At 43.3% G+C, this 288358-nt stretch overlaps 1 protein-coding gene across 1 annotated transcript; it reads left to right on the top strand.

The window, feature by feature from the left end:
- The first annotated feature begins 50727 nt into the window (after positions 1 to 50727).
- On the top strand, positions 50728 to 216388 carry SATB2 (SATB homeobox 2). Its single transcript, XM_066636057.1, has 10 exons — positions 50728 to 50911; positions 73106 to 73282; positions 101901 to 102027; positions 103277 to 103400; positions 116621 to 116723; positions 125921 to 126393; positions 145978 to 146190; positions 154561 to 154716; positions 175975 to 176172; positions 215900 to 216388. Exons 1-10 carry the CDS (start codon positions 50743 to 50745, stop codon positions 216353 to 216355), a joined length of 2196 nt encoding a protein of 731 aa, XP_066492154.1. The 5' UTR covers positions 50728 to 50742; the 3' UTR covers positions 216356 to 216388.
- Positions 216389 to 288358: the final 71970 nt, after the last annotated feature.

Here is a 288358-nt window from a genome sequence, read left to right as displayed (position 1 = left end):
CACAAGACTAAGGCTGCAATCCTAACCACACTTTCCCGAGACTAAGCCCCATTGAACAAAATAGGACTTACTTCTGAGTAGACCTAGTGAGGATTGTGCCCTAAATGCGCTTAGAAGAAATATCTTGAGTGTGCAAAGACATTCATGTAAAATGGCTCCATAAATCTACTTTCACTAACTGCCTTATTCTCATTTAAAATGTGGTTTATAGTTGGAACATATTTCACATTGTTCAGCTACACATAAATGCAAATAATATGCCAGCGAAGAATTCCTTATTTTGGGATTGTGAGACTCCGCTTGGGCAAAAAGGAAGTTGTTCAACCTGGTTTTGGGGCTAATGTCTGGACATTATGGCACTGGCTGTTGCCTACAGTCTGACAGCCCAATCCTGAGCTGCCTGGTGCACGGGGCTGCTGCAGCGCTGAAAATGGCTGCCACTGCATCCTGTGCACTCCAGGCAGTCGCCACCTTTACTCCTCCCCTGAGTAAATCAAGTAGCCCTGCAATGGGGCTACTTGATTCTATGGTGACCTGAATCAAGAGCCTCTTAGTTGGTTGGCCAGCCTGAAATGCAGACTCTGGATCCAGTGGAGTTTCAACCCTGCTCCCTCTCCCGGCATGCCTCCTCCCCACCCTCTCCCCACTCACCCTGCCTTCCCCCGCCCTGGAACGCCTTCTCCCCACCTCCTCCCACACTTCCACCTAGCTCTCCGCTACTTGGCAGTCCATGCAACCACCATGCGGCAGAGCTCTGATCCTCCAACCAATGGCATAGCTAAGGGGGTGCAGAGGGTAGCAGTTGCACCAGGCATCAAGCTTTAGGGGGGCAACAAGTTGAGCTTGACACTCGTGACCAAAATTGTGAAAATCTTGGTGTATAAGATTAATACCACCATGTTATATATCACTGGAAAACCCCATTGGAATATCGGTATTCTATCAAAAGTTATGACTAACCAGAAAATGAAAACACAATTGCCTAATAGAACAAAAAGTGGATTTTCTTAACTCAAAACAGACCTATGAGACTGATTGTTGTTCAAGAAGTGCCCCTCTTATATTTAGCAAGAGAAGAATAACCATCCCTCTTCACCCCAAGACAGTGTCTCGAACCTATTAGGGGCACACTTTTTATTTAATTGGATTTTGTCAGGGGACAGGGGCTACAAATCTTCTTTGACCCCAGATAGCAGATACATGCTGTTTCGCTTTTGAAAAAGCCCAGTCGTGACCTCACTTCTGGTTGTGACATCACTTCCGGGCAACATTTTGAGTTTGGCAGCAGTGGCATTACTAGGGTTTGCATCACCCGGTGCGGGAGACCAGCGCGTCACCCCCCTGCAGTGGGCGGGGCAACACTCTAGGTGGTGGGCATGGTGATCTACCATCGCCCCACCCCCACTGGTTTTTTGGCTGTACTTTTTGATGGAATGAAGATATTTCAACATGGTTTGTTTCATCGCATTCTGCATGAAATTACACATTGATTGATATATAACATGATGGTATTATTCCTCCAAACTCTGATTTTAGTGATTCTGGTCACTAGTTCTGTCACCTCCCCCCAGGCTGTCAACTTACTAACACTTTATTGGAGCAGTTCTCAAACTTTTATCACTGGGACCCACTTCTTAGAATGACAATCTGTCCAGGACCCATCACAAAGCAAATTAAAATAAATAATTATAAATAAATTAAAGTAAAATCAATAAATAAGGGGAAGCCAAGTGCATTTTCTCTGTAGCCTGCCTGCAATAACACCCCCTCCCAAAAAGAATAAGTAAGATTTTCACCCCTACCCAGTACCCAGTTCAATTTAAGTTCTTATATTTCAAACATATCACTATCAGGACCCACCTGGCTTTGCAAGTCTGAGAGCCCAATCCTATGCCTGTCTACTCAAAAGTAAGTCCCATTATAGTCAGTGGCGCTTACTCCCAGGAAAGTGTGGATAGGACTGCAGTCTAAAACAGAAAAAAATTTCACCTTACCCTGTCAAGCCTGTTTCATTCTTTTTATGGGTGGAGCTGCCTTCTGGAGCATTTGTTGAGCTCCAGTTGCATCAAATCAGGACCATTCTGGTGGCCTCACATTTCCCTTTGCCTGACCTGCCCAGGAGCCAAGGCACGTTTGCTTACTCGCGAGTAAACGTGACCATGTGGCTTAGTTTTGTTTTCCATAGGGCTCAATACATTCGCCAGCTTGGAGGGACCTCCTTCTTGGGTGTTTTTTGGGGGCTACATTCATTGGATCAGGACCATTCTGGTGTTGTTGGATTCCTCTCAGCCTGCCCTTTCAGAGGGACTAAGGCATGTTCACCTACTCACGAGTAAATGCGAGATACCCCTTGGTTTTTCTTTCTATTGGGCTCCATGCATTTTTTGTTTTCCGGTGTTTTGCCAATAACTTTTGATAGAAAGGAGATATTTCACTTCTGTTTTTTTGCATTGCATTCTGCTCGAAATTCCGCATCCAGTGGTATATAACATGATGGTATTACTCCTAACCACCACAATTTTAGTGCATCACCCTCCCAGTGCGCGTCACCCCCCTCTTGCATGTCACCTGGTGCGGCCCCCACCTCCCTAGCGACGCCACTGCTTGGCAGCGGGCTACATGATCATTAGCTATGCCACTGCCTCCAACAGCACTAAGTCAGCACTGGCCAGTGCTGACCTAGCACTGGCAGAGCACCCGCACTAGAGCCCACGAACGTGCCTTACAGCATGTTTGCGACAGTGCGTGCCGGCAGTAAGCTGGTACACACTTCTTAGGATTGGGCCCTGCATCTCTAGATTACATTCAGAGCATGTTTTCAAGTCTCACTGTAATGTTGAAGGCTACCAAGTTGAATTTTTTAAACGAAAGCTGAATGATTTGGCTTCTGTGAAGGCAGAGCCTGAAGAATCTCTTCCTGTGTTCTGCTTCTGAGATATAGCAAATTTTCTCCACAAAACCGCACAAAATGGAGGCATATTTTAAGCTGGCAATTCCAACTTTTGAAATTAAAAAGAAAGAAATCCTTGTTGTTTCTTCATGCTAGGTTTCGAGCAGCATTACTCACGGTATAGCGTTCTTCAACAGTCTTGCACAAATGTTGTCCTGGGAGAGCCTCATACAGATGGGCCCAGACTGTGCTGTGACATTTTGGATGAGCAATGAGAGAATCCCTTCAGGGCAATTGCTTGCTCTGCTACACTCAGGATAAGGTCAATCAGAATCTCATTTTGAAAAAGACACTTCCAAAGGAAAAAGTCCACAATTTCTATTGTGATGCATAATGTTGCATGCCATCACAAAAGCATATTTCTTCAGAATGAATTGTCCGGTGAGAAGGAGGACTGGCAGACACTTAAATATGACAGACTTCAGATGCTATTAGAGTCAAGGCCAACAGGCCAATTCTACCTTACTCCCCCTGTGCTGATGCAGCTGTACCAATGGGGTGCACACTGCATCCCACAGAAGAGTTTTGGGCTCTGGAGGCCTCCTTGAGGTAAGGGAACATCTCTTTCCTTGCCCCAAAGCAAGCCTCCACTGCCCTGATGGGTCTACTCAGACTTGCACCATCTAATTGGCTGGCACAAGTCTGTGTGGACACGATCAAGACCAGGAAGGTGGATAGGATATTATTGACAGCAGTGCTGCTGCTGCAACCACCCCCTCCCCAATTTCAATCCTCTCCCCTACCCAGTCTCCTCCCTGCTACTCCACCTCCCTGCCCATTCTGCCCACCCCCTGCCTCCAACGTGCCACTTTGCTGACTTACTAGCACCAGGACTCTTGTCGGGCTGCTGACACGCAGCCCTGGCTACTCACTGCTTGTGGCAATAGCCAGGCTGCACTGAATTGCATGTCATCTTTTGCCACAGCCATAAAGCACACTGTGCCACCAGAATACAAGTTCCAGAGGACAAGAGGACCATTCAGATTGGGCCCAAATGTGGAAGGTCTTGGATATTCTCAGGCCCAATCTGCACATTGCATTAATTGCATCCTGTCCTATCCTGCGGACCTATAGGAGCAGGTCCGCAGCTTGGGGGTCCACCTGGACTTGCAGCTGCTCCTGGATTCCCAGGTGGTGGCTGTGGCTAGGGGGGCCTTCGCTCAGCTTCGGCTGGTGCGCCAGCTGTGGTCGTACTTGGATCGTGCAGACCTGGCCGTGGTGATTCATGCCACGGCGACATCGAGGTTAGATTATTGTAACGCGCTCTATGTGGGGCTGCCGTTGAAGACGGTTCAGAAACTGCAATTAGTGCAGAATGCGGTGGCCCGTGTGGTTACTGGAGGTAGGCAGTTTGACTCTGTCAGTCCACTTCTCCAGCGGCTACATTGGCTGCCCATTCGTTTCCGGGCTCAATTCAAGGTGCTGGTTTTGACCTTTAAAGCCCTATACTGCTCTGGGCCAGGGTATCTCAGAGATCGCCTACTTCTGTACAATCTGGCTTGTCCTCTTAGGTCATCAGAGAAGGCCTTTTTACAAGTGCCGCCGCCTAGGGAGGTACGTGGGGCGGTGGCTAGAAATAGGACCTTCTCAGCAGCAGCACCAAAGCTATGGAATTCCCTTCCCCTTGACTTAAGAATGGCTCCCTCTCTTGAGACTTTTCAATGAGGCCTGAAGACCCTTCTGTTTAAACAAGCCTTCTGAGTTCTCGGCCTTTTTAACATCTTTTCAACATCTTTTAATTTTTTACAGGCCTGATTCTTTTATGACTTGCTGCTCTATGCTCTTTTTACCTTTTTACTACTTTTTATCTGACTACTGTTTTTATGATATGTGTTAATATGCTTTTATCTGTTTTTAAATTATGTTTTTAATCTGTTTTAACCTGTTGTAACCCGCCTTGAGTCCCTTCGGGGAGAAAGGTGGGGTAAAAATAAAGTTGTTGTTATGATGATGATGATGATGATGATGTGCATTTTTCTCTTTGTAAATAACACTGGGGGAGGGTTGGGAACATTAGGAGGAGGTGATATGTTTTTAACCCTTTCATATCCCATGATCCCAATGAAAATCCCCCCAAATGGCTTTGCTTGAGAGAGAGACAGCACTGGGCAACAATGGCTGATTCCCTCCCTACATGGGGGACGATGACAATGACACATTTTTGTTAGGAACTAACGTGGGGTTAAAGAGATAACTACCACATCCCCTTGTTATGGTCCCAATCCTGATCAGCTGCTTATTTGCACAGGGCCTATCAACTCATTTAACCAAAAGTGTAGTTTGTTCCTTGGTCATATTTTAAAAACAAATAAAGACAAAACAGGATTTGCAGCTAACCACTAATCCCAGCTAGATGTTTGAAAAAACTTAGATTTTCTCCATTTCCTCCCTTGCTGCCCTTGCCCTGTGCGGCTCTCTGTTTGGCCTGCTTCTGCTGGGAAAAGGAAGAACTAGATGGCTTGGTGTCTCATTTTCTGATGCAGGCTGTACACCTTGCCCCAAAGGGGTGAAGATGGATCCACAGTGGGCTTGCCTCTCGGATGAGGCCTGTCTGGATCCACCCATTGGGCTAACAGTCATGGTGGGAAGGAAAAAGTCTAAGCAGCCTCCCCTGCTTTTCTACCCATGATTGCCACTTCTGGGGCTACATTTCAATTAAAAAATACAAACAGTAGAAAGAAACACAGAACTGTGCAACATGGAGTTTGGCCTGAAAACAGGATTGAATGAATAGATGATATAAACACAAGGAAGAGAAACTGTGGTGCGCTGAAGTCCCACTGCAGATCAATAATCATAGAGGGGCACAGTAAAGGCTCAGATCCTTGTTATGTCCATCAAAGTTGAATACATCTGACTTGCCCTTGATTACACCCTCTAATGGAAGGAAAACAGCCTGCTCAAGCCAAACAATGTTTACTCGGAAGTCATCTCACTGGGCTCAATAGAACTCACTTCCTGGTAAGTACTGAAGCCACAGCAAGTTGCGGTTGCCATTAATATAGAACATCAGTGTACAAAGTGCAATTTTAATGTACACCAGAGTGTATTTTCAGATCACCACCAGATTCCCATAAGGGTATTTTTGCTTTTCTTTTTTTGGATTAGGGAGATTCTGATCCAGCCTTCAAATTAGCTAACGCAATAGGAACAATTTATTCCTCGACCATAAAGGTGTGAATAATTTCATCTCTGGTTTGTCATTTACCTTTTGTATATTTTTTCACAATTTTCCACCTCATGATTTCTAATTTTCCCAAGCTACTGGTGTTTAAACAAAGGGCTTGTTCACTCCCAGCCCATCTTCAATTTCAGCTTGATCTTGTGTTGACAGGTGTCATAAATGCAGGGCTATTACAATTTTACTGCAGGTGGAAGGATTGAGGAGTTAAAACATACACTGTTAAGGAGAGCAAAGGGGAGGTGGGGGGGAGGTCAGTATCCAAGCCCCTCCCTACCACTGCAGTGTCCAAAGAAGCATACAGAGCTAAATCTCTAATACCATTTTGGAGTCAATATATTTTAATTAAATTCACCAGCTAAAATGCTCAGTTTATACCAGTGGTTCTCAAACTGGTGGGTCGTGACCCACCAGCTCTGTGTAACGCTCCCTTGGTCCCTTTAAGGGGAGGGTGTGATCCTGGGGATCATGTTGCTGACGGGGGTGAAAGGGGTGTGCTTTTACTTACTACAGGCTGCTGCAAGAATTGCCGGAAACCCCAAGGCTTCCCGAGGCTTGGAATGTTGAAAAGAAGAGTTCACAAAGCACTTCCTGTTTGCGAAATGCAAAGTGCTTTGCAAACTCTTCTTTTCAACATTCTAAACCTCAGGGAGCCCTGTGGACAACTGCACAGGGCTCCCCACAACTCCTGCAGCCTGTAGTAAGTAAAAGCACACCTCTTTCACTCTTGTTAGTGATGTAATCATGGGATCGCTTCATTATCCTTGCCTCTGCCCCCACCAAGACTTATCTCGGGAATAAAATTCCCAAAAAGTTTGAGAACTACTACTCTACACAGCATTGGTGGTTAGCCCTAGCTAAAGGACAGGGATCAAAGGCAATTCCTAAAAATCCTCTCACTTGCCAGGACTCAAACTTGGAGCCTCCTGGTTTATGCAAGGATGTCTCTTTGCTGGGTGGTGCTCAAGGCCTCCCCAGTGAGAAAGCAGAGCAAGAATTCCTTTCCAGGCTCCAGCTTCTCCAGTTTGACCTCTGTGGATGACCTCTACTGATCTGGCCTAGGTATAAATGCTTCCAGGTCACACCGTGGTCACAGAAACTGTGGCCAAATGTTGACCTTGCATACATGATTCCTCAGTATGCCACAGGGAGCCTTTTTCTGTTGATATCTCCTTAGTCCTCCTGCCTAGTGCCTGCTCCCCATCAGCCTCCCTGGCTACTTGCCTGCTCTAATTCCTGTGTATCTGCATTAGGGCCCAATCCTATCCAACTTTCCAGCACTGGTGCAGCTGCAATGCAGCCCCAAGGTAAGGGAACATTTGTTCCCTTACCTTGATGACTCCTCCGTGACTGCCTCCCCACCACAGGATGCAGTGCATGCCCCTTTGGCCTGGCTACACCAGCACTGGAAAACTGGATAGGACTGAGCCCTTAGTCTTCCAACTCTCAGATTAATTTCTTGGCTCAGACTATCACTTGCATCTGAATCAATCTTCAGTTTGTGGCTTTGCCCCAGACGTTGTAAACTGCAATCATAATGGTTTATCTAGAACTGTCTATCAAATGTTGGGGTGGAGTAAACAATTTAATTAATTGATTACTCAATTAATCAATTAATTGAATAAATGGATAATGTCAAAACCTCACCTTAGGTACTGGAAGTGTGTGTGTGGAAGGGGGAAGATATCAAAAGAAAAGCATGAAACAACATATGGTTTAAAAATTGAAAGCCGCCGCCACCTGTTTAGAAGGGGGGAAAAAATTCTTTCCTATTTTCGTTTATATCAGCTTGTGAATCTACCATAAAAACATTGCTACAGTAGAACCAATATTAAAGAGTTCAAAACCCCACCTGTATGCTTGAAGATCAACATTTAAGCTACAGTATTAGCAATGATGACAGTTAACCCATTTTTGCCAGGAATACACATTTGGTCCCTGTTGCGTATATACAACTTTGGGCAGAAATGGCTTTAGTTGGCTTTGGTTCCTGATGGTTCGTATTTGTTGAAGTAGAGCCATTGATGACTCCAATCTGAAATTCAAAATACGTGCCAGTTTGGGATGCGAGCAGAGAGTAAAGCCCGTCTTCACATTTCTTTTTCATCTCATGTTGCACAAGGAAGAAGGGGCTGGCATACGTGTACAGCCTATGGTTCAGCCTCTGACCCACTGGTTCCTTGGGGACAAATGTTAAGGTGTGATCAAATATTTACAGCACAATCCTAGGCAGAAGTAAGTCTCATAATATTCAACAGGGCTTACCCCCAGGCAAGTAGGCATAGAATTGCCACCTTCATTGATTAATGCTTGGATTAATGCTTATACCCTAATGAATCAATATGTTTTAGTAGGACAACATCCTTTTGGTGTCTTTATTAACAAAAGTCCACACAGAATGATCACTGTGTAAGGGCAACTGAAGGGAGTTTTGGAATGAAAACATTTCTCCAGTTTTAAGTCTCACAGCTATGACTCTAATATTTGCTGTCACCGGATAAAGAGCCGCTAAACATATTTTCCTGGGAGTCAGCCCCATTGAAAACAATGTGATTTTTCTTCTGAGTTGGCATGTCTAGGCTGGTTCTGTAACAGGGTCTTCAGTAAAGGCTCTTTATACAGTAAATGTCCTCTTTCGGTGAGCCTGCTATTTCTGAAAGCAGCACTAGTGGGTGCCACTCCATCTGCATGAAACAGCAGAGCAGTTTGTTTGCTCATTAGAGGTCATCATTGCAGTCTCCAAAGCAAGCCGGATAAAAGCTGAAGTATTAACTCTGCCTCACATGTACTGTGGATTACAAGACAAAATATGGTACTAACTGTGAACTGGTGAAATAAGGATATGCTTTAATAGACTTAAAAGAGGCAATAAAATGTTCAATCAATTTAAATGTAGGTTGTATTTGTATTGATTTTTTTTTCTCAGCCTGGGGATAAAAATAGAGTTTGGAAGGAGGGCGAGGAAGCAAGAAGTTGACATCATCCTCAAGCTGCTTTGCTCTCTGCATCTTGGAGAGCTATTTAAAACATTCATATTCGATGCTGCTCATCCTCAACAGGTAGGATACTGTGCCCTGAGCAGCCACAACGGCAGGAAACAAGCAAAGCTTCTTCACAGACTGCAACATACAACAATGGGGAAAGAGCTGCTTTTTGAATCTCTGCTTCTCATACTGTGGTTAAAAGCACAAGAGCCCTGCCAGGAAAGAAAGGATGAGAAGGACAGGGTGAGACAGCTCACAGGTCTGCCAGGATTGTCCAATTGTTCTTTCCAAGGAAGGCCCACTGTTTCTGTTACCTCTGCATCTTGTCCATATGGGTTGCCATCTTTTTTTTCTAGCAGAGGTCCTCTACTTTTAGCAACCACTTAGCAGGTTCAAAACAAAACACCAATCCATCCCTTTTCCTACCATGGAACTGAAATGATGGGAAATGTTTAGTTTAATCTACCAAGATGCACAGGGCCAGCATGAGTAAGTACCCCTTGGGTAAATGCCAGACCAAACGTTCATCTAGTCCAGCATTCTGTTTCCTGTAGTGCCAGGTCAGATGCTTCTAGAAGCTGAGCTGCTGTATTGCCTTGCAAAGCTGAAAGCATCGAGCCCCTACGAGAGCAAAAGACAGTGCCCACATTTACTGCTCTCCCTAGTGGTGGTGATGCACGGCCCCCCAGACACTTTAGGATCCTGTGCAGGTGCAAGAATGCGCATGCATGCACAGTGTTTTGCTACATGGAAAGAGACAAGAGGTTGTTTGGCATATTCAGGGTAGACTCTGCACTGCTGCTGGGACTAGAACACCAGTGCCTTCAATAGCACTTCCACAGGACAGGTACAGTATCTGCCATGAGATCTCCACTCAAGGGGTGAAAATCTGGCCTCCCCAACTATTTCAGTAATATTGTTTTGCATTGTTTACTCTCCATTCCTTATTTTCATTGTTGCTTTTGGAAAGTTTCACTTTTGACAAGAATCTGTTTTAGCCGGCATCATGCTTTAAACGTACCCCCCAGCCTAAAAATTAAATGAGGTTCTTCCAAAGGAAACCAACCACCTGCATGAACTCCACCATGATCTGAGAACATGTTTTTTTTTTATCATGCTGTTGTCTTGTTTTGGTACAATAAATATTACTGGGGCACACTGCCAAAACGCACATAAACTCAAAACCAAGTCCTGGAAAAATTCCTTTGAATAATTCATGGTAGCCACCTATTTTAGACTATCACTAGGCTTCAAAATAGCAGGGGTTTGAGAAGTATAAGAAGCCCCAACTCCAGCCACCTTAGAATTGATTCCCCCCAACCTATTTGACCAAGAGTCCTGTAACAAAGGGAGTGTCCCTATAAGAACATCCAGCCCCACTGGATCAGGCCATAGGCCCATTTGGTCCAGCTTCCTGTATCTCACAGCGGCCCACCAAATGCCCCAGGGAGCACACCAGATAACAAGAGACCTGCATCCTGGTGCCCTCCCTTGCATTGGCATTCTGACATAGCCCGTTTCTAAAATCAGGAGGTTGTGGTTCTTGCCAAGTTACAGGTCCAGTTTTGTGAGTACTTCAGTCTACTTTCAGACAGCACTCCTGCTGGGTTCAATGGGATTTAACCTGAAATAATTCTGCATTGGATCACAGCCGTAGGATCTCAGGGCTGGGAAAGGGCGGTGGGGACCAGAGGCCATTTAGCATAACCTTCTAGTAGGGTTGCCGCATCTTTTATCCATTTTTCTCCTGTGTCTTTAACAGCAACCAAACATGCCACAATTTAGCAAGTTGACACTTTCTGGGCATGAAAAGAAGTGGCGGAAAAAACTTAGGCGAGCATGTAAAAAAGGTGGCGAAGTTGACCGCCCATTACAAGTACAAGGAAGTAACCTCCATACCCAACGATGTGAACCACAGCATGCCACAGAAGGAGCCTGATGCACCACACCAAGAGCTGAATGAAACCACTTTGGTGGCCTGGACCTACCAGAACTTTCCCTTCTCTTCTGCAGATCTGACTGCACCAAAGCAGTGTCAGTGTCTATTGCCAAGCAGCCTTCCAGATACCAATGAAAAGGTGATTTTTTCCGTCATAAATTGTGCTGCTGATTCTGGGCAAAGATGTCTCTACGTTGGGAACTGTGCCATCTTGCCATGTCAAGGGGGTTTGATGCTCCACACCTGATTTACGCTCCTGCAGGCGCCTTCCGCCAATAGAGAACAGTATGTGTGAACATTTTTCGTCACTGCCCTGGCACCCTCAATCATCATAGCGCCTCCCTCGCGTTTGCCAGCTTTGTTCCTCTTTGCTGCTGTTTGCAGACTGTGACTCACTGTGAACAATTAAAAAGGCCATCAGCATAGAGGGAGCAAATGCCAAGGTGAGGCTAAGAACGGTTTCTCTTAGTGGGTGGCACCAGTAGGTTCAGAGGCAGAGAATGGACTCCTTTCCTTTGACTCTGAAGCATTCACACACATGCCTCTTCCCTCTCATCAACCCATTATGCTTTTCAGTATGGTCCTATTTTTTGGGTATCACTGTCACCCTTTTTGGAACCTGGACTCCACTGACTTCTTTGAATTGAGTACTTCAAAATCACCTGAATCTGATTTACAACAGGGGAAAACATTTGAATCAAACGCTGCATACCATTTCCTGTTATAGAACTGTAAATCAATATAAATCAGAACAACTCCTTAGTTATCATAAAGCTAAACTGACAGTAACCCTAACTCAAAAACGGTTGGTAATGTTAAAGTAAGGTGATCATAACAGGTGCAGAGATACAGACAACAAATAAGAACATAAGAAGAGCCCCAACAGATCAGGCCGAAGGCCCATCAAGTCCAGCTTCCTGCTGTATCTCACAGTGGCCCACCAGATGCCTAGGGGAACAAGGGACAAGGAACAAGACAACAAGGGACCTGCATCCTGTTTCCACTCCCTTGCTCCCGGCTTTCTGCGGTAGATTTGCCATTGCAAGGTAAATATGTTTTGATCAACTTTCCCAAAAAGAATCGGTGTGGAATGGGGCTAGGTACCATGATCTTGAGAATCTCACTCCATATCAAATGGCAGGAGGCTCCACAACATAGCATCTTGCTGTGAAGCTGACTGTGCTTTTGCTGTTGCATGAAGAATCCGTTCTGTGCAGAGTCCATTCAACAATGCCTGGAAGAGTTTGGTGGTTGATGGGAAATCTGACTGCCTTAAAATTCTTGCTGGTGAAGTAGATATGGGCTTTCTGAGAGAGCTTTGACTTCAGCTTGACTTGTGTGCAACCTGAACAGCAGCAAATCATAATAGAATTCCATTCCTCTGGATGTTCCATGTTCTGGGAGTCTGTGCAGTGGCCAGTGGCACAGTTCGGTGGTTTGGTGGGGAAGGAAGCAAAAGCACAACAAGCAAATCTTTATTGTAGAGAAAATTTTACCAGTGAAGGGAAGGGGGGGGAGGTCAACATACAAGCAATAACAGAATAAATAACTCATGCACAGTCATACCAAGGAAGAAATGATAGAGCATGTCATCAATTTGACTGCATGCAAGCTAAAGAAAGATAGGAGGAGGGTTTGTGGGTTGGTGGTGAAGCTACACCAAGGGCCATAGATACTAATCTGCTTCTGCTGCTTTGCTAAGATGCTGAGACTGAGCTTCACTATCACAACTTTCACCCAAAGTCAGCCCAAAGATGGACTCTAATCTGAGTTATATTGGATTCATCACAAATTGCTTCCAATTGTGCTCCAGCCGTCATCCCTCTTGTTTCAATGGAGCACATCGGGCACTCCAAGAAGGAAAAGGATATTTAGGAGTGATTGTGTCTCTTGCCCAGCTCATCTCTGTATTCTCATGATCCTGAAATTTCATTCTGAATCCTGAGCCTTTTATTGAAAGTCACTGGACATGTCAATGACTGTTCCTTATTAAATTTCACATATCGTGTTGCACCTTATTGGAGTTTGGTTCCTATGTTCCTTCTGCTGAGATATGCATCATGACACACTTTGGAAACATGTTATGAACTGGAGGGCTGCTGTTAGTTTGCATACTGCTTGGCTGTTAGGCATAGATAGTATCATTTGCATGTTATTTGCACCATGATTCTGGATGCCAAACCTAAGGCCCAAGGCATATGCTGATGATGCAATAGCCTTCTGTCATCTGCAGACCTCAAAGAACCTCAACCAATTACAAGATGACTATATCAGAGGTGTCAAACTCATTTCATACAGTAGGCCGAATAGCGTTCATGACATCTGCTGAGGACCAGAAATGATGTCATTAGGCAGGAAGTGATGTCATTAAACAGGTCACTTTCTCTCACTTAGGAATTCATTAACTGCAAATGACAGAAGAGAAAATACACAAATCTCGATCATATTTCAAGATATGGGAGAGCCCAATTATCGTGTGGGCCACCTTTCAGTAGTAACACCTCAGCACAGCTCAGCAGCTGAGAGTATGAGGGCCGAATAAAAAGCTTCCGTGGGTCACATTTGGCCCCCGGGCCTTATGTTTGACACCCCTGCTTTATATCATGAGACAAGGAGAATTCTGAACTTGAATGGGCCTTTCTTTTTCTTGCTTCCAAGTTTCTGAACGTTAAAAACATGTCCATTTCAGTATGTATGGATGCTCAAACCTTCCTTTTTAACATATATGATGGAACTCAACTTTCTAGGAAGCATCTGTTGGACCCATTCAAAAAGCCTGGATCCCACATGAAACCTACAAGCAGCATATTCCCAAGAGTGCGCTAAGAGAAAAGATGCACTGCAAGTGATGACAGGTCTTTTTGTTTGTTTTCCTCCCCTCAAACCTTTACATGCATTACTAAATTAGCCGTGGGAACTTCTGAGACATTGAGAAGACCCAGGGCTGCATGTGAGACATGAGTCTACACTAAAAGTTACTTCAGTGTCATGTACAGTTTATGAGGGAAATGCCACCTACACATTTTTATGACTATATTGTTCAGTTGGGCGAAGTGAAAAGATCGTTGTATACAAACATAGCTCTCTCTGTTGTATACTAGCTATAGGAAAGATTAGCTAAAGTAGGACTACTCACACAAGAGTGCTGGAGATACAAGACTTCTGAAACAAAGCTAACACATGTTTGGTGATATTCTCATTCTGTCAAGAAGTGGAAAGAATTATTGACTTTGTGGCTAGAATGACTGAAAATCTGCTTCGACAGCAGTTCCTAGCTACATCTATATGGATCCCTGACAAATATGTACAACAATGACTCCACAGGGGATTTTTTCAGGGATATGCCAGAGCCATAGCGCTGAGATTCGAGTCCCAAGTCTCCACCTCCCTTGACTTGAGTCACTCGTGAGTCATAAATGGTGGCCATTGCAACTTGTCCAGAGCCATTTTTCTAGTCATTTTGACCTGAGTCTTTTTGAAAAGTGAGCCAAGCCCCGGAAGTGGCAAAAAAAAACCCCCAAAACCCCAAGTACCAAGTCAGTGTCCAAGTTTTTGACACGTGTGACTTGTGTCCATATGAGTAATGAAAATGCATCTTTCCATGACTTGAGTTCAAGTCATCTGAATCTGGGCCCATCCCTGGATTTTTGGTAACCAAGAGGCAAATACTGTGGGCCAGGAACGTCATGGGTTCACTTACACTAGGTGAAGAATGGCATATATTGAAATGTGACATATTCTGCAGCTAAGGAACACCTGGAAAAGCCTGAAAAGGTTTGATCAACATTTTTTGAGGCTTTGGATGAAAATTAGGATAGAGAGCTATAACTTAAATGACTATCTGACTACCTGGCTATAGAAAGGTAATTTCTTACCTATCCACCTTGTTGTCTTCTTTATATGATTTCCTCTTTTGTTGCCTCACATAAACCGTTCCCCCCTTCCTCTCTCCCAATTCCTTTGACCCAGTTTGAATTATTATATATTAACCTACTGGGAACTGGGAGGGACTGTCTGCATGCCATAAAGGAAAGCTTGGTTCCTTCTCTTTGTAATCAGAAAGCAAGAAAATGAACAAACAGAGAATTTTTAAAACCAAAAAACTGCAAGAATTTATCGGAGAAGATTGCAAAAAGGAGATTGCTTCAAAACCAAGAGAATAACCCCCTGGAAATTGGAACTAGAGAGTAACAAGTGAAGTCCTGTCTACACCCAGGGCAGTAACAGTATGAAAATGTACTTCTGCCCACTGACTAACGTAATTACCTCTCAGAAAATATTGGAGAGGCATCTTGTCAGTCAGCTGTAAACAGAGAGTCTCTGAAAAGCAAAGCTGTTCTCCAGACATTTGCTTTTTCCACTGAGCTTTTTCCCCATAGAATTGCTTTCCTGGCTCTTGTTCTTGAGTGGATGGTGGAGGCAGGGCCAGTGCCAGGCTATTTTACACTCTCAGCAAGGCTTACTACTTGCACCCCCTCAAAAAAAAATTTTCCGTAAGGCTTTATAATTAATTATATCCCACAGCACTGTTGTGGTATTTATCTTGAAATTAAATATATATATATATATATATATATATATATATATATAACTTGTCAGTTTACATGGGTTTAAAAAAAAACCAATCCATATAAAACTGTGCCCCTCAAAAGTCTCCTCTGAGGTATGTGTCCCAAGTGGCTGCCAAGTTGGCCTAATGATAACACTGGCCCAGGGACTCTCTCTCTCTCTCTCTCTCTCTCTCTCTGCTATTTTTAAATCTCTCTACAAAGCTACAAGAAAGCACACTGAAATGCTCCTCCAGACCTCCAAATGAAACTACACCATTCATGTTTCCTGTTACATCAGCACAGTACGAACTAGATGTCGAGGATGAGTAGAACAACCAGATACAAAGTCACAGAATGACCAATGAGACCATAATAGCTGGAACACTGATTAACACTAATATGGAAGACCAGAGCGTACACAGTCTCTTTATGGTGAGTGTCTCCTCTTTGGCAAGTGCACGTTGTCCACTAACAGCTGGCTTCTGTCCTGACTGTGGTGCCTAGCTACACAACCAGAAACACAGAAAATTGTCCCTATCTCAGCTTGAAAACATACTGAAAAGGGCAATCAAGGCTCTCAAGGGAGTGAGGGAGCTCATCTCCAAAGAAAGGCCCAAGCGTGTGGACTGTTTTATCGAGAAAGAAAACAGCAACAAGGATCCAGCAAAAGGCATGGGAAGAGTGAAATACTTTTTTTCAGGTAGATGTCTTGAATCCTATGGAATTGACTGCTGATACTATATGTGTTTACTGATTTTAAAAAAAGAAAAAAAATTTTAAAGGTAGATGTCTAGAATTCAGGATGACCAAGTGAAATGGACTAGCAGTTGGTTCAGGACAGACAAAAGGAAATCCATTTTTACGCATCATTTCTTTACGGAAATTCACTGGCCCCAGCCTGAAGATGTGGTGATAAGCAGTTGCTTTATGAAGGGCTGGACAAATTAAATGGAGGAAAGACCTATCAACGGCTTAAACTATGACAGCAAGATGACAACATAATCAGAGGCAATACAACCCCAAGTATATCAGGGGACTGCTTTTGCCTCCATGCCTCACTTCCCAGAGACAGAGGCATGGCTAACCTGGCTGGTTGTAAAGTGATTGCTAGACAGGATGGACTCTTGGTTGCATCCTGCAGGGCTGGATTTTTGGTTCTTGTGGGCACATCATATGATCATAAATGGGAAAAGCATGACCCTGCATTTACCCCAGTCTCTTATGGGGGATCAGGACAGGATCAGAATTAGTTAATAAGGTGAACTTTTTTGAGACTTGCAAAGCCAGGTGGATCCTGACAGCGATCTGGTTTAAACAGAAGTTCTTAAATTGAACTGGGCACTGTGTAGGGCTGTAAACCTTACTGATTTGGGGGGAGGGGTTGTTATTGCAGGCAGGCTACAGAGGAAATTCATTTGATGGAACAGGGCTGGCGTCTGCTTATTTAATTATTTGGTTTACTTTAATTATTTATACTTCTTTATTTTTATTTGCCTAATGATGTCACTTCCACCATGACATCACTTCTGGGGGTCTTGGACAGATTGTCATTCTAAGAAGTGGGTCCCAGTGCTAAAAGTTTGAGAACTGCTGCAATAAGGAGTTAGTAAGTTGACGCTCTGGGAGGTGGTGTGACACCACTTGTGACCAAAATCACTAAAATCACAATTTGGAAGAATAATACCATCATGTTATATATCAATCAATGTGTAATTTCACGTTGAATGTGTTCTATGGTTGTTCTATCAAAAGGTACAGCCAAAAAACCACCACCTGGGGTGTTGCCCCACCCACTGCATGGGGGGTGATGCGCTGACATCCCACACTGGGTGACGCAAACCCTAGTGACGCCACTGCTTCAGTAGTTACTCTTGGGTAATCCATGCTCTGGAAAAATAAGGATTTCGTTGCTGGATTAAACCAAACATCCCAAAGCAGTTTGTGATATAGGATGCTAGTCTTCTACTATCCACATGGAAGTCTTTGGGTATACCCAAGATCCTTGGAGACATCTTGGATTCTTGGATACGCCTGTCTGTCCAGACATCACAAGGAATGTTCCCTTTGCATATGCCCCCCCCCCCAATGCATATGTTCCCCAATGCTCAATTTATTTGGGTTTAATTTAGACGTGTCCCTTGTTTCCTTCCTGGTCTGTCATTTGTTTCAGCGCTGCTGTTTATGCATTTGCAGTAGAAAGGTCAGCGGAGGATCAGAGAAGGGCTTTGGGCTGCTGTTTCATTTCTGCGCACCTTGAGGATTGCCACCTCTTCTGCTCTTATGCCTTTAATAGAGAGAAACTCAACCAACACAGCTTTTTCAAACAGTGACCAAGAAAAGTGTCTCTGTTAAATTTCTGCTTGTTTTACTTAGTACCATATTGCTTATGGCCATTGGTCAAAAACATTCATTGTTCAGCAGCTATGAGAAGCACAAGACCCTTTCCAGGAAAAATGTGGCAATCTTTACTACCTCTCCTATTCACTCCACAGTCCATCTTTTTCTCTCTAAACCTTCTGTCTAAACTTCCTGAAGTAGCTCAAGAGCCAAGAGGGAAGGAGAGAGACAAAAACTACATTTCCAATGTGCATTTGTTTATATTGTACCTGTTTAACTGCTATGGTTTCACCATAAGAATCCTGGGGACTGTAGTTGAATGAGGGTGTTGAAAGTCGTAGGTAGCTGTGTTGGCCAGTTCCTTCCACCAGAACAAATCCCAAAGTCACAGTGGGTCATAACTTTATGGGCACAAACTGAGATGTCATCAGTTTGTGAAGAGACTACTATTATATATCAGTCCATAGATAGAGCTTTGCCCAGGAAGACATGCACAATCAAATGAAAGAGGGCCCTATTCCTCCTTTTCTTGGCCATTTCTCTTTTGGCCCAATCCTATGCCTCTTCAGAACTATGGTTCTGCCAGCATGCGCTGTTGCAAGAGACAACAGCACAGAGGCCTGCCACACCAGCAGGATGGCCAGAGCCTTCCCCCATGTACCAGTGGCCAGAGTGGCACCCCCAGAGCAGATAAATCTTGTGCAGAGGTGGGGGAAGGGCAAGAGAGGGCAGGCAGGAGGTGTAACAGGACAGGGAAGGGTAGTGACGGAGGTGGGGTGACCAGATTGGGCTGAGAGGGAACGGGATCAGTTGCACCAACATGCACCATATCCTATCCCCCTTCCAGGACCTGATCCACCTGATCTGGATCAACATGAACTTGTGCCAGCTATACAGCTGACCTGTTGTGGCTACCGGGGTTAGTCTGGGGCAAGGGGACAAATGTCCTTACCTCACGGAGACTTCCATCAGCCAAAATTCCCGCGTGGGGTGCAGCATATCCCACACCAGCTCCACTGCATTGGCAGTGAGGAATTTAGGTAGGATTGAGCTGTTTGTCTCTCCCATCCCCCCCAACTATTTCCAGAAACACAGGAGAGGAAAAAAGGGGAGAAAGAGGCACCCCATCTCAGGAGGCTAGATTTGGCCCAAGGAGCCAGCTGCTGCCGATGTGTAATTGCGGTAAAGCTGTTTGCAGCAGCTCAGTCCTCCATCTCCTGCAAGAAGGCCCACAAGGTCACCCACGGGAAGTCTGTGGTCTCTGCCTGGCCAATTAAAGTCTCTCCATTCAGTAAATAACCCCAATCCCCTCCCCCATTTAAAGGCTAGGACTGGAGAGAAAATTCCTTCTGTCATATTCCTTGCTCATAACTAAAAGGAAAGCCAAGCAGGGCTCTGGCATTTGCATGGTGACTTTCCATGCGTTATTTCCCCCGGCTGCGTATTTCGTCTCTTTATTAGCTGTTGTTTCTAATTTCTTTTAAAGGGATCCGGAAGCCTGTTGTAGCCACAGTAAGTAAACTGTCTTTGCAAGAAATAAGGAAACTGTTAGAAGGGAGTAGCTGCCACATTGTGTGGGTTCCTTAATTGTCTTAATTGAAAATATATGAACAAAAATAGACCTCAGACTTCCTTTCCTTTCTTCCTTTCCCCCCTCCAAACTGAAAAAAAGCATCCAAGGCCATCATAAAAGCAATGGATGCTTTGTATAACCGGAGGAGAAAGGGGAAGAAAGGCTGGTGGGTGAATTATGACTTGGGGAGGTCAACCGTCTCCTCTGCCGCATCCCAGCCCTCAGTCTGGAAGGGGGCAAAGCTGGTTGGTGTGCGCTTTCCCCCGCCAGGGGCATTAGGCTCCTGGTCTCTGTTGTGTCTGATTGCTCTGAAAATAGCATTATTTTCAAACAGGAGCAACTGCTCCTTGTGTTGACTTTATGGGAGTGAACAAGGTTTGGAAGTTCATGGAAATTTTACTGTCTGAACATTTCTGAAGCACTGTAAATAGGGATGTGTGTGTACACAGGCCTACTGTAGGGCAACTCATAAAAGCAGGACCATATAATCAGCCTGGAAATTGACAGTTCTCTTCCGCTCCCCTTTCCAACCACAAAAATGTTATTTCCTAAAACTTTTTTGCTTTCTTTTTATTTTTAATACAATCATTATTTCAGAAAACAATGGGGTCAGAGAAGGGGGAGGAATAATGGAAAGGGAAAGCCCTGATTGGACTGTGTTGTCACCAAATTTGAGAGCGATTCCAAGTCGCCCTCGTACTATGTCCTGTTTCCATAGCCAACAACAGCCACAAAGTTCTCTGCTAGAACCAGGAGTGTAAAAAATGCTGTCACTTACTCCTGTGGTTCAGCTGGGCTCAGCCATATGAGGGAGCTGGAGGAGGAAAGAAGAGGAAGCCTGTGGTTTGTTTCCAATTGTATGCTTACAGCTGGATTGCCAATATTTATTTGTGTCGGAGTCCACCAAGGCAGATACTGAGGTCCAAAGAAGGCTGCCTTAAATGAAGTGACTAGCCCAAGCCTCAGCCATGCAGTGCAAGGGGAGATGGCAACCAGAAACTATGTGGGGGGTGACTATGGAAGAGGAATCCCAGAAGCCTAGACTTCTTGTTTCAGCAGACTTTGCTAACTGTATAGGGTTGAGATAGGTAGTGGGCATGCACTAGAGCAGGGGTGCCCAAACCCAAGCCCTGGGGCCACTTGTGGCCCTTGATGCCTCTCAATGCAGCCCTCAGGGAGCCCCCAGTCTCCAATGAGCCTCTGGCCCTCCAGAGATTTGTTGGAGCCTACACTGGCCCGACGCAACTGCTCTCAGCGTAAGGGCAAGTGTTTGACCTCTTGCGTGAGCTGTGGAATGAGGGCTTCCTCCACTGCTTGCAGTTTCACGTCTGTGATGCAGCAGCTGCAGCAAAGGAAAGGCCAGCCTTGCTTTGTGCAAGGCCTTTTATAGGCCATGAGCTATTGCAAGACCTTCATTCATTCATATAAATTCATCTTTAATATATTCATTTATGGAAACTTATGTAAATTTATTCAAATTTTAAATGTAAAATTATTCTTTTTTTCCCCTGGCCCCCGACACAGTGTCAGAGAGATGATGTGGTCCTCCTGCCAAAAACTTTGGGCACCCCTGCACTAGAGCAAGGGGGTACTCTGGGGCCAATCTGGATCAAGCTGACCGATATCTGGGTTTCTAATTGTTTAACAGCAACAACAACAAAACGAGTTTGTTTTCTGATTAGGAGTGGAGCTGTGTGTGAAAGACTGTGACCTCACTGCAGTATTGAAATAAATATCTCGGCTGAGAATGACCCTTTTTCTCAGCTCAAAGTGTATGCCAGTCTCCCTTTCCACCCCCAAGCAGTTATGGGAAGGGGTAGAAGCGTTTGTCTGTAGTACAAAAGCACTGAAGAGACTTGTGGCACTAACAGCCCAACCCCACCCCTCACCATCTTCTGCTGTGCAGCTGCATTGATGGAGCGCAAGCTGCATGCTGTGGGGGAGGGGCAATCCAATGGCAGTGGGAGGTTTTTCTTTTTTTAAAAAAAGTAGCACAGTAGGCTGCCTGACCACCAATGGGTCTCTTTGGACCCAAACCAGGTATTTTGCTGGAGTAAGTCCACGGAGAGGAAGGGGGAAGAATAGGTTAAAACATCAGGGCTAAGATCTGGTATGCCTGAGATCTTTGCTTCTAGATCCACCCTCTTCAGACTGCATCCCTCTTTAGCCTGGTTGTTGGCAACCTTCAGTCTCGAAAGACTATGGTATCGCGCTCTGAAAGGTGATTCTGGCACAGCGTCTAGTGTGGCTGAAAAGGCCAATTCGGGAGTGACAATCCCTTCCACACTGGGAGCAAGTGCAGTCTGTCCCTGGTCTTTCTCCCTGGCTATGGGCCTTCCTTCTTTGCCTCTTAGCCTCAGACTGTTGGCCAAGTGTCTCTTCAAACTGGGAAAGGCCATGCTGCACAGCCTGCCTCCAAGCGGGCTGTTCAGAGGCCAGGGTTTCCCACTTATTGAGGTGCACTCTTAAGGCCTTCAGATCCCTCTTGCAGATGTCCTTGTATCGCAGCTGTGGTCTACCTGTAGGGTGCTTTCCTTGCACGAGTTCTCCATAGAGGAGATCCTTTAGGATCCGGCCATCATCCATTCTCACGACATGACCAAGCCAACGCAGGTGTCTCTGTTTCAGCAGTGCATACATGCTAGGGATTCCAGCACGTTCAAGGACTGTGTTGTTTGGAACTTTGTCTTGGACCTCCCCCCAAACTACCCCCTCCACCTCGCATGGGCCAGAGGTGTGTCTGCATAAGTCTGTTGTGCACACAGAGCTACTGACCATTTCAGTTTTTACCCTGCTGCAATGGGGCCTACAGCATCAGATTGCAAGACCATAGGCCCCTGATAGGATTGGGTCATAATAAATACATTGTGGCATAAACTGGGTTAGAACCCAAGTGAATTGTTATTTTACTTGTAGGGTGTTTGGAATTGTTTTGACATGAGAGGCATTCAAAAACGTGATTCCTCCTTACCCAGCCGCATAGCCTGAGCCATATATTCAACCTTCTCCTTCTAATGCACATATAAACCAGGATCAGATGTTAAAGAATGTGAAACAGTTTTTAATCTGGGGAAAATCTTGAGTTTGTGCTCCCATGTGGAAGAAAATCCGAATGGTTTCAGCAGAACTCTGATGGCTGGTTCATATGCGTAACTTGATTTTTCATCACATGATTTAGTGTATACTTAGGTCTGGTTCACATGCTCATACTCACTTGTCAACTATCACATATGAATGAGGCCATCATGGATTACAGGCCACAGATGGAGCTTTCATATAATCTCAAGTGCAATACTTCTTCCTAGGCTATTAAGGCCCAACATTCCCTACAGCTTATAAAGAGAGTGGCAACCAAGGTATAGATGGCTCATTTGCTCCAAATGGTCAGCAATTGAAGGGTCAACCACAGGGCAAGTCAATAGGAAACCACTATAAGCATCTGCGCAAAAGGGCAGGACAGCAAATTTCAGATCTCAGGTGGAGGTTGACAGTGACAATGACAACAACAGTTCTCAGGGTTCTTAGTGATACATAGGCAAGTCAAGCAAATGGTCAGTGCTGGGCAATTGCCCAGCAGATGACCTTTGGGCTCTGCTTCATCTCAAACAATAGGGAGGGGGGGTGACTGCTATGACATCAGTAATTAAAGCTTTTCTGTTGCCATGAGTGTCATGGTTCCAGGATCACATGGATCAAGTATGTGACATTGTAGATAAATATCAACAAATCTGACATGTGTTCAAATATATTTTGAGCCTGTAAGTCCTACCAGCAGCACTGACACCTACAGTCCCTAGGATCAGTCCCTGAACATTATGTTGCTTTGTCCCATCCATCAGCTATCCTTCCCTCCTACTGATGCACAAGGAATTCTGGGACTGGCCACTCTTGAGAGAACATATCACCTAGGGAAGCCTCAAGTCCAAGTCTAGCTGCTGCACAAGCACATTCTCTCTTGAGCCAGCAGCTCAGTGCTCTGAAGAGTGCCATCTAATTGGGCTCCAACAAATCTCACAAATCCTGATGTTTACATCCACGGAAATAAGTTTCCATAAATATCCTCAAGAATGTTTTACCATTTAGCCATAATATTTTTTACTACTTGAAAAAGGGGTTGCAGTGTGAGTTGGGGCCCACTGGACCTCCAAATCCTGGTCATGTTTCCTCAGAGTCATCCTGACTCTACTCTCAGCACAGGCTCTTTCCCACTCCCAGAAGTCCACAATGAGTTCTAGGTAAAACTCTGGAAAATAACACTACCACACTAAGGGCATAATCCTAACCCCTTATGTCAGTGCCTTCCTTTCCAGCACTGACTTAAGGGCAATGCAGCTCTGAGGTAAGGGAACAAACATTCTCTTACTTTGAGGAGGCCTCCGTGAGTGACACCTAACTGCAGGATGCAGCACATGTCCCATTGGCACTGCTATGCTAGTGCTGGAAAGAACTGACATAAGGGGTTAGGACTGCGCCCTTAAGTACACAGGCCAGGTAAAAACACTTGAGCTCAGGGGCCCGGCGGGCATTATAACAAGAGCACAGGTTTCGGGGTGCAGGAAGAAACACAGTTTGTTTAATCAGTAACGCTGATTAGTTTCAAAATTTGGGAGAGGGAGGTGACTCATGTTTACTCAAGGGGCTATAAATCCTTACAGGAGCCCTGGGTAGACACATGCGCACCGCATGCATGCACATCCACACCCATCCACATACTTCTACGCTAGTTTCATTTCTTTATTTTTAGGTTCGTGTGGGTGCTGACCAGAGGCTTCTGATTATTTTGCAAGATCCACTTCACAAAGCCCGTCCGAAGTCCCATTTTTTGTTCTGCGTGGAGGGCTGGCAAATCTCTATCCCTAGGCAAAAGATGTTTACTTGTGTTAGGCAACTTTTGCAACAGTGATATTTAACATGGCAGTAGCTGCTCTCATTTCTCGTCTTTATTTGCTGTTCTTCAGCACAACTTCCCTCTGTACAATCCAGGAACATTTGGGTTCCTAGTTTGAGTTGCTCTCATTACACTCTTCACACCTCTTCCTAAAATCTCCAGCCCCAAGTGCTACTGCTGGTGCTAAGTTGCTGGGCACCCTGAGGCAAAGCCCTGCACTGGGCCCCCTATGGTCCTGTCATGGTGCAGTGGGTGCTTCCAATAGCATTAATACCAAAGTACAAATAGCAGCTGTGGAAAAGATCTGGGTTGGAACCAGAGTTAAAGGACAAAGAGTTAAAGGTCCCCTTTCCCTGCACCATAATTCTGATTTGAATTGAGATCTTGCTTTTAGCTGCTTGCATTTATTTCTGAAAAATCATGCAGATGTGGTGGACATAACATCTAGTTGGGGCTTTATTGACACATCAAGCAGTGGCAGTAATTCTGAACTACCTAATACAAAGTATCATGGTACAAAAATCTTTAGGAGCATCCCCAGCTAATTGGGCAAACAGGCACTTTTTCAAGGGGTGCTCCTCTTATATTTAGCAGGGGGAGAGTAACTGTCCCTCTTTGCCCCAGCATAGTGACTTTTCTAGCAGCTGGTGTTCTTCTGCATGTTTTTAGATTGTGAGCCTCTTTGGAACAGGGAGCCATTTCATTATTTGATCTTCTCCATAAACTACTTTATGAACTTGAAAATCGGTGTATATTCTTAATAAATAATAATAATAATGTGTGTTCAGTGACTCTCAGTACTTAAATCCTCACTATAGAAATGCTGAATTTCTTTCCAAACAAGGTAATTGGAAAGGTATTAATACTTGTAGAAAACAAGAGGTTGTTTATGTTATTCTTTGTTAGTTATTTCAAATAACATTGGTGTTTTATATGAGCACCAAGGAACTGCAAGAGGTCACCACTTTATTTTCTTTCTTTTTCCCTCTCCAACTTCCTCCCTTTCTACAGGCCTCTACACTCCAGGTTGTCCCATCCCTGCAACCACTGGTGATGATGATCTCTAGGAATTCAGATTCCTCCTTCTGGAATGAATGGCAAAAGCAAAGCCTCTTTGGTTGGGGGCACCATTTAGAGTTATTAACCCTCCAGAGCTGGCCTGGAGAGGAATCTCCAGGAATCAACACCAGTCTCCTACTGAAAGCAGTAGCTTTAACAGGGTCTGGGGAATTTCAAAGATTATATCTTGCTGGAAACCCAAAATCTCCAGGAATAGCTTCAGTCAGAATTGGCAATGCTAGCACTATTTCAGATTTCAGAGGAGAGATTTCTGTAGGGATAGCAAGGTGTTCAGCATGGATGAATCTGTGTCCAAATTCCAGATTAAATAGCAGAAGTAAAGCACAGCACTCCCAGACCACTTGTGATAATTTTTTAACATCTCACAACAGCGACAGAATCAAAAAAGGTTGAGTTCTGCAAACGAAAGAGTCTTTCCATGCAGCCTAGTACTTAGGCCCAGTTCGTTATTGCACACAGTAATGAAGCCCCAATCAGTGGGGACGGGTCTTCAGGCCCAATCCTGACCAACTTTTCAGGGCTGATGCAGCCATGCCAACAGGGCTTGCACTGCATCCTGTGGTGGGAGGGAAGTCACAGAGGAGTCCTCAAGGTAAGGGAATGTTTGTTCCCTCACCTTGTGGCTGCATCAGGGCTGGAAAGCTGGATGGGATTGGACTGCAATCCCATGCAGACTCTCCAGGGAGTAAGCTCCATTGACTCCAATAGTAGACAGGCATAGGATTGGGCTGTGATTGTGCCATCCCTGGGGGGTCTGCGCCTGCTCTTTGGTGATTGGGGAAGAGGGAAGGAACTCCAAGGGGAGTGAAGTGGGGCAGCGGCCAGGAGGAGGAGCCCTACAAGATGCAACCTGCAGCACGAACTTCCAAGGAGACATCAGAAGCGCTTTCTGGCTGGAGGCAGGCAGGCTCCCGTTTCCAGCTTCTCCCCCCATCCTTGACCATGCAGGGCCTTCAGAAAGGGCATCCGTTCAAGCCGATGGGACTTGGATACCAAAGAAACGCGCTGGACTATGTAAATGGAGAGTACCTTGAAGAAAGAGGATGGGGCTGGATTTTCACAGCACTAGCGAAGTGTCGTCTCCCACTTCAGTTAGACCAAGGAGAGAGGGGGAGGATGAGGATGGAGATGGAAGGAAGAGTGTCCCTTATTGGGGGGGGGGGGTAAAGGAAGTGCGAAGGCAGTCAGAGGAAGGGTTGTATAAAATGATCCGCTCAGAAATGCCCCTTCCTGGTCAAGTGTGAGCTCCTCCCACTGCCACTCCCACCTGTTTCTTCTCCTTCACACTTCTGCTCCATCCCCTCTTCCTTGCCCATCCAGGGCCAGTGGGGCAGCGGAAGTTGGGAACCTCCTACAAATACAGTACAGGCTCTTGCCTGAGGCGGCCTCATGGGCGGGCCAACCCTGGTCCCTTAGCAGGCAGCTGCTTGCGCTCAAAAAGACGACCAGAGTGCAAACTGATGGTGGTTCCAGGAGCAGAGCTTGGGGGAGGAAGATGGGTGCGGCAAAGCGGGTGCGTGGGTGGGTTGGTACACGGGTGCAAGATCTGCTGGATCAGATTTTCCTCCTCGCTGTGGCCTTGGCGACGCAGGCTTGCCCAAATGTGAGTGACCTTGACCTGATTGTGTGTGTGTGAGAGAGAGAGAGGGGGGGGGCTAGGATGGAGTCTTCTCCTGAAGAGCTCCTAGTTTGCACCGAAGAATGCGTGGAGCTAGCAGCTTGGATCTGCTCCTGGGTCACACACACTCTGGCTCTGCTCTACTCTGCTTGGAAACGCCTTTACTCGAAAGAGAGGACCAGGCAGTGAGCTCCTCCTGTATAGCTCAGCTGAGACTGGCCCTCAAGGAAGTCAAGGAGGTGGGTTGCCAAGTCCAGGGCTTGAAAGTCTGGTCGATGCGCACACACCTCGCACTCTCTAAGCGCGCTTGCTGAGCAGTCTAGTCGGGGTGTTCCCGGCTCAGAGCCCAACCCTAGGCATGTCTACTCGGAGGTAAGTCCCATTAGAGTCAATGGGGCTTATTCCCAGGAAAGTGTGGATAGGATTGCAGCCTCACGGCCCAATCCTATCCACACTTTCCTGGGAGTAAGCCCCATTGAATCTAATGGAACTTACTTCTAAGTAGACATGCATCGGATTGGGCTGTTCGTCCTCCTCTGTCCGCTTCCTGGGTCCAGCGGGGGGAGCAGCAGGTAAAGGCTCTGCGATCTGGCCGCCAGGCTGTAGTCCTCTGGCGCAGCGGGTCTTGTGAACTTCACAAGCGCAGGGCCGACCTCCAGGCCCGGGAGGCTCCAAGCCCGTCGGGGAAGAGGAGTCGCGCGAGTGGCGCTTCCGCCAGGGAAGACTGACAAGACTGGATCGCGCCTCCCAAGTGCACTTCGCAGCGCAAGGGCGTAGCTGGAGGGGGTGCAAAGCACTAAGTTCTGCACGAAGCCTCACTGCAGCGTGCAAGTGGCCCCCCTCCCCTTCGCCTCCGTTTTGCTCCCCCCGCCCTCAATGGCGCCAAGGAGAGGGGGAGGGGCCCCTTGCGCGCTGCAGCGAGACTCCCTGCAAAACTTTGCACCCTCTTTAGCGTTGCACCCCTTCAGCTACGCCACTGGCCTGGTGCATGTTTACGCGCAAGGAAGTTCCATCGCACTCTGCCGGACTGAGGCTGCAATCCTAGCCACACTTACCTGGGAGTAAGCCCCACTGAGTATAATGGGACTTACTTCTGAGGAGGCATGTATGGGTACTTAGGGCCCAGTCGTATCCAATTTTCCAGTGCCAGTGCAGCCTTGTCAATGGGGCGTGGGCTGCATCCTGTGTTGGGGAGGCAGTCACAGAGGCCCCCTCAAGGTATGGGGAGATTTGTTCCCTTACCTCGGGGCTGCATTGCAGCTGCACCGGTGCTGCTATTATTATTATTATTATTATTATTATTATTATTATTATTATTATTATTATTATTATTATTAACAGTATTCATATACCGCTTTTCAACTAAAAGTTCACAAAAGGAGAAAAAAAGGTTGGATAGGATTGGGTCCTTACTGCCCAGTAAAGGTGTGTCTGGTGGCCTCTGCTGGTGGCAGCGTCCTTCTCCCAGAGGAAGCTCTTTCTCCACCTTCTCATACTGGGAGCACCCCCCACCCCCTTTTTCTCGTCGAAGGGATGTTGGCTTAAGGAGGATGTTCGATGCTGGTTTCCTTCCCCCTTCGAGGAGATCCGGAGTCTTCATTCTGCCAACTGGTTTCCAAGACGTGTTTACGTTGCCCCCACTTTCCCCCTCTGCCGTTGAAGTTGACCAGATTCCCATCTGAAAGCCAAAACAAGCGTCCTGTATACAGAAAAACATTACAATCCCCCCCCCCCCCAAGAAGTATCTGCAGATCGTTGAAACTGTCAAACTCTCCCGCCCGCTGACGAAGCGCAGATGCAACTCAGGAGGAGGCAAGAGTGGGGCTGGGTTGGGGTCGAAGAGGGAGGGGATGATTCCAACACCTCTGGTGGGCTGCAGCCCCCCGCAAGGGGCTCAGCGAGGACAAATTGGAGGCCACCGGTCGAAGCAGGAGCCCCCCGCAATTGATTCTCCTTCTGGAGCTTTGATGGGGAGCGGAAAGGAGAGGCTGCCCGCCGCATGTTTCCCCTTCGGTGCCTTGGGGGGGGCTTGGATTGGGGCCGCGGGGCGAAGAGAAGGATGAGGTCCCGATCAGGGGTAGCTAGAAGCAGAAATTGGGTGGGACGACCCAAACACGGCCGCTCCGGCTTCAGTTTTTGGGGTGTTTGTGATTAAATAAAACCCAGCGGCCTCCTGGCGCAAGAAATCGTCCGCCTTGGGTCGCCCGGAGAAGTTGATGGCTAGTACGGTTCATCCAAGTACTATTCATCCAGGCGCAACCAAGACAGGAAGCAGCAGAAAATATGACTTCAAGGGGGAGCGACTCAGAGGCTCTGATCGGCGGTCCATGCCCTGAGCAAGGATGACTGGCTGGCTCCTCTAAGGTGATGGGCTTCCTGATTGTTTGCAAGCAAGGATCGGCTTGGGAAGCCCCCCTCTGGGTCGGAGCAGGACGGTGTCCTCGTTGGCTCCCCCATCCTTCCTTCACTTCCTTTGACAGGAAATGCCACGGGTTTTTTAAAAGCCCGCATGAGTACAATAGGTTTGCAAATACAGTACTTTAAAAGCACCGTTTTTCGACTCATTGGGAAACCCATGGATTTCCATGGGACCTGCTTCCCAGCAACAGGGATTTAGGAAGGGAGCGTTGGATTTGAGGCTGTCCAATTGACATCTCGATCAAAGCGCAGAGCCAGGAAGGCCCACTGACTTCCCCCGAGAGTGCTCAACTCTCAGATGGAATGAATGGGGATTTGGAAGTTTTGAGACGTGCAGTGCAATCCTGTGCGTGTTTACTCAGGCGCAAGCCCCACTACCTTCCTCCCACCCAGGCAAGTGGGCATCCAGGACTGGTGGCATTCTCACTGCCTGTGACCTGATGGAGGTCCTTCCTTGGTCGGTGAGGTTCACTGAAATGAGGGAGATGGATGTCCACCTGAAATGTCTTTGGGATCACGTTAGGACTTCTTTCACATAAAACACCCAACAAGGTGTGTGTGTGTGTAGAAGGGAGGGGGAGAGGCTGGCATGGCTTCAGGCTGCCTGGCTGAGAGCTCAATCCTATGCATGTCTACTCAGAAGTAAGTCCCCTTAAAGTCAGTGTAACTTACTCGCAGGAAAGTGTGGATAGGATCGCAGCCTGAGCTGCCTGCAACAGAGGAGGAGAGAGGACGCTGATGATGGGGGCATCCTCTTGGTCGAGGGGGGGGCTGTGATTCTCCCTGGGAGGCTGGGCTGCTGCGGCGTGGCACGGGTTCTTCCGGAGGAGGGGCGAGCCAATGGGAAGCGGGCGAGCGGAGGCGCTTCCTTCCCTCCGGCCTTTGCAGCTGGGTGACAAGAAGAGTGCGGCTGGGAACACCACGGGCAGATCAAAGCCACCCCGGGGAGCTGTGGCAGAGGGCGCGCGCCTGGCACTCTCCTCGGCTCCGCTCCGCGCCGCCACTTCCCCTGGAGCAGCGCCCGTCGGTTCCCAGAGACACCGGCCTCGGCTCAATGCGATCCAGCTGGCTGCAAGGCCGGCCGGCCGGCCGGCTGCCTTCCCCTCCCGCCCCTCAAAAAACACCCCGGGGCTTGTGCTCCAGCGAGCGGAGCACAGGAGCGGCAGAGCGCCGTGCCTGGGAAGCCCCCTTCTTTTCCTACTCTGAAAGCTGACCTGGAAGCCTGGCAACGCCTTCCTAGGTCTGCTCAGAAGTAAGGCCCGTTGTCTTCAGTGGGGCTTACTGCCCAAGCCTAGGCATGTCTACTCAGAAGTAAGTCCAGTGGGGCTTACTCCTCCTAGGAAAGTGTGTAGAGGATCGCAGCCTTACTAGCGGGGGAGTGTGCAGAGGGCTGCAGCCTTCACGCCATCGCGTCCCACTCCGCCCTTGACCATAAGGTGTGTGTGTGGGGGGGGGGGTCAATAACAGCGCTGCGAAGCGCTTTGAACACCCCCCCCCCCACAGTGATAAGGGCGGAGCTGCCCCGTCCGATTCTCAGCACGTTTACTCCGAGACCCCATGCCGCGGGAATGAATGAATGAATGAATGAATGAATGAATGAATGAATGAATGAATGCAAGGGCTTCCATCCATGGAACTGCGCGATCCTGTGCGCAGAGACATGGCCCAGCACCCACGAGACACCGCAGACACTTTATTTTTAAGTGAAGATCAGTCCCATTGAAATCACAGTGGGTTGATTTCGTCTAGATCTCAAACTGTGGGTCGGGACCCACGAGGTGGGTCCCAAAACATTTCAATATTGTATTTTTAATATAGTAGACTTGATGCTACCACAGTATGTGGCTTCATTTGGGGAAATGTGACAGACCTGTGCTTTTAACAAGCTATGTATATTATTTTAACAATGATAGTCAATGGGGCTTACTCCTGGGTAAGTGCCGGTAGGATTGCAGTCTAGCATTGTTAAAAATTTTCCTGCTTGATGATGTCACTTCCGGTCATGACCACTTCCAGTGGGTCCTGACAGAATCTCATTCTAAAAAGTGGGTCCCAGTGCTAAAAGTTTAAGAACCACAGGTCTAGAAGTCAGACTATTATTATTATTATTATTATTATTATTATTATTATTGTAGTAGTAGTAGTAGTAGTAGTCGTCGTCGTCGTCGTCCAAGCCAGGGTAATTTGCTCCACTCAGCCCCTGAAAGCGAAGCACTTGGCCAGAAGCCGATGGCTGTTGTGACCCCAGTTGAACTCTCCGGAGGGTTCTTCATTCTGGGCAGGCGGCTGGAGACGGCGCTGCGGGGTTCCGCACATTGCCACGGAGCTTTACGCCCCATTGAGTCTGGAAGGATTGATGCCACGGTCACCAGCTCAAAGGTGGCCGCCTTGGAGCGTCAGTGATTTGTAGAACCACCCCAGGCTGTCGCTCTAGCGCTCCTCTCTGCAACAAGTCACGCACCGCCCGAATGTGAGAAGGCGTTTGCGTGGCTTGGGATCCACGCCTCTCCCTTTCGGGCAAATACGTGTCAGATCCTGGCCTGAAGGGAAGTCCAACTGAGGAGTACTAGATGCAGAACCAAGTCACGTGATCAGGGCACACGCCTGAGTTACGCGGTGGTTTGGGCTCCTTCTCAGGTGTAACTCCCAACCGTGGTTCGAACGTGTGAATGGGTCATCACAAATGGGCCTCGACAGAACTTTTGTTTCACACTCTGGCTTTTCTAATTTAGGCTACAATCCTAGCCACACTTACTTGGGAGTAAGCTACATTGACTATAATGCGATTTAGTTCTGAGTAGACATGCGTGGGCTTGGGCTGCCAGTCCGTTCACGCCTTCATTTGCCAGTCTTCAAGTAGAGAGAGAAATCAAGTGACCAATGCACTATGTGAACGGTTCCTAGGACCCAATGGAATCAATAATCCTTATGTCTGGATTCAGGGCCAACTTCTGACCTGGACTAACATAAGCCTCCATTTCAAATCAATCGGAGCTCTGCCTTTGATTCGAATTGCTGAAGAAGTGAATTCGAAGTGCCTCGACTTTTAATTGTCCCAGGGTTCTAGACTGATTAATTGGCTGTGGATGTTACGTCTCCCCCCTCTCTCAGGAAGCCGTCCCAGAGGAATTCACTTACAGACGAGCGCCTGGGGATCTCATTCGACTCCTGATTTTTAAAAGCATTTCACAGTGAATTCGGATCATAGTGGAGTCGCTTGAGTTCACTACCTCAAACTGTGTAGGCACCAATATTGCGCCTAAGGCAGTGGAGCAGCCCAGCCTCAAGCCCAATCCTATGCATGTCTGCCTCGAAGTAAGTTCTATAGAGCTTGCTCCCAGGAAAGTGTGGATAGGATTGCAGCCTCATTTGTTGCAAAATGAGGGATCCCCTACTAGATCCTGTATTGGATCTAGTAGTACTGCCAGTGGCTTCCACAGCTCTATTGTTCCATTCTCCTAAAGCAGGGGTGCCCAAACCTGGGGCCACTTGTGGCCCTCGAGGACTCCCAATGCGGCCCTCAGGGAGCCCCCATTCTCCAATGAGCATCTGGCCCTCCAGAGATTTGTGGGAGCCTACACTGGCCTGATGCAACTGCTTTCAGTGTAAGGGCAACTGTTTGACCTCTCACGTGAGCTGTGGGATGAGGGCTTCCTCCACTGCTCTCTGTTTCACGACTGTGATGCAGTAGCGGCAGCAAAGGAAAGGCCAGCCTTGCTTTGTGCCAGGCCTTTTATAGGCCTTGAGCTATTGCAAGACCTTCATTCATTCATATAAATTCATCTTTAATATATTCATTTATGTAAACTTATGTAAATTTATTCAAATTTTAAATGTAAATTAATTCTTCCCCCCCCCCCCCCGGCTCCCGACACAGTGTCAGAGAGATGATGTGGCCCTCCTGCCAAAAACTTTGGACACCCCTGTCCTAGAGCACGGAGGAAGCTGGGCAAGGTAAGGTCACAAAAGGTTGCAGAAGCGTTTTGTGCTTTGGGGAACTTTCCCGGAGAGTTTTGGCTCCGGCGCCACTGCTGCACCCACAGGATGCCCTACAGAAAGGGTTGGGGCTGGAGGCGCAGCCCGATCCTATGTCTGCTTCTGGGTTTATCTCCAGGTCTGAGCCCCGACGATCGCAGACTCCCGATGGGGGTGGGAAGAAGGGCCGTGTCTGCTTGTGGCACGCAAGCTTTCAAGGCTGCTTTCTGGCAGTTGCATCCAGAGCCGGGGAAATGTTGGAGGACTTGGGAGTATGACTTGTACTCAGTGGGTCATACTCCCAGGAAAGTGTGAAAAGGATTGTGTCTGTGTTGATTGATGTGGTGTTTTCATATCCCGCTCCCAAAGCGGCTTACAACTGAAATACCTAATGAGAAGGTACTCTATATAAGGCGGAGGCGTGTCCAGCTGCAGGCAGACTGGGCCAGGGGCGATGTTCCCGATGCCCTCCCTCCCAGAGGAGCCCCGCGGGCGCTGTGCAGAGGGAACCTTTCCCTCCTGGGTAGAAAGTCCCATAGGAAGCAGTGAGTTTCTCTCTCTGTCTCTCCGAGTGAAGGCTAGGCTGGCTCAAGTGGGAGGCCCGCCGGCTTGGGCAGGCTGTGGATCTCACCTGTCGCTCAGGCTCTTTCTTCAATCAGAGGCAATAAAGGTGGGGTGGGGGCTGGGCTCCGGGCTGAGTGGCGTTAAAAGGCAGAATAATTGCGGCGGGGAAGGGAAGGAAGAGGCTTTCTCGCCTTTCCAGCGCACGCTTCCTCTCTTACTCACACCCAACGAGCCCCCGGAGCGCGCGATGGGGAAACCGAAGTAGCGCCGCCGCCTTACTCCAGGCGAGGAGAGAAGCTGCGCGCCGCGGCCGGGATCAACAGGTCTCTCCGGAGTCCGCAGGCGGCGAGGAGGGAGGCCCTGCTTTCGGTGAGCCACCAGCAAACTTCAGACCCGGGGGGGGGGGCAAGAAGCGGCCCGTCCGGGAAGCGCTTCAGGTTTCCTCCGAAGGGGGCGCCGATCCTCCGGAACTGGCTCGCCTCAGGACTGCGAGAGTTCAGCGCAGAAGCGGGGTGGGGGGAATCCCACCCACCCACTCTGCCTGGCGCGGGAGAGGGCTGGACCCCCGGGCTAAAAGGGGTCCTGCGCAAGGCTGGGGAGGGCGTGGAGGGCCTGGTTTTGGGGTGCTGCAGGGGAGGAAGAAGCCAAGTGAGTGGTCTAGTCCTCCCCCCGCTCCTCCCTGGGGAGGGGGCTATCCATCTCCATCCAGGTCCTTGGGGTCAGAGGCGGGACTGGAGCTTTGCGCCTGTTTCGGGTCGTGGTGGAGGGACGGGAGGAGGAGGAAGAGAGGGAGTGAAGGGCTCAGCGGACCCGGGTTGTCCCGCCGGAGATGCGCGGGTGATGAACTCCATTCCTGACATTGTTCGACGGCCCCGTCGGTACAGCTGAGGCTCAGCCCAATCCTATCCACACTTCCTGGGAGTAAGCCCCATTGACGCTAATGGGACTTACTTCTGAGTAGACAACCATAGATTGGGCTCGCTGTCTCCCCCTCCGGTTCCCCCCCCCCTTACAAGTTTTCCCGGCACTTCTGGTATTGATGGGAGGGGGGTCCACTTGCTTGGCAACACCCCACATTTAAGGGCCGCGAAACCTCCCGGAGCGAAGCCGCAAACTTTCCCCTTCTTCGCGACCTCTCCCTCCCCACAAGTCCCTCGGGATTCCGCAGAAGCCCGGAGGGTCGCGGGTAGCCCGGCTGTGCCTTTGCATCGTTCTGGAGATGTTTTTGCCAACCATAGCGCAGCTCTTTGGGCTGGAGCCCAACACGGTCTTGTGATGTGGCTTGGAGGGGCTCGGGAGGGAGTGCTTGTTGGCTGGGGGGGGGGAGAGAAATGCAAATCAAATGGACCTCGCTGGCTTTATTCAGAGTGACGGTTTCCGAAATGGACGTTCCTGTTAGTTTTGTTTTCTGGGGAGAGGGACCATCGAAGTCGTAGTCGCTGAAGGGGAAACTGAGGCTGCAATCCTATGCACACTTTCCTGAGAGTAGCTCCATTGAAGACAATGGGACTTCTGAATAGGATTGTGCTCTGAGGCTACAATCCTATGCACATTTTCCTGGGATAAGCCCCATTGACTATAATGGGACTTACTTCTGAGTAGACATGCATAGGACTGGGCTCTGAGTGGGAAAAAAAATGCTTTCCAAATAGCACATTTTGACGACTGCCTGTTGGGGAGCTGTCCTTGGAGCGGTGGGTGAAATTCATCCAGAGGCTTGTGTCTGTATATGTGTGCGTGTAAGTGCACGTGTATGTGTGTAGTAAGGAGGCGAGATCTCACGTGCCCGGGCAGAGCTCGGATTCACTCTTCCCACTTGGTTTTGTCCTCGTACTGAGCTATGGAGTGTTTTCTTGCTGAATTAATAAACCTTTTTTGGTCCCAGCGCGATGGTATGTGGGGACGTGGTTGGGAAACGAAGTTGAGGCGCAAAACCGAAAACCTTTTCGCTTTCAGTCCCCCCCCCCAGGTAATTACAGAGAGATAATATATGGAGATCTATAATTAAAACGAACCACCATTTGAGAAGGGAGGCGCGGCCAGCAGTTCTGTTCCTCCTCCAAGCCAACCACACCAAGGGAAGTGGAGGTTTAAGCCTGACATGCTCGTAAAATCCGGAATCCTCCAACCTGGAGTCACTAGCCATGTAAACGATCTTGAAAACCGAAACAAATGTGCCATTGGTTCAAGCTTGGCAAAACGATTTTACCGAGACAGAAGGAGCTCGATGTCTGCCTTCAGGCCCCCCTCCCCCGCCCAGTCTTGGTCAGTAGGGTGGCAATGTCGTGATAGCAACAACCTGGAGTAGTTGATTTCACACTCGGAGCAAGACAATAGTTGGTGCGTCACGTGACAGAACGCACCCTACCTTTGTCGCCAATAGGTCTGGGAAACTTCCGAATTCGACGTTCATTTAAATCGAATTCGGCTTGATATTCCACTGTGGGTCTGTTCTATCGGTGTCTGTTAAATACCTACTGCTGGAGCGACATGATTAAACTCAGTCGTGGATCCAATCATGATTTAAGCCACCTGAATCGAAATAAAACCACTGCAAATAGTCACTAGCGATAGAATCACAGCTTATTTGGAATCACAACTGTGGTTAAAATCTTCACGGGATTAATACTCGTGTGGAGACACAAACGGAGAGTTATTCAAACTGGTTCACAGCCAAGGACTGATTTAAGCGGAATGTAGGTGGAAACAAAACACTATATAGGCCATCAAATCGTTAAAATTCGAGTGTGATTGAAGTGGATTAACTTCCTTACAGGAAGGTAATTCTGTGAGACTAAGAGCCCAATCCTATGCATGCCTACTCAGAAGTAAGTCCCATTATAGTCAATAGGGTTTGCTGCCAACTAAGTGTGGATAGGATTGCAGCCCAACACAATGAGATTCCCATCCTAAATATATAATACAGGTGTATTTTACAAGCCACTTGTATTTTCCAAGAAATGACAAGTCAGTGCATTTGGGGACAGAGCCGTATAAATTTAATACGCCCTCCATTTTGAAATGAAAATATGAAGTCCATGACAAACCTGGTTGTAGCAGAAAAAATAACCAAGTGTCTTTGAAAGCCGCCACAGCAAACAGAAAGGAGCGACATTCCCAAGACACTCTGGAGATGTCCGAGGTGGTCCAGTTTGCTTTGCAAGCCCCACAGGACAAGTTCTGCAGAACGTCCTTATTGAGGGCCCAACCCTATCCAACTTTCCAGCGCTGGTGCAGTCACAATGCACCAAATGTTCCCATACCTTGAGCAGGTCTCTGGGACTGCCTCCCCACCACTGGAAGCGGTGCACGCCCCATTGGCACAGCTGCACCGGCACTGGAAAATTGGATAGGATTGGGTCCTGAGTCGGGGCAAGGGGGAGCCCCTGAAGACACCAAAACCACCCTAGAAATGCTGCCGCTTGTTGACTTAACAGCCCGATCCAACCTTTGTGTAGCTGGGAAGAAATCCTAATGAATTAATGGAACCTGCTCCCTCCCAACTATAGTAGTTGTTTTAGGGTTGCAGCCACAACCGGGAGAGTGGGAATGAGCTTTTTCGAACCGAACAGAGACAGGATTTGACTGACAGGCGCCTTGCACTACCCTCCCTTTCGAGGAAGAAAACGGGAGCATCGTTACTTTCGATTTTATGTCGCGTCTCGGTTAATACTGAAACCTCCTCTCCGTTGTATGAAAAATAAGGCTGCGGAACCTTCTTGGAAATGGGTTTTCTTGGAATCCACCCTCTTGATTCCCAATCGGGCTGCAGTCCCAAACACACCAGCGAGACAAACCTACAGAGGGTTTGGACTGGGTGGTGAAGTTTAAACTCTAAATTGATAGTTAAAATTGTAATTTAAACTTTGAGTGCTAAGCGGAGTCCCTCAGTTGAAAAAGTTGACGAATTCCGCTGCTTGAGGCGGACCATTAAAGATCTTTCTCCTTTGAGAAACGATTCTTTGTGGATCAGGCAGCGTCCTCGGCAGGTACTTGGTGAGAACCCATTCCCAATCAGCGTGGTTCCGATCGGGGTGCGGGCGAAGTCCCCCTCGTTGTGCCAGACCGCTGGGGGATTTGTAAATGGGGCTGGAGCAATCCGTGTCTACCGCTGACAGCTCCCAGCGCAGAAAACCATCTTCAGTTTGATGGTGGCTTCGCCAGCCTGAGGTCGACACGGGTTTCGAAAGATCTCGCTCTTGCAGGGTCTTTAGAGAACTACCTCAATCTTGGGTGCGACTTCCTTACGAGTAGCAGATGCCACGTGGCTTCGCGGCTCCCTGCACACTCATTCTTCAAACACAGACGGATGTGTCCTGCTGAAGCCCCGGTGAGTTCAGGTCAAGCCCCCAGAGGCCACCACGTCGATCTGATCTCCAGTCGCTATATCAGCAGTGAGTAGCGTAGAGAGTGCTGAGGACTTGGTCGACCCACACAAATGAGTGGTTAGTAGGGCTGTATTTAAGCTTTACCTCCATAAACGCTTTTGTCCGCAGGGTCCCGGGAAGGCAGTGGGAAGGAGCGCTCGAAAGAAAGTAATTTCAGTGGCGCTGATTTCGAAACGGGTCTCTAGGACTTACTATTAGTGGAAACCTGAGCTTAGGATCGAGTGGGGGGGGGGGGGAGCTCCACTGCTTCACAGCTCCATCCTAAGCACATACTCCAGCCGCCCCAAGAGTTCTGGAGCGAGAAGGAAGGCCCAATGGAACTTTTTTTGCTTTTAAAATGTCAGTACACGAGTATCTGAGAGTCACTTCTCCTGATTGGAGCAGGACCCAGGGGAAAGCAGGTGTCGGTGGGGAGAGGGATGTAAAGGCTACTGAAAAAAACTCCACAGTCAGGGAATTAGAGGGCAGGTCCTCTCCTGGACTGAGACCTGGTTGAAGACCAGGAAACAGAGAGTGGGTGTCAATGGGCAATTTTCACAATGGAGAGAGGTGAAAAACGGTGTGTCCCAAGGATCTGTCCCGGGACTGGTGCTTTTCAACCTCTTCATAAATGACACCAAACTTTTCCTAGTGGTGAAGACCAGACGTTGATTGTGAGGAGCTCCAGAAGGATCTCTCCAAACTGGCAGAATGGGTAGTAAAATGGCAGATGCGTTTCAATGTAAGTAAGTGTAAAGTCATGCACATCGGGGCAAAAAATCAAAACTTCACAAATAGGCTAATGGGTTCTGAGCTGTCTGTGACAGATCAGGAGAGAGATCTTGGGGTGGTGGTGGACAGGTCGATGAAAGTGTCGACCCAATGTGCAGCGGCAGTGAAGAAGGCCAATTCTATCCTTGGGATCATTAGGAAAGGTATTGAGAACAAAACAAATCGATTGTAAGGCCACACCTGGAGTATTGTGTCCAGTTCTGGTCACTGCATCTCAAAAAGGACATAGTGGAAATGGAAAAGGTGCAAAAGAGAGCGACTAAGATGATTACTGGGCTGGGTCACCTTCCTTATGAGGAAAGGCTACGGCGTTTGGGCCTCTTCAGCCTAGAAAAGAGGCGCCTGAGGGGGGGACATGATTGAGACATACAAAATTATGCAGGGGAAGGATAAAGTGGATAGAGAGATGCTCTTTACACTCTCACATAACACCAGAACCAGGGGACATCCACTAAAATTGAGTGTTGGGAGAGTTAGGACAGACTAAAGTAAATATTTCTTTACTCAGCTGTGTGGTCGGTCTGTGGAACTTCTTGCCACAGGATGTGGTGATGGCATCTGGCCTGAATGCCTTTTAAAAGGGGATTGGACAAGTTTCTGGAGAAAAAATCCATTATGGGTTACAAGCCATGCTGTGTATGTGCAACCTCCTGATTTTAGAAATGGGCAATGTCAGAAGGCCAGATGCAAGGGAGGGCACCAGGATGCAGGTCTCTTGTTATCTGGTGTGCTCCCTGGGGCATTTGGTGGGCGGCTGTGAGATACAGGAAGCTGGACTAGATGGGCCTATGGCCTGATCCAGTGGGGTTGTTCTTATGTTCTTATAAGGGAAAGGTTACAGCCCAACAGGATTAGGCATGATAGGAGCCAGAGTCTGCTTGACTGGAACAAAATCTTTGAGCCCCCATTTCCCCCTTTTAAAGCTATTTCTGCCCAACGTTGCGCATACGCAACAGGGATAAAATGTGTGCACCTGCGGGCTGGGACGGTGGAGCAAAGCGAGTCGGTTTCGCCACTGGCAACAGGCAACTTTTCAGCCTCCTGCACCGGAAGAGGAGATCGGGGGCCACAGCGTGGCCAGCCTCAACCGGTCCGCACCTGGGGCTGGTCAGACTTGTGGAAGACCCACTGTGGGGCTGACTTCCGAGAACAGGCACAGTTCTCGCGGGTTGCACAGCGTTTGTAGGGTGCTTTTCCAACCCTTTGGCGGCACGATCCTCTAAGGCCGCCCTGGGAGCCACTCCCCATTTCCAGAAGTGGTGGAAATGACCAGTATGGAAATAGCAAAATTTGGCCAGTAGTGGTGGGGACTGGAGTGAGAGGGGCTTGGCCACTGCAGCCCACCTGCTCAGTTCAACCCTCTTGCCTCTGCTGAGCCTTAGGGCCCAATCCTATCCAATTTTCCAGTGCTGCCATGTATCCTGTGGTGGTGGGGCAGACACAGAAGCCTCCTCAAGGTATGGGAACACTTGTTCCCTTACCTCAGGGCTGCACTGTAGCTGCACCGGTGCTGGAAAGTTGGGTAGGGTGGGGCCCTTAGTCCCCCAGGTTTCACAGCTTTTCTCTCCGGAGGCAGCCACTTGACTGGGAGGAATTCCTGCGGGGGTGAGTTGGTCTAGGCTGGAAGGAGGAGCACCATCAGTTCGCAGCCCTCTCTACTCCTGGGATGGTGAGGGCAGCAGAGCCACCTCAATGAAAATTTTCCTGCAAGGAAGTCCTGCTGAACTCAGTGGGATCTCCCTCCCAGGAAACTTGCTTCGGATGGATCTGACAATGGACCCCCCTGTGCAAGCCTAGTCGCTTTGCAGGCCTCCCCCTGCCCCTGATCTCTCCACCCTGCTTCTTTTTTTCCACCGACAAGCTCTCAGACATTCCACCCTAAAGCCAGGTCTGTTAAACGCGAAGGGTCGCTTGATCCCTCCTGAACAGACTAGGCGGGGTTTGCCGGTCTTAAAGAACCATGCCCTGCAGCTGCGAGATGACCCTGCTGGGAACTGGCTCTGCCCACGTTCCAGGCGGCTGGAGGGGAGCGTAAGCAGAGCTCCATCGCCCCTGGAGAACTCGCTTCTGGGCTGCTGAGCGCAAAAGACTCGACGGGACCTCTCCGCCGGAGCAAATCGCTTTGCCTTGTGTTTCCCGGCCTGACCGCGCGGTGGCGCTGCGAGAAGGCGAAGCCTTTGGAAGCAAAGCAGAAGCAAGGTTGGAGTTTGAATTGCCATTGCTGGCTGCAGCCCCAAGTCAGTCTCTCTCTTGCCACACTTTAGGTGAGGGCATCCTGGTTTCTCAGGATGAGCCCAGATAGCTTCGCTGGTGGAACCCTCTTTGCCCGTCCAGAGCCTAAAAAGGGGGGAGGCTTTCCAGTGGGGCCAGCGCAATAATAATAATAATAATAATAATAATAATAATAATAATAATAATAATAATAATTTGTGCCCAAAGGGCACACAAGGTGGCTTACAACATTTAAAAATACATTAAAAACAATAATTAAAACAATTTACAAATAATTAAAAATCTAAATTGTGTCCTTAAAGGAACAGCCAGAGCGCTGTTTCTCAGCTTAGGCCCTACTCACTGGGCCTAAGCAGCAACAGCCCCTTTCCCTTCTTCCCAGCCCCACTGGACGAGCAACAAATGCTGGCAGGGCTACTGAAGCCCTACTACTAGGGCTGAGGGTGAGAGACAAGAATCAAGTTGTCCTGCGGCGTTGGCTATTCTGTGGTCCTTGATCCTCGGTTCCAGTTCAGAGGGAGTACTTCCTCCTGGGCCCGAGGGAGGAGGATCCTAAAGAAGCAGCCCCTCTGTCATTCATCTCTTCAACCGGGGCCGCGACAGCACGGCTGACCTAGAGATGATCCCCCCGTCTAGCACCCTTCGAACCCCCCCCCCCCGCCACAGCCTTAAGCGCGGTCTTTCAAGGCTGCAGTCCTGGGCAAGTCCCCCTGAGCACCATAGGAGTAAAGTCTAAGTAACAAGCTTGTGACCGAAGCCTGGAGAGTTCCGTTTAAATCAATGGGGCTTCCTTCCAGAGAAGCAAATTTAAGACTGAGGTGCCCCCCCCCGTATCCCTCAGCATTTCCTTTCCGGGCCCCCCCCCCCCAGGAACTCGTCGCCATTCTCTCTCCTCTAAGTACAGGAGCCTTTTCCACCTCTGATGCGCGTCTGCTCTACACTGGCTCTCTCTTGGCGACGGACGCCCGCAGCCGCCAACGTTTGGAGGCATTTATTACATAGAAGTAAACCTTAGTTTACTTAGTAACATAAAGTAAACCTTATGTTTACTTTACTTAGAAGTAAACATAGAAGTAAACCTCTTGTGTACAGTCAACAGGAAGTTGCAACCAACCGTGGCTCTTTTACACGTGTCCCTATCCGAGACACGTGTTGTCGCGTTCACACAGCACACTTTGAGGCATGCACGTGAAACAGTCTACGTATCCGCTCACAAATGAAACGTTTTGAGGGGCTCAAAGCAGACACTTTCTCTCTCGCAGATATTCATGAGGTTCTTACTTTTTGACTTGGCAACTGAGGGCCCAATCCTATCCAACTTTCCAGCACCCATGCAGCCTTGCCAATGAACATAAGAACATAAGAACAGCCCCACTGGATCAGGCCATAGGCCCATCTAGTCCAGCTTCCTGTATCTCACAGCGGCCCACCAAATGCCCCAGGGAGCACACCAGATAACAAGAGACCTCATCCTGGTGCCCTCCCTTGCATCTGGCATTCTGACATAACTCATTCCTAAAATCAGGAGGTTGCGCATACACATCATGGCTTGTACCCCATAATGGATTTTTCCTCCAGAAACTCGTCCAATCCCCTTTTAAAGGCGTCTAGGCTAGACGCCAGCACCACATCCTGTGGCAAGGAGTTCCACAGACCGACCACGCGCTGAGTAAAGAAATATTTTCTTTTGTCTGTCCTAACCCGCCCAACACTCAATTTTAGTGGATGTCCCCTGGTTCTGGTATTATGTGAGAGTGTAAAGAGCATCTCCCTATCCACTCCGTCCATCCAGCCAATGGTGCATGGGCTGCATCCTGCAGTGGGGGGCAGTCACAGAAGCACCCTCAAGGTAAGGGAACATTTGTTCCCTTGTCTTGGGGTTGTACTGCAGCTGCATCAGTGCGGGAAAGTTGCAAAGGATTGGGCCCTTGCCCCTTCCAGTCGCGCGTCCTCAGCCTGAAGTCCCCGGGTCGAGCGTGTTCCGCAGGGAGAGAGAGGGCGGGGACAGAAAAGCGAGGCCCAGATCGCGGCCCAGGATACAGCCCCGAACCCTTCCGCCCCAGGAGCGGCTCCGGGGCGAGTCTCCTCCGCCAGCCCAGGCCCCGCACTCGCGTGTGCTCCCGGGCCAGCCCCATCAGACGTGCACGCCCGCGTCTTCTTGGGAAGTCCCGACTAGCTCCGGGACTGCCGTCAGCTCTCCCTCAAGAAGGCACGCATGGCCGTCCGCCGGCCTCCGAGGCCTCTCCAGCTGCTGGCGGGTGCCTGCGCTCTGTTAGTCTTGGGGCAATCTGCCAGCCTCGGCCCCTGGATCTGACAAGCGCCGCCGCCTGCGGCGCGAGGAAGGGCCAGGCCGCAGAGGAGAAAGGCAGGAAGAGGTTCTCCGGCCTCTGTGGCTCCCCCTGATCTGAATCGCACGAGGGCGGGGGTGTGTGGGATGATCCCCCCGTCCGAAAGCCTCTTTGGTCACTTGTCACTCGGGACACTGCGAGGAAGGCAGCTACCAACCAAGAGAGAAGCCTGACCGGGTCCTGATTGCTCTGTTGCTTCTGCCCGTCTCGGAAGTGGAAGCGCTTGCCCACTGAGAGCCCAATCCTATGCTTATCTCCTCAGAAGTAAGTCTCATTATAGTCAATGGGGCTTACTCCCAGATAAGTGTAGATAGGATTGCAGCCCGATTCTCCTTCCAAAGGAGGGAGACAAGAAAGACAGACCGTGACACCCACTGCTGGTGACCCATTCAAACGAAAGGGGCAGAGCAAATAGCCACCGCCTCAAATAATTATTTCAAGGGGCACAGAAAGACCTCTGCCCATCCCCCAAAGCAGGAGAATATTTCTTTCATACATTATTTAGATCATGACACTGAAGTAATGATGCTGTGTTTGAGCTTTTTGTTTGCCAAGGTTTTATATATACATATATATAAAGGTAAAGTTAAGCCTCAGTGAACAGCCTAGTCATGTCCAACTTTCTCTCTATTTATATATAAATATCAAATGTATTTATATATATAAAAACATCAACATGAAAATGGGGAAGACCAACCCTTGAGATGTTTGCATCCGAATTATTAAACTCCTTCCGCATTCTCAAAACTAAAGAAAACCGTGCCAACGCTTTTGCCTCCAGTTAATAATCCTTTTTTAAAGACACACATCAAAATATACCAGTGGAAAAAACACTGCCGAGCTAGATGTTCACATCCTGAAAATAAGGTTATTAGATGATCAAAATGGGCTTGACGTTGACGAGGAGGGAAAAAAGATTTTTTTTTCCTGTCCAAATAAAGACAATATGTGAAAACGATCAACGAGGGAAACCATCCATAATTTGAAACAGAAAAGGTCTTTGGGGGGAGGGGAAGAAAAAAGTGTGCACGGATGAGACTCTTGTTTCCATCCATTTATTACACTTCGAGTGTGCTTAGAATTGCAATTTGGGCGATTAAAGTTAACAAAGAGGTCAGGAAGAAAAGATAAAACGTCCCACAAGAACCCAGCAGGAGCGGAAATGAAAGGGAATCGTTTCGTTCGCACGGCGTTTACTAGTTCTCCATCCTCATGCCTCGGGGTTTCCCAGGATCGATGGCTACAACCTTCTGACAATCGAGCGGTGCCGAAGCGTTGCCTTCAAGGGGTTCGTAAGAGGTTGCCCCGAACGGGAAGTTCGTCCCTGATCGAAGAGGCGGGAGAGCCGAACGAAAGCGAAAGGTGCGACCCACGCTCCGAGCCGCGGCCCCCGGCGCCTGTCACGGGATGCATTATTGAAATGCGCCTGAATAATTCAGGCTCCCTCGTCCCCCCAAATCCCCATCAAATATTAACTCGATCAAATATGGATGGGACGCCGGGGAAGCTGAACCTGAACCTGAACGTCCCGCACTCGGCTGGCCCGCAAACAGCTGAGGTGGCAAGCGAGCTCGGCGACCGCATGGAAGCCCACACCTTCCTTCCGTCCGGAGGCTTCAGCCAGCGGCGAGCGCGTTTATGAGCGCGGGGCGAATCTCCGGAGGGCCGCCGCTGAGCTTCGGCGGGGACGAGTCGGCCTGGGACGGGGAAGAGCCTGGCTGCGCCCACCCAGAAAGACTGTCCTTATCCAAGCCCTAAATCCCCCAGGTCTTCCTACTGGGGCTACCGATCCGCATGCTGAAAGGTAAGAGGAAACCTGCTCTCCTGCTGCAAGCCGCCAGCTTGGAAGAACAAAGTTTAGCAGTTACTCGTGCAAACTTTACTGGCAATGGGGGGGAGGGGCTTTGTTTTCTTTTCTGAAGCTAAACTGTGCAGCGTTCTTTCGAAAGTCCTCACCACTCTAGCGACGATCACTTCCCTTTCCCGGAAGAGCCATTCCTCACTCCTGCTTGCTTGGACACAGGCAGTACTTCCACTGCTTCGACTTTCAGAGTACAGTCCTAGCCATACTTACCTGGGAGTAAGCCCCGTTGACTACAATGAGAGCTGCATCTGAGCAGAAGTGCATAGGATTGAGCTATCAGGCTGCAATCCTATGCACCCTTTCCTGGGAGTCAGCCCCATTGGCAACAGTGGGACTTACTTCTGAGTAGACATGCATAGGCTTGGGCTGTCACAGCCACACTTTCCTAGGAGTAAGCCCCATTCACTCTAATGGCACTTGCATCTGAGTAGACATGTGGAGGACTGGGCTGTCAGTCGTTTCAAACAAGCCTGGGTCAAACAGCAGCTGTGGGAAGGCGGGCAGGACTGCAGTCCCCGCACCTCAGCAGGCGGAATCTTCAGCCCGGGCCCAAGTTCAGGCAGGCGGCCTCCGCCCCCCTTCCTTTTGGACTGCCAAAGCAAGAAGCGACCGGAGCGTATGTTAAGGCACACAGGAGAGATGAGGGTGGAGAGGACATTCTCCGCCGAGGAGCCGCTGCCTTTCCCGGGAGGGGGCCCCGTTGCCCTCCTCCGACTGCCGGTGGAAACGCTCTCTTACCCTCATCGGGGTCCTCCGCGGTTTCCAGGCTGCCAGGCAACACTTGCTCGTGCGGGGCGAGCCCTCGGCAGCCTCTGTTCATCCTTGGGAGAGGAGGGGAGAGGCAGTGGCAACAGTCGCCGCTCTCGGCTTCAGGCTTCGAGTTCCAGCAGAGCCCCAACCCCGAGCCGCTCGCCTCCGCCTCCTAAGCCCCGGCTAACAAACCACGGCTTGCCACCTAGTGGGAAGAGGGTAGCTCCAGCTTGGCTTGCGTGTGAACGAAGGCCTCTTCTGCGCGAAGCAGGCGGGCGACCCGACCTTCCCTGCACCTATGCGCGCACACAGCTCTCTTGCCAGTCTGCTGCAGAGGCCTGGAGGTTGGGCTACTCTCACCTGAAACGGACACGACAGGGATCGCCCTCCCAGGCGCCTGCAGTGTGTCTGGGACCGGAGAAAACAAGCCTGGGTATTTCTCCCACCTTTTGACACGCTCAGTGTCAGGTGCAAGTTCAACCACACGAAGAGTGAGAGCCCAATCCTATGCATGTCTACTCAGAAGTAAGTCCCAGAGTCAATGGGGCTTACTCCCAGGAAAGTGTGGCTAGGATTGTAGCCTGAGCTCCCTCTCCTCTGGACGTCAGGCGCCACCAAGTCCTTAGACTTCATTTAGGTTCGAGCGCATCTAACGCTGCAAGCGGATCCAGCTGCAAGGAGACTCTGAGGGCACCGCACATCCCTGGAAACGAGAGAACTTGCATCTCATGCCCACTTACTTGAAACTCAGCCCTATTGAAAAGTGACCTACCTCTGAGTAAACACCCATGGGTTGCAGGACTGGTGGAACCGCCTTGCAAGGTGTCTCTCCCCTTACCTTTCCCACTCTGTAGGGTGGCTTCAGGATGCAATGCTAGCCACACTTTCTTGGGAGTAAGCCCCATTGACTCTAATGGGATGTACTTCCGAGTAGACATGCATAGGATTGGGCTCTTAGATCAGAGTCATCTACAATCAATCTACTAGAGTTATCTACTCTAGGTCTCAGTTATCTATCTACACTGAGGCTACAATCCTATTCACACTTTCCTGGGAGTAAGTCCCATTGACTATTCTGGAATGTACCTCTGAGTAGACGTGCTCATTGGGCTAGTTTCAGGGAGAAATTCGTCTCTGCCTCACCGAAAGACGCCCAGGACTGCAGCTGGAATCTTCTGCATGAGGGGCAGCGCCCCTTGCCCTCCCCCCACCGTGCCCCCCATTCATGCCTGTCCACTATTAACTTCTGTGGGGGGGGGGGGTGGTCAAAGGATTCTGTTCTCTCTTTAGCATCGCAACCTGTCCGCCTTTGGCCGCAGGAACGCATATGAGAGCGCGAGCGCAGGCAGCCGGCTTTTGGCTTTGTTTGGTCCTCTAGCGCCACCGTAAACTCAGACTCTCTTAAGGGGGCCCGGCCACTGTTGCAAGCCGTGGAGTTCCGGCCCTTTTTCGACTGAAGCGCGCGCAACAGAGGTGGCGGGAGGGGGAAGGGCCGGCGGGCTCGTGAAGGAGGGCGAGGAAGCGAGGCGGGAGGTGGAATCGCCCCCGCACTACCTGAAGACGCGGAGCTCGAGGCCACGCTCGGACTCCGACGCAGCCCCTGGAGTCCCGCGGCAGAGGAGGATCCGTCACGGGGGGGGAGGAGGAGGGGGGAGGCTTCGGTTTCCCAATGGGGTGGGGGGTCGCTCGCGTGCGTGGCTCGCGGCCCTCCCCCCCACGGGCCGTTAACCGTCGCGGGGAGGGCGGCGGTTGACCGAGCGCTTTCCAGGCGCGCCCTGCACTCCACCGCCGCCTCCTCACCTGCCCGGTCCCCACAACTCACCCGCGCGCGGCAGAGCAGCGCCCGCCCGCCCGCGCCTTCTCCTTCAGTCCCCACAGACCGTTTCCGCCGGCCTGGGGAGAGGTCGGCGCCGCCACCTTCTCGCCTCAGAGGTCAAGGTGGCGGTTGTCCGCCTGCCCAGCCCTCCTCCCTCCCCGTGGGCGTGAGGGGAGGGCCATGTGCGTTTGTTTTGAGGCCGCGCCGCAGCCACAGGCGGCTGCGTGGGGCAGAGGCGGAAGGGCGGGGAGCGCCCACAATGGACACGCGGCGCGCCTCCTTCCAGCGCCGCCACCCTCCCTGACAGCGCCGCTCTTCCCTCCCTCCGCCCCGCCCCGCCCCGCCCCCTCGTCCCGAACGCCCTCCCGCGTGGCTCTCCCCCGCCCCACTCCACGCGCCTCTCCTCCCCCTCCAAGTTTGCTCCGAGTTCGGCTCGCCTGAGCCCGTGCCTGCGCCGGTGACTTATTGACTGGGCTTTGAATGCGCTGCCAGGCGGCGGGTCTCCGCCTGCTCCCCCTGCCCGCGCGCACCGGCCCGGGGGGCGAGAGCAGCAGCAGCAGCAGCAAAGCCCTGGCAGGGGGACAGGCTCTCTGTCCTGTCTGAGGGAGCTGGGAAGATACGCAACCCAGGGAGGGGGGAGAGGAGGAGGAGAGAGAGGGAGGGAGCTGCTGTTGTTATTTGGGACTGGGAGAGCCGGGAGGAGGGAGGGAAGCAAGGAGGGAGGGAGAGGAGGGGAAAATCGCCACCATCACCGCAAAAAAAAAAAAAAAAAATCCCCAGCAAAGAAGGACAACCCCAGAAAAGGACTCACTTCGCCTGGTGATGACTCAACGCAACTAACCATTTGTCTCTCTCTGGCGAATCCCTCGTGCCGCCGCCGCTCTGCTGCCTGGCGGGGGGAGATTGGAAGTGACACATCGAGCGCTGCTGGCCGCTCGGCTGCGATCGGGGCTGCTGCTGCTGCTGCTGCTGCTTCTCCTGCCGCTCGCCTGGGGTAGTGGCCCCTTTGGAGGCAGCCTCTCCATCCCTCTCGCTTCCCCCTCCCCCTGGATTCCTTCCCCCCCTTTTTGTTGAAGGTGTGAGAACCCGCATCCCCCTCCCCCTCCCCCCTCCCTCCCCCCCATCTCACCTCCTCTTTCATTCACCGCCTGGCGCGCCCTTTGGGAAGAGCCGCTCCTCCAAGCACCCACCTTGGTCGGGCGACACTCTGAGCGGGGGCTCGGGGCGAAGGCAGCGGGGCAGGGAGACGCAGCGGGCCGGGAAGGCGAGGAGCCGAGAAAACTTTCCACCCTGGATTCTCTACTCTTGATCCATGGACAGAGCCCAACGCAGCCCAGTTACGGACAGACTATAAGCAGTAAGTACTACGAGAAGGAGGACGGGACCCCTCGGCGATCCTTCCTTCCCAGAGGCTCGTCTGAAGAAGCCGCAGCTCGAAACGAAACACGCGCGGAGGGCTGCGACTGTAGTGATCGAGGGGCTCCTGGCGCAAGTAGTGCTGTTCCGTGCATGTACATGACGCCCCCATTTCTTTCCTTCCTTCTTTCTTTCTGGCTGCCTCGCTCAGCTGTTCTAGGCGCGTCCCCCCAGTTGGGTGCTCTTGTTCCTGCTTTCCTGTGTTGTGTAGTCAAGCTTGAAAACTCAATCTGCTCGAAATAGCATTTCGGCACGAAATACCGAACCGACCTGCCAGTGCTCACTCCAGGACTTGCAGGCACAGAGAGGGGCAAAGCCCAGCGGAGAAAGTTTTCTGGTTTGCCTCTTCCCCCCCCCCCCCCGGCAAATCTGAACCTGATTCTCGCTTTGCTTAAGAGTGGCTGTAAAGAACCGATTAACGCTTAGCCTGAACGGGGTGATTTCTAGACAGTGCGCTGACAAGTGCAAACGAGGGTGCCTGCCTGACGTTGCTTGGGAGAAATTCATGTTCCTCCGATTGTGTCGGGGAGCGGGGCGACACCTTAACATTTCTGTACCTGTCACAGTCCTGGCACAGTTCGCCCAGCGCAGAGTGGATGTTGAAATGCATCGCTAGGTACATAACCAGACCGCTATATTGGCCATCTGAAATGCATTAGCCGCTTTAATGATGCGGACTTGCTTCTTAATAGATTTGTTTGCTTGAGTCCCTGGCTTTTCTGAACTGCACTCTGCCCCACAGATGGAAACCATAGCGTGTAAACTGCTCCCTTAATAGCATGGCTTATAAAGCCGAAGTTAAATGGATGATCAACTTCAGTGAACCTTTGTGTGGCAGTACTTGGTAGCTGCGGGCTCCTCCAGCATCAGAGGCAGCCTGTTAGCAAGTCAGGTGCAAAAGCAAAGCCTTCTGGCGAGCTCTTGCATACTATGCAGATCCCTGTGTGGTGTAGATGTGACTTTTTAATTTTTAAATGACAACGTTCAGTTGTTGTTTCTGAATCGGTGCTGTTCTGTTTCTTTCTCCCCCTCTCTTTTTAGGTCCTTGCTCATTTTATTGTGATCTGCCAGTGGGAACATTGTCTCCAACTCAAAGTAGCATGGACCGGAGAAGTGAGAGTCCCTGTCTAAGGGATAGCCCAGACAGAGGAAGCGGCAGCCCTGATGTCAAAGGCCCTCCCCCGGTGAAGGTGGCCAGACTTGAACAGAATGGCAGCCCTATGGGAGCCCGAGGGAGGCCCAATGGCTCTGTCACCAAATCAATGGGAGGTAACAAACCTAGTTGAACTAATGTATACATAACAGACTGGCAGCTGAGTTGTAATGGTACAGGGTGTCAGAGTTCAGGTTGTTGAAGCTCCAGTGTCTTGGTGTAGGGTTACAAGAAGAAAGTAAACAACTGACTGTTACTGCCCTTCTTGCTTCTCATTGGTAACCAGTGGCTTCATTATGGTTATGTAGGAAAGAGGTTTATATGGAAGGTGGCACATTTTGGGCACTTTGCCACCCTGTATGAGATGTTAACTGATTTATGTCACAGTGAAGAGTTCCCAATGTTTCCTGGAAAGCTTTTCTTTGTTAAATTCTTTCTTCCTCTGTTAGAAGGACATGCAGAAAGGCTTTGGGGTGTGCCTGCGTGCGTTTCTTGAGCAATTGCTGTAACTGACTAAAATTACAAAGAAGTTTGGTCTGTCAGTGATAAAGGACATCTAATTCTTTTCATAGCATTTTAATATTTTTGTTAAATAAACTCTAGAAACTTGAAGTCGGAAGCAAATTTAAAATCTTTGTTTTGTGATAACACTAGTGTTCTGTAGGTCAGCCTAATTTTCCTTGCAACTATTTTAGTCATTTTTTAAAAAAGTTGATGTGGTCATTTTACTAGCTTGAAAACATACAGAGATAAATAATGTGTACCTTGGTACTTTTATGAATCACTTGCCACAAAAAAGAAGAAAATTGCTCTCCCCCTACTGCATAGATTATTTCCCTGACTTAGCTGAGTAGCAGTGATGAGATTCTAGATTGTTATCCCTACACACTTCCCTATGAAACGTTCATTTCCCCAGTCTGGTGGACTGTATTGCCACATAAATATATAAGACTGTTTATTACTTTAAATATCCCCCTAAGCAAAACCAAGGCCATTTTTTCTTCTTAAGGAAAGCTGCTACACAGTAAATTTTTGAAGCACTGATATAGTTGGACAGAGGGGCGTAAGGATTATGTCTTGCTTTCTAGAAACTCTTACCCCTGTGTCCAATGGCATGGTTTCAGTTTCAGCAATTTGAGCAGATGACTTTTTAACATTCTAGACATGCAGCCTTGTAATGATCTGAATGTCGCCGTTCTCACCTTAAGCATTCTTTCTGGTGCAAACATATTAATCTGCTTCAATATTATAACAGGATGTATCCTTTCTGAATAGTTTCTAAAGCAGAAGAGAAAAATGCAGGGCAAGCTGGCAATTCTGCAAATCATACAACATCCTATAATGCTTGTGGACAAAATTCTTATTGCATAAGAAGTGCAAAAATATATTATGTTTACAATAGCGAGTTAGTATTTTGAGTGATTAGAAAAATGCAGCACGCTGTCTTTTAACCAATATGTATTAACATTGTAACCAGTCTGCATGTGTTCTAAACATTTGTTGCTCAGTGGAATTTGTAATTGCCAACAATTGTTGAGAGGCTGCCACTTCTTCCCTCCTTGGTTATCCGTATATTCTTAGTTAATCCTAGCTATCTTCTTTCCAGTGTGGATATGAAAGCTTAGACAATAGGCTGAGATTTTGATGAATTAATCTTTCTCCTTGTCACTTATCAGTGTGTTCCTAGGAGTAGCAGAAAAAAAATGTGTGTGGTTAAATACTCTGCTATTAAGAAACTTATAAAAGAAGGAACAGAGTATTTTTGGATTAGCTCTGTCTGTGTTTCTAAATATTTGAAAATGAGTCTTGGACAGTTTTGTGCAATTGAGAAGCATTTACCAGCTCCTTTAGGTATATTAAATGTTTATAAAATTTGCATTAATATTATCTGGTGGACTTCTAAAATGCACTTGAGTTGTGGGGAGGATTGTTTTAATGATTTGGCCTACATACCACTTTCTGATTGTTACAGTGTTTTGCTACACAAAGTTTATATTAGTAATGCAGATTGAATCTGGGTTGGTATAGAATGGAGGATTTTATTGAGTTCTCAGGAAGACTTTTGTATCTCAAGGATGTTGTTGAAGAGGATGCCTTTTCTTTCACTGCCATCAGTGATTCCAGTGAGGAATTGAAACTACTGCTATCTCTTAACCCTCCTTAGATTTAGGCCGATTCTTATAGTTTTAGCACTTGTTGGCGTCTTAGCCATTTGTAAACAACAGTGGGAAAAAATTTCAGATCAGAAATACTCAATACTAAATTACTTAAGGCAGACTATAAGGGAACGGTACTGTTTAAAATGGATTTTAACTTTATATTGGAAAAGTTTATAAGGTAACTAGCTTGACTGCCTTATGAGAAGCTTATTGCCACTACCCTTCCAATTGTACTACAAATTTGACATAATTTGATCAGCCATTCCAGTACAAATTATGAATTGTTTGAATTGAAAGCCTGTGTGGCTCCAAAAGATGAGTATTACAGATTTTTGTCCATTTATTGCAAGATTCAAATATGATTCGACTAGATTAGAAAATACTTAAACATGTCAGAAAAGAAAACTGTCATGTATATAACACTCTGCAAAAATGACCTAACAAGATACTTTTCAATTACAATAAGGTAATGATGAGTATGAAGGAAGAATATAGAAGTATGGAAAAAACGTCCAAGATTTTTTCATGTATAGTGGGTCAGTTTGTTTGAAACTTAATGAAGAACTGAGAACAATTACTGGATTTCAGAATGGCCTATTAAAAATATTGGGTTTCTCGAGCCTTCCCTTTCTTATGTTTCTCTTCAATCACATACAACTCCACAAAGTATACTGATTCTTCACTATGAACTCACTATTAATTGTGAAAATCTGTTTATACTATATTGAGTCTTGCTTCAAACAAATAACTGAATCTATACTGTGTGATGAACTGTAGCAGATGTATTATCACTGATGAGCCTTATGAGGGTATTTCTAAGCAAAGGAAAACTTAATGGCTATGCAGTTTTAATTCACTAATTTTTTAACATTGTAAAAAATAACGGTTGCTAATGATAAATAGCTGTTTTGGAGTAAACACTTTGAGAGATGAAGTGTTAAACTTATAATTTGCTTAACATTTTTTGGTAGAAGTATTTTCCCTGGGAATGTAATTTTTTTTTTTTTTGTATTTAAAGTGTAGGTTTAGCTGAACTGATCAGGGATAACTTTTTTTCTTTAGATAGTCTAGCACATCTTCAAGACAAACTTGCAGTTATATAAGTGGTGTGTTTTAAATATGTATGTAATAAAGTAGAAGTGCTGTGATAGTCAAGATTGGCAGCTTTTATAGTGAGTCTGTGGGAGAAAAAGGCAAGTATCTCTTTAAAACACATCTGATGCCTGGGAGAGAGGTTAAAGCAAGCAAGAGCTCTATAGTGTTGACAGCTTTATATCCCTGCTGGGTAACATTCACTTACTAGAATTGGCGTCCCCTCTCAGTTAGTAATTCGCTCCATAAGGATTTTGAAGAAGGGTGATTAATGGCCAGGAAATTCAGATTTGTAAAAGTCATGATCAAAATGTATCTGTATTCATGATTCTTCAATGCACATAATAGTTATTTTTATTAATTAAAAGATGAAAAATTAGTCTCAAGTTTTAACCATTTAAGACCATGATCCTAATCTCACTGACTTAGAGGGAAGTTCTGTTGAAACTGGTGAAACTTATTTTCAAACTAATCTTCTTTTGTGCAGTAAAGTGAAGTACAGAACTTGCATAATGTCAAATACTAGTGTCTAATGTAGACAACAAGATATTATGTCATATTTGAGCCATACTGGTTGATGTCTATGGTGATGTTAGAATGTTACTAAAACACACATTTTTGTTTTGGGTTCTGTGTACTGTATATTTAATTCAGTCTGTTTCAAGAACTAAGCATCTGTTTAGGTTGAGAACCAACTTTTTCCCCCCAAAGCAGTTTTATTTTATGTTTGACTGGAAGACCAAACTTTTGTATAATTTCTCAGTGGTCTAATAAGAGGCCTAATTCACTGCATAATTGCTCTGGCAAAAATGCAAATTTTGATATACCAGTAGCTGATGTAATAGATATTATACTGTTCCTATCTTTTGAAAAGTAGATATAGGTACACTTCTTAATCTGGTTTAATATACCTAACAAAAAGCCTTGTTGCATGATCCTATACGGGTTTATTCATAATAAGCATGATTAAAAACTATTGAGTTTTATGGGGTTTACCCCAGCTAAGTGTGCATAGGATTGCAGCCCTAAACATTAAAGATGGAGCCTGATGTTTATATTATATACAATTGTTTGAAAGTAAGCCCCATGAATTCAATGCCCAATTACACCCAAGCAGGATTACAATCTTCATTTTAATGCTAATATAGCATTGTTAATATTTGCAATATACTAGCAGTAATTAACAATGGTTGTTGAACTATACGCAGGAGAGTATATTGTTTATTCCTGTTAGGGGAGAATCACTGCTAATGTTTGTTGATGCGTTCAGATAGAATACATAATAGTAAATGTGATCAAAGCATTGATATAAATGGTCTTTTCAGAATTTTTTGTAACAACATAATTTGGTTTCAGATGAAGTTTTTCTTTGCAAGTGGATTGAGAGCAATGTTAAATGATGAGTTTTGTACTATTATTATGCCAGTCTCTCTATTCATGATTCTGTATTTGTTGGGCTTGAGCATACCATAATGAAAACTAGTTCAGACCACAGATTAGCTCTCTTGCAAATTTGGCACGTACTGTTTTACTATGAAATTCATTATATTATATAAAACCATATTATTGTTAAAAATAGGTATTTGATTCTTATATGTTACAATGGTGTAAAATTTGGGTGATATAGGCTTGTTTTTCTTAATCTGTTAGTTAGAAAAAAGAAGCTTGTTGCTTTAAAAAAAGTTTTTGTCTTTTCAGCATAACTTTACAGTTATGCTTCTGCAGCATGCTATATTTCGTCAGCTATCTAGGAAGAAAATAGCCTTTCTCTGTGTTTCCATACTTAGTCTATTAAAGCAAACATGTGGATGATTTCAAACAGTTTGCAATTCAGCATCTATATTGAGAATGATGTCAGAGTTAGAGAATGAAGTCAGAGTCAAGTAGAAGCTTAGGGTTGATTTGTGTGATTTTGAAATGTTCTTTAGAAATTCATAATTGCAATGAGTTTGATAATGTCAAAATCAGCTATAATATTAGTCCTGCACCTGATCATTAGATGTCATAGACATCCTATATAAAACCAGGTTTGCAGTCCTGTGCATACTTACTGTAGAATAAGCCTTGATGAATGCAGTTGATCATCATTCTGGATAAACATGCATAGGATTGGGCTGAATGGCTGCAGTCATTTGCATGTTTATCTCCAGAGAGCGAGCCCCATTGAATGCAGGGGACTTCAATGAGTGCACACAGGACTGCATTGTCAAATACTTGACACAATGGTATTGAGTGAATTAAAGTTCAGAGAGCAATGTGTTGTGGAAAGACTGGACCCTGACTTAAAACATTTATCTAGAAGAAATTTCAGTGATTTCAGAGATTTATAACTGTGTGTTGAGGTACACAGTAGTGTTTAGGGTTGTGGTTTTCAGGCTTTGTTTGCCATCATCTGTCCTAAATACAGTTGCTTACAGTACAATCCTATGCATGGTTACTTAGAAGTAAGTTTTGTTCCATTCAGTGGGACTTACTTCTGTGTAAATAATTTTGAGTTTGTAGCCTTAGAGCCCAATCCTATGCATGTCTACTGGGCTTACTCCCAGGTAAGTGTGGAAAGGATTGCTGCCTTGGGTTGAGTTCAGCTGGAAAGAAGTATGCTTATAATTTCAAAAGAGCATTCTGCTGATCTTTGCTGATCAGTGTTTATTAACCTCTCTTAGTTCAGCATTTTAGCAAATTTTTATTGCATTTTGTGATAAAACTTGAAACGTGTATGTACATACGTACTTGTGAAGTGCAGACTATTTTTTGACAGTGCTATAAGTCTCATTGAGTTCAGTGGAATTTATTCCCAGTAAGTGTTGAACTCGGTGACTGTTCAAAAAATATATAAGAAAGACTCCCTGGAATATTAGGATGGCTCTCTATCATCCTTTGGGCTTCATAGGCTCCAGAATCTGGATATTGATATACTTTTTATGTGGTGATAAACAGGAGGAAACCTAAGTTTACTTATTTAGAAATAACTTCCTTTGTAGTAGGTCAGGAGGGGAAGGTCATCTATTAATATCTAGATTATTAATTCCTCTTGTTCAATACAGCTTTCACACGAATGTTCTGATCCTTAACATATTTTACTTGAAATCAAGTTTCATTGATTTCAGTGATGGTACTTTCCAGATAATGTGCATAGAAGTGGGCATTAGTGTCAGCAGAATTACATGGATTAGATTTACACTGTCCTCCCTTGTTATACAAGATCTTTATTAAGACAGTTGTTTAAAAGAAGAGTAGCTTATTTTCTAAACCTGGGTTATGTCAGAGTAACTTTCAAATGTTCTGAAAATCCTGTATGTGTGTAAATAGGAAGTTAGTGATGGGAGACATGTCACTCTAATGGTAATATAATGTAGAATGTATGCTGTATGATATTGGGCTAATTTACTGTTTCCAGAGCAAGCTACAGAGAAATTTTTATATAATATGAAAAATGAAGTCTCTAAGGGGAGGGCAACTTAAATGGTAAGCAGTCTGACAGTGAAAATTTTGGTAATTTGGTACATTTGTGAAAATGAAATGCATTATCTCTTATCTTAATACTGTATTTAGGAATAACTATAGTAAAATTTTATGCTTGCACTCTAAGACATTGAATAATTTAGTTCCATGTCTTGTAACTACATAGCAGGAAATATTGGCTAGATTAAAGTTGCTGGGTTAATTGCTTGGATATGTTTTGGCAATAGTTAACAGCAACAATTTTTGGTACTGCTAAAAGATGGTTCTTTAGACACTGTCAATGTCTGCCTGAAGGTACTTTATATCCCAAAGCAAAATTTCATGTGCGTGCTCACTCACTCACTCACTCACTCACTCACTCACTCACTCACTCACTCACTCACTCACTCACTCACACACACACACACACACACACAGTCTCTCTCTCTCTCTCTCTCTCTGAGTGCGTTGCCGGTTCTAACTAAAAGGGAAAGTCTCTCAGCAACACAAAATATTGACTTTGAACTATAGAGTGTGCTTAAAATATAATCTTTTTTTCCCCTTGGAGATAAATGATGAATCAATCTTATGTTAATTGGTTCCTACTGTATAAACCCCACAGAAACAGATGCACTTTTGTATGAAGACGTTCTATAAGTGAAACTGTTTTAAGGCCTAAAGCCACAACTGACAAACATTTGAGGAGCTGATGATTTTGGATAAATATACTTAATCATCTCTGCCATTCTGATCTTTCTCACTATATTTGAGCTATGCATTCATCACAGAGTGCTAAACATTTATCAGGTGTTTAAGAATGAGTTTTAGATGATTTGGGCTACAAAAAATAGAATCAGCGATGTACAAGTGTTTCTTTACTAGTGGTATTTACTTTTAAAGATTAGTTGGTGGCAATGATTTCTTTGAAGCTGTTCATAATGTTCATAATATTAACATAATCAGTTCCAACATTATCATAATTCTGTAAGACTTAGGGCGTAATCCTAACCCCTTATGTCAGCGCTTTCCAGCACTGACATAAGGGTAATGCAGCTCTGAGGTAAGGGAACAAACATTTCCTTACTTTGAGGAGGCCTCCATGAGTGACACCCAACTGCAGGATGCAGCTCATGCCCCGTTGGCACCACTATGCCAGTGCTGGAAAGCACTGACATGACGGGTTAGGATTGTGCCCTTAGGGTCCAATGGTATCCAACTTTCCAGTGCCAATGCAGACACAATGTTCCTTTACCTTGAGGAGGCCTTTCCTACTGCAGGATGCAGTGCACGCCCCATTGGCTTGGTTGCATCAATGCTGGAAAGTTGGATAGGATTGGGCCCTCGTAGTAACACTGGGGAAATGCCTATCAGATAGGTTTATGAGTAAGTCTTGCTCTGTACTCTGAAACTTACTTGAAAGTATATTCCATTGACATTTGACTTGGGGCAATGTTAACTTTACCTTTGTTTTGGGAAATGATAGTCTTTTGCTGGGATTTGCCACAGCAAATGCATAATGTGCTGAAGGAAAAAATGGATGTATGCGCATAGAGGAAATATGATTAGAGCAGCTTACTCCAACATGTGTACATGGATGTTTCCGGCAGCAGTTGTAATGTGTAGTGCTGTCCTTAATTAAAGTTAATATGTACAGGATGGTGTACTTTTAATCAGTATTTTACAGGGTTCTTAAAAAAATTAGTTGTTGCAGAAACATACAAGACAGGACCTTATCTGAGCTCTTTATCATCTCTGAGTAATTTGTTTATGCACTGATTAATTCCAACATGCTAAAAGTAGTTTTTTTTTATAACATTTGAGTTCCAGAATGAATTCTGAAAAACTGAGACACAAGCAGATAGAAATAGTGAATATAATCTCGAGCAAATTGGGCTTGCTTAAATCTGATGTAAGTATTTAAATCCCATTAATTTCAAGTGCTTAAAAGCCATTTCTGTCCAACATTGCGTATACACTACAGGGATCAAATGTGTACATCTGTGTGCTGGACAGAAATGGGTTAATCTCATTGAGTTCAATAGGATGTGCCTAACCTATTTTCAGTTGCACACTTTCTTTTTCATATTGTCTTAGCATTTTTGTGGAAATGTCAAAATCCTAACTGAGTTTCCCAGCAACTTGTTCCAGAAAAATATATTATTTCTACCTTTTGAGTATTTTATAGAAAGGGTGGATAGAAATATTGTGTACCTATTTCTAAATATATTTGTAATGTTTATTTTACAAAAATTGCTAAGATAATAAAAGTGAATTTTCTGATTTCTCTGATGTCTTTTTCAGGGGTGTTAATAAGATTGTCTTACTGCAGTGTCAAGGCTCTATTGAAAATCTGTGTATACTAAGCAGCAATGACCATGGCAACTTAGGCATGTTTCACATGTAATGAGTTATTGAAATGACTAACAGTGCAATCCTATGCATGTCTATTCAGAAGTAAGTCCCATTGTGTTCAGTAGGACGTGCGCCCAGGAAAGTGTGGGATTGCAGCCTACATTTACTGCATCTTCTTGCGCTTAACTTGTAAGTGTAAGACAAACTTACATGTGTGCGTGCATGCACATTTTTTTATCCACATGTTAGTTATAAAAATATGCGGTAGAGAGCTATCATTAGATATAGCTCTTTGCAGTATGTGTTTGGGAACTTGTATAAAAACAATACGTGTAGCCATTTTGCATGCTACAGGGTTCATTATATAAACTGCAACAAATCCACAGTGATTTTAGTACAGTACTTTTGTGAGTTATGAACCACAGCCTTTGTTGATATAGGTAAGACTGCTGTACATCTCAGTAAAAATAGGATTAACTGTACTTTGTCTTATAAAAGGATGCTGTACTATGAGACATTTTATAAATCTATGTTCAGTAGAGATAGGAATATTACTGCCAATGTACGGCATGCTTCTTTGCACAGTTTATGAGCAAACGTTTGTGCCTTTCATTAGTGTTGGTGACACTGGGGTTAACTGTACAGTACTGTACTCATTTTAGTATCTAGGGATATGAAAAGTATACGGTATAATAACGGATTCAGATCGTATCTGAAAAAAAGTACAGAGCAATTTCAAGGCTACAGTGAAGTGCCCTATCGCTTAATGATATTAATTGTCCACACAATGTTTGTATGTAAATTATTTTTCCCTCCACATCCCAGACTTCCTTTAAGATTCACTCTCATGGCAGATACAATGTGAACCAGTTTGGCAGCAATTTCTTTGATCATAGAAGCACTTTGACTGCTACAAACATGAAAACCTCATGGTTTATAGAAGTTATTGCCTACATGGAAAAACATAACCTCTGCATGTATGGCCAAGGACAGCTTGAATGGAGAAAAAAAAATATTGTGTGAACTGTCTGTGTCCTCATTTGTGATACATTAATTATGCAATATGGCCTATATTAAATTGTCCCAGTGAAATTTGTCTTTTGTTTCTTGAGCCATGTATGCTGCTGTTAAAACTTGATTCTAAGTTAATGTGCCCAGGATCTATTATAGCCTAAGGCAGCAATTTTCAATCTTTTTCATCTCATGGCACACTGACAAGGCCACTAAAATGGCAAGGCACACTACCAGGTTTTTTACAATTGACAAAGCACACCATGCCGCTGGGGGGGGGAACCATATCTCCATTGGCCCTACAAATAAATGACCTTCCCCCAAATTCCAGTGGCACACCTGTGGACCACTCACGGCACATCAGTGTACAACAGCACAGTGGTTGAAAATGGCTGGCCTAACGCTATACTGGTAAATTTGGAAGTATGTGACATTGAAGAAATGGTTTCCATGTGGTGTGAAGGATTGTAGTAATACCTCAGCCTTGTAGTATGACTCAAGTATCAAGATTCTTTCTCTTCATGTTGTGTTAAGAACATGATTCAGTTTTTTTTAACTGTTTTACATGTTACAAGATGCTGGTTCTTTGGTAGATCAAGATTCTTCCTTTCATTAACTTAATTAATTGTAGTTATGTTTCAGTGCTGGGCCCAGAGTTCTTAGCTGATGTAAAAAAGATATCTTCTGGACCCATGTTAGTCCAACTAAGTTAATATCCTAGTGTGAAATATAGATATACTCTAAATTTAATTGCATTTACTTGGAAATAAGTTCCTGGGTCTTAACTTCATTCCATATGAGGTTTGGGATTGTCATCTTTTTTTAAGGATAAATATTGCTGTTTGAGTTTTTCTAAAAATGAAACATGCCCTTTGAATAACCTATATGTGTTAAGGAATATAAATGCATATTTTTAGGCAATATTCATTTCCATTATTTATATATTACAAGTGGGTATGCATATTTTCCAGAGTTGATATTTTGTATTTTATTGGCTATTAAGGAATAAAATTCTTGGTTATGAGTTATGCATTACTTTGCAGTAAAAGGTGCCTTTCTTAATGTCTTTTCCCAACTTTCAAACAACTTTTTTTGTCATAATACTCACATGCTAGCAGAACAATATGATAGATGTCTCCTTAAGTGTTGTAGTAAAAGAAAATGACTTGCATTTTGAGGTTGTGGATAGTTTATGTTGTTTTGGACCAATTTCCCAAGCAGTGATCGAAAACAGATTACAATAACAATTATACAGTCAGAAGATGCAATATCCATTTCTGCTTTAATTGGGTGAAAGAATAATAAAAACATCATTAAGAAAAATGAAATGGACCTGTCACATACTCTACCAATTTTTAGACTTTGAGAAAATGCAGTTACTGAAGTGGGGCATTTAGTTTACTTCATCTTGTTAGCTATATTCTGTATTTATGGCAGAAAATATATGACTTGGGCTCACAGATGTGGACAAATTTTGAGTAACTGTTATTGGGATAAAGCAGAGGTGAAAATTTTAGGCTAATACTTTAAGTGAGATGAAAACTTTCTACTGCTTGGTTTATTATTTTCTTTTTATTGCAGTTATAGATGTTTGTGACCTGGCAGTTTATAAAGTAGAAGAAACTTCTTGGTGGTGGTGCTGTAGCCTTACTCCTAAGTTTGTTTTTCATAGTGTTAAATGCTTTTGCCCTCAGCTCATTGTACTGATTTACACAATTGTACAGGTTGAGCCTCATGATTCCTGTGGGTTCGGTTCCAAGCACTCACGTGGATGGCAAAAAATGCACTATAGCAAAATCCATTAAAAAAAAAAAGTTTCTTTGCTCCAGTGATTTAAAAACAGCCTTGCTGATCTTTGTGATGTATGATAAGGGTCATTAAGAAGACAATCCATCAATCAGTTGTTCTCCAAAGCTTAGAAAGATACTTTATTCAGCCCGTCCCTTCACAAATACAAAGTGATCACCTTTCTTTCACATGCTCAGGGGGAAGGGAGGGGTCACCCTGAGAGAGAAGGACTGATGGATTGTCAGCCAGCAGGCCCCCCCCCCTCATTAACAAGGCTATTGTTAAAGGACAGTTCAGTTTTTTAAATTGATTTTAAAGGGATGCATTTTTCCCCTTCTCCAGGGATCATCACATTCCTTCTCATTTGCAATGGCCATTTGTGTTGAGTCAAATCCGTGTATAAAAAATCCGTGTATAACAAGGATGGACCTGTATTTTGTGCTCCTCCTCAACCTGTTTTTTGTCACCATCATATATGTACAACATAGGTCTGAAAGTGGTTATCCAAGTACTTCTACATGGATCCAATTTCCTGTATAGGAAGCCACAGCAAATGCTCGGTATGGAAGCATTGCTGTCACAAGCTAATACAAGAACTGGGCCTATCTGTGGTGGAGTGCTCAGGTTGCTGCTTCAACATCTCCTTTGGTGATAAAAGTCCCCAAAGTCGTTTTTGGAATTGCATGCTATTTGTAGAGTTCATTAGGGATGGAATAAGGTCTTTGAGAACCCCAGCATGATACAATTATCAAGGTCCCCCCACCCCCAAAGTGTGAGGTGTGTGTTTGTGTATCTTGTTTCCTGAATGAACTTCTGAATTTTTTTTCCATAGAAAATAGTGGATGTTAATTGACTGCTTGAGCTGACAGTAATTATGGTTTTCTCAGTGGCAGGATATTTTAGAATTATAGTAACCAGCCTGATGAGTGAAATAAATGGCTACTCTTCAGGTTTGCAGTGAGAAGGTGAGATTAGGACCAAAGGCGCTTACCTATATGGGTGTTCAAACGTGCAGAAGTAAGTTTTTTGAGTTGTATACAGCCTCCGAAAATGATTTAATATAATAGAGTCTTCTTTACCATGCTGGTACCATATAGGCCCATATTTTCCTTATTGCTAAAATGAGACCATTTAGAATGCTATTTATAATCTCATAGTTTAGCATAGGCCAGGGGAAGTCTACCCAGAAAGAAAAGTAGTTCCCAGTGTGAAAGCAATCTCATGGGAACCTCGAGCTTTACAGTACAGACTTATTGTTCCTGGAGTCTAAAAAAATGAGTCATTAGCATTGTGCTGTGTGGATGATTCAGCTCATAGGGTCAAAATAGCAGGGTGTTGTGATCAGCTAGCTGCAGCTAATTTGCGGTACCATTTTTTTAATTTAAAAAAGTAGACACACATTTGCTTAATGTTTTTTATGAACATGGCAATCTTATGTAATGCATATTTCGGCTTTCTGTATGGAACATGAAATGCCAGTTATGGATAATTTGATAATTATCTTTTGATAATTGTAATTATGAAAAATTCATAAATGTTTACAAAAGCATACTCTCAGAAGTTAAGTGCCCATGGTGTAATATAAATGTTGATGGTTGTTAATAACAGAGTCAGCCACCTATAGAGCACATGAACTATGAACAGAGGTGGATGAACATAGTTTTATTTTTTTATGGATTTTGGTGTTTTCCAGAGTTAGAAGTGCAGAAAGTGGTGTTATGTGTTTTCATTCCATGGGAAATTTTTATACATTATAATTGCTTTAAAAGTGTCCTAGGTAGGTGATATAGGTAGTACAGTGTCAGCAGATGCAGCTACATGCATGTAGAGAGGTGTTAGAGAATATAAAACAAAAAAGACAAGTACCAAAAGTGGTGTTATATTGTTGTTGTTGTTTTTTTTTGGGGGGGGGGGGCTGTTATCACTGAAAAAACCATGTCTAGCTATTAATACTGGGTACTGATACTTCTTTACCTCCTGCTAGTGTCAATCCTGGCTTGGCCATTTTTATTGTAGTTTGGGAAAGTGGCCAAATAATTTAGTGGTTTTAAGTCAACTGTAACCTTGTTCCTTACTCAGAGGTCAGTTGTACAGAGGCAGTCATAAGCTTAGGAACAAGGATGTGTGGAGGTATAAAATAGGAGAGGAAGGAAATTTAGAGCTATTGTTCAGTCTCTAGGATCTACTTTTGACATCAGTGAAGCTCAGATGGCTTTTACTTAGTGCCCTAATGGCCCAGTCCTATTTGGGTCTTGTGTTACAGAAATGCATTCTGTCAGCACAAGGCCTGGGCCACTGGCATGGCAGTTGCTTCCAATTTGTGCAAACATTAGTTTGCCTAGTTTGGCTGTAGCAACAAATTATGGTTTCCTACTACACTGAAAATTAGGGAGATAATTGGGGCACACAGAGTGAATGGGTACATGAATGTAGGACTTGTTCACTGAGAACAAACTCAGTCTGAACTATCCTATGTGTTACTTGATTTTCCAAAGTACTTTTTTTTTTCCAGACTTCACTTGCATTTCTTCCTCATGAGCCCTTTGTTTTCACAGAATCTACTTTTCAGTTGGGTGGTTTGCAGAGCGATTAGACTTATCATTTGACTGATCAAATACTGTACAGTCAAACACTTGAAGCATTAATTTAGTAGAATTACTAAGAGGCAAAGAAGGAAGGCCCATAGCCAGGGAGACAGACCAGGGACAGACTGCACTTGCTCCCGGTGCGGAAGGGATTGTCACTCCCGGATTGGCCTTTTCAGCCACACTAGACGCTGTGCCAGAACCACCTTTCAGAGCGCGATACCATAGTCTTTCGAGACTGAAGGTTGCCAATACATACTACAAACAAAGTTAGAAAATCCCACCTACTTAACAGTTATGGAACAATGAAATTAATTTATAAACATTTATAATAAACTATTAATAACTTTTTATAGATTTTTTTGTTATTGGTCTTTATTAGGAACCACAGGGTTTGCTTAAATAGTTAACATTTTGTTTTCACTGAAATGGAACCAATAGAACTCGCACAACTATAAAAGATGAGCTAATTTTTAAATATAGTGGTAGTTAAGGTGCAGAGCAGGGGGTTCCTGCCCCTAAATTAAGAGAATGTATATGTAGCCAAAATTCTGCAGGAATGGGGAGCAAGTAGTACTTACTCCTGCTGCCCTTGTTTTAAAATTGTGCTATAGTGCAGTTGAAAAAGGCAGGCCCCCGCTGATATAAAGGCATTCTGACTTCATGGAATATTTATCTATGGTCATATATTGTCATACAGTATTTGGACAATTGAATTACAAATCTGAAAATTGCAGAATATCTATATGGAATGCATTTCCTACAATACATTGTGCGGTAAAAATAAGAACTAATAATAATTCTAGTGAAGATCTCATGTAGGCATATAATTTTAAATGACATCAAAAAAAGAGAGGTTTTGCTTTTTTAAATCACAGGATTTTCTAATCTCATAAGTCATTAATAGCTTCTTCATTAAAAAGAATTTCTTGGAAAAAGTTCTCCTTTTAAAAGTTACATATGATGACATCTTCATATGCCAGTACAAGGTCTATTTGTGGTTCTACTTTAAGAAATTGTAATGGCATCATTAAAATTAATTGTGGGGTGGAATTTGGCATAGAAAGTGGCATTTAAAAAATCATAGCTGCTCAGGGAATTCATTATAATTCTATCCCCTCTGGACCATGTCTTTAATACTGTAGGAATCAAAAGCACTAGTATACATTAAATAGGAGGTTTTATAAAAGCAACTATACTACTAATACTGAAACAGCATCACTCTTTTGAAGTGAAATATTAATATATGGGCAGGTTTCGTCTAGAAGGTAGAGCCTCCGTTAGCCGAAAGATAACATCTGAAGGTTGCCAGTTCGAGGCCACCGGCAGCTCCATGAATGGCAAGACCTTGAAGCAGCTGACAAGCTGAGCTGAGTTATTCCACCTGCAATTTGTGAAAGATGAAGGAGCTGCTTGTCAGCCAGCGTGGGAGCAACTGGGGTCAAGAAGTGAGACCAGACGGTGAAAGATCAATCTGAAAAGTTGTGTGGTTCTTGAAAGATAGAACCTTTCTGTTATTGTAAAAATCCCCTCAGGAATTTAGAGATAGCCTGCCTATGTGAACCGCCTTGAATAAAGTCAGAGGAGTAATCCGATGACCAGAAAGATGGTATATAAATACCAGTTTTATTATCCAATCGTTCATGGTATATAGTGTTGTGGGTTATTTGTAAAACAACATGTTAAATAGTGAAGGTGAATTTGCATTTGCTTTTTACCACCCATTTTTCAGGGTAAGGGTCCTGCCTTTAGAGGACTTGCATTTGATAAGGATTTTTTCCTAATAGGTTATTGCATCTTCAAAGGAAAATAATGACAATAGCAACTTATGATGGTCTGTTTGACAACTATATGTATGCATATCCTTGTGCTTGGTTATGGTGTCTAAGTAAGAGTAGAGAATGAAATCACCCTAGATACTTGAGTATATGTAGACCTCACAGATAAATTGAGGGCAGGTTTTGAGCCAAAAATCATGGAATTGTCTATGACACTTGGATAAGTCAGGGGCAAAAATTAGGGGTGTGTGAAATTCTTTGAAAACGACTTACCAGGAATTGTTCTGAGGCAGCAGCAAAAACAATAAAAGGAGCCATTTTACATTCTTCTCCAAACAGGAAGGAGATGAAGGGCGCAATCCTAACCCCTTATGTCAGTGCTTTCCAACACTGACATAAGGGCAATGAAGTTCTGAGGTAAAGGAACAAACATTCTCTTACTTTGAGGAGGCCTCTGTGAGTGACACCCAACTGCAGGATGTATCACGTGACCCATTGGTCACAGTGCTGAAAAGCACTGACATAAGGGGTTAGGATTGCACCCGAAGGTACTTATTTATTTATACTTATGGGAGTTGTAGACTGTGTGAGGAGTACAGTGCTTCACTTTCCATAGCAGCAGTCCTCATACTTTCACTTTTCCTATTTGGAGAAGCTAACATAGAAACCTTTTTTTGCTTGCTTTCCGTGACTGCCTCTGAACAATTATTGGTAAGTAAAATTACTCCTTCCCCCCCCCCAACATCCTGTTCTCAGCTCTGATCCACCCTACCTCACCAAGCATTGCTTCTAGAAGGTGCGCTCACCATATTGACCCATGTATAAGTCAACCCATGTTGTCAGGGCCAATTTTAAGGAATATATTTTTTGACTTATACATGAGTATGTATGGTGTCTGCTGTAGGAATGTCAAAAAAAGTAATGTGTGCGCCAATTGTGATCCTCGGAATAACTACTATGTGTCCCTCAGTCAGACCACATTTAAATAGTCTATAAAGAAAACATGTCCTTGCTGCACGACCTTATTGCCCACTGTGTTTGGCTTTGTGGCAGAATATGCTTCTATACCACCACATCCTAACTAACTAGGGGTCCAGATGGTACCAATACCATCTTACCCCTAGCGCACAGAAGTTGTCCATACTTGCTCTTTTAGGAATATACCACTTGCTTTGTGTTTTACTTCCTCTACTACCCCCTTGACTTTGGAGCTATTTAAGACTATCCACTCCTTTTTGAATATTCTAGCATGTTAATAGTCCCTGCTGTGTGCATGCCCTTGCCCCACCTAACAATCTTAACTCTCATTTACTCTGATTAAAGGAGCATTAAAAAAAATTATTCCTTAGATTTTGGTTTCTGCTCATAGCAGTTAAAGATAAATGGAAGATCATAGAAGGCAAAGCGAGGTTGGTTTCTCTCTTCTACTACGGTGTTATTGAGAATGATAATCTGACTTCCTTTGAATTTAAAAAGAACTTTGTTAAATCAAGTGTCGTTAAATTCCTCTATCCCAATCTGGTTTCAAAAAGAACCTTGAATTTAAGGCAAATACATTAATTTACATATACTTGTGATCTCATTTAAATTGATGGCCCTGCCAAACACACTAGACATGATCATGTCCCTTGGGGGAGCGGCACCTATATGTGGAGGATTGCATTGCTCAATAGAACCCTATTTTTCTCCCACCACATATGCACATGACAGGTTGTTAATGGGAATTGCTCATACAGGCATTCCTTCCACTTACTGTAAGTTGCTCTGTGCTCTCACTGCCTTCCAACCCCAGATTTTGTTTTGACTTGAATCTTGCTGAAATAACTGAATTAATGTGCCTGTTAGTGTAAGATTATATTCATATATTTCATATAATGAACAAATTCATAATCCGTATTATAGATTTATTAACTCATGCAGATGAATGCCAGTCTTCTGGTGATTATATTTCTAGTGCACAGGGGTAGCTGTAAATTTTAATGGAAATTTCAGAGTGGTTTTCACCTTCAGAGTAGAACAGTGATTTTAACTTCATTGTTAATATGTGAGTGATGGTTTAGGTCAGGGTGTCAAACATAAGACCCACAGGCTGCATGCGGTCCCCAGAAATTCTTTATCTGGCCCCCATTATAATTGGGTTCTCCCAGAGCCACCCTTACAACAGTGTTGCTTTTTGCTGAGGCTGTTGCTTTTGCTGAGGCTGTTCCAGCACCACAAGGCCAGTGCACATCTGTGCATTGGCCTACTCTCCTTCTGAGTAACCACTAATGTGCTTTACGGCATATTCACAACACTCATGTGTTTAATTTTAGCTATATAATAGCCTATTGGTGAAAACCTACCTGTTTTATGTAACAATTGAAGGGCTTGCAATAGCAACATAACAGGAACAACTTTTTTGCTAGAGAAATTACTTTTTCTCAGATTTCTTTGGGTGGGTTTTTTGGGGTCACTTACCTGAAGAGCCTGAGATCTATAGTTGTGATCTTTGGTGTAAAGCAGGGTTTCTCAAACCCACTTGGTGGGTCAACCTGATTGTTGGTGGGTTGTAAAGCTTTAGCTGATTAGTTGGTAGCTGAGAAAGAAAATGCATGGAGCCCTATGGAAAGTGAAACTGAGCCATATCATATGTTTGTTCATGATTAGGCAAACTTGCCTTGGTCCATGGAAAAGGGCAGGCTGAGATGGAATCCAGTGACACCTGAATGGTCCCAATCCAATGGATGTAGCCCTAAAAAAACACTAGAAAAGGAAGTCACTTCCTCCAAACTGACAAATATATTGAGCCCTATGGAAGGTGAAACTAAGCTACAAATTTGTGTTTACTCATGAGTAAGCAAATGTGCCTTGGCTTGTGGTTAGGTCAGGCAAAGAAGAATGCGAGGCCACCAGAATAGTTCCAATCTGATGAAAGTGGAGCGTAACAAGTGCTCCAGAAGGCAGCCCCCCCCTAAAAAGAATAAAACAGAGGCTTGAGCTGATAAGGTGACTTTTTTTTGTAAAGCTAGGTTGGCCCTGATAGTGGTATGGTTGAACTATAAAAACTTAAATTGAACCGGGCATTGGGTAGGACTGAAAAATCTTTCTGGTTTTTTGTGTGTGAGGAGGTGTTATTGCAGGCAGGCTACAGAGAAAATTCAGTTGGTGGAGCACTGCTGGCTTCCCCTTTTTTATTTGTTTTACTTTTATTTATATTTATCTTAATTTTCTTGATGATGTCACTTCCAGCCATAACATCACTTCCTGTATGTCCTGGACAGATTCTCATTCTAAAAATGGGTCCTTGTGCTAAAAGTTTGAGAACTACTGGTGTAGAGGATTTGTTCCTTTGTTCCTTTGTTCCTTGTTAGTACGTCCCTGTATAATAAATCTAAATACTATGCTATTAAGATCAAGTGTTTGTTTGTAAATAGGTTACATGATTTGTTAAAATGCAAAATGTTGATGTATTTAATAGTAGATTTTAATCTGATAAATTATGGTGTACCTTAATATCTGATGATTTCTTATTGCATTAGGATAAGCCAGCAGCTTCCCATTACCTAAGGCTGAATGTGAGAGGAGAAACCAGGGTTGTTGCAGCAATGACAGAATAAGAGTATATTGGTTAATTTGTTCTTTCTTTGTGAGGTTTGCAAATTAGTATTGTGAGCCTCTTCTTTCCAAATGAAAGTCCTTTCCATAGAGAAATGATTGTTTTCTCTTATCCGTTTACTAGCACTCACTAGGTCCAGTCATAGCTCCAAGTGATCAAGTGGGATAGGTCTAACTTTATGGTAAAGGTTGCTTAGTGCAGTTGCAATGTTCTTTATTTTATATTCAAGAAGAACATACGTTTGAATGTGGAGAGATGAATCTGAGGATCCCAGAGGTAGCAAAGCAGTTAAGAGTGGGTGAGGTGCAGGCAAGGGGGGGGGGTAGAATTTGTGACATGCTTCACATGTGCTGTGAAAGTATTGTCGCTGCTATCCTCACAGCAAAATGTCCACAATAGTTATGCTTTCTGGGGCAAAAACAGTGACTTTCCAGCAATTTGGGGATTCAGTGTTAGTAGGTGGAAATTACTTTGTCATGGAAATACTTTTTTGAGGTAAAATGAGATGGTTGGTTCAATGAAAGTTACAAAATCCCTGCAGTGTTTAGAAAGGCGCTAAGTAAAAAAGCTGTACTCAAACGCAAGGTTTACTCTGCTCAAGGACTGGATGTAGACCTGGTGAAAGTTTTGGGACTGTGCAAAGGTGCGAGCACTTGTGCTTTGGCCTTGGCTCTTTGACTGCTTGGCCCCCTCCCCCAGTATGTTCCACTCCATTCTGTTTAAAATAAAAAGAGTCATCATGGAGGAAGGAGGCTGTGCTGAAGCTGCATGTAAGGAGGTAGAATTGCTATGCTCCCCTGCTTGTTAGCATGAGGGGTGTGTGTGTGTGTGTGTGTGTGTGTGTGTGAGATGGCACTGGAGGAAGAAAGAAGCTGCTGCTGGCCCGATTCTCACTCTTAGCAAGTGGGGGATAAGATCAGAGAGCCAACTGAAGTGGTGCAAGTGAACGGCAAGCCAGAGGGGGATAGTGGGCAGCATCACTATGTGGGGTGTGGAGCATCATTTGTCAGTTTACCACTCCTCCCTACCTTGCTTTCTAATATGAGCCTTTTAGCCAACTTCATGGACAAGCTGGCCCTGCTCAGATGTACCTAAATAAGCTGTCTGGCTACTCCCAATTTGTCAACTTTCTCCTTTGTTCTAACTCTGCAGATAACTAACATTATGTCTGGAAGGGGGGGGGGGCTAGCTCTAGCCTTGCATCTGCAAAGTAGCCGTACTGGCTTTTGGATCTTATTTTGGATTAAATAAATGTCTTTTCTGCAGGAAGGAATGAGGTGCAGCTCATTTCAGTTGCTGGGAGTGAGAAGTATATACCAGTAGTGTGGATTCCCTCAGGTCTCTTCTTGGTAAATTTTGATACCTCCATAGTTGAGCCCCTCACACAGAAAGTGCTTCTGCTTTGATTCTGTGGACTCACTCTTCCCACTGCAGTCTTCCACTGACCATGCTGTTTCCATGGGTCCCTCAATTTCTCTGAAATAATTTTTCAAAGTGTTCAGGGGGCTGCAATTAGAGAATAGGAACTTGAAATGATTCTTCATTGTGAGTTTCCTTCTGCTTATTCAGCTTTGAATCTTATCCAATACTTTTGTTTTAAAATGTTAACTGCTTCAGAAGTCCTTGATCAAGAGATGGGTTAGAAATGCTAATAAGTAAAATAAAAAGATTAGGTGATGACTTCTGATACGGGTTACAGAAATTGACATTTCTGTTCATTAGTGGCCATTAATGATTATATGAAATGGAATCTGCATATTCAGAACCTGTATGCCTCTGAATACCTGGTGCTGGTGACAAACAAGCTTGATGGAACTGTTGCCTTGATGCCTTGCTTATGGAATTTATCAAAGACATCTGACTTGCCACTGGTGGAAAATGGATACTGGACTATATGAACCCTTGGTCTAATCCAATGGTGGTCAAACATTTTGGCAGGAGGGCCACATCATCTCTCTGACATTGTGTCAGGGGTCAGGGGAAAAATACATTTAATAAATTAATACATTAGAGGCGGAACTTATATGAGTGAATGAATTTTACTGAGCTTATTTTATGATACACACGAGAACCATGATATAGGCATGTAGACCACATGAGAACTATGAACTGTTAGCCACACACCTCTTGCAAGTGAAAACATACGGACTAAGCCAGAAACATATAGAGACATAAGTTGTTCAGAGGCAGTGGTGGTGGTGGTGGTGGTAAAATAATGGAGGGAAAAGCAGAAAACACATGGAGACTATAAAAGGCCTTGCTCTAACTTGACCCACAGCTCGTGCCTGGTGGTTGTGACCGGCAGTCATGGGCCAGAGTAGGCTCCAACAGTCTGTTATGGGCCAAAGGCTCATTGGAGTGCCTGTGGGCCAGATCAGGGATTCCTAAGGGCTGCAAATGGCCCACGGGCCGGGTTTGTCACCCCTGGTCTAATCTTCATATGTTCTTCACAGGTCTCCTTCATATGTTCTGTATTTGTGGATTCATCCATCTTTCTCTCTCCCTCCAGGTTTGATGATCCCTGTCTTTTGTGTGGTGGAGCAGCTGGATGCTTCTCTTGAGTATGATAATCGGGAAGAACATGCAGAGTTTGTTCTGGTTCGCAAAGATGTGCTTTTTAGTCAGCTTGTGGAGACTGCGCTCTTGGCTCTCGGATATTCGCACAGCTCTGCAGCTCAGGCACAAGGTACTACCCAAAAGCATCTGATTGTTTTGATTGCTACCATGCAAGAACCCTCCATAAGGCTATTCTAGAGTCAAGTAAGAAAGGAAGCAGCTATTCCTAGGAAGCAGCTATTTCCTAGGAAGCAGCTATTCAGTCGGACTAAGAAATCATGTGAAAATGCACACACTAAATTTTGAGTTCTCCTGAAGGTATGTCTGCTGCCTGGTTCACAGCTGTTGCCTCAGAAGAGGAATATACAAAATGTCTGTGTAACTGGTGCAGAGTAGACACTGAAAAAGCTTGTTTTAACAATACAGGCATTTATGATAATTATTTAAAAAATGACTGTGTTGTAATATCAATTTTTCCTCCTGATAGAGTGTCACACTAATTTTGGTTAACTGCCTTCTAACCAATTTTAAAATATACAGGTGCAGCCTATTTATCCAGATTTTTTAATCTGCGGATTTGTCTCATGGGGTGGGGGGACCGAAAGCCACACACACCTTTGCCTCCTTTGCCCTGCACTGGTGTCTTGATCCATTTCCAGGCAGCCAGAACACTGCAAAAAGACTCTGCCTTGCCCAGGCAGGGAAATAGCCCTGGAGCCCTGGAAGAGGAACAGTAACACTCCTGGAGCCCCTGAGCCAGCAGAGAAGCTGAAGAGGGGAAGGGGGGGGCAAAAATCTCTGTAGCCAGAACATGTGCAGCAAGGTGGAGCGCGCTCTCTCTCTCTCACACACACACACACACACAGTGGCAGGTGTGGTAGCAACAGAGGGGATTGCTTTAAAAATCCCAGGGAGTGTTTGCCAAATCCCCCCCCCCATCGAGATGGTGCAGACAATCACTGACACAAGCACCCCCCCCCATGGTGCAGGATATCACAGACACAAGCAAGCCTTCCCACCAAGTAAAGCATGAGATTTAGCCTACGATCCTCTCCACACTTCCCTGGGAGTAAGACCCATTGACTGGAATGAAGTAGAAACGCATAGGGCTGAACTCTTAAAAGATCAGCATCCCATGTGAAAGAAGCTGGGCAGCTTGGCAACGGGGAGGGCTGAGTAAAGAGCGGAGGGGATTAATAACAGCTGCCTTAGTTTCCTTCCATCCGGAAGTGTCAGCCTGCAGTGTATTTGCGTAACTCTATGGAATTTAGCACAATGCATATTTTGTTAATCGTGCCGAGTCACAGAACGGAACTAATGCGGATAAATAGGCTCCACCTATACTCTGATTTGTATCATAGTTTAAAGGTAACTATTTTCTCATGAGGAGAAAGACATGGTTTAAGAAAGTCACATTAAATTGCCAGATGAGATCTGAAAGAGTTTCATCTCTCTTTGCTAATTGTTAAACCTTCCATTCAGAAATGATTACATTAATTGTACTGATTAATCTTTTGAGTCCTGTGTGTCATACAGGCTGGATTGTCTTTTATTTTAAACATAACATTTTGTTTATTATATTCAGTGCCCTTTTTGTAGCTGAGCATTCCTGTTCTCCTCGTTTTTAATAATCATAGTGAAGACTCCATTTTTAAAAATTGAAGTGCCTGAAAATTACTTCTTCCTTAATTTTAGACAATCCCTTAGAATGGAGTAAAATGATATTTCCCTTCATGAAAAGCTAGTTAGAAGCCATTATCTTATTCCTTTATGATAATAGTGGAATGCCTTGCAAAATTAATTTAATTTCAGGCTGATCATTCTAAGTATGCTTATTTAAAAGTGTCTCATTGGTATCAGTGGGAGTTGCATCTTAGCAGCTCTGCCTAGACTTAAGCTATGAATAATTTTTAAAATGTGTTTAGGCATTAACAGCAGTTTTCTTTATTTCCTTTTAAATTGCCTTTGAGAAATTTGGACATGTTCTATATGAATTTTGGTTTAGATAAAATAGAAGCATCCTCAAACTGATTGCTAGTAAGGTAGAATTGCTAAAGCAGTTTTTAAAAATTAAAAAAAATTTGATTGACAAAAAATTTGTTGTGGTAATTAGGGTCTGATTGGAAATGAAGCATACAAACAATAGTACAGAACAACACTGCATTTGGTTACTAAAAATAAAAAGCAAAGTATTTAATAGAACCACTTCATGTTATTTTAAGAACATTTGTCTCTGAATATAAAGGTCACTATGTCCCATTGTTTATGTCACAGTGACTTGGCTTCCTCTTTGACAGCTCTGCCTATCTTGGTTAACACAGTTGCTCATGCCCACCATTCTGAATTAAGTAACCAAGGCATCATTAATTAATTATCCTCTGATCACTTTAAAATCAGCTGAAGAGGCACAATCTGACTACCTTTTAGTATTCCTTTCCCTCAATATAATGAATTCTAAGATGACATTGTCACTGTCAACGAAAGTCCCTGCCATTTTCTCTTCTTTGACCAATTCTTCCCTGTTAAAAAGGATTAACAGCCTAATCCTATCCCCGGCGCTGCTGCACGCAGCAGTAACAAAATAGCTATACTGTCTCCAGTGGCTCCTTCCCCTAATGAAGGCCCCAGGCTTCTCAAGTCTGCACTGGCTATTTTGCAGCCCAACATGGAAAATAGAATCTGGCGGTGCAGGCCTTTGCCTGTCCCATCCCCCCCCCCCCCGGGTCAGTAACTCCCCCTGCCCCCAAGGCCCTTACTGTCACCCGGAGCTCTTACCTTGCTCTGGGCAGCATCCATCTGGCACTGGGCCCAGCGCTGGCAGTTTCTTCTCTCCAGCTGTCACAGACACGCCTTATGGCATGTTTGTAACACCTGGTGCTGGTGTCCCATAGGATTGGGCCCTGAGTCCAGGATAGCCAACCTTCTTGCTCTTTCCTTCACATTCTGAAAGATAAAGTTGTCATCAAGGCAGGAATTTATTGGACCTTCCATTCTTAGTCAAGGTAGACTTTCTGCAGGTGATAGAATAACTGAAGTTCCCATTATCACTGGCTTGCCTCTTAAAAGGCTTAGTAATCTGTTTTAGAAAAGCATCATGTTTGACATCTGCTTGGCTGCATCCATAATGATATCTTTCTAATTAGGAGTAATACAGATGATGCCTGCCTCTGTACCCAGAGGGGATCTGTTCCCTGACACCCCTCTGCAGATACAGAAAACTGTGGATAATGAGACTTGGGATTTTCGAACTCACTGGGACTCTGAAGATGACCAGAGCCATTCTGAGACCTGTAGAAGCTGTTTGTGGCCTTTAAGGGCCTCAGATTGGCCTCTGGAGGTCCTAGAAGGGCACTTCAGGTTTTCAGCTGGAACCTCCAGAGGCCTTTCTGAGACCCTTAAAGGCTGTGCACAGCCTTTCCAGGCCTCAGAAAGCCCCCCCCCCCAGTTTTCTCTGAAAACCAGAGAAGTGGCCTTCCAACACTTTCAGGGGCCTTTCTGAGGCCTGTAGAAACCTAAGAAGAGCCACCGGAGATGCTCAGAGTACCGCTCCGGTTGCCTTATGGGGCTTCGGGTGGGCCTGTGTTGAGCCAGATAAGCGGATACAAAATTCGCAGATAAACAGGTTTCACCTGTCAGACCAATACTTTTTCAATTTTCCTTGGCTTCTGTGATGGAGCAAAATGTAGTAAAATTCAATCACAAGAGATCCAAGTGGGAAGGGAACTCAGTGGTCAAATACAGCAGCTGAGTTTTTTTTCAGTATATGTTTTGCCTGTTTTTTGTATATTTTATACAAAATAGTCCAATGGGACTGTTTTGAATTCTTGGTGGGTGCTTTGACTAATAGAGGTTGCAAAATACACAGAGAAGATGTAGTGGTTAATGTTGCCCTAGGAACAGTTCAACTTGGGTTCAAATCTCTATTTAGCCATGAAGATTGCTGGGTGAGCCTAGGCCACTCGCACAATATCTCAGTCTTTTCTCTCAATGATCATGTGAAGCAGGTTAAAGGGAAGAAGAAGAGCTGTGTAGGCTTTGGTGAGTTCCTTGCAAGAAGGGCAGAACATAAATGTAGTTCAAAAGAATAATTATTCTCTATTCTCTCAAAAAAGACATAGTGGAAATGGAAAAGGTGCAAAAGAGAGCAACTAAGATGATTACGGGGCTGGGGCACCTTCTTTATGAGGAAAGGCTACGGCGTTTGGGCCTCTTCAGCCTAGAAAAGAGACACCTGAGGGGGGACATGATTGAGACATACAAAATTATGCAGGGGATGGACAGAGTGGATAGGGAGATGCTCTTTACACTCTCACATAACACCAGAACCAGGGGACATCCGCTAAAATTGAGCGTTGGGAGAGTTAGAACAGACAAAAGAAAATATTTCTTTACTCAGTGTGTGGTTGGTCTGTGGAACTCCTTGCCACAGGATGTGGTGATGGCGTCTGGCCTGGACGCCTTTAAAAGGGGATTGGACAAGTTTCTGGAGGAAAAATCCATTACGGGTTACAAGCCATGATGTGCATGTACAACCTCCTGATTTTAGAAATGGGCTATGTCAGAATGCTAGATGCAAGGGAGTGTGCCAGAATGAGGTCTCTTGTTATCTGGTGTGCTCCCTGGGGCATTTGGTGGGGCCGCTGTGAGATACAGGAAGCTGGACTAGATGGGCCTATGGCCTGATCCAGTGGGGATGTTCTTATGTTCATTGCTTACCTGTATGGCGTGCATTTTCGTTGCTCCTTCTGTTGGGATGGTAGAGTGGAAATTTGACTTGGATGTTTGTGTGTGGAGTCCTCCTGGGATAGAATACCTGAACTGAGATTCTGAGAGGACAAATGTTAACAATGTCTTGCCTTGCATGTTGGGAGGGGCAGCAGGCTGTTTGTGCAAAGTGTCCTTTCTTCATAGTTCCCGTCACCAAAGTTCTTGTGTTCGTATGTACTCTTAAGTATGTGTGACATGAGTGATGCCAGTCATATAGTACCATGTCCTGCAGCCTGTCACCTGAGGTTTGGTATCCTTGGCAGGTGTTGGTGTGCTGTGATTGGCTGTGAAGTGTAGTTTGCATCCTATACTCTGCCACAGGAAAGTGGTAGGAGTTGAGATTTTTCCCCCGGTTTTTGTTCTTTCCCTTTGCTTCCTGTGATTTTTCTATACTAGTCCTGGCATTGGTATAGCATTTTGCTAATGCTTGGGGTGCGTCTATCATCTGGAGGAGTTTAGGATATGGCATAATCAACTCCTCATCCCTCTCATGTCTCCACCTTGCTTGGGAGATTATATTGGTGGTAGTGCGCCAGTGTTGGAGGCATGTTAGTGCAGTGTTGTGCTGGTGTATGTTGGTAGAACTAAGGCTACAGTAGTGGTACAGTGGTGGTAAGTTAGTGTAACTGTTGTAACAGCAGCCCAAAGCGCACACTCTATCCTATGCTGCTCAGAATGACATTTCAGAAGTGTAGGATTGTATTGTTAACTGTTCCTCCTCTGCCCAAAATAGCAGCGATGGGGATCAACTCTGGACTTGGACCACAGTGGGGGGAGGGGCATTAATTTTGTGCCCCCACATAACCCTAATCTGGAACAGGTTCATCTGCTTCTATTTGACAAAGTGGGGGGAAGCTCCCATTGGCACCAGTGGGAGCTTTTTTGTTTTGTCAAACAGCAGCCACCGAGGGCTTAGTTGGGATTAAGACTGTGGAGAAAGTAAAGGGTTAAGGCCACTCTTTTGTTGTGGTCCCAGTCTGGATTGCTCTTTTTTTCCTCCCCCCCCCCCCATGCTTGAAAAGAAAATCTTGCATATCGATGAGTTTAATGTAAGATCTATTTTGGCCTCTAACACGCATTTCTCAATGTTTGTCCCCCACTGTATCACTTCGCATGTTTCATGTCTTGGAAGTATCACCAGAAGTAACTGGTGATGATGTCATCACCAGTTACTTCCAGACTGGGAGGCCAGATGCAACACAACAAACACTGGTAAGATGCTCAGGGCAGACAGGAGGGCTTTTTTTGCGTGTGCAAAAAGTACATGTGGAGCTCTACTACTGAGCCGAGCGTCCTACAGCTGCTTGTCGCATTGTGTAGCTGGTCTACTGCCTGGTGACTGGGATCTGGGTGTTCAGTGTGTATCACTTACCACCACCTCAAGTACCTCCAGTGGTACGAGAAACACTGGAGTTTAGGGATTTTCACGCTTAGCTAGGAACATATCCATGCTCAGTAGAACGTAAACTGTATTTCATATAACTTCTAGCTTCCTTTTTCTTTTTTCTGGCAGAAGATGCTAACCTTCACAACTCCATCACTTGATTCTTGAATATGGTGTTAAAAAGACTTCTCTGTTTTGTTACTATGACCTATAAAAGGCAGAACTACATGATGTCAACATGAGTTTCTCAAAGTCTTGCTTGTTTTCTAAAGTTAGTGTAGTCTGCATGAGAGACTTGGTTGGTGGTGGGGGGGTTTAAGTATTCTTGATTTGCTGTGCAGACCTTTCCCTCAGGCTTTTTCAATAGCTTTCTTCCCCCATCTGGGTTCAGTGATTGGGAGTAAACCTGATGGAGCAGAGACTGGAGGTGGAGGACAATTGGCATATGAAGAATGGTTGTGTGTGCCCCGCCTATTTCTTTCTCCCCACCACAGTTGTCGTCTTATATTTCTGTTACTTTGACAAACTTCAGTTTGAGAACGTATGTTTGGAGGTTCACTGGGAACACTGGGTGAAATCCTAAGTGGATCTTAAATGCATTTTGTCGGTAAATGTCATTGTAATCAGTCATTCATACTTCCAAGAAAGTGTGTTTAAGTTTGCAATGAGAGATTGCAATACTCAAGAAACTCCCTGAATAGATACTACTGACCTGTGGGGACTGCTTGAGGTAAGTAGTCTTGAAGATAATAAATTCAATTGGAAGCTGTGCAGTTGTGGAGGACAATAAAGTGTATTCCAGAAGACTTGAACATACTTGAATCCCAAAGCACTTCTTCAATTTTTTTTTAAATTTTCTCACAGTTCTCACTGCCTCAGATAAATATAGCCTTTTATTTTCACGTTTGTAATCTATTCTATCTGGAGAACTTAGAGTAGGAAATATGTTTAAAACCACATAGAGAATAATTTTGTTCTACAGATATATGAAAATAACCTTGCGAATGTGAGTCTGAACAACTGGCATTATTCAAAACCTGTTTCTTAAAAAAAAGGGGGGGGAGAGGATTCCTTTTGGAATTGAACAAGGAAAATTTGCTTCATATTCTATTTAATACATTCTCTGTGCTGAACCTCGTGTTCAAAACTGACTCTGTTCTCAATGTGCTAAAAATACAGTGTATATTTCTGTAAAATGTTGGAGAGGAGCATTTAGAATCGGGCTGCCCGATTCTAATCTGGGGCTTATGTTTTCAGATCTTGTGATCTGCCACCGTAAGTCCTGGACCAATGGTGCAAAAGTTGTGCTGCTGTCGTGTGCACCAGGGCTGCCAGCACAAATGACCAGAGGCCTCATGAATGCGACAGCCTCTTGCAGATGCCCTTCGGAGCAGGTAGGTTGGCGGCGTTTCAGGAAGGATTGGGGCCAGTTTGGGGTGGGGAGCAGGCCAAGCAGGAGGCAGTTTGGGGGCAGGAGGGGAAGGATCATGGTGGCAGCCATGCACACTGAGATCCTATCCCCTTTTCCCCACCCTGAACCATCCCAAGTCTCCTTTGACTTATGCCAGCTAAATAGCTGCCATAGGTCTGAAGAGACCCATTGGAGGTCAGGTGACCTACAGGGAGGTAAGAAAGATTTTTTGCTTATCTCTCCTGGGCTGTCGGGTTGTTCTCCCATGGCATGCAGTGTGCGCTCCATCAGTGATGCTGTGAGATAGCAGGCTATAGGATTGGGCCCTTAAAAGATTAGTTTGAGGGTACCTAGTAAAGTTTTTTCTATAGTCTTGATAGTTGAAGAAAAGTCTCTGCCAAACAGTGCCAAACCAAGACCATAATATCCTGGTACTATTCAACTGCCATGTTTCCTAATATTACTTTTTATTCATTTTACCCAGGGCACTGTTCTTACTCCAAGTGTTCAGTAGTTTAACATGATGTAGGCTAGTCAAAGCCAACATATTGTATAATTCGAGGAACTGCAACTTTGGTGTTTGCTGCCATTTTACTGGTCCTGAACATCTGCAGGTACAGCTGCAGGGTATGGGTTGTCATGCTTGCATAGTGATTGAAAGTAGTGTGTTGGGGCCAACAGTGATTACAGTACTGTTAACTCTGCACCACACTACTTTCTGTGTACCTGTATTGGTTGTTTCTTAACCATTCTTTGCTTACTAAAATTTTATTTGCTTGATTCCTCATCCTAACCATGGCAGAAAAACATGCTGTTTCTTTGGCCTTGTAGGATTTGCTTGCATATGTTGTATTAGTATTTGGCTTTTTAAGATTTCTACAGAAAGCGGCAAACTATAAAAACATAATTGTTGCATTTCTTGAGGCTTATGGATGTTGTCACTTGTTGGAGCAAAACTCCTAAACTTTTTTTAAAAATTAACAGTCAAATAAATTAAATATGTTGCCTTACTGACACATTATGAAAGTATCTGCATTCTTTCATTCTGTCCTATAAATTATTTGTACTTATTGGGGCTCAACACTTTAAAATAAAGAATTAAATTATAGAGATGAGGTTGGAAGAGAATGTGTCATCCATGATTCTAGTTAAATTGTTCTTGTAGTGTAATGTATTTGCTTCTTAGCCACAGTTGGCCTTTATCCCTTTTTTCTCCCTAACCAAAAATCATTAGTGTGTTAACTGGTGGATGCTTCTGACTACTTTCACAATGAAAACTTCCTGCTAAAAATGTTGCTTTGCCCAGAGATTGTTAGCAGACAGTGTGTTGTCTTTCCAAGTTTGTCGCTTTTCAGCACTCTGTGAATTCTGTGAACTAGTTGTGAGGAGAATGAAGAGGGAAAATGTTTGTTTTGAGCATTATCTGGCAGGGACAAACTTCTGAGTCAGGGGTTTTTGCCAAGTCATAAACTGAGCAAGAGGCATGAAAGAAAAATCTATATAACTATTGGCAACATTAGAGTAGTAATTTTGAGGGAATACTTATGGAAGGAGACCTAATAGTACAGCTCCAATATAATGTTGTGCTCCAGTTCTGCATGCTTCTGCACTCTCAGTTACTCTAGGTTAGTGGTGTAGCTAGGGCAGTGCCATCTGAGGTGGTGGTGTCGCGTTATGTCATGACATTGCATGATACTGTGATGTCACTTCTGGGTTTGGAGGAGGGTCATGGCTTCACAATGTGGCTACCCCACCCCATTTCTTTCTCCATCTGCTTCCTGGATGGCTTTCAGCTTCTGCTGAGCTCTTGCAGGCGTCTGAGCAAAGTGCTGCGAGGTTTGCAGCAGCTTGGCAAAAACCCTAAGAGGTGGCCACCGCTATCTTGGCTGGTCTCACATGGTACCCTCTCATGTGAAGCTCTGAGGCAGCCTGCCCCTCATCGCCTGCTAGCTACACCACTGCTTTTGGTTGGCTATTTCATTGAAGTCCAGATGGGGTACTGCATGTACGTACATTACCTCCTAACTTGGTGTGGTGGTATGTTTGCTTTCAGAGTAGCTTGTGTGCATGTGAAATAGGATTACTGCATTTGGACGTATTTTGGACCACTGTTTGATATCCATTTAGATACTATTTATGCTTTCATAGTCTTTGATTATACAGCTTTTTGCAACTTGGTACTGTCTCCCCCTTCCTCTGCAGTCTCCCAATCTATATCCCATGTTGCTGCTGAGAGTCTTTCAGCAATGGCTTTTCAAGGTACTTGGGGGCATTGGTGGGGTGGAAAAGGTGGGTTACACTTATGCAAGTTGTGCAGGTGCAATTGTGGATGCTTCCCAAGAAACTTGCAAACTAAAATTTTACATTGTGATGATCACCATGATAGAATGTAAATCAAAACACAGTGGCCAGGGTCCAGTGTGCCCTTCTGCCCATGTATGGAGACCCTGAAGTTTCCCCTCCACTTCAAGCAGCACCCCTTGAATGATCCATACATGGCTTGAATGCAAGGGGTGCATGGCTTGAACGCAAGGGGTGTATTGCAAGCACCCCTTGAACGATCCATACATGGCTCGTCTGCCCATATATGGAGATCCTGAAGCTTCCCCTCCACTTCAAGCAGCACCCCTTGAAAAACCCACTCTCAAGGATGTGGTGAGGAACTTCCAGAACAGTACCCAGTAAATTATGAGAGGCTGCATTCACAGGCATATGTCTTTGCCCATGGAAGGAATTTCTGCTGGAGCGTAGTTTATATGCATACTGGATATGCTTCCTTTTTTTTCCTTCTTAAGAGACTGTATGCACAGGGCTGGACATTCTCTTATTTTTTAGTATGATTTTTTCCCTTGAACAAAAAAGACTTAGCTCAATAGTAGAAATGAATTATAGTGGTGCCTCATTATCTGTGGTTTGGTTCCAGAACCCACCGCAGATGAGAAATTCCATGGATGCTTGTCCCTTACCAAGAAACAAAGGACAGGAAAAGTTGTGGGGAAACCTAACCAGCCACTATTTGAAAATACACAAAAAAATGTTTTCCCTGCATTTTACTAGCATGGCATGGTGCCTCTCTCCAGCAGCACTTATTCAGGTGCGTTTGGCTTTTCTCCTGTTTTCTCCCCATTGGCTGGAGATGGGAGCCACTGAAGAAGAGGCTGGGTCTGGGCAAAGTAGCAAATCGGAGGAGGGATGGTGGTGACTGGAAAATTTGTGGGGAAACCAACTTGTCTTTTTAAACACAGTCCCACAACCTACCGCATATACTCATGTATAAGTCCCTCTGGCTTAACATACCAGGCAGCTTAAAGAAGGATTTGATTAATGGTTCTACTGGTATGTTGTTTATAGGCACCTACTCTGAAAGTATTTACAAAAAGGTTGTGAAGACCAGAATTTAAAATTAAAGAATAAAACTGTATCTTATGATTGTTTACTATATTTTTAATAAATTAGAGACTACAGTTCTTGGGTAACAATTACTGGTAGGTTATTTTTCAGGATATGGCCTTAGGTAAAATCAGACAAAACTATAGTCAGACACCCCCTCCCCTAAATTTAACCCCCAACTTATCCAAGAGTCATAGAATATTCCATGATTTCAGGCTCAAAACCTACCCTCGACTTATCTGTGAGATTGACTTATGCTCGAGTATCTGCGGTAACTTGGGCTGGGAAAAGTTGTTCAAGATAGGTTGTGTGCCCACCATTGAAATTTTTTCAAATACAAATATTCACTGTTTAGTAGCAGGTTTTTAAATGGTTCATAAATGGGCATCACCGATTCACTTGTTTAATTTCTTAACAAGAGGATTATAGAGGGAAAAGTGACTATGGGCTTCAGAAGTCATATGATGTTCCTGCAATACATTGTAAAATTTGATGATGACCACACCTGTAATGCATATGTGAAAAATAGAGCACTTAAACTGAAGCATAAAATTTCATTCTTTTCAATTCTTTCAGCATTTCAATTCTTAAAATGAAAAACATGGGGGTTTAGGGACGAGCATTACAAAGCATCCCTGATGGGGCTATAAAATCAGGATAGGTAAGAGAGTGGTGTATAGGTACACTTTTTAAATGTCCTTCAGGGAGATAAAGTGGGGTAGAAATTTAGTAAATTAATTAATTAATTTAGGTTCAGAGTCTTTTCACCCTTTCCATGAGGAGTGATGAAAATAAGTTTGAAAAGGTTTGTTAAAGCAACAGATATAAGAAGTACTTTATTTTGCCCTGTAACTTCATTATAAATTGGAAGTAACTTCACTGGAAAGATTACTGCTATAGGTAAGTCGACCAACTGTTTTGACTATAATCATCTTACATAATTTAGCAATACTGGGCTGTTTGAGCAGTTATTCAGTGGAATTAATAAAGGTGCTTTTGAACAAATAATGGAATGGAATGTTTGTCCATGCAGTTTTAGAAAATACAGTCCATATTTACTTAGCAGAGTAGTTCCTCAAGCTTCAAACATTTTTTTATGTGATGTTTGCCATCAGAATTAGATAGTTCAAGGCTCTGTTGCCAACCATGTTGTTGTTGAGAGTCCTCTAACCCTTAGCAATGGCGGTTGCCAAAATGAGTCAGTCACATATGTTGCAGTTCACTTTCATTTCGCAACACCAGTTTGAGGCTCAATCTCCTTTTTTTTTTTTTGTTGAGAGAGAGAGAGAGATCTCTCCTCAACCCTCAGCTGGAGCTATTAGGAGAGCAGCAGGCTCCTGATGTCATCTCCTTTCTTTCACAAAGGATCTAGTAATCCAAATGCACAACTGAACATCGCTGCTCCTTTTGGTGGTGGTAGCATGTGAAGATGGAGGAACTCTGAAGAATAGCATCGTGTCATGTATTTTGCTTAAAGTTTGTAGGGGAAAGGATATACTAAGAGCAGAAGGCACAGTCATGTAACTGTCTAGTTCCTGACAGGTATTGTAAAAGTTTTCCGCTTAGTGACTAGTCAACAGGCTGTTGCTCATATGAATGACTGCAAACATTAAACTAGCATCCTATCCAACTTTCCAGCACAGATGCAGCCACAATACAGCCCAAAGGTAAGGGAACAGATGTTCCCTTACTTTGAGGAGGTCTCGATGACTGCCCCCCCCTGCAGGATGACCCGCTGGCAAGGCTGCATTAGTGCTGGAAAGTTAGATAGGATTTGGCCCCTAGGTGTGATGGTGGTGGACCAGTGAATGGGATTGGATCTGTTTTTCAACCATGTTGGACTTAAACTTGCCCTATTATTGCCCTAATTAGGTAATATACATGTATGAAATTGCTGTATGGTGAGTCACATTGCTGGTATCTGGGAAAGAAGGACCAATTGCAGCTTGTGGCTTTCCTGGGTCTCAGGCAGAAGAAAATTTTACCAAACCAGCTATCTGGAAAGCATGTTTTCTACTACTGAGCTATGGCCCCTTCCCCTGAGTTGGAAGTTGTCACTGTTGCATCTAGTTGAAGTGCAAATAATTAAAAAAAATTTTTATTGAATAGTGGAGGTTTTTTATAAACGCTGTTTTCATTGTTCTTAAGGAGTAAAAAGAATAATTAAAAATATAAAACTCCCCCACATTTTTCCTAAATAAATATTCTGTTGGAAGTTGACATTGCAAGTGAACAATTTTTATCTTAAGTATAAATTTTTCTTTCTTTTGTGGTTCCAACCAAATTATACAGTTTCTCAATTTGGAATTGCAGCTTGACCACTTTTCCTATGCAACATTTTAAAAAAAGTTTTCTTATATATTGTGAGTTGTTTTCTTAACTTTAATTAATTACATTGGAACTATCTGCTAATGTAAATTGGAGATACTTCTTTAAATACAGGCGCCTCTTATTTTACACAGAGATAGCATTTTTGAAAAGCAGCTCACATCTAAAAAATGTGTACATTAAAAAATTTGCTAAGCATGTTAATTTGTGAGCATAAATTAGGTTTTGGTACGAATTAAACGTGTTCTTCCAGATACATCTAAATCAAACGTGTAAAATGAGAGATCTTAGTAATTTCTTCTCACAGTTGACCTAGTAGTATTCATTTCCAAAACGAGGTTTGGTTATAAACCTCTGAAATCCTAGTTAAGGGAATTTTTTATTTCTCCTGCTTTAATAATTCCCTTAACTAAGTTTTTTAACACTTCACAAGGGCATGATTTGAAAATATAAAGTATAACATTCTTGAGGCAAGCTAGGTTTGTTGTAAACACCAAACTGAATGTTAATTTATCCTTTTTCATCTCTACAGAACTTCTGTTTTTTCCTTTCTTGTTATTACTCCATCTGTGTTGTTAAATGATGCATTGGCCATATCCTCCATTCATCATTGCATGGGGAGATTTCTCATCAACTAAATAGCCATGATTTCAAATAACATGCCTTTGAATTATATTAACAACTGAGCTCATATGCATGATAGCGTAAGGAAAAATGTCCTTTGGGATTTGGGTGGAGTGAAATTCTTCCCTGCCCCTCAATATTTTTCTTCCACATATGCCATATAAGTGATTACCTTGGTTCCAAAGAGGAGAAAGCATGGGATTGGTGGTTTGTTTTAACATTTCAGTGCTATTAAGTTTCGGTTTGCAATGAAGAAAAACATTATAAAGATTTTATAAAACTTTTTATTTGTATGTTGGCCATTTTAATTTGAAATATTTCTTATTACAGTTAACCAGACACAGGAGTATGCTTCCTTGTCCCTGGGGGGGGGTGTTACAATTTGTTGGCATCCTTCAGTCTCTGAAGACTATGGTGTCACGCTCTGAATGGTGGTTCTGGAACAGAGTGTCCTCTCCAGAGTGCGAAGCCTGGGTAAAGTAGGTATGGAGGACAGGCTGTTACCCATGCAGCAAATCCTCCCTCTCCACGTCGCTGAAATGGTCCAATGGAAAGGCAGAGGCCAATACAGTTGGTTCCAGCGGCATCGCAGGAGTTGCCAGAACATGACTGTGTTCAGCCATGAACTGCCTCAGGGACTCCGGCTCCGGATTTTGCCTCGAGGTTGACTCCTCGAGGCAAAATTCCATAACTGGATGTAGCCACAAGGCAGTGGAGATTTGGGATCAGAGTTTTCCTTCTCTCAGATGAGCTGCCTTCCCAGGCTGACGAGTCCCATCTACCCGGTGGCTGTTTAGTTGCCTCTTACGACAAGTACAGCCAAACTGAGGGCCTATTCTTATCCCCAGCCCCCAGGGGATAGGGTTACAATTATAAACTTGAAATTCTGGTAAACTCTGTTTTATGCTAGACCAGGGGTGTCCAAAGTTTTTGGCAGGAGGGCCACATCGTCTCTCTGGCACTGTGTCGGGGGCCGGGCAAAAAAAAAAAAAGAATTAATTTACATTTTAAATTTGAATAAATTTACATAAGTTTACATAAATGAATATATTAAAGATGAACTTATATGAATGAATGAAGGTCTTGCAATAACTCAAGGCCTATAAAAGGCCTTGCACAAAGCAAGACTGGCCTTTCCTTTGCTGCCACTGCTGCCTCACAGACGTGAAACAGCAAGCAGTGGAGGGAGCCCTCATCCCACAGCTCACATGAGAGGTCAAACAGTCACCCTCACGCTGAGAGCAGTTGCATTGGGCCAGCATGGGCTCCAACAAATCTCCAGAGGGCCAGAGGCTCATGGAGACTGGGGGCTCCCTGAGGGCCGCATTGAGAAGCCTTGAGGGCTGCAAGTGGCCCCAGGGCCGGGGTTTGGGCACCCCTGTGCTAGACAAAAGCTATGTCTGTATCTGAGATGGGGTAGTTAGTTTGTCTTTATAAGTGTAACCTAACAAGTTCTCCTTTCCATGACCCATTACCACCATTTTAGCACCAGCCTTCAGTGTGACCATATTTATCTCTTGTGTTATGAGCAATATAAACTATGATTTTAATAAAGAGATTATTTCAATAATTTAAATCAAATTCTCAGTTTGTACTTCACATATTACCTAAATTCCTATATCACCAGAAGTGGTTTTTGGTCACATCCTGGAGGCCTTTTGAGGCGTGGTTTCAGCATCCATGGATAGAGGAATCTGTGGAGGCTGAGTCTACAGATACTGGGAGCCCATTGTATATTAGAATGAATTGTCTATGGTGCCATATTTGTAAGGAAATGCCACCTTTCCTCAGGTTTTTAGAAATCTCCATGTTTGTGATATTTAGTCATGTGATACTTGGTTGTGGCAAATGTGCTGTAATGTGTTTATTTGAAATTTGGGTTAAATTTAAACCAGGCTGTTTTATTATAACTTGACAGCTCAGGAGAGAGATCTTGGAGTGCTGGTGGCCAGCTTGATAAAGGTGTTAACCCAATGGGCTACAGCATGAAGAAGGCCAATTCCATACTCAGGATCATTAATAGGATTGAGATTAAAACAGCCAATATTATAATGCCATTGTACAAATCAATAATAGGGCCACACATGGAGTATTGTGTTCAGATGTGGTTGCCATATCTCAAGAAGGGACCTATTGGAACTAGAAAAGGTGGAGAAGAGAGCGACCAAAATGATTACTGGGCTGGGCAGTGTTTGAGGCTTTTCAGTCTAAAAAAGAGGCGCGGGGACGGATGGACGGACATGATTGAGACATATGAAGTTATGCAGGGGATGGATAGAGGGATGCTCTTTTCCATGTCACACAACACTAGAACTAGGGGACATCCACTAAAATTGAGTTTTGGGAGAACTAGACAAAAGAAAATAATTCTTTATCCAGCATGAAATAAGTCGGTGGAACTCCTTGCTGCAGGTTGTGGTTTTAAAGGCCTGGTTGCCTTTAAAAGGGGATTGAACAGATTTCTGGAGGAAAGCTCCATCACAGGTTATAAGCCATGATAGCTATGCACAGTCTGAGATGAGCAACCAGCTAATCATGAGGTCTGGGTAGGAATTTTTTTCTGTCATTCGAATTGGCCATCATCAGAATTTTGCCTACACCAGGCTGGCAAGAAAGGGACAGTGTATTCAGTAGGTTTCTTGTTTTAAAAATTGGTCACTTGTGTTGGCCCAAGTTAAACCTAAGTCGCAGTCTGATGTCTTCGTTGGAGGATATGAGGGTAAATAGAATGCAGGGCAGTGGCAATGAGGTGCAAGTATCTTGAGGGCTTGTGTGCTCCCTGAGGCATCTGGTGGGCCACTGTGGGAAGGAAGCAGGACTAGATGGGCCTTGGGCCTGATCCAGCAGGGCTCTTCTTTTGTTCTTAACTTATTTTTTTATTTTTAAAATCCCACTTCAAACTGTTATCTGGGGCAATTTGCTGACTTCCATTAAGGGGAAGTTATCAAAATATCAGCAGAAATGACTTCAGAGTAAGACAACATTGTAGCTCATTTGTTCATAGTCCAATCCTTGTATGTTTATAAGTCCCTTGTTTAATGGGGTTTGCTTTTCAGTCAGGTGTGTATAGGATTGCAGCCTTTGCCTTTTTTCTTATTTAAAAATGTTTTTTAATGAAGAACAACTACATGCATCCCTCACTCATTTGACAGGTTAGGGATTGGAGCCATGGTGAAAAGCGGAAACAGTTGAAAAGTGAAACTCCGGTCTTCTTTAAATTTACAAATATTGTTTCCAGTTCTTCTTTAGCTAGCAAATTGCAAATGCCTTTTTTATCTTGCAAATCCCTGCTGTCACACAAAGATTTCTGCAAATGGACTTAATCCCTTCAGGAATGGGAATAGACCTGGACCTGATGTCACTCACTCACCCACCCACCCCATTTGAATCACCATGTCATGTGCAAATCAACATGGGGGATGGCAATTTTAGCCTTTTGAATAGCAGAGAGAGGTTGAATGAGTAGAGCATGCGCTGAATGAATGACTTCCAGGTATAATTCAAATGTATTGCAAGAATGGTGGAAAAACTGGGCTTTTAGGGCAGGAAACCAGTGACATGATTCATTGATTTCAGAACAGACAACAAGAAGTATTTATTCACACTTCACACAATCAATCTGTGGAATTCATTGCCACTAGGTGTGCTGATGATCACTAGTTTAGTTAAAAGGGGTTAGACAAATTTATAGAGGGGCAGGTCTGTCAATGACTGTTGGTCATTATGACTATATGCTCCCTCCAGGTTCAGTGGCAGTATGCCTCTCAATACCAGATGGAAGTTCACTGTGGGTATAGAGAGGTATGCCTTCCTATTTTGTTTATGGTCTTCTTCCCAGAGGCATCTGCTAGGCTTTGGTGGAAAACCAGAGGCATAATTAAGTGGGCCTTTAGTCTGATACAGAAGACACATTCCTCTGATGCACCGGACCATTGACAACCATGAGATGCCTATCACAGCTATCATAATGAGATCCAGTAGTCCCACAGGCCCCTACTTGTGGGCTATGTATCCTCCAACTCAGTTAAATAAAATTATTAGTGATATTCAAAATGTACACAAACTTTTCTGTGAAGGAAAAAAGCGCATTTTAGGTTGCAGTGTCTGATAGTTATTAGAATATAGTTAGACTAAAAATAGAACTTTGTTTCTGTTATAAGTACGTGCATACTTATGTTTCAGCTGTCTCTTTTAATAGTTGAACATCTAGTCCAGAGTGCAACTCTTTCCTTTGAGACAGTGAATAACCAAGTTTAGTTATATAGAGCAGGGGTGTCCAAACATTTTGGCAGGAGGGCCACATCATGTCTCTGACACTGTGCTGGGGGCTGGGAAAGTAATTAATTAACATTTAAAATTTGAATAAATTTACATAAAGGAATATATTAGAAATTATATGAATGAAGCTGTCAGGATAGCATAAGGCCTATAAATGACCTGTGCAAAGCAAGGCCGGCCTTTCCTTTGCTACCACTGCTGTTTCACAGACATGAGACAGCAAGCGATGGAGGGAGTCTTCAGCCCTCAACTTGCGCAAGAGGTCAAACAGTCAGTCAGCCTTAGTGCTGAGAGTAGTCATGTTGGGCCAGCGCAGGCTCCAGTGAGTCTCCGGAGGGCCAGGGGCTAATTGGAAACTGGCGACTCCCCGCGGGCCAGATTGGAGGTCCCCGACGGCCACAGATGGCCCCTGGGCCAGGGTTTGGGAACCCCTGATATGGAGGGTTGTTTACAAGCATTTACTTTCATGGTACAAATTCTGCAATTTCAGTGTTCTGATTATTAAGAATTATTAATTTGATTACTTAGTCATTCTGTGTACAAATAATAATTTAATTCAAACAATCTATTTTAACTGAAGATAAATATTAATCAGCGGAAAAGCTAAGAAGGTATATTAAGGCAGTTTTCATATTGAAAAGAGGGCAAAGGAAGAGGCTTCTTCTGGCATTGTTGTCTCAGTTTTTGTTAAATAAATGTCTAGAAGATCTAAAAGTATGAAATATCAGTTGTGCTGCCTTTATTTCTGGGCCAATATTTTGGCTGTTCTTTGGGAAATGAAGCTTTGAAATTAAATAACTGTTACTAAAATAATCAGCTTCAGAAAGCTTTATTTAATTCATGGCCTAATTCTGTTCTCTTCATCAGGTTTTTATTAATTCAGTCTAGTTACTTAGTGCTTATATTAAATTAATCTAATCTAAGTTTGGGCTCTGTCATAATATTTCCCAAATGTGAAGCAGCATCTATTACATGAGACTAATCTTCATGCAGCAAAATGTAAAATTTGTATATAAAGTTACATGGCATCAAACTATTTGGGATATTTAAATAAAATACTGTAGTACAATATATATTGGATGCAAAGGAATAAGAAAAATAAGCATATAAACTAATTAAAACCTTAAATCAGATATCAGTACTGTTTCCATCTTTTAAAGAGCCATAATGTTGTATGTCACCCTTCTGTTGACTTTTGTTTTGTTGTTTTGAAGCTTTCTCAAAATTCAAATCTCCAAGGATACTGTAGTATGCTCATGAAGTATCAATTTCATTCTTTAAGTATCCCTATAACTACCTGCAGATGCTCCAGCTGTGTGTATCTGGGCATGGTCAGGGCTTCCTCACTTGTTCGTGATCATGCTCCTTTGCCTGAACTCCTGTCAAGCTTTCCAGTACCCTCCGCATGTCTCGGCCTGAAACAGGATTCAATCCTATGCTAGATCCATGTTCTCTGGCAGGAAATGCCACTTCTAGTAAAGGAAAGGCCTGATAAGGCCTCTCACGTCCCTAGTGAACCTTCCTTGCCACTAGTGACCTGTTCCCCCTTCTCAAAGGCAGGATCATTTTTTTCCCCTGGAAAGGGAATAGAACTGGCAGGACAGGGGGCTTGCCTGATACACTAGTCTAAAAATTTTTTTGTTAGCTCTCTCTAAATCAGGGGTCTCCAAACCCCGGCCCGGGGGCCAGATGTGGCCTGCAGCAAGCCTCTTTCTGGCCCATGGCCAACCTCTTGTCCCCTGAAAGCCTCTGGCCCACTCAACTGAACATGACCAGAACTGTGCTCTGATTGTGTCTGGAGGGTGTTCTGAGGGCCAGAGAGATTGAATGAACGAGCCCATTCATTTGTGTATTCACTCATCTAAGTTCCAGCTCTAATTTATTTATTTAAATTTTATATTTAAATTTTTTTTCTGGCCCTCCACACCACACCAGATATTTGATGCTGCCCTCTGGCCAAAAAGTTTGGAGACCCCTGCTCTAAAGGATTCACAAATGCTTGAAAGTTTCGAGAATGAATGAAAATCAAAGCAAGCTAAAGGGAGTTTGTCCATCGCTAATCACATCATGCTGGCTGAAAAAATCCTATTCATCTGCAGCACTATACCAAAGATGACTTTTTGCAGGTGTTAATGTGCAAATGCACTGAGCGTTATGGTAACACCTGTGTTTCTGTAATGTTGTTCAAGACAATTTCATCTTCATTTGTAAGAAAGAAGGGAGAATCTACCTAAGTACTGGTAGCAGAAGAATCTCTTGTGAAGTATACTGCTTTGTGTCTCTTCGACTGCAATCCTAACCACACTTTCCTGAGAGTAAGCCCTACTGAACAAAATAGGACTTACTTATGAGTAGACCTGGTTAGGATTGTGCCCTTATACTGCTTTGCTAACAGCTCCTAGGACCCAATCCTATCCAATTTTCCAGCACCCATGCAGCTATGCCAGCGGGGCATGTGCTGTATTTTGCAATGGGGGGGTAGTTACGGAGGCCTCATCAAGGGAAGGGAACATTTGTTCCCTTATCTTGTAGCTTTATCAGTGATGAAAAGTTGGATAGGATTGGGACCTTAGTATTAAAATTTCCATTGCCTTTGTTTCAACTTTCTTCACAGCTGTCAATACCATATCTTTAGGAATAGTATTGTCAAAGTTTTTTTTAACTGAAAGAAAAGAATCTTGGGTAATAGGACCAATGTAGAGATTCTACAGAGGATGTAAACATTTTATTTAAATTATAAGTCTGCCTACATCCTCATATCAGGTGTGTAGGCTCTATACTCTGGCCTGCCTGTAGCTGACATTGATGAGTGCTACAGAGAGGATCTTTTCATTGGTGGCACCACAGTTGTTTTTAGAAAACAGTTGAAAGCTTTTTTGTTCAGTAAGACTTTTAAATCAGCAGAAGTTACCTTCTGCTGTATCATGAATGTTGCTGTTCTAAATGCGTTTTTAATTGTATTGCTTTTATCTTGACGTTTTAAGTGGCTTGCTGTTTTATCCCATGATTATGTTGCTAGCCAGTTTGATAATTTTTATTTAGAAGCAGGAATCAAATGACTTGAGTAAATAAATATTCTCAGTGCTTAAAAATAGGAAGTCAGTGCTGATATACAGTATATGATTCATTATGGAACTTCTTGTTCTAATTATGACCTATTAATGAGGTATCATTCTATACACTGTGATAGTTAGTTGCTAATGAAGCATATTGTATCTTACATATTTCTCATTGCCCTAACAGAATACTAAGAACTTGTTCACACAGTCTTTTTGGAGTTCTGAAAGTGCTATGGTTTTCTAATTATGAAATACAACCCTGTAGTAGTAGAACAGATCACAGGTATTTCCTCCTCATGTTGCTTACGCAATTAGTTTGGTGCATTTTCCCAGTTTTAGTATTAAGTATTGTGCTTTTGAAAATCAGGTATGAAAGCTCTAGAGCAGTGGTTCTCAAAACTTACTGGTCTCTAGAGCCTTCTACACTTCTCAATGGAGTTTCAGGAAGCCCTGCTGGCTTATACACAGATTCTTGGAGAGCTCCAGGACACCAGTGCATGGTTAGAGTGGCCCAGTGCCAAGCAGATAGCAGCCGCTTACAGTGTGCTCTTGGAGCCCCTGAAGGGGTGTCATGGAGTACCAGGGCTCCTACACTTTGAGAAATGTTGCCCTAGACCAGGGGTGTCCAAACTTTTTGGCAGGAGGGCCACATCATCTCTCTGACACTGTGTCCAGGGGCCGAATTAATTTACATTTCAAATTTGAATAAATTTGCATAAATGAATATACTAGAGATGGAACTTACATGAATGAATGAAGGTCTTACAGTAGCTCAAGGCCTATAAAAGGCCTTGCACAAAGCAAGGCCAGCCTTTCCTTCACTGCCACTGCTGCATCACAGATGTGAAACAGCAAGTAGTGGAGGGAGCCCTTGTCCCACAGCTCAGGTGAGAAGTCAAACAGTCGTCCTCTTGCTGACAGCAGTTGCGTTGGGCCAGCACAGGCTCCAAAAAGTATCTGGAGGGCCAGAGACTCATTGGAGACTGGGGGCTCCCCGAAGACCTGATTGAGAGCCCCTGAGGGCTGCAAGTGGCCCCGGGCCGGGGTTTGGGCACCCCTGCCCTAGACAGAGGATCTCTCAGTGATTAGAGCCTCATATAGAGTGCACCACCATTTCAGAAACCTGTTGCATCATTTTCTTTTACTCCAGAAAGTGGAAAAAAGGGAAGAGTTTGTGTGTGTCCTTTCATTGGTGGGTTGTGGTATCTTAAAAGTCAGTTTGAAGGCTCTTCCACCTGTATATGGATAAGCCCTATGAAACCGTCCCTTTTTAAGAAGAGCAACATTTGTGTTGGCAAGGGGAATATGGTATGAAGAGCCAACTTTGAAGACATACAGTACTATGAATGAACATAGTATGTTACTGCGCAGGATTGGAGACAAAAACAAACAAAATAAAAAAAGCTATGCAGTTAGACAGCCAGCAGCAGGGCTATCCAGTGTTTTGCATCGAGTGCCACATGTATGACTGTATACCTCTGGGGCATAAGTCATGGATGTGTCCTCGGTGCAGGGAGCTCCAGAGACTCAGGGAACGTGTCCGCTCCCTTAAAGCCTTGGTGGCCAACCTGGAGAAGCAGAGGAAGGCAGAGACGGACCATGGGGAGACTTCTGGGGACGATCAGGCTTTGTCCCAACCTCAGGCATGCAGCAATCCCCTAGGGGGGACCCCTTCTCCAGGGGACAGGCCCATATCCGAACGCATTCAGGATACTACTCGGCAGGAGGGGGGTTGGGGACTTCTTGTAGTGGGGGATTCGATTATTAGAAAAAATAGAGAGGGGGGTTTGTGATGGATGTGAGGACCGCATGGCGACTTGCCTGCCTGGTGTGAAGTTGCTGACCACTTCTCGTCTAGACAGGCTGGTAGACAGTGCTGGGGAGGAGGTAGCGGTTGTGGTGCATGTTGGCACCAACGATGTGGGCAAGTGTAGCCGGGAGGTTCTGGAGGCCAAATTTAGGCTATTAGGTAGGAAGCTGAAAGCCAGGACCTCAAAGGTAGCGTTCTCTGAAGTGCTACCTGTTCCATGCGCTGGGCCAGCTAGGCAGGCGGAGATCAGGGGTCACAATGCATGGATGAGACGGTGGTGTAGGGAGGAGGGGTTTAGATTCGTTAGGCACAGGGGAACATTTTGGGACAAGCGGGGCCTGTACAAGAGGGACGGGCTTCACTTGAACCAGAAAGGAACCAGACTGCTGGCGCATAATATTAAAAAAGTGACAGAGCAGCTTTTAAACTGATCCCTGGGGGAAAGCTGACAGGAGCCGAGGGGCATCCGGTTCGGGACTCCTCATCCCTATGGGATGAGGATGGGGAGATTAGAGAACAACAAGGTAGAGGCAGAGTAGGAGAAGAAATTGGGAATGGTAGCGTGATGGAATGTGATAGATAGTTTGGCACAATGAGAGGATTCAGGGATAAAGCAGCTAATAAGCAGCCCATCCTGGGGCATTCCATGTACAAATGCTTTTATGCAAATGCCCGTAGTCTCTGAGCAAAGATGGGAGAACTGGAATGTCTGGTGACTAGGGAAAACATTGACATAGCGGGCATAACGGAAACCTGGTGGAATGCGGAGAATCAGTGGGATGCCACAATCCCGGGCTATAAACTGTACAGGAGGGACAGGGAGGGGCGTGTTGGAGGTGGGGTTGCCATTTATGTTAAGGAAGGGATAGAATCCAGCAAATTAGAGATTGAAGGCGGGTCTGACTCCACCATAGAATCTCTATAGGTTAAATTACCAGGCCTGAGGAATGATGTAATACTGGGGGTGTACTATTGTCCTCCAGACGAGAAACCAGAAGGGGACCTTGAATTGAGGAAACAGATCAGGGAGGTGACAAGAAGGGACAGGGTTGTAATCATGGGGGACTTTAATTATCCTCATACAGACTGGGTCAATTTCTGTTCTGGTTATGAAAAGGATTCCTTGACATGCTAAATGACTGTGCCTTAGAGCAGCTAGTCATGGAGCCCACCAGAGAACAGGTGACTCTGGATTTAATATTGTGCGGTACTCAGGGCCTGGTTAGAGATGTCAATGTTATGGAGCCGTTGGGGAACAGTGATCATGCTGCGGTCTGTTTCGACATCCGTCGCGGGAAGAATACCTGGCAAATCTCTCACAAAAACCCTTGACTTCCAACGAGCCAACTTCCCTCAAATGAGGAGGCTAGTTAGAAGGAGGTTGAAAGGGAAGGTAAAAAGAGTCCAGTCTCTACAGAGAGCATGGAGGTTGCTCAAATCAACAGTAATAGAGGTCCAGTGGAAGTGTATACCGCAAAGAAAGAAGGGCTCCACTAAGTCCAGGAGGTTGCCTGAATGGCTAACCAGCCAAGCTAGAGAGGCTGTAAAGGGCAAGGAAGCTTCCTTCCATAAATGGAAGTCTTGCCCTAATGAGGAGAATAAAAAGGAACATAAACTGTGGCAAAAGGAATGTAAGAAGGTGATATGGGAGGCTAAGAGAGACTATGAGGAACGCATGACCAGCAACATTAAGGGGAATAATAAAAGCTTCTTCAAATGTGTTAGAAGCAGGAAACCTGCCAGAGAAGTGGTTGGCCCTCTGGATGGTGAGGGAGGGAAAGGGGAAATAAAAGGAGACTTAGAGATGGCAGTGAAATTAAATGAGTTCTTTGCATCTGTCTTCACGGCAGAAGACCTCGGGCACATACCGCTGCCCGAATGGCCCCTCCTGACCAAGGAATTAAGTCAGATAGAGGTTAAAAGAGAAGATGTTTCAGACCTCATTGATAAACTAAAGATCAATAAGTCACTGGGCCCTGATGGCATCCACCCTAGAGTTATTAAGGAATTGAAGAATGAAGTTGCTGATCTCTTGACTAAAATATGCAACTTGTCCCTCAAAAAGGCCACGGTGCCAGAGGATTGGAGGATAGCAAAATGCCGATCTTTAAAAAGGGAAAGAGGGGGGTTGCGGGAAACTATAGGCCAGTCAGCCTAACATCTATACCGGATAAGATGGTGGAATGCCTCATCAAAGATCTCAAAACACATAGACGAACAGGCCTTACTGAGGGAGAATCAGCATAGCTTCTGTAAGGGTAAGTCTTGCCTCACAAACCTTTTAGAATTCTTTGAAAAGGTCAACAGGCATGTGGATGCGGGAGAACCGGTGGACATTATATATCTGGACTTTCAGAAGGCATTCGGCACAGTCCCGCACCAAAGGCTACTGAAAAAAACTCCACAGTCAGGGAATTAGAGGGCAGGTCCTCTCCTGGATTGAGTCCTGGTTGAAGACCAGGAAACAGAGAGTGGGTGTCAATGGGCAATTTTCACAATGGAGAGAGGTGAAAAGCGGTGTGCCCCAAGGATCTGTCCTGGGACCAGTGCTTTTCAACCCTGTCTCCAGGTCATTTATGAAGAGGTTGAGCAGTGAGGTGGCAAAGTTTGCAGACGACACAAAACTTTTTTGAGTGGTGAAGACCAGATGTGATTGTGAGGAGCTCCGGAAGGATCTCTCCAAACTGGCAGATGCGTTTCAATGTAAGTAAATGTAAAGTCATGCACATTGGGGCAAAAAATCAAAACTTCACATATAGGCTAATGGGTTCTGAGCTGTCTGTGACAGGAGAGAGTTCTTGGGGTGCTGGTGGACAGGTTGATGAAAGTGTTGACCCAATGTGCGGCGGCAGTGAAGAAGGCCAATTCTATGCTTGGGATCATTAGAAAAGGTATTGAGAACAAAACATCTAATATTATAAAGCTGTTGTACAAATCGATGGTAAGGCCACACCTGGAGTATTGTGTCCAGTTCTGGTCACCGCATCTCAAAAAGGACATAGTGGAAATGGAAAAGGTGCAAAAGAGGGCAACTAAGATGATTACTGGGCTGGGGCACCTTCCTTATGAGGAAAGGTTACGGCGTTTGGGCCTCTTCAGCCTAGAAAAGAGACTCCTGAGGGGGGACATGATTGAGACATACAAAATTATGCATGGGAAGGATAAAGTGGATAGAGAGATGCTCTCTACAGTCTCACATAACACCAGAACCAGGGGACATCCACTAAAATTGAGTGTTGGGAGAGTTAGGACAGACAAAAGAAAATATTTCTTTACTCAGCATGTGGTTGGTCTGTGGAACTCCTTGCCGCAGGATGTGGTGACGGCATCTGGCCTGGATGACTTTAAAAGGGGATTGGACAAGTTTCTGGAGAAAAAATCCATTATGGGTTACAAGCCATGCTGTGTATGTGCAACCTCCTGATTTTAAAAATGGGCTATATCAGAATGCCAATGCAAGCGAGGGCACCAGGATGAGGTCTCTTGTTATCAGGTGTGCTCCCTGGGGCATTTGGTGGGGCCTCTGTGAGATACAGGAAGCTGGACTAGATGGGCCTATGGCCTGATCCAGTGGGGCTGTTCTTATGTACTAAGCATTATTTGTACTGTGTAGCATATTCAGCACCAGATTCAGATTTAATGCTGAAACAATGGCAAGATTTTAATGTTCTCTTTATACCCTGTTCGAGGCGTTTTATGTCAAGCACTAAATATTATATTTTCTTCTCTTTGGCAACCGTTTCAGAAGAGTTTTGACCATTAGAAACCAAGTATTTCCAAAACATTGTTAGGAGTACTTGTTAGTTTGACCTTGAGTAACAATTTTTGTTCTAAACCCGATGTTATTAATCTCTATTCTGTTACTGAGATATCATAAGCAAACTTTTGTTTCAGTTTTATACAGAAGAAAGTAAAAATATTATTGGGATATAATTTTACTAATCTCTGCTCTGATCTTAGTGTTGGCCGTCATAACTTGGGTACATGCAACCATGGCTGACTTGTTTGACCACTTTGGATGTGTTAGGAAGGACTATCTGACAGAGGGCCTAAACTGATCTAACTTTCCAGCTCCGACAGAGCCCCAAGCTAAGGGAACGAAGATTCCCTTTCCTTGAGAAGGCCTCTGTGACTGCCCCTCCATTGCAGGATGCATCATGTGTCCCTTTGGCTCAGCTGCATCAGTGTTGGAAAGTTGGATAGGATTGGGCCCTGCCTGGCAGAAGCAGGAAGGATATTGGGAACCAGAAGTCTTTACTCAAATCTCTGTCTATTTCCATCAGCAAGCTTATACACAGTAGCATAGCTATTGGGGGTACAGCACTAAATTTTGTAGGGTGCCTCAACGTGCCCTGTAAAGTGCCCCTCCCCCTTGCCATAAGAGCCATTCGCGGAGGCGAGAGTAAAGCAGAGGAGATGACTTTATGGCTCCAACAGCTAGCGGGAGGGGCAGCTTACAGGACCTGTTAAGGCACCCTGCAAATCATTTAGTGCTATGCCCCCCCGTCTAACCTACTGCTTATACGCAAGGGTTTTTTTTTTTTTAAAAGGGGACATTTCTTCCTTCCCAAATACAAGGGTCGTGTGACTGGAATTTTTCCATTTTTCTCTCCTCTACTTCCATTCCCTCCTGATATCATAAAACAAATTGCGAATCATCTGAAACCTTTCTCTTATCTCCTGAGACTTTATGGTCTGTAGCATACTCATTTTCTCAAGTCTTTCCATTCAAGAAAGGGAGAACAGAAACTTGTTGCTACTTGATTTAGAATTGTGGCAGTTAGCAACAGATGAAAACATGGACTTGTTTCATGATTGGTCTTTTTTTCTACCTCTGCTGATTGATTTGGAGAGGAATGAGTGGACACCAGTCAAGGAGTTGGAGGCATGGATTACCACAGTGCAACCTATAACTTTGTACTTAAAGTTACCAACTCTTCCTTTAGGCACTGTTTAGTGAGTCATACATGTGGTGAGCAACACAACTCTTAATCCATTTGTTCTTTAGGGTTTTTTTCTTTTGGCAGTGGCTTACAGTTGCATAAATTATTTCTCTTCATTACTTTCATGACAGACAAGCTAATATTCAATAATACCAAGTTACAGGTTAATGGAGATCATTCCACTTATCTGAAACCCTGCTCAGCATGTTGAAGATGGATTCTTAACAAATATCAAATATATTATCAGGGTAACATGGTACTTGGCAGAACTATTTCTGGGAATGTCTGTGTTACGACACTGATTACAACATGCTTAAATATCTCATAGTCCAAGAGTTTAATTTATTACATGCTATATGTACTGATTCCTACTGATTATGAAGAAGCAACACTAGAAAATGTGGTCTCAATGGGCAACTGCTTGTCTTGGGTTCATTGGGTCAAGTACAAGATTGCTGCTCTTGCAAAAGGAAGCAGCCACCTGCCTGGTGTACCTTGTCATTGGGAATACACTTGCTAATCAGGCTGTGAAGTTAGGTTTCTTTCTTGTCTGATACCTGTCTGATACTTGTTGAGAATATTCATATTTAAGCAGATTAGAGAGAAGTGGGCTAGGGGCTATAACTCTGTAACCAATCATCATCAAGAAAATGTCAATATTTAATATGTCTGAATAGTCCTAAACAAATAATCAGATGACTTAGTAAACACCAGATATGTTCATGTGTGTGCTTTTTTATACACTTTCTTTTAGGTATAATCAAACTTGGGAGGTGGAATCCTCTTCCACTCAGTTATGTGACAGATGCACCCGATGCAACAGTAGCCGACATGTTACAAGATGTGTATCATGTTGTGACATTGAAAATTCAGTTACAAAGGTGGGTATTTCTGAACATCTGCCCTTGTCTATGAGCTGGTCTGTCAATCACAGTATTACTACTGAGATTAGCACATCCCGTCTTCATTAATTTCTAGGTTTCTGTTGAAATGGAAAGCAAAAGGCAGGAGGAATGATTCACCTGACAGCTCTGCGTGGTCAATATTCTAGCTCAGCGGTTTTCAAACTCCAAGGGAGTTCGAGCCCCGCAGTAAGTCCTTGCAGGGGCGGGGGGTGGAGGCAGCGACGCGATCCCCAGGATCACGTCACTACAGGGGCTTGGCTGAACTTACCAGAGACTCCTGCTGCCTCCTGGGGATGCGGGGAGCCCTGCACGAGCATCTGCAGAGCATCTGCAGGGTTCCCCAGTTCTTTAAAAGTGAAAGTGGAGCAATCGCACTCCACCTCCGCAAAATCAGAAGTGGGGCACGATTGCTGCGCTTTCACTTTTAGAAGGCTGGGGAGCCCTGCAGACACTCGCGCAGGGCGCCCCACATCCCCAGGAGGCTGCAGGAGGCTCTGGTAAGTCTAGCCAAGCCCCTGCAGCCCTCCCCGCATCCCTGGGAGGCTGCAGGAGGCTCTGGTAAGTCTAACCAAGTCCCTGCAGCCCCCTTAGCAACGTGATCCTGGGGATCATGTTGCTGCCTCCTCCCTGCCCCCACCACTTAAGGGGGCAGAGGCCAGGGCCTTCAGGCTGGGGCGTCACAATGCCCCGGTGTGAAACACCCTGTTCTAGCTGTTTTTACATGAAGTTGGAATATGGACAAGTTGACGTAGTGATTAAAAATCAGTAAAAGGAATTTTGTACAGTCCCCTGTTTAATAGTTCCTCCAGACCTGATTAAACACTTCATATTATATTTGAAAAGTAAACCTTTTGAATTTTCAAGGATTTATGCTCTCACTTTGGCCGTTATGCAGTCTTTTGCTTAGGTGCAATGACAGAGAGCTGATTTCTTTTAGTGATTGGCAATATGATCAGCAGCCAAATTAGTCTTCAGTCATGCCATTAGTCATGCTGTTGGGTGCAGAATTATATTTGGAGGAAATGTCTATACTGCCAATACTAATTGTCTTAGTACTTGTGTTTGTATCGGAGGGTAGATTCATTTTTTTTAATCTCTGAAAGGCCAGAGCATAGGGCTCTAAGTTGTGCTTGGATTCACAAAGCTTTAGAGCAACTGCACATGAGCAGTTACCCTGCAGGTGCTGCTTTCCATTTGCTTATTGTTCTGTTCTCTGTTTTCACAGTTGTTCAAAGCTGGAGGACTTGCCGGCGGAGCAGTGGAATCATGCCACAGTCCGCAATGCCTTAAAGGAGTTGCTCAAAGAAATGAATCAGAGCACATTAGCCAAAGAATGCCCTCTTTCCCAGGTTGGTGCTTGTATCAGTAGCAGAGGCACATAACTTGGTGGAAATTTGAAGTTGTAATAAAATGCATAACATTTAATTTTGGTAAAAATGTACCACTTAAAAACCACCACCACCAGAGATTGCAGTGATAACATCATAGTAAGTGGTGGAAGGAAGGCAGGAGCATAAAACTGAATGAGTATTCTTCTCAGTTCCTTGTTTCATATTTGGTTCAAGCATGTGTTTCCTTTCTGCCTTTCATCTTTTTCCCCGCTCATTATGTTTTAGCTAGCCTGTAGGTACTTGATACCTGCTGTGAGTCTTGATATATTCTATATTCAAAGAATTGGGAATATAACATTTCAAAATTAACAGAAATCTATTTGTTTCACGTGCTAAAGAGAACCGAGTAAAACATGCAAGTTTAAATTATAGCATTTACAAATCAAAATGAAATAATAGAACAAATAACACAATTTTCTGATTTGGCAAGTTATATGAATTCCAGTTAACATTGTAAATAACGAGTTCTAAGATTTTCTTCCTTTGGAGCAAAATCCCTTTCCTTCAAGAGAAGACTCAAAGTCCAAAAGATGACTCCTGGCTCTGGAGAAGGAAATCTTAGGATACAATCTGTTGTATATGTGGCAGTACTTTTGGGATTATTATTATTATTTTATTAATTTGTACCCCGCCTTTTTGCCCAACGGGCACACAAGGCGGCTTACATCATTTAAAAAAAAATACAACATTAAAAAATAATTAACAGTAATTTACATAATTAAAAAATCTAAAAACAAACAAACCCTGTGGATTTTAATATAAAAGCAAGAACGCCAGCCAGCCTGTCAACAATTAAAAGCTTAGTACATTAATTCTATAGTCTCCTGTTCTTTTGAAAGCTCCTTAAATATATAATGTAATGTATAGGTGGTGGTTAAAAAAAACAACCAGAAAAACATCAGAATGTTTTTTTTAGTTCCTTTTTGGTGTTGTGACTTACAGACAGGGAACCCAAAGAATACTGAGCAGTCTGGGACTACTTGGGATACCTCTATAGTTATGGAAGCAGCAGGAGCCCAAATACAAATGTGCTGAAGAAGCACCTGGTACAGCTGTGGAAGAACCATACAACCTCACTTTTCAGGTGAGAGATTGCATATTTGAACTTTCCCCACCTGCCAAATAATTTCTGCAGCAGATGCCTTTCATGCATCATGTCAGAACTTTGAACTCTTCTCCTTGAGAAGTTAGATATCTAGTGAAAGGAGGTGGTCTTTTTTGTGCAGGTGGGGAAACTTTCAAATATGTGATACTCCACTTGCAGCATGTTGTGGTATTGTCCTGTTAGAACTGAACCATGTTCTACTTCTGTGTGTTTAAGTCAGTTTTGAAAGATATGTAGATTCTGTAACTGTTATTGGTAGATGCTTCTGAGCAGTGAAATTCCCTTTCTGTGCAGACTTGCAAAATTCTGCATTTGAGCGCCTTCTAGAAATGTAAGACTTCACCAGACTGTTAGCGTCCATGGTTAGGATGAGGAGAAAGGGAGAAGGTATGGACTTGCTGCAACTGAAGTAATGGAAGGAAGAGGAAAGTATGCCAGGAGGGAAAGATATGAGCCATTACATAGAAGGTAGAGTTTGCCAAGTAATACTGTCCCATTTTTCTGGGCCTTTTCACATAGTCCTTGGTAGAATTATTTATGGCCCCTTGGTTTGAAAGTGTTGCTACTTAATGCCAGGTTGATCAATAGTAAAACCTTGAGCATCCAGGATCTAATCCTGGATGAACAGATTGCTCTGCCTTGTGTCACAGAGACCTGGTTGAATGGATGAAGGTGGGGTTACTGTCTCTCACCATTGTCCACAGATGAGCCTGCTGCAGTGCTTAGCATTCTTTCCCTGTGCTGTCTGGGATGGTCTTGGTCATGATGCTCGAGTCACCTGGGCTTTTATTGCTGAGTGCCTTCAGTGTCCATGGTGAGGTAACACATCCTAGGAGCAGCTCAGAATTAATATTGAGAACCCACAAATTCTACAGATTATACTGTGGACATCATATTTTCTGCTGGAGGACACTGGGCCTAGTAATGGAGGAGATTAACATCATTCCTTTGTTATAGCCAGGTCACTATCTGGTAGGCTTTTTGTGGCTCCTAACCTTGATAGGGATATTCCCTGTATTATGGAGCTTCCTTTCTCTGGAACTATGGGTGACATCCTCCTTGTTTGCTACCATTTGAAGGTTTGGTTTTTTATCAGGTCTTCAGGGATCTTTTTTTTAAATCTCTGCAGCCTTTAAAAAAAATATTAGTTGGCAATTCTTTTTTGGTTGTGGTGTGTTAGCTTTTTGGTTTTTGTTGCGTTGGTTGTTGTACTTTGTTTTAATAGATATGTTGTGAGCCCTCCTGAATCCTCGATGAAAAGGGTGGGACATAATTATTTTAAAAAATAATAGGGATTGGGGTTTTAATATTGGTGTCTATATGTACGTTCATGTATTCACACACAATATATGCCTGCCTTGAGTTGTGATTTCATTAAATTACCATCATCATTTTTGATCTTTTAATGGATTATGACCATCATTATGTCTTCATAGCGTTTTAGGAAACCAATGTCTTCATAATATCCTCTCACAATCTCTTAGGAAACTATCTGCAGGGTACTGTCTGTACCCCTGTGTGTTGTTCATTTTTTAATTGTGATCTGTTCATCAAGGAAAAATTTACAAACTTAAATTGGCTGGTTTTAGCTGTATGAAAAGTGACAAAAATTCTTTTAAAAAAAAATTAAATCTTAATTTTCGTAATTCAATACACTCATGTACAAAAATTTTTTATCACATGAAATATTCACCACTTTGGAGGCAATTCTGTGTCTTATTGAAATTCTAGTTCAATATGAACTGTGTAGCAAATGAAGACATTTAGAAGACAGCAACAGGTGTTGAGTTTTGTCATGTTGGAACTTGGTACCTTTGTGGTGTATGGCATATATGTTCTGCAGAGTTGTAATGAAGCAGGGAGTTCTATCTGGAAACCTCATTGGAATTGCCATATCTTAGTTACTTGATAACTTTATAAAGTTTACCAGATCACACTGCTCTACTGTTACATGAACAACATTCCAAAATGGCAAGATTCTTATCCAGTTTATAATACACTATCGTTTGCAACTGAATCAATATTATTCCATCTAAAGAAACCACCTGCATTATTTATTTATTTAGAACAAGATTTATATATCACTTACTCTTCAGTTGAACTTTCAAAGCAGCATTCAGATTAAAACGTCAAAACAAAATCAAAAACCAGAACAATGAGAACACACTCATAAAATAACCACAATCATTGAAATGCATTTAACGTACTTAAACAAAGAGGGCTTCACACATCACAATGAAAAGTTGAAAGTGTGGCATCATATGAACCTATGGGAGTAGGGAGTTCAACACCTGGAACACTACTGTGAATGCCTATTCCACGTCAGCTACACACCATCCTGTAGTAGACTATAGAGCAGGCTCCCAGCTGAAGATTTCAAAATGTGAACAAGTTTATATGACAGAAGAAGGTTGTTAAGATGTGCTAGAATAAAACTGAGTAGGACTTGAAATTTATAACCAGCATCTTGAATTGATCCTTGAAACAGATTGGAGGCCAGTACAGGTCAGTTAGCAATGGGGTGACATGATCCAAATGCTGAGCCCTTAAAAGCAGTCTGGCTGCAAAATTGTAGGCTGGAGGTGTCAAACATAAAGCCTGCAGATAAGATATGGCCTGTAAAATCTCTTTATCGAACTCCCATGATAACTGGGCTCCGCCAGCACAAGTGGCACATTGGGAGAAACAGTACTGCTGAAAGGGTGGCACTGAAGAGAGCCTAATTATTATGCAGACTGCATTTTCAGTGGCACTGCTTCTGCTGGGCGGGAGAGAGAGACAGGAAGAGGCCTCAGGACGTGAGGAACAGTACAGGACAAGGGGCAGAAGTTCCAGCGCACCTAGATAATCCTGTATACAATTCTTTGTAGGCAGATTCCTACACCATGGTAGCTGTACCAATGCATTGGTATTGCATTGTACTTTATATTGCTTTAATAGTAAGAGTTCTAGCATAATTACTGGTTTTGATATGTTTCTGCTGTAGACATGATAGCTGAAATTGAATCTGCATCAAATCAACACAATGTGTGACAAATGAGTAGAGTAGTGCAGATATGTTCTGCCCTATCCTGTGGAGCTAAGCATATGCCATACGAGGTTACCTTGTTTAACAATGGCAATAATGATAGCCCTCTTCTCTCTTTTTTACAACTGCAAATTTTTTTCACCTTTTTGTTATAGCTCATGTAGTGAACAAAACAAAAAAGGAATGTTGCAGATAGGCTGCCTGTTGCCATCATCTGACTTTGCTTCAAATACAATTCCTGCTCCCAAATTGGTTTTAAGAAAATATTGTGCCAAATGTGAAATGTCATTACAACCCCCTTGTGATTAATATATTATTGACAGCAGCAAATTACAAAGTTGTCTCCTAGGATCAGAACTGCAGAGTAAATGCTGCTGCTTATTAATGTGTTCACAATGCATCAAGTATTCCTCTGTAGAGAAGTGAAAGGAGCTAGCATGGGGAGTCTCTTTCCCACCAATGACAGTTTTTCCATCTCTTTTTTTGAGTGCATGAGTTTTACTTTCAGTTCAGATGGGGATTCATATTGGCTTTAAAGGGAAATGTAATCATACTAATTTAAAATAGCAATCTTTTGCCCCCACCTTCGTTTGGTGTACAGTACTCTGTATCTACTGCAAGACTGTTCAGAAGGCAGACTAATGTAAACAAGGTTACAGTGAGAGTGGTAAATTCTATTGTGGAGTTTCCTACTCTTTTGGTATACATTACTTCATATCAGTTTTAAATTTGTTCACATTTGTTTTGTCTGCAACTGGAGTTCTGCAGTCAAAATCCATTTGTCTTATGAATTTTTTTGACTGTTTAGCATATTGCTTGCAAGAACTGGAAATCTGTATTTTTTTTTTCTTGTCATGCTCCCACAAAACCACTTCCACTCCTACCCATTCCTGCTTTTCCCCCCCTCTTCCTTGGTCAGTTTTAACTTTGGCCTACCACACTTGGATCAGATTCTGCAGCCAAAGGATGTACACTTGAGGGGTGTGTAAATAACTGCATGCATCTGTCTAAATGTCTCAAACATGTCTCAGAGATAGTATATAACTGAAATATAAGATATCATACTAAAAAGTAGATTGCTTTATGATTATTAAACACCATAGCCAGTGTCATAATTAATGATCGTGTGGCCGGTGCTGAGTTCAAAATGATGCCCTGATAGTGAAGTCACACTGGAAGTGATGTCATGCCTGGGCTTTTAAAAAAGTGAAAATCTGGGGAAAACCCTCCTCCTCCCCCCAGCACTTGCCACCCACTTGTTCTGCCACCTTCGCTCCCAGCCAGTGGCACAGCTAAGGCATCTGTCTGCTATCTGGGGTCAAAGAAGATTTGTAGCCCAACCCCTTCATAACAAAATCAAATTTAACATAAGAACATAAGAACATAAGAACAGCCCCACTGGATCAGGCCATAGGCCCATCTAGTCCAGCTTCCTGTATCTCACAGCGGCCCACCAAATGCCCCAGGGAGCACACCAGATAACAAGAGACCTCATCCTGGTGCCCTCCCCTACATCTGGCATTCTGACTTAACCCATTCCTAAAATCAGGAGGTTGCGCATACCCATCATGGCTTGTACCCCATAATGGATTTTTCCTCCAGAAACTCGTCCAATCCCCTTTTAAAGGCGTCTAGGCTAGACGCCAGCACCACATCCTGTGGCAAGGAGTTCCACAGACCAACCACACGCTGAGTAAAGAAATATTTTCTTTTGTCTGTCCTAACCCGCCCAACACTCAATTTTAGTGGATGTCCCCTGGTTCTGGTATTATGTGAGAGTGTAAAGAGCATCTCCCTATCCACTCTGTCCATCCCCTGCATAATTTTGTATGTCTCAATCATGTCCCCCCTCAAGCGTCTCTTTTCTAGGCTGAAGAGGCCCAAACGCCGTAGCCTTTCCTCATAAGGAAGGTGCCCCAGCCCCGTAATCATCTTAGTCGCTCTCTTTTGCACCTTTTCCATTTCCACTATGTCTTTTTTGAGATGCGGCGACCAGAACTGGACACAATACTCCAGGTGTGGCCTTACCATAGATTTGTACAACGGCAGTATAATACTAACCGTTTTGTTCTCAATACCCTTCCTAATGATCCCAAGCATAGAATTGGCCTTCTTTTAATTACGTAAATTAATTTAATTACGTAAATAAATGAAAAGTGTGCCCCTTATCATTTAGAGACACTGTGCTGGGGTGAATAGGGACAGTAATTCTCCCTTGCTGAATATGAGCACCGTTTGAAAAAGTGCCTCTTTACCAAGATAGCAGGGCTAACTGTATTGTGATACATGGAGATGAGAGCTGACTCATATTAACACCTTATTGGTTCTATGCTGTATCATAATAACATCTCATTGGCTGTCAGAATGATCAGTCTCATAGGTCAGTTAAAGAAATCCACTTTTCTTTCTATAAGGCAGTTGTGTTTTCATTTTCTGGTTAATTGGCCATAACCTTTGATAGAATACAGATATTCCAATGTGGTTTCATTGCATTCTGCATTAAGTTACCTTTTCATTGTTATATAACATGATGGTGGTATTCGAACATACCAAAGTTTTCACAATTTTGGCCACTAGTGTCAAGCTCAGGCTGTTGCCCCTCTGAAGCTTGCTGCCTGGTGCAGTTGCTACCCGCTGCACCCTCTTAATCATGCCACTGACCATAGCTACAAATTGTTTGAGGTATAAAGCCCAAAACATTTTGCTCCAAGTTGTTCCAGCTGAGGGCCAAGCCAGATGTGATGGCAGCAGCCATATTTGTTAAAAGTAAGGTTAGGATTGTGCCCCAAGTTGACTATGCCTTAGAAATTAGTGTGCAGAGCTATGTGGCAAAGAGTGATTCATTTAAGTCAGGTATAAAAAATGTGAATCTGTGAGCTCTTGGAACCCAAGGCTAGTTCATAGGCCACTCAATTCTACGGGACTGCTTCACTGGTGGAATGCATGCTCCACTAGCCCTGACAGTTGCAAAGCAGCTATAAAATGTGCTCCAGCAGCATGATACTCTGCATGCTGTTGGAGTGCTGGTGGGAAGGCCAAGCCTTCCTGTGTGTGTTGCTGGACCGCTGGCCACACACTGGAGCAGGTAAGCCAGTGTGGGAGATAGGAATGGGAGAAGAGCAGAACAGGGGTAGGGAGGTGGAACAAATGGGCAGGGTGGCTGTGAGAGGAAGTGGACCCAGCGGCAGTGGCATATACCAGTGGTGGAAGCCAGATCCTATCCCCTGCATGGCAGCCTCCATGCCTCCTTTCTCTCCTTAGACTTGCACTAGTGAAATAACCAGCACAGATCTGAAGAGATCCACTGCAGAGCGAGGGATTTATGAAAGGGTAAGGGGATTTAAATTCCCTTTCTCTTCCAAAGCCTTCTGCTCTCCACCCCCACTGGATACAGCGTGTGCCTTCTTGGCATGGCTGCCACAGTGGGGAGATGGGGAAAGGATAGAATTGGTCCGTAAGAAACAATATGAAACATCTGCTTTGGGCAGCAAAGAGATTCAGAGGGGGAATTGCTTAAAAATACCAATTTGATATGTCATTGGTGGTGGTTTATGCCAGTTTTCATTGTATTTGAATGGTTTTAATTGATCTGAACTGTTTGGTGTGTCCCTTTTTGGAACAGAAAGGTGGGATAGAAATGTTTCAAACAAACAAATGTGCCCTCCAAAGGGGAGGAAGTTACTATTTAGATTTTTGGTCTCAGGTGTGAAAGTGTCTTAGGCCAATAGAGCTAGAACCTGCTTGCTGAGCCAGAGAAAGTAAAAAAAAAAAAATTAAAAAGTATGTTGACTGCTTACTTTCACTCACATTACTATTTGTAACCATGTGTTTGCTGTCGTGCCACTTGGATCTGCTGTTCCCAGGAACTCTCTCAGTTCTAGGAACTGGTCTCTCAGTTCTACTGCAGAGTTCTCACATGGCTTTCTAGAAGAATAAATACGACCTGTTGTCAGCACAAGCCATGACTGTAGTGAAGTAGACCACTGAACAATACATGTAGTCTTCTCAGCTCTTTAAATATTTCATTAGGGCAAAATCTCACAAGTTCAATTGAGTGTTTTTGTTTTTTAAATTCCACTATATAACAACTGCACAGGGCAAGTTTCTCTTGCACTTCTGTTTTCAGACTTTATCAAGGTTTCTCTGTGAATTGTAACAAGGTCTATTATCTGCAAAAATAGAATGGAAAAACATTTAGTTGCAAACAGTTGCTGCCGTTTATCCCAGTTCTGCTGAGTATTTAGATCAGTATTTCCCAACCTTTAGGAGCCCAGGGACCACTGAAACAAAAATTGGAATCATCGGGGACCACATGCAATGCTCCACCCCCAAAATACAATTAAGCTTGTAATAAGATTAATTAATCAATTAACACCACCACTGTACACAAAAAATACCCACGCTTATACACAAAAAAATAAATATGTAATAACAAGAGAAGATTAATTAATAATGTGATTGTTTGGCTTCCCAATACTGGGAAGTGCAACTAGCATGCAGGGAAAGAGAATGTTATTCTTTGGCATATAGACTAGGCAGTCCTCTAGGTTGACCGTGATTGCAAAGGAGGCAGTTGAAGTCCCCAACAGGAAGCAGCTGCAGCAAGGAGCCGGCTACAGTCCTATGCACACTCTCCTAGGAGTAAACCCCATTGACTTTAATTGGGTTTACTTCTGAGTAGACATGCCTAGGATTGGGCTCTAAGGCTGCAACCCTAGCCACACTTTCCTGGGAGTAAGCCTCATTGACTGTAAAGGGGCTTTCTGAGTAGACGTGCACAGGACTAGGCTCTGAGACGCTCAGCTTCTGAATGCATTTCATCCCCCTGCTGCTCATTGCCGGCAAGCTTGGTTGCCTGCCCCTCCATTGCCACATGTAGGGAAAAAAAGGAAGGAAGCACAAAGACTTGTCTTTGCCTCCGCTGCTCATTGTACTTTAGCGCTAAGATTTTTTTCTTTCAGAGGCGCTTTGTCGTTTTTCTCCAGAGACCTTTGTGGACCACCTAGCAGTGTCTTGCAGACCACCTGTGGTCTGCAGACCATGGGTTGGGAACCCATGATTTAGATGGTGCAAAGATTCTCCTCTGGAATATTTAGTATGTTGTCTTTTACCCCCCCCCCCTTTTTTTTTTAAAGTAGGAATGCAGATTTAATGCTCTTAAAATAAATAGTCTTACTGGAAATAAAAAAGTTAAAAATAAATATAATAAAAATTTGTCTATAAACCAGGTTTCCATGTATGCTGAAATAGACAAAGCAGTATAATAAAAAAAATAATTTTTTCAAGATTGTAATTCTCCTCGGGGACAGAACATTTAGTAAAAGTTGCCCTAAGTCTCTCTGAGTTAATGGGTAAGAGTGAAATATAAATCAAATAAATTAAAGCACTGGAATTAATTACCAAAGCTGAATCAACGAGACCGGCTTTGACTGGCAGCTGAAGAATAGTAATGAAGATGTCAGTTAGATCTTCCTTGGGAAAGTGCTTTATTTTTTATTTAATTTATACCCCTCCTTTCTAGTTGTAAGGAGGCTCAAGGTAGGTCACAATTGAAACCAGAACAACCGTGATTAAAACAGCTAATAAATCAAATAACAAAAGTTAAAACAAAATAAGAATTAAAATGCATCACAAAACTCAATCACCAACAAGAAAGCCAATATCTAAAAATTCAAAACAACCCGCTGGAAAAACTTGGTCTTGAATAAACACCAGAGGGTAACTGGGCCATGCCAAAGTGGGGAGCAACTGAAAAGGCCCCCCTTTCTGTTATTCACTTGCCTTATCTCTGCTAACCTGATCCCAGACCCTTTAAGATTCTAAAGGTTAAAACCAGCACTTCAACTTGTGCCTGCAAACTAACTGGAACCTCCTGAAACTCCTCGAATATAGGTATAGTATGCTTAAAGGCAGGGGTTCCCGAACTGGGGAATCATGATGCTCCAGACAGAGAAGCCCTGTCTCTGCCCCCTTAAGAGGTGGGGGGAGGCACAAAGGCAGCAACAAGATCACTGTGATCCAGCCGCTGCAGGGGTAATGGGGGTTATTTTGTTCTTACCCGAGGCAGTGTTGGCCTCCTGGGAGAACTGGAAAGCCTGCGGACCTCTCTGCAGGACTCCCCACACCTCCAAACTTCTGAAAACAGTTAAAATGGGCTCTTTTGATTTTTGTTGTGAAACTGGAAGTGCCAGTTTTGGACTATTTTTAGAAGTTTGGAGGTGTGGGGAGCCCTACAGGCTCCCTGGACCCCCCAGGAGGCTGGTGCTGCCTCAGCTAAGGACAAAATAACCCCCTTTACACCTGGCAGTGGCGTGATCTCCATGATTGCATTAATGCCCCCCCCCCAGCAGGAACTCAAAGTGGTTTTCAAACTCCTGGAGAGTTTGGGAACCACTGCTTAAAGGGTTCATCTCGCTTTGCTTTTTCATAAGCACAAGCCTTTGAGTTTTGGAAATTACTACATGCAAGCCTGTAAAACTTTTGTCTCGCCAAGTGATAGCTTTAGACATGTCTGGTCTTGATCTTCCCCTGCCCCCCCTCTGGTTTTGCAGCTGCAGGTAAGTGCAATAACTGCTTTATCATGCTCTTGATGGACTTCCCTATATTGCCGATGGATTGCATTTTACTTAGGGCACAATTCTAACCACTTCTACTCAGAAGTAAGTCCTATTTTGTTCAATGGGGCATACTCTCAGGAAAGTGTGGTTAGGATTGCAGCCATAGTTGTCCTGCTGTAGAGTATGATTACAACAAATCAAGGGATAAACTTGTCTTTTATAAAAAGAATTTTTGCCTAGTCTTCTAAACATGTACAAGGGGTGCATGAAGAGGAGATCAGAATTACGCCTACTGTCCCCACCCCGATACCTATTCATTGACCTGTGCTTTTGTGCACCGGGCCCATGCACATGTATGCATGAGGACAGTGTGCCAAACGGGATTGAACCTACTAGCCCTGCCCCGACTTCCATGCATCATGTTCATATGTGAAGCTTCTGTGCAGCCACAAATTTTACACCCCTTAAAAACGTTAGCTATAGTTTAGATGAGATGTTTTCAATTTCTTCTTCATGTGCTTAATGTTCATTTTTTTCATGTTGTAGATAAATCCATAGGAGCCTTTAAGAGTAACTACAACATTTTGAATGTTGGAATGATATCCATGCTAACACAAATTTCAACTTAGAACTGGAGAAGCAATTAACAAGACTTGGCTGTTCTGATTTCATGACTGAGGGTGTGCTGTGTGAGAGAGGAGGAGCACTGATGGCGGGATGATGCTTTTTTGAGGATCCGTTCACAGCTGGGCTGACACAAAATCTGCAGAATCAATTGCAAAGAAAAGAAATGTTGGAAATCTATAGTGAAAGTAGAGTTCCAGAACTGTTTGAGGGTGCCATTGCGGCTGAGTCTAAATTGGTTGAACTTCTTTTGATAATCTTTTTGAATGTGGCTCTTACTTCTTAAACTTATAATTATGCCCTAATGTTAGCTTCTGAAAGCAGGGAGTCTCCACAGGGCATGAGATGCTGCAGTCTACCTTGTAAAAGATTTGGACTTTAAGACAATAACTATTTAGAAATCTAGTCTTTATCTTGGAAATTAGAGCTATAATCTAAAACTTTCCCATCCATCCTTTATAACCATTTTAAGATTCTGCAGTGCCACATCATGGAAATAATATAAGTTTCATTGAGAAGACAAAATAACATCAGAATGAAGTAGAAATTGCATTTTCCTTCCCATGGTTTAAGACTAATGTTTCTCAGAAATTCCAGAGAGCCACCACATTCTTATTTTAGATTGTGCTTCATGCCCTTGCATTTTAATAAATTTTGTATGTGAAAAACATAATCACATAAAAATGTGATTTATGTGAGCTGGAGAGATTTTTGATAATGAGGGGATATCTTAATTTATGGAAGAATTAAAATTAACAAAAATATACTATTCAGAAGCTGAGAAGCAGCAAAGAAAGCAGAGCTAGTTACTATCCTGTGTCCTGGCCAATCTGACTCAATCTAGTGTGTTCAAGCCAAGTGGTAAAAAGGTTTTGGCATCTAATGCCTGTTTCCAGTGGCCCAAAATATTTGTATTTATTTATATTGGATGAAATGGAAGGAGTATTTTGCTCGAGGAAGAGGTCCTCTTTGCAACAAACTCTTCCACAAGCAGAATGCTCCTTCCATTCATGGAGGAAGCTTCTGTTTGCCCAGTCACAATGAGGAAGCACTAATTAAGCATCCATATTTTTAAAAATTTCCCTGTCACTTTTTGGCCTCATCTAATGGACCTCCAAGGCAGCTTACAAAAATAAACAGCAATATCTAGAAGTATTTCAAAATCATTCAGCAAACCAAAAACCCAAACACAGCATGAACTGTGAGTTTTTAAAGTGATCATAGTTTTCTGGTCTTCATGTTTGTTTAATACTGCCCTATTTTTAGTTTCATCTGCTCAGAGACAAAATTGTAATTTTCCTCCCTTGTGGACTTTCACACAAAAATTAATGGCACATTTCTATAGATTATATTAATTTAACTTATTTGCCTAACTATTGTTCTACAGCAAGTAGCACGAATGTTCCCAGATTCTTGGCTGTGTGGTCCTTGTTGCAGTTGGAAGCAGAACAGAAACATCTGAAAAGCATTATTTGGCTTATGCATGCTGGAGCATCTAATCTTACCTTTAGGATCCGGTTCCTAAATCACAATTTTTCTCTTCCTTTGTGTTCCCCAACATGACACTCCTTCTAGTTATGCTTTTAGTAAGAGGATTTTTTTTTGATAATCCCTAATATAAAGTGACAAGTGGGTGCAAACTGGACAATCTTAACTGCACAGGATCTTTTGCCCTTATTTAATAATGTATGCAGTCAAAATGGGAAATAAAGCTAACTGTAGAATGTATCCCCTAAGAGTTTTTTTTTTTAAGTTTCTTAACAGTTGATGAGTCTGATCTTGTATATCACTTACTCTGGAAAGGATTTTTTATTGTTTTCTTTTTAGAAACTCTCTCTCTCTCTCTCTGTTTCTCTGCTTCCAGAGTATGATATCATCCATTGTAAATAGCACATACTATGCCAATGTGTCAGCAACCAAGTGCCAGGAGTTTGGGAGATGGTATAAAAAGTACAAGAAGATTAAAGGTAAATAGATTTTAGTTATTAATTGCCAAGCCAATGTACAGATGAATGCTTGAAGTTCAATATTCTAAAATCATGGACTGGTTTAAAAAGGGTGTTTTATACACAGGATCATCTGTCTATCCAGATTACTGAGATTTCCATGGGTTTAAGCAGCCACTGTCTGAACTAGAAAAATTGTGATAAATATTATGTCAAGGTAATAAAAGGAATGTTTGAAAACGTTCGTTTACGTAGGTACTGAGTTTCAAGGCCAGTTTGTGGATTGTTTTTATGTGCTGTTGTAAGAGAAAAAAGGATGAGTTTCCTATTCCACTAGACTGGGTTGTAATAGCACCTTCATGCACACTGGAAAGCCTTCCCAGTGGTGGTCATGGAGTTGTCACTACAACCACCAAATATTTCCAACGTGTTGTGAACTTCCGTTTTCTTCTTTCTGGAGCCTTCCAGTTTTCAAAACTTCCCTTTTCTCTTTTTTTAGTTAGTAAGTGTACACTTAAGTGCAGTAAAAGCAGAATGAGACCTTGATTTCAATCATCAGAGATCTAAGCCTGAAGAGTTTTCTGGACAACTGTGTGTGTTTGTGCTGTTCAAGAGAGTCAAACTGTTAAAGATGCTTGGAAAGTGAGTATGTGTGCGTACATGTGCTTGAGAAGGAAGGGAAAGGTTAAGGTATTTGTGAAATAAACACAAGCTGCTTTTAAAACAATTCAAGTAGTGACAGTTCATCAAACAAATGGGAGAGAAACAACAATGCAAACATTCACAACAGGTATGATTTCTGCATGAAAAATAAACAGATATAGAATGTTTCTGCAGTCGTTAAAAAAATCTCAAAGGGATGATTTTGGTATTTTTAATTTTACATCTTCGCCATTTCATATGATTTTCATTTCCACTTCATAACAATGTTTATAAATGAGAATTTATTTCATATGTCAGATCAGTAATTGTTTATAAACCTTAATCTTATAGAATTCCTTAAAGCCAGAAAAAGGTGAAAAGGAATTCCGAAGCTGGTCAACAAGTTGAGCGAGCATTTAGGGTCAATCCAGTTGAGGCATCCATTGATATCACACAGCCCGACACACATATCCAAAGCTTTAATTTTTTTAAAAGTAAAAACAAAGAAACCATTTTAATTTAGTACTGCAAATGGGAAATAGAAGAGGGCTTCAAAATTATTTTATTGGCATTGCAGTTGAACATAATCTGCTGTGTGAAATGTGTTTCTTATTTATCCACTAATGTCTCTTTTAATAAAGCAGTGGGAACTAACCAGTTCCTTCTTAATCAAAACCATGATTTCCTAAACATAAGCTATGTGATTCTGTTACAAGTTGCCACATATAGATCTCTTTGGTCAACTTTTCCCCTCCTACCTCATTGAAATAAACAAACAGTAAAATAATTATACATACTGCAAGATCAAAGTAAATATGACTAATGCACAGCAAAAAAATTTAAAAACCTCTCTGGAAGAAGAAAAGCATTAGGTTGCAGAACATATACTTAACATTTAAACAAATACAAGAAACTGAACAATCAATAATTTGATATCATGAGCAACAGATGTAAAAGTTATATGCAAAGAGGACTTGAAATAAACATGCTTAGTGTATAGTTTGGAGAACCCACTATAAATGCAGAGAACTATTTAGCCTTCAAATATTTTAGAAGGTTCACTTAGGTCTCAGCAGCCTATGTCTTATATCAGTTGTGTTTGCTTTGGAGTTTGACTAGTCGCATCACCACCATTTACAGTCCACTCCTGTGCAAGTCTACTTAGTTCCATTGATGCCAATGGGACTTTCTCCTAGGAAAGTGGGTATAGGAATGCAGTTTTAAGGTTGTAAAGAAATTCTGGAGTAGAGCCATCCATCAAAATCTGCATGAGAAAACGCATGTGCTTTGGTTTACTGGATTTTGATACTCCTTTTCTACTTTTCTTCCTGATCTGCCTTGCTTTTTTCTTCAGTTTTGTAAGCTTGCTGCCAGATTGTGTTTAACGTTTAATTTTTGTGGCATTATGTCTAACATTTTTAGATACTTCATAAATAATACTGACTACGATAATGATAAACTGCCATTTAACCATTTAATGTTCAGATTATTAATGTGAGATTAAATGCATAGAGGAACTGGAATGTACAGTCTTATGCACGTTAGGTTTTTTACTCACATTGTGGATCAATTAAGCACAGTGCAATTGAAGTGTCGTTTTTGAAAGCAGTCAACAGTTAGCATAAATGTTGCCTTTGAAAATCACTTGTATAATGAATTCCCCTATTCTTTTTGTGACTGCGTCTGACTCTTCTCCATGACAGAACAGGACAGATGACATTGAGAAAAATTTTCTGTTTTATGTAGGTGATTTTGCTCAGTTTCAGTATATAAATGAGAACCTAATCCCATCTTCCCCTCTTCCCCACTGTTGCAGCTGTGCCGAAAAGGAGTGAGCTGTTTTTAGCAGTGGGAGAGGGTGATTCTGGAGGCTTCAGAGTGGAAAGGAGTTTTAAATCTTCTTGCCCCTCCATAAGCCTCCCACTCCACAATGGATCTCCTTAAACTTGCACCAGCTCTTTAGCTGGTTCAAGTTTGAGGAGAAGGGATGGGGAGGCTGCTGCCAGAGGGGATAGTACCTTGGCTCATGTCATCACCACTGGAGTCACCCCCTCTCCGTTGCTGCTTTACTTGCTTTGGAGGCTGCAGTAGTGTCCGGCAGCAGACAGGAAGCGCTGTCACTTCTTACAGCACCACTCCAAAAATAGCTCCTGATGGAGTGCTCTGCGTGCTGATGGCAACCATTTTCCGACAGTGGAATTCCGTTTCACTGCCGCAAAGTTCTATGACTGGCAGCCCAATCCTGCATAGTACTGGGCTATGAGAGTCATTTTCTTTCCAGCAGTGATTTAAACAGTTTGCATAATACATGCTGCTAGAATTGTACAGGAGGTTGTGCTGAGCATGGGACTGACTTCTGAATAACCATGTATAGGATTGTGCAGCAAGTCCACAGTTTATTGTGTAGCAAGCATAATTTATTTGTATTACCAAGTTTTGTTTTTTATAAAGGCTAATTCTTTAAGCAATATAGTAAATTGATTTTAAAAACGGAATCATTTGGCATTCTAAAATAATCAGAGGATGTTAAAGGCAATAATATTCACTGACTGTTCTCTTTCTGACTCAATTGTTCCACTGTCTGCCAATTTTTTAAAATAGTTTGACTTTCCTTAACTTTTCAGTAGTTAACTCCTGAAATAGAGATGGAAATTTCTTCAGCATGTTATCTTGTCATCTTCTAATGCACCCAATTATTGCCTGCAACATGGGCTATACTTTCCTTTATATGTCTCAGCATTATACAGATACTTTCCAAATATCAGAAGTTATTTTCAGATTTTTAAAATCTTTAATGCTTTAATGATCAGCAGTTTGTCCAGCTCAGGGGTGTCCAAACTTTTTGGCAGGAGGGCCACATCATCTCTCTGACACTGTGTTGGGGGCCGGGAATAAAAAAGAATTAATTTACATTTCAAATTTGAATAAATGTACATACATTTACATAAATGAATATATTGGAGATGGAACATATATATGAATGAAGGTCTTGCAATAGCTCAAGGCCTATAAAAGTCCTTACACAAAGCAAGACTCGCCTTTCCTTCCTTGCTGCTGCTGCATCACAGACATGAAACAGCAAGCAGTGGAGGGATCCCTCATTCACAACTCATGTGAGAGGTCAAACTGTCGCCCTTACACTGAGAGAAGTTGCATTGGGCCAGCAAGGGGTCCAGCAAGTCTCTGGAGGGCCAGAGGCTCATTGGAGACTAGGGGCTACCGTGGGCCGGATTGGGAGTCCTCAAGGGCCGCAAGTGGCCCCTGGGCTGGGGTTTGGGCACCCCTGGTCTAGCTGAATGCAATAAAAACTGTGTGTGTGTGTGTGTGTGTGTGTGTGTGTGTGTGTGTGTGTGTGTGTGCACATACTCATGAGTGATGTCTTATGAATGCATTTATGTTAAAAGTGTGGTGTGACTTGACCATCAATGGAATCTGCCTGTAGAATATCTTTTGAATTGCAGCGGAGCTCTGGATAGTAAGGTTTATGAAATCACTAGTGAAAAGAGTGGATGACCTGTTTGTGTTATTAGTATGCTGTCGTAGAAGAATGTTCCAGGAGTCATCCCATGACTGCCAAATGTTATGGTGGAACTGGCCCTTTGACCCCCACCAACCACAGATGTGCAAGTACAGTTCTCCTGGCCAGAGACCAGACAATAAATAGCATTGATGGAAGGTTGGGGTAAACACAAAGTTGAATGTTGACTGGAAATGAGATTTCAGAAATTACCCTCTTGTTCCTAATTTGGTTAAGTGGATTGTGATTAAAAGAAATAAGTAATTAAGATAATCACAGTTTTAAAATGCGTTACCACATGAAAAGCACCTCCCAGGCACTGGAGTGGTTCTATTTAAATCATGGCTCCCAATTATGTAGTCCTATGTAACAGTATGCTTGCTGGAGCGTATGTCAAACGAACTGTGTCCTTGAGGCTGGTGGTGCTGTGACTTTTTCATGACTTTTTCACCCTTCCCTCAGTGGCCATAGATGTACAACTTCAAATCTCCAAAAGCCTGGATCGAACATGATGTATTGCCTCTGTCTACATCAGTATTATGTTTAAAATACAACTTAATAAATATTGCTACAGATCCACTCACTTGTGCAATTGATCAGTTTGTAAGAACTGTGGTAAAATTACTAGTAACTAGATGCTCTAAACCAGTGGTTCCCACCTGTGGGTTGTGATCCAATTTTAGGTGGTTCATGAAACTGACAAGGCAGATTAGGTTGTATGCATCAAGGTTTAAACATGCAACGACTGGAGGAGCAGTGCTGTACTGTCCCCATTTTAGCCACACCCCTTGCATTCATAAATCAGGCTACAGCAGCCTTTTGAGCAAGGGGAATGCAATGCCACCAGAATTGTCCTGATTTGATGAACGTGGAACTCTGCAAATGCTCCAGAAGTCCCCACCCCCCTTATAGTAAAAAGGATAAAAACAGGCTTGAGTGACTGGTAAAGTGAAACCCTTTTTTTTGGCTCAGAAAGTTAGGTGGGTCCCAATAGTGTCATTTAAAAAAGTGGGTCCCAGTTCTAAATTGTTTGGGAACCACTGTTCTAAATGTTGGCTGGCTAATATGGTTCTGCTAAACTCTGCTTTCCATTGGTGGACAGACTGTCTACAATCTGGTGGCATCAAGTACATAGATAGTAAAAATGAGGAATATGATCTGGACTGCAGTATTGGAAAGTGACACATCTGCCAATAGATTGAAAAATGCATCAAGTAGTGACACTTTCCATGCAACATAGCACTGGGACATTTGAAAAAATTTATAGAAGTGGTTTAAATTGACTAGAAATGTGTTTCTGGTGAGGTGGTGCCCTCATAATAAAGGGAAATGCACTGTAGTGAAAAACTAGCCTAATATGTATATAATTGTTATACCAACTAGCAATGAAAAGGTTAATGGCCTAGCAACTTTTCAAATGTAAAACTTTATTTTTACAGGGGTATATAACTTGGCCCACAAACTGGATATGTATGGAAACTTGGCAAGAATAGCTTCAACCCAGAAATGTATTTCTGTTTTTGCAAACTTTCAAATGTATTTGACTGCATTAACTAACAGATTTAGGGACCTATTTCTAAACACTAATTATTGTACAAGACCAATCTTCATTGGCTAATCTTCTTGGGGTAAACACCTCTTTGGTTTACAGCTGTATAAATGAAAGTTTAGTTTCCTATTTTATTTGTTGAAAGAAAACAAACTATCAGGTGTCTGGTTTTATAGTAATTTTTATAGATTTTTCTTTTTTAATGACCAACCCACCTAAAAAAAAAATCTTGCTCTTCACGAGTACCTTAGTAAAGGTAAATTGTTGTAGTTCAGTAGAAGACTTTGAAGGTTTTTTGAGCTGTTCCGGATGTTGTACATTAGTAGTGATTATGATTTTACACATTTGCATTCTTAATAAACATGTATTGTCTAAGATCCTACAACAACAGCAATGTGTATGCTGCAGTTCGTTTTGGAACATGAATCTGACTGTAATTATGGTACACATTATGGGCCATGAGCATACAGAATACTGATCCTAGCCATGCATGTATCCTACTTCTAACATCTTCCTTCTCCTCTCTTCCCCCTCCCCTGCAGCAAGGCAACTTTACAATAAATGGTTGGAATAATTCATTATGGGAAAGCATCAAGGGTTTATCAAAGTATTTAACAGAAATTCCAGTTACCAAACAAAACACAGGGCCTGAAGCAGCTGCCCCTTACATGCTATGTTGCCTTACTGCACAGTCCTAACCCCTTATGTCAGTACTTTCCAGCACTGGCATAGCGGTGCCAATGGGACGTGTGCTGCATCCTGCAGTTGGGTGTCACTCATGGAGGCCTCCTCAAAGTAAGGGAATATTTGTTCCCTTACCTCAGAGCTGCAATGCCCTTATGTCAGTGCTGGAAAGCACTGACATGGGGTTAGGATTGCACCCTTAGGTACCCAGGAGTTCCAAATACTTCCTCTGAGTTATCTCACCTCTTATGGGGAAAGAGGGGAACCCAGGAGGGTTTATGGATGCTTCCCTTCCCACTTCCTTGCTGGTAAAGAGACATCATGGGTAGCGCAAGGCTCACCTCTCCAGTTAACTTGGCAGGGTACTTGGATCTGTAGGGCCACTTGCATCTTTCTTTGCAGGTCAGGGTCTCCCTCTAACCCTACCTCTTACCTGGAAGGCAACTGTTATTCTTTCATCTCTCCTCACCCTTCCCTCTGTCTAAAGATGAGATGGGTTCTCCGCCTTGGCAGTTACTAACTTCTGTTACTTCAGTTTTCACTTTCCCATCTTCTGCCTTTCTGCCATTTGATCTGCCTCCTCTCATCCTCTTTTTCCCTTTTACCTGTCTTGGCCTCTTTCTTTCCCACCAACTTCCTCTGGCCAGATCAGTTCTTTTTAAAGGCTGGTACTAGCATCCATGACCTCCCACAGCTGCTTACCGTCAACTGGCTCCAATCACTCCTAACAGAACCGCAAAGCTCTCCACACCAGTGGTGACTTCTGACATCACTGAGAATTTATTTTAAAGATGTATGTACAGATTGTGTCTGATAATCCATGGATTTGGCTCAACGTGGGTCCCTTGACTAATGTTGAACCCTGATCTGGCAGCCTGTAGCCCCCTGAATGCAACTGAAGCTGGGTACGCCCTCTCTGGTTGTCCAAAGGCCTTAGAACATCCAGTTTTCATCAAAAACCCAAAGTGAAATTCTAAGGCCTCCCTGAAGTCTTAGAAGTCATTCTGAGGACCATGGAGGCTGTGCATGGATTTCTTGGCCCTCAGAATGCTTTCCGGATGCGATCAAAGCTCTGCTCTGCTCATGTTTGGAGGGTTGAAGGTGCCAAATCATGGATTTTGGTTTCTGTGGGGAATCCAGGAATGGATCCCCCTTGGTTACCGAGGTACCACCTGTATTGCCTTTCCTATGCTCAATTGTTGTTGATCTCTGCCCTGCTCACATCACCTTGGTGAGTCTGCTAGTCTGGTGAATGCAACTCACACCACATCATGTGAGAGGCAAAAGAATGTCCTATTTCAGAAAACCAGTTAAGGACACTGCTAAAAATTTAACTAAATGGTCTTAAGTTATTTAATGGTTCTGTGTTGTTGTTTTTTTGTTTTTTTTTGGGGTGTATATACTGTGACATCAAAGGATGTTTTAAATTATTTTAATACTTCTTGTGGACTGCTCTGAGACTTTTTAAAGAAGCAGTATACAAATTGAAGAAATGATGGTAAAAATACCAGAGGGCAGACGTTTTCCATACTGCCCGCATGATGATGGTGTATATGGTTAAACATGTATGGATATGATTCTGTGGGTCTGGATGCACATATGCATGCTGCCGTCCATTCTTGCACCCTAAGTGGGGCTACTGCATACAGTTTTTCCTAATGAGATACTAGTTATAGCTGCACTCATTTGTCTCTCACTTGTAATCAAAGTGTCTAGAGCAGTGGTTCTCAAACTGCTGGGTCGCGACCCACCAGTTTGTGTAATGATGCGCAGAGGCAGCAAAGCTATCTCCAGGATTGCACCCCTGGGGGGGATGGGGGCCTATTTTTCAACTTACCGTACGTGCTGCCAGGGTCCAGGGGGTGTGGGGAGCCCTGCGGAGTGCTTTCACAGTTCCCTGTGGCTTCTAAACAGTGAAAGTTCCAAGTGCGACAAAACCAGAAATTCCACTTCTGGTTTAATTGCGCTTGGAACTTTCACTGTTTAGAAGCGGCGGGGAATCCTGAAAGTGCTCTGCAGGGCTCCCCACACCCCCTGGACCCTGGGAGCATGTAAGATTAGTTGAAAAATGGCTCCCCTTCCCCCGCAGGGGCGCAATCCTGAGGATTGCTTTGCTGGCTAAGCCCACACCCCCGCAAAGACTTACCCCGGGAGTAAATCTCCCGGGAAGTTTGAGAAACACTGGTCTAGAGCAGGGGTCTCCAAACATTTTGGCCAGAGGGCTGCATTAAATATCTGGCATGGTGTGGAGGGCCAGAAAAACAATTTTAATATAAAATTTTAATATATAAATTAGAGCTAGAACTTAGATGACTGAATACACGAATGAACGGGCTCATTCATTCAACCTCTCTGGCCCTCAGAACACCCTCCAGACACAATCAGAGCACAGTTCGGGTCATGTTCAGTTGAGTGGGCCAAAGGCTATCAGGGGACAAGAGGTTGGCCGCGGGCCAGAAAGAGGCTTGCTGCGGGCTGCATTTGGCCCCCAGTCCGGGGTTTGGAGACCCCTGGTCTAGAGGCTTACACTTTGAATTGCAACTATAAGACAGTAAGATGATTGTAAGTGACTTGGATAGAAAAAAGAAGTAAGTAATGAATCCAGCTCTTGAAATTCAGTATTTTAATATAGTTTTGCTTGCAACTTTTTCATATAACCCTTACTGCATGTAAATACAGGACATATATATTATTAGTTTTACTTCACTGTAGAGTATTGCAGCATTAGCTGGCTTGGCACTACCTTCAAGCTGAATGTGTTTGTTTAAAAATTCTGCTATATGTTCTATTCAAATTATAATATACTTATTCTGTTTGTTTTAACAGTGGAAAGAGTTGAAAGAGACAGTCTGTCAGAATATTGTGTTTTGGGTCAACGTCCCATGCACTTACCAAATATCAATCAACTGGCAACCTTGGGCAAAACAAATGAACAGTCTCCTCATGGCCAAATTCACCATAGTACTCCAATCAGAAATCAAGTGCCAACACTGCAGCCAATCATGAGCCCTGGTCTTCTTTCACCTCAACTCAGTCCACAACTTGTCAGGCAGCAGATAGCAATGGCTCACCTGATAAACCAGCAAATTGCAGTAAGCCGCCTACTGGCTCATCAACACCCACAAGCTATTAATCAGCAGTTTCTAAATCATCCACCCATTCCTAGAACCGTCAAACCAGAACCCACAAACTCATCAGTGGAGGTCTCTCCCGATATCTACCAGCAAGTCAGAGATGAGTTGAAGAGAGCCAGTGTATCTCAAGCTGTCTTTGCAAGAGTGGCTTTTAATCGTACCCAGGTATCTATTCTTATTTCAATCTCTTATTTTCCTTCCAAAAATGGAATATAATTACATTTTAATAAAGGTGTGTTGTATGACGTTACAAGAAGCACATATGGAAAGCCAATGTCTTCTCTTGTTTTCATCTCTTAATTTTTAAAAATAAACCTTTTGAAACTAATTTTGAATATATATGTGAAGCCATGATACAAAATTATCAGTGGAAGGAGGAAGGACGAGGCGAAGTGGATTTCCTCCATTCCCCCTTCCTCAGCTGGAGGAAGAGCATGGGAATGATCTCAAAAGATTCTGTCTGTGATTTGCTGTATTTGCATGGTTCTTGGTACAGTCAGTGAATCGGGGACATTCCAAGTGTTCAGCCAATACATTTTCAGGCTTTCTTTCTCTCGTTCTTACAGTTTTAAATCAGCTGTGTTCTTTGATAGCCATGTTCATTTGGAAATGAAGCACTGAAAATTATGCTGTAAAGAAAACATGCTATTTGATTTCCAAACAGTTAGCAAGAGTGTAAAAGTTGTTCATTAAAATTTAAACTAAACATCAGGTGGAGTTCCAATTTTTTCTGGACAAATTTTTTTTAATCTAAAGTAGACTAAGACAGGCTGTATGTCTAAGTGAAGGATGGGTATCTAGAGAGGAATTGCTTAATTCCAGTCCCCTTTCAGCTCAAAATTACCTTCCCCTGAGCTACTTTTGCAAGATGCAGAGGTCATATCTTCCCCATAACTTCTTACTTAAGAGTGAAAAAGCACCTGAGGGAGGATGATCCTGAGCTGGACGAAAACCCTTCCTAACTCTTAATTCAGAGGTTCTTTGGGTTTAAAAAAAAAAAAAACTCATGGGGAAATCATAGAACTCATACAATGTGTAGTTGGTGTCTTAAGATAGACTAATAGCCTGGCATTTGCAAGGGAAGCAGCTTCAAGGAGGGGGTGGAGAAGCTGTGTGTGTGTGGGGGGGGGGGGGTGTTTGCCCTTTCTCCTGTCCTCCAAATAATCTCCTGAACCTGCCTTCTAAATGCATGGTTGTGAAATTAAAAATATCTGGAATTCTGCAAGTGGAGTTGGGAGGCTTGGGAAGGAAATGGGAGCAGAGGTCTGGCGGAAGCGAAACATATACTGTACATACTCACCTATAAGTTGATCTTACAGATAAGACGAGGGCAGGTTTTGAGCCAAAAATCATAGAATTTTCTATGATCCTCAGATAAGTTGTTGGACGGGTTAAACTTCAGGGGTTGTCTGACTATAGTTTTGTCTGATTTACCCAAGGCCAGATCCTGAAAAATAATCTACCAGTAATTGTTACCTAAGAAACGTACAGTATCTAACATATTAAAAATTTAGTAAAAGATCCTAAGATACATTTTATTCCTTAACTTTTTAAATTCTGGTCTTCACAACCTTTTTGTAAACACATACTAGTAGAACCATCAATCAAATCCTTCTTTAAGGTGACTGGTGTGTTAAGCCAGAGGCTCTGCATATAGCATACAACATATAAGACATAACTGGGCATGTGCAATTCAATTCACAGCATCAAGACCAGCAATAAGGAGTTACTGTGAGAATGTGCAGCTGCACATTGTTGCAAACCTGTTTATTCAGAAGTAGACCCACTGCTTTCCATGGGTGCTATTCTTAAGTGATGGTGCACTGAATTGCAGCCTGGGACTTTCTTTCAAATAGAAATGAGGATGACATCCTGGTGTTTTAAGTAACCAGACCTCTAAACTGAGGGGTGTGTGACATTCTTTGAAATGACTTGCCAGGAACTGATCTGAGGCAACAGCAAAACAAGGAGGCATTTTAGCTTCTTCTCCAAACTGGAAGGGAGAGGAAGGGACTTGTGGGAGTTGTAAGGAGGCTTTGTGAGGAGTAAGTGCTGCACTTTCATAGCAGCAACCCTCATGCAGACGACAATTCCCATAAGTGCCTTCTCTTCCTGTGTGGAGAAGAAGCTAAAATGCCTGTCTCTGAATACTGTAATTATTAGTAAAAATTTATCCTGTTTTCTCTACCCCTGTGTCCTGCTTCTCAGCCCAGTTACACCTCCCCCCTTCACCAGACAATTGCTAAGCTTCCCTGAAGCTCCCGGAGGCTTCTGCTTTATTCACTGTATTGACCCATGTATAAGTCAACCCAGGTTTCCAGAGTCAATTTTTAGTCATAATTTTTGACTTATAGGTGAGTATATGCAGTACGTGAGCCACTTTAAACTCCCTCTGTCATTTCTCAAAACTGTCTGCCAAAGCTGTTTCTCCCCAGCAATGAGAGCTTTTGGATTTTTGTTACAGGTTTTTGCATATTATTATGCATATAATAATGCTGTTCAGCTCTAGGGTAATAGATATGAAACCTTTTGTTCACTCACAATGCACTCTGTAAAATCAGCTGCTGCTGATGTTGCAATAGCAGCAGCATTGCAACAACTGGGAACTGCAACAATCCTGATTTTGAAAGAATTCGTGTTCAAAACTCTAGTCAACTGGGAACAGGACCACTGTAGTACTGCTCTGGCCGCATCAGCCAGAGGCTCAAGGCAGGCAGGAGGGTTTTTTGAGCTTGTGAAAAGCACATGCTGGAACTCTACCCCTGATGCTCTTGCTGCCACATCCGGGGTCTAGGTATCCTGCGTGTACCACCAGAAACAACTTTAAGTACTACTGGTGGTACAAGTACCAGTGGTTGAGAAACACTGTCCTAGGGAAAGCAGCTTCAGGGAGGGGGTGGAGAAGCTGCTTGGGGGGAGAGTTCTCATTTTGTCCAAGGGGGGGCAGTTTCAACAGAGGGGGCTAATAGGCAGCCTCGATTGTGAAAATTACATTAGAGTGTGGTGTGGTTGTTCTGGGGAGTGGGCAAGGGGGAAAGTTGCCTTTCCCTTCCTCTTGAAACATTCTGTATAATGCAAGGAGAAAGGGTTTTTTTAAAACCACATTCATAACGTGCATAAACCCCAACCCTTGCACCTTCCTAAAAGGTACTTACTATAAGATGCTAGGGGCTTGAGCAGGCCAATTTCTTTTCTCTCTCCACCTTCCTCTGAGTGAGTGAGTGAGTGAGTGAGTGAGTGGGGAAAGAGACTACTACCTTGGTTTTTTTTTAGTAGTTCTGTTTTGCTTCAAAAGGAATAGGCAACTGATCATCTGTGCTTGCTTATTAGTGTATGTATAAGAGGGATCTGTTAACAAAACATTAGAGCACCCTATCCTTACCCACCTCTGGGATGTATAAACTATTATAAGCAAATCAATTCCCTCATCCCATCCCACCCCCGGTGTTCTGTGTTTTTTTTCCCCTGACATCTCAAATTTCTGAGCTTCAGACTTGTTTTAGGGGCATGGGGAGGGGGTCTTTTCTATTTTCTTTTAATTTTCAAACTTACCTATTTATGTTTAGCTAGACAGCACCCTGATGATGTAGGAAACCACTACCTTATTTGGAATTGACTCTATTTTGTTATCAATCTGATAGCACTCAAACACCTGATTTGCTATTAGTATGTGAAGTAAGGTAAGATGATTCTTGCCAATTAAATTTTTTTTGCCCCAGAATAAATAACTTATGTGGGTGTGTGTTTATACTGGTATCTACTAATGTGGGTGTGTGAGTGGGGAAAAACATAGCACATGGTGCCATTCCAGGCAATTGTAAGAATAGCATATGCTCAACTCTATTCTTGAATCGCAAAGCATTTTTAGAACAGTCAAGGCACAGTAACAAAGATGGCAAGATATGCTCCTCTTTTATCTCTTGGAGGTCTGCTGCTCAGACAGCACAGGCCAATTGTCTGTTCTCCTGGATTAATGATTTTCTTTGGCACTGCCATATTGGAAATGCCGTGTTATGTGGGAACTAATTAACGTTTGCAGCATACTTTCATTGCTTCCTTTCTCCTGTTAAATTCATAAGATGGCTACAGCCAGAAAAAACATTCACTTTCAATCAACATGACTGAATTTCTTGGGTTAGCCTTGAGGATATCAAATAAAAATTATAGTGGAATGCATGAGTATTTCCTTTTTAAAATGCTGCTTTTAATTTGGAAAAGCATTTCATCTCTCTGGGATCATAACTCTCTCTCTCTGTGTGTGTGTGTGTGTGTGTGTGTGTGTGTGTGTGTGTAAAACTTAGTATAAGAAACATAGATAGTATTGACACAATGACATACTTTGAACTTGAGCAACAGGTCGGTCGTAATGTTGGCTTATGTAGATTTTCTACTACTGTTCCTGAATAAAAAGCTATATTTTAGCAACCTTGTTAAATCTATATTGATAGTACCCAAGCTGGCAGTAAAACAAAAACCATTCTTAGGGTCAAAAAGAATCTAGGTGAAAATCGCCAATTTCACTTTAATATGCAAAGAATAAAATTGGAATTAGGGTCTTACATATGAAAATTGAAACGCTATATATCCAGATAAGTCTTATCTGGATATATAGCGTTTCAATGTTCATATGTTCATTTTTTAAAAACTACTTGTTCACTGTGCTGTCGTGTAACATTTATAGTGGCGATAAATGTTGTATAACAAAAATAACTCTCTCCAACCATGTCGTATGTTTCCCTCACTTCACCCTGCACAGTTGCCTAAATACAGCATTTTGAGTTCTGAATGGAGACTTGGCATGTTTGGGTTGTGTTATCTCAGCTGTGACTTCACTTTAGTGCTGTTTCCGATTGCTGCTCTTTGTTCTCTTTTTCTGTTTGCCTTCATTCCATGAAATTGTCTGGGACAGGGGTTGTTCTTTTTCGGAGTGTATGTGAACTCGATGGGAAGGACTTATCATTCGCTGGTAATATGCACTGTGTGCTCTATGGACTGTGAACTACATGTAGAAGCTCTTTCCAGTTTCAGTTAATCCCTGTTGTCTCTAGTTAAAAGGGTGCCAGGTAGCCGGTCTAGGTAAGACATCTGCCTAAGACGAAGAGCTGCTGCCACTGCCTTCTTAGTACATGGAAGACTAAGATATTCATATGACAATTGCTTGGATGAAGGTTGCATGCAGAGGAGGTGAGGTGAGGCGAGGCAGAGAAGCATAATGTAACAGTATCCCTTTGGCTGGACTACAGGGAAAGATTAGGAGCTCCATTTGTGCCATGGTCAGTTGAAAAATTTGGTGGTGATAATGTGAAGATGTAGGACTCCAGACAAGGGAAATATTCTGTAAGAACAGACTTCCAGACTTGGAAATAAGCAGAGAAATATGATTGCTGGAGCAATGAGAATGAACAAGTTTATCCCGAGTGAAGAGTGAAAGGTAAAAATACAAGACTGATTTGTAATTCATCCTGCTTATATTTTTGATCAGTAAATGTTCATATACATTGAATTTTACATTCCAAAAGTACACATTGTTGGTTCATGACAAATTCTAAATATACTAACTGATATTTTTATTAATCACCAGATGATGGACTAGTGTTTAATCCTTATATAGTGTGGTGATGTGTTGTACATTAACCTGCAATTAAGTCCAGCTTTATAAAATATGTACTGTGGGACTTGTTTAATAGATACACTATTCTCTAATTTATTTTAAAGTCCAATGACCTACATATTCAGAGGCTGAAAAACCCCTTTTACTATCATTATTTCTCCCTTGAGATCTTCCATCTGAGTAAATCTGTTAAATGAAGTAGTGGAAGCTTTGATCCAAACTAGGCTAAATCCATTGGAACAAATTGCTGACATACATGTATATGGGGTATGGGTGGGGGGAGAGAGAGATCTCAAAATGAATTCTGAGATGAGACCAGATCTGGCCCTACAAGAACATAGCTATATACACTCTTGTCTTCTGTCTCTCGCATTTGATCCCAGGCAGGGTAAATGCAGTTTCTGGATACCTTTGCTAATTTAGTTCCCTGAAGTATGGAGTAAAGAAGGAAGTGGTGAACTAGAGAAGCTCTACAGTTACTGTGCCCAAAAGTCCATCTGTGGTAGCTTCACAATTTCAGCTTTCTACTAAACTTCCCACATCTTTCAGTAGTGATAAGAGAAACCAGAAACAATCCTTCCCCTATCTATATTGCCCTATAAAATCAACATGCGTTGGTGTCATCACAGTTGATAAAATCCTGAGATGTCTGTGAAATTTAAAGTGTACAGTTGATTACTCCTAGTGGTTGTATTTCAAACTGAATATAATATGGAATTGGCATTATTCCTGGTATCGTTATGTATAAAGGTGACTAAAATTATTACTGCACATTTTTATATATAATTATGAGCATAATAATTTCGTAGTGTGGCCCATGTTACTCAGCAAGCAGATTTATACCACAGATACTTGCCAATGAGTCGATCTCGCAGATAAGTCAAGCGCAGGGTTTGAGCCAAGAAACCATGGAATTTTCTATGACCCTCAGATAAGTCGGGGGTTAAACTTGGGGTGTGTGTTTCTGACTATAGTTTTGTCTGATTTTATCCAAGACCAGATCCTGAAAAATAACCTACCAGTAACTGTTACCTAAGAACTGTACAGTCTCTAATTTATTAAAAACATAGTAAAAGATCATAAGATACATTATTCTTTTTAAATTCTGGTCTTTGCTATCTTTTTGTAAACACTATCAGAGTAAGTGGATTGAAAACAACATACCAGTAAAACAGTGGTTCCCAACCTGGGGTTCATGTGCCCCCAGGGGCACTCAACAGGGCTTTTGGGGTACTTGAAAAAGAATGGCATAATGGTAGAAAAAAGCAGGTAATGCTCCAGAATGCCTTGCTGGGACAGGAAGGGAGGTAGCTAGTTGGCTGTGAAAGGCCCACCAATAGCTAGTGAGGCATCTGATGGGTTACTGTGAGGTACAGGAAGCTGGACTAGAAGGGCCATTGGCCTGATCCAGTGGGGCTGTTCTTATGACATGGTAGTACTCGGATGTGAATACCATAACTGGAACAAAACTAGCAAAATGTCAATTGATTTGAATGTGCCTAGCGTTGACCCTTATAATAAGTTGATTGGAAGCCAAATATTTTCTTGCAGTTGTCTTATCTACATGATAATTAATGAAAGAATGTCATCCTTCCTCTGTAGTTATATAAACGTGCACACTGGTCATTACTTTTGTATCTCTACATTAACTTTCAGTTAGGAATGACATTATCTGAAGCAAAATCTTATTCCTGAAACTTCTCTCATGCTGAATTATTTGCTTGTTGTATGAATAAGTTTTGTTGCATATGGAAAGCAGTTTAAAGGAGCTTCATAATGCATGAAGCTTCATATGTTGCAAATTTAGAGGAAATCATGGATTATTTTGTCTTAATAGTGTATTTGGGACTATTTTTTTTCTTCAATTAAATAGGAAGAATAAAAAGAACATGAGGGCTGTATGAAGTTCCAATTTCAAATGTGGGCTTCTCTTTTTCTTCAAGTTAACAAATACAGTCTTGCTTCTTCAGTGCAAATGTGTTGCAAGAATTTCGGATATCAAAATGTGTTGTTTCCTTTCTGATTTAGCCTCCAAAAATTCTACCGTACATATCTTAAGAACATAAGAACAGCCCCACTGGATCAGGCCATAGGCCCATCTAGTCCAGCTTCCTGTATCTCACAGCGGCCCACCAAATGCCCCAGGGAGCACACCAGATAACAAGAGACCTCATCCTGGTGCCCTCCCCTGCATCTGGCATTCTGACATAACCCATTTCTAAAATCAGGAGGTTGCGCATACACATCATGGCTTGTACCCCATAATGGATTTTTCCTCCAGAAACTTGTCCAATCCCCTTTTAAAGGCGTCTAGGCTAGACGCCAGCACCACATCCTGTGGCAAGGAGTTCCACAGACCGACCACACGCTGAGTAAAGAAATATTTTCTTTTGTCTGTCCTAACCCGCCCAACACTCAATTTTAGTGGATGTCCCCTGGTTCTGGTATTATGTGAGAGTGTAAAGAGCATCTCCCTATCCACTCTGTCCATTCCCTGCATAATTTTGTATGTCTCAATCATGTCCCCCCTCAAGCATCTCTTTTCTAGGCTGAAGAGGCCCAAACGCCGTAGCCTTTCCTCATAAGGAAGGTGCTCCAGCCCCGTAATCATCTTAGTCGCTCTCTTTTGCACCTTTTCCATTTCCACTATGTCTTTTTTGAGATGTGGCGACCAGAACTGGACACAATACTCCAGGTGTGGCCTTACCATCGATTTGTACAACGGCATTATTATACTAGCCGTTTTGTTCTCAATACCCTTCCTAATGATCCCAAGCATAGAATTGGCCTTCTTCACTGCCGCCGCACATTGGGTCGACACTTTCATCGACCTGTCCACCACCACCCCAAGATCTCTCTCCTGATCTGTCACAGACAGCTCAGAACCCATCAGCCTATATCTAAAGTTTTGATTTTTTGCCCCAATGTGCATGACTTTACACTTACTGACATTGAAACACATCTGCCATTTTGCTGCCCGTTCTGCCAGTCTGGAGAGATCCTTCTGGAGCTCCTCACAATCATTTCTGGTCTTTACCACTTGGAAAAGTTTGGTGTCGTCTGCAAACTTAGCCACTTCACTGCTCAACCCTGTCTCCAGGTCATTTATGAAGAGGTTGAAAAGCACTGGTCCCAGGACAGATCCTTGGGGCACACCACTTTTCACCTCTCTCCATTTTGAAAATTGCCCATTGACACCCACTCTCTGCTTCCTGGCCTCCAACCAGTTCTCAATCCACGAGAGGACCTGTCCTCTAATTCCCTGACTGTGGAGTTTTTTCAGTAGCCTTTGGTGAGGGACCGTGTCAAACGCCTTCTGAAAGTCCAGATATATAATGTCCACGGGTTCTCCCGCATCCACATGCCTGTTGACCTTTTCAAAGACTTCTATAAGGTTCGTGAGGCAAGACTTACCCTTACAGAAGCCATGCTGACTCTCCCTCAGTAAGGCCTGTTCGTCTATGTGTTTTGAGATCCTATCTTTGATGAGGCATTCCACCATCTTACCCGGTATAGATGTTAGGCTTATTATCTTATTAGGATTATATTTTAGGATTATATCTTATTATCATATACTTTGCAGTTGCATGTGATTTATCTTGCTTTTTCGTCACTGTTCCCCACAGATGTACAGGCATGCATTGTCCTTCCAAAAAAGAGACACTGTAATAAAAAGAGACTTTATTAAACTAATGTAATAGCAGCATTTTCTTTGAGGAGTAAAACACTTCATTTTTAATAATAAAAATTAAATTCCCAGCATTGCACTGTATACATTTTATTCAAATGAGGCTGAGTGCTGCTGTTCCAAGGCTAAGCAGCTATCTCCTGAGATATATATGTATATACTTTAAGCATTAGTTAAATGAGTTTTAAAATTCTGACTCATACCAATATGCGATAATGAATTAAAGTTTAAAGTTATATCAGAATTGAGAGCTAGGACAAGTTATATGATATTTTGGTCTAGTTCTAGACTCATGGGTATTCAGAACAATTCTGTATTGGTTACATATCATTTTTATATTATTGTGGGTTGGGTTCTGACTGACTACTCTGTGAAGAGCACCGAAGAGGTCTTTTCATGAGTGCAAGTAGGGAAGGAACTCTGTCAAGCGCTGGTGAGTTGGGGATCTAGCCCAACTGGGATGTAGTTGGGATTTAGCCCACATAGCTAAATGTGACTGTTGTGGCATATATGGTCACACACTGTAATGCACTATCAACCACACAGATGAAAGGTTGTTTCCAAAAGATACAATTGGAATGCTAGTGTGATTGTCCTTTGACTGAATTAGACATACCATTCTATGTTTTTTTTCATTGCCCAAAACACACAACAGTTAGGGATGTTGTTGTTGGCAACCTTCAGTCTCGAAAGACTATGGTATCGTAGCTAGGAATAGATACTTGAATAAGGAGCCAATCCTATCCAACGTTTCAGCACCGGTGCAGCCACAGTGCAGCCCCAGGGTAAGGGAATAAATGTTCCCATACCTTGAGGAGGCCTCTGTGAGTGCCTCCCCACCACAGGATGCAGTGCATGCCCCACTGGTACGGCTGCACCAGCACTGGAAAATTGGATAGGATTGGGCTGTAAGTGGTTACAAAAATCTTCAGTGCTCCCAGATCCTCCAAGACTAAAACTACTTTTAAGCAGTTTTTGGAAAGTATGTATGGTGGACGTGGCCAATTTTTATGTGTTTTTAATTTCAAACTTACAGGCGTATGGCTTATTGGCTGTTTAACCTCATAATCTTTGAACTTTGACTGTTGTGAAAATATCACTACTCTAAGTAGTTGGGGTTCTTTAAAGACCAGTATCAATAGTGTCTTTATTGTGTCAAACATATTTACACAGTGGGAACATTTTATAAAATAGCTAGAATTTTGGTATGGATTCAAGCTGGGACTAGGAAACATAGAAATCCAAAATGGAAAGTGAGGAAAATAATCCTAATTGGCATTTCAATACATCTTTAGAAGTATCTACTTATTTGATTGTTTTTTTTTGATTAAGGTTGCAGAGATTAAAATACAAATGCTAGCCATATAAGGACTAAACCATCCATAACTGTAGCAGTCACCTCAGGTAGCAGATTGAAACCGGGGTTGAAATCAGGTAATTAGGGGTGAAACACCCTAGATTGAAAAAGGAAGAAGAAGACAGAGCAGAAGTGTGGAGGAAAGGAGAGTGATGAATTAGAGTGTTGGAGGAGAAGAAGCTGGTAGGTCACCAGGTAGAGGTGGCAGCATTTGGAATGCTGCTTCAGGAGTCAAGATATCTTGGACTGGCCCTGGTCACATCCCTGTTTGACCATTTGTAAATTCAGAAAAGTTGTTAGTACTGGGACTTCAGAGGATGTGTTCTTTAAAAATAGTTGCTGCAGAAGTACCTTGGGAAAGGTCAGTCAACATTTTTTAGGTTATTAGTTGTGAAAAGTAGAATGGAAGTTTGCCAACTCTTTACTGGTGGTGTTACTTGCACAAATGTTTTAGGCAGTGATATTTGGTATGGGGCGGGATCTGTCTATCTGAAAATTTGTAAGCTGCCTTTTCACCTTCTAAGAGGCTCTCAGGGTGGCACACATTTAGTTAAAAGTCCATTCACATACTTCAGGCAGTAGGTAGATACTATTGGTAGGCAGTAAAAAGCCCAGAGGAGGTGATACTGGATTCTGTCTTGTATACTTACCTCTTCCTCTTTCTCCTAAGAAATAGTTCATATCAGGCTACTATTAAAAGTACAGGAGCAGGGCTACTAAAAATAGGATGGCAACACTAAATTGTCAGTACTAAAATTTAGCTGTTAGGCACAGTTCATCTTTAAAACACAGCAGGTCATGGTGATGATGGTTGGTCTCTGCGTTACTGACTTGTCTCCTCCTCCTCCTTTTACGGCACTGCATAGGAAGGCAGTGCACTCTATGTTTACGACCATATAATAATTTCTTAAGATACTAATACACCCCAGCCGGCTCTTTCTACCACGTTACACTTGGTTCCAAACTACATGTACTGTATACCTTTAAATAAAGGGCTTCTTCCCCAGCTTTCCTCCTCCAACAGATTACGTTATGTTGCTGCCATATTACCTTACATCAGTGGTTCCCTATGTTTATTTGCGTACCCCTTGGCACCTCTTTTCCATATATTGTAGCTAGCTAGCCACCTTCCTTTCCTGCCTTGCCAGCCCTGCAAGGCATTCTAATACAGACCTGCCTTTTACCGCCATTATTCAGTTCTTTTTCAAGTACCCCCTAAAGGTCCTGGCAAGTACCCCTGGGATACATGTATCTCTTGTTGGGAGCCACTGCCTTACGTTATAGTTTTGCCCCATGTGTTTTGCTTTTCTAACTTAAATAGCCATTGCAGGACATGGCACTCAGAATCAGGACTGTGGTGATAAGACTTTTAACACTCTTTCCCCCCCACTATGATCTCAATCTAGACCTCCCCATAGCTGCTGTCACACACACACACCCGGAGAAAACTTCTTATGCTGCAGTTTCCATTACTAATCTGACATGCTATGACTGCTATTAAAAGTAGAAAGAAACGAAAACAGGGCTAAACTATGCATTTAATGTAACAAGTGGTTTTGCCTGTAGTGGCTATTGTTCTATAAAGTGCTAAGAAAGTAGCACATACTTATGTGTGCCAAAGTCACAAAGAAAAAAGGTGGCAGTACCTGTTCAGTGTGTATTTGAAAGCATTGTAATTTTTTTTGTTATGAGGTTCAATACAAGTAAAATACAACAAAGGAACTTAAAATACAGAGCTTTTTTCAAATTAATCTTGGATATATTCTATAATAGCATTATAACAGCATTAACATTTTTGTTCATCTTTTGTTCATCTATAATTTTCATCTATAATGTTCATCTATAATTTTGTTCATCTATAATGTTAATAGCATTATAATAGCATTAACATTTTTGTTCATCTCCCTCCCCACTCAGACCTTGACATTTGAAATGGTATCTCTGCACTTAAGTGTAAATAATGTGAAGTGTTCAGTAAAGCAGTTCTGTAGTTCCTGCTCACTGGAGTTCCTGTATTTCCGTTTTTGTTTAAACTTTATTTTTCAAAAATGCAAACAATTAAGATAAAAATTTGATTATTCCCATAGGTTAGTTAAGTGATTCCCAAACTTTTAGAAGCTGCTGCCTGATTTATAAATGCCAAGAGATGTGGCTATAATGGTGGTTGGGTAGCAGTGCTCCCCTACCAATATCAGCTTGATGCACATAGCCTAATCTGCCCTGTCAGTTTTGCGAACCACCAAAAATTGGGTCATAATCCTCAGGCGCATCCTGGACCCACAGTTTGGGAACTGCTGGTTAGATAATATGGATTACAGATTCATTTAAAACACTTAATAGAAACATATTCTTTGTAATTGGTTGGCTTATTCCAGTTAACAGGTTTAGGTTCCAGGTAAATAATCATTGGTTTCCAGTCTCTCATGATGTCTCTTTTCTGCCTTACCGGCTGGGTCCAATGTTAACTTGTTCATTATCAGCATAGTTTGTTTTGTTTCTGTTGGTCAGTCAATACTTTTCCACTTGTGTTGTATGGCCAGGCGTGCTGCAGTCAGGACGTTATAGATTAATGTCATGTAGAAATAGCATTTCAATTTTTAAGTCAACTTTGAAGTCATTACAATTTGAAAGTATCATTTCTGTTTTGATAATAGTCCTGGACTAGTAATGGAGGACTACAAGGACAGCCTTTTCTACCCAATGTTGCATATATGCAATAGGGATCAAATGTGTGTATCTGTGGCCTGGGCAAAAAATGAGTTAACATGTTACATCTGAATCATGGGATACTTTCTTCTATTACTTTTCTTCTTGGTGTTGCTGTACAGTTCAAAGACCCATAGCCTTATTACTGGGGCCTATTTTGTAGGTCCTTTCCATCCAGCTATTGCCTGATGATGAGTTTGTTGTAAGAATCCTTGCAACTGGCCCTATACATGTTGCTGTTGTTGTTTGTCCTTTAAGGGTTACACTTAAAGTGTTGTGTTGTGGGGTGAGCCGTTGGGAAAGCAGCTTTATGATCAAGTCCTATATTAAGTACCACATTTTCTCTCTTCTTTTTTTTTAAAGTCATCTTTACTATTGATGAAGTTGGGAGATAATTTCTGTAAGAATGCCCTGATTGAGAGAGTAAATTAATGTGTTTTCTCCATGAAGATGGATGCGTATTCAGTCAATAAAAATTCAAGACTTTAAGAATTTACTGTACAATTTAATGTGAACCTATGCTCAGTTTTGTATGCCTAACCAAATTACACTTTCAATATGCTAGATTTTTGATGAGCTCAAGCATATGTAACTGCATGTAGGACTGGAGCTTAGCAGTTCCATGACTAATTTATAATTTGCCCAGCTTTTTTAGAAATATGGGAAATGTCTCTGTGTTGGTATGAGCTAATTTAGCCAATGGAATTTTATAACCAATATACAAACGTTGTGGCTTCCCTTCTTCTGCTTGCCCTCTGTGGCAGAAACATGCCCTGTAGAAATGAAAACACTCTCCAACTACCTTTCGGCATTTCTCAAAAATAGCATCACTATAGTTTGGCTGGCTGGGCCAGTTCCCTTACTACACACCTGGTGTATATCACTTTAACAATAAATTATGCCTCATTAAATTACAATTAAATGAAATCATGATTGTTTGTTTTTCTTGAAGGAAGATGCTTTGCATATTGAAAGCCTAATTTGTTGCAGGTGAGAAAAGGCTGAACAGATTATTTAGTATCACTTTATTTTTTTTTTTTGTAATGAATGTTGGTTAGTTTTTGTATACACCAATAGCTCAGAATTATATGAACATAAATTATAGATGCTCTCACAATTGTGTTTTATTGGCTTTGCTATCTTTCTGTCATCAATTTGCCATGGATTATCAGCCCAGTCTGTCAGAGTAATCTATTCAACCTTGCTATGGAATAGATTTCTTTCTTTGGGAGTTAAATTTTGTCATGAATAGGTCATTCACGTGCTGACTGCTTCTCCATTTGCATCGTTTTGGGGTCCTTATGCCTGAAAACATAACTTGGGAAAAATTTAGGAATGCAAAAAAGTTAAGGAGTACTCTGATATTGCTGCAATGCTTCCTGAGGCTTTAGTTCTGATATCTGTCTCCAGCTACTGCCAACAACTCCTCAACTAGTTAATTGATATGGTCTTCCTGTGCCACTGGATCCTTCAAAGGGAAGCTTGACCCTGCTTAGGACACACAGATCCTCCATTTTCAGATCACGATGACTCTCAACATTTTTGTTGCATCTGGATTCAGTTTCAGCTTAGTCCAGGGCTGGCCTATCCATGAAGCCAACTGAACCAGTAGCCTTAGGTGGTAGATTGGTGGGGATTGGTGGGTAGGTGGGTAGGTGGGTAGGTGGGTAGGTGGTAGATTGGTGGGTAATAAATCGCTTATTTACCTCTACTGACCTCCTTCTCTTTTCCAATACCTGGATGGGGAAATGGAAATGTGCAGCTTCTGCTGATGCCCTGGGAGGGAGAAGCAGAAAGTGGTTTCAGAAGTTGAGGAATAGTAGGAGAAAGGAAGACCAAGATGGGTGAGAAAAGGAGAAGTGAGAAGCTGCTGAGGCGGTAGGAGAGCTCAATTATAATGTGGACCACTCTTTCAATCACGCTGCTTCTACTTAGGTGTTACTTTACAGAGTACCTCTCAGCTGCTGAGCTGTGAAGTGACGCCTCGGCAGAAGCAGTGTGACTGAAAGGGTGACCTGTATGATAATTGGACTTTCCCATATCTCGAAAATATGACCAAAATCTGCGCACTTCTTCTGCAGCTAATGAGTTCCTAAGTGAGGAGAAAGTGCTGATTTCAGTCATCACCTGTTTAATGAAGTCAGTTCCTGTTTACTGACATTACCGCCAACCCTTAGCAGACATCATGAATGCTATTTTGCCCACTGAATGAAACAAGTTTGATTCTCTTGTAGACCATAATATTTTCCAGGTACCAATTCTAAGACATTTTTGCTTCTTTTGAAACTAAGGAAAATGGAAAATTGAGGGTGGCTGTTATTAATACACTGATCTCTAAGTTATGTCTGTCAGCAAGCTCCGATAGATACTTAAGAACATACCAGACAAGACTGAATCCTGAATCAGCCCATAGAATAAATCCATTGGAGCAGAATAGCAACTTCGCAAAGGCACCTTCTGACATCCAGTAATAGAACAGAGCCACTAGCCCTGACCCGGAATCCTCACACGTGGCTAAGAAAAATCTCATAACAGATAGCGTCAAACGCTGATCAGATGTAGAGGGGAATTATAAAAGTTGAAATGTCCCTACACTTCTTCAGAAGGAGATAACTACTGTGGCTATCAAACCAAACTGATTCCCACAACCAGACAGGAAGTCTGATATGGGTCTTGAACACTAGCTTTATCCAAGAAGGCCTGGAGCTGAATGTTTACTATCTGCTCAGGCACAGTGCCCAGATTAGAGTAGTTAAAAGACTGAGGCTGCAGTCCTAACCACACTTTCCTGAGAGTAAGCCCCCTTGAACAAAATAGGACTTACTTCTGAGTAGACCTGGTTAGGATTGTGCCCTTAAGCTTTTAACCCCTTCAACAAAGAAGAAATCTGTTATGACTGCAGTTTTCAACCTCTCCGGGAGTTTGAAACCTGCAGTAAGTCTTTGCGGGGGCGGGGGGGAGGCAGCGACGTGATCCCCAGGGGGATGCAGGGACTGGGGTGCACCCTCCAGCCCCTGCAGCAGCCGTTCCTATGTGCGGGGAGGCCTGCGTGAGCGCCTGCAGGGTACCCCAGGTCAGGGAAAGGTAGAGTGGAGCGATTTGCTCTGCCTCCACAAAAGCAGAAACGGAGCGTGATCGCCCCACTCTCCCTTTCCCTGACCTGGGGTGCCTTGCAGGTGCTTGCGCAGGGCTCCCTGCACACAGGGACAGCTGCTGCAGGGGCTGGAGGGTGCACCCCCGTCCCTGCAGCTCCGCCAGAAGGGAAAGTGAAGCAATCGTACTCTGCTTCCGGTTTTGCGGAGCAGGGCGCGATCACTCCCATTTCACTTTTCCTGACCTGGGGAACCCTGCCGAAGGTTGCGCAGGGCTCCCTGCACCCCCGGGAGGCTGCAGGAGGCTTGGGCAAGTGCAGCCAAGCCCCTGCAACCCCCCCTGAGTGGCGTGATCCTGCAGATTGCGCTGCTGCCTTCCCCTCTCTCCTGGCTGCCCAGTCCCTTAAGGGCCAGGACCCACAGGCTGGGGCGTCGCAACGCCCCAGTTTGAATACCACTGTGTTAGGGCATTAGCACTCAATATGTGGTAAATGTTCATACTGTAGAGCTGTTTGTTTCTGGTGAGTAAGATAGGATTACAACCTAGTCTTGTTGAACGCAGTGGATTTATTTCTGAGTAAAATAACACCATCTTCAAACATCTCTAGTTATAAAACAAGATGTATACATGCCAAATGGATGTGGATGGTTGGATGCTCCACTCTACATCTTTCAGTAACGGCAACTGAAGGTGATCCAAGCAAATGTGGTAAGAAGAGGCAGGCTGAGGTCATGGTGCTGCTACTGACCCTTTTCAAACTGAATTTTCAGACATAGGAAGATGAGAATGATGTGTAGGTATGCAGGTTTGTCAGTTTATATGGAAAACTGCAATAAGGAAATCTATAAATTTGGAATACTTCCAAGATCTGTGGATTTCAAAAAAATGGAATTTAAGTATAAAATTGTATTTAAATAAAAAATAAGATTGAACTATGTCATCTACAAGATGTAATATTTTATATTACAGTTGACCTGCATCTTATGCTTGATGGATTTGTGCAAATACAAGAATACATGCTTGACTTTCCTGCCCCCCCTTCCCAAAAAAGACAGAGCAAAATAACACTTTAAATAGCGCAGGTGATTTCACCTGCCATTCAACATACTCTGTTTATGCCCTGGAGCGAGCATGAAGTAGGAGAAAGAAACTGTTGTTCCCTCTGTGTCTCTTGTACTGTGCTTTTAGTTTTTAAAGAGATAATACATAATTATTGGATATAAGGCAGTTTTGACTACGTGTGATTTAGGCTTTACATTCTGACCTCAGAACATAACCCTTGTGTAAGTTACGGGTCGACTGTATATTGGTAAAACAAAAGCCAAGAAATTTCTTGCTGGACAAGCTACCAGGTCTTAAGCTACTAGACTCTCTGAACTCATCTGGCCATCACAGTTTAACGTGTAGATAAGGAACTGTTTATCAAAGTAATTTAGCACTTATCTGAGCAAAATGTGCAGTCCATTGAAGGCCATCAGTAGCAGTTTACATACAAAATAATTTGCCATTGCATGTCTGGCCCAGGTAAGGTCAAAACACACATTCCTTTTAACTTTTTGACCCATGTGTTTTGGCCAGATACTTTTCTTTAAAAAAGAAAAAGTGTGTGCAACCTTGGAATAGCAATGAAATTATGGTGGGAGGTAGATGTTAATTAAGGTCTTGTGTGACACTTGTTAGTGTGAATTTTAGGCTGCCATTGCCTTCATGCTTACTACATCTGTTGAATAATTTTTACAGATTAAAGGAGGGGTTTGTGAGTGTTGCTATTCTGAGTAGATTCTCAGTGCCAATCAACTTGGCATGTGCAGAACTGCATCTTTCACGTCATTACTCTCTTCTCAGGCTGGATTCAATCTGATCACACTGTGCTCTTCTGCTAGTTGCTTTTACAAGTATCATTTAAACATATTCAAACCCTTGTAATTTGTCCATATGCAAATTGCCCTTATGAACTGACAAGTGGCAACCTGCACCTAAGCATAAGTCTGGGTATCGCTTTCATGGTTTGGGAAGCACAGCACAACCTAACTTGAAAGCATCTGCACTTGGATTTTCTGTCCTGGTATTAAGAAAACTAGGAAGAGAGAGAGATGTGTGCAGTCACTGTTGATGGTGCTAAGGGTAGGGAACAAGGAAGGTATTTGTGGGTTACTGATTGTAGGAAGGGAGGAGGAGTGTGAGTAAGATAGTGGTTGGCTGATTGCCCTTGACCAATTACTTGCAGGACTGCTGTGATTATTCTCAGGGACCTTGGCAAGCTGGTCGCATGAACTTCATTTTGGATGGGCCCTGAATTACCCCATAGCCATCACATGAAGGGGACACAGAGTTGGGCTCAGGGATCAGCAGTGGGCCCTTGGCAGCTGCCCAATGATGTCAGTCCCTGATACCAGCCCTGGTTACTCCCCAGGTATAATGTGTGACCATAATTATAGTACTGTAGGATGATGGCACACAGTAGACAAGCTGATAATTTGCATTTTTCCTAGGCAGAGAAGCAAATCATATATCTGGTAGCGCTAGCTTCAAAGCAATCCATGAAATTACTTTTAAGCGTCAATAACATGCATGTCCCATGCTAGGTTTTTTCTAGCTTTTAAAAAGGCAGACCACATGTTGCATGCAATCACATGTAAATGAACCCCTGGCTTCTTTCATGTAAAGCAGCTGGACAATTTTGATGAATATGGACATTGCCACCTCCTGACTTTCTAAATGAGGCAGCAAGTAATTTTCAAACTATTAATTTCTATGATGAAGTATCTTGAGAATTTCTCATATTTGCAGCATTTTCTCCCGTTAGAAAAATTGACAGGTTTGCAGTGAATGAACTGTAACATCCAAACCCTGCCAAACATTTTTCTTCATAAGTCTCCTGTGCTGTTTAAATGTCTGAACTAAATTTGCTAAACTTGGCAGATTCCTGAAGATGAACAGGACTGCCAAGTGTTTCCAGCCGCAAGCAGAGGGAGACAGACAGAGCCAGCAGGAGTGCACCAGTAGTCCTTAAAATATTTTCAGGAGGCACCTGGCTGTAATTGTAGTTCTTGTAATGGTGTCCTGCTATCCTGTTGCTTCTTTGGCATCTCTGTGTTCAAGTTGGTATTAAAAACCAGAATCTGAACAGGATTGCTCCCAAGTAAATCAGACTTCATAAAAAGGAAGTTTGTTTCTACAAATCATTTCCTGTGCTTTGACATCTGATAAAGGGTCTCAGCATTGCAACCTGGCTGTATACAACAAACACATTTTAAAAAAGACTTGGCCTTTTTTTTTAATTTTTTGAACCAGGGATTGCTATCAGAGATTCTGCGTAAAGAAGAAGACCCTAGAACAGCCTCCCAGTCCCTCCTGGTAAACCTGAGGGCAATGCAGAATTTCCTCAATCTGCCTGAGACAGAACGAGATCGTATATATCAGGATGAGAGAGAAAGGAGCATGAACCCCAATGTGAGCATGGTGTCTTCAGCTGCCAGCAGTCCAAGTTCCTCCAGAACTCCCCAGGTAAGGTTCAACCCTCTTATTGCTCCTAGAATATTCCCATTATCTAGAACAGGGGTGTCCAAACTTTTTGGCAGGAGGGCCATCTCTTTGACACTGTGTCGGGTTCCCCGGGGGGGGGGGGAAAGAGTTCATTTACATTTTAAATTTGAATAAATTTACATAAATGAATACAAATGAAGGTCTTGCAATAGCTCAAGGCCTATAAAAGGCCTTGCACAAAGCAAGTTCGGCCTTTCCTTTGCTGCCACTGCTGAATCAGACATGAAACAGCAAGCAGTGGAGGGAGCCCTTGTCCCACAGCTCACATGAAAAGTTGAAGAGTTGGCTGTCACGCTGAGAGCAGTTGCATTGGGCCAGTGCGGGCTCCATCAAGTCTCCAGAGGGCCAGAGCTCATTGGAGACTGGGGGTTCTCAGTGGGCCAGATTGGGAGTCCTCAAGGGCCGCAAGTGGCCCCAGGTTCGGGGTTTGCGTACCCCTGATCTAGAACATCAACAACCAGGTGTCATGTGAGATGCCTGTTTAGGATTTTCCCCTCTGGTATTCAGTGCACCCATGTGTGTATTAGAAACTTAATTTCTTAGGGTTTGGATTTGCTGCTAGCAGGTGTGTGTTGACTTCCATCAACGCGTCCTGAATGAAATCAGTAAATTAGTCTTTGATTAATGCTGCAAATATAAAGAATGAGAAATGCACTACATGAAAGAATTCAAATACAGGGCATGTTGCACATATTGTCTATGATTCCAGGCACCTCAAGGCATTAACGTACACCCAGAATTTCATGTAAGTAGGAGCAACCCTGTCTGTGGTATTGGGAAATGTTCCTCATATGTGTGAATGCTTAGCATTCCTTGACTTGAAGAGAATGAAGTAGTTAGCACTTGCTCTGATCATTGTTTTCTCAAGTCAGCCCCTATGTGCGCCAGAGACTTTCAATCAATGATTTAACTTTTGATTACTGTGCTAACACATAATTGCTGCTATTATGTCTAAATGATGGCAAACCAACCTTTTTAAGCAGTAACCAGATACACTTATTTAGAACTAAGTAAGGACTGCAGCCTACATGTAGCACATAGTGCATTCAAAAACTACAGGTGGTCCAGATTGTAGCAGCCAAGTTATTAATCTTGGTTTTCTGCAATGAACATATTGCACCTGTGTTGAAGGAATTCCATTGGCTTCAGGTTGGTTTCTGGGCACAATTCAAAATCCTGATGCTGACCTTTAACAGCATAAATGGCTGGGATATCTAAAGGACCACCTATATGAAACTACCCATGTGCTGAGATCATTACTGACTCTCAGTAGCTATGAGCTTATGTTAAAGGCTTGGAAATGCTGATGGCGGTTTCTCTGTGGAATACAGTACAAGGGAAGATGCCACAAGAGGGATCTCCACCTGTACGTGCCACTGGGGAAATGAGCAGTACTGGCAGAGGAACATGTGAATCAGACTTTGGAACTAAGTACAGTTTTATTATAAAACACATCTAATATTTGCCAGATACTGTAAGATTGGCAGAGAGTAGCTATAATTCTTGTTTTAGTTAAAATGGGTGGAAGCAGACTCTGTGAATTACTCAGGCTGCAATCCTGTGCACACTTTCCTGGGAGTAAGCCCCATCGAACGCACTGGAGCTTACTTCTGAGTAGACATGCATAAGATTGTAATTCGGTAGCTAACCTGATTTCAGATCCAAAATCAAACAGATGTGTGAGCATCTGGTAGTTACAGCAACCCAAGTTTGTTAAACCAAATAATGTTGAACTACCCTAGTTTCCTTAGTTAATTGAATAACTGATTTGCTAAATGAATACAGTATACATATTATTGACTAGCCCAGGGGTGTCAGTCATAAGGCCTGCAGGCTGGATACGGCAAATGGAAATGCTGTATTCAGCTACATGATGATTGGGCTCTGCCAGTGCCACCCTTTTAGCAGTGCCACTTCTGCTATACAAGGAATGAATGCAAGGAATGGGGTTCCTTCTTCTCTGGCATCGTTACTTTCCCCCACTTTCCTGTTAAAGTTCTGAAAAGTATACAATCCTACAGGAAAAAAAAGTGGGTGGAGGACTAAAATATGCCCTTTAGATAGACTACTTCTATTCATAGATGACACAAAAACCACAAAAAGTTTGAAATGCAATGGCAAATTCACCTTACTGCATGACATCAACCTAAAAGCCTGGTTCAAGCACATGTAAAGCTGCATTTTCATTTTTCAAATTTGCATACCAAACCACTGGCCTGTTCCTGCTGTAAGTGGAGATGACTGGGCCAGGTGTTGCACTAAAGGGCAAAAGGTAGCTGTGTAGCTGCCTGGCCCTTCAAAATAAGCACTGTTTGGGAAAGGTGGAGAAGAGCAAAGTCTCAACTTCAAAGTAAGCTACCCATTCTTGTACACAGCTACCATCTCTGATTGCAGTGGTGGTATTCATAAAAATGGTAACCTCAAAAATTGGACTGGAGGAGGGGAAGGCTGAAAAGCTCTGGTATAGTAGATATTGCATTGCTTTCCAAGCAGGGTAAATGATACAAATATGTGCAAGCATAGATATTGTGATTTCAAGTAGAATTGTTTTGAAAAGCGTAATCTTAAGTAAGTTTATTCACAAGTAAGTCCTATTATATTAAATAGGGCTTATCCTGTGGTAAGTATGCATAAGACTACCATTTATTACTTTGTTGTTACATGGTCAAGTAAGATGTATTACTTGTTTATGAAGTCAAAGGAGGAGACATCAAATGTTTTAAACTAGGTCAGCAGCAGAACCACTAGCTCAAGGGTGTCAACCCTGCTTTATATAGTGGACTGAATAGCATTCATGACGCCTGCTGAGGTCCAGAAGTAACATCATTAAGCAGGAAGTGGCATCATTAAGCAGATTATGGCCAGAAATAAGCACTTGGTTCTCACATAGGAACTCATTAGGTGCAAATGAAAAGAAAATCCACAAAACTTGATCATATTTTCCAAGATATGCAACAGCCCAATAATCATGCAGAGTGCCCTGACAGCAGAGTTACTTCTACTAAGGCATCACTTGCCTGTCTACTGAGGCAGCTCAACAGCTGAGAAATACTCTACGAAATTACACCTCAGCAGAAGCAGAGCTGCTGAAAGGGCAGCCCACGTGATAGTTAACATCTCCCAGACCCTTGGCATTGCCTCCCTCTCTCACACTCTTGGTCTGTTTCTTTCCCCATAGCATTCTGAGCTTTTTTCTGCCTTAGGATGACAGTGAGAGGGAGAAGAGGGGATCGGGGAGGAAAATAGACTTCAAGTTCAGAAAAGGGAGCTCAGCAGCAGCAGAACTGAATTGAAAAGCCCTGGTATTCTAGATATTGTATTCGTTTTCTTCTGTGCCTCAACTGTGTATCTGAAAAACTCATCTTTGGTAGCCTGTGTCCTTTTTCTTGTCCTTTCATGTCTCTAATTCTGAAACAGATTTGTGTTAAATTTCCTTTAAGAAACCCCACAGTGTGTGTAATGGAGTTGGAGAAACTAAAGGTTGCTATCTAGGCATGCTAGAGGTGCAACTGACAAGAATTCTTGCTTTGTATCCGGTGCTATTTGTCTGATACAGACAGAGGAATGAGCTTCTAATGTCCCAAGGTGGAGTTTCATACCATGTTGCAGGGTTGCATCTATGTTGCAGGACATCTCTAGACCTCAGTAGGAACAGGCAAGTGAGGGAATGTCTCCCCTTGCACTGCCTAGAGTAATTTCAGATGGGGAAAAGGATTACCTGTGGAAAGTAGTAATACATTTTAACCAAAGTAGGAAAAAATGCCTACTGTAAGTGACCAAGCACTTTAAAATAAACCTGTGATTTCAGTTCAAGTCTTGACTCTGAGAAGAGATGCTTTGATACTAGAAAGTTATTCTCTTAAGAAATAGCCAAAACGTATAGATAGAAAAAATGTATTTAAAAATGAATGACATTTATTTTCTGTTGCCAAAGTTAATTCTATACAATACAAGATAGTTTCCATAGATACCAGTCTGTGATATCATTTTGCATATCATGGTGGTGGATAATACGAGATAGTACTAAAACACATAATCCCAAATCTTTCTGTTGTATCCTTTGTCTTTTTAGATATTATCATCACTGCATAACTTTAACAGCACAATCCTAACTTCTGCTGGAACAGGCAGGCAGGCCTGCACTTTATCCAGCACAAGTTTCGGGCTGGCTGTGGCTCGGCCCGAGGCAAGGGGAAATAATTCCCCTTACCCTGGCAGCAGCCCTAATGGGTCTACTCAGATCTGCATTACCTAAATCAGTGGTTCAAATCCGAGCTGCCTTGTACTGTCCAGGAATGGGGTTAGGATCCGGCATAAGTGCCGGATCCTGACCCCGTCTCCCACTCCCTGCCCACCCACCTACTGCCTACCCTCCTCCACCCTGAAATGCCTCCTCCCCGCCCTCCCCACACCCCCCAAACTCCTGCGCCAGCCTGGAAAGGCCAGCGCAAACTTACTGAGCCTGGGACCCATGTCAGTGCGGTGAGGGTGGTGTGCGTCCTTGCATCAGCCTCTCTGACTCACAAGTTGGCACAAATGTGCCTTATGACCCATTTGTGACAGTCCCTTATGTCTCATTTGCAACAGTTTGCCCAAGTCCCTTGTGCTGGCCTAAGGGCGCTTTAGGATTGCGCCCTAAGTTGTTGAACTTCTATTCCCTGGCAGAGGAAGGGCATTTCTAACTGACTGGGAAAGCCCCTTTTACCGGTTCTGAGGTAGGGTCAACTGTTAACAGCTTCACCTCCAGGTGGGGCTGACCGTTTCTCCAGTTTGGTCCTACCTCGCAAGAGGTATAGGATGTCGGCTGGTGAGGCTCGCAGCCCACAATTAATGACTTTTGATTTTCTACTTCTCCTCCAACTTCTTTCCTTCAGTGGGTCATGGAGAACTGTGAAATTTTTTTGCTGAGGCCAGGGGGTGTTTTGGAGTCTCCTTAAAGGAGGCACAGCTTATTTGTGTTGGAGTAAACTAGTTAGTTAGGAGATGCATTAGATCAGGGGTCTCCAAACCCTGGCCCGGGGGCCAGATACGGCCCGTGGCAAGCCTCTATCTGGCCCGTGGCCAACCTCTTGTCCCCTGAAAGCCTCTGGCCCACTCAACTGAACATGACCAGAACTGTGCTCTGATTGTGTCTGTAGGGTGTTCTGAGGGCCAAAGAGGTTGAATGAACGAGCCCATTCATTCATTTATGCACTCATCTAAGTTCCAGCTCTAATTTACTTATTTAAATTTTATAATTAAATTATTTTCCCGGCCCTCAACACCACGCCAGATATTTGATGCGGCCCTCTGGCCAAAATGTTTGGAGACCACTGCATTAGATGATTAGTGCAATTTAATTTAGTAAAATAAAGTCCAAGCATATTGAAAGTGAACATGGAAAGGTGAAAAGTTGATATCTCTTTTCTTTCTTCATTGGTAGGAATCAAGGGAATTAAAGAGGGGACATTATTGGGTGGTAGATTTTAATAACGTGTTGTGAAGATAATAAAGAGGCAAAATGCAATCTATGCAAAAAAAGGCAAATCATTTAAAAAAACACTAAAAGAAATGAATAATTTTTAAAGTAATTTTTAAAAATCTATATAATTACAACAGAGATTAAGCAATCAAGTGGCAGCATGAGCAAGTCCTTTTCAAGTACAATATTTTGTCCGAAAATGTGCTGACGTATTTTTATGCCACACCAAAAGACAAGCAGAGAAAGAACCAAAAGTTCTCCTCTGGGATATCATTCCATTGTGTAGGCATGACAACAGAGAAAGCCCAGTTTCTTATGCTAACCCACTGTACTTCTACTGGTGAAGGGACACAGAGCAGGACTTCTGAAGAAGTGATGTGAGGTAAGGTCCAAGACTGGGGAGGCAGACCTAGAAATATGGTGTAATGTGATGACATCACACTGTAAGGCATTCAGCGCGTGGGGAGGGGGGTTATCCTGGTGCCTGTACAGTCACAGTGAAGGCAGAGCTGTTGCTGCTGGAACTCTAATTTCTTGGAGAGACTCAAACTTGTGGCAGTGACAGCTCTGCCTCCACTGTGATCACGCAGCCACTTAGAAACTGGGTGGAGTGTGTGTGCAATCAGAGAGGAAGCTGAGCTGTCGCTGCCACAAGCTTGTCTCTTGCTGTATTTGAGGCTGTTTTAATTGGATGCACATGGGGCTCTGGGGCTATTGTCACTGGAGCAGGACAGGACAGGGAGCCTCTGCCTCCCCTGACAACATGTCCTGAAGTTGATCTTGATGCTCAGGAAGGCTTATATGGGAGGCTGTGGTTTTTAAGATATTTGCCATCCTTTTGCTTTCTAAGACTTGTTGTTGCAACTGACCAGAGTTTTTAAACCTGTTTTTAAAATTAACCAATATACATAACTTCCAATTAGTTTAGTGAAAATTGCTTTTCTTCAAAGAGTGAAGCACACAACTCTTAAATAAGAGACTCTAATATTCAACATTTGCTCCAGATCAGCTGTTTAAGACCTCAGCATCAGAAAAGTGACATTACTATCTTTTCTAAATATTGTTTTTGTTAGTGTTGCCTTAACGTGGCGCTTTAGTTTTCTGAAAAGCTTGTTCAATTTCAACGGTCTGGTTTAGATGTAACACTAAATAATGACTTAGCACTCCACAGATGACCCTGAGGAAGTCCCAAGCTTGCATGTTCATCCACTCTCTTGCAAAAGGAGAGTGAAAGCTTTCACTTTCATCCTGAGAATAAACTATGCTCCTGCGTGAGGTAGGAACTAGAGAGCTGAGGTTTAACTAAGGCTCAGTTCAGGTAATGCAACAGTGAATGAGACCCTTATGAATGTGTAGTTCTTCTCTTTACTTCATGCACCTGACTGTGAGAGAAAATTCCTGGTTTGTTAAACTACACTCTCTGTGCTATATGAGTGCAGAAGTGTGTCTTTAACCATAGCTTTGAAACCAAGATCATGGTTTGCTTAGTGCTAAGCCATGATTTAGTGTTGAATCTGAATCTGCCTAGTGCAGTGGTTCTCGAACTTTTAGCACTGGGAACCACTTTTTAGAATGAACATCTGTCAGGACCCACCGGAAGTGATGTCATAACTGGAAGTGAAATCATCAAGCAGGAAAATTTTTAACAATCCTAGGTTGGAATCCTACCCACATGTACCCAGGAGTAAGTTCCATTGACTATCATTGTTAAAAGCATACACATAGTTGCCTGTTAAAAGTACAGATCTGTAACATTTCCCCAAATGCAGACACATACAAGTCTAACACATTAAAAATAAATGATTGAAATGAATGGGACCCCCTGAAATTGGCTGGCAACCCACTTAGTGGGTTCCGACCCACAGTTTGAGAAACACTGGTCTAGTGTCCTTGGTTGGTACTATGTGTGAACAATTTCTGTTTGAGACAGCAGCTTGTCCTGTATAATCATGATTGGGCTCATAGTTTAGCTGATGATTTCAAAAACATACTTGACATACTGGTGAAGCTAGCAGCCAGTCTGAACAGATATTGAGGAAGTTTTCAGGATTTGTGTAATGGCCTTAACTTCCCCTAGCTGTGTCTCTGTTGACTCAGTGTGGAGAAGTGCCAGCATCCTCTGTTTATTGTCCTTCATTTGTCACAGAAGTTGATTGAAAATCATTCAATTAAAAGGAGTGCAGTGGAACACACAGAATTGCAATATGAGTTTAGGAGACCAAGGGCAGCACATCCAACACACTGTCAAGACTGGCATTATGAATTCTTTGTTTTCATTCCCACTGATTTCCTAGGTGAAATTAGGTGACTGTCTGGCCAGCATAATGATGGGAAACCATACATACTCAAATGACATACGTATAAGCTTTAATAAAGGATGAGAGAGACTTGAGGGAGTGCATTAAATTGAGTAATAATTTATTATTTAGAGACCTCTACGCATTTACTCATTTTTTCTGGGAGAATTGGCTGTTCCTCCAAGGTATACTGTTTTTAGGGGAAGAAAAAGCAAAAATTCAAAGACTCATGTACATATTGTTTTTGTAGGCTAGCTGAGTCTGGCAACTGTATCAAGCTTAATGCCTTGTCTATGTATCCCTTCAATTTTTCAGTATACGCTTCTGTATGTGTTACGAGAGGGAGGGAGAGATTTGTTTGTGTGTGTGAGAGAGAACTGTGTATGTCCTATAGGAATGCACTGCAATTATTTCCAATCACAATTAACCTGATTAGAATAATGGACAGGAAGTGTCCCTCTGTAGCTAATGCAGTTTGGCATCAGCTGACTGAAATCCTTTGATAATTTCTGCACAGATGGCTGGGCTGAAAGCAGCACTTTTTTAATTATTATTTTCATGGTCTCTTGGTAGGCCAAAACCTCGACACCGACAACAGACCTCCCCATTAAGGTGGACGGAGCCAACATCAACATCACAGCTGCCATTTATGACGAGATCCAACAGGAGATGAAAAGGGCCAAGGTGTCCCAGGCTCTGTTTGCTAAAGTGGCTGCCAACAAAAGTCAGGTGAGTAAGGGCTTCTTTTTCAAGAAACAAGAAAGCTATAAGGGTGCATTTGGACTGACCCCTTCCCGCACAAGTACATTTGTTTCTACAAAAAGAACAGCAACAAATGTAATCCCTACAGAATCCATTGTGCCTTCTCTTTTAACTCCAGAATGATTTCTTTCTGCTTTTTAAAATGGAATGGATAACTAGGACCTAATCACATCCTACTCCTTTAAAATGAAAAAGAAATAGGCCACAACACACATGCACTTTTCTTCAACTTGCAGAATGATTTGAGGTTCACATTTGACAAATACATTGCTTGATTCCTTATGCTATTCTCTCTGGGAAACTGCAGATTGATCGATCACAGATATTGGCTGTTAACTTCTGATTGTGTTCTTTGTAGTGAAAGATGAAATGGAAGCATTATAAAATTTTGAAAATGAAAGGTATTCAGAGGGACTTGAACAGCATTCATAGAAATATAGGAGTCTTACCAACATGTTACATTAGGAGGATTTAAATCTTTCTTATCCTTTTTCCCCTCTTGAATTCATCCTGCCTTCTGGTGTACCCCTTGTTTTCAGTAAAGCCTATGGGTTAATGCTCACAAAAAAGCAAAAAAACCCAGGCACAATAAGAAATACGTAAAAGGAAAATGCCATGGAACCCTCTTATACTGTTAAATGAATAAAAATCTCATGTACCACATGGCAAAATATAATGAGAGCTGGAGCTGTTAAACGAATAAAGCTGTTAAAAGCATAATGCCACTTGGCACAACTACTGTGCATTTAACGGTTTTCCACTGTGTAATAAATGACATATGTGGTAAAAGTGCAGTAAATATAAAAACTGCACAATTGATTTTGCAAACGTGCCCTTCGTCCTTTCCTTCATACAAATACCAAAGATGTGTGTACAGCCAAGACTGGATAGCTCTTAATCAGGACCCTTTTAGTACAAACTGAATTGCCAGGCTCTTTCTGAGGTTTGGCTTCAAAATGCCTGGAAGCTTCCTGTCATTTTATGCAGAAGAGTCTTGAAATAGAAAGGCTCTGAGCCACCCAAAATAATTTGGGTGGCTCACCAACTTCAGTCTGTGCCAACCTGAATGTTGAAATTCTAAAGGAGATGGTCACCATCCATTCTCCTGAACTAGAATGCATTGTTATTGACTTGAAAAAGGAAAAAAAAGGTTGCAATGTATGTAAACACCAGAAAAGGTTTTTAAGTGAGAAGCAAAGGTTTAAAATGTGTGAAAACTAAATTTGTTGTGGCTATGCTTAATAACACATAAGAAATATTTCTTAATGCATGTTGCTTTTGTTTCAAAGTTCTAGCAGGTAGTATTGATTTCCCCATGATACTTTAACATTAATGATGTTAATATATTAAAGTTACAGGTACCGAGACTTTTTGTGTAGAGTAGGGATAGAAAATATGTTGGGCATTGATAACCACATCAAAACATATGATGAGATTGAAGTTGCTATTTAACATAACTTGCATATCTTGTTCACTTACATGAATGTTGCCAAACTACAGTTGGTTGCCATGGTGTCTTTATTCTACAGCAGGAGCTCTTAAATTCTGTCCTAGCCTCCCCAGATGTAAATAGTGGTGCTTCTGCTTTTTCATAGGATCACTGTCAAAAATCCATCTGCTCATGTAGGAGAGTCCTCAAAGAACCATAGCTAGATGGGGAAAAAATTTTCTTTAGAAAATCCATAAAAACTAGCTTAACAAATAAGCATTTCTAAAACTGCCTTTAGAGGCTCCTAAGTAGTTACTGAAAAGTAGTTGTCTGTAAGTACATAAGCTCTTATAGACTAAACTAAGGTGAATCTTGTCAAGCTGATTATAGTTGTGACCAGCCAGAAACCTTTTGGGAGCTCTCAAGCAGAACACACACTTTGAAGAGGAGCAAAAATTGACCTGTTCCCACACTAATCATCATGTCCCATTCTGCTTCTCCCCTCCCCTTCTTCGTTGACCACTGTCCAATTTTTGTTCAGTCTATGTTTGGATGGAACCACTTTTCTAAGGCTTCTTTTTTCTGGTAAGCAGCTCCAGACAGATGTAGATTGAACAAAAACTGTTATTTCTTGTAGGGCTTTCTTTAGGGAGCATAAGCACTTATTCAAGACTATCACTGTATCCACATGTGCCCTGATTTAAGTTACTACTAGTCTTGTCCAGTATGCATAATGGAAGGCTACTAGAGCAGGGCTAACACAGTTTCTGATGCTTATGTGGTTCAAGTTGAGGTACTGACACAATGCTTTCCTGCACTGCATTTTACCTGGCTTTTTAAAAGCCTTTTGATACAATGCTAAAGCAGGATGGAGAGAAATGTTGGCATGTGTTCTGGTCCTTAAGCCAAGATAATCACATCCATGAGAAAAGTTCATTTGAGGCATAGCATGTTTTAATGGTTTCTGTGTGTTGAAAACTAGAAAGCTATCAAAAATAGTTGCTTGACCCTAAATAGTATCAGGATAATGAAACAAGGCAGTAGAATCTTGAATTTTTCAATAATCTTGAGAGCTACTACTAGACCCAATGAAGCGGGAAGAAGTCAGTTTCCAGATAATTGTCATAACCTTCTTTGCTGTCTCTTCAATGTACTCTACATCAGTGTTTTTCAACATTTGTCCCCCGTCATACCACTTTGCATGGTCCACCTATTGGAAGTACCACTGGAAGTAACTGAAGATGTTGTCATCATCAGTATCTTCCAGATTGGGAGGACAGAAGCGATGCAACAAAAAAGGTAGGAGGCTCATGGCAAACAAGAGGGATTTTTTGAGCACGCAAAAAACTCTGCCTGCTGAGCCTCCTACTGCTGCTTGTTGAGTTGTGTCACTGGTCTCACTGCCAGGCGGTGGGGGTCCGGAGACCCCTCTGTTTACACAGATCCCATATCCACGGTTTCAGGTATCCGTGGATGCAGGGACCCCCACACCCCTCCCCTGCTTGCCCATTTACCCAGTTTACTGGGGTAGCCTTACTGAATGAACAAGCACTTTGCAAGCTGCCTCCAAGCAGTCAGCACATGGAAAAAGCTGAAGGAGGTCAACAGAAAGCACTAACTTTGCTTCCTGTTGACCTCCTTTTAGTTTCTGCAACTGTTCTATAGTGCTTCAACTCAAAGGAGGTCAAAACAATCGCTCCTTTTGACCTTCTTCTAGTTTGTGCAAGTGTTCCGGCTGCAGGAACACTTGCAAAACTGGAAGGAGGTCAACAGGAAGCAAAGTTAGTGCTTTCTGTTGACCTTCTGTCTTTTCCCCAAACGTGCTGGAAGGCAAAGCAATTCTTCACTTGGTGAGGCTTTAAACTGGGTAAATGGGTGAATGGGGCAGGGGGTCCTCTATCCACGGTTCAGGTATCCTGGGTAGGGGGTTCTGGAATGGAATCCTGCAGATACTGGGGCACCACTGTACCACCAAACACCACACCTTAAGTACCAACTGTGGTACACATACCAGTGGTTGAGAAATGCTGCTCTATATACTGTCATAATCTCTCTCATAATCTTCTCCTCTGCCTTTCCAATCTGCCATAATCCTCTCTTCTCTTCTGCCCTGCACATTGTGGAACCCTTGTTTTAGAAGAATATTCCAAACGTCCTTGATATGTGGGAAAAATTGCAGGTAGCTTTTGAAAGTTATGATTGATGATTTAAAAAATAAACTTCTGATTAATTGTAGTATTCCACATGATTTTAGGCCTAATTTCATATTCATTTTCAGGCTCTACATCAGGGGTGGAGTACTGGAAAGAACCTAAATCTAGCTTGAGTATTAAAGGAAAATGGTCACTCATTCCTAGATCATCAACCAAAAAATCAATAACATTGACCTTGAGGTGAAGTGGAACCAAGAAATAATCTATAACACTGGAACCAATGGCTGAAGCATAAGTGAACTCACCTGAATTGGGGAAATCTACAAGGCCATTTAACCATATTGTATTAAAATTGACACAGAATCTGGCCAAATAGAGGCCAGCTGCATTCGTTTTATTATCTTTGGAAAATCTTTCCAAAGAAAATAAATCAAGGAGAGATGAATCAGGATCTAAGTTTGCGGCAGTACTGAGCAACGGCTCTGAATTTCCAACCCTGGCGTTGAAATCGCCACCGATAAGACAATGGCATGAAGGAAATTCCATGTCTAACTCCGTGACAATTTTAGAGAAGGTGCTCCAATTCTGGGATAATAATTGGTTGTTCAAGCCAGGAGGAAGATAAACATTTACAATTATTAACTGGAGATTGTTAAGAATAAGCTTGACTGCATGACATAATTTTCTAGTTGTCTTGGTGACCACCAGTTCTGAATTTAGCTGGGAAGAGACAAAAATTGTCATCTCCGCTTGCAAACGCCCCTTGGAGCTTATTCTATAAGCTGGAATGTTGTAGGAATTAAAACCTTGAAGGTGTAAAGGAATTTGAGACCAGGTTTCCTGCAGAAGGATTACGTGAAAATCACATAAATATCTCTGGAGAGTCTCATCATTAACCTTGCTACGCCATCCCGCAATATTCCAAGAAAGAAGTTTTAAATATGTCCTTGATGTGAGATCAGGTGTTGCAGATGAAAGTCAATCTGATGGGAGAGCTTGAATGTCTTCCTCTCCACGTCAGAAAATGAGCGAACTGCTCTACACGGAGCAGAAATCCGTGAAACAAGAAATCCTGAGAAGAGCACATGTTACAGTTTACTGGCTTAGAAAGTAAAACCTTTTACTTGAAATATTTATCCTCTTTAGAAGTGTATTTACTGTGGTTGTTCAGTGGGCCCTCCTTATCTGTGGGTTCAACACCTTGGATTTGACTCGGTGTGGGTGCCAAGCCCCTGTCTGGAGGGTCTCAAGGACCTCCTGGGTGCAACTGGAAGTGCTTTTCAGAAGTGTCCAGGCCTTCTGAGCCATGGGGTGGCTGTGCAAAACCTCCACATGTCTCAGAAGGCCTCAGGAACACTTCAGAGAGGTACTTTTGGGTTTTCAACAAACCGGGAGAATGAAGCAAAAGAGTTTTTAGTATCAGATGGTTATGAGCTTGTGCCAGGACTAATGACCCAACCCTGTTTGGATGCCACACTAACAATGCACTGATGCTGGTACAATGACCGCCATATCCTAATCTCATCCAGGCAATATCAAGCTAGTGTAGCCATCCTAGTAACACTGGTGCAGCTCATTTTACTAATGTTGACAGCATTTATGGAAAACCCGACGCAGCCTGTCATACATGAAGTGGCATAGTGATATCGGTGCATCACCAATGTGATGCCCAAGGAGTCAATTGTTGTATCCAGCCACTGCAGTAAGAACCAGAGAAGTGTCTCCATGATGAACTGAGGTTGAGGCAGGGCAGGCATTGAGCCAATGAGTGGTCACAGCTGGGTGTGCTCCCCACCAGCCCCTAGGAATAAGCAACACAGCAGCTGGCACCACTGCCAACCCAACTGCTTGGGACTATGCCCCAAGGACTAACTCCCATCCAAACCCATCTCTACACAGGGATACTAGCATCCTTTCTTCCTGTAGGAGCAACAGTGATATTGGCGGCAAAAGCCCTTGTGGGAACATTCACCAACTGGAAGGAAACTCTTTTGCCAGGGATTTGGACAAGTCACAGGAGGAGCCGTCAACATCACTCAGGCAAAGCAGGGTGCTTGTAGCTCATTGCACAGACACAGGTTTGGAACCAAGCAAGATGGGTTTGAGCCTAGCTAAGGGACTTTCCTTAACCCACAAGGCACTCACCTTTTGTGTGAATTGCCAGAAATATCCATGGCAGGAACAAAGGAGGAGGGGGAGACAAGTCTATAACCCACAATAGCTACTCCACAAAATTGTTCACTACCGTCCAGCCACAGCAAGAGACAGTCAACAAGCACCTCATCCAGCCTTTTATCACTTTGCATCACCGCAAGCAGCCACACCTCACTGGGAGGCTGTAAGAGGGAACACTACATTGGGCTAGTATATGACACGGTGCCCATTACAGCAGCCTACCCATCTAGCCACATGCACAGAAACTCCATATTCTTTGCAGAATCACTGGTACCAACCAATGTGGTTGTTGGTATGTTGCCCTCCTTGCTCCCCTACAACTGTCTGCCATACATCAGGGCATCAGGGAACATGGGTCTTGTACCATATAGCATCCCCCCCCCCAAATCCAAGAAGTCAGTTATAGACCCTGAGAGCAGAGCGTCCCCACCTTCCCCACAAAGGCAAGAAGGAATTTGAGCGGGAAGAAGGGACCCTGTCTGCTAACAAAGAGGCAGTCTCTCAAAGTAAACAAGGGAAAGCTCCTGGGCCAGATTTGGTATTGTCAGAGATCCTGAAAGTGGACCCCGAATGGTGGGCCCCTATTCTATCCTCATTATTCACAGTGGTGGACCAAACAGGTATAATACCAGCTGAATGGACAAATGCTACTATAGTGCCTATTTACAAAAAAGGCGACCATCGTGATCCCTCCAATTTTAGACCTATAAGCCTTTTATCAGTGGGGGGAAAACTTTATGCAAAACATCTTTTAAACAAGCTGCTATCCTGGATGGAAGACCTGGGCCTTCCAGGGTGGGATCAGATAGGATTTCGAAAAGGATCTTCACCAATTGATCACTGTGCTGTTTTAGCTTATTTGATTGACAAGTACACAAGGCTAAAAAATCAAAAATTATATGTTGCTTTTCTGGATCTTAAAGGAGCCTTTGACTCCGTTAATAGATGGCTGCTATGGGACAAACTCGTTAAACTCAATATAGACCCTAGACTTCTAACTCTTATTCAGAAACTTTATACAGGCACCACCTGCCAAATTAAATTTACATTTTCGGGGAAATTGACCCCCAAAATTCAGGTCAAAAGGGGAGTAAAACAGGGGTGCATTTTAGCACCCACTTTTTAATCTTTTTCTACACGATTTTACTCCCTTTTTGTTTCAGATAGATGGACATTTTTCCAAACTAGGTTCAATGCATATTCCAGCACTGCTTTATGCAGATGATGCAGTGCTAGTATCCTGTACACCTATTGGACTTAAGCGACTGTTAAATAGAACTTCTGACTATCTGAAATGTAACAAACTCGGACTGAACTCTCAGAAAACCAAAGTTATGGTCTTTTAAAAATCATGGAGCCCAGGCACTTGGTCTATTGGAGGGGAGAAACTGGAACAGGTCAAAAGCTTTAAATATCTTGGAATTCACTTCCACTACAATCTTTGCTGGGGTACCCATCAAAAATTGGTTACCAACTTGGCCTGTGTCACTTTGCAGAGCACCAATCGATTCTTTTTTAGTCAGGGCAATCACTATATACCAGCTGCTCTCTAGGTATTTAATGCCAAGGTATCGGCACAGCTCCTGTACGGGTGCCCTATCTGGATTAGTGCTATAAATCACATCCTTGAGAGTATCCAAGCTAAATTTTTGAGGGCTATCCTGGGTTTACCTAGATCTGTACCATACTCTGCATTATGTTTGGAGACCGAACAATCGCTCTTAGTATCAAGAGCATGGCTTTTAACCATACGCTATTGGCTCCAATTACATAATAACGTGAAACCAGGCAGTCTCCTATCCAGAATGCTATCTGAGTCTGGCTCTTCTAAATGGTATAGCCAAGTTAAATCAAAAATCGAATCAATTGGTTTTTCATTGGATTTTTTAAGTTTCTATCTATTCCCTGGAGTTTATCAAAGGGTAAAGCAAAGAATGCTAGACATTGAGGCACAAAACCTCTTTGAACTTGCTTCTAGAATTTGCTCCCCTCTTAATTTCTCTATCCCGCTAAAGTATGGGCAAATGGCTCCTTATCTGAGTATTCTGATCAACCCTTCTGAACTTCGTGCAATCTCCTTGGCAAGATTCAATGTGTTTTCATCCAAGGTCACAGAAGGCAGATATAGGCAAATACCATATAAAGAACGCCTCTGCCCTTGTAATTTGGGAAATGTTGAATCAATCATACACATTCTTTTTTATTGTCCTCGGCACACTAGATCCCGCCACACTTACATGACTCCACTTCTTGGCAAAATGAATGGGCTTTTGGATGAGGCAAAACTGAAGTGTCTCCTAAATGACTGCTCACCAGATGTGCTAGAGGGAATTTCTAAATTTTTACTTTTGGTGATTTCTAAGCCGTCTTAATGTAATTTGTCAAAAATGTTGATATTTTATGTTGAACTGTAAATGTTTTATTAGTAATTTAGTATCTTAACTCTGTTTTTGATAAACGGGATTAGGACTAATTATGTTTGCTTTTATGATTTCTCTATCTATGCCTAATAAAGGTTCATTCATTCATTCATTCACATGCACAGAAACTCCATATTCTTTGCAGAATCACTGGTACCAACCAATGTGGTTGTTGGTATGTTGCCCTCCTTGCTCCCTTACAACTGTCTGCCATACATCATGGCATCAGGGAACATGGGTCTTGTACCATATAGCATCCCCCCCCCCAAAAAAATCCAAGAAGTCAGTTACAGACCCTGAGAGCAGAGCGGCCCCACCTTCCCCACAAAGGCAAGAAGGAATTTGAGCGGGAAGAAGGGACCCTGTCTGCTAACAAAGAGGCAGTAAATATGATCCAGCCAGAGGTTTTCGTGTGTGTGTGTTTGTGGTACAGGATCAATGATAGAGCAGCATCTGAAAGAGAAACATACAAGTAGGATTACCCACCATCTCCTTGCAGGGCTGTTGTGCCATTGCAGGTTATCCCAACAGACAGTCAAGTAACAAATGCCAGTGCGGCCTGGCTGCACCAGGTGGTTCATTGTCTGCCATGGGATTAGCAAAGCCACAGGGGCCTGAATGGAACACATAGGTGAGCAGTCATTGTGCTGGCATATGTGACAATATTCTGGCATGTGGAGTATAGGATTAGGCTGTAATTGTGGCATAGATGCCTTTTTGAAAGATTCTGTTATAGTATCAGGTTGCAATGGCCCTGCCCTCAAGTGACAGGAAAAGTTAAGAGGGAGGCCAGGAAACCTAAATGGCTCAGTTGGAGCTAGAGCTCAATTGGATCCCGTTGCTCCCTTCAAGTTCACAGGGCTTCTGTAGCTCCAGCTGCCTTGCATTGATGTCATTCGGAACCTTCCTCCACGTTCCCTGGATGAGACCGCGGGCCCAATCCTATCCTCTCCAGCACTGGTGGTATGGGCATACCGCCGGCGGTGGGTGTCGCAAATGTGCTGTAAAGCACATTTGCAGCACCCATGGAGGAGGGACTGTCAATGCTCAGCCTCAGCACTGGGAGGAGGATGATGCCAAGCCGCCGCTGGTGAGTAGCAACACTGAGTGGTGGTGGTGCTGTGGCTTTTTGGGGTGGGAGGAGGCGTTCCAGGGTAGAACAGGGGGTTGGGACTGACAGAGACCTCCACTGCCAGATCCTTTCCCCCGTGTTGGATAGCAAAGCCTGACAGGAGGCATCTCAAGTCTGTGTCAGCAAAATAGCTGGTGCAAACTTGAATAGCCCCATTGCGGGGGCTGGGTTTTACTCGTGGTAAGGGAACAAAAGTCCCCTTCACTCGAGGAGTCCTCTGGCAGCCTCCCTGGCCCCGCTGGATATAGCAGTAGCCATTTTGGCACCACTGCACCTGGCAGCGCTGGGGAGCTTAGGATTGGGCTGCCCATCAGCACGTTGAATATTAACATTTCTTTGTGTAGGAACACAGAGAATCATAAGAAAATATAAAAGAGACAAACCATATGCATATCTTGTGCAGTTTGATTAAAATATCTATAAAATGTGATCTGGCAATAGTATTTTGCATCACATAGGTCCATTGTATTATTGTATCTAATTAAGGGCACAATCCTAACCGGCAGTTATGCCGGTATACAAGCCCAGGAAGGTCACAAACATGCTGTAAAGCACGTTTGCGCCTCCGTGGGAGGAAGCTGCATCGGTGCATCTAAATGCGTCAACACATGGAGACGGGCAGAAGCCTCCGCTGCAGTTTCCTCCCTGCGGCTTGTGCTGGCGTACCTGCGCCGACACAAGTGGCGAAAGTAGGCGTGGGTGGGGAGGAGGCGGGAGGGGGGCTTTCTGGGCAGGCGGAGGGTGGACGATGGGCGGCCCGGGGGTGGGGCTGGGACCCAGCAGTTATGCCAGATCCCAACCCGTGTCCCTGGGGAGAACGGAGTGGCTTCAAGCCGCTCCGCTGTCCTCAGACTTGTGCCACTTCCAGAGGTGGTGCAGGTCCGAGGAGACCCATTGGGGCCAGCAGCCCAGGGTTAAGGGGAAGAGCTTCCCCTTGCCTCTGGCTGAGCTGCTGCTAGTCAGTAACCTGCGTTGGATGCAGCACAAGCCTCCTGGCTTGCCTGCTCCAGCGCGGTTTTGGATTGCGCCCTAAGACTGTGAAATGGGTAAAGCAAGATTGTAACTAACTCTGTAGCATGAATTCAGTTGTACAGTTCACTCCACATGGTGATAGTGTCATCAGGAATGATTTGCTTCAGTGACAGCTAGTACTCTTAGGAGATAAAAGGATTTTCTTAGGGTAAGTACAATGTGATGAAAACTTGAAACAGCCATTCTGTCATGATGATTGTAGCAGGAATGGTTAAAATAAATAATTCAAGGAGGAGTTTGGTGGAACTGGCGATTAAGCCCTTGCAAACCTTTTGGTACATAGAATGATTATCCTTGAACTGCAGTAGAATAATAAAGCAGAGTGCTTGTACGGATCAGTCTATCTTTGTGTCAGCATTTCCTTAAGGTTTGTGACAGAATTCACCTGTTAAACCCAGTACTTTATTTATAACAATTTTCTAGACTAGGTTATCTTAAAACACTAGAAGCTTTATTTTGACTTGGATTTATTGGATCTACAGAAGAGCTTTGTGACTAAAGAAGACTGCGGAATACCACTTGGTTAATTTTGTGCTGTTAAAGACTCTCAATAACATGAGGAGAGTTAGTCACTGCTGAACATTTGTTAGAGGCCTTTGAATGTGTACAATTAGAAAGGCAACTTTCTGTGGCTAATAGCATAATTTTAGTCTCTTTAAAATCATGCATTGCCTTTTTTGTCACAGATGCTGACATTTTCTGCACTGAAGATGTGGGTGAGGAAATATCTTTTTCCATATATTCTGAGTTGGGATTTTTTTGAATCATTCTCACTAAAATCTCTTCCTTTGCCTACTCATGTATTTTCTGGAATCCCTACAAAATGTCAGTGCAGAAACATTCAATTTTTTTGTTGTTAAGAACATCAAACTAAAAAAGCTGCTGCTCAAGGTCAGATAACTAAATGCTTTAAGACACATTTAGATCTGTATGGAAAAATGTATTGGTGATAGTGAGTATCCCACACATGTAGTGTTTCAGTATTAATTATTGTGGGCAGCTTATTCCATTCTTCCATTATGGTCATTAGTACAGTTGGAAAACATTGCAAATAGTCTTAAAATCAATGCCCTTCAGCTTTTGCAAATTCAGCTTTTACTGCACTTAGCAGATGCAGTAAAGTCTAGCTTTCATGTTCTCAGAATTCAGGACTCAGTGCATCTGAATACATGGTTTAATTTAACTGCATGTCTCTGCAGCTATTTATGTTAATGTGTGAAGATTATTATGACAACAGAAGCTTTTGTAACTCATGTGAGCATTTTGGCCACTGTAGGTTTTGCATTCTTATTACAAATGCATCCTCTGCTTTCTATTCCACTTGATCAGAAACCACTTTCAGTATTGTGTAAAAATATTCTCAGTCTAGCAAAGCCCTTTAAGATAAATTTGCTGAAAAGTGTTCTCAACACACTGACTTTCTTCTCATGGACTATATAGCATCATGGGAAAAGTATTGTGCCCATCTCTTCTCTGGTTCAGACACAGATTCAGTGCCCCAGGAAGATATTCCAGGTATTCCTGAGCTCTGCCTTGCTGCTGATTAGTGTTCTCACTACAATCTTTCCTAAGCCCTGAAAGCTGGATTGAGACAGCCATTTCTTACAGTTTTCAGTGGCCTTTGGAATAGTGACGCTTACCTCACTTACCTTTGTAACTTCCTTTATCTGGCGTTGAAGATTCTGCTGGCTCACTGCACATATTTAATGTTCTTTCCCCATCCTGCCTGACATTTTTCCTCTCATTGAGTGATATTTCAGGGCATAGCACTGTACTCTCACAGTCAAAGTATGTGAAAACAAAATGATGCTGCTCACATAAGAATCCATACTATAGAGAGTAAAAGGGCAGGAAATTTGTTCAAATGGTTCCACTGCTTTTGTGACACAACAAAAACAAAAAATGCCTCAGAAGCTAATAATGGACCTGTAAACGTGTGCAGGAAAAATGTGTGAGGTGTTTTGTTTTCAACATTGGGAAAATGAATGCTGGGCTGTGTTCTATTGCATGCTTAAACAAATCCGCCTAGATTTCAGTGAGGATGACTGAGCTGCAACTTAAGGGTGGTTTTGTTTGCTTCTAAGCAGGAGTACCTACTGATCATGTTCTGTTCACATGGAACATTTTGTGGGATTGCTGTATGTATGAGTCCTTTTAACAGACACTTCGATAGCTTTGACTGTTGGCATGTATTTTTTCCCTACCACCACTGCTGCTGTAAATACAGTATTCTGGAAGTAAAAGAGTCAAGCAGCTAAAAAGAGATCTGTGAATTAGGCTGTGGTTTTTTCTTCATCTGCCCTTCCCCCTTCCTCTGGAGGCTTCGGAATCCACCATGCCTAAATGCTTGTGTTTATTGAGTAGGGAAATTTAATGCTTATGGTATGGGAAATAATTTGACTTTAGGAGATAAAGAAGTTAAGAGCAGGACACCAATGTGCTCTTTGTTTTATCAGTTATAGCACTTTGAAATGGTTAAACCTCGTGATAGAATGTGACAGAGAAGCTTATCCAGGTTTTTCAATATAAGTAACTGGATTGGAATCTGTATCCAGTTATGCTGGATTTTTAGCTACCATAACTACAGCAAGTATTTAACTGTAGAAGCTTCAATGGTGGCATTTTCCCTTATCCTTAAATTAGAACATTTTTAATGAGATGCCAGAGGCAGGTTTTGTCATACACTCTTTTACTGTATTTACGTTAGTAGCCCATCCTGTCACAGAGTGTTGTGGTTAGTAATTTAAAACATATATATATAAAAGAGAAAAAAGGTAAAACAGACTCAGTGTGACAGATGCTAGGACTCCCACACCCAGCCTATTATTATTGATTATACTTGCATCCCACTCTTCATTTAGAAAGCTCATAGTGGCTTCCACAGGCTTTCCTGTGGTCTCATATCCACACACTGATCAAGTCAGCACCTGCTTTGCTTCAACAGCTTTGCTCCATTTGCTTTGAAACCATTCACTGGGTCAGTTGTTCCCAAACTGTTAGCTATGGCTCCCTGGGGAGCTGCGGAAGCCAGCCAGGGGAGCCGTGGAATCTTTGTAAAAAAACTCACAATCGACAGTGTATAGGATTGTAGCCCTAATGAGGAGCTGTGGCCAATGGCCCAGTAGGTCAAAGTCAAAAAAGTTTGAAAACTGGGAAAACACTAACCAGTGAAACCTTCCCAATTTGCAGCGGCAGACCTGTCATTAAATGAACGGGGCAAATGCCCTGGAAGTGGAGTCACATGTGCCTCTAGGACCACATGGAAGCCTCTCTGAGGCTCCCGATGCGGTTGGAAACTGTGCTTCTGGTTTGCTGGAAGCACAGTTTAAAACATTGGGGAAGCTTCAGGAGGCTTCCCCGATGCGTCTTGGAGTTGCGTGAAGCTCTGTTTGCTCCAGGTAAGGAGGATCAGATTTGTGTGTGGAAGGGGTGATAGCATCCATGGGGGCGCCGTCACAGACCTTTGCCCCAGGGCACGGGGCTGGGGAGGTTCGCTACTGCCAATTTGACAACAGCAACATTGAGTCAAGCAGATGTATTAGTTTAAAATCTTTTGATTAAAAAGAGGCCCACAATTAATTAGGCTGCTGATTTTTTAATTTACAAGTACTTACAGAAACTACTAGTGCTGGGAACAGTTTTAGAAGAGGCATTCCCCCCTCTTTTTTCTTCACACAGAGGATGAATGTCTCTTGTAAGATGCTGCCTTCTGTGACACATGTACATCATTGAAACAAAGAGAAAACATACATTTTTCAAAAGTATTATTTCTATTTGGAGGCAAATTATGTCAAGCTTGATTGATTGACTAGGTGCCAAATTTTACTGGAAATGTGTTGATGCTTCCAAAAGTGTTCCCTAAAGTTGTGCTTCCGAAAGATGCTTCTGTTTTAGTGTATGGCAATGATCAGAAGAAGAACGTTTCATTAGTGAGAGGAAGCTGTGTTGAACATATTCTTTCCTATCTGGATGTGTCAGATGTATGGTATTGTTATGAGGTACCTTCATTTTATCTTGGAGGTCACAATAGAACTTTAGTGGGCAACAAGCTTCAGCTTTGTTACTACAAAACTATAGAGTCAAAGAAATAGCCTTTTCAGATACTGGAGTGATAATTTAATATGGTCCTGGTCAGGGATGGGAAAACCCAGTGTGGCTTGACTCAAGTGTCTCTGCCCCCCTGCAACTCAACTCAAAAATGAGTCGTAACAGGGGCACTTTCCGAGTTGAGTCACACTTTCGCGACTCTAAAGAACTCAAGTTGAGTTGCCCCCTTTAAAAAGCCTGCTGTGGAAATAAAGCGGGACTGCTGATGGGGTGTGTCTGTCTGTATGTATGTGTCAGAGTTCTCTTTAAACACTCCCTTGATGTCCCCGGCCATCTGTAAACAGAGCGGGAGGGGGTGGGAGGGACTGCATGAAAACCAGGAGAGAAGTGGCAAAAGGGAGGAGGCTGTGAGGCTTACCAGGAAGGTAAGCAGCTCTATTCTTGGCAGCTCTACTCAGAAGTAGAAGTAGTCCCCTTTGTACTCGTCATTCAATGAGAGTTCCTTCCCCAAAGTAACAATGGAGCTCAAAGCAGCCATGCCTTGTGGTGGAAAGCATTATCACTATGAGCTGCCTACTCCCCCTAAGTGACTAGACCTACTAAGTGACTAGATCTGTGGCAAAAGAGCTCACTCCCGCCTCCCTCCTCTTGCTTGGCTGCATTAAGTCTTCTCTGCCTCATGACTAGAACCTCCCTGCTGTTCACCTGGTCTGAATGATGGCCCCACAAGGTTTTTCATGCCATGAAAACAGTAAGCAGGTACACCTAGACAAAAGCAGACTCGAGTCAGCATGTGTAGGGACAAGTGCCAAGTCAGGGGGCCCTTGAGTGTTTCCCAAGTCTTCCACACGCCTACTCGCGAGTCCGCAAGTCAGCGAAAAGCACACATTTTTGCAACTTGAGTCTAAGTCACCTGATTTGAGTTTCTGTTCCTGGTCCTGGTAACCATTCCCCATCAGAAGACCAATTGTGATATTTTGCTCCAGCTTCCAGTCCAGGGTAGATTAATGGCAATCTGAGTGTATAGAAGTAGACTCTTTGCAGCAGTCTTGAAGTTAGTTACTGATCCTGTTTTCATAAGACAGCTGCTGACTGACAGAACTGTGTAACTAACGGCTAAGTTGCATGTTACCCTAAGTGTGCAATGCGGCCTGTTGTATGTGTTTTTCTGAAATAAGTGCCCAAAGTGAAATTGTGACAAGTGGGTTGGGGGGCTTTTCCCCTTTTATGATTCTGTTCCTGATCTTTAAATAGGCTGGGGGACACGTGCTCAGGAATAAAACCATGACAGGGTGAAGTCCTAAACCTTTCACAGTGGTCTTGCTCTGTATTGCCGCTCCCCTAGATGGTTCATTTTTAAAATACCAAGGAATCCTATGCTATATACTTAATGTAGCATGCAGCTTGGCCTTAAGGAATCAGATATGTTCAGAGCAGAACATTGCACAACAGGCTAATTCTACATACTTTTGCATTTGTTGAATTTAACCTGTTCTCATTGCCTGTCTCCCCGTACCTGTGTTGCAAGTAACATTGACTGAAAGCCTACATAACTGCTGGCATCCATGTGAAATTCTGTACCAGCATCTCTAGCATAGAAATAGTTCTCTTTGATAGCTTAATATAACATACATGAACTTTCTCTACGATCACCTCCCTGAAAAAAAATAACACAACTTGAGTTTTTTTAAACAGAAAAAAAATCTATTTATTAATAATTCATGAGCTCTCATCGAACATGCACGAAGCAACGGTGCTATTCAATAGAGAATTCTGTCATCTGTCACTGTTTTATTTGACATTTACACTTTTTTTTTTGCTTGGTACTGCAAAACTTTCTTGGATGGCACGCTAAGATTATTTAAAGGAAAAAACACAACAACAACACTGTACACACTTCTTCTTTTACCTGGGAGCAGTGGTTTATTTGGATATGTGTGTGTTGCAGTTAGAAGGGGCTTGTGGTAGCACAGTGTTCTCTTCCACATTAGCCACACCGGTACCCTAATAAACCCTTTGAAAGATAGGTAGATAGTCCTGAATGATAACCCCTGCTAATTGGGTAAGAGGCACTTTTTCAAGTGGGTGCTCCTTTTTTTTAGCAGGGGGAGAGTAACTGGCCCATCTCACCCCAGCAGTGTCTGTTCTAGTGGCTGTCTGCTGGTGTTCTTTTTTGCATCTTTTTAGATTGTGAGCCTTTTTGGGATAGGGAGCCATTTAGTTATTTGATTTTTCTCTGTAAACCGCTTTGTGAACTTTTAGTTGAAAAGCGGTATATAAATACTGTTAATAATAATAATAATAATGAATGGGGCTGCTTGAATAAATAGATGGAGGACTAGAAGAACAGTGAACAAATGCTTGCTTTCCTTTGTACACAAGTGTACAAATAGACTGTGAAATAAGGAGAAAACAAATAATAGCTGTTGTGAAGGAAGCTGACACAACTGAGTTACTATTGCTGATGCCAAATTAATATTTATAAATGGAATCAGAAGGCAACCCAGTAATATAAAATTGCAAGCATGAAGAGGGCATTTAGCACAATGACATTAAAGTTAGGAGGGTTTTGGTAATTTCTTGCTGATATTAGGCTCATGAAAATCTTTCTGCTCTATAGGTTAGTTATTATTTCTAAAAATGCAGAACCAGCTGATACATTCATAGGCTAATTATTGTAGCAGCTGGGTATACATGGTGCAATATGTCTGAGTCTGTGAAGTATCACAGATTTCTTGGGCCCTGCTGTGGTGTGTTTGTATGTGTGTTGTTGAAGGCTAGGTCCCTTAATCTGATCAGCCAAGCAAATAGTTTCGGGGGAAACTGGATTAATATTTCCCTAAATAACAGGAATGTGATTCACCTTCAGAATTGAGCTCCGCTAAACACGCCATTAGCTTATGTCCACTGGGGAATTGAGATGTTCTCAGGTGTCCCAAGGATGGGATCTTTGCCTGGTAACTTCCTTTGCCAGAAATTAATTTGGTTTGCTCATGTCTGCACACATGGTCACACTGCAGTCTAGTTGTTTCCTTAATAGCTCCACGGTCAAGACCTTGCAAGTTACTTGGCAAATTGAGCACTATGCTTCTTAAAGACTAATGGCAGAGAGCACATAGACCATAATGAGGCCTGTAGTGTCAGGTTAAGTGACTGTAATGAGTGCAGATTATAGCAGTGCTTATCAATCAAAAGCAGCTGAATGTTGTGTAAGACATTCCAAGATCATAAGCAGACATGGTAGCAGTCACTTACCTCTTTTTCAAGTTCAGCCTTCTCATAATGCAACTACATCTTCGACTAGCAGATCCTTAGGGTCAACTCTAGATCGCTCAAAATGTTGACTTGGAACAGCTCTGAGATTTTCTTTTCCATTAAAAAATAGTTTCTGTAAACGTATAGGTCTTTATGCTGCAGTTTCCCTTGGGAGATGTTAACCATACCTGTCTGAAACGTTTAAAAGTGTTCAGTAAAACACTTTTACTTGTATGAGGTGTATTTGATCAGTAAAAGGGATGGAGAAAAAAGAGCTTATTTTTTCCACAGATGGTTTATTTTACATTTCAAAAATTATTTCCTTTGTACAAAAGAACCCCTGAGAAAACATTTTGGAACTGAGAGGTGTGGTATAAGAAAAAAAAAAAAGAGACACGGCATTTGGGGTGAGGGGAAGAGGATGTTTGTGGAAGTCAGCCATCACCTGATTCTGCGGTTAGCCACATACCAACTAAAATACTAAATACAGATATTTATTCCAAGCAAATAATTAGATATCTTCCTTTCATTTCCCCCCACTCCTAGCTTATTGCAAGAAAAGATCAGGTCTGCACAAATGTGGCCTCTCACTTGTAAAAACAAGGCAGTGTTGTGTTACAGATTAGTTTATAAATCCCCAGTGGCTTCACAGTTCAGTGCCTACAGCTGCTGCAGATGGGCCTGGGTTTTTGTCTCTTCGCTGTGCTGCAGCCGGCAGTTGAAGGAGAAAATGGAATGATCAGGTTATTAACATGTAGGCCGTGAGGAAGAGGCTGCACAATGAGAACAGCTGGTGTTGCTGTCTTGGCTGATGCAGCGGAGATAATCAAATCTTGCCTTTTTTTTTTTTTTTTTTTTTTTTGGTAAAGGCAGAAGACACAGTGGAGAGTTAGACAAACAACGACATATTATATGAGGTTTTTATAGCGCCTGATATGAGGAGTTGTCACTGATGTACAAGTTCTTTATTATATCAACATCTCTCAGTTACTCTTTGGCCTGATAAACCTTTCCATTTAGGTTCTTTCAACTATAGTTTGAAAAAAAAGACTTAAAAACTATTTTTTAAAATATTAAGTTGTTTTCTAAAACAAGGCACAATCCCATTGAAATCAATTAATTTTAGCTAATTTTAATGGAAGAGACATGCCAAACTTTTACATGTTTTCTGTGGCCTAAGTCATTGCTTGAAATTGGTGAGCTATAAAACCATCAAAATAGTTTATTTACCAAAAGTTAGGAATGCATACTTGTACAGTATTTTGTTATTGCATTGAGTTTTCTATTCTAAAACCACAAGAAGGAGATAATTTATACCCCAATCCTGCGCTGCTGGTGCCGAGGGCTGCAGCAGCAGCACTAAAAATGGCTGCTGCTGCATCCTGCATGCTCCACAGGCAGCACCAGAAGCTCTTTGGGAGGAGGGGACTTTTGTCCCCTTCCTCCAGGTAAGCCGAGTAGCCCTGCAATGGGGCTACTCAATTCTGCGTTGACCCAAGGGTTGGCATAGAATTTGAGTCTTCGTGTCGGGCCGACTACCCAAAACAGAAGCTCAGGATCTGACGGATCAAAGCTGTACTGGCCCCGCTCCCTCCCACCATGCTCCCTCCCGCCAGAATGCCACCTCCCCCCTCTGCTCACCTCCCTTCATATCGGAACGCCTCCCCCCACCTCTCCACTGGCCAGCGGTCTGTGCAACCACTGAGCAGCGGAGCTCCAGTGCTCACCTGGCGCTAGGCCAGCTCCAGCCAGCGCTAGGGCCGGCAAACGTGCCATAAGGCACATCTGCGACAGTGTGTGCTGGCGGTGAGCCGGTATGCACTGTATAGGATTGGGCCCTTAGTCATTTCTATGCAAAAGGCAGCTGTCTGCAGGTGTGACAAAGTCAGCTTTTCAACTGGGTTTTGTTGAAGTGTGCCATATAGTTAAAGATACTTTCTATATGCAGTGGTGCCTTGCAAGACGAAATCAATTCGTTCCGCAAGTCGTTTTGAATTGCGAAAATTTCGTCTTGCGAAGCGCGGTTTCCCATAGGAATGCAATGAAATTTAATTAATGCGTTCCTATGGGCAAAAAAAGTCAGAACAAAGTCAAATTTGGTTTACAAAGTGTTTATTAAGTGCTCTTTAAAGGCATACATACTGTACAGAGGATTTCAAAAATTTCAAGCACAAAACTTCAACTTTTTAATTTTAAAAATTCGTCTTGCGAAGCACGGCCGTAGAAAAATTCGTCTTGCGAACCACGGCATAGAAAAATTAGTCTTGCGAGTCACCAGAAAAAATTGCAAAAACGCTTTCGTCTTGCGAGTTTTTCAGTGTGCGAGGCATTCGTCTTGCAAGGCACCACTGTACATATAAGTGCCTAAGGCTGAGAGAATTTGTTAATCACTAACAAATAGTGTACGCCTGTCCTGTGGTTTCCATGAGCTCTTTTCTTACAGTCATATCAATGGATCTTTCAGTTATTGTCAAAAAAATTGACTGTGGTGATAATGTTCCAACAAAACAAGTCGAAATTCATACAAAATTGTGATGAATGAATTTGGACTGGGGGTGGGAGAAAATAGCAGTTGGCATTCATGATGCCCTGTAAAGCTGTCCTCATTGCTTAATGGAGGCTCTCAATAAAATCCAGTGAGACTGCAATCTTAAGCACATTTACTAAAGCATAAGCCCTATTTAACTTGGAGGGATTTACTACTGAGTAGTCATACTTCGGATTATGCTGTAAGTTTCCTAGTAACTGTACTGCCAGGCAACTTTGAATTATAACACATGCAACTTCCTGGATTTCCAGCAGAATCTAGTAACCTGTGGTATTTCTCTGAAGCGGTCTGAGGGAGCTAGTAGGCTTTGAAAGAGTTAAATGAAATTGTGGGCCATGTTGTAAAATGACTGTCAAGAGTTGTCAACATTGTTTTTTACATAGAATATGAACTTGCCATTCCAGGTTTTCATGTTCCTTGTGGCCCGCTACTGCATACAAACCTGGCTTGTACTCTTCCTATATCCTGTCTTTAGCCCTTTTCCACTTATTGCTAGGGCTAGGTGCCTGATAATAGGCAGTGTAGAGTGATTTTTGTTTTCTTCTTTTGAGGATCTCTCCCAACAGTGCCCTCAGGTTTGTGTTCCTTCTTGGATCCTATCTGAGTGCCAGATTCAGTTATCACACACACACACTCACACTCACACTCACACTCACACACACACACACACACACACACACACACACAGAGAGAACACATACAAAACTGATACTCCAATTATGAGAACAAACTTTATCTCTTGTTCTCTGTAGTTACAGGCAGCTGAGTTTGATATTGGGTCCCAAGTGTGCATGTTATATCCTTGACCAGGGAAACTTAGAAGATGCTTTTTGGGTTGCAGCAGAAGTATAACTCTTGTAGAATTTGTTGAGATTCAAAGTGTTATAATATTAACTACCCCAGACGGTACTGGAAGTGCCACCTGTAATAGATCATTGTGGATAAAAAGAGTTCCTTCAACAGAGCTGAACAATTAAGTTATTCACCAGTTCGGCAGTGTTTAACAGTTCCATTATTTTGAATTTCCACTGAAGGGTTGGCTGTGCGAGCTGCTTCGTTGGAAGGAAAATCCAAGTCCTGAAAATCGTACACTCTGGGAAAATCTGTGCACCATTCGGCGCTTCCTGAATCTTCCTCAGCACGAGAGGGATGTGATCTATGAAGAGGAGTCGAGGCATCATCACAGTGAACGTATGCAGCATGTTGTTCAGCTGACCCCTGAGCCAGTGCAGGTCAGTGCTTCAGTTGCTGGTGTACAATGATTCTTTGTCCTACATGGGCGGTTAAGGAATGAAAACATAACTGGTTACAGCATCTTCCAAGCTTAAATGCACAAAACTTTCAGTGCTGTCTTCAGTTCAAGAATTCATAGGTTCTCCTAGGGATTGGATGGTGTTGTAAGAAGTTTGTGTATGTGCTCATTGATATAAGTGTTCATCTGCAAAGATGGCAATCTAAGCTAGCTTTGAACTAACATATTATGGGGTGATATGTTTACATTGATATTGCTGACCAGTTTCATATATGTTCATCTAGAAAAAGTTATTAGAATAATGTTTGGAAGTGGTAACTATTCATTTTACATTTTCTACTATAAATTCAATTCCAAGATTTTAAAACCCAATTAGATGCTAAGTGGATGATCTATTGCAGTGGTTCCCAAACTTGTTAGCATTGGGACCCACCTAAAAAAAAGAGTTTCACTTTACCAGCTGCTCAAACTTTTGTGGCTATAATGGTGATCGGGCAGCAGTGCTCCCCACCAAGTAGCAGGTTGTTTATCCCTTGATGCACATAGCCTAATCTGTCCTGTCAGTTTCGTGACCTACCAAAAATTGGGTTGCAACCCACTGGCGGGTTCCAGGACCCACAGTTTGGGAATCACTGATTTATTGTATTATTTGGCTTAAAAGCAGTTATGAAAGGAAGGGTGATTTCTGTGGGGACTGCAGTCTGTGGAGAGAGTTTTGTAACCTTTACCCTGAACTGTGAACATAATCTGCTATTACCTGTGGTGAGAAAAACATACAACCCAATCCAGGACCTGTGTGCGTTCTTTAGACCTGGACATTTACTTCTACTTCTACTACTACTACTACTACTACTACTACTACTACTTCATCATCATCATCATCATCATCATCATCATCATCATCAATAATAATAATAATAATAATAATAATAATAATAATAATAATAATAATAATAATAATAATAAATAACAGTATTTATATACCACTTTTCAACTAAAAGTTCACAAAGTGGTTTACAGAGAAAAATCAAATAACTAATGCTGTCCCAATAGGGCTCACAATCTAAAAAGATGCAAAAGAACACCACCAAGTGGCCACTAGAAAAAACACTGCTGGGGTGAGGAGGGCCAGTTACTCTCCCCCTGCTAAATAAAAGAGGAGCACCCACTTGAAAAAGTGCCTCTTACTCAGTAGGTGTTGACTCTGATGACCATCTTCTTACTTTTAGCTTTAGATTTTTTTCTTTATCACTGTTTCTTAGCTATGGAACGATTCACAAATCTAGCATTGCCATCCTATGCACTCTTGCCTGGGATTAAGCCCTATTGAATGCAGTGGGACCTGCATCTGTGTAAGCTTTCCATAGGATTGTGCTGTAAGATACATGTAGATGTCCACCATGTGGTAGCTTAAAAAAAGAACTAGAATGAAAGATATGGTTACATGACTGCAGCTTTCATGGTACTTTATCTCTCTGTTTCCTTGATAAAAGTGTCATTTTAGGTGCCATTTCCTGAAGCACCTTTGTTGCCCACTATCATTTTTATAGGTTGGTCACAGTCTCTGGGTTTTTCCCCCTGAAAATTTGCTATTTTGTCACTATATTTATAATGAAATAATCAGAATTCCCCAACTCCCTCTGTCTTTCTTGAAATACTGTGTACTTTTCAAGAGCATTCTGGATTAACCTCAATGTCATTTCATAAATCATTGCTTCCTCTTTGCTACAGCTCATTTCTAAAACATTAACCCTGACATATCAAGGGAGCCCTGCATATTTGTATATAGTAAAATATTTGGAATTTTTCTTTTCTTTTCTTTTTTTTTAAAAAGAGGGGCACTGATTACCTTTCATAGACATTTTAGTTCAGTTGAAAGTGACTAGCCTTGAAAGATTCAAAAGAAGGCAATAGCTATTCTTTTGCACACTTGGAATTAAACAGTTGACCTTGATAATTTAGCCTACTTTTGAAACTCTTTGAGTGCATCACTTTTTTCTGCATAGTGCATGTAGTTTCTTAGTGACACATTACATTGCATTGCAATGTGATGCATTTGTATTTGTCAGCAAGTTACAAAGTCTTGGATTAATTATTTATTACTATAAAAATGTAAAAAAAAATGAAGGAAAATAACTGGAACCTGCTAGCAGCTACATATAGCAAAACTCTGGAGACTCTCCAACACCGTTGATCTGTATTTTTGGGATGTTGCTCTTAAGGTACTGCTGTGCCTATCTGATATCCCTCCTGTGTTCTGTTAGCCTGATGCTAAATCCTGATTTTGGCTTTGCATTGAGAATCTCTATTACATAACTAGCCAGAAAGAATCTGTGACAGCTATGATCAGTTGTATCATGGAGGGTCGGTCCCAGATGGTGGTGCTGGGGGATGCCTGTTCGACACCCTGGCCCTTGAGATGCGGGGTGCCATAGGGCTCAATTCTGTCCCCCATGCTATTTAACATTTACATGAAACTGCTGGGAGAGGTCATCCGGGGGTTTGGAGTGGGGTGCCATCAATATGCTGATGACACCCAGCTCTATCTCTCCTTTCCTCCAGACTCCAGGGTGGCGGTTGAGGACCTGGAGCGCTGTCTGGAGGTAGTGAGGATCTGGATGGGGGCTAACAAGCTGAAATTAAATCCGGATAAGACAGAGGCTCTCCTGGTTAGGAAATCCTCGATGCAGGTGCTGGACTATCGGCTTGCGCTGAATGGGGTTGCACTCCCTCTGAAGGAGCAGGTCCGCAGCTTGGGGGTCCACCTGGACTCGCAGCTGCTCCTGGATTCCCAGGTGGCGGCTGTGGCAAGGGGGGCCTTCGCTCAGCTTTGGCTGGTGCGCCAGCTGCAGCTGTACTTGGATCGTGCAGACCTGGCCACGGTGATCCATGCCTCGGTGACATCGAGATTAGATTACTGTAACGCACTCTGTGTGGGGCTGTCCTTGAAGACGGTTCGGAAACTGCAACTAGTGCAGAATGCGGCGGCCCGTGTGGTTACTGGAGGTAGGCGGTTCGACCCTGTCAGTCCGCTTCTCCAGCGGCTGCACTGGCTGCCCATTTGTTTCCGGGCCCAATTCAAGATGCTGGTATTGACCTTTAAAGCCCTATACTGCTCTGGACCAGGGTATCTTAGAGATCGCCTGCTCCCGTACAATCCGGCTCGCCCTCTCAGGTCATCAGAGAAGGCCTTTTTACAAGTGCCGCCACCTAGGGAGGTACGTGGGGCGGCTGCAAGAAATAGGGCCTTCTCAGTAGTGGCACCAATGCTATGGAACTCCCTTCCCCTTGACTTAAGAATGGCTCCCTCTCTTGAGACCTTTCTGCAAGGCCTGAAGACCCTTCTGTTTAAACAGGCCTTCTGAGTTCTTGGCCTTTTAACATCTTTTTAACATCTTTTAATATTTTTTTACAGGCCTGATTCTTTTATGAATTGCTGCTGCTCTATGCTCTTTTTACCTGTTTTTACTCTGACTGCTGTTTTTAGTATGTGTTAATATGTTTTTATTTGTTTTTAAATTGTTTTTAATATGTTGTAAGCCGCCTTGAGTCCCTTCGGGGAGAAAGGCGGGGTAGAAATAAAGTTATTATTATTATTATCAAACCAAAGCCCTCACACTTTTGCTCATTGGGGTTTCATTTTAGTCATATGTGACCCTAGTAGGCTAGCTCCATTTCAATAAATGTATTTTATCCATCTAAAACTTCCTTTGTACAAGCTATTATTGATTCTTCTTTAAAAAAAAATTCTGTCTCTTGAGTGCTCTATCATATCTTCAGAAGTCTGGCTTTGTCAGTAAGCACATCTAAAGGAGTCTCTTAAGCAATGCACCATATGAATACGCAAGTGTGCTTGTGTTTTTCCTTTTATATACCTGCAGTCATTCACATTTTAGACTGTAATTGGTATGTTTAAATAGCTGTGGTGTTGCAGGATAACTACTCTCAAAGATTATTTTGAGACCCAGTTAGTTTCCATGCCTGCTGAAGGCAGAGGGAGATACCAATAAATTAACCCTGAGAATGGAAACTTCTTCCATTCAAGTTTGTGTTTCCTGTCTTCAAGGAGCCTGTTCTGAATTTGAGATTACCCACTCAAAGGGATAAATGGCAGCGCTGAGAAGGAACAATGTTCTTTAGTTATGAAAGTATCTAATGTCAGCTCAAATCCTAATATCCGTTCTTAAATTTCTCCCTTACCAAGTAATAAATGTAACTCTACAAGGCCACTGATTAATAGAGCTTAAGTAAATGGAAATATGGAGCTGTCAGAAACTTGTTGGTTCTTCCAGACTTGGTACAGTACTAAAACTGAGGATGCCAAAGTTTGTCATTAAAAATTCAGTGATTCATCACTCTGTCAGTGCAAAGTTAAGCTAAAAATAATCCTCAAAATTAAATGTTCAAAAAAAAAAAAGCAACCCTAAAAGTTCTTACATGTGAATGTATTAAGATTAGCTGAGTATTGTGTCTATAGTTCACATATCCTGGCTTGGTAACAGTTTATGTATAGAAGATGCATTAATGAGATCATAGAAAATGTGTGATGATGATTCAATGAGGTGGTTACAGCTCTGAACTTTGATTATGAACTGAATGAAAGCAGTGCAGTTACTTTTATTAATACTGGATCTTGCACTTGTGCATTTTTGGTGCTATTTTGTTTTTTGAGTGGTACCATTTTATAAACATATTCTCTGTTTTCTGTGCTTTAATTACCCCCCTTAATTATTTGAATTTTGAATAGCTTGTGAAACTTTTTCCATTGATTTGCTGTCTATGTATTTCTGTGTTTGACATGCGAATTCTGAGATCCAGTGTTTCAAGTGTGTCAGAAGTACATAACTTTTAACTTAATATCTACTCAACATAATTTATTTCCTTACTGTTTAATATTAATGACAGGAAAATGCACATATAGGTGGTTTTTACCTCCCCCTCAGCCTCCCCAAAAGATTATTCCAATGAAGAGGATCCAGGGCCAAATCCTATCCAATTTTTCAGTGCTGGTGCAGCCACGCCAATGGGTTGTGCACTGCAGCCTGTGGTGGAGAAGCAGTAACAGAAGCCTCCTCAAGGTATGGGAACATTTGTATGTGCAGGTATGGGCTGCACTGTGGCTGCACAGGTACTGGAAAGTTGGATAGGATTAGGCCCTCGATGAGCTGCCGATCCTTAATTTACTTGGCCAGAGAAACCTGTCTCAGTGTGGAGACTATTGTTGGTGTTGACAACTTGCCCTTTGTTTTACATTTGCTTACTCTTACCCCTTTCTCTTAAAAACTCAGTGTTTGTTTTTTTATTTACCTCAAAACCGCTCTGCTAGGCAGTGGCATCACTAGGATTTGCGTCACCCGCTGCAGGAGGCCTGCGCGTCACCCCATGTAGTGGGCGGGGCAACACCCCAGGTGGTGGGCATGGTGATGTACCATCGCCCTGCCCCCAGTGGTTTTTTGGCTGTACCTTTTGATAGAACATAGATATTTCAATGTGGTTTGTTTCACTGCATTCTGCATGAATTTACACATTGATTGATATGTAACATGATGGTATTATTCCTCCAAATTCTGATTTTAGTGATTTTGAAAACTTGTAGAGTCACACACACCCACAAACACATGTGTCAACCTTATTGCAGCAGTTCTCAAACTTTTAGCACTGCAATCCACTTTTTAGAATGACAGTCTGTCCAGGACCCATTGGAAGTGATGTCATGGCCAGAAGTGATATCATCAAGCAAATTAAAATAAAAGAAATAATTAAATAAGGGGGAGCCAGTCCTGTTCCACCAAGTGAATCTACTCTGAAGTAAGTCCTATTGTGGTCAATGGGGCTTACTCTCAGGAAAGTGTGGGTAGGATTGCAACCTGTGAACCCAATCCTATGCATGTCTACTCTGAAGTAAGTCCCATTGTGGTCAATGGGGCTTACTCTCAGGAAAGTGTGGGTAGGATTGCAGCCTGTGAGCTCAAGCCTATGCATGTCTACTCTGAAGTAAGTCCCATAGTGGTCAATGGGGCTTACACTGTAGTCCACCTGCAATAACCCCTGAAAAAGAATCAGTGAGATTTCCAGCCCTCCCAGTGCCCAGTATAAAGTTCTTCTGTTTGAGGCATATCCATATAAAGACCCACCTGGCTTTGCAAGTGCAAAATAGAAAACTTTTTCCTTACTATTCAAGCTTCTTTTTTGGTCCTTTTTAGTGGGGGGGGGGAAGGCTGCCTTCTGCAACATACGTTGAGCTTCAGTTCCATCGGATCGGGACCATTCTGGTGTCCTCACATTCCCCTTTGCCTGGCCTGACCACCAGCCAAGGCACATCTGCCTACTCGTGAGTAAACGCTACTGTGAGGCTGCTTTGCTTTCCATAGGGCTCAATAGAGCAGTTGGGAGGGACAGAGAGACCTCCTTCTCTGGTGTTTTGGGCGGCTGCATTCATTGGATCAGGACCATTCTGACGTCCTTGGAGTCCTCTCAGCCTGCCCTGAGTCTTCTCAGGCCTTGCCTGGACTAAGGCAAGTTTGTTTCCTCGCGAGTATACGTGGCCACTTGACTTCGTTTCGGGCTCAATAGATGCAGCTGGGAGGGAGGCATGGACCTCCTTCTCATGTTTTGGGGGCCCGCATTCATTGGATTGGGACCATTGTGGTGTCGCTGGATTCCTCTCAGTCTGCCCTTTCGGACGGACTATGGCAAGTACGCCTACTTGAGCGATACAGCTCACTTTCACTTTCCATAGGGATCCTTGCATTTTTTCTTTCTGGTTTTTTGGCCATAATGTTTGAAGGAAAAGAGCTATTTCAATTCTGTTTTTTGGATTGCCCTCCGCTGGACATTCCGCATCCAATGGTGCATGGAACAATGGGGTAGCTCTGAAAGCCGCGAAGTTAGCGCATCCTCCCCCCAGAGCATGTCACCCCCCAGGCGCGTCACCCATTGTGGCCCGCCCCCCCCAGCGACGCCAGTGCTGCTAGGTAGTTAGGTAGGGACAGGAGAGAATGAATGAATGAGTGTATTGCCCAATGCCTCCTAGAGAGCTTCATAACTGAATTTGGGACTATTTTGAATTTATGCTGAATCACACTTACAGCACAATCCTATACACATTTACTCAGAAGGAAGTCCCATTGTGTTCAGTGAGGCTTACTCCCAGGAAAGTGTGGTTAGGATTGCAGGCCTAGTTTTGGAATGGGTAAGCCAAATATCCTCAGCTTCATCTAAATATCCACTTTTGATTGAACCAAAAATCTTCAGATTTCATTTTTTGCATAAATTGTCAAATCCCTGGCCTGAGCCCATTGATACATTTTGTTTTAAATAGAGATGAATGGCATATTCAAAGGAAAAAAAGGGAAGAATTTGTTTTATCTCCTCTCTTTTCACTACTGTTTTCATCCAATTCTTTTATCTAATTTTATTTGGGCAATTTTGCTTGTGATACAGTTTGTAAATTTAATACCTTTTTGTAAATAAAGCCACATAGGTTAGGAATTTTTCTGCAAAACTGTGTCTGTGTGGAGTTTGCATATGACAGTTCTGGTTATATTCTTGTCCTCTGCATTCTCCTCTTCAAAATAATATCTTAGAAGTATATACAGGAAATGAGTGGAGATGATTGGTGCATATGCATGCAATGAGAGAAAAGAGGAATAAATGGTTTAGATGTGGCAAAATAGAAATTTTCTGAACACAAGATACCATTGAACATAGGTCATGGCCACTTCTTAGGAAACAGCATTATTACAAAACCATAATCAGAAGAGGGTATACCATGTGCATAGATGCAATTATAAAACTAAACTCATCTAAAGATGAGGCTGAATTGCACAATAATATAGCATATTGAATATCTGATTTGAAACAGGAACAAAATCCCTAGATAAAATGAATGATTTGCACAACTGTTTTAAAAGAATGCTAATTGTTTAAATAATGATTATATCTGCAGTTGCTTTTGAGAAGCACAACAGAGTATTGTTAGATTCTAAGTAATTGCATTGACAGTACTGAACAATTTTAGTTTATACGTGATCCTTTGTTTAGGATGGTAGGATATAGCATAGTGTGAATCATGTAGAGATTGTTTGGTCTGCTCATATAGGTCAAATCACTTTTCCTTCATTCTAACTGCACTGCAACTGCAGTATTTTTATGTACCATAACTCCCCAGTTCGAAGAAGTAGTGTCATCTTCTTGAACCAGGGACTCCTTTATCTGTAGCTCTGTCTCTTGCAGCACAATCCTATATTCACTTCCCTAGGAGTAAGCTGCACTGAATACAGTAGGCCTTGCTTCTGAGCAAACATGCATAAGGTCATGCTGTTTGCCACTAGTCAGCATCATTCTTAGGTTTGACTTCATTATGACTGTGATTGTCTTACTCTTATCTTTGAAGTTTAATTCACCAGTTTGGATAGCAGAAATTGTCTGAATAATAATAATAATAATAATAATAATAATAATAATAATAATAATAATAATAATAATAATAAACTTTATTTATATCCCGCCCTTCTCCCTAAAAGGGACCCAATGAATACCCATCGGAATGTGCATCAGAGTATGGATGTCTGACAAAACTTCATTATTCTTAGTGGGGTACACATTCTGGTGTGCATTCTCACACATAACTGTGTGATTACAGTTTGATGGAGATGTCTGTAGTCAAAGTTTAATATGCAACATACACAAGCAAAACAAGGAGGTATTTGAACTTGTAGCTCACTTGTAGCTGAACTTGTAGAACTTGAACTTGTACTATTTTGAGGACAGTACTTACAGGTCCAATTTTCTCTCTCCTTTTCCAATTGTGCATATGTCTCAAGGCAAAGAAGCAACACTGAATATGGTACGACCAGCAATATTGTGCCTGCACTGGCAAAAGTAAAATGTCAACATTCATGTGCTGATCTGCCACTATAATCCACACCAGGTACACACGTACACACACACAACTGCTCTTTTTGGTGAGAGTTGGAGGGTGGGAGACATGGCATCCCACCCACCCCCAGCACAGAAATTGTGCAGAAATGCAGGTTATCTGAGATACTCCACAGATTTTCCATGGATATCCAAAAGCTTGGGGAGGCAATAAAGGAACAGGAAAAAAGCATGCTAAAAATACTTCCAGTGACATTAAGATTTTAGAGCACTGCACAAAACTTCTAGGCTACAGAACAGGTAAGACATGGTGACCTATATGCAGTAGTTGTGAAAAATTGTTTTGCTGACTTCAAATTCCTGTTACAATTTTCAGGCAACACAAATTTGCTCTTTGGACTTGAACGCCCACAGAAGTCTCAGCATGTATTCATTTGCACAATTTAGAAAATACTTTTAAAAAGAACAATGCAGGAAACCATTATATAGTTAAAACGGGGGGGGGGGGAATCTAGGCAACAGATTAAGTTGCTAATTAAAGGCAGAGATGACAGTTATACGTTTAGTTTAATGTTGTTTAATATTTTCCAGTATGTATGACTCATTCTTGAGGGTTAGAAGATATAAATATCCTCTTTCTCCAAGAATCATCCTGTTGTAAGTTCTAACTTGCCCAGCATGACACCTACCTTTAAAAATAAAATGTGTGCATTTTCCTTTCCAGGTTTGTTCAATCACTAATATACCCCAATAATACATTGTCAAACTTTGGCTGTGGTGCTTATGCTACTTAACTGAGTGGTCCAGCTAGAATCTTTGGAAAGGGTATTTGAAGCCTCAACAAATTACAGATATTTTAATGAAAGGGTATCTAACATTAAGTGAGATCCTTGAAGCCAAATTGTTGCCTTTTTGCTACAGTTGAGTTGCCATCTTTTTGGAAACTTGTACCTCATCATTTGGAGAAGAATGTGGCTGTGCATTGTGGTTTTGTGTTTTAATGAATATTTGACCATTTACTTTTTAATAAGCACCATTTGGGCATTTTATAACTGTTTATAGTAGCTCAGCAACCTTGTTCCTGCAAGCTTTGCACGCATTTTAACAAAAGCAATAAGTCACACACAGCAAGCCATAATACCCTTTGTATTTGACTTGGAGATATTCAGTAGAGTTTATGATATTTATTACAATTATAGGGAAAACCACTGAGATGACAGACCTTTATTGGCATACGACATTGAGATGTTACTGTTGAAGTCAAACCTACCTGTAGTGCAATTTTAGCTGTTTCTGTTTAACAAGGATACATAATGTAATTAGAAAAAACTGTGGATTTTAATAAAAATTCTATGCACAATTTCCTGGGAGTAAGCCCCATTGAACAAAGAGGGACTTAATCATGCATAGGATAGCACGGTATATAATCATAGTATAATTTACATTGGGGAAAAAGAAACACTACCGTAATCCTGTACAGTATTGTATTTTATTATTAATTGTCAAGTTCTATCCTGAAAATTGTGACAGATTGCTTTATCAGTTTTGAGATTGTGCATTCCATTTTTGTGATATCTCAACAAAGTTCAGAGTAAAATGGAGTTTTGTAAGAAGGCCCATCTCTGATGCACCAAGTCCAATCTTTTATGGCCGTGATTCTTAAACTTTTTGCCCTGGAACCTACATTTCAAAATGTCTGGGACCCACTAAAGTGATGTCATTAACCTGGAAGTGATGTCATTAACCTGGCCAGAAGTGACATCATCAAGTACTTTCCTGAGAATGCAGCAAGCCCTGAAATTGTACCATTTTCCCTAAATAGGCATGCTATATATAATTAAATAAATTGAAATAATTATTAATATTAAAGTAAAACAATTAAATATAAGGAGATGACATGGGGAAGCCAGCCTTGTTCCACCAAGTTGCCCTATAGCCTGTACAATAACCTCAAACCCCCCCCCCCCCAAAAAAAAAATCAGTAAGATTTTCAGCCCTCCCAGTACCCTGTTCAATTTAAGTTCTTGTATTTAAACAAGTTCAGTGTGATTTGGGACAAAATCAGTTTTAAATCCAACATAGTTGTTTTTTTTTTTAAGGTGGGAGGGGCTAGATTGAGATTCAAAGCTTCCCTCTTAACACTAATAAAACCTGAGAGTGATGTGGGGAGCAACACTCCCTGAGGCTCAGGGGTAGGGGAGGGGTAGGGGAGGAGACAGCAACCCTTTTCAATAAAGCAGTGGTTGCCAAACCACCGGAACATACTTTTTAAATGACAAACTATTAGGACCCACCTAACTTTGAAAGGCTAAAGAAAAAAGTTTCACCTTTAATAGCTCAAGCCTCTGTTTTAATCCTTTTTATGGTGGATGGCCTGCCATTTTGGAGCATTTGTTGCGCTCCACATTCATCGAATCAGGATCATTCGAATGTCTTGCATTCTCCTTCAACATGAGCTAAGGCACATTTGCTTCCTTGTGAATAAACGCAAACGTGTAGCTTAGTTTTGCTTTCCATAGGACTCAATACATTTGTCAGTTTTGAGGGAGGGACTTCCTTTTTGGGTGTTTTTGGGGTGCTTGTGTTCATTGGTACAGGACCATTCTGGTGGCATGAGACTCCTCTCAGCCTGCCCTTCACAGTGGACCAAGGCACGTTCATCTGCTTATAAATAAACAGACAGTGTGGCTCAGTTTTACTTTCCATAGGGCTCTATGCATTTTTCTTCTTTATTAGCTTGTCAGTTTTCAGCTTCACAGCCCACCAACCAGGAGGTTGCAACCCACAGTTTGAGAAACCCTGTTTTAGGGCATTAAAGGCCCAAATCAGCATATTGATATATGTCCCAGGAACTAACTAGTAACTGGAGCAGCCTTTCCAGCCTTACTATCTACAGTTTGCCCAGGAAACAACATTTTGCATCACCTTCAGTTTCCAAACAATGGCACACATTCATTTCTAGAAAAATGGCCAAGCCCAAATCGGCTAGGTCAGATATTGGACAAGATCTTGAAGTTAGAAGATTAACACCCATGTCTAAACCCCCATCCTTTTGGGGGGTGGGTGGGAAGGTATTCTTTCTAAATGTTACAAAAAATACAGATTAATTCACTGTCTCTGTTATCATAGCAGACCTGTACAATTAAGAATAACACATGCTATCATGCATAGTTTCTGGTGCTGGTAAGGACTGGGAAAGAATGAGGAACAATGGAAGATGTTAAGTGGTATACTTACGGGGCAAAATCATGCAGTGGACTCACTACAGTAAAAACTTCCTTACCTGGCACACTCAAATAAGTGGCAGTTCCTTCCACTTGAGATGGCAAGTGAAAATGCCAGGTACTGACACTTCATAAAGCAGGACACTTGGTTAACAAGATGCCCACGTACTTCTTGGCCCTTCCCTCGCTTGCCAGTGTTCTGTCTTTGGTGCTACGTCACTCTTCTCCCTCCCTCATGAAAGCCCTATAAGAATGGAGACTTTCCACTTTTTCCTCCCTAGAGCCCTGCTTTAGGAAATAGTTTTCATTCCTAGAGGGCTCTCTCATGAGGAAGGAAGGAGGCCCGAAGTGGTGAGACAGAGGAAGTCCTGTATGGCAGGGGTTTTCAAACTGGGGCCTGAGGGCCTTGGCCTCTGCCCCCTTAAGGGGCGGAGGCAGGGAGGAGCCCTGCACGACCTTCTGGAGGGCTCCTCAAAGCTTAGAAAGCGAAAGTGGAGCAATCGCTCCTGCCTCCGCAAAACTGGAAGTGGAGCGCGATCGCTCCACTTTCACTTCTTAAGCTTTGGGGAGCCCTGCAGACGGTCGCGCAGGGCTCCCCACACCCCCTAGAGGCTGCATGAGGCTCTGGTAAGTACAGCCAAGCCCCTGCAGCCATCTGAGCAACGCAATCCTTGGAATCAAGTCGCTGCCTCCCCCTCCCCGCCCCCACAATAACAAAGTGGTTTTCAAACTCCCTGAGAGTTTGAAAACCACTGCTGTATGGTAAGAAGAGAGCAAAGGGAGCGCAGTCAGGGATGGGGTCCTGGGATGATGGCTTATGAAAGCCACACTAATAGGTGTCAGATAGTGTTTGTGTGTGAGACAGAGAGGGGCTATTTTTAAATTATTTTTTCATTCATTTTGCCTTTGATACATACTTACACACACGGGTACTTTTGACTTGGAAAACTTTAAATGCAGAATTGCTGATCAGACCTCTTGCCTGATTGAATCCTTAGGATTATGCCTACATTTTTTTTTTCCTGAAAGGCAAGGTGATTTTTTTTGCTTGTATTCACTTCAGTGTTCCTTAGTATGAATATGTGGGTATGTCCGAGGCTGTAGATTTTATTTTTGTGTGGTGTGAGCACATGTATTGCTGTAACATTTAAAATCCCATAATCTAGTAGGCAGATCCAAACATGGTGGTCATTCAAAATGGAATCCACACCCTGCCCCAGTTAGTAAAGTCTACTTATAACAATTGGCCTTATTGCTAGAGAGACTTGTAAATGCTTCATTGCAAAACGAGAAAATGTCAGCTCTTCAAGAAGGCAACTATTTAAACTCTTGGAAAAGGAGAACCTTCCCAACTATTGTCCAGACTTGCATCTGCATTGCTAGGGAAGGTGATAAAATGTGTAATGACATCAAAATGTTAAACTTTTCTGGAGAATGTAAACTTCTTTTAACACCTGCCTCCTGGTGCTAGCTCTAGCCACTGTGTTCAGACTTATATAGGAGCTCTAGCAGAAGATCTGTGTCTTAAGGGTGACAGGGGAAATGCTACTGTGATGCGCTTAAGGGTGTGAACAAATAAGATCATTGTACTGAAGTCTTGTGGCAGGCGCTGTCAAGTCCAATTCAATGTGTTAGTTTTTACCCAAAAAACCCTAAAGGGCCATTGATAGCGTTATCTCAGTATGAGCCTCCCTGCAAAATAATGGTTTATGTCCTAAGGCTGCAATCCTATACACCAGTGTTTCTCAAACTGTGGGTTGGGACCCATTAGGTGGGTCACGAGATAATTTCAGGTGGGTCCCCATTCATTTCAATCTTTTATTTTTAATATATTAGACTTGATGCTACCATGATATGTGACTGCATTTGGGAAAATGTTATAGACCTGTAACTTTTAACAAACTACTATGTATATTCTTTTAACAATGATAGTAAAGGAAACTTATTCCTGGGTAAGCGTGGGTAGGATTGCAGCCTAGGATAGTTAAAAATTTTCCTTCTTGATGATGTCACTTCCAGTCATGACATCACTTCCGGTGGGTTCTGACAGATTCTCATTCTGTCCCAGTGGGTCCTGGTGCTAAATGTGTGAGAACCAATGCTATACACACTTACCTGGGAGTAAGTCCCATGGAACTTGGGGGTCTTACTTCTTAGTGGACATGCATAAGTGTATGTTGTAAGGTTCACTTCTGTGAATGGAAGGCACTTCTTTTCGTGCAAGGGAAATAATTTTCACCCATCTCCTCTTAATTTTACAGCCCTCTGCCTGACAAAGTCCTATTTGCAGGGTGGATTTTCATTGGACGCAAAGCGGTGCTGTGATATATTCTACTAACTTGGTAAAGAGGCACTTTCTCAAGTGCCTTAGATTAGATTTTAGATTAGATAACTTAGATTTAGCAGGGGAGGATAACTGTCCTTCACCGTAGCACAGTGACTTTTCTAGTGGCTGTTGCTGGTGTTCCTCTGCATATTCTTAGATTGTGAGCCCTTTTGGAACAGGGAGCCATTTAGTTATTTGATCTTCTCTGTACATCGCTTTGTGGACTTTTTTTTGAAAAGCAGTATATAAATATTCTTAATAATGTGGAAGTTTGCTGCTACAAATTTCCTTCCCATGTGCTGCTTAAGTTACAAGCCAATACCAGTAGTCAAACGTTTCAGCAGTAATTTGTGGTCTAAAAGAATGACTATCAGCTTTTGTAAAGCTTTCCAGTCTGGTTGCTTAGACTATTATTATTTGCCAGGTGAGTGGTATTTGAAAACCTGTGGTACAGCATCATGTTGACATGCATCAAGTTTTTCTAAAAGTGAGTTGATATGCCACATGCTTGTGTCTTGTAAAGCTATGCGTGTGATTTAATTTCATCCCAAAGCCATTTACCTTTGTACAAAGGTTAAAATGATCATTCAGAATATTTTTTGAGTTGACTGCTTTAGATTCACTTTGCCAGGAAGATAACTAGGTAGCTTTGGGCTAATCCCCTCACTTCAGAATAAAATAGGAGAAAACATCCAAATAAACGGTGAAGAAAAGCATTATGAAGCATTGTGGCTGCCCAAATTCCATAAAACTTGTAGAACTTGCATGTATTTGCTATCATTTGTAGCTGTCAAATGAATAGTAATTTTAAAACCCTCTATTAATAATGATGGAAATATTACTAAGGGATGCTGGGTATTTGCTTTTTGATGTTCACTGAAGAATTAATTGATTAAGACACTAAGAGGGGACATGCTAAAATTCCTACATGGCCTTTAACATATGTGAATAGACAGCCCTCCAACAGTTAAGTGCTAAGTAATTTTACTATTTATTATTTATTTACCCTCCTATTTTCCCCCTCCTGTAAACAGGAAATAATTTTGTTTCATTTTGGAAGTGAAAAATGTCTTCCTTGTGGCATTTGAAATTTTAATGGTCCTCAATAAATAAAATCATATCTAATAAGATAACTGGTTTTATTTGGCACTGTGATCTAGATGCATTGCAGTTACGGAAGCATAAATAGTTACAGCCTTCCAGAGCCTAGTTCCTATTTGCTAAATATACTTGGCTTGCTTTAAATTCCTCTGTGTGCAGTCATTAATACAATCCTCTTTGACAGCATTTAATTAAAGTGCTTTCCTCTATTAAATTCATTAAAATTTTTTTAAACTTAACACTTTTTCAGACCTTTCAATGCTAAGGACTTGAAGGTCCCTCTAAATCAGGGGTGCTCACACTTTTTTGGCTCGAGAGCTACTTTGAAACCCAGCAAGGCCCGGAGATCTACCAGAGTTTTTTTTTACAATGTTCGCGCCATCATAACATATAACATTTGTGTACAATGTATGTTGGTGTACCTTGAGCCCCACTGAGTATAACAGGACTTACTCCTGAATAGACATGCCAAGGATTAGGCTGTGAGGCTGCAATCCTAGCCACACTTACCTGGGAGTAAGCCCCATTGAGTACAGTGGGCCTTACTCCCGGCGTTTCCTCCCAGAGGCACCTGAAGGTCAGCACTCCGCGATCTACTCATTTTGCCTCGTGATCTACCGGTAGATCGCGATCCACCTATTGAGCATCCCTGCTCTAAATAATTTCTCTCTATTCACTGCAAATTGTTAATTAAATTTTACTTAGTGTCTGCTAAATAGGAGAAATGAAAAATCAGTACCATTTTTGTTAGAGTAACCTTTTGTTGGTGAATGTGTATGTACAGATATTTGAGTTGCACAACTCTTTGAGTGAAAGAGCTAATTCTCATTGAGAGGTGCTGTACATGGGTAGCCTGAACCTAAAGGCACATTCCACTGTTGTGGTAGAAATGGAAGCAGGTGTGGCAAATGGAGCTGCTCTATTCATCTTAAGCTGAAGTAGTATAATTTTATTTTTTTGTTCAAAGTAACTGTACCCTGGCTTTCTCTTCCTGCAAGGGCGGCACACAACATGCTTCACAAATACTAAGAAAACAATAAAAATACATTCAGACATGCAACAAATATACAAAAAGCAGTGTATAACCCAAGAAAATAATATCAAAACAGTGTTAACTAAGAGGATACAGAACAGAACAACTTAAATTTGGGTCCTAAAGGCTAAACAGAACAAATATTTTCTGTTTCTGTTCACAATGAAAGTGATGGACCCAGCCTTGTGCAAACAGTTCCATAACCTGGGTGCCATTGCAGAGATGGTCCTCTTGTGCATCATTATCAAATGCACCTGTGCATTTGAAGCATACAAGAAAACCCTTTCAATTGATCTCAGGGTATGAGCATATGGGAAGAGGTGTTCCTTCAAGTGCTCTGCTTACAAGCTTTTTAGGGCTTTAAAGGTCAAAACCAGCATCTTGAATTGTGCTCAGAAAAAATTCAGCAACAAGTGCAATTGTTAAAGCAAAGGTGTGATGTCCTCATGATGCCTCATGTTGGCCAGTGGTCATGTAGCAGCATTCTGCAGTAGTTGAAATTTCTGAATGGTTTTCACATAGTGCATTACCGTAATTCAAATGCAATGTAACTAGTATGTGGACAACCATAGTCAGGAACAACTGATTGCAGAAAGGATGCAGCTTGCACAAAGACTAAGCTGGGCAAAAGCATCTCTGGGCACAGCTGACACCTGGGTATCTAGGGTGTGAGACTGGGATCAAAAGCAGCCCCCAACTGCAAACCTGTTCCTTCAAAGGAAATTCAACCTGACCCAGAGCAGACTGCGTTTCAGATCTCCTTACTAATATCACATCTGTCTTGTCCAGATTTATTTTCAACTTGTTTGCCTTCACCAACACAGTACTGACTCCTGACAGTGGTTCAGAACCTCCATGGTTTCCCTAGTAGCAACATGGAATCCATGCTACTCTACCCTACTTGCTTAAAAGAACTGCTGCTCTGCCCTATTCCATTTAAAAACCCTAACATTTGCCTGAGAAAGTCTAGATACTGGCTTGAACTAACACTTTGGAACTGAGACCAGGCTGATGTCAGTCAGGTTCTGATGCTCCTCCAGGGCCCTACCTCTACAAAAGCAAGCAGACCTCCTGTGTGGTACATTTTTGCTGCTTTGTACATGTCCCGTCCCAAAAATGTTCCATCTCCCAATGCCCACTTTTTGGCTAATTAACACATCCTTATCTCTAGAAACAACAGCTGTGGTGTGCAAAGGAATGAACACAGAACTCCTTATCTATAGCAATTAACCAGAATTTATTGCTACAAACACAGACACTCCCTGCAAGTCCTCTTGTCCAGAGGCTTTCCCTCCCCAAAACTCAACTTAGTGGGTAAAGGTCCAAAGCTTCCAGTCCAAGTCCATGGCCTAATCTCCAAAGCACAGTCCAGTCTTCCCAATTCAGTCTTCTGCAGCAGAGTCCCTGCTCTCCAGCAGTGTCCTCTCCAGCAGAGTGTCTCCTCCAGCAGGGTCCTGGCAGTCCTTTCTTCTGTGTCCTCCAGCAGAGTCCTGGCAGTCCCCTTCTCCCGTAGGTCTGGGTCTGGTTGCCTTTGGTCAGGTCAGGTCACTTTGCTCCTTCTGAATGCCTTTTATCCTTGTATGTCCCATTAAGTCCAAATTCAAAGTCCCATCAAGGTCAAATGAATCTCAGGTGTCCATTCAGGTCTCTGTTGGCCTTGATTGATTACAGCTGTGGACCCAGTCCTGCCCTTCCCAGAGCTGTCAAACAACTGTCAAAACATGGAATCGCTGTCAACACCATATCATCCACCTGATGATTTCTGATCTTCCATTACAGTACATAAAGATATGGCATTTATTCTGTCAGCAGCACAGGGGTAGAGGTGGTACCAAGCGCTGGGGTACAGAGTTGAATTTTTTTTATTCCTGCATTGATGCTGTAATTATTTTATTCTTGCATTGAAGCATGCCATGTAATAGATTTTGCAAAAAAGCCCTTTTGTGTCATACCCCTAACCCTGTCATATTACAGGCTAATATAATTTAGCAACTCTAGAAGGATTTTGCTGTTGTGATTTGGCACTGTGCTGATCTTATATACATTTAACCTTTATTTAGAATTGTCATACATGACATAATATTTCATGACCATTTGACTCCAGTACTGAACGTTTTTTCATCTACACCTGTGTGAATGATGGAGTGGATGATACAAACTGACTTAAAATATCCTTCAACTAGTGGATGTTAGATGTTCTACTAAACTGATAACACGGAACATTCTTTCAGATCCAGTGGCCTTATATTACAGGTATGCTTCTGCACAACTTAGAGGGACTGCTGGTTAAGGAAAGGCAGGATCTGATGTTGGTGAGATGGTGCTCCAATATGTTTAGCAATAAAATTAATTCAGACATAAGATGATACCTGATCCCGTTGCAGAGTAATAATGATAAAAAAGTCTACAACTCAGAGTTTGTCCTTGAATTCAGAGTTTTATGAGTTTTCATTCCATCACACCTTTTCAATATGTTGTCTAAGAAATTTTTTTATCAGGGGAAAATTGTCAAATATGGTGAAAAATTATTCATGAACCAGAAGCTTTTCCCATAATTTTTCTATGCATGATGATTTGTGATTTCAGGGACTATTTGCAACATCCATATAACTACACTTGTAACATTCAGGCTACAATCCAAAGTATACTTAGCAGTGAATACAGTAGGACTTACTTCTGAGAAACATTCAGTAGAGTTGTGCTGTTAATGTATTAGGTACCACATGCTGTAATCAGCATGTATAGTTCTCTTATAGATATAACATGTTGGGTGTGTTCTACATTATCAAAAGTATTGAAGATTGCTGGGTTGAGGATGTCAGTCTGCAAGTCTTTTAAAGCCATTCAAAGATACATTAATCACCATACTTTATATATGATACCCTCAGATACTCTGTATGTGAAATTAGTGCAGATTATCATGCAAGTCAAAAATAAATTTAAAAGAATAAATCCAGTAAGTTCTGTTGGTTTATCCATTTCTGTTCTTCAAGTGGCTCTAAAATACTGCTATTCTATTCATGAAGTTTGCCAGACATGTTTAAATATTCTTTAAAAAAATTAAAATTAATTATACAAATTTGTTTTATTCCAATGTGGGTCTTAATATGTGAGCATTCTTTGGGGGAAGGAGGGAGGGGGATAGTTCAGTATTAATAGATTATTGACAGCTTAATGTCTTGGCACCTAGTCAGCCCATAAGGTATAATAAACAGGAAGCTGCCTGATGTGAGAGCAGTCAATAAGTATATTCAATCAGAACCTTTCAGTTAATTGCTAGTTGACCTCAGAGATTTCTTTTAGGGAAGTACTTTCCTTAGTTTAACTTTAGACCTAGAAAAACCAACAGAGAATTTAATAGTCTGGGTATTATTTTTGAGATGTGAAAGAGTAGATGGTTGCAGTGCTTAGAGAGATGGCAATGACATTGACACACAGTATTTTCTGTGTAGACTTGAAAATATTGCACATGTGTCGTCCTTTCTATTGTATTCTGTTCATGCCTGCTAGGTATTGAGACTCGCTAAAAAGGAAATGAGAGGAACCTTTTTGCTTTTCCAGGGAGAGTGAATGTGTGAGGGCTTCTCAATAGTGTGTGTGCGCTTAGCCCCACCCTACTCTCCATGCATTCAAGTGTATGACTGTAGAAAGGAATGCTGCACCTTGGGAGAACTTCTCTCTTTGATGGCAACTCTGGAATGTTCTTTCTTCATTACCATTTTCTGAAAATCTAATTTGATTCATATATAGTAGCATTTAAGTAGTGGTTTAGAATGCCACAATTTTGGTCAATCCTATGGAAACGTATTTTTGTTACTGCTAAAAGTAGAGATTGTAGCAGGTAAGAGGGAAATAGTGTCATCAGAAGGATAAGGGTTGATTTGTTTGTGGGTGATGTAGGAGCCCATTTGGTGCAGGGAAGGAGAGGGAATGGGGGAATGATAAACAATTGTGGGTAGGAAGTGGCTGTAGACAAAGAAAATCTTGATATATAAATATGTTTTTCTTCAAGAGTCAGTATTTTTTGTTTTGTTCAGGCTATAATTATTTGTAAGTAATGAGCTCAGTATGCCCAAGAAAAGTCTGTGGCTGCCTCATGTTTTAAGTACTCTACTTAGCTTCTCTAATTTTGGGGGCTGCATATCTTGATATGATCTAGATAATCTACAAAGGCAGGCAGGCAGGAAGCCACAAGGGCAATTCCTGACCCTGACTAACATTAAACCATCTGCTCACTTGGGCAGGGAGGCTGCATGGGGGAAATTTGTAAGAAATAAATCTACAATCACTCTTCCCCTTCCTCCCACCCTCTCCGATATAAAGATCTTTGCTTCCCCCCCCCCCCTTTGTGGGCTCACATTTGGGTCAGCAGCCCTAGTTTGATTTTTTTTTCTTCTGAGACTGGTTTGACTACCAGGCCAGCCTCATTTGCTATTTATTCACTCAAGGAGTTTCTGACAGTGGCTATTTTTTGTTTTTATTTCCCTGTATCAGACCTTATGTAGGAAGTACTCTGTTCTATGCACAGCATGTCCCTGATATAAGATTTGTGGTGTGTTGGCTGCAGTGATTCACTATACCTGATTGTAAACCATACATGTTCTGTGCCAGTCTCTTTGCTCATTTCCACTTGTTCAAATAACAAACTGAAGATTAGCAGCACAGTTTAAATGCTTGATTCTCTAAAGATTCTAGTCAAATTTCTGAACCATGTTGTATCTTTTTATGACAAATAAGTTTCACTCTACCGGAAATGGGGGGAGGGATTTTCTTTCTCATTAGTATTTTTTGGCTTGCATGCTGTCTGTGCTCTGAAACTTAGGCTGCAATCCTAACCTCACTTTGCTGGGAGTAAGTCCCATTGAACACAATAGGACTTACTTCTGAGTAGACCTGGTTAGGATTGTGCCCTTAGTGTGTGTGTGGTTCCCCCACCAACATTAGCCTTCAAGTTTAGAATTGGATTTCTCAGATTCAAGTGAATGGTATATTGGAGGGAGTGATTTTGTTGTCATTAGAAGTTATTTTTGCTTTCTTTCATTTTGGAGAGAAAGAGATGGTTGCTCCTGCTCCAGCATCAGTGATAGGCCAAATCTAACCATGCCCAAGGTCCCTCAGCTGCCTGCCAACAGGGACCTGATTATCTTCTTTGTGGTGGCTGCCATGGTGCAAGTTGACCCAACAGGCAGGTTTGCGCCACCATTTTGTCACTACCAGGAACTCCTATCTTCAACTGGAACTCTCCAAAGAGAGTTCTGCATTATCACAAGGCCAGTAGGGGTGCTTTGGTTGTCTTGCAGGGAGGATGAGGGAGAGAGGGAAAAATGCCATGCCAGTCTTGACTTGTGGCAGCATTTCTTCCTCCTTTTACCTTTTCCATCAGCCAGTCTGTTTTCTCCCAGGACCTCATGATAACACAGGGGTCTCTGGAAGAAAACACATTAACTAGGGGAGGAATTGCTGACCAACAGCCTCTGTTCTGATGGCAGCTCCTTCTTTGGTCCCACTTACGATTAGCAGCTGCTGCTCTGGTTGCCAGTGCCTGTAAAGTGGGGTGGGGTGGCATGTGCCAGCTTTTGCCTCAAAGCCCAGTGCAACCTGGCATCAGACCTGGATCACTCCAATAGGGATACACCAGTTTACATGTTCATAAGTGTCCTAAGAAATGCAAATAACTTGGAGACTGGTCAAATCTACATCCTGAATATGAGTCAAGAAGAGAAACTTTCTGTAAAGATAAAGGAGGCCTACTACTGGACACACCTAAGGAGGTAAGTATAGGAACAAATAAAACATTTATCTCATTTGATATCCTTTTTGTTCATAAGCTTGTATAATAGAATTATTTTACTGTTTTGTAGTTGTAGTTTTAGTTTGTGCATGGATTTTAGTAATATTTTTTTTGGAAAAGTCCAGCTTTTGACTCGGAAATGAGACCTAATGGGTGGACTTTCCGAGTCACCCAGAGCGGTTTCATGACTCAAGTGATGAGTCGTTCCCTTAAAAAATCTAGCCGTGGAAAAAAACAGAACTGCTGCCAGTGTGTGTGTGTGTGCGTGTGTGTTTTGGAGTTCTCTTTAAACACTCCCCTGATGTCCCCATCCCATCTCTAAGCAAGGCAGGAGGGGGTGCATGAGACCTGGGACAGAAGTGGCACAAGGAAGGAGGGTCATGGAGGCTTACCAGTATGACCCAGTCCTTTGCAGCTCTACTCAGGAGTCCCATTTGCACTGGTTATTCAATTAGGCTCCCAAATAACAATGGAGCCCACCGGTAGCGTAGCTAGAGGAGGCGCAAAGCGCTAAGTTTTGCAGGGAGCCTCACATTGGCTTGCAAAGCACTATGTGTTGCATCGAGCCTCACCGCAGGCATGCTGGCGGCTCCCTCCCATTCAGAGTAGGGATGTGCAATGCGGAGGCGGCAGCTGAGACAAACTGCCCCATTGTTGTCTGTGGAAAAACACCGCAGCTGCCCTGCCTGCTTACATCCGAGGAGGCTCTCCTTACACCTGAGAAAGTGGATGCAAGGAGAACCTTCTAAGGAGACCCTCTTCAGGTGTGAGCAGGTGGGACAGCTGTGGTGTTTTTCCACAGACAATGACGGGTCAGTTCTGCCTCACCTGCTGCCTTCGCACTGCATGTCCTGAAGGGGAGGTGGCGGCTTGCACGCCTGTGGTGAAGCTCTGTGCAACACATAGTACTCTGCAAGCCAAGGTGAGGCTTCCTGCAAAACTTGGTGCTTTGCACCCCCTCTAGCTATGCTACTGGCCCACACACAGCCCACAGGAGCCATGTGGTTGGAAAGCGTGATCACTGCGAACCGCCTCCTCCCCCTCCCTTGGCTTCTAAGGCAAGAACCCCCTTGGGCTCCTCCTCCTGCTGTACTTCAGCCAAAGAAAAAAAAATCAGACCACCCATCCCTTGTCCTGTGATCATAGAAGGAAGAGAGCCCGCTCCAGCCTCCCCCACTCCTGCTCAATGCTAAAGCAAAACATTAACACTTCCCTGCCTCCTGGCTGGAACTTCCCTGCTGCTTTCCCTGTCTGAATGATGGTTCCACGAGGTCTTTCATGTCCTGAAAAAAGTAAGCAAGCACACCCAGACACAGACAGACTTCAGTATTCATGCATGGGGAATCAGCGCCGAGTCAAGTGGCCTCAAGGCGCGAGTCAGTGCCCAAATCATTGGTGCAGGTGAGTGTACACAAGTCACCAAAAACACATGTTTTTTGTGATTCAGACTTAAGTCACCTGACTCAAGTTCCTGTCCCTGCTCTGTTGTAATGTCTTTTGCTTAGGGAACCCCAAGGTTGGAATTATTGCCCACAGGCAAGTGGATACATTTTTCCAGGAGAAAGAATCCTAAAAAGGATTCCATTGTCTCCTAAGAAGGGAATTACAATGTGCAAGGCCATTTAGCATTTTCTCTTAATTATTCTCCAATGCTGGTGGTAGCAAGAGAATACCAGGCTATGTTTGAATCAATGAGGGAGCTAGGAGAGGGAAGGATGCAACTTTTACTTGTTGAGACCCAGCTATCTATGTGGATTTCAACCTTTGTGAAATTTTCCCTCGTCAGATGATACAGGCTTGTATAACTAGTTTCATCAGATGCTTTTCTGGTCCTTCTACATATTGCCTCTTATTATAGTAAAATTTAACTAAACCATTGTATTGGTTTCAATTTCTATAACAGAAGTGAAAAGAACATATGCCCACTTTTATCAGGGAATAAATGCATAACTGTTACTTAGTCATGGGAGGGGGAATCTAAGTACCTTATCCCCAGCTAGCTCATCTTTTGCAAGGAAATTGCATGTTCCTTGCACTCAAACCACAATACGTTGTCAGTATGGTAGTAAAAAATAGGGTGGCGGTTTCCTCGCTAACCTGCTCATTGCAGTTTGGGATGCTGGGTACATTATGAATTGTATTGACTACCTGTTGGATAGTGCCTGTGACCGCACTAGTGAAAAGCAATCTCCCTCTGTGTCATTTGGTACCTTTAAAAAACGGCACATATACTTTAGATGCTGAGCGCCTTGTTATACAGTTGCAGCAGGTATGAAATAAAATGGAGTATTAGACTCCCATTTAGTGTTAAACTGGTTGAAAGCATGTCTAATAGGATACAACATTGTACCTACTTGGTACTGAGAATTTCTCGGACTTTCTTCAATGACCAACCACAAAAATACTGTAATTGCTATTTGCTTTTTGTTTTTAAAACTGCTGCATGCATTGGTCCATCTGCCATTCAGGCATGGAATGTGGCCCTGCATTCTGTATATACTGTAGCTACTAAAATCAGTAATGAAACCAGAAATGGGCAAACTGATTGAATTTTGCCTCAGATGGATTCAGAAGTGATCCAGTCCTTTCTTCCTAAAACTAGAAAGAAATGGGATGATTTACGAAGTCAATCTGAAGCTTGGTAAAAGCCCAATTTGTCATATCCCCCAAGCATAAAACACACTCTTCTTTGATCTGTAACCTCTTCCAGAACATTCCTCTTTCCCTGAACTCACCTGGACCTTGGAATGCCACTGCGATAGGGGAAGCAACAGAATGGAGGAGGAAGGATGGTTTCTTTTCAACCCACTTTGTTTCTCTTGTGCACTGCAAAACAGTGTGTGGGGGGGAAAGCAACAGCTGTGGTACAGGGGCTGGAATAGGGTTTTTAAAAATACCTCTTCCCCTCCTTTGTCAACCCAGTTCTGTTACTGAGTGCTGGGAATAGAGGGACATTCTCAGTGTCCCTTGGGACTTGCAGTCAATTCCAAAGGCGCATCTAAAAATCTAAAGTTCCTCAGCTGTTCCTGGTTCCTTTTCTTTTTATTCTACCAGTGCTTTCATTATGTTTCTGTTCACTTACATTTGCAGAAAATCAATTTGTTAATGCTTGGGAAACACTAGAATATGAAAAGTCACATGGATTGGCTTATTGATGTTTCTTTTTTAAATCTGGCAAATTTCTTTTTAAAAACGTGAAGTAGAATTAGCACCATTATAAGAGAGAGGCTGTTTTAAATAAATAACTGAAAAGAGGCCTTCTGCCCTGATGAAATGAAGTTAATTGTGTATCACACCTTGGTGGTTTGATTATGTGATACCAGTGTTTCCTTTGTGAAGCAATTATTAAACCTTTTTTTAAAAGGCAATACATGAGAAATGCCAGTAGCATTTTGGTTACAATATTAAAGGAAGCTGGATGAAAGTGAACATATATATATCCATGTCAGACTTCCTACCTTTTTGCACGCTCATATTGATTTCTTTTGACATGGTCTTCATTTATTGAATACCATATTTTTTTTAAACTCCCCTGTCCATAACAGTACACGCTGTGAGCAATTGTAAAAGGAAGCTAAGGTATATTAAACCTGCCTGAAGTCAAAATGTAATCTAACACCTGTAGTCTGTAATTTGTCATCGCTTCATAGATAGAGTATTTTTTTTAATAACAGTTTGAATTTTCTTGCGCTTGTAACCTTAGGATACTATATCGTCCAAGAAAAACAATGGAATTGAACGACAGTATTTAATGCCATTTTATGGCATCAAGGTGCAAAATCATAGCTCCAAAAATCAAGCGCAAAGAAAATATATGGAGCTCTGATGTAGTGCTGCAGTGTTTAACTAATGAATACAAATATCTTTTGCAGGACAAAGTAAAATAAAGCCCTAACCACTACTTTGAAAGGAAAAACAAGCACAGGTGCAAATTGTAACTTCTGCTACAGTTTCTCATGTAGACATTCCTAGCAGCCAGTAAAGGTTCTTGGCAGAAAACTCTAATTAATGTTCGTGCCAACAGGACCCTTGGCCTAGGATTGTGTTGAAAGGTGCAGATTATTTACTGAAGCTTTTGTTGTTGTTGTTCAAATTGAAGGCTGTGGATAAACTATAGTACCAATCTTTCTGGGTATGTTTACAGCATCTTCAAACATCTGTTCTCAGAATGTAAATAGGCAGTGCATCCTCCTTCAACACAAGTATGTTGAAGTGTTGCATTTGAAGGGTGGTTCTGTAGCTCTAGTGCTCTTAATATGTGCTTTAGATGTGCTTAATATGTGCTTAATATGTGCATGGTACTGGTGGGCATGGGCAACAGGCTGGTTTTGACACTGGGGAGTGCAGATGATGATCAGGTGAACCAGTACCATGACCTCAGCAGTGAGTGGGAGCATTTTTGTCTAGTAACATTTAAAGAAAGTCAGTTGAAGCCCATTGCTGTACAAGTGGTGGCAGTTTAAAACCTAAATGGCTCACAGAGAATATTTTCAGTTTTAAGTCAGTTGGCTTGTAAATTTTTATCTCAGGTTCACCAAATGGGACTCAGTTTGGACTGTCATGAATATAACACAGCAGCTGTATCTCTGTTAAGCTGTGGCAATATATCTTCTTAATTTCTATCCAGCATTCTGTTTCTCTCCATACTGTCTCCTCATGGGCTGCCAACTACCAGAATTGCCTTTGTACCTTCTGCTTTGCTGCTTCCTATTGCTAGATGGGCTGCTCCCTTTAGGCTTTAGGAAGGATACGGAGGCTTAGGGCCCAATCTTGTCCAACTTTCCAGTGCTGATGCAGCCACAATGCAGCCCTGAGGTAAGGGAACAAACATTCCCTTATTTTGAGAAGGCCTCTGTGGCTGACCCTCCACTGCAGGATGCCACCAATGCCCTGTGGCATGGTTGCATCAGCACTGGAAAGCTGCATAGGATTGGGCCCTAAGCCTCCTCACCTTCATATCCTTCTTAAAGACCTATTTCACCTTCAGAATTTTCCTGGCCACATCTGTTTCCATACTTCCTTGCAAAAAGTTAATCCTCTTCTCCCATGTGGTCATTATTATGCTTTGCTCACTGTGGCCACTTAATAACTGTTAAAGAGAAATAATACAAGTGCCCAGTAGCAGAGAAAAACGTTTTGCAATGGAAAAAGAGGATTATGCTTATGTGGCTTCAGATTCTCCTCCAAAATGTGGAACCCCTTTCCTCCCTGTCTGTTAGCAAGTGTTATTATTTCCAATATTGTTTCTTGAATAGGAAAGATCGAGGCCACTTCACAACTGACTTTCCTTTTTTGCACAACAAAATGTTCACACATGATGGTGTACATGGTGCATGTTCCTGTTTATTGCATGTGTGCATGGACAAAAGAACACTCACTACATGCAGTGAAATTAATAAGCATATAAAGTTCATCCAGGATATTCTATGTAGGGTTTTTTCCCTAAATATGTGCATATGTGATACATGCATAGCTAATTGTTGTACATGAAGTAGCTCTGGGAGGACACAGAAGGAAAAATAGCTTTCTTGTCATTTTCAAGTTTAACCATACTGAAGTATGAAAATGATGGCCACAGAAATGAAATATTGGCAGTTGTTGAGATGCAGAACTTAAATAATAATTGTAGCACCTAGTCTGCGTCAAAAAAAGAAAAGAAAAAAGGAGCACCTCATTGTAAAATAAAGGATTTTAGGAGTTAACCTAAGCAATGTATAGTATAAATGTAGTTTCAGTTTCCTGTCAGCTGGAAGAGTTTACAAATTTTGTAAAATTGTTCTTTTCATACAATTGCCCTTGTTAAGGTTTGGCTAGCTGGGGGGATATTCAGCATTCAAGAAGATGTGTGTAGGTTGTTGTTTTGATTCACTGAAAGTTAGTTTTGTCCTCACTAATCCTATGTGAGGAAAGAAAACAAAAGTTACGTTGATGCCAAGTCTAAGTAAAATTAAATACAGTGTTCTGCAAGTTCTGCCAAGTCCAAAAAACTCTTAAACCAGTGCAGTTTAAACTCAAATAAAAAGCATCTTGGGGTTAAAAAACAGTCCAGCCTAAGAGAACTGAATTAGGAGGGTAAGAACCTAGGAAGGGCCAGCCAGCTAGGGCAATTTAGCTTAGCACAGTCATAAACTTAGCAATTTAGCAAATTAGCATAGTCATTGTGCTTTAGGAGGTGATAAAACCCCATTAGGCAAATCCAAGCACCCCATTCAGGAGCCTGCAGAATAGATTAGGCCCATCAGCAGCCTTTTGTCTTCCAGATCTTTTGTAATCTCACCTGGAAAGACCAGTCCCCTTTCAATCAGCAAGGAGGGAGGGAGGAGGAGCCAGCTAGGGGTATAAAGCTAGCGCCTGCCACTGTGTGAGCCACTCTGCAGAAGCGCACATGGCCTCTGGGAACCCAGTGCCTCCAGAACAAAGTGTCAGGTAAGGCACTGCGAGTTTAACCTCAGTGCAAGTTCAGCAGCAGGGCGAGGAGGCCAGGGCCCCAGACACTGTCCTTCTCTTCCCTTGAGAAGAGGGCAGCAAACCAGTGAAGGGTTTTTAAGTACCCCTAAACAAACAAACACAAACAAACAAACACAAACAAACTACGCAGTCAGACAGCTGGCAGCAGGGTGGAGGCTATCCAGTGTTTTGCATCAAGTGCAACATGTATGACTATTTGCCTCTGGGGCATAAGTCATGGGTGTGTCCTTGGTGCAAGGAGCTCCAGGGACACAGGGAATGCGTCCGCTCCCTTGAAGCCTTGGTGGCCGACCTGGAGAAGCAGAGGCAGGCAGAGAAGGACCATGGGGAGACTTCTGGGGACGATCAGGCTTCGTCCCAACCTCAGGCATGCAGCTCCTCAGCTGCCTGGGTGGAAGTCTCAGGCTGGAGGACGTCATCCTGGAGAGGAGGGAAACAATCCCCTAGGGGGGACCCCTTCTCCAGGGGACGGGCCCGTATCTGAACGCACTCAGGATACTCCTCGGTGGGAGGGGGGTCGGGGGCTTATTGTAGTGGGGGATTCGATTATTAGAAACATAGAGAGGAGGGTTTGCGACGGATGTGAGGACCATGTGGCTACTTGCCTGCCTGGTGCGAAGGTTGTGGATATCACTTCTTGTCTAGACAGGCTGGTAGACAGTACTGGGGAGGAGGTAGCGGTTGTGGTGCATGTTGGCACCAATGATGTGGGCAAGTGTAGCCAGGAGGTCCTGGAGGCCAAATTTAGGCTATTAGGTAGGAAGCTGAAAGTCAGGACCTCAAAGGTAGCATTCTCTGAAGTGCTACCTGTTCCACGTGCAGGGCTAGCTAGGCAGGCAGATATCAGGGGTCTCCATTAGTGGATGAAACTGTGGTACAGGGAGGAGTGGTTTAGATTCGTTAGGCACTGGGGAACGTTTTGGGACAAGTGGGGTCTGTACAAGCGGGACAGGCTTCACTTGAACCAGAATGGAACCAGACTGCTGGCGCATAACATTAAAAAGGTGGCAGAGCAGCTTTTAAACTGATCCCTGGGGGAAAGTCGACAGGAGCCGAAGGGCATCTGGTTCGGGACTCCTCATCCCTATGGGACAGGATGGGGGAAGTTAGAGAACAACAAGGTAAAGGCAGAGTAGGAGAAGAAATTGGGAATGGTAGCGTGATGGGATGTGATAGACAGTTTGGCACAGTGAGAGGATGTGGGGACAAAGGAGATAATAAGCAGCCCACCCTGGGGCATTCCGTGTACAAATGCTTTTATGCAAATGCCTGAAGTCTCCGAACAAAGATGGGCGAACTGGAATGTCTGATGACAAGGGAAAAAATTGGTATAGTGGGCATAATGGAAACCTGGTGAAATGCGGAGAATCAGTGGGATACTGCAATCCCGGGCTATAAACTCTATAGGAGGGACAGAAAGGGGCATGTTGGAAGTGGGGTGGCCGTTTACGTTAAGGAAGGGATAGTATCCAGCAAAGTAGAGATTGAAGGCGGGTCCGACTCCACCATATAATCTCTATGGGTTAAATTACCAGGCCTCAGGAGCGATGTAATACTGGGGGTGTACTATTGTCCTCCAGACCAGAAACTGGGACCTTGAAATGAGGAGGCAGATCAGGGGGGTGACAAGGAGGGACAGGGTTGTAATCATGGGGGACTTCAATTATCCTCATATAGACTGGGTCAATTTCTGTTCTGGTCACGAAAAGGAGACCGGATTCCTTGACATGTTAAATGACTGTGCCTTAGAGCAGCTAGTCATGGAGCCCACCAGAGGACAGGTGACTCTGGATTTAATATTGTGCGGTACTCAGGACCTGGTTAGAGATGTCAATGTTATGGAGCCGTTGGGGAACAGTGATCATGCTGCGATCTGTTTTGACATCCGTCGGGGGAAGAATACCAGGCAAATCTCTCACAAAAACCCTTGACTTCCGACGAGCGAACTTCCCTCAAATGAGGAGGCTGGTTAGAAGGAGGTTGAAAGGGAAGGTAAAAAGAGTCCAATCTCTCCAGAGTGCATGGAGGCTGCTTAAAACAACAGTAATAGAGGCCCAGCGGAAGTGTATACCGCAAAGGAAGAAGGGCTAGACTAAGGCCAGGAGGGTGCCCGCGTGGCTAACCAGCCAAGTCAGAGAGGCCGTAAAGGGCAAAGAAGCTTCCTTCCATAAATGGAAGTCTTGCTCTAATGAGGAGAATAAAAAGGAACATAAACTGTGGCAAAAGAAATGTATAAAGGTGATACGGGAGGCCAAGCGAGACTATGAGGAATACGTGGCCAGCAACATTAAGGGGAATAATAAAAGCTTCTTCAAATACGTTAGAAGCAGGAAACCCGCCAGAGAAGCGGTTGGCCCTCTGGATGGTGAGGGAGGGAAAGGGGAAATAAAAGGATTCTTAAAGATGGCAGAGAAATTAAATGAGTTCTTTGCATCTGTCTTCACATCAGAAGAACTCGGGCAAATACCGCTGCCCGAACAGCCTGAGGAATTAAGTCAGATAGAGGTTGAAAGAGAAGATGTTTCAGACCTCATTGATAAATTAAAGATCAATAAGTCACCGGGCCCTGATGGCATCCACCCAAGAGTTATTAAGGAATTGAAGGATGAAGTTGCTGATCTCTTGACTAAAATATGCAACTTGTCCCTAAAAACGGCCACAGTGCCAGAGGATTGGAGGATAGCAAATGTCATACCAATCTTTGAAAAGGGAAAGAGGGGGGACCCAGGAACCTATAGGCCAGTCAGCCTAACATCTATACCGGGTAAGATAATAATAATAATAATAATACAGGTATTTATATACCGCCTTTCTTGGTCGTCAGATTTCTCAGACTTTATTCAAGGCGGTTTACATAGGCAGGCTATGTAATGGAATGGTGGTGTAATGGAATGGAAGGATGGTGGAATGCCTCATCAAAGATAGAATCTCAAAACACATAGACGAACAGGCCTTGCTGAGGGAGAGTCAGCATGGCTTCTGTAAGGGTAAGTCTTGCCTCACAAACCTTTTAGAATTCTTTGAAAAGGTCAACAGGCATGTGGATGTGGGAGAACAGGTAGACATTATATATCTGGACTTTCAGAAGGCGTTTGGTCCCTCACCAAAGGCTACTGAAAAAACTCCACAGTCAGGGAATTAGAGGGCAGGTCCTCTCCTGGACTGAGACCTGGTTGAAGACCAGGAAACAGAGAGTGGGTGTCAATGGGCAATTTTCACAGTGGAGAGAGGTGAAAAGTGGTGTGCCCAAGGATCTGCCCTGGGACCGGTGCTTTTTGACCTCTTCATAAATTACCTGGAGACAGGGGTGAGCAGTGAGGTGGCTAAGTTTGCAGACAACACCAAACTTTTCCGAGTGGTGAAGACCAGACATAGTGAGGAGCTCCAGAAGAATCTCTCCAAATTGGCAGAAAGGCAGCCAAATGGCAGATGCATTTCAATGTCAGTAAGTGTAAAGTCATGCACATTGGGGCAAAAAATCAAAACTTCACATATAGGCTAATGGGTTCTGAGCTGTCTGTGACAGATCAGGAGAGGGTGGTGGACAGGTCGATGAAAGTGTCGACCCAATGTGCGGCGGCAGTAAAGAAGGCCAATTCTATGCTTGGGATCATTAGAAAAGGTATTGAGAACAAAACGGCTAATATTATAATGCCGTTGTACAAATCGATGGTAAGGCCACACTTGGAGTATTGTGTCCAGTTCTGGTTGCCGCATCTCAAAAAGGACATAGTGGAAATGGAAAAGGTGCAAAAGAGAGCAACTAAGATGATTACTGGGCTGGGGCACCTTCCTTATGAAGAAAGGCTACGGCGTTTGGGCCTCTTCAGTCTAGAAAAGAGACGCCTGAGGGGGGACATGATTGAGACATAAAAAATTATGCATGGGAAGAATAAAGTGGATAGAGAGATGCTCTTCACACTCTCACATAACACCAGAACCAGGGGACATCCACTAAAATTGAGTGTTGTGAAGGTTAGAACAGACAAAAGAAAATATTTCTTTACTCAGCATGTGGTTGGTCTGTGGAACTTCTTGCTGCAGGATGTGGTGACAGCATCTGGCCTGGATGCCTTTAAAAGGGAATTGGACAAGTTTCTGGAGGAAAAATCCATTATGGGTTACAAGCCATGATTTGTATGTACAACCTCCTGATTTTAGAAATGGGCTATGTCAGAATGCCAGTGTAAGGGAGGGCACCAGGATGCAGGTCTCTTGTTATCTGGTGTACTCCCTGGGGCATTTGGTGGGCCGCTGTGAGATACAAGAAGCTGGACTAGATGGGCCTATGGCCTGATCCAGTGGGGCTGTTCTTATATTCTTATGTACAGTGCTAATCATTGAATCCAAAGTTCTGAATTGAATCTGGTTTATTGTACTCTGAAAGTGGGAAATGAGGAGATAGTTGGGCTTAAGCTGACTTTTCTTCACCATATACGAGGTGAATATGTTCTTTTGAAATTAACTTCATGAACATTCAGCTGCTTGAAAGACAAGGCAACAGTTCTCGCTACTTCTCAGGTCATTCTTGCTTTATACTTTAAAGAGGACACAAAGCTTGAACCTAGCATGATTTCAAGCTTCCCATCCTCAGAACTTCTGCAATGATCTGCTTTGGAGCCTTGGCACATTTGCTGAGGCTTAGGCCCTTGCGTGTTTCCAGGGTTTCTGAGGTACATCCTAGGATGCAGTCTGTTGATACTGGGTGCCCAAGAGGACTCTTAAGCTGTGCCTTTGCCCTATGAAAACTAAGCTCTAGGAATTTGCTCCACCAGTTTCACAACTGATTGCTCCTCCACTCTCTTTGTTAAAGGAGGGAAGCTTCAATTTTTTTCTCTTTTAAGTTAGCATGTATGGAGGTATTCAGTCAGGAGCAGAATTGCAGTGGAGGCTAAGTTCTAAATCCAGGCCTTTATTTTCAAAAGTCCAAAGCCACTGGGTCACAGTAACATATTTCGCAGAATGTCTGATTTGGCCTGGTATATAGAGAAATACAGTTGCCATCTTTTTCTACTAGGCCTGTTCCGCAAACTTTTAATTGCAGGCTGATATCCAGAAATATACCAGGGAGACAAAGTGTTGGGAGAAATTTCTTCCACTCAATTTCCACACACCAGGCTGCTTTAAAAGGCACCGGAGTAGGATTTTTTCTTACATTTTCCCTTCAACAAAAATTTTCTTGCAGCTGCACATGGCAGTGGAAGAATATTCATGGTGAACAAATTGACTTTCAGAGCAGCTAGTCTGCCGGTAACCAGTCTCCTCACAGAGGATCCCCTGATAAGCTTTCAAGAAACTCCAGGCTTCCCTGGGATACAGTTTTTGAAACCACTGCCTTCGCTTATTACAAGATCATTCTCATAATGATATACTACATTATATATTTTCCTAAACTTAATCATTCCATATCATACTTCCTTCCCTGCAGGCGTGTACTATTATTTTTTACACATGGTTCCCAGCTGGCTTTCATTGTGGCCTTCAAAACATATTGCAATGTTGTGTGATTTAATAGGAGTCACTTATCTTTTTAAAGTCAACTTTCATCATATTAAGTATCTGAACGTTTTCTATCTGGAAAGGCTAATACCTCAGAAAAGTGAAAATTAATACCTATGAAAAGTAGAATGCTCAAAAAACAAAACAGTCTTGAGATTCTGCTTTTTGGCACAAATGTGGCTGAAGTGCTGCCTTTTTGACATTAAAGTGAAAATGCTTTAGGAACGTTTGAGACCTGTGGCTAGGGAACAAAACATGTTTCAGTTCAGATTTGCAAGGAGATGGGAAATGATTTGAGGAAGAAATAGGAAGTCAGTTCCAGATGGCCAAAATTGCTGAGAAGACTTGCTTGTGCTAATGGAGGAGTAGAGGGAAGAGTGAAAGTAGAGCTGAAAACCTGGAGAAAGTCAGGTTTATGCTGTGATCCTACGGATATTTTCTTGGAAGTAAGTTGCACTGGACTATTTCTAAATAAAAATGCTTTAAGATGAGAGCTTCTTCACCCCATCCTTTTGGACTCTGCTTTTTGTAGTCAACTTGAAGCAAGATAGTCAGGAGTCAGCCTGTGCACAGCAGTACTTATTGTTTTCATGGGCTGTGAAGAAGGCCACACAGGATCAATAAGCAGGAAGTCTAGCTCATGGGAAATTATTATTTTATTACTGTTTTACAAACAAAAAAGTTCTCAAAGCGGTTTACAGAAAAGAAATGAGAAAATGGTTCCTTGTCATTTTTTGGATAAAAAAACAAACAAATGAGAGATACCAGCAAACAGATACAAGATACCTCTCTGCTGGGAGAGACACTAAGCTGGGGTGGATCAGGATAATTGCTCCCCCTGCTGAAGGAAGAGAGCCTTTGAAGGGTGTCCCTCAGTTCCATTAGCGGGGTAGATGTAAAACAGGTCTGCTGTTTTATACTTTTAAAATATAATTGTTCCGCATTCCAGTATTTGGAAATCTTTTATGAAACCCCAAAACATTACTTGCTTTGAGGATAAGGATAAGAGGGCATGTGGCGAGATCTTTTCTGTTGCTGTTTAGGACCAATTTCACAGAGAATTTAACAAGCAAGAAAACTTTGGACAGGAAGTGAGACGCAAGTTTAATATGATGTTAATTGTCTCGAGCCTTGATGTTGAACATTTAATCTTTAAAAAAAACCAATTTCATAATTACATTAAATTTTTTAGAATATTTTCCTCCTTTGTGTGAGAATATTTTGTAAATCAGGTAAAGAGATTATTGTTGTGTCAGTTAAAATGACTTGAGTTCATGTATATGTGATATGAAACACAACTAAATATTTTTCCAGCTATGCATCTTCTGTAAGCCATTTCTGCCCAACGTTGCATGTACACAACAAGGACTAATGTTGTACACCTGTGGGCCTGGCAAAGATAGGTTAAGCTGGTGGAATTGACAATATTACTCATGGCCTCAATCCTGCTAAAATCAGTTGTACTTAACGCATTTTTGCCTGGCCCACAGGTGTACATGTTTGGTCCCTATGGCATATATGCACTGTTGCATTGTCGCATTGACCAGTATAATATAACTAAGGCCCAAATCCTAACCGACTTTCCAGTAGGATGTGTGCTGCATCCTGCAGTTGGAGGGCACTCATGGAGGCCTCAAAGTAAGGGAATGTTTGTTTCCTTACCTAGGAGCTGCATTGCCCTTATGCTGCTGCTGGAAAGTCAGTTAGGATTACGCCCTTAGTTGTGACTATTTTATGCCATTTATTAAGTGAGTGCACATTTATTAAGTGCACATGATTTGCATGTTTATTGATGTAGGTTCTGTATCCGGTATCTTCAGTTCAATAACTGGTATTTTTTTATCTTTGATAGCTAAGTGGGATAAAGTGATGTGGCTTTCTTATATTTAGCAATGGGAGAGCAACTGCCTCTTGTCAGTCTTGTCCGATGACTGTTTACTGGTGTTTCCCTTAGCTGGTGGTGGTTGCTGTTTTGTTTTTTAAAGAAGTTATTGTGAGCCTCTGAGACAAGGCACTATGTCTTTCGCTACATAAATGGTTTTGCAAGTTTTTCAGCTGAATATCTGGTGTGCTCCTTGGGGCATTTGGTGGGCCGCTGTGAGATACAGGAAGCTGGACTAGATGGGCCTATGGCCTGATCCAGTGGGGCTGTTCTTATGTTCTTAAAGCAGAATATGATAATTTCAGCAAGTGTGGGAAGGACTTCCACCCAAGTCCCAGTTGGATTAGACCACACTAAGCAGGTCTGATTTGCATGTTTAGCTGTTATGTATCCTTAACTTTACTTAGATGAGAGCTGCATCAATAAGCCGTCTAGTCTTCCAATAAAGTGAAAAGAATGGTTTACCTAGATAAAGATTTAAGCGCAGCAGCCTTTTTAGAGTGTGAATGTGTGAGTCATTGCTTGGGAATTGCCTTAAGCACCAAAAATTAAATGTTGTAGTACCCTGATCCTGTCTTGGAGTATTGTTTTCTACATCTAGATATTTAACCAGAAATCTCTAAACACTCATCAGCTTGGATGGTTTCTCTTGCTCGTTTGTTTCCAGCTCAATTGAAATTCAACATATAGACCATCCTCTCCTTGTTCATATGTGTAGCTATGCATTTTAAAATGTTGTTTGTTTATTTAAGTAAAACTTTGGTCTGATGGCTCTTAGAGTATATATTAATAATATAACATTTTTTAAATGTTAAAATTATAACATTAACTAGAATAAAAAACACTGAAACATTCACTATATAGTTGCTATATGCCTTCAGCTTCTCTGACAAATGATGCTTTAGGAAACATTACACAGCTGTCCCACTTTTAGGGCTACATCACATATGACATTTTTCTGACAGAGAGGTTACCCCCGTGAAAAGATGTTTTGCTGCAAGAATGTAGGCTGAGATACCCCTCCCTGGAGAACATACAGAATGGATATCAGTGGAGCTTTGCTGCTGTATTTATAGGGGCTGTTGTATAAATGCTGACAATCTCTTAGCCCCAGTTTGTAAACTGAACCATAGCAATCCTACAGTAGCATACTTGGGGACTGCCAGCTGCCGTCATCCACCTCATGAACCTTTTTTGTGAGCATATAGTAACGTGGAGGTCCTGATCCCATGATTCTTCCATTTCAAAGTGTCATATCAAGAGCAAGGCAGCCTCAGAGCACCTTGGCAAGCTGCCCTGGTAATGGACTTCCACTTAGCTTTGTGGGCCTGGAGAGAGTCTCTCTACTATTGCCATACAGAAGCTACAGGCACAGAGGTTCCTCTAAGTTAAGGATCAGCCCTGGCCCTCAGCAGCTGCTCAGTTATGTCAGCCTATAACACCAGTCCTGGGGGAAGAATCATACAAACAAGACCTTCACGTAATTGGGTCCAGTTCATATTGAATGTGTGGTGGAGAGGAGGAGTTCATACTGTTTTTCCACCATAAGCTGTGGTGGATTACTGCAATGGCAGGGGGCTTGCCAAAGGCAGTACTGCCTTTTCTTTTTTTGCTGATACCAGCATGGTGCACTGGGCCACACATTCATGTCACTGGTGAAAAGTGGTGGAGCAAGAGTTCTCAGAATATTTATTTCACCTAGTAATTGTTCATCATGTGTAGTAGGGTATCTTGTGTATTGATCTCCAAAAGCTCACATTATTTGTTCTGTGAGTTTAAATTTTGAAACTCATGGTAAAACAATAATTGCTAATGCTATGCAATGCTTGTTTATCACTCATGCAGAACCTATAATTTATATTTCTTATCTCTTATGCAGAGATCCCAGATTAAAGACGGAAGAAATATTTTTAGTGGCATTACATGGTTTTTCAAAATAACTTTAAATGGATTTTAGGAATTGTATATACATTGTTTAAGTGTGCAATAAAAGACATGTTTCTAATAAAATCTGACCCCATAATCAAAGAATGTATTTCCTTGGAGCATTTTTTAATGATTTCTAGAAAATTATGGTTTTAATTCAAATCTGCTATATTTGTAGAGCATTAATACACATGTTATACTCTGAACTCTTTCATGCAATGTGGTACAAACCTTCCCGCAGTATCCCCTATTTTGATAACTACTGTGTGGTGTTTGAAGATCATGCTTGTTAGACCAGTGTTTCCTGAAGTAAGCCTAAGACTGGGGCTATTTTGTTGGGAAATGGGCAGCCCAATCCTACCAAAATCCCTGTACAATGATGCAGCAGCACCAGCACAACTTCTGCTGCATCCCACAGGGGTGTTGGCTGCTGTCCCCTTGTTCTAGGGTAAGCCCCAGCAACTGCTGTGGGGAAAGCTCAATCACTGGTGCAAGTCCATGTTACTCCATACAGGCAGGGTAAGTTTGGGCCAAAAGTCTTATTATGGATCAGTGATCTAATCTGGAAATATGATTGTTTTAATCTTCCTTAATATAAATATGTAATGATAAGGGAATCATGGAATATTCAAGTTAGAAGGACTTCCAGCATCATCATGTTAACAGGACATCTCAGTCACCTGTACTTTTCATGAAGTCTAGGTTATCTCTGATATATACTAATTCACAAAGAGAGAGGGAGAGAGAGAGCAGTTGAGGTAATTTGTTCTAGAGTTTGTGTCATTAGTGACGGGAATGTAACAACCACTAAATTACATGTATTGTTTTGGGGAAAGGGGCTGGCTAGCAAAGATCCATCTTTAAGCCCACCAAATCTAGATTGACTTGAAAAAGTCATTCTTACAGGAATCACCTTCTTGCCAGACAGATCAGGATGTGTGCCGTGTGTGTGTGTGTTTTCTCTGTCATGCTTATTTAGTATATATGAGGTAGGATATAGGTCAGGAAAAAGGTTCTGTCTCACCCACCCATAGCCCCAACCATAATTCTGTCAAAAAAACCTGACTTACCTTCTCTTCTATTCAATTCCTACTCTTCCCTTGGGTGTGACTCCTCTTCACATGCTGGAGTAGTAAGCAGTCCCTCTCTTGAAAGTTTGTACACATGTGAGCACAATCCTACTCTTTCAAGAAGGGAAGGCATTACATGAATTGGGCCATGTGCACATAAGGCCTTACGTGTGGGGTCCTCATGTCAGACGTTGCCTTTTGTGTACGGTGGAGGAAGTGCCAGCTCCTGCATGCAGAGGACTGCAGCTCAGGGAACTGAATAAAGCAAGCATCACCTCCCTTCTCTTTCTCTTCCTTAGTAAACTTGTACTGTGCAGAAGAGAGAGAGAGTGGGGATGAAAAGTAATTACACTTTCTGTAATACTGATACTCATTTAAAAAAAAACTTTGTGTTATAGGGACTTTACTTCTGTGGACAAATATCAGGGGATCCATTTTATTAAGGGTTAGAAAATTTTGTGGCATGCAAGACTTCTTTTAAATCTGTATTTTTTTTAAACTTTCCAGGTTCTTCATAGACAGCAATCCCAGCCTGCCAAGGAAAACTCCCCTCCAAGAGAAGAGGCCCCACCCCCACCTGCAGAAGACACATGTACCAAAAAGACCAGATCCCGTACTAAGATTTCTTTGGAGGCTCTGGGCATCCTTCAAAGTTTCATCCATGATGTTGGCCTCTATCCAGACCAAGAGGCCATCCACACTTTATCTGCTCAGTTGGATCTGCCTAAACACACCATCATCAAGTTTTTCCAGAACCAGCGTTACCATGTTAAGCACCATGGGAAGCTAAAAGAGCACTTGGGAACAGTAGTGGATGTGGCGGAATATAAAGATGAGGAGCTGCTGACTGAGTCAGAGGAGAATGACAGTGAGGAGGGTTCTGAGGAAATGTACAAAGTGGAAACCGAAGAAGTGAATTCTGATAAAAACAAGGCAACTACTTCAGAAGCCGACCAGAGATAATGTGAAACCATCACAGGCCAAGCAATACATTGATCCAAGATTTTTTTGCTTCATTTTTTTTAAAAAAAATTATGTGTTTTTTGTTTTTTTCCAGTGCACATACAGTACGTGCAAATTGAACTATTATTTTCCATAGCCCAATCAGACATTCCCTTGTAACAGGCACTTGAGTGTTACACTTTTTATGTTGTGACTGAGACAATGTTAATTCTAATTCACATAGGATTACATCATCGTTAACCTTGCACTTATGAAAGGAACCTCTAGCAAGTTACACGAAGACCGATGAAATCAATGAAGGAAATGATAACAGCGTGTCTGTGTATATATTATATATATATTTCCATCAAAAATATATATATATATGAAATTTGCATGGGACATAACTTTACAATCTGAAAGTATAGACTGTGAAATGAGCTCGTTAAAGATGAGTCTTGTTTGTGTATTAAAAAACACACCACTTCACAATGAGTTGCTTTGGCTTTTAGATAAACTGCTGCCTGCTCTCAGGGTGTGGTTACTATTTTGGAAAACCTATTTATTTTCTGTGTTTATCCCTGATTTTTTTATTATGGCTTCCACTTTGGCAGCTTGATGAATAATTTTTGAGGTATGCATTTAAAAACCTAGATCAACACTGCCAAACAAACAAAAAGATTGAGGGAGACTGAACACAGGGGTGGGAGGAGATCAGGGCACCTTAAAAAGTAAAATCCCAAACCAAGATAAAATGTTAGTATACAATGCACACTTAAAGTCACATAGCATGTTTGGTTCTTCATCTTTTCTGTAGTGAACAGATAGATTTTCATGGACTTTTCAGTGAGGAAGTCAGTGCACAGGAGACTTGTCCACGAATGAGGTTTTCATGAGAAGTTGCTTTTAGATTTATTATGTGGAATTTCACATTGAGCCACATTTTATAGTGGTAGTATTTTTTGTTTTTTTCTTTGAAGGAGCAAGCCATCAGGCTATGCAACTTCCATTACTTTCAGTGGGGCTTGTGTAGCTGCAGTTCTTGTTCCTTTGCTGCCTAGTGTTTGATATCGATGTTTAGGGTACTCATTATATATGTTGGAGTTGCTTTTCAATCAAATTCTCAGAATTAGAACACAGCTATCAATCTGGGGAGAGTTTGACTGGTTCTAAATTAAAGGCTTTTATGGATTCCCAGTGCTGAATTTCCTGCTGTACCTCTTTTATTCCTGATACATTTCTGATGCTTAAGACTCATTGTCTTCATGAGACTAAATATGTTCAGCCAACAATTTCCCAAGCTACAGTCCGCATGTGGTTCACAGTAGACTTGGTGGGAACACGTTTTCTGAACTTGCTGTAGTTCTAGGCAGGGAGAACAAGCCAAGCAATTTCCATGCAGTCACTTTCCTGTCATAAACTGAAACTTCTTCCCAGTGACCCAACATAGTGATTCCATTACATAAAGCAGAACTAATGCTGACTGACTCTTCAATAGTACAAGCATTAAAGCTGCAATCTACTATAGTTTCCAACAGGTTTTTTAAAGCCGTGGTTTGGAAGCAACACTAGTGGTGTTGCTGTTCTCTACATAATGATTTTCTTAAAAGGATATTTTGACTTCCTTCTTAACACGTCTGGATTGCTTTTTGGACTTCTAAACTCATTGGCACACTTCTTTTTGACAAGTACTTTGCAACTTTAAACAAAGACCTCATGCAATATCACTTGGAAAGCTATTTTATGTTTCTTGCACAGGCGTTGTAATATAACTGTTAATACTATTTATATGTTTGAAAGGTATAAAAAGCAGGCATTAAAACAAACCTCTGTATAGGTGGTTACTCAGAATGTAACAACATGCAGGGTGAAGACATGTGGCAATACAAGCTAATTTTAGCTTCTCAATAACCTCTGGCATTTTTAAAAGGGACTTTTGCAAAATCAATATTTGGCACCCACAGTGTATCTGTATCCATTTCATACCCCTAAAAAACACTGTTGGCTTGCTGCCTGAAACTCTTCATTCTTTCCTTCTGTAGTATGCTGCAGCTTTAATCACAAATTCAGTAGGCACTGCTTTATGTTTTCCAAGTAACTCTTTTCAAACTGTTAGCTGAAACTCTTGCTGAAATCACTACATATATGTAATATTGGTCAAGCTCTCATAGGGTTATTCATCTCTTTGATAGACTCAGCATTGGGTGTTTTATTTTTTTTTAACACTTCAACCAAAAATTTAGTAGATGTCTTTCCTCCCCCCCCCCAATGCTGAGTCTTGCCTTTTTTTTTTTCTTCCAAATTTCACTGCCAGTTTTGCAGTGGTTCTTCTAAGTGAATCTGTGGGCATTTTTGCCTGTGGTCTTGCCAGAACTTTGCGAATTTCAACGCATATATGTCTATTTATTCAATATTCATCATATAATATCTATTTGAAAGAAGAATCTTTTCTTGTAGTGCCTCTTAACAAAGCACAATTTTCCGCCTTTTTGTGAAATAAGAGAAAACTTTTAAAAAAAATTGTGTTATTGCAGTATCAACAATGTGAATGAGGATTAACATATTGTAAATGTTCTTTTTCCATGTAAATCAACTTGATCTTTGTTATCACTAAGTGATAATTAAATTTTAACTTATGTGCATTGTTAGTCTGTTAGAATTTTTTGGTTGTTGAAATAAAACACATTCAGTAAATGACTTAATTTGTGAAGTCATTTTTGGGCCCTTCAGTTTCCCTTCCCTGTGCCTGCATTGATATGAAACATAAGTAGTCAAAAATAAATCTTATTTTAGAAAGAAGTTATATGCAAAAACAAGAGAGCTGTTTACAGTTCAAGCCAATGCATGTCTACTCAGTAGTAAGTCCCATTGAGTTCCCTGGGGCCTGTATAGGATTGTAGCTCTAATCATGTCAAAGGACTTGTCAGAAGCCCAGGAATGCTTTTATTGTTCTTCTAACTACAACTTTTCTTAATATTATTGCTTTAAAAGGGTCTCCAGTTTAAAACGCAACTTGCACTACTGGGGAAAACGAGATGGAGAGTCCTTACAGACATGCAAGCCATCCAGACACTCTGAGTAGTGATCATATGACTTCCATTACATAAGGATTTCTACATTATTTGGGTTAGTTCATCAACTCAGATTTACTCAAAAGAAATAAATGGTTGTATAAGCTTATTCATGTTGAATGTATTGGTCAGATGAAGAATTTTCTTCTTTATCTGAATTATATTTCTCTGGGTAGAAAATTTCAAATGCTTAACAAACTGTATTGTATATCCCTAAATTAGGACTATATTGCCCTAAAGACTTGCACTAGTGAAGTAGTCTATCTGTGAATTACGTATTTGGAAGATAAGAGATTATATTATTGAGTTGTGCTAGTGTCTTAATATTAAGATGCAACCAGTATTCCTTTTTAAAGAAATCTTTGGTGAATCTTTGAAGATGTGGAGCATAAGGTGGATTCGATGATGTGGAGTGTGTTGATTATATATTTGAATTTTTTTGTGTTGGTTTTGTGTGTGATTCCTAAATAGATTAGAAGATTTTGTAACTGCATAATGCTCTTAAATTTTTCTTTTTAATTTTTAATAGGATGGGAGAGCCTTCTAAGTGTCAAAGTAACTAGCCTATTTGTTTTGTTCCAGGTCAGTGATGAACATTGTGTTAGTGGGATCAGCCTTATAGCGAGAGGAAGTATGGGAGAGGGTATCTAAGTCAATGCTGAGCAATGTGGTGTTGATGGGTCTAGTGAAGAGCCTTGAAGTGGGAAATTCAGTTTGGCAAAGGGTTAGTTTAGATGGGCATCTGATCCAAAGTAGTTGGTGTGTATAAGGGCACCTGGCCTTGTCCTCAAACAGTGGGATGATTTCAGGATTTTGAATGGATGTAAAATCTCAGTCCCAAGAAAAAAGGAACTTTTTGGGGTGTGGTTTCTTATTTGATGGTCAATATAGGAAACTTTTTGTTGTACAGATGATACCTGACCTTGCCTAAAGGGTGGGGTGACCTTTGCAGCAAGGTTTTCGGTGTATGCCTTGCAGCAATTATTTTCGGTGTATGCCTGGGTTTGCTCAAATATTTGTGATTACTTTTAGTGAGTGGATGGGCATCTGGCCTCTTCAAAAAAAAAAAAAATAGACAGGTTTGAAATGAATAGTTTCCTCCAACTAATAACTGTTAATATTTAGTCAGATGCACAGCCTTTTAAGAAAAAGCATAATCCACAGGCACCGCCTCCTGCCCCCTAATTGCTAGACAATATTTCTGTGTATTGTACCTACAACTGTCTTTGGTTTTGTCTTGTTGGTCAAAACTTGTTGGGACAGACAGATTTCTGTTTAATGTATTAAACTTCTAACTTTCTTCCCATACAATTCTATGACTGGATTCACATTGTGGTTCTTTGTTTCTTCCAACTGGTATGTATATTTCTTTCACAGCTGTCTTCACTGACTTTGGGGAATCTTTGGAACATGTCAGGCATATTGATCCTTGTTTGTCCAAATGGCAGATGGGAAACTATCGGAATTGGTGTGTTTCAACACAGTGACTGTTACACAATAAAGAAACAGACCCAACCTGGTAGTTGATACTGTATCTTCTTTCTTGTAATACTTTTCTTCCACACTTCAGGGTTAGCATAAAGCACAACATTAGTTGTGAGAAAGTTCCTATGTAGACAGTCCCAAAAATGTAGGCAATACTTATTTATATATATGTGAACCACCTATATGAACTGCCTTCAATCTGTAAGACTTACTCATTGAGTGTCCGTGCGAAAGGCGGCATATCCTGTATAATAACAACATATTGTGGACCCCTTTTGCGCACAGGTTGTCAAGAGTTAGAATTCTTTCTTTCACAGATATGCAATCACTACTCTTTTCTGCCTTCTGCTTGGCTTGAAAGAACTTTCTCACATGTTTTGAACCATTCCTTAAACAAAGGTAATGCTTGCATATAGTATCTACTGCTAGAGATAACATTACATTTTCCTACCTGTCTTTTGAAAACCCACATAGGAAAGCAACCCCAAAATCACTAACAGTTTACCTCTTTGCAAATATAGTGCAAATGTTGGAACAGTCAAATGCAAATTGAAATGAAACTTCCAGAGCTCTTGAGGCTTTTTCAGTTTGTACGTCTTGTCCTTATACCCTGACTCTTCCCTCACTGCATTACACAAGCATGTGTCTTTCTTTGACCACTGTTGGAAAGGGCCTGCAGGGAACAGCAGCAACACAATCTTTCCCAGAACAAAGCTTCAGCCTTTATAGAAATTATACATTTTCCAGACCAAATACTCTCTAGTTAAAACAAATGATCCTGCTCAAATCCTTTGGTGACCCTGGGGCAAAAGATCCTCACAACAGCACATTTTTGTCATGCCGTGAAAATGCACTTGCCAGCTACTTTCCCTTAGTAGCTGGGGTGCACTGTTGGGAACTAGGCAGCAGGCAGGCTCAAATCCTTCATGCTGCTACCTGCAATGGTACAGTGGTGGTAGTGAAGGAGGATTCTCACCTTCCTTCTGCCAGCTTCTGAATGACCTTTGCCATCCGGACATCATCAAAGGTACCTGGCTGGGAAAGCTTCCCAAGCAGTGGACTGGCAACAATTCTCCACTGCTGCCACGATAGTTGTGGGTGACAGCACAAGGGAGGACTCTTGTTTGCTGCTGCCTGCTCTCCTCTGCCTTCTTGTAGACCTCAGCATTTCGTTCTGACTGGCTTATTGGGCATTGGTGGGAAGCAACTTCAGCCGCAAACAGTGAGAGACCTCATGGGCCTTGGGCTTCCTGGGGATTGGTGGGGTTCAGTTGCAGCAGTGGATCCTCGCTGCCCCGTGGTTGAGCTGGCTAGGTTTGGTTGTGGTCCTTCTGTGAACATGGGCCCATGCCCTACTTGTGGAGCTGTTCAAATATCTGTGCAAGTCATTATCGAACCACACATTCTAACAGCAGGACAAATTGCGAGAGTGGAGTTCTAGAGTCGAGTGCTTCCAGGTTGCATAATGTAGCAGAGATTCCAGCCAAGGATGTGGAGTTTTGTGGTAAGGGTCTGACCTTATGCAGTCCCCATTTCTCTGAACAGTGAGACATTCCAGGGGCAATACTATGGGGTTGAATTTCCTTTAAGGGGTGGATGGATGCTGGAGGGTGATGATGTCTTTGTAGTAATTATTTTACAAACATGCAAGCAGTGACTATTGGAAGCAAATTACAATTCTTTAAAAATCTTTGGCAAATAAAAATTTCACAGGGCACCTAAAATTTAGCAATCTGGATTTTTAGGCAGAGGTTAGGCAGACCTCACTAGGAGGGCTTTCCATATAAATGGGGTGTCACCCCTGATAAGGACTTTCTAGTTGCCATTCAGAGGTCACCAGAGAAGGACATCAGATGATGATCTCAGTATTTGGTTGGTATGTATGGGAGGAGGCAGACCTCCAGAAAACAGGAATGGGCATGCACTTTAATATTGATGAATCAGAACATTGCTATTTGAAATTGAAGTACTGTCATTGGTCAGAAATAGATCTTGCATAAAAGAGGAAAAACTCTTTCCTCTCAGTGTCTTGTTAGTGATGCAAAGTTTTAAAAGTCCTAAAAAGCATGAACAACTCACTGAAATCTCTGGGTTTGTGAAGCCCAACAAACAGTTTCAAAGAAAGAGTTGCCCTGAATTTTGTCATATATATTAAATGTACAAAGAGCTCTATTTGAGAGGAAGAAGTATGTACAGGAAAGTACTTTGAAAAAAGAACATATGGGTACTTCTTACAAACCTTCAAAAACAATCATTCAGTAGCTATTATGGCAGAAATATTTTTATTAACCAAGTTTTTTTTCCATACTTTACCTGCTGCTGTCGTCCCTTGTCCAACATATCTGAGAGTCTCAGACATATGTATTTCCATTTTAAATTCAATATGAATAAAAAAATTAAACATAGAACTGTTTTGTTAATTATGGTTGTGAACATACTGCCTTTTTTAAAAGCTACCATTCTTTATTAGTTTTGTGCCACTTTTGCAGACATGAGAAACCATAAACCGAAACATTCTGGATGGATCAGCTTTGGACTACTGAAAGCTACTTGTTGAATGCTGTAAAACCCACAGAGTCTGAAAATTTTTAAAGTTCTGTTTAGAATAGAAAGTGTGCTGATTCTTTTAAGTGCAAGCATCAATTTAAATATATTTATGCCCCCCCAAACGCAACCACCCCCCCAAAAAACCTTGCCCATTTTAATACATGCAGAATTGCATGGCAGTCAGCGTTACTCAACTCAGTATGATTTCTGAGTAAATGCACATAGGATTGTGGTGCATGCCAGAGAAGAAGTTTAGAGCCTCTCTAAGCCTCTCATGAAAGCCTGATGCAAAATAGATAGCAACCCTATTATGACAAGATAAGTAAATTGCGATCTGTGCTGTGTATTCTGCTGTCACTGGGTTCTGTACCCTGAGATTTTTCATTTGCTCATATCCAACGTACATGCAAGGTCCTTGATCCAATAGTGACACTAGTTGCAACTACATTTAAGTTTTCCCAAGAGTCTTACCTGTGGAGGAAAACATAAATTTGTACTGAAGCCACTACTGAACGAGGCATACAGTCAACTCTGTTCCATCTGTCTTCATTTGTGACCCATTGCTGTTAATAGGACTCAGAGCCCAATCCGGAGCTTGGCGCGCCAGCTCACTGCTGGCGTGCACTGTTGCAGACATACTGTAAGGCATGTTTACGGCCTGTACTGCCGGGCGAGTGCTGGTGGCAGCCCATCGCTAGCTGGCATTGGGCTACCACCAGGCAGGCACCCAACCTCCACTGCTCGGTGGTCACGCAGACCGCTGTGCAGTGGAGAGGTAAGTGGGGGCATGGAGAGAGGCAGGGAAGAGGCATTCTGGGTAGGGGGAGGCAAGCAGGGGTGGGTGGAGGGCAGGGAGGAGGCATTACAGAGAGGCGGGAGACAGGGAGAGGGCGGGGAGGAGGCATGCCAGGGAGCAGGGAGGGAGGGAGGTGGGACCAGTGGAGCGTCGCTCACCGCCAGACACGGAGGCTTTTGATTCACCGCCAACCTTTTGGTTGACGGTGAACCGAGTAGCCCCATTGTGGGGCTATTCCATTTCCCTGGGGGAAGGGGACAAAAGTCCCCTTCTCCCGAGTAGTTGCTGGCAGCTGCCCAAAGTGCGCAGGATGCGGTGGCAGCCATTTCTGGCGCCACCGCAGCCCTGCGCCCTGGGTAGCTCAGGATTGGGCTGTCAGTCACGAGCATACTTCAGCTCAGGTTCATTCCTATTACATAACACATGCATTCTTTCTCTTGGGAAGCAATACAAGAGGAGCACAGGAGACATTCCATGTGGCGCATACATGGGTTCAGGTGCAATTTGTAGTTTATAGTACTCAAAGAAAGAGAAAAAAGGTTGGGTCAAGTGCCTCCAGAGCATTCTCACCTAAATCCATGTTTTTATATTGGTATTAATATTCTGATCTGGTCTACACTGAAGTCAATATGGAGAAATATGTATAGTTATATGCTTGTGTTCCACTTCCCCAAGCAATGAGAAATTCCATGGTACAGCACTACCTGGCTTCTGACCTCCTGGAGGAAAGATCACTGGAGACTTGTGGTGTCCTTGTAATACTTGCTTTATAAATATACAAGCTGGGCATTGGATGGAGTTGGATAGCAGCATTCCCTTGCAAGCAACATTAGTCTATGTCTGTTTCCAGAGTCCCCCCTGAAGCCCCAAGGTATTCCTGGTCTAAGCTTGGGTTGACCTATTTTCCATTTCCAATCTCTGACTCACTCAGGACACATAGTCTCTAAGCTCCCAGCCTGTAGCGTTTTCTTTGCCTCCCTGACTTCCAGGAGGGCAAAGAAAGAAGGGTCACCTTACATGCTAGGCTTCAGCCCCTTCCTATAGGTAGTGGTTACTTAGACCCATACTAAGTTCTCAGGGGGCAGGAGGCCTTTCATTCTTCTAGGAAAACCTTCAATTAACAAACACTGGGTTGTTCACATCTCTCACTGTGATGTCCTGAGTGTGAACCAGACCATGGCATATGATATGAACTAGCCAGTAAATGTTCTGCAATTTCAGAAATCACTTTATAAGCTAATTTGACAATTCCTATCAAAACACATCAATTACGTCGAATAACAAATGGGCAACAGTACAAAAAAAGAGCACAATGAGCAATGATACTCAGAACCATCAGAACTAAATAAACTAAAACTTTGCTGGAACAAAAAAGTTTTACAATTCCTGTGGAACACGAACAAACTCTGAGTGGTCCTAATCACATGGAAGAGAGTTCGATAGACTGGGTGCCGCAACCAAGGAGGCCCTGTGGTGACCAATCTCACAGCCAGTGGTAATGGCACCCATAGCAGGTCTACCCTGGTGGTGGGGAAACTCATATGGGAAAAGACAGACATTCAAGTAATCTTTAAATTGTAAATTTTTAAATTCACCCTAAAATGGAATTGGTCTGTTGTTCCCTTCTTCTTAGTTTCACATAAAGCAACTAGCCTTAAGGAATGTCTTCATGTTGTGTCTGTGCTAAGCCCTATTCTAGAAGTCTTCACTTACTTTAGGGAGTCCTCTTTCCTTCCATCTCTGTAATCTGAAAAGAGGCTTTGTTGACTTCAGTTACCTTAATGAGAGGTCAAATCTTGGCCCATGAAGGACAAGCCCAGAGACCAGGCTCTACCAGCTGATACTATATTTGCTCTGTGCATTTGAATGGTGTCGGACCAAGCAGCAGGTGAGTGGTGGATTGAACAAAGAACTTTACCCTCCCTCTTTGGGTATGTGCTCTGTAGTGTTGATGTCTGCTTTTCAAGAGTGCAGGGCTCCTCTCAGAAAACACACTAGGACCTCTCTGGGTGAAAGGTGGTGTTTAATAGCCAGCTAGCAGAAGCATAGGAAACAATTCACCATAATAAAGCCAAGGGGCAGATGAGAAGGTCCACTGTATATGAAAGCCTACATTAATCTTGATGCTGCTCAACTGCTATCACTGTGCCTGCGGTTGCTTTTTCCCTTTAACCTGCCCTGGCATTTGAAGCGATAACCCAAACGTATGTTTGAATTACAGTAGGCCTGTTACACATAAAACTAAGTGCTGATTTTGCTCAGAAGGGCCAAGCAGACTTGTAACACTCTGAATAGAAGCTGTTTCCTATTTCCCTCCTTTAGATCTTTGGCACACATTCTTTTTTTCTGCAGATCAGACACCTCTTTACGTTGTCAGAGGTAGGCGGAGATGGTATTATAGACAGTGGCTCTCCTTTCCAAGAACACATGAAACTGATCTCACTTCTCTTTTGCACCACACCGCAACAGCAGCAAATGGGAATGAAAGCAATCAACTGTCACTGGCTTGACTCAGCTGTGAGGAAGCATGCATAGAAAGTGAGAAAGAAGTCCTGTAGACTGAAGTTGGTGAGAGCAGATTGCTGGGTACAGTAAGTTCCTGTTTCCTGTTCACATAACAGGGTGTGTGTGTGTGATGGGAGAGGTACAAAAATACATTTTAAAAAATTGAAACACTGAAATCAGACTGCATTGCATAGATTATTTGCATATCTGGGAATACTTTTCATTATTCTCCTGCCATACAAATACTTTGGACTGGACTGGGGAGATGGAATGAGGGGAAAGCATGGAAAAGAAAAGATGGTGGCAAAATTGAGCCAAACCAGACCTGATGCTAAAAGCCAAAAATGAGGGTTGGCATAGAGAGGGAAAAGAAAGGAAGAACATTGTGATGTCAAGACACATTATGTCAACCTGGCAGAACTGATCCAGCATAGCTTGGGACGGGGCGGGAGGAGAGCTAGATACATGGCTGTGGTTTTGGGGTAATGTTTAGGTTGACCTATGCTAAACTGATTCCCAGACCCTACAACAGTTCCCAAACTGTGGGCCCGGGACCCACCAGTTGGTCATTACCCAATTTTCGGTAGTTTGTGAAACTGACAGGGCAGATTAGGCTATGTGCATCAAGGGTTAAACACACTGTTACTTGCAGGGGGAGCGCAGTTGCCCAATCACAACTATAGCCATACCCCTTGGCATTTATAAATCAGGCAGCAGACTCCAGGGTCTCTAAAAAGTTTGGGAACCACTGCCCTAGAACCTTTGCACATGCCAGGCCAGACTAGTGTGATTTCACCCAAAACCTGGACTGTGCTTAACTCTTCTTTGCAACCACAAAAGTGAAATACATTTTGAATAGAAACTAACAATCTCAGAATACCAACTGTAGGTGAAGTACTCTGGGAATCTGCAAAAATCCGGAGCGTTTGTAAGATGATGACCAAATTGTAAGCACTGTATTATCTCAGTGATATTTCACAGTGAATACAAAAAGAAAAGAAAAAGTCCCAATGTTCTTCCTTCCACAAAGTAAGAAAGAATTCCATATGTCAAGGAACTTAAACAAAAACAAAGCTCTGAACACAGCTTACCTTTTAAGAACATTCACATTCTATCCTGAAAAGAAATGAAGGGCCCTCTACTGTCGAGTTGTCATAGTAGATTTCCGTTCATTCTTTCCGTGCCTGCAGCGCCATATGCATTAAAATGCCAGGCATGTACTTTTTCCCCCTTTCTCAGCTGCATGCACGAAAATTGCCTTTTGGAATACACCAGCCCTCCTGCAAAGACATGGTCTTCCCCACCCCTGTAGGAAATATACAGAATTGTAGCAGCTCATTAAAAACAAGGAAGGATGTAATGGAATCCAGTGCAAAAGAGGTGTTGTGATAGATCCCTTAGGAAACCTTCTCCAAACACATATTTGTTGTGTTTCCAAGGGAAAACAAAATGCCCCATGGAAACCAAGCTCTGAAAGGCCGCAAAGAACAGCACAGAGTTGTAGACACCCTGATTAATCCTGGCTGACGTGGAAAGTCAGATTGAAACATTAGCTTACCTCTAAATATAAATTACAGGCAAAATGGGTTCTGTCAAAGCTGTCAATAAGAGAGGATGCAAACCATTGGACAATTACGCCATATGGCAGGCTGCTCACTACATTCATAGAGTCTCAACAGAACATGGACATATTAAAAACATTCCCCAGGCCTGCTTAACCACTGGCACCAGCTATTTCTACTGGAAGGCTGGAGGGCAGCCTCCACTGCCAACCCAATTTGTGGCATTACAGCCAAAAAGCCTGCAATGTAGCTCGTACAACGCAATGCCTTTCAGACCACCAACTAAGGGAAGCCAGGGAGTCCACAGTGTTACTCATGCAACGCTGGGCCGCAGAGATTCCAATGCAGAGCCACTTCACTGCTGCTTCAGGGAAGCAGAGTTGTTCAGCTAAGGAAGAACAGCCCTGCTGCATTAGGCAAAAAGGTCCGGTGGTTGACCATGGTCTTCAGCAGCGACCAGCCCAATGCACAGAGAAAGCGGGGTGTGATGCAGGGCTAGCCCATCCATGAGGCTGACTGAGGAAGTTGTCTCGGGCACCATACACATACACAGCTGTGTTCTTAATTTGGCTTTTTCTGAGTACCTAACACAGTGCTTAAAACCTGGGAGGGGGGTGGGTTTGGCAGCAGCAGCACAAAACTAATCCAAACCCCTTCCCAGGCCTGATCCAACTGCACAAATCAACTGGGACTTGTGCCAACTAAAGAGTTGGTGCAGATCCAAGTTGACCCACAGTGGCTGCAAAGGCTTAGGCCAGAACAAAGGGACAAATGTCCCCTTAACCCAAGGAAAGCTTCAACAGACAAAACTCTCCTGCTAGATACAGTGGAGGCTGTGCTGCTGTGCAGGGAGTTAGGTAGGTTTGGGCTGTAATAGTTACAACAGATTCAACATAACCAGCTGTTAAGATTCATACACTGCTCTGTAGCTTTGTCACAGAGTACCTAAGCATAATCTGTTGCTCCAGACTTGCAATGCCAGTTTTCCTCTTGGGAATATGATTCAGGCCTCAAAGCACACCTTCTGTTAAGGTAATGTTATGATTGTGTCCATTCTATCTGCTAATATCAAAGTAGAACATGTTTTACTGGTTTTTGGTGAAAATCAAGGTTGTGCTCTAAGAACTCAAAAGTTTGAAATATCAATGGAATGGGATGACATTTTGGTTAGGGCACCCTTAGTCTAACTGATTTTAACTTGCTATGAAACATTGAACCAATTGAAACTCACTGGAAGCTGATCACCAAATGCACATTGATCTAAATACTTCATTGAGGGTGGATCAATGTAGCCTGCAAGACTGGAAATAAAAACTGTTTGGTTTTATTCTCCATAAAGTCAAGCGGCATCAATATTTTGATGGTCAGCAAGATAAGTGACCAAGATAAGATAAGATTTAGCAGGAGTGTGCATTCAAACACACCCTAGTCTATATGACTGAAAAGATGAAAAATGCACTCTGTACCCCTGGCTTCTTCCTGAGTGGGGAAGACAAAACTGATTTAGACTAAATTTCTGAGGGCAACTTAGGGCAAGAATGTGCTTCTACTCAGAGACCAATCGAATGATAGAAGATAGACTGTTGGACACTGATTTTCAAAATCTATGTGAATTGGCCATGAAAATTTGCTCTCCCTTAAATTTTTTTATCCTGTTCCAATTTAGGAAAATGGCAGCCTATCTTTTGTCTTTGACAGACCCTAGGGAACAATGTGCTATCTCTTTAGTGAGGCTTAACATTGTCCTTTCAAGGATCATGGCCAGCAGTTATTGTAAGATCCCTTATCTAGATTGTTGTTGTTCCTGTAATCAGGGGTCTGTTGAAACTCTTTTCCACATATTTGTTTTAATTGCCCATGGCATGATAGTACTCGTTGTGCTCACCTGACACCTGTTTTGACCAATAAGGATGATTTCTCAGACCTGGAGAAAATAAATTTTCTTCTAAATGATTCCTCGACTGAAAAAATGGAGGGGGATCTCAAAGTTTGTGCTGTTAGTGGTCGAGAAAATCATAGTATAGAAAAGTCTGTCAAGGTCCTTCAGTGGCACAAATAAATTAGGTAAAGTAGGATTTGTTAATTAATCAACCTGATTTTCAATGTTTTTCAGTGAATTATATTGACCCTGGCTGAGTGGTTAAATGTGTATATTCCTGAGAAATAAAGGCAATGTAAACTGAGGGTTTTGTTGTCCATACTGTTAAATCCATCTAACCTATCTTTTTCTGTTTCGCTGAGCAGGATGACTTTCTAGGTTTAATTCATTTTTTTCCACCCTTTTATGTTTGGTTGTAAAAAGAGGATAAAATTTTTAGGTTTCATTTAACCTAATTGCTTGGTATAGTTGTAAGAAACCATTCTATTTTCTCAGCAAAATTTTGTTGCTGAGCTCATGTTGACATGATGTATACCAATAAAGGTCGATCTAAATCTAAATATAGATGGACCAATGGTATAAGATAGATGTCTATGACTGATATACTGGAACATACATGGTTGTATCAATACAAACTACCAAGCAGTCATGAAGTCCAAGTTTGGTTTTCTGACCAAAGATCTAAATGAACATATACTGTATATATGATCACAGGTATGGAAAACAAACCAGCAAAAATCATTTAAGTAAGTGTGTTTGACAAATGACATCTGTACTGGGCTATACTGAGCTCCACCCTTAGATTCTCAGGAAGATCATTTTCTGCTTCTTTTCAGTGTGTTAGTGATTCTCTTCAACATGAACAAATCACGTCCAGAGACAAGACATTTAGGGGCAAAGAATATGTGACAGGGCAGACTCAGAAAGTGTCCATCAGCAAATTCTCAGAGCATGGACTATCACATGTTGCAACAACTCAGCTGAAGTATCTCTGCGACGGGATGTGGCAATGGTCTGGATGCAAGATGCCTGCGAACTCCATGTGCATCATCTTATGGAAGAAAGGTGGGCTAGAAATGTAATAAGCAGTTGAGGGATGGAACAATTTAAAAATCGGGGATGGAACAATTTAAAAATCGGGGGGGGGGGAGGAACTGAACCATTGCCCTTGTCCATTTTTCCAATTGCTACACCCCAGCCAATCCCCCCTCGTGGATTTCTGAGACTAGAAGTAACCCCCTGAGGGAGAACCTGTTTCAGAGAGGAAAGTGGGTAGGGGAAAAGTGGGTAGCATACACTCTTGCTCACTTCTACTGAGTTTCATATCTCTGTCCGTCCATCCCCCAACACCCTAACTTACAGGAAGTTTGCATGTTCACATTCTAACAGACAAGATACAGGCCTTGACAAAAACATCACTAGAACTTTCATGCAAGCAAGAAAGAGATCTGTGCGCACCCTGTGGAATTCCAGTGAACCTATGGAATTTTTTTAGGATCACACCTAAATTACTGACCTCTGCGTAGAGGCCAAAGTGGAAGAATGGGTAAGCACTGTCTTCCTAAGGGTGATACATTCTGGAGGCTTTCTGTATATCTAACAGCGCCAGGAGATGCCTTTGTGCCAGGCACTCTCCGAGGCCAATGTCAAATCCATAAAGGCTGCAGCTGGCTTTAATTTTTTTCTGGAGGCTTGCCTCAATATCTGATATTAATGCAAGTACTTCATCAAAATGACTCCATCCCAGTCGAAGACCTGTCAGTCCGAACCAGATTATGCTCCTAACGTGTTGTGCAGTAGGTACCGAGTGGGATGTGGCAACCTAAAAGCTGGTGTGGACCTATGATCGGAACACTGGGGTCAAGCACATCTTCACATCTCATCTTGACTGTCTTCAGTTGCAGGCCTTGGGTAAATCCCTGGGGGATTTGCTTACAAACTGCCTTGGGCATTTGCCTTTGCAAAGGAAAGGCAGGGGGATATAAATTTCTAAAATAAGATAATGATGTTCAAACAGTCAAACCAGCAATAAATAGGCATTTACTATGTAGTGTTGAACAGTGTACCGCTCTTCAGCCTCAGTTTGCCTTCTGTGAAAATACAGGTACAGGAGCTTACAGAGTTAAGGGCATAAGAAAAGTCCTGCTGGGCCAGTCCAAAGGCCCATCTAGTCCAGCATCCAGTTTCCACCTTGGCCAGTTAGCTGTGCCTGGTGGTTGGGATGCTCTGAATGATGAAAAGGTTGATGCCTGCCCTGTCTCAAGGACTGGCCCATACGTGCAGGGCTGCAATCCTAATCATGTGTGTTGCTGCCACCGTGTCTAGAGTGGCTTGTACGTATTTTGCACACTACCAGTGCAGTGATGCCTGTCTATGCTGCCAGCTAGAATTAATATTGGCTGTATCCAGGACAGCCCAGCCATGAGGCTGGCTAAGCAGCTTCAAGGCTAGGCGGCAGGGAGGGGGGAAGGAGCTGCGAACTAACTGGGGTGCCTGCCTTGTCCATCACAGGCAGGGGGCAGACTCACTGAGACTGCCCACAAGCTGTTGTTGCTGAAATCCGGGCCAGACAAAAACGCAGTTGTCAAATGGGGAAATCTCTGGAGCACCCAATAGAACCTAGAATCCATAAACATTAAGCCTGTGGTTCTATGAGCAGCTTAGATATTACCTGCTGTTGTCCCCCCCCCTCCAGCAGTCTTAAACCTGCCCTACCCAATTCCTCGCCCCCACCCCCCCGCCTTTGTCATAATCTGTCACTCTGCGCTAAATATATTGGTGCAGGTCAGAAAGCAATAACAATAAAAAGGGAGGCAAGACTGAGGAAATATTAGGGAGCATATTAAGAAATTGACCTGTTTCCTCTTTGATATTTAATAAACAGAATCTTCAGAACGGTAGAATCCATTCAGCTAATTGGTTATTGGCTTTCCTGATTGAATATATCCACCTTAGTTTCCCCAAGTTCAGAAGACCTTCGCCTGGTCAATGAGCATGTGGCAATAAATGAATGATCTTAATTCATTTTCATGGGGCATTTTTACTTCAATCAAGGGTTTGTTTTTTTTCAGCTCCAGACTTTGCTCTCTTGCTTTGTCTTGTCCTGAGTTCTGCTGATAGTGTTCAGAGTTATTGAAGTATGTTATGGGATTGAGTTCATAAGACCCTCTGTATGGGAATTCCACCCACTAGGAAAAGCAAGAAGAATAGACCTTGATTTCCTCAGAACAAACATGTCTGTAGCAAAAACCATAGCTCTGCTCAAATCTGTGATTACTTGTCATATGGATAGATGTAGGTTTGGCCCGAGACATTTTACGGCCTGAAACTAAAAAAATGAAATGGTGCCCCCCCCCCAGTACAAAAACAACACAAAATCATAGATGACTGTGTTGGGTCACAAGACAAAGCAATACTGTACTGAAAATTCAAAGGAGGGTGATGCTTTTAGTTTGTTCTAAATAAAGTATCAGACAATCAGCTTTTGTGTTCTACAGAACTTTCCATCAAGCAGGTGGTGAGCAAAACAACAGGGAAAGAGCATTTTGTAGAGGCTCTAACAGTCGGCAGTTTTCAAAATGCAAAGTAGTAGTTGCAGACTTGGATCAGACCTGAAAGGTATGAGATGGTTTTAATGCACATATGATGGGGCTGCCTAGACAAAGGAAATGGTTACACTCTTCTCCCGCCTGCTCTGGAAATAGAAAGCCTGGCGGTTAACTCAGGCTAAAATTCACACTTACGTGGAAGCAAGTTCCATTGATTTCAGTGCAACCTACTTCTGAGCAGACATGCATAGGGTTGCATGTCAGTCTAGTCCAGGTCAAATTTGAAACTCTCGGGTTATTTCCAAGGTAGAGATCAGGAAAAAGAACACTCAAAACTGAAGTTGGAGTCAGGCTGGGGAGAGGGTCCAAATGAAGCAAACTGTGGACAGAATGTAAGCTATGCCGGAGCGAACTGTGGGGAGAAGACAGAAGACAAAGCCCACCTGCTGACTTTGAAAATCAAAGCACGCTCACCAGCACGAGGCTCAAAGGCAGTGAGTTGAGGCTGGGATTTTAGTTGCTTCCATGCAGTCCATTGTGGGGAAAAGGGAGAAGGACACTGATGAGCCCTCCATCTTCCCCCCCCCCCAGCAAAGCCTGCCCAGCATCAGGCAACTAGTAGCTGCCGATCTCCTGTATGCTTGTCACCCCCATTTACAGCCTTCAGGGCTCCCAGCTGACAATTGAGGGAGCCTCTGGCTGCAGTGGAGGCAGGCCAGTTCCCTTGTTGTGCTGGCATGGTGGGGCATGGCAATAATGCTAGCCTTGTTTTGCAAATGGTTTTGATTCGCTTTGTCGATCAGCCAGCCTCCGATAGCTGCAACGTAACTACTTTTTGAAGCTTGATTTTTACATGGAAGATGCACTACAAAGGACTGAAATACAAACTTGTCTTTTTTTTTACTCCTTCAACAGAGTCCTTGCTATTTTCCCTTTTCCCTCTTTCCTTTTCTCTATTTCTTTTTGCTTTCCAGAGCATCTTTGTAGTTATCAAAGGCAGACTGTAGAAAGTCATGAAGGAAAACTCCTCAATACATACAAATATGTGCAATTATTAAGATATGACTTCCCCCCACCTAACCTCTGCTAGGGATAAAATAAAGCCTCTCTTGATAGCATTAGCTTTGATGGCTCCCTAACCATCTCTATTCTAAAACAGACCAGAGGCAAGAAGAGACCAGGAGACCTGTCTGTGGACAGTGGGCAGAAGATGGTACTCTGAGAGGCCCTACTATTTATCCCCCCTTGGCACCATCCCATAATAAACATCACCTGCTGCAGCAATCTCTTTTGCTGAAATCTTAAATGTATAGGAGCTTTGTACATCTGTTCCACCTGGCCACTCTCATCCAACACTTTGGTCATTGTTAGACCTCATGGACTACTTTCCATTTTTTAAGTCAAAGGTCTGTTGACTGAGAATGCATCTCATAAAATCAAGTGCAAGCAAGTTATCACCTACTAGAGAATTAACTGGAACCGAGATTTTAATCGTTTGAGTGCCATGATGTTCTCCCAGTGTCATTGGCTTTGTTCAGTGAATCCATCCAACTCCAGTTTAAAAACCTTCTTATGAAGTTAATGACGGACTGTTTAAACACAGAAGTTCCTGCGAGGTCTGGGAGTGAAGAAAGATGTACAAAAGTTATTTGTGGCCTATTCGTCTGGAAACCTGGGCTCCTCCCTCCAAAGGAGTGAGTCACTTCCCTTTGCTCTTAAAAAATGTTCTTTTTCCACTTAGCTTATGATTAACTGATACCTCTCCCACAACAAAGTAGTTTCTGAGGCAATATGTTCCATAGATAAATAAAATGTATTGCACTGTAAAAGCATAGCTGAACAATTAAGTGGAAGATACGGAGCTATGAAGTGCAAAGCTTATCCATGTCCCATCGCACCCACGTACCTGCCCACCCCCTGACTAAAATTGAGGCATACTCTCTTTTCTGGTATGGAGAGCTTGTCTGCATTGGGTTTTGTGAGCTACATGTATACCCAACGGTACTGTATTAAGAAGTGTATATGTGGCAAACAGCTATTGTAACATAGGTTACAGGTTAGTCAAAATGGCTTTAGTGACGAATGAACATTCTTGATGTATTTTATGTGGGCATAAAACCAGAGTTTCCTTTACCTACTTTGCCTTAGTTCCGAGTCCTGTCAACTAGCGCTCAACAAATTTCAAATCTGTTACGGGTTTATGTTAATGGGACCTTGAATCTCACCTGTTAGAAAAATGTGAGATTAGATTGCAAAAGTGGTCGAGTATATATCAAGGTATATTTGTAGCACAGATGTGAGCTCTACTCTGCTCTGGACCAAAATTGGGGCTTCGCCAAATCTGAGACAATTTTTCACACATATACTAAATTATCGCTGTTTTTGCTCTCCCTTGCTTCTATCAAGCAAGGCATACTAGAAAACATTAAAGCACAGACATGATTTTTTGTTTCTAGTAGCTTCCTGATATTCTCCCACTTCCTCCTCATTTTCCATTTCTCTGCTATTTTCTCCACTTACCTCTGAGCCAGACTATATAAATTCTTGAAGCAACACACCAATACTTGCCATTATTAGCGTGCCATATTACTTTTCACAGTCATCTCCTGTTAGGGATAAAACACTTTAACTCAGGTACAACCCAATCAGCCCTCTCCCATATTCATTAATGTGCAGTTCCATGCAATTCAGCAGTTTATGTTCATTTCAGTGGACCTTGTGTAGAATGGGTTCTGGGTAAAATTTTGTTACATGAGCCACATTTGTACCAATCTGTTGCCTCATGGGACAACTGCTTTCAGAGTATGAAACAAAGATGCCCTAGAGCAGGGGTGGCCAAACCACAGCTCACAAGTCACATTCAGCTCTTTGACGTGTAATGTGTGGCTCACTGAAATGTTGGCTGAGCTCCTTTTTGCATCACAATTAATATGACTGATAAATTAAAAAAATGTCAAGCTCTACAATTATTTATCGGTATAAACTGAAAGTCCACTGAATTAAAATGTAAAATGTTCAGCGTGAGTAAATATATTTAAGAATTTAAATGCTTTTCAAATATTTGTGGCTCTCAGCCATCTGAAGTTTATCGTATGTGGCTCATACATTAAAGTTTGGGCTGCCCCTGCACTACAGCAATTCTTTGGTAAGGGCACACAAAAAAAGTAGAACCAAGAGGGAGTGTGTTTCAGTGGAGCTGTGTGGATATAAAGCTACTCACCACTGACCTCCTTCCTTTTGAATACGCTAGTTATTTTACCAGTCACTTAAAAGGTACTTGACCTCTGAGTGGATTGTGCTCTCTGTTCAATGATACTGCTATAAATCTATATTATAGTTCTGGCCAAGTCAGTGGAGAAGCTTGGGCAAGCTCTATTCAGATTTCTAGGTATAGGTTTATACCTAATCATAAGGGCAGAACAGTCAGAGGCGGTCAAGGAGGTCGGGTGTGGATTGTAAAGTATCCAGTCGTTCAGTTTTAATCATCACATGGCAAAGTCTCCTTCCATTCCTGATTTCAAAGGAATTGGGCAGTCGCAGGGGAAGGTGGTGCAAATGGAAGTTGCGATGAAGTCTGTAGAGGCTTTGACCCCAGTAATCAAGTTTGACAACTGGGCTGCTTGTGGGCTACTATGACATAAGGGAAGCATGTATATAACATTTGGAATTCGTTCCTGCAATTGGCTGGATTGTTTCCCTGCCACTAGCCATTTTCCTGTGTACAACAGGCCCCTGTATCTGCTGATCCGGTGCCATGGATTCAGCTATCTGCTAATCCCCCCTACACCCATTTCGGTACCTTTGTTCTAGTAGGTGGCCAACCTGCATGCTAGAAGGCAACTAACAGGTTGCAGGAGTTGCCTGCATATTCTGCTAGTTGCCTGCACATTCAGCTCTTCAGTTAAGCAAGAAACACTCGTGCTGCCACATAAAACAAAGATACAATAATGGGGACGCTATATATACAGGCGTCTCCCATATCCTTGCAGGGGGAACAGAACCCCAGCAGATATGGGGCCCAGCCTGATTATAAAAATGTGAGTTTCATCACAAGAATAGAAAAACTGCTGCATCTTGATATCTGAGCTGACAGTGTGAAAGAAGAAATACGGAACTTGATCTAAACCAGGGAAACCCAGGGTTAAATCAGATTTTTCTAAAATGGACAAAGAACTTAAAAATTAACCCTGACTTCTTCTTTTTTTTGGGGGGGGGGGGTTAGAATGCTTAAGTATCTATAAACCAAGAAATGTCTTCCAGATGTCCTATTAAATGCAATAAGAAGATACAACTACTGTTTAACTTGAACAAATGTTGATTATCATTTAGAGCAAATAGGTGGGGACCTGTAAAAAGGGGCAGGGGTGAACAAAATATGGCACAAAGGGAGGAATAAACCTCATTTGCTTTTCTCCTAGCCAGTCTGTCCCCCATTCCTCCACCCACCTCTCCTTCCTTCCTTCCACAAACCTCAGAGTTTCCCTTCTCACACTTCTTGATCCAACTGACACCCTGAGCAGGGATAGCACCACGAGGGTTGCCAACCCTCCACGATCCTGCAAGAGTCTGTCAGAATTAGCTGAACTCTCCCGGGAAAGACTTCTCCGGGGACTAATGGGAGCAATCTGAGAACCTTATGTCTATGGCTGAGTGGTGGCCTGCACTGAACCTTCTGCTTCCCCCCGGCTGCACTTCAGACAGAAAGTGCTCCCTTCTAGCAGAACATCTGACTGGCAATGCTGTTCCTGTGTGAGCGTTAGAAGCACAGCAAGCACCTCATGGAGCACTGCAGTGAGGAAAGGCCAATGACTAGAGGGGAGAAGCAAGTTGCTGCCTTAGCCATGGTCACACAAAAAAAAAGTCATTCAGGCACATGGGGGGGGGGAGACGAGAACTATATGAGGAGAGGAAAGACAGATGGCAGGCAGGCAATGCAGGAGTAGGAGGTCAAAATTAAAGATGATAAGGCAAAGACATAGTTATTGGGATATTTCAAATAAAACGCATCCGTTTAAAAGATCTGTAATAATTGTCCTTTTCCCATTTTGATTTCTTGAGAAATTACAGAAAAAAAATGTGCAAGGCTTGACCTCCCCCAGGCCTGGCATCGATACCCTTCCTCTTGCCCTTTGCTTCTCTTTGCCGTTAGACTTATGGTAGTGGTTCCCAAACCACTGGTTTGGGAGCTGGGGAGAAGAGGCCACGTGGTGTCCCTGTGAATGCGAAGGGCGCTGCAGCCGGGGTGGGTTGGGAACCACTGTGCCGCGGTATGGACAATGGAGTCGCCGACCCATAAACAAAAAAAATGTATGAATCAGTTGCCTCCAAGTCTGGCACTGGGCACTCCTGAGTCTCAGGATCATTATGCTCCTAAAACTGTTTCTTTTTTCTTTTTTGGTGGTCTTATGAATACGTTTTTTAAAAAAGGAGTTATGTGTGAAGCTGCTGTATGCTGAGTCAGACCCTTGGTCCACTTTGCTCAATGCTGTCAATATTGGCTAGCATGGAAATTCACAGCTTCAGACTGGTATTTTTCTCTGCTCTACCTGGAGGTTGAACCTGGGACCTTCTGCATGCAAAGCAGGTGCTCACCTCTTCAATGAGCTCAAACAAAAGTGGGGTACTTCCCTCTTGAAAAGTGCCTCCCCCCACCTCAGGCTCAGGATTGGCACCCTGTGTCATCTCATCATGATGACCCAAAATCTTTTTCTTTTTTTGGTATGACACAGAGATATAAAAACAGAATGGCTTCTTGGATCTAAAAAGTGTCCCCCACCACAAGTCTTGAATTAAAAGCTCTGTAAGTAATACATTTTACAGTGCAGAGAGGTTTAATGGATCATTTCCAATGTTAAAAGTTGTTTCCATTTTGCAAGAACCTGAAGATTACATGTACAAATTCTCATTTTTTTCCTAGAAAAATCACATTAGCTGACAGTTCAAAACATCTACATGAGACCACTGCAGGAGATCATCCACAGATTTGGAGTGGGGTGTCACCAATATGCTGATGACACCCTACTCTATCTCCCCTTGCCTTGTCATTCGGGGAAGCTGTGGAAGTCCTGGAGGTGGTTGGAGTCTGGATGAAAGTCAATAGACTGAATCTGGAAAGGACAGAGGTCATCTGGTCAGGAAATCCTTGATGCAGGTACTGAGTTATCTGGCCACTCTGAATGGGGTTGCACTCTGCCTGCAGGAATAGATGTGCAATTGGGGTGCCCCTGACCTCACAGCTCTCCCTGGAAAACCAGGTGGAAGTGGTGGCTAGGAGTATGTTTGCCCAGCTTTGGCTGGTGCATCAGCACACAGCCATACTTGAGTTGATTGGACGTGAGCAGAGTTATCCATGCCTTAGTGACCTCAAGACTAGATTACTGTAATGTACTCTACATGGGTAGGCCTTTGAAGACAGTTCAGAAGCTACAATTAGTACAGAGTGTAGCTACCCAGGTGGTTACTGGAGCTAGGTGGTTTGACTCCGTTGGACCCCAGCGACTGTATTGGTTGCCTATTCATTTCCAGTCCCAATTCAAGGTTACCTTTATTGACCTTTAAAGCTCCTCAGAAAAACAAAGCAGAGGCAAAATGAAAAAAGTATGCACAGAAAGATTCCGGACACTGAAAGTTTCAAATCCTGGGGTGTTGCATACATCAGCAAGCAGGCTCCCTAACCCTGAAATCAGCCCAGGGGTCTGGAAAATCAGTCACTTGGGAGACAAAGCAATGGCTGCCAATTTACTGGCTATCAGTGAGCTGCAAGTCCCCATTCCAACAAAGGGGCACAAAATGCTATTGTTTCAGTGGAGATAGACCAGGTCACCCACACAGCTTGCTGCAGCTGAAAATTCAGAGAGCTCCACAACAACCCACCTTCAGCCTCTCTGGTAGCCAAGGACACTGACAGTGATATTGCTCTATCATGCCCCTGAATTTTGGGGTTGCCACCCTATCCAACCTCTGTCTAAAGTGACTGCACTCGGGTGGTTTCCAACACAGCTGGCATACTTATTCTGAAAGCTGCAGGAGGTTCCAAAAAACCTCCCCAAGGCTTCCTATTCCTGACAAATTTGCTTCAAATCATCCTTGTAGGAGGCCTGTTTTTCCAGGGCACCCCTGGTAGAACCCACAGTCAATGCATGGCCACTGCCTGTCATCTTCCCCACCACACAGGCCCTATTCTGGGAACTAAATACCACCGGAGCTTCCCACCCTTCTTAGTCGGATCCTCAGTGAAGTACTGTGCTTTCAGATTGATACCAACAAGCAATACGGTGACTTCTGTGTTTCCCAGCACTCAAGAGGAGAGATTGCCTCAAAGAAGCAAGCACAAATTAGGGATGGATGGGGATTTGGAAGCAAATGCCTGAGGGTACTGATAGCCAATTGGTCTCTTTCACACTTTCCATTCCTGCATCCAGGGCTTGGTGAAAAAGGGTTTTCCATTTCAAGGCACAGCTGTGGAGCAGAAACAGAAACAGGCTGATTGATTGTGCAGTGAAAGTAGATCTGCAGGTGCAGTTGGACTTCAATATGTCCTGTGTGAACTTCAGTGAGTTCTTCAAAAGGACCCAAAACTGCTTACAGCAGCCCAAGGCCAGCAAAAATGCAAATTTAAAAGGAACAAAACCAACAGCTGTGACATTCCGTAAGTGACCCAGCTTGAAGGTAAGAATATAAGATTTTCTGCACACATGCAAAATCTTCAATTAAGGCAGATTTTCTCCATTTGGGCAACTCCTCTCTGGGGAAGGCCTCCTGACTGCCCTTCCTCTGTGCACCAGACTATAGGCCTTCAGGAAGCCTACCTACCATCAAACTACAAGACACTTCCAAGATGCCTGTCCAACCATGGGCATCAGTGCCGGACTGTCATCAAGCCAAATCAAAATGAGGTCAATTGAGATACATGTTCACCCTGATTTGCAGATCCCTTTTTAATGAATTGAGCTGCCCTGGGTGCCTCAGTACTGAAGTGGGACAGAAATATTTTAAATACAGGCACATGCCGCTTAACAACCATTCGCTTAACAACCAACTGCATATATGACGGTTGTTAAAGCACAATAAAGATGCTCTTAATGAGGCAATCGCATCTCCCATAGTCTGTTTACACAACAGAGAGGCTCTTAATGCAAAGAAGAGGCAGGCTATCTTCAGTATCCTGTGCAGCCAGCTAGTGTCTAGTAGAGACTGTCTGTTTACAAACAAAGGCAAGAGATTGGACTGAATGTTCACTTAATGGCATAATCGCATAACAACCGGATTGGAGAACGTATCCCCGTCGTTACGCAGCACACACCTGTCAATAAAAAGGGTGTGTGAGTGTGTGTGTGTGAGTGTGTGTGTGAGATATATATATAATTTGTCTATGAAATGCCTTACCCCATTTTACTCAGACCACATAATGCCTGACAAAAATGGTTTTTAACCAACATGTGCTGTGATTTTCCTTGTTTACATGGATGCACTTTGCTTCACAGCACTGGCTTTAGGATGACACCAACAAGTAATCATGTGGTGCTGATTTACCACCAAGTGATGAATGTTCATGTGTGAACTAGACCCGTCGATGATCTAGAAAGGGAAACCTTTAGGATTCCTCTGAAGGAAATCTCCCTTCCTGAATACAGCGCCCCAAACAGTTGTGCTTTACATACTATTTCTGTACAAGAATTAAGAACGAGATATGTGTTACATATAACCTGGAAGTAACTTTTCCTAGGTCACAAACAGTGTGCTTGAATGGGATGAATAGACTGTTCTTGGTATCGTGCCTTTTAATTCATCTTTCTCCAGCAAAGTCTGATTAGAATCAAGTTTTAGCTGATTAGGGAAGAAAGCAAGACGTATTAACATTATAATAACACTATAATAAAAAGGCTATAAAAAGCTAGAGAGGGACTTGACCAAATTTCCAGTATTTTTTTAGTACTCTTTGAAACAGAGGTAGACCCGCCCAGACGTCTTCCATCTAAATACTGACTGCTGCATCTGTTTTTAAACCCAAAATAATACCTTTTGATTGGAAAGATTTCAGTAACATTATTTGTACATTTTATTGAGGCAGAGGTTGCAATTATTAGCGTCACTAGGAATTTGGGACATTTAAACACAGTCTTTAGTTTGCTTCTGAGCAAACCACATCCCCGGCCAATTATTGTTCTATCTAAATACCTTCAGACCCAAGCTCTGAACCAGCTCTGACATTTGTTGCTGGTGGTCTTTGTAAATCAGCATTTGCAATGTAAATGTGGGGCAAATGGGCCCAGCAAAGCTTGGGAACAGTGGGGGGTGCGTGCATATGAGTGGGTGTACATTTATGAAATTAATTTCTTATAACCCCTAGACCTAAATGAAAGCTATTGGTGGTTTATTTATTTTATTTATTTTCTGCATTTTTATCCTGCCTGTCTCCCCCTGAAACTGGCTGATGGTTTCATTTGAATACATCAAACATGCAATGGGGACATTTCGATAAAACAAATGACTGTCCCGTCTGCAATATTCATGGTTTCTCTAAGTGCTAACAACACGCACCTGGGATTGGTGCATTTGGCTTCCAGATAGCCAGGTTTGAGCTCTAGCACTTTTGTTATTTGTCAACATGTTGGCAACCTTCAGTCTCGAAAGACTATGGTATCGCGCTCTGAAAGGTGGTTCTGGCACAGTGTCTAGTGTGGCTGAAAAGGCCAATTTGGGAGTGACAATCCCTTCCACACTGGGAGCAAGTGCAGTCTGTCCCTGGTCTGTCTCCCTGGCTATGGGCCTTCCTTCTTTGCCTCAGTCTGTTGGCCAAGTGTCTCTTCAAACTGGGAAAGGTCATGCTGCACAGCCTGCCTCCAAGCGGGCCGCTCAGAGGCCAGGGTTTCCCACTTGTTGAGGTTCACTCCTAAGGCCTTCAGATCCCTCTTGCAGATGCCCTTGTATCGCAGCTGTGGTCTACCTGTAGGGCGCTTTCCTTGCATGAGTTCTACATAGAGGAGATCCTTTGGGATCCGGCCATCATCCATTCTCACGACATGACCGAGCCAACACAGGCACCTCTGTTTCAGCAGTGCATACATGCCAGGGATTCCAGCACGTTCCAGGACTGTGTTGTTTGGAACTTTGTCCTGCCAGGTGATGCTGAGAATGCGTCGGAGGCAGTGCATGTGGAAAGCGTTCAGTTTCCTCTCCTGTTGTGAGCGAAGAGTCCATGACTCACTGCAGTACAGGAGTATAGAAGTGCAGTACAGAAGTGTTATTTGTACAAATTAATCAATAGGACTTCCCAAGATGGACCCTTGGAACTATTTCAAGGGTAGGTATTGAGCGCCTGAATCTCTCATGTCTCCCACTTGCAACAAGTTTATGTCATTCATTTTGTATACATGACAAATGGTGGGTTCTCTTGGTAGGCACCTATAGCTGGCTTTAATTCTGACTTCAGCTGGTCAGAAGCTGTCAACTGATCCAACCACCCTTGTTTTCATGGGTATGTCCAAATGTGTACTAAGGTCATTTGGCACCTGGGGTCCAAAAATACCAATAACCATGCTTCTCTTATACGAGGGTTGCCCAGAAAGTAATGCACCACATTTTTTTCTTCAACAGTTATTTATTGAACACAATGAAACTTACACACAAGAAAGAATGATGTTTCTTCTACACTCCCTATTTTTCCACGTAATCTCCGTCCAGTTCTATGGCCTTCCTCCAGCGAGACACAAGGGCACGTATGCCCTGTCGGTACCACTCCTTGTTCTGGTCACGAAGCCATTTCTGCACTGTGCCAATCACCTCTTCGTTGTCCTCAAAATGTCTTCCGCGAATGGCATCCTTTAATGGCCCAAACAAGTGGAAGCCTGAGGGAGCTAGGTCAGGGCTGTAGGGTGGATGGGGTAACACAGTCCAACCCTGTTTAGTGATGTGTTCCGAAGTCCTCAAACTTGTGTGAGGCCGAGCGTTATCATGTTGAATCTAACATTCACCTGGGTTGTTATGGTGCCGAAGTCGCTGGAAGCGCTTCTTGAGTTTGGTTAATGTCTTCACATAAGCTTCAGAATTAATGGTGCTGCCTCTTGGCATCACATCAATGAGTATGACGCCCTCACAGTCCCAAAACACAGTGATCATGACCTTACCGGCGGAAGCAGTTGCTTTGAATTTTTTCTTCTGTGGAGATCGAGGATGACGCCATTCCATCGACTGTCGTTTTGTTTGGGGCTCAAAATGGTGAACCCAGGTTTCATCACCTGTCACAATCCTGGACAAGAATGCTTCCCCCTGATCTTCAAAACGTTTCAGCAACTCAGAAGAAATGTTTTTTCTGAGAGATTTGTGGTCCACCGTAAGACAGCGCGGAACCCATCGTGCACACACTTTTGAGTAATCAAGAGCACAGATGATTGCATCCACACTTCCTTTGCTGATTGACAGCTTCAGCGCCAACTGCCTAGTCGTTATGCATCGGTCCTTGCGAATGAGCACATCAGCAAGCTGCGTCTTGTCAGGTGTGACAGCCGTGGATGGCCGCCCTGAACGCTGCAAATCTTGGAGCTCTGCTGAATCGCCTTCTAATGGCCTCACCCTCTGTGCCCAGCGATTAACCATACTTCTGTCGACTGCAGATTCTCCATAAACTGTACACAAACGTTTGTGAATGTTCCCAACAGTTTCTTTCTCTGCAGTGAGAAATTCAATGACGACACGCTGCTTGTAACGTACATCACTTACAGACGCCATTTCGAAACACTGCTGCAGCTACGCTATCTGTCTGAAGAAACCAAAAATTTGTGTGCGCACTCCTGAAAATTCAAATAATGTATATCTAAAGTTTCGCATTCGTACTATTACTGTAGGCTGAGAAAAAAAATGTGGTGCATTACTTTCTGGGTGACCCTCGTAGTCTAGGACATTTCAGAGTAAATGTTGGAGGGGGTAAGCAGTTCAAGCAAGCCCTCAAGGAGACTGAAGAAAGAAAAGTGTTCTCCAACTGAATGGGGGGCACCAGAACTGGATTAAGCTAGTGCGGGGCCTGTAGCATATGTTAGAAAGGGCCCTAAATTTTCAGAAATACATATAAATATTAAAACGCAAGTTTAATTGTATAGTAAACTAGTTCAATTTTTTTCCATTTGTGATGCATTTGCTAAAATGCTCACTAGACCAGTGTTTCTCAATGTTTGACCTCCACTGTATCACCTATTTGTAGTACCACCGGAAGTAACTGGTGATGACATCATTGCCAGTTACTTCTGGACTGGGAGACCAGATGCAACATGACCAACACTAGTAAGAGGCTCAGGTTGGATGGGAGGGCTTTTTTGAGTGTGGGAAAGCATACACTGGAGCCTCCTCCCATTGTTTGTTGTATCTCGGTCCTAGTGTCGCTACTGGGTGGCAAGTGTCCAGGGTCCCAAGAGTAGCACCAGAGTACCACTGGTAGTACCCATACAACTGGTTGAGGAATACTGTACTAGACTTCTGAGTGGGCTTGAATAGGATTTCACTGGATTTGCCTCCCAACTTAAGTGGCTGCACAAAGTTCTAAGCAAGAAAAAGGTTGGGGACAGAACAAGGTGGTATGGGGGAGAAAAGAGCAGGCAGCTGTCTGCAGCTATGTGCCTCTGTTTTCCTGTCTGTTCTCCTGATGGGCCTTCAATGCTACTAGGAAGCCTTTGCGGGCCCTCAAAAATGAAGGGCCTGTAGCATATGCTGCTTTTGCTACTATGTTAATCTGGCGCTGGGAGCACAACCTCCCCGCCCCCCCAGCACAGCTGTTTGTGCAAATCACCATTTGTGACAAATGCCTTTTTAAGGATGGATGTGAAGAGGACCCTGCTGAGTTGAATAGGCTTTCCAAGGCCCAGGCCACTGCTTGTATTTCTGAGTATTCCAGAGATCCTGGCCTTGTTACGCCGCCTGTCAGTTGAGGGCACAGATTCACAGTGACTCGTGACAGAGCTGGCCTCCTGCCTCTGAGCCAAACACGCTGCCATTGCCCTGTGGCTGCAGCTCTGCAAAGCTGCAGGTGCTTCCCAGACTGCCGAGCCTGGAGCTAGCCTGCAGTTATGCTGTCAAAGTCATTTAGGCTTAATGCCTTCTGACAACCGTCTACCTGTAATGTGATAATGGGCTGAAAAAGCTCTGCAAAATTGATAGGCTCCTTCTCACAGAAGGGGAACTTCAACTGCGACTAGGCGACCAGCCGGCAGTCCCCTCTGCTCACCCTTCTTGCAAATGAGAAGTTGCTCTTTTCAAGGGAATGGCCCTGCTTGCTTGGAGCTGTGGAACGCATCTCAAGCTTTTGATGACCACCAAGAAGTACAGCTTTACTGCAAAGTATTTGAATTGTCTTCCCGGACAAGACCAAAAGATCTATCTAAACCAGCATTTGTTTCCAGCAGTGTCCAGCCAGATGCCTATAGGAAGCTCACAGGCACGCATTGTTTGTGCCTAACACCTGGTTTGCAAGCATCATGGAAATTCCATTTAACAATCAAAAGTTCATTGCTGGCGATTGGTCAGACAACTGTGAATGTGTCTAATCTTTAAAAAAAAAAAAAATCCAAGACTTTGGCTGTTGCCTTGTCTTTAGAAATCTTAAACTTCAAAAGGCCTTCTCCGTGGTGAACCCTAAGATGTGGAATTCACTGCCTCAAAAGATTCATTTGGCACTTAGTCTACCTACTTTTTGGTAGAGATGTGCCAGAGTCATAGTGCCAAATCTCGAGCCGAGTCAGTGACTCCACAACTCAAGTCGAGTCACGAGTCAATCGCATGCACCATCGTGACTCAACTCATGGAAAATTGTGAGTAATTTTGACTTGAGGCCCGAGTCATTTCAACAAATGAGTCAAGTCCTTGAGCAAAAAAAAGCCCCCAGCAATCCTTTCTCCTCCCCTCAACCCCCCAGCCTTGCCTCCTGGAACCATGTACCCTCCTCCCACCATGTCTGCTGCTGCTGTAGGTCTGAAAGATGGCTTCCAGATCACCCACGAGGTCTTTCAGGGTGACACGGAAGTGATGGGGGGGGGGGAAAAACGTGCACACATGCACACACACACTAAAGAGAGGTCAGGACTCGAGTCTATATGATTCATAATTCATTTCCAAGTCACTGTCATGAGTTGTGAGTCAGGGACATGCGTGACTTGAGTCCCTTACGAGTAGTGAAAAACAAGATTTTTTGTGCATCGAGTCTTCAAGTCTTGAGTCCCCATCTCTTCCTTTTGGCAGCTGTTAAAGATCTAGTTTTTTCTAGTAATTAATTAATTACTTTTGTATTTTAAAATAAAATTAATTGCTTTTGTATTTTTGCTGGCTCTTATGTTGCTGTGGGTTTGGTTTTCATGGCTGCATTTTGTATTGTGCAATTATTTTGTTTTATGATAATCTGAGGTAGGTTGCTTTTAAATGTTCTCTAAGCTGCATTGAGCAGTTTTGATTGGAAAATGGGATATAAATTCTGTAAAATAAATAAAAATGGAACTCCTTACAGGAAATTGCATATCCTGCTATGAGAGCCCTTAAGTTTGCTTTCACAACTTGTTCATGTGACCAAGGGGTGCAGGCTGAAGCAAAAGCAAACTAAAAGAGAGGGGAAAGAGCCAGTGGATAATTATGGAGTTGGGCTTAACTCCCAATTCATCTTGAGATGTTTCATGTATAGATGATCGGCATACAATAGCACCGTCATTACCTTGGATATGCGAAGGTGAGCAGAGTTCAGTTTTTGCTCAAAAAAATCAGTAAACAAAGAATGATCTGAAGGAGTGAGGAAAAGAATTCATATTGAAACAGATGTTGGTATTAAGAACAGCATCTTGAGGTATCTCTGACACTATAAACATGGCTTAAATTTGTTGAAAGGATTTCTGTTCCTAACCAGGGCAATTTGGAATCATCTTTTTGGAGGATACACCCATGACATGTTTAATATCTCTGCATGTGTTTACAGTATCAGTAAAATATGGTAATAAAGAGACAGAATAAGAATACCAGATGTAAGGAAAGAGATGGCCATCTAGATGTCCTGAGCACCACAATCCTTTACACCAGTGTTTCTCAAACTGTGGGTTGGGACCCACTAGGTGGATGGCGAGCCAATTTCAGGTGAGTCCCCATTCACTTCAATATTTTATTTTTAATATAGTAGACTTGATGCTGCCATGATATGTGACCGCATTTGGGGAATGTTACAAATCTATACTTTTAACAGGCTATTGTATATATGCTTTTAACAATGATAGTAGATGGGACTTCCTCCTAGGTAAGTGTGGGTAGGATTGCAGCCTAGGATTGTTAAAAATTTTCTTGCTTGGTGAAGTCACTTCTGGTCATGACATCACTTCCAGTGAGTCCTGACAGTTTCTCATTCTAAAAAGTGAGTCCTGGTGCTAAACATTTGAGAACCATTGCTAAATGCAAACACAGAAGTTACGAACCCCATTGTGGTCTTTGGGGGTTACTCCCAGGTAAGTGTGCATAGAGTTGAAGCCTAGGTGTGATTCATGTTGATTCGTATTTGTATTTCTCAAGCGCTAAAAACAGAAGGCACTGTCCAAATACACGATTCACAAGTTTACAATTGGAATGGACACACACAAACAAAAAGGAGAAAAGGGGCGGGGAAAATTAAGGATGTTCAAGGCTTAAAGAATAAAGAGGGGAAAATCTGGGATTCACACCAGAGGGGATGGTCTTAACAGAGCTTTCACTTTTGCACTAAAGATAAATATCTAATGAAGCTGCAATGTTGATTAGCTGCAATGTTCAAAGATAAATATCTAATGAAGCTGCAATGCAAGGCCTAGGAGAGGCAAAGAGCAATTTAAGGAGCAACTTGACTCATGTTATAAAAGCTTGCACAGCTCTCCCAAGGAGATAGGATTCCAGTTTTAGACATTCTACCCTTGAGGTCCAGAATTGAGGACCACAACAGCATGGATAGAGCAGGGAGAGGAAGAGTAAAGAAAGAATGGGAGATGAACAAACCTGAAACCCTCCCTGTTCCTTAGAGACTTTTATGACTTCCTCCTTCCCAGCGTGTTTATGTAACTTTAACACAGAGCATGCCTGGGACAAAAAGTTCTTGGAAGGACTCATTCTTGTCATGTACAGGCCAATCCTGGGCTGCCTAACCCCTGCAGTAGCTTTGACCCACATGCTGCTTACTGTCACATCTGTAGACTTATCTTGCTCTTTAAAAAGGCCATTAACTCTGGGTAAATGATCCCTAGGCTGTTTTTAGAATAATTAAAACCAAAAGGCCAATAGTTATTATCAGCTGTCTATCAGCAAAACTTGTGTCTCCAAAATGTGGGTTCAATTTCTTGTTGTTAAAAAGCATAAAGCCATATGTGGAACATTATCACGCATCTTTGTGAAATTAGCAGAACTATTTGAAAACCCAGTCTGTCTCTATGGAATTGTGCCTCCCCTTCTGCTCTCCCCTCCATCTTCCCCCTCAAATATCAGGTGAAAGTACTTGCAAACATAAGTGCTGAGGTGGCTGTAAGTTGGCTGGGTTAACTTTGAATGCTAGAGATTGCATGGAAAGGCTGGAATTGTCTTTGGAAATCAAGAATGGCTGGCTAACCAAGACAGATAGAGAACTGGAGCTCCATTTTGCCTCCCATAGATATGCAGATTTCTGCTGTTGTAGGCCAGGCAGGCTCAGCTTCTCAACCAACCACCTGGTCTGCCAAAGCAAACCTGGGAAATGTTCAAGTTCCCCAAGAGACTTGAGTAGACTTGAGGTCTACTAAAGCACCACCTTCTCTCACTTGGTGAGGGAAACAATGGCTGTATACCACTGGTAATATGGGGTAGAAGTTGTTCAAGGCCAAGGAAGGTAGCCCAGATTGCATTCTGTCATAATGCCAATCTTTCTCTCAACCACAAGATATAAAAATGGGGGGGGGGGTATATAGTGCATGCTCACAAGAAAAACACAAAAAAGGATATAATATTGGAGAAGAGCTCGGAAGCAAGGGAAAGAGGAGGTTGGGAATCCAGTATTTTCCTTGGGGAATTGCAGCAGGAGAAGCAAGAGCACAAAAGTGTGTTTAGCACTCAGTTTTTGGTGGTAAAAACCCTCACTGGTGATTTTGGGGAAGAGGAACCCATCCATACTTTCTTAGGCCTTTTGAACGACAATAATAACTATACAACCATTTTTGCCCTTTTATGAAACCAGGAATAGACCGAATCAAACTGAAAACCTGCTGCTTTGGTGGGAGAGCGATTCCCACCAAAACTTAAAAACTTAAAAAAAATTCTTTCTAAGAGCAGTGTTGCCAGATCTGACCAGCATTCTGTCCCAACAGTGACCCCCTGAGGACCTCCTTCAGGAGCCCCTCACTAGGCAAGCATGGAAACAGTAGCATTCCCTTGTCCTCCATCCCCTGCCTCTGGTCAGCGATGGACAGGTGATGTCAAATATGGAGTTGACCGCTAGGAATGAAAGGAAGAATACATGAAAGTGGTCGGGGTTTTTTTTTGGTCCGCTTTTCAAGTAAAAGTGAACAACAGCAACAATAACATGTTTTGATTGACTGAGCTGAATCAGCAAGTATAAAACCACCGCGCAGTCAACCCTGCATTTACAGCCCCCGTGAGGTTTTCATGCAGCCAGCTCATTCCCTAAGTAGAAATGATCCTCCCACGGTTGGTTTCTGGCTCGTTTAAATTTGTCCTGTTCCTTTGTCTATGTCTCGGCATATGACGACCTTTCACGCTCAGCATGGTGATCTGTTTAACTAAGATGCAAATTTAGTCCCTTTAAGTGGTCTCTGAAAAGGATTCTGGGTGACAAGTTAGGATTTCTGATAAGAGCCCCCTTCATTCTTCTTTGTAGGAGGGAGAAAAAAGGACCTGCCCTCAACTCTCAAAACCATCTTTATGACAGAGTTCCATGAAAAGCAGAACTGAGCCGATGTGCTCATTCATGTCCATGTTGGTTTTTGCTATTGTTAAATCTTGACCTCTGTTTTCCAGGTTTTTTTAGAACTCAACATGTTCATTCTGAATAGTGCAGCTGACGCTTGTCATAACACAATTGTGTAGCTGCACATCAACACGCCCATGAGGACACAGTAAACTGTTTGCTGTCCTGCACTTGTGCTCCCATTCACTGACATAATGATGTAAACATTCGTCTGTGTTAGGATACATCATGCCATTGAATGTGTTTAACTTAATTGACTGTAAACCAGCGGTCTCCAAACTGGAGGCTGCTGTGCAGCTGAAAAGCCCTTCCTGTCCCAGCCAGCGCTTACAGTTCCACTGTCCAGTCACAAAGATGCTCTAGGTCAAGGCTTTCCAAATCCTGGGGGTCAGATCCTGGGGGGCCAGATCCAGGGTTTGTGGAAAGCCCTCCACTCTGAGTGGAGTTTACTGTTCCACCTTTGTGCCATGATTATTCCCAGTAGATCTGGGCATCAGGATGCTCTGGGCAGTCATGTCTGCCCGGATGTTCAGTTGCACAGCCTTTTGGGACACCAGGCAAGAGATATGACTGCCCAGAGCATCCTGGTGCCCAGATCTACTGGGAATATTCATGGCATGGAGGCAGAATGGTAAGCTCTGGTTCTTTTGGGGACCATTTCTTTGAAGGTCAGACGTTGTGAGTTTGGTGGCCACTGCTCTAGGCAGTCACATCTATTGCCAATAGCCCCAGCAGGCTTTGGCAGGATGTCTGGGCAGATGCAACTGTCCAGAGCATCCTTGTGACGAGATCAGGTGCCAGGAGCAGCAGTAGCACGGTGGAACTGTAGACGCTTCTCACATGGGGGAGGATTATCTCCAAACACCAGATCCAACCTGCGAGCTGGGGTTTGGAGAGCCCTAGTGTAAACTCATGTGATTAATTCTCACAGACAGAAATCTCATGGTTGGAAGCCCTTCCTGACTCTGCCAGCCCAATCCAATGCATGACTACTCAGAATTGCATCCCATTATAATCAATGGGTCTTACTTGCAAGTAAGTATGGATAGAATTGCAACCTGAATTCCATCCATACTTAATTGGTGATGAATGCCACTGATTTAATTGAAATCCATTCCTGGCTGTCACGTCCATCCCCTGGGTGGAGCCAAGGAGCAGAGCCAAAGCCTTGCTGGTATGGATTACCCAGGGTTAGTTCTGATGCAGAAGAAGTTGAGGGACTGCGAAGAGTGGTTTGCACGTCTGATTTAATCACATAAATGATTTAACATTCATGAGGAGAGAGAGTCCTGTAACATCACAGAAATCCGCCCCAATGTCCTTTAGCATGAAGCATGACGCTGTCTCTGGGCCTCATTCTGGGGTTGCTGCAGCTTTGTGGAAAGTAGACCGAGGTTGCAGGAAGCCTGGCTGCTGCTGCTGCTTGGTGCAGGCCCCAAACTCACTTTGGGTTCCCTCAGGGGCTGCTGGTGGGCACTGGCCCTGAATGGGGTGATCCAGTCAGTCTCGAGCCCCTGGTTAGAGTGGTTGGCTGCTGGGAGGTATGACCTCTGGAGCGCCTGGCTGTGGCTGTGAAGTGCCTCCTGCCATTCTTCTAGGTGTTTCGGAGTCAATCTCGCTGACCTCCCAAGGTCCCCCACTGCAGCGATTGGCCAGCTGTTACTGCTCCCCAAAGAATATCACCTGGGAAGAGCTTCCTTGGGGATATGGTTGAAAGAGCTGTTGCCTGTGCTTTCCCTCCAGCAGTTGCCAAGGTGGGAGGCTTGGCAACTGCTTCCAGGGCAAGGGTTGCTCCCTGGGGCAGCACCTGCAGTCTCAACCCTCTCCCTTGCCTTCCTCTCTCCCCTGGAGGCCCACAAGGCACCACCTCCTGCCTCTGCTGCTGGGTTCCTAATGAACCCAACAGCCGGCCTGCCTGGCTCTGCCCCTTCTGGGATCTCACCAGGCCCGAAATCTTGGGCTTTGGCACAAACCAGCCAAGGCCTCCTGCGGCTGCGCAGGGATGCAGCTGGGCTGTGGGGTCATTTTGGCAGCCACAGCATCACCCAATGGGTGAGCAGGTAGGGCGTACTGATCGTGTTGGAGCCCCAGCCCAATCGGAGCTGCTGCCACCCCGCCTTGCCAGGCAGCCCAGGTCTCACTCATCCCGCAGGCCCCATTGCCTCACCCTCCTGGCTGCCTCTGCTCCTGCCACCCTCCCAGTCCCAGGGTAAGTGCCTGGGTGACAGACCCCCCCCCCCCCCAAGACTGGGGCCATGGCACTGACAGGCCACAGAACCTGGGTGTCCTGTTGAGAAAAGAAGTCTGTATTAGAATGAAGCCTCCCTTTTCTGTGCCGGACCGAGAACGTAAATGGCTGGAGGGACATGTACCACCGCATAAGCCGGGGTTTGGAGTCTTTCATTCTCTGCAGCCAGGTAAGAGGGGTGTGGTCCGTAACTAGGGTTAAAGGGGGACCCCAACAGGTAATAGCGAAGGGAGTGGAGTGCCCTTTTGATATCCAGAGCCTCTCGCTCCATTATAGAGTATGGCCGTTTAGCTTTGGTAAGTTTGCGGCAGAGGTACATGATGGGGTGTTCCTGGGGGAAGTCCACCTGGGCTAAGACTACCTGTAGACGCACCCCAGATGCATCCATTTGGATGATAAAGGGGTGGGAGAAATCTGGATGGGCTCTTCACAGAGGGCTGTTTTTATTTGCTGAAATGCCCTCAATGCATAGAATGATTAACTTTATGAACGTATGATTTTAGTCTTACTGCCATATTCTCAATTCTTAAAGCAATGCCAGAGAATTTTTTTTTTTAAATTAAGTATTTTATTTATTTATTACAGATACAGGTAAGGAAAATGGGTTATACTTGGGGCTGGTACTACACAGGTTACACATGAGGGTATTGGCCCTAGATTACAATATGCATTATTAAAAAAAAAAAAGCAATCAAACGACTGAAAAAACACAATAATCATCAATACAAAAGCTATCATATTTACCAGTATAAAAATTTAGATTTATCTAAACACTCAATATCGTTTAACGAAAATTATCTACCCAGTCATAAAAAGGCTTCCAATATTTTCTTACTCTACCTAAATCTCTCTCATTCTTTCTGTTAAAACTTCCATTTCTGCTATTTCATAAATTTTATCTATAAAATTTTCTCTAGTTGGCACTTCTATAGATTTCCATTTTTGCGCAAACAATTTTCTTGCCGCTGTAGCAATATGTACAATAAGGTATTTCTTACATTGGTCTTTAATTTCTGATGTCACATTTAGGAGGAATATTTCTGGTTTGAATGGTAATACACAATTCAAAATCTCTTGCAACAATTTATGTTTCATTTTCCAATATTTCTTTACTTTTTCACGTCCACCACATATGATAAAAGGTTCCTTCAACCTCTTTACATTTCCAACACTTATTTGATGACCCAGAATACATTTTTGCTAATTTCTCTGGAGTTAAATACCATCTATAAAACATTTTATATAAATTCTCTTTAAAAGACACTGCTTTAGTTATCTTAATATTTATATTCCAAATTTGTTTCCAGTCATCCATCAATATATTATATCCAATTTTGCCTAGCGCACCATTGCATCTTTAACTGTCTCATCCTCCATTTCACTCAAGGAGAAAATTGTACATTTTTTAAATATACTTTCCCTCATCAATCAAAAATATTTTATCAAACTTATATCTTCATAAAAACCTATTTTTTGGTCATCTCGTAATCTTGTTCTTATTTGCATTTCGTTCCTCCAGTCCAATTTTATTCCTTTCTCTTCTAACTCAGGCTTACTTAGGATCTCTCCTTTAATATTCAGCAGATCGCTGTATGATTTATTTTGGTCTTTTTTAATCTAGTTCGGATTAGTTGCTATTTCAAGCGGTTTTATCCATCTGGGTAATTTAGACATGCCAAAGAATCTGGCAATGCCAGCAATGCCAAAGAATTATGGGATCTGCTTCTTCATACTTGCCAAATGGAGACCTTATGCAAGTGTCTCAAGCTGTGCAAGGGTTAAGAGCATTCTGTACAGCCTGGTGTTTTGGCTATTAATGTGGTAAGGAAATCAGTTAGGCAAATTGCCCAGGGCACTGATGCTAAAGACCTATAATTAACATGTGACCACTCCTGGCCTGCATAGCAGTGGTTAATAAGAATGTGATGATACTCATCTATTTTCAGATGATTCATGCTTGAGAGTTTATAAAAAAAAAAATAGTTTATAAAAAATGGGGGGGGGCCTGAGGTGCCTTTCAATTAAACCTCTCAATTATTCCTTGGTCTGTGGACAGCAAGAGCTGTGTTAAATAGCAGCGAGATCTTTGGAAATGTCACTGTCTTTAAGATATCACTGTCTTCTTCTGAGAGACATTGCATTTGAAATAGGTTCTATGTGAGTGTGTTCTGACTTTCCAGAAGCCAGGACTTGCTTCTTTGCCCTTTCACTGGCGTAGAACGGCCTCTTTCCATAATGCCACTGGATCCTGAAAGGAGCATCAAAGTAAGCAAGAAAGGTGCCCCAGTTTCACTGAAAATTTATAGACATAAGCACATCTTAATATGGATGACTTAGAAATGTGCTGGATTGGAACAAGGAGATTAGCAACAATAATGTTGGGGGGAGAACAAGATCTGTTATTGTAACTTTAGGTCACCGGTTTGACTCTGCTTTCTTTATAGGCAAGGCTCTCCCCCCTTTCACCATTAATGAGCAGTGCTGGTGCCAGATTGCTATGTGCCCTGGGGCAAAGCGCTTCCCATGGCACCCTTGCTGTCTTCCTCGTTGTGCATTGAGCATTACTCCTACCATGTATTGAGGGTTCATGGGTTAGTGAAAAACATCAAAGGCCACAGGGGCCTGGGCTGTGCCTGTACAAGTGGCTTGACTGCATTATGTGGTAGTATACATTTTGGAACAAACGTGTAACAAGTTTGAATTTGTGAGCTTTCCTTTGCCTCTTTCGCAATCACACGCCTCATGTAAAATGATCTACATTGCGAATACTCTGGTGCTAGTGTCTTTGTTTGGTAGGATGAGGAGCAGTCTCTCTTCATTTGAGCTTATTAAGAAATGGTGTCTGAGGGCATGCTCAGTTGCAGCCGAATTGCTCTCGCTTATTACATTACACCTTCAATAAATGACAAGAGTGCTTAAACACATTACGGAGCTTAGCTTGGGTTGAAATCCCCAGGTCTCAACATCAGTACCGTGGAGGAGGCTGAAGTCTGCTGTTGGAATGTCTCTTTGGACTCCGCAAGGAATCTGTTTGAGGCACCCCAATCAACCTCATTCACCTGCATATGCAAAGCAGTTGGGGCCACTGCCTCTGAGTTTTTTAGAGATGTATGTTTAGTTCTATGTGTTGCCCATCCCGCACACCTTTAACAGGGTGAGTGCGTCATTTATACTCATGTTCGTGCATCACAACAACCCAATTTAAATGAGACTAGGCCTTCAGTATTGCTACTTGCATTGCACCCTACAAGAATCCAGCCTGCCCTCCCTCTTCCCTGCTATTACTTTGTACTGTACTACACCCTCTTTACCACATTTGCTTTCAGAAACATACAGCTGCTGCCTTTCCCACCTGTGCTACCTAAAAAGGCAGAAAGGATTCCCTTCCATGCTGCTAGGGAATACCTGTGGGAGACTTCTTTGTAATCAACCTCCTTCATTGCACTCTGATTTGAGTCCCAGCAAGCTAAGCATTGGAACTGACTTGACCAGAGTTGGGCACAGTTACATGACCCAGTAATACCAGCTGTAATAACGTCCTTGTGCCATAGGATTTAATGGGCAACAGAGATGCCCAGAGAACAGTCTAGACTAGCGGTCGCCAAACTTGAGACCACTGTGTTACAAAAAATTGGTCCCCGTTCAGATCAAACCTTACTGTTCTGTCACATAGCTGCATAACTTTCACAGAGATCGGGCAACAGGTATGATCTGGGCAGTCGGATCTGTTGCCCGGTGTCCCAGAAGGCTGCATAACAGGATGTCCAGGCAGACACAACTACCCAGAGCATCTCTGTCCCTTGATCTTAGTGAAAGCCATGTGGTGATGTGGTGGAACAGTAAGGTCCACTCACAGAGTGGATGGGTTAGTTTAAACCAGCCGTCTCCAAACCCTGGCCCGGGGGTCAGATGCAGCCCACAGCAAGCCTCTTTCCAGCCCGCAGCCAACCTCTTGTCCCCTGAAAGCCTCTGGCCCACTCAACTGAACATGACCAGAACTGTGCTCTGATTGTGTCTTGAAGGGATGTTCTGAGGGCCAGAGAGATTGAATGAATGAGCCCATTCATTCATTTATTCACTCATCTAAGTTCCATCTCTAATTTATTTATTTAAATTTAATATTTAATTTTTTTCCAGCCCTCCACACCACACCAGATATTTGATGCGGCCCTCTGGCCCAAAAGTTTGGAGACCCCTGGTTAAACCCTGGATCTGGCCCGTGGCCAGTGTTTGGAAGGCCTTGATCTAAAGGCACAGTGTTCCACTTTGCTGCTGAAGCAAAGTAAGTTTGGTTTTCTAATGAAGTGGTAGCACCAGAAAAAAAGAAAAAGAAAAACCTACTGAGAAGGCACAAAAAGGGTGAAGTGAATTTCAGGACCATGTTTTGTCTGAGCTCCTATGAAGAACAGTTGGGTGTAGAAATACCGTTATACTGAAAATACCAGTAATATTAGGGTGATGTCAGGGGCTGGTAAGTTTGGTTAAAGACTGAGGGCCCATGCTTGTCAAGGGACCCACCTAGCTGACTGATCCCTGAATCCTCAGCACTGAAGGCGGCAACAGAGCCCAATGCACCTCCAGAGGGTGGGCAGTGCCTTTGAGGCAATGCCATGTGAGGCCAGTGTCAGGCTTTTCCCCAGGGGCCTCAGCAATCTGGCACCAGCACTGAGCAGTATCAAAATGCAAGACATCCGAATACATGTGCTCTGGAATTTCTGTTAAAATTTCTGAAAGAAAGAAAAAAGTGCTCTGTGTCTGAAAAGCTAACAGTGACTGTTTAAACATCTTCTAAAGGAGAAACAGAAGCTGATAGAAAGTGAAGGATCTCAGTGTCCCTGGGCCATCTGCTGTTATTGATGATGCTTTCTATTAAGTGTTAATTTACAAAATTAGCTCTGAATGAAGAAAGTTAGTAAAGATCTGAAAATGTTTTTGAAACAGACTCGTCCCTAAAACCTAAACAATTTCTGAGATCTTTTGTTGGACTTATTGACAGCATGCATTATGCACCTTACACTATCTGCAGCTTTCTGTGAGTGTCTCATTGGAGTCAGTGGGGCTTAACTGAAGGCAAGCATGCTCACGATTACTCTGTTAGGTTCCAGTGACTGGCTTGCAGTATCCACTACGGAACAGTCAGATCATTCTCTTTCTCTCTATATAGTTTGCTCTCTGCTTCACATCTTCTTCCCATTTTCCCTCCCTTTGCATCTTTCTGTCTACAGTCTCTCTCCCCACTTTGACTTTCATACAACCAGCCATGAAGTCCAGTTCCAAATCTAGCTGACCTTGAAAATGAAACTGAAAGTTCTTTCCTGCTCATCTGGCAGGAAGTTCCAAGTCATAGCAATGTCTATCTAGTCTTCTCTTTAATGTCCAGGACACTAAACACCTTGAGGGCTTTTTTCCCCCTTTTTGCTCCCTGTGATGGTGGTGATATTTTTTAAACAGTTTTGTACTGCTTGAAACTTCTGGAGTTCAGTGTGTACCCAGAAACTCCCATATCCTTTGTGGTTGGTCTAGTTTTGTCTACATTCCTAACAGCGCAGGATGGGGACTTAGTAATAGTTCTAGAGCAGGGATGTCAAATTCATTTCATATGGCACACCATATAGCAGCATTCATGGGGCTGAGGGCCGGAAGGGACATCGTTAAGCAGAACTGACATTGATGACCAGAAATAAGCACGTTGTTCTCACTTAGGAACTCATTTAGCCACAAATAATAGAAGCGAATATATGCAACTCTTGATCATATTTTCAAGATATGGGAGTGCCAAATTGTCAGGCGGGCTGCTCTTTCAGGAGCATTGCTTCTGCTGAAGCATCACCTTGCAGTTCAGCAGGTGAGAATGAACTGATGGAGGTACTAAGAGAGCCCAATTATCACAAGGGCTGGAGAAAATGCTCCCAAGGGGTATATCCAGCCAGTGGGCCTTGTTTGACACCTCTGATCTAGAGAGGTAAGTATTCATGCACTTACCTTTTAAATAGCTTCAGCTTTATGTAACTAGGGGGGCAGTCCAAAGGGGGAGTTGGGCCAGCGCAAGTCCCTTGTGCTGGCCCAAGAGTATCGCAAAAGTGCCATAAAGCATTTTTGTGACACTCTGAAGGGAGTTAGGCCAGCGCACGGACATGCACTGGCCTCCTTGCGCTGCCACAGGCCCTAGAGGATAGGTCAGGGGTCGGCAACCTTAAACACTCAAAGAGCCATTTGGACCCATTTTCCAGAGGGAAAAAAACCTCAGGAGCCACAAAACCCTTTTGACGTCTAAAATGAAGATAATACTGCATATATAGTTTTTTTTCACCTTTATACTCTTATAGGTCCAATTTTTATAATGTAGCCCCCTCTTGTAGCTTTTAGTTAGTTTTGTCATACATTCTTGTCCTGTGTTTTCAGACGCCTGGTCCTCTATGGTGTTTTGCCTGATTCCAAGGCCATTCTCTGCCTGGAGAATTAGGCCCACTTTAAGCAAATTAGCCCCCCTTCTTTCCCCCAACAAATGACCCTGGTTCTGCCCTGCAGTCCTGCTGGACCCCACCTCCAGGGTAGCTCGCCTGTTCAACCTGCAGAGGTCCTCTCTCTTGCTAGCAGCCTCCCACCACTACAGCAGACCCTGGGTCCTCAGCAGGTCTTGGGCACAGCAGCCACACACCAAACTCCAGTGTCTCCAGCAGTCCATTAGTCACAAAGTCAGTCAGAGCATCCAGAGCAGAGTCTAAAGTCAATAAGCCAAGTCATAGTCCAAGATCAGATTCCAAAGTCAGTCAGTCAAATCAGTCAGAGTATCCAAGTCAAAGTCAATAAGCCAAGCCAAGCCTAGCCTCCTACCTCCAACCTGCAGTCCTTCTACAACCCACACCCCCTTCCTCAGGTGCTCCTTATATCCCTGAGGGCCCTATTGCCTTCAAGTGGCTGCAGCTGTGCAGCACACTCTGCTGGATGCCCAGGCCTTACCCTTAAAGGGGCCACTGCTGACACCACATCTACCTCCTCACCAGATCTTCCAGGATTCCAATACATATGGTGGTTATGACATCTGCTTATCTTACATGGATACTAAAGAACTCCCCCCACCTTCCAGAGGCACCCTGCTGGAAGGAAAAAAAGGACACAGACTCCAGAGGTGGGGAAGAGAAGAAGGGGGGGCAGCCACAGGCCAGCTTCTGCCCTGCCTGCCTGCCTGCCTGCCCTCCCTCACTCAGGTTGCAACCCTCTCCACACTATTCTGGGAGTAAGCCCCATTGACTACAATGGGACTTCTGAGCAGACAAGTTGGTTGGAGCTCTCAGGCTGCAGTCCTCTCCACACTTTCCTGGGAGAAAGCCTAACTGACTACTTGTGAGTAGACCTGCATAGGAGGGGGCTGAGGCTGCAGTCCTCCACACCTTCCTGGGAGGAAGCCCCACTGACTACAGTGGGGCTTACTTGTGAGTAGACCTGCACAGGAGGAGGCTGAGGATACAGCCCTGCACACCTTCCTGGGAGTAGCCCAGGGACTACATCAGGGCTTACTCTGGAACAGACCTGGAACAGACAGGCTCCCACTCACTCGTCCTTGTGCTTGGCCTTGAGCAGGCTTCAAGGCTGCCATCCCAGGTGCCCTTTCCTGGGAGTAAGCTTCATCCTCTGTAATGGGGCTTACAACTGAGTAGACACGCGTAGGAGCAGGTGCCAAGGCTGCCATCCCAGGCACCCTTTCCTGGGAGTAAGCTTCATCTGATGTAATGGGGCTTACAACTGAGTAGACACACATAGGAGCAGCTCCACGGCTGCAATCCCAGGCACCCTTTCCTGGGAGCAAGCTTCATCCACTGTAATGGGGCTTACTACTGAGTAGACACACAGGATGTCTCCTCTGCTGTGGAGGAAAAGCTTCTCCTTGCACTGAGTGGGGACCTGCTCAGGGAAAGTCGGGCTGCAAGGGCTCTCAATGGCTTAGGAGGAAGGCGGCTCAGGATTGGCTGATGGTCAGCCAGTGAAGGGCCCTGAGCCATTCCAACAGAAAAAGCCAGGAGCCTGCTGGATGCTGATTGGCTGAGCCTGCTGGAGAGTTGGGGAAGGGAAAAACAGGGAGCTTAAGCCTGCAGAGCAGGCAAAATTGAAAAGGGAAACCAATGCAGGGCAGGTGGGGGTGAAGGGAGAGGAGGGCAGTGAGCTCAGGGGGTGGAGGGAAGCAGCCTGCCCTCCCAACACAGGTGCCTCCTGTCACACTCTTTGCCACTTTCACCTGGAGGAGCCGCAGCAGACAGCTGAAAGAGCCGCATGCGGCTCTAGAAAGGCTGGTTGCCGACCCCTGGGATAGGTGAATTGCGCCGGCTGAGTGCAGCCGGTACAGGGGTCAGGGGGGAGTTGGGGAGGATAGGGAGGAGGTGAGCAGCAGGTGTTCCCCACGCGGGTAGGTGGGAAGCAGGAGGCAGGTCCAGTGGCATCACCAGGGTTTGCGTCACCCGGTGCGGGATGCCAGCGCGTCACCCCCCATGCAGTGGGCGGGGCAACACCCCAGGTGGTGGGCATGGTGATGTACCATCACTCTGCCCCCACTGGTTTTTTGGTTGTACATTTTGATAGAACAAAGAACACATTCTGCATGAAATTACGCATTGATTGATATAAAACATGATGGTATTAATCCTCCAAACTGTGATTTTAGTTATTTTGGTCACTAGTGGTGTCACACATACCCCCAAGGTGTCAACTTACTAACACCTTATTGCAACAGTTCTCAAACGTTTAGCACTGGGACCCACTCTTTAGAATGACATTCTGTCCAAGTCCTACCAGAAGTGATGTCATGGTGGAAATGACATTATCAGGCAAATTAAAATAAATAAGTATAAATAATTAAAGTAAAACCAATAATTAAATAAGCAGAAGCCAGCCCTTTTCCATCAAGTGAATTTCTTCTGTAGCCTGCCTGCAATAACATCCCCCCTCCAAAACCAGTAAGGTTTTCAGCCCTATCCAGTGCCCAGGTCAATTAAAGAACTTCTGTTTAAACCAGATCACTGTCAGGATCCACCTGGCTTTGCATGTCTCAATAACGTTCACCTTATCAGCTGCAGCCTCTGTTTTGATCCTTTTTAGTGGGGGGGGGGCTACTTCCTGGAGCATTTGTTGAGCTCCAGTTCCATCAGATCAGAACCATTCTTGTGGCTTCACATTCCCCTTTGCCTGGCCTGACCACCAGCCAACGCACGTTTGCTTACTCTTGAGTAAACGCAACTGTGAGGCTTAGTTTTGCTTTCCATAGGGCTCAATACATTCATCTGCTTGGAGGGAGAGACTGCCTTCTCCGGTGTTTTTGGGGGCTGTATTCATTGGATCAGGACCATTCTGGTGTCGTTGTATTCCTCTCAGCCTGCCCTTTCTGATGGACTAAGGCAAGTTTGCCTACTGATGAGTAAATGCGTGATCCATCTCTCTTTCATTTTCCCTAGGGATCCATGCATTTTTTTTCCACTTTCCATAGGGATCCAGGTGGTTTTTTGCATTGCATTCTGCTCGAAATTCCACATCCAATGGTATATAATATGATGGGGTTACTCCTAACCACCGCAATTTTAGCATGTCACCCCCCCAGTCACTCCCCCTGTGCACATCACCCGGTGCAGCCCGCACCCCCCGCACCCTCCTAGCGATGCCACTGGGCAGGTCCAGAACCCGGTGGTTATGCTGGATCCTGACCCCTGTTCTCGGGCAGCATGGAGCAACCTCTGGCTATTCCGTTCTGCTCGGATCTGCACCAACTCCTAAAGTAGCTCAGATCCTAGCAGACCCATTGGGGCCACTGCAGTACGACATGGGGTAAGAGGAAGCGATTCCCCTTGTCTTGAGCTGCACTGCTTTTGGCCCCAAACCTGTGCTGGATACAGTGCAGGATCACTAACCTGCCTGTTTGCAGTGCAAGTTAGGATTGGGCTGCCCCTCAATGAAAACATTTGAATCTAAGGCTTCAAATCCCCAATCTAGTTTCAGTCATCAGGCACAACTAGGCACAAATGCTTATACAGATATAACCTAATTATCAATGGAATTTTCTCAATGTGTTGAAAAGGGCCTTTTAAAGTAAAGGAAAAAAGTTGTTTAACAATAACCTCATTAATGTGAGAGAGGACAGTTGGCTGACAATCCATCAATCATTCTTTCTCCAGGCACTTAGAACAGTTTCACTCCAAGGCAAGCAACCCCTTCCTTCCCCCTGAACACGTGAAAGAAAGATAATCACTTTGCATTCTTTACCCATGCTGTGCTCTGGGTGAAGGGAGGGGTCACTAGCTTAGAGTGAAGCCTTTCTGGAGAGAGACTGATGAATGGATTGTCTGCCTCATGACTCTGTCTTACATCACAAAGGTCAGCAAGGCTGTTTTTAAATCACCTAGCAAAGGGACATTGTTTTTTCAAATGGATGTGCTTTAATGCGATTTTTGCCATCCACATGAGTTCTGGGCACGGAATCCTCATGACTAACGTGACTCAACCTGTATTGCACAACTACTGGCTCCAGATTGATGTGCAAATTCTCATAATCTAGTTCATAAATCACATTCAGACCATTCATTATGGTTTTTATTTGAGAGGGAAATGCACAGAAGCTGCCTAAATGAAAGCTTGCTGCGGCACATAGCTCCTCCTTGTTGTACCTGGTCAATTGCCTGAACCATACCTTCTCGGTCATGTATAATTGAACAATAGAAAATGCAGAGTGACCTAGGCTGAAGCCCATGGATTTCAGAAGGTTGAAACCCACATGGTCAGACTGAAATGCAGGAGATTGCAAAGACCACCAAATAAGTTCATGAGTTCATGGTGGCAGTCATTTTTCTCCCCCCAGTCCACAGTCTCTCAGGATGACATGCATCCCAGGAACGTATTCAAGATGGGTATTCAAGATGGTGCCCATCAGGAGGTGGCTGTGCACTGCTGGTCCTGCTACTGCTGAGGTGAAAGCAGCAGTCAAAGTAATACTTTTTAATTAAGGAAAAGAAATTGAATATAAGTGGGTAGGGACAAATTGGGATTCTTCAAATATACCCTGAAATGAATGGCTCTGGTCTTAAAAGGGCCTTTAAATGAACCAAACAGGACTCCAAAAAGCAAACAAGTTTCAAAATATATTTTCACTGCATACATTATATATAAAATATAGAGAGTGGGCCTGTTTTCCTAGACAACTTTTTCTTTTGAACAATTAAGTACCATAACTCAAAATTAAGTTTTATTCCTGCAGTGCAATGGAGTGTCAAAATATTTCACAAAATGAAGCAATAAAAGAATCCTGGAAACAGATATGTCAAAATGGGGGAGAAAAAAAATTCACATTTCTAACTTAATGAGCTGCTGAAACATGTCAAAACAATGATTGTTGCACTGAAACATCAAAACCACGTTTTTACTTTTGAGAGAAATTGAAAGTTTTGACAAAATTTCAGTTTTGACAAGACACTTTTTTCTCACAGGGAAATATCGAGAACGATCGAGGAAGTAACATATCATTTTTCTTTGTGGAGTTGATAAGGACTCAGCACAGCCGTGAGAATGCATACTGCTCCTATTTGCATCTTTTAAAATACACCTGAGGGTGGGATGAGACTACACTTTATAGGCTGAGGCACGGTGACCCTTGACTGTAAAGTCACTGGATAGCCCAGTATAAGTATAAGCAAAAAAAGAATCATTTTAAAAGTCTGAAGCATGGAAACACACAGAATGGTAAAAAGCTGCTTGATTTTATTAAGGCTAGTCTGACTAAAGATGCTTGGGCCTCAGAGTCTGGAATGTAACTCAGATAGGCAGATACCAATTTTGGGCAGGCGACCTTGGCAGAGACAGAGATGTCTTGGCAAAAACATTCACTCACTAATTAAATGCCTGTGTCCCTGTAGCTTTTACTGTAATGCTTTAGGAGCAAAAGTATACATATGGAGACCAAGTGACCCTTGATACCAAACCAAAGTATGTACCCAAAGTAAAAGGTCACAATAGTTATATAGAATTAAGACACATTAGCCATAGAAGTAGTTCTTAAGGAACCAAAAGGGTTGCTTGATTTTAGAAAAGTCTTAAGAAAAGACAAAGAAGCTTTAGTTTTGCAGAGAGGCTTCACAGGTGTTCAATGTTTGGATTAACACAAGGGAAGAGATAAGATAGGTGATGATGGCTCAAACAAGGCCATCCTAATTAGGATGAGTCTGAAGGGGATGAATACCAAGAAGTGAGTCTGAAGTTCTGCCAAAGATGAGGTTTTCACACCTGTGTTTAAGTGTTTTTGTGTCCTCTTTTAATGAGGCTAGTGAGAGGACTTGTCAATTAATTTCTAATTGGAATGATAAATGTGAAAAAGGGTCAACAATGGGTCAACACTGGATAGATGAAATTATAGCACACTCTACTGGTTTTTGAAAACTTTGTAATTCAATATGTTTAATTGTTTAATTTTACCTTTTATGGGAACTGTAACCTGAAACAAGCCTATCAGGTGTCTCTAAAGTTATCTATAGCCTATTAAGCGTCAGCCCCATCTATGATGTCAAACTTCAGCCAAAGGGAAGTCTAAATTTTCAAACAAAGGACCCAGAATGGTATAAAGGGTCCAGTTAATATTGGGAAATTGCTCTCAGTGCTTTGTGACATGAGTCCCTTGAGATGCCCATTGCTTGCAATGAAATAAAGCCTGCAAACTTTCACTCCTGAGTACCGAGATTTCTTGAGTTGCCTTCTTTCTACCCTGCAACAAGGCCAAAAGGGAACACACCCCATTGCTGTAAGAACAGCTGTGAGGCCTGCCATGAGTTTTAAAGAACTAAAGAGAAATCCATCCAAGCTATATATTATAGCAGTGGTTCCCAAACTGTGGGTCATGACCTTATTTTTGGTGGGTCACCAAAGGGTGATGGAAAGATCAGATAACTAAGGGCGCAATCCTAACTTGCGCTGGAATAGGCAGGTCAGCGTGCCTGCGCTATATCCAGTGCAGGTTTCAGGCAGCCAGAGGCTCAGCAAGGGGCAAGAGGAAATTTTTTTCCCTTACCACAGGGAGAGCCACTGCAGTCCCAGTGGGGCTACTCGTATCTGTGCCATCTTCCGGGGCTTCCCTGGGTCGCCTAGGAACAGATTCGGGATCTGGTATAACTGCCGGGTCCTGACCCCAGCTCCCGCTCCACTCCCACCCACCTCCAGGGATGCCCACCCTGCCCTCCTCCCCGCCTCGAAACACCTCCCTCCCACCTCCTCCCTGTCCTCCCCACACACACCCAGACCCCTGCGCCAGCCTGGAAAGGCCAGTGCAAACTTACCCTGCTGTGGCTGGATCCAGCACATGGAGGCTGACACAAATCCCTTGCGCCGACCTCCCTGCAGTTGCGTCGTTGCAAAAGTGCTTTATGACACTTTTGCGACAACAGTGGCCGGCGCAAGTGACTTGCGTCAGCCCAACTCAACTTTAGGATTGTGCCCTATTTGCCCCAATCCCTGGGGCGATTGAAAAGTCAGATATTATCACTGCTAATTACCGTGCAAAGAGCTCAGCTCCTGCAGTTTGCAAGATTGCTACTAACTGAGCTTCTGCAAAGAGCTGAGCTTCTGCAGTTTGCAAGTGTGTGTAAATACAGAGATAAAGTTTGCGTATCTTTTTTCTGGTCATTATTACTTATGAATAAAATATTGTTTCTTTCTAGATTTCCTTCTTTAAAAGTCTGGTAAACCTAGGTGGGTATGTTGATAGCATGTTGTTTTTAAAAGTGGGTCCTGGTGCTGAAAGTTTGGGAACCACTGCATTGTAGCATATCCTAAGCATATTGCCCCAGCAGTTTTATAGCTCACATCCTCTGATCCACCTTTCATGGCCAGAAAACAGTGCATGGTTTCAGGCAATGCTTGTTATTTCTCTGGAAGTGTCCTTGATTCTTACACTCTGCAATTCTTACCCATGATGATCATGATTCAGCTGTTTTCAGGTGCTGCAGACTGACCCAGTGCAGACCCAGAGTTGTGGTCAATTCTGAACAGTAAGGAATCATGGTCGACATAAGCCATATTATGTATTTGCACAGTACTTAGAGAAAGAGAGAGCTTTGTCTGTGCCCTGTCTCCAATTACTGTAACAACAGAGAGAAGATATTATTATAAATGATGACTAGATCTGAAATATAAACTGACCTGGCCAGAAACCCAGCATGCTGGATCCTGGGGAGCCATCCTGACAGAACTCCCACAAAGTGTCAGTACACTGTTTGTAATGGCCGCGGTTGACTTGGCTTGGTTTCGGATCAGCTGAGGTCAAACAGTGAACAGACATGTCCCTAGGAGTCCTGTCTCTATGCCTTCCCGATATTCAGTGCATTGCCTTTTAGCTGGGGCTGATCTGAGGCTCAGTTGCATCAAAAGACTGTGAATGCATCCTTGGCACTTTAGTTGTAAATTTGGTGTGAATCGTGGGGCATCTTTAGCCATGTCCATGGAAGCCCATGAGATTTAAGCCGCCCTGCAGCACACACAGGTGCGGTCCATCTCTGCTCCCATGGTTCAGGCTCTGGTGCTGCTACTCATTTCACTGTCTCAGTCTTTCAGCAAGGTCGGTGGCTCTGCTCTGAGTCGCAGCAAGTCAAAATTAATGGTCAACACCGGAAGGCACCGAAAGTGTTCACAAGGGACTTGGAAAAGCTGAGCAAGTCAAAAGTTGAAATATTTGTGGTTGGGTTTTTCCCCTATTTGGGGAAGGTTTTATTGTTTGATGCACCACTGCACTCTTAATTCCCCTCTCAGTGGCTTGAATTCACAGTAGAATTAAAGGAAATTACTGGTAGCCCCCCCAAAAAGTGATGATCTATACTAACTTCTTTTCCAATTCCCTTCCTTTTATAAACAAGCAGTGGTGAGCCAGGGGGCCAGAATCCAGCCGTGTTATGTCCCCTCTGTTCCATTTTTAGTACTGACTAGACTATTTTCAGGAAATAGCCCAAATATTTATGTATGTCCCTTCCCAGGTAGGGCAGTGTGAAAACATTTCATGCACTGGCTGGGAGGAAAGAAAAATATGCTCTCTTCAGTGTTGCTTTCTGTGAATTAGAGACTGGTGTGTTTTTTGCTTTCCTCTTGCTTTTTCTGGACTTTTTCTGATGAAAAGGTTTGACTGCTGGAAATGAGTTGATCTGCAACAAGTGTTCAAAAGAACTGGCTTCCAAAGTTTCGGTCATGTACCTTCTTTTGGTTACTTAAAATATTGAGGTACAATATTCCTCCCACTGCATGCTATAATTTAGTTTCTTACGAAAGTTGCTATATTCAAACTCCCAACTCATTCCTGGATTGCTGAGGTGATGTGGTTAACCTAGTATATAATAGAAGAATATTTTTCCCCAGCAAAAATAGGCTCTAGCCCCACTCATAGTGCAATGGGTTTCCAAGTCTGTTCAGTGAAATGTAGTCACTGGTCCAGTATGATGTTGCATGACCAGACATGCACAGGTCCCTCACATCCAAGTGTCAAAGGCCTGCTATGGCCCTGGCTCATCTGGTTGCAAAGCAGCAGGACACATAATGGGCAGGAGGTCTAGAGGGTAGAGCCTCCGTTTGCCTGAAGATAATATCCGAAGGTCACCAGTTCGAGGCCACCGGCACCGTGAACGGCGAGACCTTGAAGCAGCTGACAAGCCGAGCCAAGTTATGATGAGTTATTCCACCTGCTCTTTGGCCGCTGTCAGCCTGTGTGGGAGGAAAATGGAGGCCAGAATGTGATACCAGATCATAAAAGATCCATCTGAAATGTTGTGGTTCTTGAAAGACAGAACTTTCTTCAATTGTAAAAATCCCTATTGGGATTTAGTATTGCCTGCCTATGTAAACCACCTTGAATTAAAGTCTGAGGAGAAATCGGATGACCGAGAAAGGCGGTATATAAATACCTGTATTATTATTATTGATTTCCTCTTCTTGAACAAACAGGCCCTGCTCACTAAGATAGGGGGTCCTTTGTGGCCAGGGGTTATCTGGCTGCCCGTTCTAAGTTTTCATGCGTGGTGCTGCTTTTGTGCTATGTGTGTGAATGTCTGGTGCTTGTTAACGTGGTTGAAGAGACAGAAAGAGCAGAAGAAAGTCTTGTTACAATTAAAGTGAACATCTTCGCCAATGCAAATGTTACAGTCTCATTACAAAGCAAACTTCGCATGTTAAAGTGCCCTTAGCTGAACTAGTTCACACATTTGTGTTGGTCGCTTGATGATATCAGTATTGCATAGAGACTTGCATGTGTGAATGAGCTACCACAGATGTCACAGACTGGATTTCATGTCACCTTTTCAATAAAGCCAATTCACTAATCTAGCTCAGTACCATCAGATAATGATATAGAATATTAATCAAGGGTACATTAAGTATACGTAAATCAAGTGATGTATATGCATGTGTGAATCACACCTTTGGTTAGCTTATATAAAAAAACTTAGGGTTTTTATATATAAAACCCTAAGTTTTATATATATATATATATATATATATATATATATATATATATATATATATATATATATATATATATATATAGTTTTATAGTTATATATATATAGTTTTATATATATATAAAATAGCTGCATAGGGGCTGTAGGAGAAGGGGGCTGGATCTGAACTGTGCAGGAAAGGGAGGATTTAACCCTTTTTGGTTGTGCACCAGTCACAATGAAAACCGACCCCCTGAAGCTGCTACTAGCCTCTGGAAGGAAGATCTAATTAGAAGGAAAGCACTAAATGCCGCTCCACACCCTTGATCCTAATTGCTACTTTGGCTACTATTTTTACTCAAAAGAAAAGAAAATGGAAACAAAGACAACATGTTTGGCATCAAGACTGGTTTTGATCCCTTTTCTATTTTGGAGACTCTCTAGTACTTCCTGTAAGAGAATAGAATGAACCCACAGAAAGGGGACTCCTACAGCATTGCTGCAATGTTTAAAAGAGCATCATACTGGTCTGTTAGACCAGACTTGCACCATTTCTGATTGCCATACACCAGCCAAACACAAGCCATGAGAAACTCCAGGGGTGGCCTTAGGAGCTATGGGGCCCAATGTGAAACATTTTTGTGGCGTTCTCCCTACTCACTAGAACAAGTGACAGTGACGAGCCCCAGGCTGATGGCACCCTGCACAAAGTGTGGTATTTGGTAGTCGGTGGTGGTGACATGTTAATGTCATGTCTGCTTCAAGGGAGAGGCAATTTTGAGCCATTTGGACCCGGGGTGGTCAGAAGGGCCATCCAACAGCAATGCTCTGCTTGCTGTGCTCTCTTTGTGATGTGTGGCATGGAAGATTCCATGCCATGCCAGAGTGTCAGCTACAGAGCGAGGTGCCAGCTGTAGTTGCAGGCACTCCGCTTGCTGCCCCACCAAGCAGAGGGTCCAATTCAACCAAATTGGTCAAATCGCCCTAAGACTGGCCCTGGCTCTGGGACTGGGCAGGACACTTGTGCTTTGCAAGCACTCGCTTGGTTCAGGCAGTGTCTTTTCCACTGGCACGTGGTGTTGCCTGGAAGTGATAGACTCGGACAAGTGCCATGATCCACTGGCCTAACATGGGGCCCCCTTAGGAGTGGGGCTCAGTTTGGCCAAAATTGTCAAATTGCTCTAAAACTGGCCTTGAAACTCAGTATACCCTTGCTAATTGGGTTAGAGGCACTTTTTCAAGTGGGTGCTCCTCTTTTATTTAGCAGGGGGAGAGTAACTGGCCCTCCTCACCCCAGCAGTGTCTTTTCTAGTGGCTGCCTGCTGGTGTTTTGCATCTTTTAGATTGTGAGCCCTTTTGGGACAGGGAGCCATTACTTATTTGATTTTTCTCTGCAAACCACTTTGTGAATTTTTGTTGAAAAGCGGTATATAAATACTCTTAATAATATACCCTTTTTTTGCCAATACAGTGTTGATAAAACACCTGAGATCATACAGTGCATGACTGGAGGGGTGGGAATCATTGCTTGGTGTCTTCAAAGAATTCCCTATCTGCTGAATGGCTTAAGAATAACCTCCAAGAAGAAAAACTCTTGTATCAGAGGTAGTTTGCAAGTTCTGGTGGGCTTTAACTAATTTTGCAATGACATTAACATGAAAGTTAATGTTCAAGCGTAAACATTTTATGGTGTAACTCAAAGTCCATTATGTCCATGCAGGATAGTAGTATCAGTTAATAATGTCCTTGTCTGCCCTTTGATGCAGAGGAATACTGTTTCAGATAACCTCAGTGTATATCAAATGCCAGAGTCTCATGTAATTTCAGGGGCTCCAGCAATACTGCAGTAGGGAGGAATAAATGGTTGTTTTTAGTTTTCTGTGGATTTTTTTTTTTGAGTCAGCAAAGCACATTGTCTGCACTGATGGAATTAATAGGAAGTGCCTAATGCAAAAAGCATTTTCTCTGTTTGGCTTGCATCTGGGCAGGTCTTAGTCTATAAATGAAGGGTCAAATCATATGTGACATGCAAAAGGCTGCTAGGATGGTCCACCAGCCCTTTTTAATAGGAAAAGCCACTTTGGGGGGGAGGGGCAGCAAACCTTTCCCCACCCATGATTTCTCCGCTCCTGTTTGGCCCTTCATAAAGCATTGTTCCTTTTTTTTTTTTTTAAAGGTAGACAAGCTACTGTAACTCGTGAGTAAAGAGAACTGGGGTGGAGGGAAGAGAGAAGGTTACTGAACCTTATTGACACCCTGGGATGCAGGAATGGGGTCCTCGAATTCTTCCAAAATTTTCTTTATCTACATTTCTGCTCAGATTTTAGAGAACTAAGTAACCTGGTCTGATTTCTGAAATGGAGTTGAGCAATTAGGAATTCTCCATTGTTCCTTTTTTCTTTTTTCAAATTTTGTCCTGAGTTGTAGATGAGTGGGGTGCCACAGTTTTCAGTTCCTTTGGTTCATTTTCATGGTTTTCCCTGTCAATTATCTACGTGCATTTGTGTACTGATAATACTCAAGCCAAGAAAAAAACATACATCAAGATTGTATGAATAGTTGTGTATGGTATGGTTGTGTGGTGCTTTAACAGTACCGAGAAAAACATGCATATCAGTAATACACCATATAAAAAGAATCTCACAACACAGTCCTATACATGTCTACTCAGAAGTAAGTCTCATTAAGTTCAATGGGCTTACACCCAGATAAGAACATAAGAACAGCCCCACTGGATCAGGCCATAGGCCCATCTAGTCCAGCTTCCTGTATCTCACAGCGGCCCACCAAATGCCCCAGGGAGCACACCAGATAACAAGAGACCTGCATCCTGGTGCCCTCCCTTGCATCTGATACAGCCCATTTCTAAAATCAGGAGGTTGCACATACACGTCATGGCTTGTAACCAGTAATGGATTTTTCCGCCAGAAACTTGTCCAATCCCCTTTTAAAGGCATCTAGGCCAGATGCCATCACCACATCCTGTGGCAAGGAGTTCCACAGACCAACCACACACTGAGTAAAGAAATATTTTCTTTTGTCTGTCCTAACTCTCCCAACACTCAATTTTAGTGGATGTCCCCTGGTTCTAGTGTTACGTGAGAGTGTAAAGAGCATCTCTCTATTGACTTTATCCTTCCCATGCATAATTTTGTATGTCTCAATCATGTCCCCCCTCAGGCGCTTCTTTTCTAGGCTGCAGAGGCCCAAACACCGTAACCTTTCCTCATAAGGAAGGTGTCCCAGCCCAGTAATCATCTTAGTCACTCTCTTTTGCACCTTTTCCATTTCCACTATGTCCTTTATACAATGTGGTGACCAGAACTGGACGCAATACTCCAGGTGTGGCCTTACCATCGATTTGTACAATGGCATTATAATATTAGCTGTTTTGTTCTCAATACCTTTTCTAATGATCCCAAGCATAGAATTGGCCTTCTTCACTGCCACTGCACATTGGGTTGACACTTTCATCGACCTGTCCACCACCACCCCAAGATCTCTCTCCTGATCTGTCACAGACAGCCCAGAACCCATTAGCCTATATGTGAAGTTTTGATTTTTTGCCCCAATGTGCATGACTTTACACTTACATTGAAACGCATCTGCCATTTTGCTGCCCATTCTGCCAGTCGGGAGAGATCCTTCTGGAGCTCCTCACAATCACTTCTGGTCTTCATCACTCTGAAAAGTTTGGTGTCTTCTGCAAACTTAGCCACCTCACTGCTCAACCCTGTCTCCAGGTCATTTATGAAGAAGTTGAAGAGCACCAGTCCCAGGACAGATCCTTGGGCACACCACTTTTCACCTCTCTCCATTGTGAAAATTGCCCATTGACACCCACTCTCTGTTTCCTGGTCTTCAACCAGTTCTGAATCCATGAGAGGACCTGTCCTCTAATTCCCTGTGGAGTTTTTTCAGTAACCTTTGGTGAGGGACCGTGTCGAACGCCTTCTGAAAGTCCAGATATATAATATCCACTGGTTCTCCCGCATCCACATGCCTGTTGATCTTTTCAAATAATTCTATACAGTTCGTGAGGCAAGACTTACCCTTACAGAAGCCATGCTGATTCTCTCTCATGAGAATCTACGAGTATCTCGTGAAGTATCTCATGAGAATCTATGAGAATCTCATAAGTATTCTCATAAGTATTCTATAAATATGAGAATCTAAGAATCTTAAGTATTCTCTCTCATGAGAATCTAAGTATGCCTAAGACTGCAACCTTGTTCATTCAGTTCATTCATCCACTCAGGCTGCAATCCTATCCAGACTTACCTGAGAATAAGCCCCATTGAACAGGGTGGGACTTGCCACTGAGCATAGGATGGGACTGTCCACCATCCCAGTTTTTATGTTCTACCTTTCCTGGGTAAATTATAGCTAACAATGTAAAAACAAAACTCTTTAATAATAATGGTCAGCATTATCACAAGATCACAAGAGTTTTCCTATGGGTCTTGAGATCACACTGCTTGAGCAAAGTTGTTCCTAATGTTTCGCCCTTATCTATGAAAGGTACTGTCAAAGGACTAGAAAACCACAAAGATGCTTCACAAATTGCTGAAACTGACAGGAGCTAAGCTATATAAGCTCCACTAAAATATAGATTATGACTAAAATGTAAATTCTCCCAGTCCAAGTTCACTCAGACACTAAGACTGGGTAATTTAAGTTAAAATCTGGCTTTTACAAAAGCTTAATCCTATCTGAATGTAGATATGAAAGGAAAGTTTTTATAACCATAGACTTTCTGTAGTTCCAGCTAATCAGCTCCTGGATTGCTTTCTCCAACCTCCCCCCCCCCCCCAATTAGCTCATTAACCACCTGTTCATCCACTTTTTGTCCAGACCCATTCTTCTTAAAGCCACCTGTGGTTCCTCTCCACTCTCCATTAAACCTTCAAATTCTGGTGTTTTTGAGCACAGGGGTTCAAGCATGGCTAAGGCTCAAGGTCCCTTACTTATGGCTCATGTTGGTGCTTATGGATCTCTATAGCCTTCCAAAGAATCTGTATATGGTAGTGCTGTTCTTTAACCAGTCCCTGTGTCTGAGCAAAATTGATCTAATGCCCTGTACTAAGGGCACGCTTAGCTTCAGCAGACTTGTCCATCTGCCCCAACCAACAATATATCTGATGTTCTTTAATCCTGATGTTAATGAGCTTTTTGGTAAACTTTTCCACAGTCACACAGAATTCTGTAAACCCCTGGTGTATTCCAGAGGTGTCTTGGATCCTTTACGGATTGCAGAATCTGCTGAATCTTCCTAGTTGGCTTAAAGATTGGATCCAAGTCTGCTCATCCCTGAAAGCAGGGCCTTGGGAGCTGATCTCCAGCTTCTGGAAGGTGCACAGTAGACAGTTCTTAAGGTAATCTGGTCCCAGGCTATTAAAGGCTTTAAAGAACAAAGGCAGCACTTTCAACTGAGCCCAGAGGAAACAAACTGGCAACCAGTACAAATGGCCTTGCAATCATACCAAGAAAAGCAAAATCTGCTAATGAGTTAATTGCCTTCCTGATTAAAGGAGGTTTCCTGCCAAGTAAGAAAGCAAAGCATTGTGGCCTACCATGGTTACATTACTGGCTGTTCTCCTCCCATATTAATAATATCCAGTATATGCTACAATGCTCAGTGCCCTTCACAGAGATATCTCAGTCATCCTTATGTCATCTTTCTAAGATATTGTTGCTTGGTATTCGCTCCATTTTGCAGATGGGAGTGACTGAAAGGGAGTGGTTAACCTGAGGCCACGTAGTGAGTTCAGGGCAGAGATGCATTTTGAACCTCTCCATGCAAAACGGCACTGCTACTTCTTTGCACAGCAGGACATGATTGTTATTATGAATATTTATATACTGCTTTTTGACTAAAGTAGTGCACAAAGTAGTGTACACAGTGAAGCAAATAAACAGTTCCCTGTCCCAGGGATGGAAACTCTAATCAGGTGACATGAGTCCAAGTTGCAAAAATGTGTTTTTTGCTGACTCATTTACACTCGAGTCACCAGTGTCAACGACTTGGACATTGATTTAAGTCTGAGGCCACTGACACAGCACTCCCCCAAGCATGCAGACGCGAGTCTGTGTCTCGGTATGCTTGCTTACTTTTTTCTGTGATGTGAAAGACCTCGTGGGGTCATCATTCAGACCAGGCAAGCAGCAGGGAAGTTCCAGCCAGGAGGCAGGGAAGGTTTAAGGTCTTGTTTTTGCATCAAGCAGGAAGGGGGAGGCGGGAGCAGGCTCTCTTGTCCATCTCTGAAGGAACTGATGATCATTGGATGTAGGATGGGCAGTTTGATTTTTTTCTTTGGCTAAGGTAGGGCAGAAGGCAGAGCTCAAGGGGGTTCTTGCCTTAGAATTGGCTGGAGAAGCCCAGGGAGGGGGAGCCGATTCATAGCAATCACACTTTCCAATCTCGTGGCTCCGTTGTTTCTTAGGAGGAGGAAGGTTTATTCAATGACCTGCGCAAATGGGACTGCTTCTAAGTGGGTCATACTAATGGGTCATACTATTAAGCCTTTCAGCCGCTGCACATGGCCCTCCTTCCTCTTGCCCCTTCTGTCCCCGCTCTCACGCAGCCCTTCCCACTCCCTCCCATCTTGTTTCCAGATGGGATGGGGACAGCAGGGGAGTGTTTAAAGAGAACTCCCACACACACAGCAGCCCCGTTTTTTTTTCATGGAGCTGCAGCTGGCTTTTTAAAGGGAAAGACTCATGAATCAAGTTGCAAAACGCTCTGGGTGACTCAGAAAGCCCCCCCCCCCAAATTAGGACTCACTTTCAAGTTAGGTTGCAGGGGCGGAGACACTTGAGTCAAGCAGTGCTGGACTTGCCCATCTCTGCCCTGTCCCCAAAGGGTTCACAATCTAAGGGCAGTCTTGTGAGGAGAGCATGCAAGAGTTGCAATGTCCTTGTGATAGGTCCTACAAACCTACAGGTTGAGCAGTTGGGAGGCACACATACATGCAGGCAGTGCTAATCCCAGAGCAACTCTGGAAGTGTCCTCGCAGTTCTTAATGCCACCCAAGGCTTTGGATGGGACACTTGAAAAAGGGCAGCAGGGCAAATAGGCTTACAAATGGACAGGCTAGTGCTGCAGGCCTTGCTTACAGTGGAGCAGGTACCAGGGTGGACTTGGGACTTGGTCTGGGCATTCTGCATCATGTCTGGTTCATATTTAGTGCTGGCTGTGAAATTCTTGTTGCATCATATCAGGCACAAAGGGCACAATCCTGTTCCTTCAGAAGTCAACAGCATGTTTTGCCTCTACCATGAAATTTCCTAGCTTTAGGAAATTCATACCTTCTCATTTTGTTCCTCCACCTGTAAAATGGGGACAGTAATACTGAACCACCTCACAGAGCTGTAGTAAGGAGGGCTGAGAATAATGTACATGGAAGTACTATCAACCCTCTAAATCAGTGTTTCCCAAACTGTGGGTCGGGACCCACCAGTGGGTTGTGAGCTGATTTTTGGTGGGGTGTGAAAAGTTTTTGAAATGTATAAGAAAAAAAAAAACACTTTGCAGGCTCCCTTGCCTGGTTTGCAGAATAAAACTGTCATCTGGTATGAGGTCATCTTCATACCATCAAATTAAAATATCATGTTTTCCAATTTTCTCTATTTATTGGCATGCCATGGATCACATGTGGACCCAGCTTAAGCCTTTTGTCTGGCCTGGAAGCCCCTAACTGCACTACTTGCTCTCCAGTTCAGCCTTCTGGGTACCCTGAAATGACAGTAAAGGTTTGGGGGAATAGTCCTTGAACTCCATTTCTAAGGAGAGTCTAGCAAATGTCAGCACACACATACTATGTGTAATGTCTCTAGCAGCCTTGGGAGTCCAAGACTTCAGTTATTATTAGTTTTTATTATTATTAATAATAAATACAATATCATTTCTTTATAGATATATATTTTTTTTACTAGTGGGTCACAATAGATTGTCATTTTTACAAGCGGGTCCCAGTACCAAAAAGTTTGGGAAGCACTGCTCTAAATCATTATATCAATGCTCTGTAATCATTATAACTCCCATTGATTGACACTGAGGAGGACTGTTGCCAAAGACATTAACAATTGTATTTTTTCTTTCTACCTAAAGCCTACAAATGCTTCTCTGTGTCCTAAAAAAGTGCCAGTTGATGGTCATTCTGTGATGCTGGGCGGTATTTGTGTCTAGGATGCTGGAGTATGGATAGGTAAATGCACCAACCCAGTGTTGAGGAAGGGGCCTGGAGATCTTACAGGCAAGATATCCTGGGAGGAAAAACGACTGGAATGGAGATGGGGAGTGGACCTGTAATCTCCTGCAAGGAGGACTGATTAGAAAATTAATCCTTGGTGTGGGGCTTGAATTATCTTCAGATTCAAAGGAGAGCAGTGATGCTGTCTGCTGCTGGTGCAGATCGAGCGTCAGCAGGGAAAATAGGATGTATGCCTGAACATCTGCTGCGACCCTTTTGCAAAGTAACCATGCAGTAGCGTGGGAGAAACATCTGTGCAGTGCAAAGGAAACGTCAGCTCCTGCAACTCAGGCAGGTTGAGTGGAGAAAAACAAAGGCTAGGAGAGAAACCTCTGCTTCTTCAATGCTGCTGAGGCTTGGGGGGGGGCGACGACGACGATGACGACTTGATATTACCTTGAGAGTGCGTGGCCAGCAGTGATGACTTTTAGGTCACAATCTCCACAGGCATCTGATGGGCAATGTCTGAAAAGGGTCTCCCCTCCTGGGTCTCTGACCTGATGACAAATGAAGAGATGAAGAGAGAAAAGGGCCACTGAGCACTTGAAACTCTCTTGCTGGGTGACATGGCAGACAGTTGATAAATAATAGTATTCACTGCTCTGGCATATTAAATATTTAGGAGGACCTATTTTGCCATCTGTTTGTGGGGCGAGTGGGGAAGGCAGGAAGGAAACATTGAAAACTTTAAGGCTCTACACATTAATGAAGTTGCATGTTCTTATCCTGCTTTGGAGTGTGTGTGTGTGTGTGTGTGTGTGTGTGTGTGTGTGTGTGTGCGTGCGTGCTTTAAACCAGGGGTGCCCAAACCCCGGCCCTGGGGCCATATGCAGCCCTCGAGGCCTATCAATGTGGCCCTCAGGGAGACCCCAGTCTCCAATGAGCCTCTGGCCCTCTGGAGATTTGTTGGAGCCCGCAGTGGCCCGATGCAACTGCTCTCAGCGTGAGGGTGACTGTTTGACCTCTCACGTGAGCTGTGGGATAAGGGCTTCTTTCACTGCTTGCTGTTTCACATCTGTGATGCAGTAGCAGCAGCAAAGGAAAGGCCAGCCTTGCTTTGTGCAAGGCCTTTTATAGGCCTTGAGCTATTGCAAGACCTTCATTCATTCAAATAAGTTCATCTTTAATATATTCATTTATGTATAATTATGTAAATGTATTCAAATTTGAAATGTAAATTAATTCTTTTTTTCCCCGGCCCCCGACACAGAGAGACGATGTGGCCCTCCTGCCAAAAACTTTGGACACCCCTGCTTTAAACAACAGTCCAAAATCAGCTAGTGGAGATAGGTAGAAGAGAGGTTGTTTCTTTCTGCATTGGCATTTTCCAGCTCAAAGTCACCCCCCCCAGCTACTTTTTCACCAGTGATGGAAAAAGATGCATGGAGGATATGGATAGATTTAAGCTACATAACATCAGAATGCACACGTTCTTGCAGTCCTAATTCCCGTTGCCTGGTCATGATTGGTCTAAGGTTGCAAACTGTGCTTAGTGCTTCAATTACTGGATGCGGACATTCTGGCAGGGAATATCTACTTCAGTAGCATCCTGTTGCACATGGGGGTTCTGATCTAGGAAGGGGTCAATACATGGAACAGCATGGCCAGAACCAGAGCTCCATTCCAGAAATACTGCATTGCAACTGGATTTTAGCAGCCCATTTTCCCACTTAAATTCTGTAATAATTCCTGGAATCTGCTTCATATTCTGGCTACAGACTGTCCTTAAAAATGACTACAATGATGGACTTCTATTCCCTTACCAGTTCTAATCAGAGAAAGCTGGTTGGTACGAAGAGTGATCTTCTTAAGAACCATTGCAGCCCATCTGAGCAGACCTGAGTAATACTGCAGAACATACATTCCAGAAGTGTGAGAAAACAGTGATCTTCAGAATTTTAGTTGTTAATGGTGACTTCTTGCATTGGTAGCATTTCTTCCAGTGCATGATTCCTCAAGTTATGCCTGGATAGAGATCGGAATTGGATGGTTAGCATGCAACCTGAGAGCTGTCATTGGCTGAGTCCATTGTGGATCTGAGGACTGGGAAACTGAGGAACTAGGAGAGTCTAAAGACTGCCTGAGCCCAGATTTGTAGCTCTGTTCGGGCACTAAAAGGAAGAAGGATGCCCTGCACTTGATCCCTATTACTAGATGCCCAAGAAGGAGTCTAGATAGGGCAGGCCAAATATACATTCCAGGGATCTGTCTGGTGGCATCACTAGTGTTGTGTCACCCAGAGAGGGGTAGGGGTAGGGTGGTGATAAGGTGGGCAAACAGGTCAGGGGGAGGATGCTGATGGCCAGAATAGTCTCCAGAGCCCAGGTCTACCTGGTTTCCCAGTAGACCTGGCCTCTTGGTTGGACTAGCCAATAAATTTCTGGCTTTCCTCCTTTGGTGTCACCTCCCTGATGGTGTCATCTGGTGCAGTCTTCACCCCCTAGTAACATCACTGCTCTGGTCTTCTGCTCTTGCCTGGATAATACAGGAGAGCTTTTGTTCTGTCGCTCTTCAAGCAATGCCTTCTGTAGGATGTCTGTTGCAGTCTATCCCTGGGAAAACAGGGATTATCAAGCCCTTGGAAGGCCAAAATACATGGTTGGTGGGCTGTGTTTACCAAGCAACACATCTGAGATGCCTGCTGGGAACAATGTGGTCCAAATGGTTTCCCCTCAACCATGAAGGGGTGATATGATGACTGCTGATTGAGGAGAAACAGGGGCAGCTCAGACAGATGTACATTGTGAAAATCCAGGGTCTGTTTTGCTAAACATCCAGGTTTTTGCTGGACCTCCCTCCCCCATTCCTACTGTACTCTCTGTGAGGTGGAGAGTACACATCTGGCAAGCTAGATCTAGTTTGTGAATGAGGGCAATTATCCACAACACAGGTGTGTGATCCTTAGGAGAAAAAAAAGAGAAAAGATTTCTTCCTAATGTGGACCTGCCTGCAAATAATTTATGAAGTAATGCTATTTTGTAGCTCTGTACCCTGCAGAGGATAATTACTGTGCTCTCTTCCTTCGCCGTTGCTTTTAGACAAGGGAAAAAGGCTTGCCCACCAGTGCCCATTTCCCTCACAAGCAAAAATGTCTTTGATGTGTGACTACCAGTTGCAGTATGGTTTTGTTCAAAGCAAATTAGCACATGGTGAGAATATAGTGTAGGTTTATAAGCCAATACATTTGGTGAATGAGCCATTAAAGCTCAGGAACTTGGCTTCCTCTGTGTGTGCGCTTAATAAAGATTTGGACGAGGATATCTAAAGCCTTCCTCAGCATATAAGAAGAAATATATTTCAAAAACAAAATTTAGACTTTAAGCATCTCTGCTGTAGTCGATAAAGTTAATAATGAAATATAATGAATAACAGTCGCAATGGGAGTAAGGTGTGGGAGGGCATTCCGGTCAAAACTGCAAGCTGGGGTGCCGTTTGTCGTTTAGATGTAATGCCATATGATACCTGCCCATTTTGCCCAATGCGGCAAGCAGCAGCTTTGGGGGAAGATTTTAATTGGAAAAACAGCATAGGGGCAACCAGTTAAAGCCTCTCTCCCCCAACACCATGGCCACCTGCAGTGCAACTGCTATTAATTATTTTTTTGGGGAGGGGGGATGAGATTAGAGGACACTGTTTGGCAAATGTACTCTGCTGAGGCTTTCATGGGCTTCCTGAGTATGCTGGTTCAGTGGTGGCTTTTGTGCCACTCTCCTGGCCAGCCAGAGCATCTCTGGACTGTACCCTGTAGCTTGGAAACTGGTGTCCTAACTGTTTTATAGACGTTGACAAAAATTGCTCTGGGCATTGTGACTTGGCAGGATATAAAAGACCTCAGTGTCCCTCCTGTGTGAATATTATTGTCTCTGAGGTGCCAAGTTGACCTACTCTGCCCCCAATAAAGAGTCTCTACAATGGTGATCGAGATGGCAAAGTATATCCCTTTTGCTGTCCCATTAGGGGGCTGCCATATATTTGAATACATGTGGTAAGAAGTAGCCCAGGAAAACCAGAGACTTCCCTGGTGTTGGTTGTTCTTCAGAGAGTGTAGCTATTATTTGCTAACAGGAAGGATCCATGCAGTTAAGAAATGTTGCACTTATATGAGCTTTGCACTTAGCTTGAGGTTCTGAAACCGCTGTAGTGACAGTGCAATGTATTGCACAAACAGTTGACCTAGCATGAAACCTGGAGATAATGGTACAGAACTGGGAGCATTCCGGGGCCTCTGAATTCAGTGTGCTAATATGGAAAGTGATATTGGAGAAAGACGTGGCATTCTCAAGCAGATTGTTTGCTCAAGCTTTCCCTTCAGTCCTCACCTTGTTGATACAACCCATTGACCACTGTGCAGTGGTGTTCCGGGGGGGGGGGCAAATACCCCGGGGCACCATGCCTGTGAGGCATGTGGGGGCAGCACTGCTGCCCATGCCTCCCCCCCACTGCCTGCTGCTGCCCACCCTCTGGAGTCCTTCTGAGGTCCAGGAAGGCCTCACACAGTGTCCTTTGGCACTCCAAAAGGTGTCTGAAGCCTCTGGAGGGCTGTTAAACATTACTTCCAGTTTCTGAAGAAAAATGAAAGTAATGCTTAAAGGAGGCTTTAAGTCTTTTAGAGGGTCAGAGGGTGTTGTGTGAGGCTCTAGAACTGACCGGTAAGAAGGGAAATAGCAGTCTCCGGAAGGGGAGGGTGACATTCTGCAGTTCTGGCCCCAGGCAACACATGGGCCAGGATCATGCTACTGTGGATTCCCTGTGGTGCTGCTCTGTTTTGAGTTGGGTCACTGCGAACCACCAAGCTGCCCTTGTCCTTTCCTGGATCATGTTGACCTGAAGCCTGCTCCTGTAAGGACCAATTGGCTTCTCCTTGGCGTAGTGTTGTAAGAAGATCATGCCTGCCTTCTTGTTCAACAGAAGTGGGCTGCTGAATCTACACAGAGGAGTTCTTGAGGCCAGGGAAGTGCAGAATATTGTCATCGAGGGAGCAAAGTCTGAGTAAAGCATTAACATGTGCACTAACCCAAATCACACGCGGGAATGCTAATGCTGTCCGCCGGCTTATATAAAGTGTCCTTTTTAACAGCATCCCTTAAGACCTAATACAAATATTAGCCCTCGTTCCCCTATTAATTATTGTTAAAGATTTAAAGGGTCAGGGACTCCAAACCTAATGCCTTGGTCACCGTGGGAAAGGTAAGGAATGGTTCCCTGTGTGAACTGATGGGAGTGGTGTCCTTTCTGGCTAATTGCTGGTGCCTTGTGTTGGAGATGGAACAGCTTGTATAAACTGAATCAGTCAAGCCCTCTGAGTTAGGAAGATGTGCTCTTGCAGGCACGATGTTTGCTTCATTGCAAATACTGCCAGGGCGCCTTCCTGATGATCAAGATTTACCTTGTCTTCTATAAGAAACATTCAAAGCAGCTTTACAGTGTTTAAAAGCAAGCACAATGGAGTTACTAAATAGAGGTCTAAAAAATAAAGAGTGCAAATCAAAAGCTTGCTGAACTATAAATGTATTTGGAAGAGGCTTAAATGCAGACAGGTGGGTCTTCACAAGGAGGGCATTCCATCATTTTTAGTGCCACCACTAAGAAGGTCCTGTCTCATGTACCCACCTGTTAAATGGTTTTCATTAGGAGAAAGAGTAGGGCATCTGATTGTGATCTGAAGCGTCAGGTGGGCACTTATGGAAGTAGGTAGTTTCTGCATGTTTTGGCCCGGTTATTTGTAGAGCTTCCAAGGCTAATACCGACTCTTTTACTTTGAGCCTGGGAATGAAGAGGTCAACTCCTGATGATGACTCACAATTTTAAATAAAAACCTCTGTCTTTGGGCCCTAGCTGCAGCTTCTATTGGTATGAAAGTGGAATCGGGCAAGCGGAGGCTCCCGTCTTCCACTGACACTGGATGGGGATCATAGATGGGGGGGGGAGGTGAGTGGGAGTGGGTTCATCTCAGCTTTCCTAGCTCTAAACTGGTGCTGGATTCCAATTTCTGCTCTTGGAATCCAGCACAATTTAAAGCTAGGAAAGTTGAGATGAGCTAGAGCTTCTGCTTTTGTGTTCTAATTTCGAGGGAAGTCTGGCTAGCTACTGATCCGCTAAAGCTGCAAGGCAAGATAGGCCTGAGTGCTTGGCCCAGACTCATCCTAGGCATGTTTACTTTGAAGAATTTTTCCATGAAGAGCTTCCTCCCAGAAATGTATGTAGGCTTGAAGCTCTGATGTTCTTTTTCTGTTAGGTTCTACAAAGGATGCATATTCAGGATTTTGGTCATATAAACACCTGCTAACTGGGCAAAGAGGCACCTTTCAACCCATTTTTGCCTGGCCCACAGGTGTACACATTTGATCCCTGTTGCGTATATGCATCGTTGGGCAGAAATGACTTAATGTGGGGTCCTCTTATATTTAACCAGGAGAGAGCAACTGTCCCTCTTCACCCTGGCATGGCGTCTTTTCCCATGCCTATTGCTGGTGTCGCTTATATATTCCTTTAGATTGCAAGCCCTTTGGGGGTAGAGAACCATTTGATTGATTTTACTATGTAAACTGCTTTGTGAACTATTTTTGTGGAAAGCAATATATAAATATTCTTAATAATAAGATAGATATTATTATATATAGATAAAATAGATACCACATTTTCCAGACTCACAAAGAGAGTCTGGTCCAACTGGAACATACCAAGATTCAGGTTTACAGCGCTTGCGTCTTGAGTACACTTCTGTACTGCAGCGAGTCATTGACTCATTGCTCACAACAGGAGAAGAAGCTGAACACTTTCCACATGCGCTGCCTCCAACGCATCCTCGGCATCACCTGGCAGGACAAAGTTCCAAACAACACAGTCCTGGAACGAGCTGGAATCCCCAGTGTGTATACACTGCTGAAACAGAGATGCCTGCATTGGCTTGGTCATGTCGTGAGAATGGGCGATGGTCGGATCCCAAAGGATCTCCTCGATGGAGAACTTGTGCAGGGAAAGCGCCCTACAGGTAGACCACAGCTGCGCTACAAGGATATCTGCAAGAGGGATCTGAAAGCCTTAGGAATGAACCTCAACATATGGGAAATCCTGGCCTCTGAGCATTCTGCTTGGAGGCAGGCTGTACAGCATGGCCTTTCCCAGTTTGAAGAGGCACTTTGCCAACAGACTGAGGCAAAGAGGCAAAGAAGGAAGGCCCATAGCCAGGGAGACAGACCAGGGACACACTAGACTTGCTCCCAGTGTGGAAGGGATTGTCACTCCCGAATCGGCCTTTTCAGCCACACTAGACGCTGTGCCAGAACCACCATTCAGAGTGGGGTACCATAGTCTTTTGAGACTGAAGGTTGCCAACAATTGGCTACAACAATTGCCTCATCCCATCATATTCAGGGCCCATGGCCTGAATATGTGTATGTGTGTGATTGCTGAAGGAGGACCTTTTAACAAATACCTACCAAATTCTCCCAGGAAAACAGAAAGAATGTATAATTGTTTCTGCCAGAAAATTCCAGGAGCAAGGGAAACTTTTTAGAATCAACACTGAGAAATAGAATAATTTAAAAATGGGTGGAGGGAACATTTGAGGGCAGCATCAGTTCCTCAGCAGGTGAGCTGAGCAACACTAGAGCCTCACTTGGCAGTCAGGGCCTCAATGTGGTGACTGGAGAACATAACTTGGCAGTGGTTGCGTGGCAGGGGCAGCATGAAACTGCCCAGTTTGACAGTAATGAGACACGTATTGGAAAGCTGCGTCTACTTTACAGGCGGTCTGTGCTCAAAGCTGCTCTGTTTACCTGCATTTCCACAAATATCCTTTGTTAAAAAAAAAAAAAATAGGGTACTGGAATCACACCAGACTGAGGAAAAATATAATTAGTAGAGGGATTTTGAGGCAAGGAGCACTATCTTGCTTCAAAGTGAACTGAAGTATGACTTGAGAATAGCCTTTAACAAAGTGAAAAGCATTAATCTGGAGGAAATGTTGTCTGACTGGCCTTTTCAAAGGGGTTTCAGTCTGCGAGGGTCCTTCTCATTGTGCCAGCTAGTTAAGGTGCAACAATTTGGCACTGCAAGGAAGAAATAAAATAAATATGACATAGGGCTGGAAAAGACACCTGTAAATAGATGACTGGTCATTCTCATTAGCAGTGTTGAAAACCACTTCATGGGCCCAGGGCTGTTCCAGGGAAACTTCACATTTAAATCCATGATTTACATTTCAGTCTGGATTGTTCCTCACTGACAGAACACATGTTCTGCCAGCAGAGCTGTGGGGGTCCAGGTGGAAGAAGGTTGCGTGCTTTAGCGCCACTAGTGCAAGTCTCTGGTGGTTGCACAAGTAGGCCAATGGCAAGGCTGCCATCCACTGGCAAAAGGTGAGGTGGCAGTGGGGGTGGGTGGTGGAGTAATGGGGTGGGAGGAGGAGGAGAGGTGGGAGGGGAGTAGGGAGGGAGGGAGGGAGGGGGGAGGGGACTGTCCTCTGGGTAGGGAGGACAGCAGAATGAAGGAGGGAGAGAACAGGGTTGGTGGCACAAGCATGCAATCAAATCAATTATTTAGCAGTTAAGCTCAAATAACTTTGGCTATTAAATATAGGTATGTGCCACTTTGTGACATTCCAGCTTACGCTGGGATTGCATAACCGGCGACCACATGTGGTCGTTGGGTGTGCACACTCCAACCCTCAGAAAATGAGGGGAACTCTGCTCCCCTCCCCTCCGGAGGGTTGTCTGAGCCTCCCAGAGGCAGCGCACCTCTGTGCTCAGTTGGAGGGAAATCTCATCTCTTGCTCAATTTCTGTTTTCCTCCGTGAAACTGGAAGTCCCACGAGAGACGTAATTTCCCTCCATCTGAGCTCCACAGAGGCAGCATGCAGACGTGAGTTGCCTCTGGGAAGCTCAGACAACCCTCCTTAGGGGAGGGGAGCAGAGCAGAGCAGAGCATCCCCTTCCCTGTGGAAGGACTGGATTGTGTCAAGCGCCCCTTGACGACTGGGATTGTGGTCCTGATCCCTGTCATTAAGTGGTGCATGACTGTATATAACTAGGACTACCAGACAATCATGATTCTAGAAACCTGAAGTTTAAAAATATTGATCAAGACTTACAAATAAAGTCATGGAACTTGGCAGAACTCTTGGAATCCAGTTAAGAAAAATACCCATATACCTTTCACTATATGCTGATATAAGAGGGGATGACCAGCCTGCCAATACTGGAGGTTTGCCCAGGTGTAGGCTGGAAAAAACAATTGCAGGCAATGGTTGGCCTTGGTCTTGCAGCTTTACTACTCATTATTTAACAATGCCCAGTTCATATCACCTTCTTCCCATTTGATTGCTGTTGGTTGTTAAAGAAAGAAAATACTAAGATACGTAAGTTCTGTATTTCCAGGATTCCTAAAACAGCTATGGTGGTCTTTTTAATTTTTGTTGGTCATGCTGCCCCTGCCAACACGCTTGTCAGGGACTGAGCTTGCACTTCCTGCTGAGTGTATGATCAGAGACAAATAAGCATGTGGCCCTGGATCATGTATTAAATACTCCTGGGTGTATAGATGCAGCAGGGCAACTATTCAATTCCATAGGGTGCACAAACAAGAAATGCACAGAGATAAGTATTGGAACAACAACTGACAACAGGAAAGGTTGGCAACAAAAAGTCTGAATCAGATTCTAGCAGATTCTGAGCTGATGCAAAATTATAATTCTATTCTGACATCAGAGGCTACCTGGTAACTTATGTACAGTCATGTCCTATCCTTAGAACACATGGCC

Source organism: Tiliqua scincoides, chromosome 1 (genome assembly GCF_035046505.1).
Source record: "Tiliqua scincoides isolate rTilSci1 chromosome 1, rTilSci1.hap2, whole genome shotgun sequence".
NCBI lineage: Eukaryota > Metazoa > Chordata > Lepidosauria > Squamata > Scincidae > Tiliqua > Tiliqua scincoides.
This window is presented reverse-complemented; position numbering and strand designations above follow the sequence as displayed.

What these genes read in the sequence shown, in the direction of transcription:
- SATB2 (XM_066636057.1), top strand. Translation starts at nt 50,743, where the DNA reads ATGGACCGGAGAAGTGAGAGTCCCTGTCTAAGGGATAGCCCAGACAGA. An exon ending in AAGAATGCCCTCTTTCCCAG is followed by an intron (nt 103,401 to 116,620) that starts GTTGGTGCTTGT and finishes CTCTGCTTCCAG; the next exon opens with AGTATGATATCATCCATTGT. An exon ending in TGACCCCTGAGCCAGTGCAG is followed by an intron (nt 176,173 to 215,899) that starts GTCAGTGCTTCA and finishes TAAACTTTCCAG; the next exon opens with GTTCTTCATAGACAGCAATC.